Raw genomic sequence first — 257142 nt, forward strand, 5'->3', positions numbered from 1 at the left:
TCCTCAACCACCTTTGCCCCGACCCTCAATCCTTTGCTATCCCATCACCCAGTTTTCTCCCCACATAGTCAGTGCTATCACTGTCCTGGCCATTGTTTTTATTTGCTTGTTGTCTTCTCTCCCCAGTAGAGCATTAGTTCCATGAGGGAAGGGGCCTTGCTTCTCTTATTTATAACTGAACCCTCCGAACCAGGCACAGTGTCTGGCACACATTGGTAGCAGGCACTCAATTACCAATAGCTGAAGAATGATTAAGCTTCAGCCAGGGGTGGATTAAAAACTTAAGAGGGTCTAGGGGCACCTGGGTGGCTCAGTCGGTTGGTTAAGTGTCCAACTTCGACTCAGGGCATGATCTCACAGTTCATGAGTTTGAGTCCCGTGTCGGGCTCTGTGCTGACAGCTCGGAGCCTGGAGCCTGCTTCAGATTCTGTGTCTCCTTCTCCCTCTGTTCCTACCCCGTGCGCACTCTGTCTGTCTCTTTCTCTCTCTCAGAAATAAATAAAGATTAAAAAAAAAAACACTTAAGAGGGTCTAAGCACTGAAGATTATGGCACTCCTCCCCCATATTTAACTCTAACGAAAAACAAGACTAAACTGCACACTTACATGTACTGAAATGTCCTAAGTGTATGAGTTGTTTATCTGCCTTTGGGGACTCTAGCACTCACTCATCCCTTTAAATGTGCTGGAAGCAGTACATTTTTGGTTCAGCTTGTCTCTGCCTATAAAAAACCTTTCTGGGATTTTGACAGGTATTATGTTAAATCTCGGGAGAACTGACATATTTATTATATCCAATTATTATTCCCATCCATGAATATCATGTGTTACTCCAATTAATTAGGCCTTCTCTAATTTCATCAGCATTTTATATTTTCTGGCATACAGATCCCATACATGGTTTGTTAGATTTATACCCCAATGTTTCCTATTCTTTGGAACAATCATAAGCGGTAGTTTTTAATTTGCTTCCACATGTTTGTTGTTAGCATCTACAGAAGCTGTTTTGGTAGAACAAGGAGAAATGTGCTCTTTCACAAAGTAAACTTGTTCAGGGTTACCTGTTGGACTAATACCAGGCTATTTATCCTAACATTGAAGTACTTCATAATGTGCCTTTAAATCTCTTTAACTTAGTCCAATTGCTACACACCAGTCTCTACTACTACTGATGGGTCTACTCATCCCTCACCTGAATACACCTTAATCCCACCACCTCCATGTCTTTGTTCGTGCCATTTCCCCTACAGAAGAGTCTTTCCACTGAGCCCTTTTAACCTAAACTAAATCTAAACTATCCTTCGAGGATGAGGTCAAAGCTCTTCAGAAGCTGCCTTCCCTAACAGCCCCAACATACATTGCTCCTTTTTTCTGCTGGACTTAAAAAAAAATTATTTGAGAGAGAGAGAGAGAGAATGAGAGCATGAGTGGGGCAGAGGGAGAGAGAGAATCCTAAACAGGCTCCACGGTGAGTGCAAGACACGGGACTCGATCTCACGACCCTGGGATGATGATATGAGCAGAAATTAAGAGACAGATGCTCAACTGACTGAGCCACCCAGGAGCCCCTCCACTGGACTCTTAACCAATATTATGTGCCCCCCAATCACTAATTTAGTTTTTAATTAGTTTTAACTTGTGCCTTGTTTTCCTGATTAGATAATATATATTGGGGAGGCCCCTATAATAGCTATCGTCATGGTACCAAATACATGGAAGGCATTTGAAAAAGGGGGGAGAAGTTTCAAGATGTGTCAGTTAAAGCAAAGCTGGAGCTTCAGTATGTAAAGGGTATTTCATATGTTCTTGCTGAGTCTTTCAACTAGGCAAGATCGTAGGACAAGGATTCTCTCTTTTCCTTCCTTCCCCCAAACTCCAACTCCTCCAACTAAGCAGATTTGAGATGCAGATCCTTTTAAACTACCCCTTCTAAGCTGTTCTAAAAAGAACAGGTCTATGGTTAGTAGATTGTTGGAAGTTTACTTAAGAACATAGGTAATCCCACTAAAGCTGCAGTAACATCTCCTGGCCACCAGAGGACCGGGGCGCCGCGGGAGAGATTGCTTTCCCCCCCAGCAAAAGTCTTAGAGGTCAAAGGCAGAGAGACAGAAGAACGTGGGCTCTGCATCTGTGGCCTTCAGGCTTAATTGACTGCCCCAAGTGCTCAGCGGTCTCCCATCTCCAGATAGTCTCCTTTTCCTCCTCTGAATGATGAGCTGGAGGTTCCCAGAGGCTAACCCCAATACTAACCTTAAATGATTATCAGTAGTAACAAATGCACTTTAGTTGCAGGATTTAAATACAGAAAAGCAGTACAGAGATCTTTCTAACCCACCCCAAACCTGCCTCTCAGTTTTTTGGCCAGTTAAAAAAAAAAAAAAAGTCCCTCAGGCAGTGTCCAAATGGACATTCCACAACAAAGATGCCTTTAGGGACCAATGTCCCAAATCCAGCACATTGTAAATGGAATATTTTAGGAGCTAGATTATTCCTGCACATAAATTCTGGCTCATGGAGCAGTCCACTCGCAGTGTGCTTTTCCGTCGTTAATCACATCTTTGTTATGTGATATCCACGTGAGTACTTCTCAGTAGAAGCAGCTTCATGCTCAAATGCTCAAAGAACGCTAGAATAAAGCTCCGATTGTCCTATTCACTGATTCCAAGTCCTGGTTTGTCACCACCTCAGGTCTCCTCTAGTTTTCCAAAGACTGTAATGTAATCTCACAGGAGAGCTATTCTGATTAATCCAAATTAAAAAAAAAAAAAATGCACGAAATGTGTAGCGTTAAATCAACAGGGGCTTGCACCTCTCAAGAGACAGTGAACCTCCGGTCTGATTTAAAAATGATTCGGCGCTGCCCGATGTAGAAAACATGCTAGAAAAGAATTTTATGCTGCCCATACTCATTAAACTTTGTAAACGTAAACAAGTAAACATAAACAAAGTAAAATAACGAATGTGAGGAACAGTCGTGTGGGGTCTTTAAACGACAAACACGTGTAGGTGGCTGAATGCCTGACAACACACTACAGTGACTTTTCTTAAAGTACCTGTAACTTCTCTTTCACAAGAGACGGCAGTGCCCTACATTTGGGATTCATCAGACTTTTGAAGGAGTGATTGTAATTCTCTCAAATCATTGTTTGCGTTTCTTCGTGCTGGTGAGGCAGCTGGAAACAGCGCAACCAGGAGGAAGAAGCTCTGGGTCTCCGGGGGTAAGTTGGGGGCGGGGGGAGGAACACGCTTAAATACCTGTTGGGGCGCAGCCCCCGGCCCGGGGTCGGGGCTGGCGGGCGCGCGGGCGCGGAAGGAGGAGGCCGCGGGGGCCGCCTCCTCGGGCAGCCCCGGCTCCTCCCAGCGGCGCCTGCGGAACCTGCCAGTGAGTCGCCGAACTCCGGAACGGAACGTGACCCGACCCCTCCCCGAGCGGCCGAAGTGAGGCGCGGAGTCGCGCTGCGGACCCGGGCGGCCGCGGGATGGGCGGGCGGGCGCGCGGCCCCGCCCGGCGCCCACCGCCCTGCCCTCGCCTGTCTCCTCCTTTCCCCGGGGCTCCGCTGAGTTCATTCACTGGGATTGGTTTCAAGTGACGCCATCTCTTTATTTTTAAACCAATGACCTCATCCGCGCTTGAAGTTTCCTGACCAGCGACTCTTTCTCTTTCCCCCCAACCCCCCACCCCACCCCCCCGCCTTTCCCCCTCTGTCTGTGTATCACTGTTTGGGGGGCTTTAATCAGTTTTTAAACGATTATTATCACTTCTCCCTCCCCCCCTCCGCTTTCCCCACGCGGCCCCCCACCTTCACCTCCCCAAGTTCTTCACCCCTTTCAACATTGTTTTTTCAAGGCTGACGGGGGGGGGGGGTGTGGTGGTGGAAGAGAAAGAGTGAAGAAAAGTTGCAAACGTCTTCCCTCTTTCTAAGCTTCCCACCCCCACCCACCCCTCAGAGAAGGAGAAGATAATATAGTGAAAAGAAGAGGAGGAGGAGGAGAGCGCGACGGGACGGACGCGAGCGGGAGCGCAGCCGCCCTCCCGGCTCCGTGGCGGCGCCTCGCACGCCGGGCAGGCGAGGGGGGCCCGAGGGGAGACGCCGTGACAACTTTCATTTCCCCCGGAGGGAGTCGGGAGGTCGGCGGCCCCAAAAGTAAGTGGCCTCCGGCCGGCGGCGCGGACCGTGCGGGCGGGAGGGCGCGGGGCTCTGGGGGCGCCCGCCCGCGCCGGCAGCATGGACGCTCCGCGGCGCGCCCCGACTGTGTGGGCGCCGTGCTCTAAGCCCCGCGGGCTCTGCCTCCCCGGGCGTCCGGGCCACCTTTCCGGGAGGCGGGGTGGGGGCGACCGCGGCCCCGAGCTGCACGAGCGTCTGAGCGGGGGTGTAGGCCTTGTAGGGGGCCGGGCCGGGCGGGAAGGGGGCGGGCGGCCGGGCGCGGGGTCTCGGTCCGTGCGCCCCCCGGCCGCGCCGGGGCGAGCGGGCCCGGCCGCCGGATCCCGCCGCGAGGAGCCGCCGCCGCGGGACGCGGTACCTTCGCGGGCGAAGCTGCTCACTTCCAGGCGCGACTGTTACACAACACGCCTGCCAAGTGGGGCCCCGGCCTGACTGTTCCCATTATCCCAAATTCGCCTTTGGTGTAAGCAGCGAGGCCACCTGGGTGGTGACGGTGCTGCGTTCTCCAACCAAACCGACCAACCAAAAACTCGGTTTTCACGCTGGGGCCCCGGTCACGGTGTTGGGGGCGCGCCCGTGACTTCTTTATTTACACTAGCCGTAAAACGTGAGAAATAAGAAAGCCCAAGGGGGCAACCGAGGGTCTGTTTATCATGTATGGCTTCAGGTAATAAAACACCAGGGAGAAAAATATTTATGCAAAACTGAAGTTTTCAGATAATGGGTTAATTTCCTAGAACAAACCAACAAAAACCCGGTAATTGAGAAAATACGAGTAGATCTGAAAATGAATGGATACTGCAAAATCCTAAAGGAGTTGATTAAATGCCAGCTGCCAAGATCCTAAAGCCCTGGGTGTTTTCAGATTTTTTGGAGAAAGCACACCTCTCACCAGCCTGCGATGAATAAAGTGGAGAGGAAAAACCTGTTGCATAATCCCATTTGCCGTGGGGTTTGGTGTGCCGTCCCCTTGAACCGAGGGGAAGTGAGTTAAGATGCAGGGTTTTTAAAACTCTCTGAAGTTTTTATTTACCCAGTGCTCTGGCTGCCACTTCTGCTTTAAAAGATTATAGGTAAATACTCTGCTCTTACAAGTGAACCAAACCTATCAAACCTGTTTAGAAAATGACCAGGTATGTTTCTTTTGTTTCTTTCCGGTGTGTGTATGTACGTGTGTGAGAAACTTACCATCCATGAAAGACCTTCTAACTACTATTTGGGGAACGTAGGCTGTCAGAAAAATGCCTCTTTATGCCACCCATTTTGTGGGGCGGATTGAGAGTGCACTTAGGTGACAACTGTTTCCTCAAAGGATGTATACGATTTCAAATTCCATGAAGAAGAGCGCTTTTTAAAGTTAAGGTAAATTTTTAAAGGAAGAAAAGAATTCTTACCAGTTAATTTTTAATTATTTACCTTTCCTTAATTTTTAATTATTTACCTTTCCTTGAGAATCCTGTATATTGGTGGACACACAGCTTGGGAGGCCGTAGTTAATTGAGATTTGTGGAGTTCTGTATTTGGTGATGACAGCAAGCTGGAGAAATAAATTGAAAAACTAGGAATTTGTGGCTTTTGGTAGGTATTTTCATCAGAATGTGACGAGAGACCGTGAAAATTTTTTTGGTTTTTGTTTTTTAAAACAAAGTTGTAGAATTCACTGAGTTTGAAGACTGTTGTGGAAGGTTGCTGTTAAAAAAGATGGGGGGGACGGTGGTTAACACTGAACATCCTATGTGAAAACTTGAACTAAGTAACACCAGCCCAAAGAGTTGGTTTTTGGGTAAGATAATGTATACTTATCAAAGTTCCACGTGGGGGAAAATTAAAAATGGTTTATTCTGGTAATATGAATAGTGTATGAAGGAAAGTCGGTTCAAGCACTGTAACCTTACATTCACATGTAAAATAATTGAATAGCTATAAAGTAAAAATAGTCATGAAAAATTGAGGATTAGGGGTCTCTGTGGGCAAAAACTTAATGGCAGTAACTGTAAAGGGGGCAGAGGGAAGGTCCTGTTAACCCAGTTCTTTTCCTTTTTCTTACACGTTTTAAAACTATTTGTAGAAGTGATGCTGAGATCAGGTCTGAGATAGGTGCAGAGTTTAGGCTGGGGTCAGAATGGCCAGGGTTGATGCTGTTTTCTATAAATGCTTGTATCCGGAATTTGATTCCATAGAGGTTTTGGTATATGGGATTATATATTGATGAAACTGATTTACATAGCTGTCCAGTATTAATGTTTTCCTATTTTCAACCAGTCACAATATTCTAAATATAATTTGCTAGAATTACCATGGAGTTTATCCTAGAAACCTAACTTTTCCCGGATTATCAAAAAAAAAAAAGAAAAAAAAAGTGGAATTTTCTATCCTGTGTTACTGATTAAAAATTTCACTGAACATATCTTTAAAATGTTTTGCATTCTCAAGGAAACACTACTTTAAATTGAAGAAGTAAATTAATATAGAGTAAGTTGATTTGGATCAGAATCCCAAGAAAAGGGAGGAAATAAATCAGGGGAAACAGAAACCAGATTTTATGATAGACTTCAACAGATTGGAAAAACTAGTTAAAAGGCTTCATAGGAAAAACCACAGTGGATGCTTAATTGGCTTTTTAAAAATTGCACCAAAATTTAAAACCAAGACACATATCCACCATCATAAAAGAAAATATTACTAATATTGTCTTAAGCAAAAATGTAATTAAGAAAGTAAGTCTTGCCCAAAGCCACATATGATATATTCTAAAGCCAGATGTCAAATTTTTTTGATTTTCTTGTGTTGTGGATAATCTCATGTTTTTATACATTCCATTAGTCCAGATGATCAACGGTTGGCTATGTAAAGGGATGAAGTTCATAAAGGTTGGCTGGCTTTAAGAGGAGGCCATTCTCAAACACTGAGAAAGGGAGTTTGAAATTTAATCAAATAAATGACTGGAGGAAACAGAAGTGACTCAAAAAGAAGGATTTAAGGCAGATTACTAAGAACAGGTACAAAGAAATAATAAAAGCTTGCTAGGGGTACGATCGGTAAAGAAGGAAATGAGATACATCTTGGCATGAAAGAAAAAAGGCATAAAGGAAAAAACTCTTCAATACCAAGGCAACAAGAAGGAGGTAATGAAACTTCACCTCCTTAATTGGGATGAGATACCTCATTATAGGTATCACCAGAAAGTCATGAGTTTCATTACATAAAAAATTTAATCTTGGGGGAAGGGATGGGTAAAGTAAATTATGAGCATAAGTCCTAACTAAATGAGAATTTAGAACTTGAAATTGCCAAATATAAATTTAAAATGGAGACCCACTGCAATTTCAATTAAGTTATTAGAAAGGGAGATAGGTTATAAAAAGTTGAAACTATTGACTAAATTGATTTCTAGATTAACTACAGATATAAATCAATCAAAACATTTATTAATGATATACTGTTTACATATACTGAGGTGGATACCAAAAGCTGGAGACATGGATCCATGCCCTTAATAAGGGGAGGAGGATTATAAGAATTTGTAAGGGAATTACGTACATATGAAATGATACACAGTTATCAGACAGCTGGGAAGTGCCAAATTCTTGGTGTAAGGGAGAAAGAGATTGGGGCATCGGGGGAGGTAATGGGAAGATAATCTTCATAGAGATAATAGAATTTGACCTTGGCCTTAAAGGATGGTTAACATGTATGGAGGAAAGGAAGTGGGGGAGGTCATTCATCCATCTCTTCATCAAATTTATTTGTAGCCTCTACTATGTGCTAGACGCTGTTCTAGGAACTGGGCATACAGTGGAAAATAAGAAAAGTTTTTGTCCTTATGGGGCCTTACATTCTAGTGGGAGAAGAGTGAGGGACAGTAAATAAGTAAACATTACATGGAAAATCTGATGACAAATTTTGATGTCCAATGAAGATAATAACGGGCAGGGTCAAGGAAATCATAGAGGGCTAGTTACAGTCCCACTTATTCTGTGAATAACCTGTTTTGTGTGTGATATCCTGATGAATGTTGATGATACAACTTTTTAGTATTTATTTGCAGTCCAAACCAATTTGTGTAAAAGTCTACACATTATCTTTAACCATTTTTTTTTTTAAAGAAACCTACGTAATATTTTTTTAGATTGAAGCATTCAGGCTTTGAGTTTTTAACTCATTAACAATTTACCTACGATTCTTTTGCTACCATTTGCCAAGAACCTCCTGTTTTTGCAGTGATGTTAGTATGATTGTTTACAGCTTACCTAGGGTAATGATGTACATATTGGGCTGTATGCTTAGATTCTTCGTCAGAAGCAATATTCCTGTAGCCATCGTGCTGTAAAGCGAAGCTAAATTCCAAGGACAGGTTGTTTTGATGGTACCTTCTCGAGAACATATGAAAACCAAAGATGTACAGACAGTAGAAGTAAACTGTTCATCTTAATGATCGGGTAAGAGAAATAGGGTAAAGGGTGACACCTCTGCAGGTCTTGTCCACACAGTCCAAGATTCCAGTGGCTATTTTGGGCTGCGTTGTATTCTGTGTCCGTAATTATGTCTTCTTCAATGTTTGTAAGGGAGTTAGGGGTCTTGCTGGAAATACTGTCTTAAGCTTAGGAGCTTTATACTGTTTTTCTACAAATAGTAGAAACTTGGAGTGAAATGTCAGTTCCGAAATGGAGAAGTCTGGACTCATTGTAGTTATCTGACCTTTGGGTTTTCTTTTGTTGTTGAGAAGATGTTCTTTATAGTGTCACTGAAATTTTTTTAGTGACTATTTCATGATTTTGGACACATTTATGAAGTACTTCTCAAGCCTTCCTTAAGAAATTTGTTCCTTCGTTTTCTCCATCATTTCTGTAGTTTTAAACTGAAAAAGAAATATATATATATATATATATATATATATATATATATATATATATATATATAGCTGAAATTAAGATAAAAGATTTATATTAAGCATATATTACGTGTGCTTCTACATTCTGACGTACTTGGGATGAGCCTGTGGAAAAGAAAAGTTTTCAGAGGAGGTGGGAAATTCTTTAGCATTCCCTTGATTTCCTTCTAAACTAAATATTTAGAGAAGAATTGTAGCTCTAAATGCCAGGGGTGTGTGGTGTGTATGAGGACAGCAGAACTCAGATTTGTCTTAGTGACTGGGTGAGGAGTGGGGCAGACTGCAGTTTACAGAAAAAAGATGCACTGTAAATTGTGATGGTAAATGGCAAGGTAATTACTAAACCGTTTCCATTCTTCCCCTTAAAATTCATGAGGATGGGCATGTGTAGAGAGGTATATGCTACTTACTGTTTGTATTGCAGCTCCTGTCCTAAATAGTGCTTAGTAGAGTCGTCTTTGGATAAATATTTATTGAATAAATTCTCAGAACTGGTATTTTTGATCATTATGCCTCTAGCTTAGAGCATTGTTTTTTGAGCTTTGAGTTGAAACCTGCAGGGGGTTGCCTTATAGCCTTGGGCACCTGACTTGTTTGAGGAGTCTACTCACTCTAGAACCTGGACCCTGACCTCACCTCCAGCTTGCTTGATGCCGGCTGACCTCACCTCACCTTGTCCAAAGCAGTAGGGGTGGGGGGGTGGGGGGGTTGTCACCTATCAACTCCTTCTTTTCCTGAGTTGCTAAGCTGTGTCCTCTTCTGGTCACTTCTCAGAACACTGAAGTGTTGCCAGTCTGGCCTATCTTATCATGGGTTTCTTTTGTTATTTTTGTTTGTTGTTTGGTTGGGGGAGAGGCATATTCCTCAGGAAGATAGTTCTTGACTTTGTTTTGTAAACTGTACATGGTATATAAAGCATGGTATTATTTTATTTTCCTTCCTAGCTTTAGCTAAAAATCTAGGGTTCTTTTGAAAATGAACTGGTAACTGATCTTTTGATATGAACCAACTAAAAACACTGTTTTGTTTGTTTGTTTGTTTGTTTGTTTGTTTTGAGACAATCAGGAAATTAGAACATGGAGTGTGTATTAGATGATATTTAAGAATTACAACCATAAAGTTTTTATCCATGTTAATAGTATTGTGGTTATGTTTAAAAAGTCTCATCTGTTAGAGGTACATACGGAAGTTTTTATAGGTAGAATGAAATGATGTCTAACACACGTTTTTTAAAAACTTCAGGACAGGCACAAACACACACAAATGGAAATAAGTAAAACAATATTGGCAAGTTTTTGATAATTTTTAAGCTAGGTGATGGGTATATTGGGGTTTGTTACTGTTTTCTGTATTTTTATGTATATTTGGAAATGCCCATAATAGCTAAAACATATATTGCCAATTATAACTGTAAAGGAAGTAATTTAATACAGTAAAGTTATGTGGTTGGACATTTGAACTAATTTTTGATTATCTCCATTTTGCATTTTCTATAAGTTCTTTTAGTAATGAATTTTTAGAAAAAGAATTTTGTAGAAATTTGCCTTTTAGAAGTGTTTTAAAACTCTTAACTTTGAGACCTTGTAATGATATACTTGTAGTTTATAAATTGTTTTGACGTATTTTGTCTTTTATCCTCAGAACAAGATACGAGTTATCCATTTTACAGATGAGGAAGCTAAGACCTTAGACTAAGTAATTTATCCAGATCCCAAAACAAGTAAGAAGTGGTGCTAGCCCTGGAGCCGAGATCCTCTGATTCATTTTCAGGTGCTTCTTTTTTTATATACACATTCTTGTAAGTGTTCTTTTTTGTGGTGTTATAAACCAGTGGTTTTCAAACGTTGTGGTGTCAGGACATCTTGTACGACTTAAAGATCATTGAGGACCCCAAAGATCTTTTGTTCATGTGGACCGTATCAATATGCAACATATTTTAAATCAAGAAATGTTTAATATGTTTACTCATTTAAAAATAACAGACTCATTAGGGGCTCCTGGGTGGCTCAGTTGGTTAAGCGTCTGACTTCGGGCCATGATCTCATGGTTCGGTTGTTCGAGCTGCGCATCAGGCTCTCTGCTGACAGCTCAGAGCCTGGAGCCTGCTTTGGAATCTGTGTCTTCCTCTTTCTCTGTCCCTCTGCCACTCATGCTCTGTCTCTCAAAAATAAGTAAATGTTAACAAAAAATTAAAAATGACAAACTTATTAAAGGTTAATGAAAAAGATCTTCCAAAACAAAAAGTATAGTGAGAAGTATGACATTTACATTTTTCCACTTGCTTTACTATGTTGTTTATTTTTTTAATTTTTATTAAAAGATCTTTTTTTTTTTTTAATGTTTATTTATTTTTGAGAGAGACAGAGCATGAGCAGGGGAGGGGCAGAGAGGGAGACACAGAATCTAAAACAGGCTCCAGGCCCTGAGCTGCCAGCATAGAGGTGGACACGGGGCCTGAACTCACGAACCCATGAGACCATGACCTAAGCCAAAGTCGATGCCCAACCGGTTGAGCCACCCAGGTGCCCCTACTGTGTTGTTTAATAGACAGTTGGATTTCCATAACTGCTTTTAGATCCAATCTGTTGCAGTACAGTGTTCGGTTTGAATTATATGAGGAAAACCCTCAATATACAGATATATAGTTGAAAAAAGGGTGGGCTATTTTAATATCTTTTCATGTAATTGTGGATATCCTTTGTCACGTCAAAACTCAACAAGTTGTACATTCTGTCTTTTATTCATTCTCTCCCTCTTCTCTCTCCTTTTTTCTTTCTCTTCCTCTTTTTCTTTTTTTCCCTCTCTCCTCTAGTTCTCTCTTTCTCTCTCTCTTTCTCTTTCTCTTTCTCTTTCTCTTTCTCTTTCTCTTTCTCTCTTTCTCTCTTTCTCTCTTTCTCTCTCTTTCTCTCTTTCTCTCTTTCTCTCTCTCTTGCTTCTTGGGGGCAGAGAGAGAGAGAATCCCAAGCAGGCTCCACAGTCAGCTTGGAGCCCAATGCGGGGCTCGAACTCAAGAACCGTGATATCATGACCTGAGCCGAAATCAAAAGTCAGACGCTTAACCAACTGAGCCATCCAGGTGTCCCAACAAGTGGTAGATTCTTAAAAGTTAGTTGCAATATTGAATATGAAACCATATCAGTGAATTTTTTATACTCTGTAACATTAAAATTTTGTTGGTCTGTCCTTGAACTTTGGATGGATCTTTGACCTGTATGTGATTTTGAAACATCACGTGTTGGTGATTTGAAAAATAATGGTTTACTGAGTTATTCAGATCTTTCAGATGTTGACATATTTGATTACACAGTATTTAACAAATCACATTCTTTTTTTTTTTTTTTTTAATGTTTTTATTTATTTTTGACACAGAGACAGAGCTTGATCGGGGAGGGGCAGACACAGAATCTGAAGCGGGCTCCAGGCTCTGAGCTGTCAGCACAGAGCCCGACACGGGGCTCGAACGCGCGGAGTGTGAGATCACGACCTGAGCTGAAGTCGGATGCTCAACCGACTGAGACACCCAGGCGCCCCTAAATCACATTCTTTTATATGTCCATTATTCTCATCAAAAAAGTCTTTCAGTGTTAGGAAGTGGTCAAGATTTTGCTGTCAAGTTCAGGTTTTCAAAAATTCTTATTTTATCTTGAAAGCTCAAATTTTATCATTGTCAACAGATATTGTCAGTTTTTTCCTTGAAGTGTCAGGCTCACTTTATTCATGTTAGAGAAAATATCTGCCACATACCTCAGTCTGATTAGCCATTGTCTGCCACTCATTCTTTTAAGCAAAAATGGTATTCTATGAAAAAATCATGGTTTAGCTCCCAACTCAAACAATTGCATAAATGCTTTTCTTTAAGGCAGCTGTTGTAGTAGGTATGCAGCAGAAGTGTTTCTTGTATACTTACCATTTCGTCACACAGTATTAAAAAGACCAAGTTCTCAGGAGTCAGATGCAACAAAAATAATAACTCTGACTGTTTTGGCAAGGACATTGTGAAGTGAAACCGACTTTTTAAAAAAAATGATTGATGTAGTGAAGGATATAATTATTACTAGTATAGTTCTGTACTTCTGCCTTGATTTATGCTAAAGCACCAGCAGTTTTGCCCACCTTTGCTTTTGTACCATTAGAGCAGATATCAACATGGTTTTTTCAAGATAAATCATGAGACTCAAAACATTATTTAATACTTGGAGTAATTCAACAGCATTTATGTTCGTTGCCAACCATTCACATGAAAGAAGACCTTCTTCGATGATTAGTTGGCATGGATACTAGAAAGTGAAAACAAAACAGTAAGTCCACCCACATCTACGGATCTGTCCACTTATAAAGCATAAGTACCGTCCTTAAGGCAAGATATTAACTTGTAATTCATGTTTGCAACAAAATCTTTAATTTGATGAGATACTGCATCATTTTTTTAAGTGGCACTGCTGTGATTCCTTTTACTAATTTTTCATCCAACATTCAGCAGTGTTAACCATACCAACCAGTGCAATATGGTTATTTACTTTGTATAATGCTTCAGTGGTCTTTTTATTTCTTAAAACATTTTTTTATGTTTATTTTTGAGAGACATAGATCATGAGCAGGCGAAGGACAGAGAGAGAGGGAGACACAGAATCTGAAGCAGTCTCCAGACTCTGAGCTGTCAGCACAGAGCCCAACTGTGGGCTCGAACCCATGAACTGTGAGATCGTGACCTAAGCCAAAGTCAGATGCTTAACTGACTGAGCCACCCAGGCGGCCCAGCTTTTTTATTTCTAACATGAAAAATCTTTTGGTTTTAAAGAGCTCATCATGTCAATGACTAAAACACTTAATTTCTTTAAACACGAGATGAATTCATTGGGTGATAATGAAGTTGTGGAGATGATAGCAGATATTAGCAGAAATTGCTATTGCTGAGAGCATAGAAGTACTAAGAACACACTCCGTTAATTTCTGAAAACGTACATATTTATGCCTTAAACTTTCTACCTTAGAAAATTAAAAAAACATAAGAATCTGTTAGTTGGCAGCATGATACATTATCATCACACACCACATATCCTCTGGATTCACTGTTGTACACTCATGAGAGAATGAGAGCAAAAAAGGCAGATTACATCTTTGTATTACTAAAAATAATTTTGCCATTGTGGATCCCCCAGAAGGGTCTCAAGGGCCTCCCACCCAAGAGTCTCTGGATCACCCTTTTAAAATGCTGATATAGGGGCGCCTGGGTGACTCGGTTAAGTGTCCAACTCTTGATTTTGGTTCATGATCTCATGGTTCATGAGATTGAGCCCCATGTGGGACTCTGTGCTGACAGCGTGGAGTCTGTTTGGGATTCTCTCCATCTGTGCCCCTCCCCTACTCATATTTGATGTCTCTTAAAAATTAATTAATTTAAAAAATGCTGATATAAACTAGCACCATGTCCTATCATATTTTTAGAGGAGTCTAACATAGACATCTATAGCAATTAAGTAATGTTTCCATCTTGACTGATTAATTTGTCAGGAAGAAGGGAGTATGCGATTGTGTGGGATGAGCCATGTGACCCAGAGACCATAATGGGTGGAAGGTCATAGAACATCAGAAAGTGGTTGGTAAAGGGTAGACGGAAGGGAGGAGTCGGTAAAAGCATTCTACAACTTAACAAAAAATGAGCATTTGTTCTCCTGTTTTTCTTTTTGTAAACTAGAAAAGCTATTAGCCCATATATACGTACATATATAGATACACGTTCATACTCATTTGTGTCTGGGCTCGAACTCAGGAGTACTTGGTCTTTTTTTGGGGTGAGGGGAGCAGAGAAGAGACAGTATCGTAATTAAGAGGATGGGTGCTCATCACAGTCATTTGTTCTTCCAACTAGGGAGGCTGTTGACCTTTCTTTCCTGAGGAAGCTGAGGGATGACAGAAGACAAATGAGGTTAGAAAGAAATTCTGAAAGAAGAGTGAGTGGCATAGCCATTGCCGATCATGGGAATAGCTGTAGGCAGAACTGGGCTGTGGACGGAAGTGGAGAGATAAGCACTGGAGAGCAGAGAGGACTGGGGGTGAACTGGGTTCTCCCGTGTTCCGGGCACTGGAAGAAATACAGAGATGGGTGCAACAGGAGTCTTGGAGCTGAACATGTATTTGAGAGAGTTCTATCAAAATACAGTTAAAATAACTATTTTAAATAATCGCACTGGATAGTCTGCAATTTTTTATGTCTTACCAACATTTAGATTTAATTATTATAACCCATGTATTTAATTACAGTAGGAGAAAATAACAATGCCACGAGTTTGGTGCAATTCTGGTAAGTCTCTAAGCTTTGGTTATGGCATCAGTATATGAAAATAGTGGCCGGGGCAGGTTTGGAACTGAAAATTCAAGAGGGAAGTTTGAATACTTTATTTTTTACTAACAGGAGACCGAAGAGTTTAGTTCCAATAGATCTCCTTTATCAGTTTGTTATATATGTGGTATTTATTTCCAAAAAGGATTTGAGATGGCGGAAGGAAGGATCTAAGTCAATAATCAAGAACAAACATGATTCTAAATTGTGTTTTTTTCCCCTATTCCCTACTGATGACATTTTAATAGAGACATATAGTTGAGGTATTGTAATTAAATTGGTCTTTATTTACTATGCAGGAGAAATATAATCCTGTCCTCTCTTAGTTGCATGTAGCATAAGCAGAGTATATTGTAAAGGGAGTGAGTTTGGGCAGGAAGATCATAGCATGTTAGAGAAAATTTTTTAAAAAATTCAGGACTGCTTTCAGCTGTAGTTAACAGAAAGCCACTAGCAGAGGTTTAAACCATAAGCCGTTTATTATTGCACAGTTCAGAGAAGTTCAGAGGTAGGTGGTCTCTGTTGGTTTAGCTGCTCTGCAGTGTGCTCAAGGCCCCAGCTTTGCTCTGGTCTTTGACTCTGCCATCTTTTTGCATGTTCATTATTGCCACCAGGTAGCAAAATGGCTGCCTCACTTTAGACATCACATCCCTTTTCAAGGCAAGAAAGAAAGGGAACCAAGCAAGCAATCCCTCCTGTGCTTGCCTGACAGAGAACACAGTCTTTCCCGGAGGCATCCATCCTATTTTCTCTGAAGTCTCAGATGCTTGAACTGTTTTACAAGACTGCCCCTAGTTCTAGGAGAGGCTGGGGAACTGTGTATGGCTAAGGGAAATGGCATGGTTGGGGTAGTGTGCATCATGTATCATTTCCTAGGCTTTGACACGTTGCATGCTGCCCAGGAAGAACTGGGATTCTGTTAGCAAGTTAGAAGGGAAGCAATGTCTGTTGGGTAGCTTTGTGTCTGTCACAAATATGCAGAAAGGAAAGCCCAAAGGATACTAAGTAATTTGCTGAAACAACTTTCTTTTAGTCTCGAGAGTGTTTTGAGTGTTCCTCCTCAAATAAGGCCATATCTATTTTCTTGTTTTAGTGGAAGGTTATACAGACCTATATCCGTTAGTTCTAGAGCTAATTTAAACACCGTTAGGTCTCAGTCTTAGTGTGACATAAGAATATTGTATTAGATAATCGCAGATATAATCTCCAGTTCTAAAATTCCTGTCTCCTTTTTTTCCCTGTCTTGACCACTCCACATTTATTATCTTTTTTCAATCAAAAAAGTGAACAGGATTAGAGAGAAGATACGAAAACGTATGGTGTTTCCTAGTCATCTTGATAGCTGCGTAGGATCTTTAATAAAGATCTTGATGGCAGGGCACCTGGGTGGTTCAGTCTGACTCGAATGTCCGACTTTGGCTCAGGCTGTGTATCTCACGGTCTGTGGGTTCAAGCCCAGCTTTAATAAACAGTAAAAAAAAAAAAAAAAAAAAAAAAAAAAAAAATTAAAAAAGATGTTGATGGCACAGAAGGTTAAAGTTAAAATGGGGTTTTGACTTTTGGGCAATTACTTACACTACTACTGCCTCAAGTTTCTGCTGAAAATGAAAACTAAATATTTTTATTTTATTATTATTTTTTTTTTTTATTTTTTTTTTTCAACGTTTTTTATTTATTTTTGGGACAGAGAGAGACAGAGCATGAACGGGGGAGGGGCAGTGAGAGAGGGAGACAAAGAATCGGAAACAGGCTCCAGGCTCCGAGTCATCAGCCCAGAGCCCGACGCGGGGCTCGAACTCACGGACCGCGAGATCGTGACCTGGCTGAAGTCGGACGCTCAACCGACTGCGCCACCCAGGCGCCCCAAAATATTTTTATTTTAATAGAGGAATATGTATATGCATGTGTGTAGTCTATAATCAAAACACCCTGGGTACAGTGTTCTGAGAAATTGCCCTTTGTCCCAACAGGAGGCATTTTATCTTTATTTTTATTTTTTAATTTTTATTTATTTATTTAACATTTTTTTTATGTTTATTTTTGAGAGAGAGACAGAGCCTGAGGTAGGGAGGGACAGAGAGAGAGAGAGAGGGAGACACAGAATCTGAAGCAGACTCCAGGCTCTAAGCTGTCAGCATAGATAGAGCCTGACATGGGCCTCAAACTCACAGACCTCTAGATCATGACTTGAGCTGAAGTCAGCTACTTAATGGACTGAGCCACCCAGGCACCCCCAACAGGAGGCATTTTAAACTCTATTGTTAAAAACCTGGTAGAACATCCCCTTTTGCTTGTTGGGCATTTGTTCTTATTTGTTAATACTGTTCACACTGCATATTTGCTTTAGATAAAATTAAAGGACAACCAAAGGAAAGTGATCTCCTTCATGCATTATGGCAACTAAATTTTACTTGATTGAGGCAGAAACTTTGAGGTTTTGAGTGCCTTAAAAAGGGATTCTACTTGTGTTTCAGCAAGAGCAGTGATCTGCTTCCTCATAAAAAATCCTGTCAAGTTTATATGAATTTGGATATACAGTGAGTTGAAAATCGTATTCCCACCTCTAGCAAATTGCAGAGCAATTACACTTGCTTATAAAAGAGGCTGTTAAAATGTTAACATAAAAAGTTTTAATCTTCTATCCAACAAAACTCTTATAGAACGATCCCACTGCATTTTATTTGTGGTTTATTTGTGGTTTATCAGTATTGGGAGACCCTGGAGATTAACATTGTTAACTGTGGCATTTAGGGGACCGAAAGGCACCTGCACTTTTGGGTGTATTTTTCAGAATAAAATGCATGTATGTATAACAATTTAACAGCTGCTTAAAACAGCTTAGGGGTAGCTTAGGGGCATTTAATTTCGTTACCACAGAATATCCAAATATCAGAAACTTTTTCTTCTACAGAAAGCCTCTTAAGTATGTAATTAAAGCAATTGTTTTCATTTTTCCTTATGTGAATGACTAAGAGCCTTGTTAATGTAAATATTCAGGAAGCTTGATTTTATAACCAACAATAAAAATCTTGTACAGCGGAAAACCCCATCTCTTGTCCGCAGTCCAACTGAAAGACAAACTCAGGCGTTTTTTTTCTGGCAGATGAATGACCCTTGTGGAAGGATCTTAGATGCTGTCAGTGGCTATCTCATTACATAATGTAATTAATGAGATGTTAGTTTAAAGAGAGTATTTTGGGGGGGGGGGAGGGGGGGAATTTCCAAGTACAAAATGTAGGCAATGTGGTATTCACTTGCCAGGAAAAAGTAGTTTTATACAAGTTTTTAGTAAAAGTTATTGTGAAATCATTGGAGATTTTTATTATGGAAATGACCTTAATTCATTCATTAAAATAAGCACTTTGGCTTCTGAGTCTGGTAGGCTTTTTTTTCTGGACAAAAGATCCATTCTTTTTGCCCGTGGTCATCAATATGTCATTGTTATCAGCACAAACAAGTATTTACTGAGTGACTTCTAAGAGTGAGGTATTAGAAGGGATGCAAAGAAGTATAGCATGTACTTGGTCATCAAGGAGGTTATACTTGTCACCATCTCTTTATTTTCTACTTTTCATGATTTAAACAAATCACCATAAAAGACTCCTTACTCTTTTCCCCAGGGGTTCTTCAACTAGGGGTCCAGCACACTCTATTTTCCTAGGCTGAGGGATAAAGTCACAATTAGAAGTGGAGGCCAGTCAACTCGAGGTCCTCTCCTGGCCGTTTCCCCTTCCTTCCTATGATTGCAGACTTGCCCTGTTTGCTCTAAGAGGATTGTGCTAGCCGGCTGTTTCTATAGGGTAGTTGGGGAGAAGGAAGACAGGGTCCTGCAGCAGTTCTTGGCTCCTTTCAGAATATGGAAGGTTGTGTGTGGAGGGGTGGGAGGGCCGCTTGGGTGGCTCCGTCAGTTAAGTGTGTGATTTCGGCTCAGCTTCATGATCTCATGGTTTGTGAGTTTGAGCCCCACGTGGGGCTCTGTGCCAACAGCTCAGAGCCTGGAGCCTGCTTCAGGTTCTGTGTCTACCTCTCTGTCTCTTCCTCTCTTGCTCGCGTGTGTGCTCTCTCTCTCAAAAATAAATAAACATTAAAAAACAGAATATGAAAGGTTGGGAAGGACACAGCAAGAAAAAGTAAGAGATCTGTTGTCATTTTTTCCTTTTTTTTCTTAGTAAAAACAACATAAAATTTGCCATCTCAACTAGTAGTGTTAAGTACGTTCCCATTGTTGTAAAACATACCTTTAGTATGTTGTAAATTTTTTCACCTTGCAAATCTGAAAACTCTGTACCCATTAAACAACAAATCCATTTCTCCCTTCCCCCAACCCCTGCCTGGTAACCTCCATTCTCCATTCTGTTTCTGTGATTTTGACTATTTTAGATACCTGATGTAGGTGGAATCCTATAGTATTTGTCTTTTCATGACTTGTTATTTTACTTAGCATAATGTCTTCAAGGTTCATCCATGTTATAGCATGTGACAGGATTTCCTTCCTTTTAAAAGCTGATTATCGTATTATCATTTCATGTATAACCATGTTTTGTTTATTCATCTATCGATGGACATTTGAGTTGCTTTTAGTTATGAATAATGCTGCTATGAACATGGGTATACAAATACCTCTTAGAGACTGTGCTTTCAGTTCTATTAGATATATATCTAGAAGTTGAATAGCTGCATCATTTGGTAGTTCTGTTAATTTTTTGAGGAACTACCATGCTGTTTTGCATAATGTTCACACCATTTGATAACTCCATCAACAGTGCACAGTGGTTCTAAATTCTTCACATCCTGGCCAACACTTGCTATTTTCTGTTTTGTTTTGTTTTGTTTTTTTGAGAATAGCTATTCTCATAGGTGTGAGGTGATAGTTCATTGTAGTTTTGATTTGCATTTCTCTGATGATGCTGAGTGATGATGATGAACATGTTTTCCTATATTCGTTGGCCATTTGTGTATCCTCTTTGGAGAAATGTTTAAGCCCTTTGCCCATTTTTTAGTTGGGTCACTTGATTTTTTTCTTTGTAAGATGCCATTTTCTTTTTAAAATGTGAATTGGCAACTTAGAACTACTCAGAACAGGTGTGATACCGCAGGGATACAAAAGCGGAATGAGTGGAATATAGGAACTGGGGAGTAGCCTCCCCCATCTCTAGCCATTACCAACCAGTACAGCTTGCTTAGTTGAGGGCTTTGTATTCCAAAGAGGATTTGAGGTCTCAGGGTCATTCTCCTACTCTTCTCTTCCTCCTTGTTACTTACAAAACCATGGGGGTAGACAAGATGATAACTGAGGTGTTAAAAATTCTTAGGTTTTGAGAGTTACTGCCTTTTACCAACTGACCTCTAGCAGGTAAAATTTCCTTCAAACCTCAGTAACACTGACCCCTAGACTAAGAAATCTTTGTTAATGGCTAATAAGAAGCACTCCACAAAAGCTTTGTCAGATCTTTGGTTTTTTAACTTTTAATTTGACTTATTTTGTTCTTCATACTGTAGTATCACCCTCAAATCCTGAGGCTAAAGATTAGTTCTTTACTGCTATATACAAGTCCTTCAGTGGGTATGTTGTACTTTGCCCTGAAGATATACAGCAGTTGTTGTTTTTTAAAAACCTGCTCACAGTCATGAGGAAATAGAAGTCAAAGTTCATTTGGCAGTGTATTTGTTGTTGTTTTAAATTCATAGCGCAAACAGAACAGCCAGTCTAAATTCAGTGAATTTTTATTTTGGTAAAACTAGCTATTTTTTGTGTGTATGTGTTAAATGCCATCTTTAAAGAAGTACTACCCAGCTGATTATTTATTCCCTGTGGCTTTCATAGTGATATTGTGGTAGTAATTAAAAGAAGTCATCTGATTGTGGTGGTTGAGGTTGAAGGGTACTGTGGACTCTGCTATGGTATGCTTAGAATTACTTTTAGATTTCAAGTACTTGATATTTTTAATTTTTTGCATCTTATTGATACTATTTGGTAGATAACCAATCTTAAGGGAGTTCATCTTAGTTATATGCAGTTATATATTACCGCCATATGGTGCTGTGACTTAAAATGTTGTAATATTAACATCACTCTATGAAGTAATAAGAGAAACAAGTAAAATCCAGTAAACTGAATAGAATGGGTAAGGAATACACATGGTGACCCAGAAAGAGACTGGAATTCATAGTGCTTGCAGTAGAGTTCAAGATATCCAGTCCAGTATTGCCTTTGTGTTTGGCTATCCATGACATCTACATTGCTTTCTGGTATGTTGCTAGGTCTTGATGGAACATTACCAATCCCTGCTTTTGCCAAAATACTGAATAGAGCTGAGTGTGTGAACAGGGGAGGTAAGGCAGGAGTCTAAGGTAACTTCAGAGAGCTACATTGTGGGAAGCTGCCAGAATGTTCAGAGCCACGTAGGTCATTCTTAACCTAGATTATATAGAACTCAAGATTGAAAATGCATTTGATAACATTATGACAATTTCATTGCAAAAGATTATCTAGATCCTGTGGGGCTTCTCATCACTATCTCTCTGATTATGATTGGTGGTTTAGTTGTGAAACAACACAACCACAGGAAAACAGGTAAAGTGAAAAGATAAAACTAACTCATGGCTGGTAATTAGTAGGCCAGAATTCATTAATGTCATCATTATCAAAAAGGTGTGGAATTATCATTATCAAGAGGGTAGAAGATTTCCCTTTCAAATGATAGAATTTCATAAATTTATAATCTATAAAACTATCAGATATTTTCATTATTTATCCAGTTATTTATGTTGGATGGGAAATACAGCATTTTTATACTATAGTTCCGTTTCTGGTTTCTGAAAGTGTATAATGTTACTCTTATTACAACATCAATATCATTTGTAATGGAAATTATTTTCCCTTTTAGATGCTTCAGAATCCACGTTTAAAAAAAATTTTTTTTTAACATTCATTTTTTTTGAGAGACCGAGAGTGAGTGGGGGAGGGGCAGAGAGAGAGGGAGACACAGAATCTGAAGCAACCTCCAGGCTCTGAACTGACCACACAGAGCTCGATGCGGGGCTTGAACTCATGGACCGTGAGACCATGACCTGAGCCAAAGTCAGACGCTCAACTGATTGAGCCACCCAAGTGCCCCATAGAATCCACATTTTAAAAATTAGAGTGGTACACATGCCTCTAAGACTGTGATTTGCTCACCATTTCTCTAATCTGTTTTGTGTTTGGTGGGGAAAGATTTGCTAGGAAATGTGACTAAAGTGATCATACAATTTTGGCTAGATAGTAGCTTTTACTTTACTTAATTAATTTAAGGTTTATTTATTTTGAGAGAGTGAGAAAGAAGGCGCTTGTCCAAGCAGGGGAGGGGCAGAGAGAGAGGGAGAGAGAGAATCCCAAACAGGCCTTGTGCTGTCAGCCTGGAGCCCAAGAAAGCAGGGCTCAATCTCACAACTGCCAGATCACAACTCGAACTGACATCAAGAGTGAGATGCTTAACCAGCTGAGCCCCCCAAGCGCCTTAATAATAAGTAAGCTTTTTCTAATTAAATATGGACTATATATGTAAACATTTTGATAGTATTAAGAAATCATTATAATTCACATTAACTATAAAAAAGTAGAAAAATCCTATGACTATCTCAGATTCCAGATGAAGCATTTATTAAATGATACAAAGCTCTTAGCAAAGAAAAATAGGACTTAACTAAATATGATACTAAGTTCTGGTGAGGATGGAGAGCATACAGAATTTTCATGTGTTGCTGGTGGGAGTGCAAAATGGTACCACTGTTTTGGAAAACAGTTTGGCAGTGTCTTTTAAAGATAAGTGTATGCTTCCCATATGACTCATCAGCCCTACTCCTAGGTATTTACTTCAAAATGAAGACTTATGTTCACACAAAAACTTGTATTCAAATGGCTGTGAGCTTTATGTGTAATCACCAAAAAACTAGAAAGAACTGAAATGTCCTACAACTGGTGAATGAATATACAAAGTGTGGTACATCCCTACAAAGTATTGATGTATGCAACAATGTAGATGAACCTTAAAGGCATTATATTGAGTGAAAGACGTGACTCTTGAAAAGTTATGCATGGTATGATTCAATTTAAGTCATATTCTAAAAAGGCAAAACTGTAGATATGGAGAACAGGTGAGTGGTTGCCAGGGTTTGAGGGTAGGGGAAGGTGTTGATTACAAAGGAGTGGCATGGGGGACTTTTGGGTCAAGACTCCTAGAACTGTATACCAGAAAATATGAATTTTACTTTATGTAAATTAAAAATAATACTTTGTTAACAGTAAATTCAGTAATATTCCTAGGTACCAGGTTAATATACAAAATAGGTATTTCTGTATAACAAAATGAAATTTTGAGAAAGATGACATTTCTAATACCAAAAATTCAGATACTGGGGCACCTGGGTGGCTCAGTTGGTTAAGCGTCTGACTTTGGCTCAGGTTATGATCTCATGCTTCATGAGTTTGAGCCCCACATTGGGCTTTCTGCTGTCAGCACAGAGCTTGCTTTGGATCCTCTGTCTCCCTCTCTCTCTGCCCCTCTCCTGCTTGTTTTCTCTCTTCCTCTTTCTCTCTCTCACAAAAATATTTAAAAAAAATTCAGATACCTAGGACTAAATAAATCTAATAAAACATGTCCTCTAAAACCATTACACATCTGATTCTAAAATTTATATGGAAACATAAACAGCAAGAATAGCCAAGGTAATTGAAGAGAAGCAAAATTGCAGGATTAAACAGACCCATAAAAGTGTGTGTATGCAATATATATAATTATATATATTATGTACATCTATCCATACAAAATTTATTATTAAGGTGGCATTATACAGCAATGTAGAAAGAAAAGTCTTTTAAATAAATGATCCTGGGTCAATTGCATATCCTATCCATATCAGAAAAAAACTAGTTTTGACCCCTACTCACATCATCCATAAAATAAATTCCAGGTTGGGGCACCTGAGTGACTCAGTTGAGCATCTGACTCTTGTTTTCGGCTCAGGTCATGATCTCAGGTTTGTGGGATTGAGCCCTGAGTCGGGCTCTGTGTAACAGCACAGAGCTTGCTTAGGATTTTCCCTCTCTCTCTGCCCCACCCCGATACGTGCTCTCTCTCTCAAAATAAATAAATAAATAAACATTAGAAGTAAATAAATATGGGGTGCCTGCATGGCTCAGTTGGCTGAATGTCCAACTTCGGCTCAGGTCATGATCTTGTGGTTCATGAGTTCAAGCCCTGTGTCAGGCTCGCTGTCAGTGCAGAGCCTCCTTGGGATCCTCTGTCTCCCTCTCTTTCTGCCTCTCCCCATTAAACAGTCAGTCAGTCAGTCAATCAGTAAATTCCAGGTCAATGGTAGATCTAACTGTGGAAGGTTAAAAAAAGTTACTTAGAGGTGCCCAACGTATTAATCATCAAAGAATGCTGAACAGAATCACAGTAAATTACCACTACACACTGAACAGAATAGCTGAAATTTAAGAGCAAACAAATAACAACAAAAAACTTGAAAGCAGCAAGTGTCAGGAAAGATTCAGAGCAACTAGTACTCTCAAACACTGATGGTAGAATTGTAAATTTGTAGAGCTTCTTTGGAAATTTTTTCATATGAGGTTAAAGCTCTTCCTACTTGTCATACCTGTGATCCAGCAAATCTACCCGTAAGTGTATATCCAACAGAAATGTGTGCTTATGTTCACCAAAGTCCTGTCCAAGGATGTTCATAGCACAATTCATAACAACTGTAAACTGAAAACAACCAATATGGCCTCTCAGTAGAAGAGTGAAAAAATATCCTGTCATCTATTCAGCGAAATACTTATAGCAGTGAACAGGAAAATCTTGGTATTTACAAAAACATGAGCTCAAATATAACGTTGAAGAAAAGAGTTCTAAAATAGGCAAAACCAATCTGTGATATAAGAAGTCAGGATAGCAGTGACCTTTAGGGAAGGAGATTAATTGATGGGTTAGTGTATGAGGCCAACTTCTGGAGTGTTCTATTCCTTGATCAGGATGGTAGTTACATGGGTATGCTAACTTTGTAAGAGCTCTTTGGCTGTATATTCATATTTTTATGCTTTTTGGTAGACGTATTTGTATTTTTAAAAGTTTATTAAAAGATATTTTGAGTTAACTAGGAGAGAATGGCATCCAGATTGTATTAGTTTCTTTTTGCACTGGGAAAATTTGTATTATCAAGTGTTGTAAGAGAGAAAATTATTTCTATCTACAAATAGCTTCATAAATACATGTAGAGAATGGTTTTAAATTCTTTCCTAACTAAAACAAGGCATGCCTGAGCTTCTTAGGTTTTAATTGCTTTTGTTGCTGGGGAGAAATCCATTCTTCCTCTATCCATGTTTTGTTGATTTTTTTTCTTCACAAAACAATAGGTTTTTGAAGTAAGTCACAGAGATGAAAAAGTACAGCATAGGGAATGTAGTCAATGATATTGTAATAATGTTGTATGGTGACAGATAGTGACTACACTTATTGTGGCAAGTACTGAGTAATATACAGAATTGTCAAATCATTATGTTGTATACCTGAAACTAATAAAACGTTGTCAACTATAGTTTAATTAAAACAAATGAACTTAGGTAAATTTTTGGAAACCATTCTACATCAATACATATAGATATTTTTCCATAGGGAATAATACTACACTGATATGATAGTATATTTAACCCATTTATTGTTTGCTGACATTGAGATTGTTTCTGTTTCTGACTTTTTATAATTATAAACCTGTTTTTCAGTGAACTATATTTCACATGTAATATACTTGGGCAAATACTTATATGGGACAAATTATTGGAAGTAGAATTTTTGTACCTTAGAGTATGCATATTTTAAGCTTTTTGTTTGGAAATAATTTTAAACTTACAGAAAAGAAAAAATCAGCTATTAACAGTTTGCTCCCTTTGCTTTATCATCTGTTCTCTCTTCACATATATACATAATACATTTTCCATTTGGGAAGAATTTGGACACATCATGGCCATTTATTCACAAGCACTTCAGTGGGTCTCCAGAGAACAAAGGTATCCTCCTACCCACAGTAGAGCTGTCCACCTAGTAAGCCTAACATTGATTTAATACCCTCATCCAGTCGATCCTTTGTATTCTGGGTCATGTCAGTTGATCCAATAAGATCCTTCACAGCAGGGGCGCCTGGATGGCTCAGTTGGTTAAGTGTCCGACTTCGGCTCAGGTCATGATCTCATGGTTCATGAGTTCGAGACCCGCGTCGGGCTCTGTGCTGACAGATCGGAGCCTGGAGCCTGCTTCCGATTCTGTGTCTCCCTGTCTCTCTGACCCTCCCCCCATTCATGCTCTGTCTCTCTCTGTCTCAAAAATAAATGTTAAAAAAAAAAAAATTTTTTTTTTTTAAATAAAAAAAAGATTCTTCACAGCAGTTTTCCCCTCTAGTACAGGACCCGGTTGAAGATCAGATACTGCGTTTACTTGTCATGTATATTTTTAGTTTCCTTTCATTTGCTATAGTACCTTGGCCTTTCTTTGTCTTTCTCTTTTTGATGACAACTTTATTGGGATATAATTCACATACCATAAAATTTACCCTTTAAAAATGTTCAGCTCTAATTTACAACTATAAAATTCTTCCTTTTAAAGTAGAAGAAAAGTCAGTGTTTTTTAGTATTCCCACAGAACTATGCAACCATCACAACTATCTAACTCCAAAACATTTTTATCACCCCTCCCCCCCCAACCCTGTGTACATTAACAGTCACTTCCCATCACCCCCATCCCACCATCCCAGGTAGCCTCTGGCAACCACTTATCTACTTTCTGTCTTTATAAATTTGCCTCTTCTGGGCATTTCATATATTCATAGTCATATAATATGTAGCCTTTTGTGTCTGGCTTTTTTTTTTCTTTGTTTTCAAAACTTACCCATGTCGTAGCAGGTATCAGTATTCATTCATTTTTATGGCTGAATAATATTCCATTGTGTGGATATATACTACATTTTCCATATCTATTCATCAGTTGCATAGCCTTTCATCCTATAAATGCTGCTATGAACATTCTTGAACAGGTTTTTGTACATGTTTTAATTACTTTTTTCTGATCTAGGCTTTGTATGTCGGTATAACAGCCAGCAGAACTTTCTTAGTCATGGTTTCCTTTAGGGTTTGTAGTGGATCATGACTAGTCAGAGAAACAACTGTTAGGAAGACATGGACCAGGCAGGGCAGTTTTGTTATTTTGAAGTGGTCTGTTGACCAAAAATCTCGAGGACCTTAAAGTGTAGGCAGCTAACTTCTGTCTACAACTATTCTAGGTTGTCCAGCTCCTGAGAGCTTATACTTTTTGCCTACCTTACTGGACCTCCCAGTAAAATGGACCAGTTTTAATAATTAGTTCCTCTTCTGTTTTTCCTGCTTACACTCTTTGGAAAATACTGACGGGCAGAAATGTCTGTATAATCTTGTCAGATGTAATTGTCAGAGTTGTAAAGCCGTACTTCCCTTTTATGCTTCTTTTTATGTTTATATTTGTGTTGGGGGAGGTGACAGTGTACCTGAAGGAAGGGAAACTGTCTTCCCCCTCCCTCTTTCCCTCCACTAAGTCAGTGCATTGAGAATCTGCAAACTGGCCTCCTCCTGAAGATAAATCTGTGTTAAGTGTTTCCTGGCAGGAAGCAGCCAGCCTCAGGGTTCAGCTGAGAAGTTGTCTCTAGAGTTTGTAGAAGAGTTTGCTGGCTAGTGATGTCCCCAGTCCCTCCAAATTTCTCTTGGCCAGAAGTTATTTGTGAATACAAGGAGATTGTATAGCACCCTAAGGAGTTGGGGTAGGAGAGCATCCAGAGTAAATATAGGTTGGTGAGATTTATCATCTCCTTGTTGCCTTTCAGACGTCACCACTAAAAATTCTTTCTCTTCTCCCACTCTTGGAGCACTCATAGCCTTACAGGTATCTTGTGCACAAATTTTATTTCTGTGGTATTGTCTTAAATTGTATCCTCCAAAGATGCCTGAACAAAAAGATTTGCACAAAAGAGTTGTTCAGAAACTGTTATGTAATGAATGAGTTACAAGTTAGACCCAGTACTCAAGGGAGACAGTCAAATGAGCATTTTCTAACCTGGTGTTTCTTCTATTGTTTGTTAATAAGGTATATTAGGAATAAAACCTTCTGATTCTGTTCGAATGCTACCTTTTCTTTCCTTAAAAAAAATTTTTTTTGTAACTTTTTTTTTTTTTAGATTTATTTATTTATTTTGAGAGAGAGCGAACAGGAGAGGGGCAGAGAGAGACAGGGAATCCCAAGCAGGCTGTCCACAGTCAGTGCAGAGCCTGACCCCCGGCTCGATCTCCCGAACCATGAGATCATGACCTGAGTGGAAACCAAGAGTCGGATGCTCAACCAACTGAACCACCCAGGCGCCCCTCCTTTTTTTTTTTTTTTTAAAAGTAACTACTGTCATAACTTTGAGAAGGGTGGGGATGTCCTTTATGTAATGTAACATAGATTGTTTGGCTGGAGGCCCAAATCTTGGTTTCCATCATCAGCTTATTAAATGAAGTTTTACAGGATTGGATCAGAGGGAAGTATTGCAAAAGATTGTATGCCCTGTGATTTGCCCTTAGTAATGGGAAATTCCTGGGTGGAGATATTTAACTTGTGTTCATTCACAGGTGAACACTGAACTCTGTCTTGTCGCCTTTCCACTTTTAAAAATCTTCTCTTGATACACCTAGAAACCAGTGAAGAAGGATTGGAACCATAAACTGTTTTATTAAGGCAGGATGTGTTCTGTGCCCTAGCATATCCTTGTGGACTTCTGTTGGGTATTATAAATGAACCATGGTCTTTCATTAGTATTGGAATTCTAGAAACTGTGACATTGAGAATTTTACCTGTTACCTGATGATATGTTCAGAACCCAAGACTTCCAGCAGATATTATAACACATACACTTTGAAGATAGGTGAGATGAATTTCAGTATTATGTATGTTACTCATTTTCTCCACTTCTTAAAAATTTTTTTAAACGTTTATTTTAATTTTGAGAGAGAGAGAGCACACACAAGCAGGGGAGGGGCAGAGAGAGAGGGAGAACACAGAATCTCAAGCAGGCTCCAGGCTCTGAGGTGTCAGCACAGAGCCCGACACAGGGCTTGAATTCACAGACTGCAGGATCATGACCTGAGTTCAAGTTGGCGCTTAACTGACTGAGCCTCCCAGGGGCCCCTTTTCTTTTCTCCTTCTTTTTTTTTTTTTTTTTTAATGTTTATTTAGTTTTGAGAGAGAGAGAGAGAACACAAGTGGGGGAGGGACAGAGATAGGGAATCACAGAATCCGAAGCAGGCTCCAGGCTCTGAGCTGTCAGCACAGAGCCCCATGTGGGGCTTGAACTCATGGAGTGCAAGATCATGACCTGAGCTGAAGTCACTCAACCGACTGAGCCACCCAGGTGCCCCTTTTTTCTCCTTCTTAAACTGCACCTTCCAGATGGTCTCTCTTTTGTGGCCCTTCCTTGGGAGGCCTTAGGGAATCAACCTCTAGGGGCGCCTGGGTGGCTCAGTTGATTGAGTGTCCAACTGTAGATATGGAGCTCAGGTGGTGTGGAGCCTGCTTGGGATTCTCTCTGCCACTCCCCCCTCAAAATGGATAAACTTAAAAAAAAAAAAAAAAAAAAACTACCTCTACTTGTTTGTGTAAAAAATACTGATGCCTGGATCCTACTCCCCAGAGGTTCTGGTTTATTTAGGTAATCAGGATATTTAAGAGTTCCCCAGGTGATTTTAATCAGCAGCCAAGGTTCAGAATTACTGCGTTAGCCAAAATACTCCTCCATTAATCCTGTGTTGAGTTATTCCCTTTGTAGCAAGTGTTAGAATTTATAAAGTACTATTTTTTTTTTTTTTTGCATACTTACTGTGTTCTCACAGTGACCCAGTGAAGCAGACAAACTTCTCCTTTCAGGGTTCCTTATTTTTCATGAATGTTCTGTGGAGGCTTGTCTCATCATTTTGTTCTCTACTTCTTACATGGCTATTTCTTTTTTCTTTTTCTTTTTCTTTTTTCTTTTTTTAAAGATTTTACTTTTAAGTAATCTACACTCAATGTGGGGTGCTAACCCACAACCTTTGGATCAAGAGTCACAATTGCTCCTCACATGGCTTTTTATCTGCAATTTCATGGCAGGCTGGCATTTTGGTGAGATGGTCTCTCCTCACAGCCACACATGTCAGGTGTTTAAAAGGGTGTATTATTTCTCATCTTCTGAAACCTATTGCTTTCTGTACTTTTGAGGAGCCTTTTAAAATTTGCAAAAATTTGCAAAATGGTAGGTCTGTAGGGCTGCGGAAAGCAGTGTTCTTTCGGAGCTCTATTTTCTCTTCCACCACTAACGCATTGTGTGACTTTAGGCAAGTACTTAACATTTTGTAAGAGAGAAATTAACCCATCAGGTCTGCACTAGGAATGGAATGGAATTCCTGCTTCAACTGTGAGATTTGAATTGTCTCAGGCTGACATCCCATTCCTCCCATTATTGGCTATTCCCATTGCCATTATTTTCAGTTCAAACACAGCTTTTGTACCTTTTGTCCTCCAGGTGAGAGAGAGACTGAAAATCAGTAGGTCTTGACAACTGATTGAATGTGAACATTGAGAGAACCAAATATATCTTTGGGTCAGTGTGTTTTTAAACTTGCCTAATTGGAAGAACCTCCTGGGGCATTTGTTAAACGTCACAGTCTCTACTTGAGACCCCAAGTATCATTCTCCAGGGAGGGGCCTGAGTGATCATTTTATCTCCTATATGTATTTTTAATACTTGTTTTATTTTTGAGAGAGAGACAGAGTGCTAGCAAGGAAGGGGCAGAGACACACACACTCTCCCCCTCCCCCTCCCCCTCCCCCTCCCCCCTCCCCCTCCCCCTCCCCCTCCCCCTCCCCCTCCCCCTCCTCCCTCCTCCCCCCTCCCCCCTCCCCCTCCCCCTCCTCCCTCCTCCCCCCTCCCCCTCCTCCCTCCTCCCCCCTCCCCCTCCCCCTCCCCCCAGAGGCTCCGAGCTGTCAGCACAGAGCCCACAGCCCGGCTCAAACTCTCGAACCATGAGATCATGACCTGAGCTGAAGTCGACGCTTAACCACCCAAGCCACTCACGTGCCCCCATTTTACCATATTTTTAAATCAAGTTCCTTAAGTGATCCTTGTAATTAGACAAAACTGAGAACCTGCTGTATAGGAAATTGAATGTAGTAGGTGGTCAATAAATGCACATATATCTATTCCACTAATCCATTTAATAGTTCTTTCTGCAGTTTTACATTTTAGCCAAGGTCCACAACCCCAGAATTCCAAAAAGCAAACACTATTTGCAACAGAAAAAAATTGACCATTTATTGCATTGTGCTTAGAGGGCCTTTTAGTCTCTGATAATTAGTGTTTTGTGATGCTTACCTATGTTGATAGCAAATGGTGATAGATTTCTTTTGTACCTATTTGAGAATGGGTGCAGTGAGGTAAAACAGCGCAGCCTTGTAAGCATTATTGTTGGAGTCTATGCCATGATCTCCATTTTATATGAGATGGTGAAACTAGATATTTTGGTATTTAAGTCATTGAATTCTTAATAGACAATACTGTGGTTTGCTTTATACTAAATTTCACTTGTGGCAAACTTATTTTATTTGTAATGATCGTGCTTTCAGTTTTAATTTTGAATATGTGGTCTTTGGTACTGCAGGTTATTTATTTATTTATTTTTAAATATAAAAAAGATTTTTATTTTAAGATATACTGGTCTGGCAGGCCTGAATCTGTAGGACAATGTTAAAGCAAAATTTAGCGCTATCAAAAAGTTTGAAATCTTTATGTCTACAAACCAGAAAATTGTTTACTTTTTATACAACTTCTAGCTTCTTTTTGTTCTAGAGAAAGAATTAATAATTCTAATAATTATTAATAATTATTAGAATTAATAATTCTAATAATAATAATTATTATAATTAATTCTAATAATAATTCATTATAGGTCAATCTGCTATCAATCTGGTGACCTCTCAATATCTATTACACTAAATTGATTGTAACAGTTCTTAATTTTTTTTTTTCATCATTTCATACTGTCATTTCCTGTGATTTAATTTAGGTTTGATGTTAAACAAAGATTGCAGACTGTCAATGCAGTTTTGCCCTGGGCAGGCTCTGAGGTAGTATTCTTTTTTTTTTTTAATTTACATCCAAATTAGCATATAGTGCAACAGTGATTTCAGGACTAGATTCCTTAGTGCCCCTTACCCATTTAGCCCATCCCCCCTCCACAGCCCCTCCCGTAACCTTCAGTTTGTTCTCCATATTTACGAGTCTCTTCTGTTTTGTCCCCCTCCCTGTTTTTATATTATTTTTATTTCCCTTCCCTTATGTTCATCTGTTTTGTCTCTTAAAGTCCTCATGAGTGAAGTCATATGATTTTTGTCTTTCTCTGACTAATTTCACTTAGCATATACCCTCCAGTTCCATCTACGTAGTTGCAAATGGCAAGATTTCATTCTTTTTGATTGCCAAGTGATACTCCATTGTACATATATACCACATCTTATCTATCCATTCGTCCACCGATGGACATTTGGGCTCTTCCCATACTTTGGCTATTGTTGATAGTGCTGCTATAAACATGGGGGTGCATGTGTCTCTTCGAAACAGCACACCTGTATCCTGTGGATAAATGCCTAGTAGTGCAATTATTGGGTCGTAGGGTAGTTCTATTTTTAGTTTTTTGAGGAACCTCCATACTGTTTTCCAGAGTGGCTGCGCCAGCTTACATTCCCATGCAGGTTACTTTTAGAAAAGGAATATTGGTCTGTACTAAAACTATATATATTTATATTGCTTGTCTGGAATACATATGAATGCTTTGCACTTTGAAGCAGGGCTGTCGTAGGGATATGTAATTAAATTTTTAAAAATCTAGGGGTCCCTGGGTGGCTCAGTCGTTTGAGCGTCTGACTTCAGCTCAGGTCATATTCTCACACTCTGTGAGTTCGAGCCCCGCATCAGGCTCTGTACTGACAGCTTGGAGCCTAGAGCCTGCTTCGGATTCTGTGTCTCTCTCTCTCTCTCTGACCTTCCCCCATTCATGCTCTGTCTCTCTCTATCTCAAAAATAAATAAAAACTAAAAAAAAAAAAACAAAAAAACTTAAAAAAAAGTAATTTAAAAATCTATTTTTTTCACATTACTAGGTCACTGTTGGATGAATCCCGTGATTCTGTATTAAAACTTATCTTGATTAATGATTCATGTAAAATAATTTTTACTGTCTTCCTCTGAATAGCATGAGCATAATGATTTGTGACTCGTTAAAATATATATACTTTAGTTTTTTGTCATAGAAGATATGTATCTTGTATATACATATATACGTGTTTGTGTGCATAGTATATATATATAAGTGTATATATATAATGGAAATGTTAGAAATTACTGAAAAATAGGAGGTAGTCACCCATCATGCCAACATTCTGCATCCCCCTTCTCTTTACATTCTGCTTTATTTATTTTGGCCTTTTAATTTTTTTTTTTTTTTTTAAGTTTATTTATTTTGAGAGAGAGAGAGGGAGAGAGAATTCCAAGCAGTCTCCACACTTAGCAGGGAGCCTGAAACGAGGCTTGATCCCACAACCACAAGATGACCTGAGCTGAAATCAAGAGTGGGACACTTACCTGACTAAGCCCCCCAGGTGCCCCTATTTTGGCCTTTTAATATGACTAATTCTTCTGTTTATAAACAGTTACCTGGCTAGTAAGACTTAAACTTGTACCTATTGCTCATTTTGCTCGATACTGGTTCATCTGAAGCAGGGACAGAATATGGTAACTGAGCTATTTCTGAAATTTTTTTTGGTAGAATAATTTAATACTGTAGTCTAAATAGCCATTTTCCCAGGCATCCTCAATCAGGAAGTCAGTTATTTAATAAGGATATGTTTTGTGTCAGGCGTACTGCCCTGGATCTAGACCATCACTAGTTCCTTGGCTCTTTGCTTTCCTGTCAGATTTTGTAGTCACCATTCTAGGCAGAGCCCATCCTTCGACAACTAAAACTTTGTGGGTTGCAACTAGTCTCCTTGCTTTCATCTTCTCTTAATTTCAATCCATAGGAAGTTACCAGTGAAATGCATCTAGCAGTGTGCTCATGTTCTTTTCATAAAGTTCACAGTGACTTAGATGGTTTTTAGACTTTCAGGACACTGCACCAGCTGACTCCTTTCCCTTTGCCAACTTATTTTGTTATTCACTGTTATAATCTGTGTTCTAGCTGGGAAAATCTGCACACAATTTATCCCTTTACCTTTGTTTATGTGTTTTCTTCATGTAGATTTTTCTTCCCTCTTCTCTGGCAGTTTATGTCCCTGTTTTCCTTCAGAAGCCTAAGACACTTTCTTTTTGACTTGTCGTACCCCTGCTAGCATATTATCTTTTTATATTTGTCCAAATACCCCTTTCAACTAATTAATATCAGGGACCTTCCATCCATTCTGTTTTTATCCCCGCAGTGCCTCATAGTGTTTTAGAAACCTACCAGTACAGACACAGGTATTTGTCAGAGTGGGAAATTGAGACTTTGGTAGGAAGATATTCCCTGCTTCCCTGCTGCGTGTGGCATGCCTGAACCTGACCGACGTCACACCAGAATTTAGTGCCATCCAAAAGATGACAGAATCACCTCTAAAAAAAACAACAAAACAGCAAATAGGAATAATATCCTTTTAAACTTGCATTGTTCAGAAGGTGTTTATAGGAAATCTTGTTTTTGGACTTACTTTTTTCTGTGGATTATAATCCATTACTCTTTATTTTGCTTTTCAAATTATTTGGCAAATCCTTTTTAAAAAAATTTTTTTTCATGTTTACTTATTTTTGAGAGAGACAGAGACAGAATGTAAGTGGGTTGGGGCAGAGAGAGAGGGAGACACAGAATCCGAAGCAGGCTCCAGGCTCCGAGCTGTTAGCACAGAGCCCTACTCGCGGCTCGAACTCAAGAGCTGTGAGATCATGACCTTAGCCGAAGTCGCAGGCTCAACCGACTGAGCCACCCAGGCACCCCTGGGAAATCCTTTTTTAAAAAGGAGCCGATAGAGTGAACTGGGAGCTGAGATTAAGGGCCTGTAGTTATTTCATTTTCCACTCTGCCTCTTCTTCTCTTCGAAGGTCATCTGGATGGGCTTGTGCTCAACTGAGAAGAGAACGAATGGCTCCCCGAGGCTGCTGGTGGACGAGGAAGGGCAGGGCAGGGCAGTGACGCTGCTGGTGCAGGTGCCAGTCGGAACTTGCCAGTCAGACTCTTGGTGGAGACCACTTCGTCCCTATGTGCAGAGCTTGCGCTAGATTATAAGTAATTCAGATCTTGTTCGTTTTCTAAGCAGTCTAGTGTGATAACAGAGAGAATTTGGGTCTTCCTTTGAGGTTTAGAGAGGGGTTTTACCTTTAGTGTCTAGATCATCAGAGCATTGGAGGGCTAGTAAAAAAGTAAGATACTAAGTTAATCATCTCCACGCAGTATAACCATGTATGAAACACCAAACTGGAAAAAGTTCCTCTCTCTTCTCTGAAATAAAACTTTATTACAGTAACAAATAAAAGATTTTAAAGGTTGATAAAACACCCGAATCTGTGGATGACTGTTTCAAAGCAGTCTGTGATTTGTGATTACTACTTAGGATAGCAACCCTTATCAAGGGCCTTGGCAGTCCCCCCCGCCCCCGAAAACAGAAAATGGATTCGTGAGAAGGGCTTAATCTGACAAAAGAAAATCATGAAGGGAGAAATGAAGAAGAAGGAGAGAGGAAGGAGATAGGGGAACAGCAAAGCCTCTAAGAACAAATAAGGGCAGAGAAACTACAGGTAGGTTATGTGATGGAGCCAAATTATGAGGAAAGGATAGACTGTGAAAAGGACAGAATGGAAAAAGTAGCTCTGGGATGAGGACAGGGAAGATTCTGATTCTTCTCGTGGCTGCCCCACTTCCTTGCTGGTCTCCTTGCTGTCCTGTGGCAATGTGAGTCTTTCACCCAGGTCCTGACCTTGTCACCCACGTTGCCCTGTGGTACGGCTTCCTGATATCATCCCTGGGCCCCAGAGGGGGAAGTGTAAGGACAGATGCAGTGACTTAAATTAGCATAGCCTAGGAGCCTGGAGTGAGGAGTGTTGCTGCTTCCACTGCCCCTTCTTCCTCTGCCCCTGGCCTCTCCCTTTATTTTTCACCTGGTAGAGTAACATGCCCCAGAGGGGACTCCTGGGTACCAAGGGACTGGCAGAGAAGTGGAAGGCATTGTCTTGGAGCAAACCTTGGAAATACCCCACCACAAAAGAAATGATCTGGAACAGTTGCCATGCTGTTTGTGGACCCATTGCCCAGGAGTTATCCATTTTAATTTGTGTGTTGTAGGATGTAAGCTGTAATTCTGTGACATGATTGCTCAAAGATCAAATCATTCCTGGTACTCTGTCCTGTTAAAGCACCTTGTGAAGGCCTGAGGTGCATTGACCGTGATATCATATTCTTAGTGAAATAGTCTTTAGACGTTAAGTGATCACAGGATTCCTCCTTTTACAGGTGAGGGAAAAAAAAAAAAAAACAAGCTTGGGGATGTCAAGTGACTGTTGCTGTGACATTTTAGTGTCTTTGTAGAGGAGCTGAAATTAGGAACACGGTCTCCTGAATCATCTCTGGAGACTTATCCTGGTCCACAGTTGTTGTTTTTAAAACCAATGCACCATAAGACCTTACTTGTTTCTAAATTCCTAGATTTGCTTTGGTGTCAAGGGGCAAAGAAAAGGAGTAGGCTTAGGATGGAGGTTGATTGGCACAGAAAGAAGCCTGTCGTGGGTTTTTTTTTTGTTTTGTTTTTTTGGTTTTTTTTGTGATTGTAGAGTTACGTAGCTCTGGCTTTTACTGTTAGTGGAGCTGAGCAAGGGGCCTGCAGCTACCCCTGGGCCTGGCTGGTGTCCCGTTTTTGAGGCCCCAGAGTTATTTTTAGCCTCAGGGCCTTGGAAGCAGGTGTGGTCCAGGCTTGAAGGCCACGCCTGGAATGTGTTCAAGTCTTGTTGTGCGTGTCTATTTAGGAGCTCAGAATAGTGAGGAGGCCGCTGTATATACTTTGTTGAAAGATTTGTGCTTTTCCAGTAAGAGGAATGAAAGTCCTCTTGCAGGCTTATTTTGGAAACTTTATAAATTGAAATACATTTTAAGAGTGTTAGGGAATATATTCATTTAAAAGAGAAAACCATCTATGAATTCTTTGTGTAAAGAAGAAAGCTTTTGTATTAAGAGTCATACCCCAACGGACCTACTGAACCTCCAGGTTTATAGTCATAAGTGTGTGATATAAAATTCAATTTCTTATCTCTCCCCGCCCCCCAACATTATTGTTATTGAAAATAATTCTTTGTAAGTTCTTTTGTGAAGTAGAAATCCAGCTTTTATCTTGAGGGTAAACATCAATTTTCCTTTATTGTATTGTTAATCCTATACCTTGTTCTAGCCCAAAGTTTTCTTAACGGTCCTGGTAAGGAGGAATGCAGGCTGGATGGCAACAGCCACTTTAGGCTCTGAAGTGTATGTCGTGCCCTTTTCTAAGACGTTTTTGTACCTTACAAGATTATAGAAAGGAAAAAATAGTACCTTTTGAATGTATCCGTCACGTGCTCATGTGTGTATGTGGGTGTTTGAGGTTCCGCTTTACTTTACTGTTTTGTAACTTGTTTTTATTCTCTTAATGGGTCATGACCATCCTTCATTGTCAAGAAGTATGCTTTCACACCATCATTTAAAAATGTTGCATGATACTGTGTTGCAGGATTCAGTGTGACTTGTAGGTTATTGAGTCTCCTTTTGCTGCGCATGCAGACCTTTTCCATTATTTTTCACGTGTCTTTAAATTTTTTTTTTAATGTTTATTTATTTTTGAGAGAGACAGAGACAGAATGAGATTGGGTTCGGGCAGAGAGAGAGGGAGGCACAGAATCCGAAGCAGGCTCCAGGCTCCCAGCTGTCAGCACAGAGCCCGACTCGGGGCTCGAACTCACGAGCTGTGAGATCATGACCTGAGCTGAAGTTGCAGGCTCAACCTGCTGAGCCACCCAGGCGCCCCTCACATGTCTTTTAACTGAAAGGTGAAGCAGTTTCTCATTTGTCACTTTGAAAAGATCCGTGTAAGCCATTTTGAAAGTATCTTCAGGAGAATAGTTTGGCTTTGTGGTTTTACTTATTTGAATATCAAAAGACTTAAAGTAGATAAAACTCCAAAATATACTGTGATAAACTTGGGCTTAATTAGAAGTGGTGGAAGGTTTGGTGTTGATGATTCCCAATTGTTTTCCATTGCTTGCTCCCGGAGCCTTCTGATCTTCTTTGGAAAAATGAAATTATATCCTCTCTTTACCAGACTGTATTCCACATTGTCCAGATGTTTACCCTGGTTGTAATGTCATTAGTAATTTCACTCTTTGTCAGGAAAGTACACCTTATCTTTCATGTAGTGGCATTTTGTTGTTTTGGGGGTGAAGTGGACTAAAGATGGTGCACGAATAAAGATGATAAGCTTACATTAGTCTTACCAACCCCTTGAACACAGTAACCTAACTGACAGAGTCCTTGTGGTTAAGTATTTGATACACTTTTTAGCAAGGAGAGCTCCATGAAAGCATTTAAATTTTTTTTTAATTTAAAGATCCGTTAAACTGCTTCCTTGCTGTTTAGATCTATTCAAGCACACATCTTGTTTAACATGTCTTTGATCTTTTGCTACATTCTGTGCTGTAAAATCAAGATTTCATTATTAGGTACATTTGTGGAGTTGGAAGAATTATATTGATATTAGTAGTAATCTTTCTTGTTACAATTTTTTTCATTTCATACAGCACTTTTTATTCTTTTGCCAAGGAACGCTGCTTCTCCCTTTGTAGTTTTAGTAAGAAACTACTGAACTTGTGTGTGTGTGTGTGTGTGTGTGTGTGTGTGTGTGTGTGTGTGTGTGTATTTCACAGTAAAGTGTTCGAGTGGCTGGAAATACTTCATTCCTAATAGACCTAACCATTTTACTGAAGAAGGACGGAGCACCTACCGCATGATTAACTAGCACTTGCCCAGTTCAGCGTTACCTTGGCCAGCATTGTATTGATTGGCCTCCAGTCTTTGACAGAGAGAGCTCCAGCCTTCCCAGGATCCACCTAGCTCTCTCACCTCCTCATGGCTTGTACTTAACCATCAGAGTAAGACCTTTTCTGACTACTCTGTTTAAAATTGCAACTACCCAACTGAACTCTCCTTCCTCCCCTGGTTTGTTTTTTCTCCATAGCGCTTGTGTTGTTGCTGTTTGTTACTGTCTGTGGCATTGCATTAGAAGCTCTAGCAGAACAGGAGTTTTCACCCAGCACATTTTTGCTGCATTTCTCCACCAGTGCCTAGCACTTACTAGGTGCCCAACAACTGTTTGTCACATGACTGAATGAGTTACAGTAGGCCTGACAGGTGCTCAAGAAAACCAAGATGTACACATTAGTGTCCTTAACTGACCTCTGTTTGGTTTGATCTGACTCTTTCCACTCCTGCCTCCAGTCCACCTTTATTGCAAATAACCTTTCCAACACATTTTTTCCTTGAGTCTCAGATTAAACCAACCACTGACCACATTTTCTTTCGCCCAGAGACTTCATGTAAGGATCCTTCTATTCCCATTCCCTCAAGACCACCTCATATCCAGGCGCCTCTTTGGGGCAGAGGGAGGGTAGAGTCCTTAGGTTTTAGGCAAGGTGCCTGGAGAAAGCATTATATGTTAGAGGGAGCCGTGGGTACAAGGAGTGTGTCTGGAATAGGTACACGGTGTGGTGGAAGGAGGGGAGGTGGTGGAAGGAGGGGAGGTGGAGGAGAGCTCCAAAGGATCAGGGAATGGGAAGCTAGTGAGACAGACAGGTGAGCACAAACAGGAAGCAGTGCTGAGGAAGGACAGAGGCTCCAGCTGAGCCAGTACCCAGAGTGCAGTGCTCTTCCTGATCAGAAACTGGGTGAAGTCTTCTCTCAGATCTGGACTCTACCTGGGCTGACCTGTGTCTGAAGAAAAGACATTGTATTTAGTCTTTGAAGGATGGCTGTTCTTCCAGCCTTTATCTGTGGGTCCTTGACGTATATATAAACAACCTAAGCCTCTGATAGGAGTGGGTTCTTTCAGTGGTGCTGTAAGTTGGTGAGAGATGCTGGTTTTATGGTGCTAACAAGTGCTGTCTCTACGTCCAGTACTGTCTAGACACTTGTGCTTCAAGCTTCAAGCAGTCTGTCCCATTATTGCCCCCACTTGTCAGAATGTGTCCTCTATTTTGGGGTAAGAAAATATGGTCAAGACATTAATAAGGTGACTGAAAGTACCTTAAGCTTATATAGTTGTCATGGCTTTGGTGAGGGTGGTTTTTTGGTTTTTTTTGTTTTGTTTTGTATTTGTTTTTTAATATATTTTACCAAATATTGGGCCTCAGAATTTCTTTTAGGGTTTGCCCACAGCATATGAGTCAAAGTTGCTTTAATCAGTATAGATGGTCAAAGTCTAAGCTGTTCTTGCTTGTTTCCAAACTTCATAACCTGCTTTTTTCCCTTTTGATTTGTTCAGTTTTCCTGTTACTGAAAGTCCATGTTTAAGGCTCTGCCAAAGGCTGTTTAGTGTATCTTGTTGCCTATTTCCTCAGTTTTATTGGAGGGAAAAAAAAATTTAAGACCAGCTTGTAGTTTAATAAAAGCAAACTTTTCACCTGATTGTATCCTTTCCATAAATTCTCTGAGAATTTGAACTTGAGCTCAAGCCCAGCCAAATAAAGCCCAGTCACTCTCCTCACTGAACAGGCAGTTCAGGCACCCCAAACCCATAGAATATCCTTTCTCTGCTGAGAATTTCTTTGTAAAAGGAAGTCTTTCAAATGGAGATGTGCCTTTCTGAGGGGTGGCCTCTGTGTCTTCATAGGTCCTACCTTTCAGACATGTGGGCATGTTCTTGGAGCCCTCTCCCTTACCTGATGGCTGTAGGCCTTGATGTGGCCCTTAAGGCAGCTGTGCTTGGTGACAGTGGAGCTGTTGCTGTTGACAGAAAGTAAGCCATGGGCAGGCAGAAGGGGGAAATTGTGTGTAGAAAAGGTTCTCCCCTTTTTTTCTGGTGGGATAGACCAAGTGTCGCTGTGACCGACCTGGAAGCCAGGATATTGCTGGGAAGTTGAAAAGAGGAACACCTCCTCTAAGAACAGGAGGGAGATGCTTAATGGAATCATTTAAAAACTACCTTAAACTTAAAAAAATTTTTTTGTTTGGGCACTATGTTGAAGGTTATGTGCAAGTGGTGAAGAAAATCAAAAGAAAAAATTTTCCTTTTAGCTAATTACTCTAGTGGCAAATACTGGTTTTTGTTTAGTCGGGCGGTACATTGTTCTTTTAATTAAAACAGACTCTCACTTGTTCACCTTATCATTAAAACACTGTTAGGCTTGGGGCGCCTGGGTGGCTCAGTCAGTTAAGCGTCCGACTTCGGCTCAGGTCATGATCTCACGGTTCGTGGGTTTGAGCCCCGCGTCGGGCTCTGTGCTGACAGCTCAGAGCCTGGAGCCTGCTTCGGATTCTGTGTCTCCCTCTCTCTTCCCCTCCCCCACTCATGCTCTGTCTCTCTCAAAAATAAACAAACATTGAAAAAAAATTTAAAACAGGCTTTTGGTTCTCTGACATAACTAATTCAGCAGTAGTGTACTTCATTTCATTGATACTCTTGCAGAGTAGAGTGAATTACAGTAAATAAAACTGCACCAATTTCCATGATAAAATCATAGATAAATTTCCATAGGTAACTAAATAGAATCTAAAACATAAAATAAATTACACAAAAACTTTAAAGTATGAATATTAACAGGGGAAGGTTCTTCTACAACTTCTGTTCATATTAAGTATTGTAAAATATTTGCCAAAATGGGTAAAATGCAAAATAAAGCAAAAGTGGTATTTTTTAAGGGAATTTGCCCATTTTGTTCCCTGATCTATATAGTCATTTTTTTATACTAAAATGTTGCCTCAGCCTCTTTCCCTTAATAAATAAAGTTTTTTAAAACCTTGATTTCTGGGGGCACCTGGGTGGCTCAGTCAGTTAAGCGGCCGACTTCGGCTCAGGTCATGATCTCGCGGTCCGTGAGTTCGAGCCCCACGTCGGGCTCTGTGCTAACAGCTCAGAGCCTGGAGCCTGTTTCAGATTCTGTGTCTCCCTCTCTCTGACCCTCCCCCGTTCATGCTCTGTCTCTCCCTGTCTCAAAAATAAATAAATGTTAAAAAAATTAAAAAACAAAACCAAAACCCCTTGATTTCTGAAAGTGGGATACTTTGCAAATATTTGTTTGGTGGCTCTGGTTAAGGTTACTAGTCTTTGGTATGATAAATACTGGTTTATTCCTTTTTGGAGAAATAGAAAACTTTATTGTATGTATAGAAAAGTATTCTTTCATTGCCTTCTGAAGAGCCTGATGCCACCCAGATTTCCTTGGCGGTAGACTGGGGCACCCCATCAGTCTCCTCAGAAGAGTCTTCCCACTGCTCCAGCTGCCTGCCCCTTCTCCTGAGTGTTGGAGGTAGGCCAGGGCTCCTCACCACAGTCCCCAGGCAGCCAAGAGGGCAGCACAGCTAGAGGGCCCGGAACACCTTTGTCTGGGTCAGTGCGACGAGGATCCTCAGCAGAGACACTGCTCAGGGCCAGTGCTGCCACCCCGGGTCCCTTAGCATTTTTCAGAGGGCTTTACACTGGTGGCTTCTTGACCTTCCACGGTCCCATGACCACCAGATAGGTGTCCCCTTTCCCAGGAACTTATGGTGCCATCCTGTCTTTGGGTGAGAATAGCCAGAGTCACAACAAGGTGTCCTTTAAGAGATGAGCCTGTACTTCATGAATGTGCACATCACATTTTAAATTTCTCTTAAGTCGGAGTAGTTGTAGAGGATACTGTCTGATTGGGATGCCATAAAACAGTTTGCTGACCTTTCAAGCACGCTATTAAGAATTACCCTTCAGCTTTTGGGTCCTCAGGTAAAACCCCTGATTGAATAGGTGTGATGTTGGGGAAAAGGGGGAGTTGTCTTTTAAGGTGAAGTATTTCTGTGTTTTAAAACATTTTTTTTATTAAAATTTTTTTTGTTAATGTTTATTCATTTTTTGTGACACAGAGACAGTGAAGTGGGGGAGGGACAGAGAGAGAAGGAGACACAGAATCTGAAACAGGCTCCAGGCTCTGAGCTGTCAGCACAGAGCCCGACAAGGGGCTTGCACCCATGGACTGTGAGATCATGACCTGAGCCAAAGTTGGATGTTCAACTGACCGAGCCACCCAGGCGCCCCTCTCTGTGCACGATTTCCAAAAGTTCACGTATGGAAGATACATAGATTATATCACATTCTAATTAAAAATGAGAAAAAAATAAAATTGTAGTGTTTAATTTAAGTGAAGGAAAAAAGCAGGGTGCATAATAAGTGTATATACTGCGTAACCGGTTGAACAAAGGGAAGGAATATATATTTGTGTCTTATTCTGTATTCATTAAAAAAAAAATCTTTGGAAGAAATCAGAAGAAACTATTGACCATGGTTTCCAGTAGAGGGCAGGGGGGAGACATGGGCAGATGGACAAGGGTAGGAGAAGGATTTTCAGTGTATTTATGTTTTTCATGTATTTGTTGGGGTTTCAGTATCATGGCAATTTTTAGTAGTTTTGTTGAAGTGTAACAAACATAAAATAAACTGTACATATTCATAGTATGTATACATTTTATACCTTTTTTTGAACCTTGTGAATATGTTACCTATTAAAAATGGAAAGAAAATAGTTAAAACTTTAAAAATTAAACGTTTAAATAAATCAACAAATAGCAAAGCTGGCCTGTCCTGGGTTTTGTTATATGCACGTGGGCCCTTACAGTTCAATTCTAAGAATGTTTATTCCTTTTAACTTCTTGTAGAAATTTTGGGTAAGATTAGCTTGTGGTTTTGCCAACAATAAAATATTCTCTTGTCATCTTTTAAATCCTACCTGATGCAGAAGGTTTCAAAAACAAAACTGTAACAGACATGTTCCCAATCTCAAGGTACTGACATCTTCAGAATGAACAGTGAATGCCCAGAAATTTCTAAATTAGGGTTGAAGCCTAGGACAAGGGCCTGGCCAAAATTCTCTCACTGTAAATAAACAAGGTTTAAGGCAATTGTTCCCCCACCTCCCATGCCCCCTCGGTAGGGCTCTGCCTCTCACATAAATCTGTTTGGAACTACAGAAAATCAGACCTTGGGCATAAAGGTGTGACAGGAGAGCTACAGCTGGCCTGAGTACAACATGAAAGGATGTGACTTCATCCTCATTTCACATTCAGTGCTTTGCTTCAATTACATCCTCATATTAGGGTCACTTGGCCCAGACCTTTTCTTGGTCAGGGAAAGGGTCTTTCTGCTTCTGGAACTCCTATTCTGGTTCTCTAGGTAAGGATGTGCCCTACTGTTTGCTGTAGTCGATCTTTGGTTTCAGTGATTTGGGCTCAGGAGATTAGGCTGAAGGGAAGCAAAGATGAGAACTTTCTCATTCAACTTTTGCATGTTTGCTGTCTTCTCCCTCCCTTTGTCCCTTGATCTGCTAACCCAGATAACTGCTTTGTTCCATCCGGATTTTATCATTGAGAGGAGCCAATCAGACTTGGATAGTCATTGCCATGGTTGGAATCAACTTGCTCTTGTTCTCAGATTTCCACTTTCTGTGCCACCCGGGCACCTCCGTGGACAAGTCGAGCCATTCTTTCTCAGTCCAGTTTCATTATGGGAGCAGGTGCTTAGGGAAAACAGCGTAACCCAGTAGTAGGAGCCCTGGTTTGGGAATCAGATAATCCGAGTACAGGACCTTACACTGCTGTGAACTATGTCACCCAGTAGTTAGGATTTGATTCAATGCTGTATCCTTGGCAGGGGCTTTGCCAAAGTACGTTCATTGATTGACTGGGACAGATTCTCTGCTCTGGCTTCTTCAGTTGAAGATAGAGATGATTTTTATACCTCATTGCCAGTAAGCTATACTAAAAATAAATACATTAAAATAAGACAAAAGATGGACGAATAATGTATTCTATATGGAGCTGATTTGTAAGGTGCGGGGGCAGAAATGGTTTCTCAGGAGCCTTCTAACCCCCTGTGTGTCTGGCTCTGAGGGAAAGAGTGCAGCTTGGTTGAAGCTCAGCCATATAGGAGGGTGGAGTTGCTTCTGTGTTTATCGGTTAAATGACATCTTTGAGATTCCAGGTGCAAGGCAGCTCTGTCCACCGTTGGCATCTTTAAGGTATTTTTCCTCCTTTCTCTTTATGATGAGTAGTTGCTTTTTTTTTTTTTTTTTTTTTTTTTAATTTCTTAGAGTGTAAGCAGGGGAGAGGGGGAGAGAGAGAAGGAGAATCCCAAGCAGACCCCACACTCAACCCAGAGCCCAGCATGGGGCTTGAGCCCACGACCTTGGGATCATGACCTGAGCTGAATTCAAGAGTTCTATGCTCAACCAGCTGAGCCACCCAGGTGCCTGGGTAATTGCATGTTTACTTACTGTAAATAACTTTGATAATTTTATCCTCCAAACAGACTTTGTGAAGAGATAAGGCCTATGTTACATCTACATTTCATAGATGAGGAAACTGGTTCAGAGAAGTTATATAATTTTCCAAAGTTAAGTAACAAGTAAATGGCATGGCCGCTTCTCTTTGTATTCTCCATGCTTCAGTTTCTAATCTGTAAGTCTGAAATTAGGAATAGGACCCAGTGATGTTTGAGGGTTTTACCATCCTGATCAGAACTCAGTTAATCAAATACTTATTCAGTGTCTTAAATCATTTGTGGAGGATTTTACTTTCTTATAACAGTGTGAATTGAGTATCTTATGTACAAAGCACTATGGAGGCAGGACATGTAATACAAAGCCTTTGCCATCAAATAGTTTACCCTGCAGAAGGTGAACGCCAGCAGTGGATATCTGGTGTTATGTAGTGTAGAGGATTTCCAGTGAGCAGAGATGGACCAGGGAGCTAGGAGTCTGAGAATATTGGTCAGGGCCAAGCTGTGGGCACAAAAGTCCCAACTAGTATCAGTTAGGAAGTGGCCAATTAGGGCACTTGGGTGGCTCGGTCGGTTGAACGTCCAAATCTTGATTTTGGCTCAGGTTGTCATCTCAGGGTCAGGGGATGAAGCCCTGCGTCAGACTCTGTGCTGAGCGTGGAGCCTGCTTAAGATTCTCTCTCTCCCCCTCTGCGCTCTTCCGTGCTTGTGTTCTCTCTCTCAAATACAAATAAAATTATGTATATACATATATATGTGTGTGTTACATATATATATGTATACATATATATATGTATATACGTATGTATACGTAAATATAAAGGAAGTGGTCGATTATAGGAGTTTGGCAAGAATAGGGATGCCTGTTCTTACTAGAACAGTAGTTCTACTGGTTCTAGTAGTCAGGGTTCTGTATGTCTGCTGTATGGTTGCTGACCTAGAGTCCCAGGTTGGGATGTGAGATTTTCTAAGGCTGGGAGTCAGTGATTCTCTTAAGAATGAGCCACCAGAAGATGAGGGGTAAGTCTGTGAAGGATCAGAGAACTGAGGGATGGAGCAACCAGGGCCAAAATAGCTGTGGGACTATCTCAGTTGGAGCTGGGTACATCACAGTCCCCCAGCAATTAGCTCAGCAGTTGGTATGACAAGAATATCAGCCATTCTTGTCCCTTCTTTTCCTTAAAAGGCAGCTGAAATTTATGAAAGGTTTTCCCAGGGCAATTCAAAGGGGCTGCTGTTGTGCCCTGGTGTGTGTGTGTGTGTGTGTGTGTGTGTGTGTGTGTGTGTGTGTGTGTGTGTGTGCGCGCGCACGTTCACATGTGTACACACACTCCTACCGTCACAGAGGTTCTCAAGCCTTCAGAAAAGACTGTCCTGATAGTATGGGCTTGCTCACCTGGTCGTAGGCTGTTCTTTGTGCTCTTTTCAGGAAATAAGCAAATAAAACCCATTTGGAAAAAATACTACTTCAAGCATCTTTTTATAGCTCTTTCAATCTCATGCTACAGGCGTGTAGTTCTGGGCCTCGGGTCATTATAATTTATGACTGTGTCTTCTTTTATCTTCTTTGGGTTTTTATATTTTGATGTAAAAGTGAATTACCATCAGTGGGATTTTCCGGAGCCATTCCTGTTTGTCCTTTTTGTTTGTTCAAATGAAACAGTGCATCAAGTATGGAATTAGATTAATGGAGTAAATATTATGAATCATACGCTCTCTCTAATCTGATGCTCTTTCTTTTTTTTGACCCCATGTTTTGTTTTCTGTCTCTGTCTTCGTGTAGGATTTTCAGTCCAGCGTAAAGCTGTTGGAGCGAGGAGCAAAGGTAAAGAATGATGTAATGCGCTGGCTGCCCCAAAGCATCTTTTGTTGTGGAATGGTTATTCCAGTCATCTCTTTATGAATCAAATGTGAGGGGCTGCTTTGTGGAAGGAGTCCTTTGCAAGAGCACATCAACGGGGAAAGAGAAAGGGACATTCACTTGGAGGGCTCTTGCTGAAAATGGGTTTAACTCTCCTTTTGCCAGTCACCACCAGCCTGACCTCATACATTTTTAGTACAATGGAGTGGCTGAGCCTTTGAGCACACCACCATTACATCATCGTGGCAAATTAAAGAAGGAGGTGGGAAAAGAAGACTTATTGTTGTCATGGCCCATGAGATGATTGGAACTCAAATTGTTACTGAGAGGTTGGTGGCTCTGCTGGAAAGTGGAACGGAAAAAGTGCTGCTAATTGATAGCCGGCCATTTGTGGAATACAATACATCCCACATTTTGGAAGCCATTAATATCAACTGCTCCAAGCTTATGAAGCGAAGGTTGCAACAGGACAAAGTGTTAATTACAGAGCTCATCCAGCATTCAGCAAAACATAAGGTAAATGTTTGCTTTTTTCCTTTTTTAAAATAGACACCCTGAATGAGGAATAATTGTAAAACGAAGTCTCATTTTTAGGGGAAAAAGTAATTTGAGCGAGTTTTGGTTGCTTTTTAAACTTTGGTACCTAAGGGATACCTCCAAGTAATTTACTAACCACGCTGTCACATTTCAGAATATTTCTAAACTATACAGAAAGGGTAACTTATTTTAATTTGGTCAAATGCTGTGTTTTCCTATTAATGGTTTGCTAAACTTTTAAAAAAATTAAATACTAATAAATAGTTATAGTTAATACACAATATTATTAGTAACTTAATACACAAAATTTATGTGTATCAGAAGTTACTAAATTAATACATTATTTTGTATTATCTACAAATTTACTGAAAGGAGCTCATTCTGTAAGAATGCTCGGGAATAAAGTGGAAACTAATTATATTAGAAGCGCTGTTTATTTGTGGGAAGGGAAGGCACCATTGTTCAAGATTTAGGGATGTTATCTTCGAGGAAGGTATTTCTGGGATACCAAAATGTCGTCCTCATGGTAGGTAAAGCTGTTTCTTTTCTTCAGGAATGAAAATGAGTTCATGTTTTAATTTTACTAAGCAACTGATTTATTTCTTTTGTAGAAACATTTTTAAATGTTTCTTTAGTTCAAGGGTTGTTAATGTTTATTTTACATACTGTTTTATGAGTTTTAGCCTTTTACAGTGTTAAGGATTTTAAACCAAGGCATTTGGAGCACACCTAACATCAATTTTGCCTTTTAAAAGTTGATTTTTACAAGTATCTTACCATTTGTATGCTAGGTTTATCCAGAAAATTGACTGCGTCTCATTTTTATTCAGATTATTAATTGAAAGCGGGAGACAGTTATCTGCTTCAGCACCAGAGGATTGTGGGAGCTGCCTTCCTAACAGCCTCACGTTTGCATTGCAGGTTGATATTGATTGCAGTCAGAAGGTTGTGGTTTATGATCAAAGCTCCCAAGATGTTGCCTCTCTGTCTTCAGACTGTTTTCTCACTGTACTTCTGGGTAAACTGGAGAAGAGCTTCAGCTCCGTCCACCTGCTCGCAGGTAAGGTTTGTGGCAGAAGTGAAAGGACTTCGCATCTCACCGAGCCCTACCAGTGAGCAGTACTTGGCAGTGAGCTCAGCGTAAGATAGGTCATCACAACTGGGAATGTATTGGGTAAACTGATTTATTTATAGCTTCCGGTTGACATAACTATTCTGTTTAACTTGAATATTGTCATTCTTCCACATTAGTGGCATACACATCAGTGTATTTTTTTACTTCGCTCAAATGCCTCTTCATTTGGTATTTATGAGCTAGAAATGTCACATAGACAGGTGTGCTGCTTTTAGCCGGGGGATTTTTCCATTCAACTGGGATCTAAAAACATGAAATGCTCTACCTCTCAGCTCCTCTTCTCAGTTCCTGCCCCCTGTGGCAAGAAGCAGAGGAGTTTCACAGGGTTGAACTCTTATTAAACATTTACAGTTAAAGTGGACTCCAGCAATGAGCTCACCATTCTTGGGCATTGTGAACAATGAGGGGAGAATGTAGACCATTTATTCTAATAATTAGGGGGACAATTTAAAAACTCATTTACTTTCGTATTTTTCTTTCGTTTTTACAACTGGAAAAGGTCTCAGTTTGCAAATACTAAGCTTATGGTTTTATGAAATACATGAGAAGAACTAAGTATTTTATGTCTGTCTTAAAGGGGGGGCGGTGTGAGAGTTCTATCTCACAGATTCTACAGCAGAGTGCTCATACCAAAGCCCTGTCACTCACACTGGCTCAGAGCAGGGGATACAGTTTGACCGTGCACAGTGACCTTGAACACACAGTTGCTGTGGCCCGCAGATTGTGCCACAGTGAAAGGCAAGATTGCTTTTAAAAACGTGACCTAAGAAAATAAAATATGGTAGATATTATCATTTTCACCTCTTGAGTCTTTTGTTGCAAGGAGGATACCGTGAACTTGTTGGCAGTTGATTGTTGGAAGTGTAAACATTTCAGTTTTCAGAGAAAAGGATGAATCCATTGTTGGTGTGTTAACACTTAAACTCTGTGAAGCTTTAGATGAGATTTCCATGTCTCCAGTTCTCTCTCCTCAGCTCGTGCTTCAGGTCTCAAAAAGCAGGCATAGATTATCCGTTGTCATACCCTTCGCTTATGCTGTGATTCTGCCTGACCTTTCCGTTGGTTTCCTTACGTGAAGTCAGTGTGTCTTAGAATGCAGTTTTCAGAATTCCGTGGCTGAGAATTATGTTAGGTTCTGTCTCTTGTTGCTGGGTACATTCTTTTACTGGGATATAACTGTGGTAAATATGACAGCTGTTATTGGAGTTCCATTAAACTCATCTGGTGAGTTTAGGAACTCCTTTCATGCTTCTTGTAGGCGCTCTGAGGACTTTACCTTGGAATCCTACTAATGGGATCAGGGTTATTCTTTAAAGAGGGTACACCAACTGTGTGCTTCCCGGGAAAGGCACTCTGCACCTCACTCTTGTTTGAGACGCTTTCCCTATGAAGGGACTCTGACTTGACAGCGTGGCCAGATGGACACTCCTGTGGAGGAGTGAGCTCATACTGAGTTTCTAGCACAGGTGTTTCAGTTCCTTAAATACCCTTTCTCCCCTTTACCAAAGAACACTCCTTAGTTACCTGGGAACGTTCTTATCAGTTGTGTGTTGGTGTGGGAGGAGCACTCCTTAGGCAAGGGAGAAAAAGGACTCAGTGCGATCGGCTAGATCAGCCCTATGGACACGTGGAATGACACATTGGATCAGAACACCTTGACATCCCCATATCATACATGAAATGCTGCCTGGGTCTCAATGAGGGTCCATCCAGGCAGCACCAAGAACCACACTGAATGTATTGCTGACACCATATCCCCATCCACACCCCAGAATCCTGTGTATCTTTTAGTTCAGGAGGTGGCTTCAGGGACTGAATTGCCTTGTTTGGGAGTGAGCAGCCAGATCTCTTATGAAACCTAAGAGAAGGTTCTCAATGGTTGAAAGCCTCCAGCTGTCCAAAAGCCTCTGACCAATTGGAAATTCCCTTGGTTAGTGACAGGAGTGGACAGAAAAGTGGCAGAAGTGGAAGAAAATGCTTGGGAAGGTATGGCCATCAATTGTTGGCAGCCCGTTGTGTTGCCAACATCTAGCTGCTCATAGGATGTTCCAGGGATGTGGGTTGGAAGGACATAATGACAGATGTTTCTTAAATATCTTGCCTAACTGGAAAAGCACACAAGCTTCTCACAGGTGCTACAGAAAATGACACGGTAGGTGGAGACAGTTTTCACTACAAACTGCCCCTGTTGCTTCCAGCAGTTGGAGACAGTTTCAACCTCATGTGGATGTGGTAATAGAAAGATGCAGTGGTTTCTCCATCATTTGAGAGCTTTTAGCTACTCTGAGATACTCAGGAAGCAAGTATCAGATGTGAGATGCTTTAAAGAAATGTGGCCTGAATTCCATTCATATTCTCAGAGAGGGCTAGCTACCTTGCCTGGGAAAAAATTACTTTGGAGAAGGGGAACAAAAAGACGTCCCCACAGAACTGATAGATGAACCATTTTTATGTGCTCTCTCCCTCCAATAAGACGAGACCCAAACTTACCAAGAGGACCTAGTTGTATAGACACAAAGAAGTGCAGGATTACTGAAGGAAATGCGGATTGGGTTTGGGGAAGCTATACTGGCATGGGCTTAATTCCTTAATATGGAACAGGTCCTGTTTGGGGACGGGGCTAGACTATTAAACTTGTTTCTGCCAGGTGAAAGGGGTTCTTTTAAGCCACTTGGGCAGCTGATTATCAGGGAGACCATTTTGCCAACGCTTCTAGTCCTGAAACTTGGAACCTGGTTCTTCAGTGAACTCTACCTGTATTGGCCACATCTGCAGGCCTCCTCGGCCAGGGACCTTGACCAGCTTTCCCTTCTTCTGAGAAGCCCAGTCAGTACTGTCAACAAAATGATTCATTTGATAACCATATGCTATCCTGTCATAAATCTTCCATTATTATCTTAAAATCTTATTTAAACCTTATGTTCTCCTTTATCTTTTTCATTTATTAGCTTAACTCCCCTGCTGAATTCTTTTTCAAGCTGAGGACTGTGTCTTTTTCATCTTTGTGTTCTCCAGGAGGCCCAGCACTTCTTAAGTTTTCAGTAAATATTTGTTATCTAAATTAGCTTACATGTAGGTTTGTATCATTTCTGTTTCACGTGATTCATTTATTAGTGTAGAATATCAGTGATTCTATTAAATAGTCATGAGACAATATGAAGTGTAGTGAAAACTTGAGATTGTTTTGAAATAAATGATTTACAAAGTATATTTGTTCAGAGCAAACATACAGCTGTTACAGAAAAGTAATATGAAAGTGTTTTCATCTATTTAAGTAGGTTTAAATACGATTTTAAGAGTTAATAAAAATACTGAGATGAGCCAGTGCTAATTTTATGTCATCCTTAAATACTGAACCTTAATAAAAAGCTAATAGCTCTGGAGACCTAGCTCCACTCATAGGAAGATACAAGTCCTTGAGTCTGTATGAGCTGAGAATGGTTGTGATAATTTCTACATATTCTTTTAAAAAAAATTTTTTTTAATGTTTTTATTTATTTTTGAGACAGAGAGAGACAGAGCATGAGCAGGGGAGGGGCAGAGAGAGAGGGACACACAGAATCTGAAGCAGGATCCAGGCTCTGAGCTGTCAGCACCAGAGCCTGAACGCAGGGCTCGAACTCACAGACTGCAAGATCATGACCTGAGCTGAGGTCGGACTCTTAACCGACTGAGCCACCCAGGCACCCTAATTCCTATATTCTTTTTTTTTTTTTTTTTAATTTTTTTTTAACATTTTATTTATTTTTGAGACAGAGCATGAACGGGGCAGGGGCAGAGAGAGAGGGAGACACAGAATCGGAAGCAGGCTCCAGGCTCTGAGCCATCAGCCCAGAGCCCAACGCGGGGCTCGAACTCACAGACCGCGAGATCGTGACCTGAGCTGAAGTCGGACGCTCAACCGACTGAGCCACCCAGGCGCCCCCCCAATTTCTATATTCTTAAAGGCAAATATAAACTGATCTATTTAGCCATTGGGAGGTCTCCCAGTAACCGAGCCAAGCCAAACCATAGCACTGTTTTACCCTCAGAGGAGTAAAGAATTTGATTATCAGGAGCAGCCTCATCTTAGCAAGAAAGAGTGAATTTGGGTCCCTTTGGGAAGTTCTCCATCATCATTGGATAGATGGTGACAAAACCATCTTTTCCATTTTTTTTTTAAATTTTGAAGCCAGTTATTAAATAAGCACAGTTTAAAAATACATGTATCCTTCCACAACCATCTGTAAAAATAAGACTTAAGAATTTGAGTTAATAGGGTGACAGAATGGGTGACATAAACATTTGTTTCACAAAAATGACTATAACTGGGGATTCTCGTTGGGAGGATTTATATGGGATAACACGTATGAAATCTTCGATATCAGTCTTTTTAAAAAACTTATCATTATGAGTTAAAAAACAAATAATCAAGTTTTTTGGTCTTGGTAGGTAATGTTCAGAAAACTCGTTTTCTTTAAAAAATATTGGGGTTGCCTGCGTGGCTCAGTCTGTTAAGCGATGACTCTTGGTTTCGGCTCAGGTCATGGTCTCACCGTTCATGAGTTTGAGCCCCTTGTCGGGCTGACAGCACAGGGCCTGCTTGGGATTCTCTGTCTCTCTGCTTCTCTCTCTCTCTGCCCCTCCCCAGCTCACGCTCTCTGTCTCTCACAAAATAAACTTAAAAAATAAAAAATAATCTTGTGTCTTGGCCTTTACTTATTCACTGTGTATCACTTTATTCTACTTGCTTTTTGTCTATTATATTTCTGAGGGTGCCAGACTGAACATAAATATAGAAGGAAAAAAGGAAAAATACTGAATTTGGACTTTCATTTCTTGGTAACATAGAGAAAAGAGAATAAATGGGCCATTAGTACAAATAAAGATCAGCCTACAGATGAGAAATACGGTTCTGTTATTTCCTTCTCTTTCTTCGGTGTTGTAATTCTGAGTAAAAGCAAAAGGGGCCCATGACAGTTGATTAATTCTGCATCACTCCTTCCTGTCCTGTGATGAGGCACAGGATAACCAGCCCTACAGCAAAACACCATGAAGGAGTCATGGACTTCAGCCCTTTCATTTACAAATGAGGAAAGTAACAGAGCCTTGAGTGGGTCTCCCAAGCTCTCACTCTCACTATGTTCCCCAGGCCCATATCTGCAATAATTCCAGAGTCTTCTGGAATTTCATCAGGAGGCTGAACTGAATCAGGGGCTCCCATTTCAGATCAGCCTTATCTTGAAAGGCTCTTTTATTGGTAGCTCTTCCTCAGACTCTTTGTGGATTTCAGAGTCCTATTCTTATTCACATTTTATGGAATGAAGCAATGTATAAAAATATACTCTATATAGAAATTTTTAAAGCATTACATTATTTTAGCAGGGGGATCATCAAAAGTGTAACTACTCTGTTTTGTGCTGAAGTATATATAGCTTGAATAATGGTAGAAGATACCATTTATTAAGCATTTACTGTTAGGGACAATGTTAGTAAAGTGCTAAGGGCTTTTATAAACATTTTGTCTCTGAACACAGATTAATGTTGGCTTTGGTTAAAGGCCAAGTTCACATGTCTTTGTTTTGAGTTAGATTTGCTAGTCTAATTAGAACTAGGAGTAAGTAAAAACGTGTTGGGCACTATGGTTTTTCAATTTAACAGAGATCTGCATTCAGTCAATAGATCTGTATAATAAACATATGGCTTTGGTTTCATGGAATCAATTACTGTCCTTCCTAATGGAGGTATAGTGGAAGCCTTATCTTGCAGGTTACGGATTTTGCTGTGCACAGTTCTGTTACCTAGTTTGGCATTTCTTCGGTCCTTTTGTCTAGAGAGGAGAATCTTTAGTCACTCCACTTCAAATCCTGCAGTTGTTGGTAAAAGACTGAAATGAATGGATCTCAGGAAAAGTACTATAGTTACTCAGGAACTGGCTGTTCTTGAGTTTAAAAAGCTGCAGTGACTGAGAGCCACTGAAAATAGACTAAGTATAGGTGCTATTTTGCCCACTGGTTGCTGAGCTTCTGAGCCTCCATTTGCGTGAGGCGGTCCAAACTGGATTGTCTTTCTGCAGTTGCTGCCTGCCAGTGTGGTAAGCCAGTTTATGCCACTGCCCAGCTACCAGTGCCTAAGACATGATGCCTATGTCTGTGTCTTTTTAAAAAAAGATAGTTCCTTGGTTACTCATCCTGACAGTTTGCACAAGCCAAATGACAGCACCCTAGATGACATTGGTGGCCTCCATTTTCCCTGGCCCTGGTCATGTCACCTGTGGTTCTGGAGAAGTGCCAGATCCAGGACTTTTCATCCAGTCTAACTTCTCAGTGTTTCACGGGCACTTTTGTGTTTGGGCCCAGGGCTGAGCTACCAGAAAAGCAAAAGACTCGGCCCTGCCCTTGAGAACCTAACGATTAATTTGGGGAAACATGCCTAGAGTTGGTGAAAGAGAGGAGCACATGATCATGCGCTGTACCGTGTGATATGGTGATCGGGGTGATGGAATGTCACCTGTGGAGGTTGGGGAAGATTTGATTATGGCAATGGGATTGTAGTTGAACCTGGGAAGAGGAGTAAGATTTGGTGGAGGTCAGACCTTGGCATTCTGATCGAGGGGGGGAGAAACATGATTCAAAATGTCAGGACTGAACATCGACTTGAAGAGGGTAGTGGGGGGACTAGAGTGGATTTCTTTTGCAAAGGGGAGAAGTGAGAGTTGAGAAAAAATGAAATCAAGTGACACAAGCCCTTTAAACCAGGAGGACAAATGTGTGAGCCTTCAGGGATTTGGCTGCAGCCTCTGCCACCTCTCACTCACCAGGTCCTCTGACCTCACGGAGCATCTGCTCTCCTCCTCTTCTGCCACCAGCTCTCAAGCCAAGATTTCCCTCTCCCCGAGGGCTCCAAGAGCCTCTTAACTAGTCTTCTCCTGTCCTCTGCTGTGCCCCCCAGAATCCCTCAGTCACAGTGGAGCCAAAGTTGTACTTTTATATTTTAATGTAATCCAGATTTATATAACTCCCTGGTCTAATATGCATCATTGCTTTTCATATAAATTCCCAAATCCATAACTGACTCACAAGGCCCTGTAATGGCTGCTCCTGTCTGCCTCTCCAACTTCATCTCATGCCATGTAAGTCCTCATTCCATCTCACTTCTGTAGGCCTCCTCTCAGGTGCTGTAAACCTGCGGTGACAGTCTCTCTGGGCCTTCGCAGACGCCCTCTCCTCCTGTCCTCCACTCCTTTCACATTTCCTGCTGGAGTCAGTGTATTTGTCAAGCCTTCCCTAGCCACTAGGCAAAGTTGGTTTTCTCTGTGATACACATTCCTTTGGCCACCTGCCTATAATTAGTTAATTATTCATCTAATTATTTGGTTAGCATTTGTCCCACTAAACTCTCCATTCCAGAAAGGGCCTCTGTTTCACCTAGTGCCCTGTCCTGCTCACAGTAGGTGCTCACTAAATCTCTTTAACTTAAGTGTGATTCCAGTAGCCTCTAGTGTTGTTTGGTTGACTGAACAGATATCCCTTTCTTCCTGACCACTTTGTGAAGTCTCCAGGGAGGCTGTGCAGTTGGCCAAGAAGACTGTTGATAGAGTGAAATACACAGAAGTAGTCCTTGGGAGAGCCTTCTACAGGGTAGCTCAGAAGGCTTGGAGCTTCACGTAGAATGGCATGAGAGATGAGTTATATGGTGATTCATAGACAGTTTATAAGTTAGTCAAATTTGATTTTTAAGAGTCATTCTCTTGAGACCAGACTCATACCCCTTTTTCCTCTTGACTCATAGAGTTATCTCCCAATTTATAATCTCACTTCACCCATTGCTTTGATTGATCACTGTAAAACCTGCCCAGCAGCCACTTCATCCTTATCTAGGTCCTAATTGTAGTTGGTCTGATTAATTTCCTAAGGGACGTGCCCTGATACCCTGAGCCCGGGGGTATTATTGGACCTTCCAAGTCATTATTGGAATTCTGACCCCTGCAGGTATGATTGGGCTCTCTGGATCATATGGAGTTCTGAGCCACTTATGGACATCAGAAAAAATTTTTTCTCTCTACTTTTCATGTAGAGTCAGAAGCACACTAAAGATTGGGTATGGAGGAAGCACAGTAAGGATTCAGTATTGCTTGTCAATGACCAGAGTAGCACTCATTGGTTCTACATTTTTTTCTGTAGTAGCAGAAAAAGTTTTTCTTGCCCTGTGCTGCCTCTGTCACCCTGAGAGTCTTCTAGGGCATTGTGGTCCAAGAATAGGAAGCAGATTCTGGGCCCCCGCCCATGCCAGCATAGCTTTAGGCTTTGAATGGAATCAGGAAATCCTTTTGAGCACCAAAAATATACAAGACTTGTGTCCATCAACAGCTATTCATTGTAACAAGGAAGGATTCAGTAAACATTTATTGAATTTCAGTTATGTGCCAAGCACTGTGCTAAATGCTGAGGGGATTACAAAGGAGTGTGAGACATAATTCTTATCCACAAGTAGTTCACAGTGTAGTAAAGCTGGAGAAATAGAGGTCACCACACACACACAAAGATAATTCACACTTACCAAGTCAGTGGCAAATACTTACTGCCAGATGGTTGCCATAAATTTTATGAAATTTCTAAGTTGGCAGGACCATATATATACTGGTCAGGAAAGATTTTTTTTTTTTTTTTTTTAAGCAACAGAAGAGTATTGAAACTGTTGGAGAGCAACTCAGTAAGGGAAGATAGCATCCTGAAATTTGTTTCTGGGACCTGGCCCCCCAGCATCGACCTAAGACCCCTGGCCAGCTCTCCAGAGCTCTGTCAGAGCTGTATGTCTGTTTCTGTCTGGCTGCCACTGGTGTCACCTGTGTGTTCAGAAGGTTTTGTTGTGAAATGTATTTTATTAGTTATGGTAAAAAAAAAAAAAAAAAAATCCTTGGTAGACTTCTGTAGAAGAGGTATGACCTGGGCTAGCCTATGGTTTGGAAGGAAATACAAAATGGATTGGGGAGACTGGATTGCCAAAGGCTCAAGATTGGAAAGCAAAGGTGTGTTAGGAAAAGAGAAGACTGATTTTTCCTTTTACATGTAGGGTGGTGGCATGGAAAATCAGATTGGACAATAGATTGGGATTAGATTAGGAAGGGTCTTGAATGTCTGCTCACAATCGTAGATTTTATCCTGTGGATATTTGGGAGCAGAGATTACATCAAAACTTTATTTTAAGATGCTTCATCTGGCAGCAGATTGGACATGAGTTGGGAACAGAACAAGTGGATCAGAGAGAGAGCTGTTACTGAATTTATCTGAGTGAGGTATGAAGGTCCTGGACCAGGGGGCGGCAGGAGAATGGAAAGGCAGGACAGTAGGAGAGACTGAAAGGAAAGTCAGTGTGTTGGCATAGCAACTGGATGTTGCTGAGCTGACCAGGAGGCTGGGGCTACCATGGATGGGGATGCGGAAGGAAAGCGAGGGAGGCGTTGGCCTTGACTTTATTTTAAAGGTGTTAGTAAGTCTTTCAAGTAAACATGACCAAAGGGAGTTGAAAGTGTTAGATTGGATTTGGGGACATCAAACAGTACAAACTTGGAGATCTTTATTTTCAGGTGAAATGAGCAAATACGGTTTCTTAAATAACCTTCCTATCCATGCTGACGAGGCATCCTAAATTCTTACTTCTCGGGAAGTCCCCGGACACTGCTTGCTTGCTGTTGTCTTCATCCCTTAACATTACTGCAGGATCAGTCAGGGCTGCCTCTGTGAATCTGGCTTCCCTCTTACAGAACTTGTTGATTTTATTCAGTGAGTGGTGGATTCTGGCCATATTCCTTTTGTTTGGTTATTCTGGTTGCACTCTTTAGAAAAATCTTTGTTTGTGTGAGGGCATTTATTAGGAGTCCTCGCTGTGTGTCATGGGTGTTTTAAGAGGAGTTTCTGGGTGTGGCTCTCTATTGCCAATTTGAAAGATCAGTAAAATAGGTATCACTCTACATCTTCTGAGAATTCTTTACTAAACAATACTTCTGAATTTTGCTAATTGATCTAGATCTAGATCTTGGGGAATAATGAGATCTAGACATTCTGAATCAAAAGAATTGCATTATTATAGTATTTGGGGTTTTTTTTTTCCTGCTAGTACTTTGAAACTTTAAAATTCTTTTTTTGTCTAGGCGATAAGTGTATTAATCCCCAAATTAGATTAGATAGAATCTTTCATTCCCTGATTGGGTGAGGTGATAGAGTGATGCAGAGTAAGCTTTTTTGGAGGTGTCATTTATGGGCAAGTTTTGTGAGACGTAGGCTACTTCTTGGGCTTCCTGGATGGTCTCCACAGCAGCGCGTACCTGTCCGCTTTCCTCTTGGTCTGTGCTCTGGTGGACACAGAGTGAAGGGGATAAGAGCTTAAAGTTAATGCCTTATATTATTTAGGGATTTTTCTCGTCAGTGCTGCTCCATGGAGGATTGGCTAAATAAGACAAAGAAGGAATGCTGCTAAGGTTGTTCAGAAAAATATGCCATGGTCTCTACCCTCTCAGAAATGATTTATCAATCATGTGTGGCTTGGCTTACCCAGACGAACCTATATACATTGGAATAGTACAGCTACTTATTTTTGTTTGCTTTCTGTAGGGGTGTGAAATTATGGTGCCTTCATTTTCTTGTTCATTTTATTTAACTAGCTTCAACTCTCCATGTGTATAGTCTGCTGACCCTGGAAGAATTGAGTCTTTTTGTGAGTGGCTAGAGAACAAAGTTTGCCTGAATCAATCACTTCACTGTGAAGTGAAATGTATATTTATTATCAAAATAACAGTTCAACAATTGAAACATACATTTCAGCAATTTAATTTTTTTAATAATTTTTTTTAGTGTTTATTTTTGAGAGAGAGAGACAGAGACAGAGTGAGTGGGGGAGGGTGGAGAGAGAGGGAGACAGAATCCAAAGCAGGCTCCAGGCTCTGAGCTGTCAGCACAGAGCCTGATGTGGGGCTTGAACTCACAAGCCTGGAGATCATGATCTGAGCTGAAGTTGGATGTTTAACCAACTGAGCCACCCAGGAGCCCCAGCAATTTAGTTTTTAATATTAGGGTTGCCTACTTTGTGCAATAGCAAAGTAGCAGATTTTATTTTCAGTACGGAGAGAAATGTTCTCTACAGGTGCAGGTATACTTCACTTAAATCCTTCATATGCATTCTGGAATAAGGAAGTGAATGGGTTGTATTATGTCACAAAAATGGAGTCTTTGTTTTACAAAGGTTGAACTACATGAAGACTATATTTAAAAACTGAAGCTATATAAACTCTGTGAAAATTTAATATAAAAATTAATTTGCATTGACTTTTTAGAAAAGTCTGTCTTGAAGTAGAGCTTTGTATAAGCACTGTTTCTATGTAGAGCTGTGGAATCCATTCAGAATATGCAGGGGAGCTGCCTGTAACTCTTCCCACCCTGGGTGGCTCTGCTGATAGTGCTCTAATGAGTGGCCGGAAGTGAAGAAGTCCTGCCTTTCTCCCTGCAGGGAACGCTCTTGACAGTAATGGAATTGACGTTCATCTCTAGTTAGAAAGACTAGGGAATCCATTTTTAGAACTTGAGGCTTAAACATTTATGTAACATCACTAAGCTGTAGTAAAGTGCTACTTTTGTTTTATTACAAATATTCCTTGTTAAGAAAAAAACTGTGATTTATAACTGGTGGCAAGGGTCAGAGGGAAGAGAAAAGAGTGACTAATTGGAATTGTTTAGTAGAGTTGTTATATGTATTTTATTTTACTTGGCAGATTTTTTTCTTCTCTGAAAATTAAATGATAGTTCACATTGACTTTTTACATGGTATTTGTGACTAGAATTGTGGAGGTAGGTCACTTAAGGAAGAAGTTTTTTTTGGCTGAATTAGAATAAGGTGATACATAATTATGAATGCCTTTAAGCTACACCAGATGTTTTCTGTGTCCAAAGTAACGTGTACATTTTTATGTATAAACCTGCATTCTACTGGCTGGACTTGTGGAAGACTAACAGAAATTGTAGTTTGACTGCCTGTCCATCCAGATCTGTAGAGTCCAAATCTGCATGTCTACCCTCTGGTCTCCTTGTCTGCGTTTCTCTGCAGGCCAGGTGCATCTGCATGAATGTCTTCCTTCCTCTTTTTTTTTTTTTTTTTTTAAGTTTATTTATTTTTGACAGAGTGCAAGCATGAGCTTGGGGTGGGGGGGGGGGGTGGAGTGGCAGAGAGAGAGGGAGACACGGAATCCAAAGCAGGCTCCAGGCTCCAAGCTGTCAGCACAGAGCCCGATGTGGGGCCTGAACTCACAAACCATGAGATCATGACCTGAGCCGAATTCGGACACTCAACCAACCAAGCCACCCAGGCGCCCCTTATGTCTTCCTTCCTCTTAAAAACAAGTGTTTCAGCATACAGGGAAGAGTGGAAGCCTCCATTCAGACTCAGGTCTGTCTTAGGGAAGCTCATATGGATTATACGACTTTCCATTTTCTACATTCCCAGGTGATAATGTAAAATCTAGGGATAGAAATTTGGTGAGATTGGATGGGGAGTTAAATCCTTAACAACTTTAAAAGGTATTTTAAAACATTTTCAACAGAGGAGGATAATGTGCTGATGTTGCATCTTCTTGTAATGGAATCTAACGTGGAGTCTGTGGGACCATGGAGGGTTGTGACAGGGCCAATAAGATGGGTTTTGTATCTGTCAGCCATTTGTAACGAAAAGTTTGCATAGATGAATTGTATTTTTCTTCCTATTAGATCTGGTTTGTAAGAGGAAGAAGGACATTTTAGACATATTTCAAAACTGAGTTGCTGATGAGGCCACAGATAGTTTTTCAAGAGTTCGGGGAAATCAGGCAGTGTCTCATCTGTTGTTAATTAATGAAATGAAACTGAGGTCACTAGAGTACAACGATGAATGAAAGGTCATTGAATGGAAAAAACTGTCAATGAAGGAGGGTGTTAGCAGAGTGGAACATTGTCCTAGATAAAGATCAGGGAAAATGTACTCTTTGGCTCAGGTCGTGTTTTCTGGAAGCGACAATGGTTTGGGACATCTCAGTCAAGACTGAGCACTGTATGCTCTGATTTTAGTAAAATCTGTTCAGTATTTTAAGGCTATTCAGGTTTGTGCCAGAGATTCATTGAAAAGATAGGTAAAAAAGATTTCTTTTTGTTTTATAATGTGTTCTTACCGTGTGTTATTGCTGTTTTTGTTTGGCTTTTTTGTTTTGTTTTGAGGTTAAAAACTGGTTTCCTGCTCTTATTTCTGTTCTCTTAGAATTTTCTAGAGCCACACTCACTTTTGAGATACTCAAAAGTTAAAAGTGATTTAGGATCATGGTAGTAATTAGTGATAAGGCCGGACCTCAAACAGCCAACAGTGACTGACTCTGTGGTTTTTGCCAAATTGTGTCCCCTCTGAGAGTTGCTTTGTGGAGGATGGCCTGAAAGTCCTCAAGACAGCTTTCAGTTTCACAACCACCTTGCACACTGTGATCCTGAACAGACCAGTGACTGTATTTATACTTTAACTAATTCATCTGTCAATTCTGTTACTGGTTTCATGCAAAGTGCATTTAGAGTTTCTTGTGTCTCTGGTTATGTCAGACATCTAGCCCTTTTTTTTTCTCCCACATTGAAGCTTTTGAACCATGTAGCTTTGGGGAAATGAGGCTCTGCCATCAGTTTGGGAGAGGCCCATGGCCATTTTCAGCCTGGTATTGAGACCTGACTGGCCACGGCTAGTGAGGGCAGGACCCCATAGAAATCAGCAAGGCTGTCCCCGTATCCTAAGAGGGAGTTAATCTCGTAGTATTTGGAGAAGTGATGATATAGCACAGCCATTGAGTGTATAGTCTCTAGGGCCAGACTCCTGGGGCTCATATCCTAATTCTGCCAGTTATTACCCTATGTTTTTCTGAACCTCTGTTTTCTTATTTGTAAAATAGGAATAATGATAGCACCTACTTCATAGTTACAAAGATTGAATAAATACTTTTAAAGTGCTTAGAGCAATGTTTGTCGCTTACCAAACATTAGTGTTTGCTAACGTTAACAATTATTGTTAAGTAATTCTTTGATTACTTGTATTATTTGTTTATCTGATTACTTATAAATTTAAAATGGAATTCAACTGGAGTTTCCTTGGATTGTTTCTCTCTTTTCTCTGAGAATATTTACTGAAATATTGTTCTGTTAGATTTAAATGAGAGGCTATTACATGAACTGTATTAGAGCCACGATAGAAAAAAAATCTGAGAACAGCTCTGTGGAGAAATACCGGACCCAGAGAAGTTAACAGAAGCTTATTAATATTTAAACTCCTACAATTAAATTGTAATCAGAATAGTGCCTGTCAGTTATTATGTTGGGTAGGTGTAAGGTAGATAAAGAATGATGAGACCCTTTAACACTTACTGTTAGAAGAACTACTTTCGGGGGGAAAAACAAAAACAACACACCTCACCTTAAATAACTGTGTTATGCACTTAGACTGAAAAGGAACAGAACACTAATAGAAACAAAATTATAAATACTAATCAGTGACACTGTTATACATAGGCCAAGATAGGTTGACCGCTTTCTTGAGGTTCCCTGTGGGTTATGCTGTATGAGCATAGGTGTAGGAATTGTGACTGGCTCCATTTCATTACTTGCAGTGGCCCTTGTGTAACATTTCCTCAAGTGCGAGTTGCCCTTACTATAAATAGATTTTAGGCAGTGGGGGGAATGGTTTGGGAAACTTATTTGAGTTACATTAAACTCATTTCCTTGGAGTCTTTAATATGCTAATATGTGCTGTGATTCTCCCAGGGAAATATGATACGCAGTATTTCTCTTACTCTTTGCACCAGTATCTTGTCTGTCAACTTCCTGTAGGACCTTAGTGCTTTGGAGCACACTTCGGGAAATGTAACCTTAGAGCATTGCTTTTTTCGCTTTGTGTCTCTGGCGAATCCTAACAAGATGTAGCTAAACAAATAGCTGCAGATCCAGGGTGGAGGAAGGCCTCCCAGGTGAGGCTGGGTCCTAAATGTATCTGAACTCAGCCTGTGCTCTTTCTCTGCCGTCAGTCTTGGGGCTTGTCTGCGTTTTGCTTGCTGCGTGTGCATGCACAGGGCATGGTAGTGGTGGTGATAATCCTGAATAAGAGAACAGCATCAGAGTGTGAAATGAAAGTGGGTTTTGTGTGGCTGGAGGCCGTGCTTGGAAATGGTAAGTAATGAAGCCATGAAACTATACGGGAACACATCCTGAGGGCCTCATCTATCACATGAAGGAGTATGGGATTTCTGTAATGGAACTGCCTACCTTTCCATCAGGTTACCTTAAGAACTGCTGATGAGTAAAAACTGCACAGACACTTAGGTGGAGGCTAGGAATGACACTTCAGCATTTTGCGGGTACCATAGCTGTCACAGGCCCCTTGCCATCCTAGCTTGCTGCATTGTGGAACCTGTACTGAATACAGACAGTAGACACAGGAGTCCAGCAGATTCAACTTCAGTTGAACATACTATAGGGGATAAAAGGGATGACATACTCTCCCCTCCTAGCTCCCTGCATGTCTGCAGTTTTTGAGGGCATGTTTTAGTTGCTTCTGGAAGTGGACTAAAGACTAACAGAATGTAACTCAAAGAACTGGAGATAAATGTTCAGTGAGATTTTAAGATCTTGTTTAGGGCCTGATTAAAGAGGTAAAAGTGGGGCTGCCCTGTCCTAATAACATGTTAATTGTTTTTTAATTAAATAGTACTAAAAATATACAAGTATTTCCTGTGATCCAAATCTCTTTGCTTCCTGACTTTGAACTTGGTGAGTAATGAGGGTTTGGCTGGGAGAAGATTTCTCTAAAAATGTATCAGAATCTTTAGATTCTGGGTTTGGATTTGAATAGCAAGGAATATTTATATTGGAAAACCCAGGGAAGACCATATTCATTTTTTCTTTTTCAGAGGGGGTGAGGGTGCCTCCAATGGTTGGGTAGATGTCTTGTCATTAAGAAATGGCAAGATGGTGATTTAATGAAGGTCACAGAGCAGATCATAGTAAGGACTGGACTAGGAAAAACGGGATTCTTCTGGGTGTAGGAATCTTGCCACAAGGCCTTCACATACCCTAAGAAATTAGGGTCTGTCACCACTTCTTCATAGTGCTCAGCAAAATGAACAGTGGATCCCAGGAGTCACTGGTAATTATAGGAACCTTGATTAACTGTCCAGGAATTTCAAGGACTTGATGTGGAGAATATTTGCAAGAGTAGGGGCGCATATGTCTGTAATCCCTTTGACATAAAAAACCTACATAGTAGGAAGATTTAAATTTAACTCTAGCATTTTTAACTTGATCAATTTTATTTTGAAGAAATAACATCTGGCCTCAGTTCATGGTTGTTTTTGTTTTGTTTTTATATCCCATTTCACCTCTCTGAGTAGTTGTCTTGGCTTATTTGCTACTTTTTTTTTTTTTATTTTAAAATATTTATTTATTTTGAGAGAGAGAGAGCACGTGAGTGAGTGAGCATGTGCATGCCAGCATGGAAGAAGCAGAGAAAGAAGGAGAGACAGAATCCCAAGCAGTCTCTATGCTGTCAGTGCACAGCCCAGTGCGGGGCTTGATCTCATGAACCCATGAGATCATGACCTGAGCCAAAATCAAGAGTCAGTTGCTTAACTGACTGAGCCACCCAGGCACCCCTATTTGCTACTTATTTTAAATCCTCTTTAAGTTCCATAGGAGAGTATTCATTTGGGAGACTGAGGGCAGGGAAGAAATGTAGGGTAGGTGAGGTTGGAGAGAGGGAGAAAGAGACGGGTCCAGTTAGGTGTCCTCAGGGGTACGGCTCCCCATCGTGGCCCTGTAAGCCAAGGCTCACTGCCGGGCTGTATGCCAGGCTCCGTGGTGGACCGCTGTGGACAGGAGTACGTGTGTAGTGCTGTCCACTTGCATCTGTGGGATTTGACTTTTTTTTTTTTAACCAGTTAGAGTTATATTTGAGCAGTTAACGAAAGGCTGATTTTTATCTTAGTGCATGGCATAGTAATTTTATGTGTATTTTTAGGTGGGTTTGCGGAGTTCTCCCGTTGTTTCCCTGGCCTCTGTGAAGGAAAATCTGCTGTAGTCCCTACCTGCATTTCTCAGCCTTGCCTTCCTGTTGCCAACATTGGGCCAACCCGAATTCTTCCCAATCTTTATCTTGGCTGCCAGCGAGATGTCCTCAACAAGGTGGGTGCTTTGAAAATATCCTTCATTGTAGGGTTTCTTGTTAGCAGCTGGAGAAATCGCGATTGCCCATCAGCTGTTGCTTCCAGAAAGGAAGTATAGCATTCTCAGTGTGACTCCCTGTGGCACTTGCATTAGCTTCTGGAGGGCTGTTTTGTTTGATGTTACTGATTTGCCATAAGATGTAAATGTTGTCACACTTGCTTGTTCCTCAAAGATCCGGGAGACCTGGGATAGGACAGGATTTGTCAGAAGTGTAGCCGGATTTTCTTAGTGTATTAATTGTTCTGTAGTAGTCATTGGGCACATTCAGGAAGGCTGATACTTCCTAGATTATTTCACATTTGTAACTGTATTTACTGAGGCATACTAGAAAGGGACTCAGGCTGAGCTTGGATTGAAGAAGAGCCTCTGGCTGGAGGGATGGGGGTGGGAATAAGATGGTGAGGAGAAGGGCTAAGAGCACACACTGCAGGCTGCCCCGTCAGTGGCTGCCTGGAGCAGCTTCGTTGAGAAAGAAGAGGGAGGAGCTCGGACTTGCTGAAAAGGTTCACACACGTGAAGCTGGTGTGCCCAATAGAGGAATCCATAGTGATCCAGGCCACCGTATTTAATGGTACAGGTGTAACAGTAGTAGAACTAAGGTCTGCCTGCCTGCACAGCTTATATGCTCTTAACTGGTAGTGCTAGGAAACTGTGCTCTAACTTCCCAGAAAAGAGGTTTTTCTCTAAAAGAGCAATCAAAGATCTTAATTTACCTGTTGGTGACTTACAGGTGCTACTTTATTTATTTATTTTTAAAGAGAGAGAGAGAGAGAGAGAGAGAGAGAGAGAGAGAGAGAGCAAGCAGGGGAGGGGCAGAGAGAGAGAGAAAGAAAGAGAGAGAGAGAGAGGATCCCAAGTAAGCTTTGCCCTGTCAGCACAGAACCCACTGTGGGGCTCAGTCTCATGAACCGTGAGATCATGACCTGAGCCAAAATCAAGAGTCGGATGATTAACCGACTAAGCCATCCAGGCACCCCACAGGTGCTACTTACTTGTAAAGGGGGGAGGTACCTTAACCTTTCCCCTTGAGTAATTGAAAGAGTTGGGCTGACCATAAAGCTAGCTCCCAGATTGGCTTGTATTAGCACGTGAAAAGCAAAAATACCCTGTTTGCCAGCAGTGGGGGATTCTTTCTTTTTTTTTTTTTTTTTTTTTTCCCAAAACTCCCACCTCTGTAAAATTTTGCCTCGACACTGTTATTAATATCTCTGCTTTTACTGTGAGAGATTTGAAATTTGATAGTTTATACTGTTTCGGGGTTTTTTGGTGTAAAAAGATGATTTTATTAAAACACGGGGACAGGACCCATAGGCAGGAAGAGCTGCCGATAGTTTATACTTTTATTGAGCCTTTCTGGTGGGGTCACAGTTCCTTTGAACACGTGATTATTCTCTTTTAGAGATAAGCAAACTATGTCACAGAAAGCAAAATTAATTTCCTACAGTCACATGCATCCCTGGGATAAAGCTGAAGATGTTTTAGTTAATCCTCAATCAGAAAATGAAATAAAATTCATCCTAGTTAAAGGATGCTGTCCCGATTTACCCCTAGTTAAACAAAAAAACATAACCAGTCAGCAGGTGCTTTTACAAATAATTGTGTTATAGATCATTTTTGTTACTTTTGACATCAAGTTAAATGGCACATTCATTTTGCTGTGCACCATTTCCAGGTTTAACATATGTGTCTGTTAACGACTCTAGCGGTTAAAATGGACCCTGGAGTTGAAGACATGGGGAGAGGATGGTTTTCTCCTTCAGCTGGTTTCTCAGTGGACACTGAACAGGCTGAAGAGGATATGTACACAGAAGCATTGGGAGAAGGTGGTTGTAGGGAAGGAATAAATTTATGGAAGCTCAAGGGGAAAACAGCCTGGGCAAGGAGGTTTTGTGGAAGACTGTCAGGAAACTTCTTTACAGCAGATGTAAAGGATGGTGAGAAGTAAGCATGCTTTGAAAATGGTGAGCAGGAATCCCATAGTGACCTCTGGATTCATTGTTGAGAAGAGTCCTAATGCTGACAGGGATTTTAGAGATCATGCAGTCAGCCTCCTTTCCTTGGTCAGTGAGGAAGCTGATATTCCAGAAACATTAAGTGAATTCCACAACACCCAACAGATGAGTTTTGGGACCAGATGTGGCTCTGTTGAACAGATAGCTTGAACTGATCTTTCTGCTCAGCTCTCTGATTTAAACTTTCCAGGAGAAATAATATGCTGCTTCTCTTCCCGAAGATCTCCAGAGATGAAGATTTTGTAATTTTTCCTAATAGCACATACCTTTTTATTAGAATTTAGAAGCTGAAGTTTTTAAAAACATCGATGATAAGACCACTAATTTTATTAGTTTTTTTAAAAATTTTTTTTAATGTTTTATTTCTGAGACAGAGACAGAGCATGAGAGGGGGAGGGGCAGAGAGAGAAGGAGACACAGAATCTGAAGCAGGCTCCAGGCTCTGAGCTGTCAGCACAGAGCCCGATGTGGGGCTCGAACTCACAAACCGTGAGATCATGACCTGAGCTGGAGTCTGTTGCTCAACCGACTGGGCCACCCAGGCACCCCTAGTTTTCTTTTAAATCAAGTGACACCAATATATTTTAAAAGCATATCATAGAAACTTTATTAAAATCATATTTACCACTTAAAATGCTAGGCTCTTTATATTATTGCATTTAACCCTCATAATAGGATTAAGACATAGGTTGGCTCTGAGTTGTCACTTACCCAAGATTTTGTGGCTGGGAAGTCATGGACTTCAAAGCTGGTTAGTGGCAGAGATCATCCTCACTCAAGCTACTGTTCTGGCTTTAAGGCTTGTGTTCATATAACACCAGACGTACCCATCTTCTAGAAGCTAGAACTCTCTAGAACAGGCTGTTATGAAGGACTGACGATCTAAACTGTTTCTTGAGTCACTGCTGAGATTTTCTTTCCCTAGTTTTCCTACAGCACATTCTGTACCAGCACTGTCCACTAGAAAGGTAATACAAGCCATATACTTAAAATGTTTCAATAGCTTTATTAAAAAAGTAAAAAAGAACAAGTGAAATTAATTTTGATAACTTTATCACAGTATATCTAGAATATTATTTCAATGTGCAATCAATGTAGAAAAACTATTGCTATTTTATGTATTTTTTGTACTAAGTCTTTAAAATATGGTGTATATTTCATAATTACTACCCATCTCAGTGTGGCACAGTTCAGGTGCTCAGTGGCCTCATGTGGCTTGTGGCTACCACAGAGGACAGTGTAGGTCAATACTTTCAACATATTTTAATTTTACTCAGGTTTCCAAGGCATAGCTCTTCTGTAAAAGACCGTAAGAAGTCATTGGTAGCAAAAAGAATACCTTCAATTTCTTTTCCCCTCACAACTGTACTTTTGTTTCTCACAGTCTGTTCTTTTATTCTCTAGTCTTTATACAAGAATTGGAACAGGAATAGCTTACTGTACTAAAAGTAGTTTGCCAGTGCCCAGTTCACATCTGAACTGAGTGGGATTTGCGCAAGAATCTCTAGTTACTGTTGAAAGACCAAAGTTCCTGATTTTCTGCCTTATCGCTTAACATTTCCAGTAGACACTTTAGTTTCACACTTAAATGCATGAAATGTATGATGGAATCACCTGTTGTCAGTAGTCACAAAGCCAGAGCTATATCTGCAGTAAGTTAGCAGTTCTCCTGCCCCCTTGCCCCCCATCCAGACAGTGTGCTGTTGGCACTCTTGGTGTTGCTCATTTCACTCTTGGAATCAGCAAGGTTGGTTTTCTTGTGCTGCCAGGTTGTGTTGCCTGCCACTGGGATGACTGCCACTTTCTCTGTTGTTTTCTTACCAGAACTAGTAGCCTAGACACAGAATACTGCCTTCAGGGTTTCCATAAGATCCAGGAAGGCAAAGGTCAAAATTATCAGTAAAAATACACCACATGGTGCTCAAGTTGAGTAGACAAGACCAGTTCATTCCACAATGATGTACAAGACGAGGTGAGTGACTGTAGAACTCCCACTACCAACGCAGCCTGGTGTGTTGGTTGACAGCTGGCCTTGGAGGTGGGCAGTTTTGCTTCCCAGGTCTTACCTTACCAGCCATATCACTTTAGCTAAGTTGCTGAATCTCACTTTCGTCACCTACAAACTCATGATTCCTGCCTTCTAGCATTCACGTGAGGTTCAAATGAAATCACGTATCCCTAGCACCAAGGACAGTTCCTGGTTCACAGGGCCCTTGGTCAATGTCCTCAAGAGGTGGGGTATACCAGAGGCTTTCGTGAGTGGTGGATACAGTGGGTGTGGTTGACTGAGGAAGGCTGGATGGAGGAAGTAGGACGTAAGGTCAGTTTTGAAGGCAAAAGGAGTGGCAAATGCAAAAATATTTATTTGAATGGACTTCAGAAAAAAAAGTGACAATTCCATTGTCTAAAATTGCAGTGCCCCTGGTGATTTAATGTGATCTCTCTCCTCAGTCTAGCTGAACATGGGAAACTTGGCCAAGTAGAGCAGTTTTATTAAGGCTTGTATATCAATCTGTGTTCCATTTATTACTTCATAGTCTGCAACAACAGATTATAGGACCCTTACTTACAAATTAGTCCCAACTACAGGGCAAAGTTTATTTCATTATTTAGGAGAGAGAAGCTTTGAGAGGGAAAAAATTGTGAATGGAAATCATAATAATAAAATAATGAAATAAAGATTATTTTTGACTCAAAAATGTTATTTTTGAAAGTTTTCTTAATTGTATATTGAAGCAAGAATCCATCCATCACCCACACGGTTACAGTTTTTTTTCTTCTGATGAGAACTTTTAAGTGCTGTACATTACATCCCCATGACTTATTACTGGAAGTTTGTCCCTTCTGACCATTGTCACCTACACCCCGCATATGTTCTCTGTATCTCTGAGTAGATTCCTTTAGATTCCACATATGTAAGTGAGACTGTATAGTATTTTTCTCTGACTTATTTCACTTAGCATAATGTCCTCATAATGTCGCAAATGGCAAGATTGGCAAGATTTCATTCTTTTTTTATGGCTGAATAACACTTCATTGTATACCTGTACTACATCATTATCCATTCATCGATTGATAGAACACTTCTGTATATCTAGAGTGTTGTAAATAATGCTGCAGTGAACATGGGGGTGCAGATGTCTCTTCGAGTTAGTGTTTTCGTTTCTTTCAGATACATACCCAGAAGGAGAATTTTTGGATCATATGGTAATTTTATTTCTGATTTTTTGAGGAACCTCCATATCATTTTCCATAGTATCTGTGCCAATTTACCTTCCCACAAGCTATTTTTAAAATAAGATAAAGTGTAAGGGAACTAACATTTAATGAGACTCTTATATTATGTGCCAGTTATTTTGTCCTTATAATAGCTTTATAAAATGTACGTCATTAGCCTTACTTTACAGGTGAGGAAACTGAAGCTGAGAGAGGTTAGACGACCTACTCAAGATCATTCAGGTAACAAGCGGTAACATGCTAGGTTGTGCTTTGGTTTTTCTGGGTCCAGTACACACACGCTTCTCATTATTCCTGCCACACGGCGTTCATCCATGCAGCAGGAGGGAAGGTAGAGCACACAGGTAGGTGCATGTGCTGTTAGAAGGGTAAATGTGGTTAGAGGAAATTTACAAAAATTTGCTTCTGACTGTGTACATTTTTCAGTACCCCAGGAAACAAGATCCTCTGTCAGCTGAGAGTGAGGAGAAGGAATTTGAAGAAAAGGGGAAATGGGTGGAACGGCATGTAGGAGAGAGGGAACCTAGGGAAATAAAACGATTGCTGAGGAGCATGAATTGGAATTGAGATGGAGCAGCGTTGCTGAGTGGTTTTCTCTGGCTGTGTTCAGCTGCATGGGCGCAGACACAGACCAGGCGGGTGTGGGTGCGGCTGCGTGGGTGCAGAGGCAAACCAGATGGAGAGTTAGATTGACCCAGGGCTGTAATCTTGCTGGGTGAGTGTGAAGAAGCCATAGTGGGACACAGGAGTTGAGGGTGGAGGCAAGGGAGTAATTTATAATGACGGACCACAGAATTTCACTTGGGCAAGGAAGGCAGACAGATACCATGAAGATGAAGGACCGAAAAGGGGGTAGAGTCAGAGAAGTGTAGATCCAGGGGAACGAAAGGATTCCAAGAGTGGTGGTGTGAGAGAGAGCGAGCTGGAAGGAGAGGAGGAAGGGTTGGGGGGGTTGCTGTGAGGTCAAGATGAGGGACAGGCCAAGGTTGTTGGTAATGACCGGGACTGACTGGGTCACATTCGTGAATGGTGAAGGTGAGAAGTTCAAAGAACTGAGAGACCAAGGTATCAGAAGGATATTTGAAGCCAGAGAAGATTATTTTGCCAGTAGAAAACATTTGTTCACAGACTTAGCACAAAGTTGAGCTACATATTAAATGGCATAATGGGAGTGCCTCTGGAATCTTACAAACTGTGATGCTTAATAACGGGGCAGAGAAATTTTCAGTTGTGTAAAACAAAACTGAGCAAATTCCATAAATATCTCTTTATAGTGTAGTAAGAAGTCCTTGACATTCATGTGCAAATGAAAGCAATCATTCTATAAAACAGACCCATTCTTCCTAATAGTAGTTCCAGCCCAGCACCATCATCAGAAACATTGCCTTAAGATGCCCTCGAGCCACTTATATGTACATTTGTAAAAACAATCCGGAGAGCAAGTTAATAGAATGTATGGCTACATGAACCTTCAAAACTCAGCGATTCACCCACCTCTCAACCCTGAGGCCCAGCAGGTGCTGCCCGCTTTACGGCTAGGCTAGCAGTAGGCTCCTGTGCCTCCACTGCTGGAACAGTGTGCTTACCAGGAGGTATCGTGTTTGTTCTCAAACCTGTTTAGGCCAGCGTACTTGTTATTATAATTGTGCACATTAATTAAAATATTACATACGCCCATGAAATATGAATGAGGGAAGAGTGTTATTTTTCTATGATTTAGGTTAAATGTTTTGGGACGATCCAGGAAAACCAAATTGCTTTACGTCTTTTTTCTGTCTAAACTAGGAAGCAGTAAGGCAACTGTAAAATACCTGAGGGGCCGTCATAAACCGGGATTCTGTACTGATGTTGTTTCACAGGTTTTTGCTCTTCTGAGAAATGAAAGCTCTTAAGTAGTATATGCACTTGGTTGTGATTTGGTTAAGAACTCCCATCAGCTAAACCATACAAAAAAAAAAAGCAGCAGCCATGGTCCAGCATCAGAAATTAGTGAATGAATGTACATTTATTTGTTTTAAATTAAAGTGGTTCAAGTGTATATGTATTATTTTACTGACTTTTGCATTGATGTAGTTACTGCCACCAGATTACATATTGTGTTCAATTTAGTAACCATGTTATATTTAAATTTTACATGGTAACATCTTTGGATTTTTGTTTGCCTCTTTGTTTTTAAAATTAGCCATGTTTTATTTATCAAGTCCCATCTTATGGCAAAAAGAATTTCAGGGAATAGTTGAATAATTGACTTAATAAATATTTTTACAGTAAAATTTTTATAAAGCAAGTTATATTTACCATTAAGATCATTTCCTTTTTCTCATTTCATGTTTAAATTATTATTTTTTCATATGTATTTTTTAGGTTATTTATTTTGATAGAGAGCACGAGCTGGGTAGGGGCAGAGAGAGAGGGGAGAGAGAAAAATCCCAAGCAGGCTCCACACTGTCACCACAGAGCCCTATGCGGGGGGTTGATCCTGTGAACTGTGAGATCATGACCTGAGTTGAAACCCGAGAGTCAGATGCTTAACTGAACCCTCCAGGCACCCCTGTGTTTAAATTATTTTATCATCACTCAGTTTTAATATATTAGTCTTTTTCACCCTTCCCCTTTTGCCAGTTATTTAAAATTAAAAAACTGCTGGGGCACCTGGCTGGCTCAGTCACAAAAGAGTGTGTGACTCTTGATGTCAGGGTTGTGAGTTCAAGCCCCACGTTGGGTGTAGAAATTATAAATAAATACTCAAAAAAACCTTTACTACTTAAATGCATCTTTTATGGTACACTGTTTTATAAGTGAAAAATGCTTTTGAGATATAAACAGCATTGTAAGGTTGGATTATTGATGTATCTTAAATATGTCAGGTCAGAATGGTGCCCTTTGCACATTTCCGTCTGTCCAGCATGGCGGTGTTGCTGAAGGTTGGTGCGTGGCAGCAGTCAGCACAGGGCAGTGGACCTGCACGCAGGGAGCCAGTTCTCCCCCTGCAGCAGTAGATACCTGTGCAAACATGGCAGAGGCCAGCACTGTAATGCCTGTGGCAACAGCTGAGGTGACAATAAGGGGAAACAGAGCAAAATCAACACTTTGTGTAAGTGTCCTCAAATGTGTCCTGAGTTGCTCTGAAAGTCTCCTCAAAGAAGTGCAGGCCAGAGTGGTCCCTCTACTTTCTAATTTGTTAATGATAGTTGAAATGGGCATAAAGAATGAAATTAAACTTTATATTCTAATACTTGAATTAGTTACAAAGGATGTGTATATGTAGGCTAATTCCCTTGTTGCTCCATCTAATTTGCTTTTTTTTTTTGAATGCTTATTTTTATTTTTGAGAGAGACAGAATGTTATCAGGGGAGGGGCAGAGAGAGAGGGAGACACAGAACCCGAAGCAGGCTCCAGGCTCTGAGCTGTCAGCACAGAGCCCGACGCGGGGCTCGAACTCGTGAACTGTGAGATCATGACCTGAGCCGAAGTTGGATGCTTAACTGACTGAGCCACCCAGACACCACCCCTAATTTGCTTTAAACAGAACTTCAGCAAAGCATGGCCACTAAGGACAGGTTTTGGAGGTGGATATTCTTGATTTGAACTTTGACTCTATCCCACTAGCTGTGTGACTGCAAACATTGTGTAACTTTCTAAGCCTCAGTTTTCTCATTTTTAAAATGGGAATCATAATAGTATCCATACCAGAGGGTGGTTGTGAGGATTAAATAAGACAGTCTATTTAAGTTTTTTATTTTTATTCTAGTATAGTTAGCATGCAGTATTGTATTACTTTCAGTGTATAGTATAGTGACTCAGCATGTCCGTACATGACCTGGTGCTCATCATGACAGGTGCCCTCCTTAATCCCCATCACCTAGTCAGCCATCCCTCCCCACCCCCCACCTCTCCTGATCACCATCAATTTATCCTCTATAGTTAAGAGTCTGCTTCTTGCTTTGTCTCCCTTTTTTTCCCTTTGCTTATTTTGTTTCTTAGATTCCACATATGAGTAAAATCATATGATATTTGTCTTTCCTGGACTTATTTCACTTGGCATTATACTCTCTAGCTCTAGCCACATCATTGCAAATGGCAACATTTCATCCTTTTTTAATGGCTGAATAATATTCCAATACACACACAAACACACACACACACACACACACACACACACACACACACACATGCCACATCTTCTTTATGCATTCATCTATCCATGGACACTTGGACTGCTTCCATAATTTGGTTATTGTAAATAATACTGCTGTAAACATAGGGACACATGTATCCCTTTGAATTAGTGTTTTTGTATTCTTTGGATAGATACCCAGTAGTGCAGTTAATGGATCATAGAGTAGTTCTATTTTTTAACTTTTTGAGGAACTTCCATACTGTTCTCCAGAGTGGTTGCCCCAGTTAGCATTCCTGCCAACAGTGCAAGAAGGTTTCTTTCTCTTCACATCCTTGAGAGACAGTCTATTTATTTATTTTTTTTTAATTTTTTTTTTTTTTTACGTTTATTTATTTTTGAGACAGAGAGAGACAGAGCATGAACGGGGGAGGGGCAGAGAGAGAGGGAGACACAGAATTGGAAGCAGGCTCCAGGCTCTGAGCCATCAGCCCATAGCCCGATGGCGGGGCTCGAACTCGCGGACCGCGAGATCACGACCTGAGCTGAAGTCGGACGCTTAACCGACTGAGCCACCCAGGCGCCCCAGAGAGACAGTCTATTTAAATGCTTAGCACAGTGCCTGGAAAAAGTAGGCATTCATTAACTGTTAGATATTATTTTATTAATATGTGCCATGTACCATAATATTATTAATAAACCTCTAGCAAAGGTGCTCAGCAAATATTTTTTGACTGAATTTCGGTTAAGTGGCCATTTCTATAAACTGTAGGTTATGAGGCTACTTGTCAGAAGTATACATTGTTATGTTCTTTCTGTGGGAAAATCAAATTCGACAGTCACTATACACTTGTAACATGTTTTGTTCTTGGAACTGCCTTTTGTCTTCTGAAACTTCTAGGTCCTCATTACTGAATTGGGTGGAAAGCGACATTACTACTTCCCTTTACTTTTAATTTAATAAACCTTTGTAGTACTGCTGGTGGATAGGAGAAAGACACATAAGATGGTTCATTTCTTTAAGGACCATTGGCAAGAAAGGCTTGAAAGGCTCTTAACTCCAGTGACCTGCTGCTGTTCTTGCATGGGAGATACTGCAGTTGATCAAATGGTAGTAATCTCAGTGCAGAAAAACAAACGTGACCTTTGCTACATGTACACAAGTTTAAAAGTTGTAGTGAACACCATGGAGATCTTCACAGCCTAGTTATTAACCTAGCAGAAGCACGTGAGAGCATCAGCAGACTGGGGCTCTGGCACCACAGAGGCGTCAGTCACTCCAGGAAGCTCACCTGGTTCTCAAAGCCGTTCTTTGACATCATCTCACAGGTGAAAGAGGGTTTATTAAGTCTGCCTTTTATGTAAGATGTATTTCTTGTGCCAGATGTAAATGAAGAGACTCAGGGAATTGGCATGTCTCAGGAGGGAAAACAGGAAGATCATCAACTGTCTAGTTGGAAAAGATTTGGAGAGGAGGTGCCATTCCAAGAAAGGGAATAAATGACCAGCGTTGCTTACAAGGGAATTATTTTAGGCTTAGAACACATAGAACTAAATGAAGGGGGGTTGTGTAGGCTTGTCTGGAGAACGGTAGACGGCGTTATCAGTCGAACAAACACGTATTGAGTGTAACTACGTAGCCGGTGCCAAAGGTAGAAAAACAAGTGAGAATCAGTCCAAGATCTACCTCGCTATTTTAATAGGAGAGACAAAAATTATCTGCTAATTATAACCGTGTGCTCAGTGAACAAAGTACTTTGGAAGGGCAGGGAATGGAATGGTTAATTATGCGTCAGTGGAAGGAGTACATAGTAAGGCTGATTTCCACAAAGCCAGCAAAGTGGAAGAGAGTCACCAGGAGGAGGAACAGGCACAGGAATGGTGTGAACGCCAGAATGGAAGCGTGGGCGTACATGTCTTGTTGGGGGATTTGGACAAGAGCAGGCAGCGAGACGATGATGACATTAAAGTGTGAACAAAGCACTTAGCCCGTGTTTGACTGTAAGAAAGATCACTTTGGTTCTTGTTCAGTATATGGTTTAGAGATGAAACCCCGCAAGCTTTAAGAACTCCCTGGTGGCTCTGTGTGATGCTGGTGGTGGTGAGGGCTGACCACTGACTGAGCAGCAACCAGATGGAACAGAGAGGAGAGGACAAATGGTGGAGAGGGGGAGGGTAGGTTCTACCAAAAGGCTGTGGCAGCCATTTGGATGGGGGTCGTGAAGGAAGCGAAATGAAAGGATCCTGTTTTCCAGCTCAAGTGTCTGAGTAAATGGTATTACCACAAACCAATTTTGGATTCCAAAGAGGAAACCAGTATTTGGGGCACAGAATGATACTGTGTTTGAGTTTCTGACATTTTGAGTTTGAAGGGCCAGAGGAGCATACAAATAGAGACATCAGTAGGTGGTTGGAAGGAGGGGCCGGAAATGGAAGAGGATCTGTATTTACGAGTCAGTTGTCAGCATGTAGAGCTGATAAAGCTCTGGCAGTAGATTCAATCTTTCACAAGAGTGTTCTGAGCTCAAAGACTACCTAGGACTGTGTCTTTGAGAACAATCAACATGTTCGGTTTGGGAAGAAAATGTTCTTGTTGTGTGCACCTGTATTCTAAAGTCAGAGCGAACTGTCATGGTTTTATTTTGTATTCTTCGACTTCTCTCTCAGCAGTGAAGGTAATAGAGAATTGGTTGTATTCATGATGTGTGTTCTTCAAGCATGCCATTGGAAACAGGTTTTTGCCCTTAAAAACAATTCTGCTTGAAACTGAAGTCTCTAAATGTCATTGCGCTAGGTTTTTGGATTTCACCGATTGAATTAACTCTGATTTCAAGGAAAGTAGTAATTTTGATCATGATATTAAGCTTTCCTCTTCAGTGTGGAAAGCTTTCACACTCCTCAGTGTGGCGCTCACATTTTAATTGCTCTTTCCCTCCACAGGAGCTGATGCAACAGAATGGGATTGGTTATGTGTTAAATGCCAGCAATACCTGTCCTAAGCCCGACTTTATCCCCGAGTCTCATTTCCTGCGCGTGCCTGTGAATGATAGTTTCTGCGAGAAAATTTTGCCGTGGTTGGACAAATCAGTCGATTTCATCGGTAAGTAGTTCAGGGTAGTATTACAGGCCCTTTAAGGGTTATAGTCTCATGTGCAGGTGCACCCCTCCCCTCTCTCCCTTTTTCTCTCTTTAGAGAAAAGGACGCTATTGCAGAGATTTCAAAAGTCTGAAAACAACACATGATGCTGCTTATCTCAGTGGCCAAGGTGACGTGCCATGCTGTCTCTAAGAGACTGGCCTTGTGACATTATAGCTAACTAAACCACTGCCAGGGTTAAGCCTGATGGCATCTGTCATTACATATTTGCAAGCACTTGAAATCAGTTAAACTTCTGGGATTAAATTTTGTAGCCATTTCCTCAAATCCTATAAAAGACTTTCGGAAAGTTTGGTGGCATTCCTTAAACTGTTTTTGCCTTGCTGCTATGTCTTCCCCAGAGAAAAGTCAAATCCTGTGAAAACAAATCCCATTACATCTAAAGTCTTTATGTCATGAGATCTGTAAGCTTCAATCCATGTGCCAGTAATTTCAAGTAGTACCGGCTCTAATAGAATTCACACACACACACACACGGTCGTTTCCTTGGGGTTGATTGTGATAGGCTCTGATCTGTCCTGTGCTGTGTTGTTTGCTGGGCCTGGGCCTGTTAGTCCTGGAGCCTCCCAACTCCTAGCTTCAGGTGCTTTGTGACATTTTGGTGCCGCAGGATGAGGTCTTTTGGTGGTGGTAAATTGGTGATGTGTATTTGAAATGGGGTTTTACTGGAGAGTAGCTGAACAGAGGAGGTACGCTGTTTGCTTTTGAGCAGCGTGGCACGGTTCACTCTTGATGTTCCATGTGAGAAGTTTTTCTTCCCCCAGTCACAGAAGCTTGAGCACCGTAGTCCACAATTAAATACTCTGAATTGGTTACTGTAATTAAAAAAAAGAACTAGTTCCTTTTAAGATGTGAAACGCTGTAAATTGAGCCCCTCAACTATACCCTTTCATCTGTGAGAGGAATTTTTTTTTTTCTAGATAATGCTTTTGGAACATTGAGTAATTCCAAAACAGTTCTGCCTTTTTTTTTTCTTCAAGATTCCAGATTGCTAAAACTTTTCATCTTTAATTAGAATGCAGCCTTTGAAATGCCAGAAGATAAATGGCTTAGATAATTCACATTACAGTATTCACAAATAAAACTCCCCAAATTAATCACCCCCACCATTGTACTTCTAGGAAATATTCAGTATATCATTCAGTTTTTGCCTCTTTAAAAGAGAACAAACGTTCTCTTTTTTTAACGTTATGGTTAATGTTCCCATTCCATGTCACATCAATCCAAAGACATTTGGCTCTAATTTCAGCTAAAAGTGCAGTTTCAGAATCTATTTAGAAGAGAACCTGATTCTCTTAACTCATCACAATGTCTAAGCTTTTAGGAGGGTTAGCAGAAAAGAGAGAATATGAATAACTTTGCCCCAACTTACTTTCTTCTTTCATGGGAGATATTGGGGTCATCCTGCCACTTTTAATCCAGACAAAAAGAATTTACTGTGTTCCAACTTGGTTAAACACACCCAAGTACACATATTGTCATTTATTTGTAACATCTGAAAATATTTATACTCCTCATACTCCTCAGTATTTCACCTGCTTGTGCCTATTTCCTAGGGCCACTGTCCTTATCCCACCCAGGTCATTGAGGGCAGAGTGTCCAGCCACGTTTTGGAATCCAGTGCACAGTCACGGTAGTTGCTGGTCTCTAGGGGGCTTTACGTGAGGGTGGGTCATGGCAGAGTGCACGCTGTGAAGATGCACCCTCATACCAGGGCTTAGAAACTTCCAGGCTTGCGGGTGTTTTTTCTTTGTATTATTTAGGTAAATTCCAGTAAGTTTCTGGGTTTGTTGGAAGGACTCAAGTGTTCATGGAGTTTTGTCTTCGTTTTTAGTTCACACGGGCAGTAGTGAGCTCGGGTTGCCTGTTTGCACTACAGGACACGCCCCAGGTGGCCCCAGTCCCAGTTGCTGCTGCTCCAGGCTCCTGCCTCGCCTCTTGAGTTTAAATGTAGGCCATACAGGGAGGTGACTAAGGGCATGTACTTTGGAGCCAAACTGTATTTGAGTCCTGTCTTCCTTGGGTACTAGTTAAGTGATTTTGGGTAAGTTCCTCCGTTTCCTGATCTGGAACTGAAGATAATGTATCACTTTATAGGGATATTGTGAGGATTAAAATAGATAACGTACCTAGAATACCTTGCCACTCGCCTAACTTATAATTGGCTCTTAGTAAGTAGTAGTGGTTGTAAAAATTAACATCTGAGAAGTTCTTTGGTTTTCTTTTTCTTTGAGCTGTCCTCTAGAAGCTCAATTATTACTTCTTTATTTTTAGCCTTTGTAACTTCACATCTTCACTGGCTTCCCCTTACCCTTTTGTTATCCTCTCTGCCCTTTGTTAAAAGATTTTTATTCCCAAATAGCTGTGGTGGCAGCTTGTTTTTCTTCTCTCCAGTTTTCACCATCAGTATTTTTGTTGCCCCCTGTTCAGGAACCTGCTGTCCTTAGCCTAACATTCCCAGACCCTCCAGCACCTGCTCCCCACCTTTACAACCTTTCTGTTCCCTCCCTGCCCCACACGGCAGACTGTTGTCTGTGCAGCCTCATTACTCCCAGTGTGTAGCTGCCTGGCACACACACATTGCTGCCAAGAAATGTGTTCTAATGAACCCAATCCAGTTAAATCACTTTTCAATCAGATTTTTAAAATACATCCTCAAAGGTGTTGTGACTGTAAAAGCAATGTAAATACAATGCAGAAAGTCCGTAAAACAGAGAAAAGGAAACCTGTAACTTCAGCATCCTAACACATCTGTTATCATCGTTTTATTTCCTTCCAGCCTTTTTCATTTTTTTTTAAAAATATATGAAATTTATTGTCAAATTGGTTTCCATACAACACCCAGTGCTCATCCCAACAGGTGCCCTCCTCATACCCACCACCCACCCTCCCATCCCTCCCACCCATTAACCCTCAGTTCTCTTTTTTTTTTTTTTTAACGTTTATTTATTTTTGAGACAGAGAGAGAGCATGAACGGGGTAGGGGCAGAGAGAGAGGGAGGCACAGAATCGGAAGCAGGCTCCAGGCTCTGAGCCATCAGCCCAGAGCCTGACGCGGGGCTCAAACTCGCGGACCGCAAGATCGTGACCTGAGCTGAAGTCGGACACTTAACCGACTGAGCCACCCAGGCGCCCCTGTTCTCAGTTTTTAAGAGAGTCTCTTATGCTTTGGCTCTCTCCCACTCTAACCTCCTTTTTTTTTTTTTTTTTTTTTTTTTTTTTTGTTCCCCTCCCTCATGGGTTCCTGTTAAGTTTCTCAGGATCCACATAAGAGTGAACACATATGGTATCTGTCTGTCTCTGTATGGCTTATTTCACTTAACATAACACTCTCCAGTTCCATCCATGTTGATGCAAATGGCAAGATTTCATTCTTTCTCATTGCCAAGTAGTATTCCATTGTATACATAAACCACATCTTCTGTATCCATTCATCAGTTGATGGACATTTGGGCTCTTTCCATACTTTCGCTATTGTTGATAGTGGTCCTATACCCATTGGGGTACCTGTATCCTTTGGATAAATTCCTAGTAGTGCTAATGCTGGGTCACAGGGTAGTTCTATTTTAATTTATTGCGGAACCTCCACACTGCTTTCCAGAGCAGCTGCACCCGTTTGCATTCCCACCAACAGTGCAAGAGGGTTCCTGTTTCTCCACAGCCTCACTAACATCTGTTGTTTCCTGAGTTAATTTTAGCCACTCTTACCAGTGTAAGGTGGTATCTCAGTGTGGTTTCCACTCACAGAGTCCCCCTTAGGATCTCCTGCAGTGCTGGTTTAGTGATCATGAACTCTTTCAGTTTTTGTTTGTCTGGGAAAGCCTTTGTCTCTCCTTCTATTCTGAATGATGGCCTTGCTGGATAAAGGATTCTTGGCTGCATATTTTTCCTATTCAGCACATTGACTATTTCCTGCCACTCCCTCTGGCCTGCCATGTTTCAGAGGACAGGTCTGCTACTACCCTTATGTGTCTTCCCTTGTAGGTTAAGGCCCATGTGTACCTAGCTGATTTCAGAATTCTCTATCTTTGTGTTTTGCCGGTTTCACTATGCCAGTTTCATTGAATCACTTAGGGCTCTAATTTTCCCCTCATGGTCTAGTATTTTCCTACCTTTTTTTTTCAGCTTTATCATTTTCCATAATTTTATCTTCTGTTTCACTTATTCTCCTGTCTGCTTCCTCCATCCTTGCTGTCATTGCACCTACTTTATTTTGCACCTCATTTACAACATTTCTTAATTCATTGTGCCTATTTCTTAGGTCCTTGATCTCTGCAGCAATAGATTCTCTTGTCTTCTATGCTTTTTTCAAGCCCAGCTATTAGTCTTACGACTATTATTTTAAATTCTTGCTCAGATATATTGTTTATATCTGTTTTGACCAATTCTCTGGCTGTCATTCCTTCCTGGAATTTCTTTTGGGGAGAATTCTTCCCTTTCATCATTTTGGCTACTTTTTTGTCTTTTACATGCTTTAATAGCTTGTTATGTGTCCTGCACCTGCGAGCAGTACTATATTAAAAAGGGGTCATACATTGTCCAGGGCCTGTCCCTTCAGGAGGTGTTTTTGGAGTGTGTTGTGTACTCTCTGTTGTTGTGACTCTGGTTGCTTTATCTCCCTACTCGTGGTGGTTTGGACCCTCCACCAGGTGTGCTTTGATTTGTTCATTGAAGTGACCCTGGAAAAAATTTAAAAAGGAGTAGAGTGGAAGAAGCCTTATCTCATACAAAGAGAGAAATGACAGGGGTGGGGGGAAAAATGACCAAGCAGAGATTCAGAGAAACTATATGGCTTAATCCTGAGAGAAAGAGAGGAAAATAAAGAAGGAGATACAGAAGAGGTGTAAAAATAATACATTAAAAATGTCTGTTTAAGCAAACCAACAACCAGAATAGAGAAGGGAAGAAAGAAGAAGAAAAGTGTGTATGTGTGTATAAAATAAGACTTGACCAAGAATCAAATCAGAAATGCAAAATCATCAGACTTGTCTAATGATGCCTTGGAATGGAGGCTGTGCTGGTCTGGAGGAGGGGGCCATCTGGTTTGGTCAGTGTCAGTTTTGTTCTGGCAGATATGCAGTTACCGGGTGCAGAGGGTGTGGTTTGGTGTAGGCGGGTCCCACCTCCACTGGGGGCCCACTGTCCTCTCTGAAGCCCCACCTTTTTGGTGATGGGGAGAAAAATGGCGACACCCCAGTCTCTCCTCCCTGGACCGGGTGTTCCAAACCACAATGTTCAGGCTGTCCTCACAGTGCCGTGTGGGTGAGAGTGGGCTGGTTTGTCCTGCTGCAGTCTCCCATGCCTCCCAGGCACTCGGCTGGGATTCAGACCCCGTTGTTTTAAAGGATCCTGCCCTGGGCACCCTGGTTCCAGGGTAGTGTCACTCTGCCCAACCAGCTGATAGAGGACCGCCGGCTGGCAGGTGCCTGCAGGGTCTTTTGTCCTTGGAACGCCAATATACCCCCTGCCACGGCACTTGAGGGAGGGGGACAGCTTTCTCCCAAATCACCTCTGAGCTCACTACCGAGCCTGGGGCCAGCTCCCCCTCCCCGCCAGGGCCAGGTGCACAGACTGGCAGCCGGCTCCAGTCCTGGTCCAGAGAAAGTTGCACAACCCTGGATTGTCACTCCTAAGGCTGTTTGCAAGTTAGAGACTAACTGCTTTTTTCCGTTCCCTGGTCCATGGTCCAGAGAGGCTTTTCTCTTGTCCAAATACAATACCATGCTTCCACAGCCTCTCTTTTTCTTTCTTTTGTCTCTCCACTGAAGGAGATCCTCCTTCAGTCAGTGCCTATGCTGTCTGTTTTATCTCTCCCAATTTGCAATCATGCATCCCTGTCCTGCCAAACTGTCCCTGTAGGCCCCTGGAGATGTTTCTGTCACTCTGTAGCCCAGATTCCTGGAATTCCAAGTCTTCTGGCCTTGGTACTGCTGTGTTTGAAGGATTAAGGAACTTCATGCCTCCCTACTTCTCTGCCACATTCATCCAAGTCAATAAACATTGTTTTTAAAGGAAGTGTGGGTGCATATCCCATTTACTGTGTTTACTGCATAATATGTGCCCAATGTTAAACCCTTTGAGGTAGTTAGGAGCAAGATCCTTATAGATCCTTACAGACTTGTTTTGAGATATTTTAAATAATTGAGAGAATATTGTCAACATTTAAAAAAAATTGAAACTGAGCCTACTTCCAATAAGAATTTAAGGCAGCTTACAGTCTGAGACTGGGATCAAAAGATGCATTGACACACATACACATTAAAATGGAAAAAAGGGCAAGAATCAAGTAATATGGGGGTAGAAGAAGTATAATCTGAATTACAGTTACCTATTGAAATTGCGTGAAAATCTTAGCTCTGAGCTTCTTAGCAGCCAAGGCAAAAGGGGAAATACTAAGATCAGTACAGGCTAAGTCCTGTATAGTTGAGATAAGGAAGAGTATTCTGTAGGCCCAGGAAGGTAATGGACTTTATGTACATGGGTTTATGTAGTATTATGTTGTATATACATATTTCTTAATTTCAAGAAGTATTCGTATTCATTTGTTACTATTCCACTGTGTTTGATTTGTTTATCTAAGGAAGGCTGTTTGATTTTTCATATACTATCCAAAAGCCCTATGTGTTTTGTACATAATAAATCACATACCCTGGAATTTGTAATATTTGTAACAGAGGTGGTGAGATTGGAATGGCCTTGTATTACTATTCAGTTGCCAGAGCCAGAGCAGATTCCCTGGATATGTTAATTATAAGAGCTTTAACATAAGGTTTGGTAAACTTTTGGTGCTGTCAGCTAAAACAAGAAGGAAAAGGGAAGAATTTAGCTCCATGGCAGCAGTTCATGGTGAGCACGTGTGTAGTTGTTTACCATCGAGGCAGTCATAATATTGGCTAAAATATGAGTAGCTTCCAGGCTGTGTGGGATAACTTTGCCCGTTCCTACAAGTAGCCTTTTAAAGCCCCACAACAGTGAGATGGCAGCACTGTTTGCTTGAATGTTCTTGGTTCTCACAAAGTGTCCAAAAGTCCTACCCTGTTGTACAGAATATACATGATGCAATCAGTAACATCTCCATATCCAGGAAAGGTACAAGTTCCCTTGGTCCTCATTAAAGTGACCTGCTAAACCTGATTCCTAGTATATACACAGTTTTCTTCTTAAACTCAGCAAATGAATTATGTTGAGCCACTTTATGACCTACAGAAAATTCTCCTAAACAAAAATAGGAAACAATAGGAAGAAAGATTCTATGAGTCAGCATTTTAAAAGTAGCTTGACCTGGTATCTTTTTGCTTTCTGATGCGCTATCGTGATGAAGTCTTTCTCCCTCCTGCTTTTTAAGTTAGTAAGGTATGGCACATATGTTTGAAATGAGAAAATAGTTTTAAAAATGTAATACCTCTTATACGTAGCAAATCATTTTACCGTACACCTAAAATACAATGTTATATGTCAGTTATATCTCAAAACCGAAAATTATATCTCAAAACTGGAAAAAAAATTAGTGTCTCTTACATAACTAGAAAAAAGTTGGGAGTGTCAGACAATATGGGTAAACAAAATATTAGCTAAATCTTAAGATTTGGGGTGTTACTTTCTTTTTTTTTTTTTTTTTTTTTTTTGGGGTGTTACTTTCTTTATACTTCTCTGTAATTATGAAATTCTCTACACTAAACAAATGGAATCCTGTCATCACAATGTAGGATTTATACTCAGGGAAAATCATTAAAATTAAAAACAATAATGTAAAAAACACATTGGGAAATGTACCAAGTAAGAGGCGATCTTGAGTAGGGGACTCATTGCTTATTAACATATTGGGACCAACCTCCATTTGGTCCTGTATGTAACTGGTGGGGGAAATTATCTTCCTTTACCTCCTTAAAAACTATTGAAAGGAAGAATATTATGAATACAAGAGATTTACTTTGAGTTATCAGATGCAAGTAAGCAAATGGCAACAAGATCTCACTGTTGAACAAAGTTGTTCACGGTGACCCTTCTCGAATTTGACTCCTGCAGAGAAAGCAAAAGCCTGCAACGGATGTGTCCTGGTACACTGCTTAGCTGGCGTCTCTCGCTCAGCCACCATCGCCATCGCCTACATCATGAAGAGGATGAACATGTCCTTAGACGAAGCTTACAGGTGAGGACAGGGATATGCCTTGTGGATTGGGTTTTCACTGGACCTGAGACATGAAGAGAGAGGAGGGTGGGTAGCCAAATTACAGCAAAACAGGACTATTTTAGTTACATTCTTTACAGGTGACTGCATTTTTAAATGGTTTTTCAAAGATTAGAGAAGAATATAAGTCAGCATGAGTTCCACCTGAACATGTGTCAGATTCATCCGCAGCTACTTTTTAATTTTAAGGAACAACAAATCTAAACAGATCTCTACCCTGTTAAGTGAGTTTGTCTTTTCCTAATTGGGGAAGTACATAGGAGAAAAATGCTCCAGCAGGATACCCATTATAGAACTCCTACTTCTGCTTCAAACTTTGTGCTTTTATCACTGTGAGGAAAAACCCTACGTACAAGACCAAGTTATTGTCAAAATCCACTCACTGAGTGGGATTTCCTCCATTCATTCTAGAGTAGCCCAGATTCTGCATTTGGCCTGGGTTGCTCCCCCCACCCTTGGTCAGATGGAAGGCAGGCAAGTGACATGGGCGTGAGGACCGTTGAATCTGGATGGGTGAATCTGGATCCCCTGCGTGGATAGCGGGGATTGGTTTTCATGCGATAAACGGCCATAAATATAGATGTGGGAAGCAGGCCTATTGTGACAACTGGACTTTTTCTCAAATTGGAAAATTTGGAAAGAAGAAATGAGCTACCCGAAGAGCTTCTCATTTGAGGAATGAGACTGGAGGAGAAGGACCCTCCCTTTGTCTGCATTAATTCCCTTGTCCTCAATTCAGGCTTTTCTCCCTAAAAGTCTTCTGGTACCGTGTAGAAACCAGAAGCAAAAGCACTTTTATGTCATGTTATGAAGTCTTACTATGAGGACCCTGCATTTGTACTTGTTAAAGTTGAGCCAGTTGTCTCTGGCTTTGTTAATTTGCTTTAGGTTTACTTGATCTCCAAGGAGTTTGATTTTTCACCATATTCAAATACAAATTTTCAATGTAGTTTCACTCCTGCATCTTCTGAGGTGTGTCCATGAAGGTTAGAAACCATCGAAGGATTTGTCCACTATCTCTAGGAGTCTATGTTTCCACAATTAAACACAGTGGTTACAAAAATGGATGCAGACATGAGACCTGGTTTTGAATTCCAGCTGTGTGAGTTTGGGGAACCGAATATAATACTCTGTTTAATGCATTGGCCTAGTGCTTAGCACACAGAGGCCAGCTGACGGCTGATGATTCTGTCATGCTGGCTGTCGTGCTGGATACAAAGAGAAGGAGCTCAGGTGTGTGCTTTGAGGCTGTGGCCATCTGATACTTGCTTTTCGTAAACATATGAAATGTCCTGAGGAAGTGACTATGAGGACTTTGAGAAGGCCTGATACTGGGAAACTGAAGTGGGAGAGTGGCTGTCACACCGTACTTCTGAGGGCAGCACCAGCCTGAGTTGGTGGGGAGGACGGAATCCTCTCTTATCTGTTTCATTGGAAACCTTGGGTCCTTGGAAACAAGCTGGCTAAAACTAGAGCTTCTGGGCCCTGGGCCCTCTCTCTCTAGCATGCTCCAAGGACGTGGTATAAAGCTCTCCCAGTGCAAAGGCCCTTTTATTCTCCACCTTGAACTTTTAAGCTAGTCATCTTCCATAGGTATTTGGGAGGCTCTAATATTTTCCTATCTTATTTATTCACTTAGTACTCTGAATTTAACACTGTTCTTAAGATAAAGTGTAGTTGTAAAATTTGAGGGTTTTGTTTCTTCATAGATTTGTGAAAGAAAAAAGACCTACCATATCTCCAAACTTCAATTTTCTGGGCCAACTCCTGGACTACGAGAAGAAGATTAAGAACCAGACCGGCACATCAGGGCCAAAGAGCAAACTCAAGCTGCTGCACCTGGAGAAGCCAAATGAACCTGTGCCCGCGGTCTCCGAGGGCGGACAGAAGAGTGAGATGTGCCTCGGTCCACCCTGTGCCAACTCCGCTACCTCAGAGGCGGCAGGGCAAAGGCCCGCGCACCCTGCCGGCGCGCCCGGCTCGCAGCCGCCGCTGCCGGAGGACGGCCCGCTGGTCCAGGCGCTGAGCGGACTGCACCTGCCGTCCGGCAAGCTGGAGGACAGCAGGAAGCTCAAGCGCTCCTTCTCTCTGGACATCAAGTCCGTCTCGTACTCGGCCAGCGTGGCCGCATCCTTGCACGGTTTCCCCTCGTCAGAGGATGCTCTGGAATACTACAAACCCTCCGCGGCTCTGGATGGGACCGGCAAGCTCTGCCAGTTCTCTCCGGTCGAGGAGGTGTCGGAGCAGACTCCAGAAACCAGCCCCGACAAGGAGGAAGCCAACTTCCCCAAGAAGCCTCAGCCCGCCAGGCCCGCAGAGAGCCAGGGCAAGCGGCTGCATTCGGTGCGAGCGACGGGCGGTGGCGCCGCCCAGCGGTCCCTCTTCTCCCCGCTGCACCGAAGCGGGAGCGTGGAGGACAACTGCCACACCAGCTTCCTCTTGGGCCTGTCCGCCAGCCAGCAGCACCTCGCCAAGTCTGCCGCCGGGCTGGGCCTCAAGGGCTGGCACTCCGATATCTTGGCTCCCCAGACCTCCGCCCCTTCCCTGGCCAACAGCTGGTATTTTGCCACGGAGCCCTCGCGCTTCTACTCTGCCTCCGCCGTGTACGGGGGCAGCGCCGGCTACTCGGCCTACAGCTGCAGCCAGCTGCCCACCGGCAGCGACCAAGCGAACTCCGTGCGCAGGCGGCACAAGCCAGGCGACAGGCCCGACTCGCGGCGGAGCTGGCACGAAGAGAGCCCCTTTGAAAAGCAGTTTAAACGCAGAAGCTGCCAGATGGAGTTTGGCGAGAGCATCATGTCCGAGAACAGGTCGCGGGAAGAGCTGGGGAAGGTGGGCAGCCAGTCTAGCTTTTCAGGCAGCATGGAGATCATTGAGGTCTCCTGAGGAGACAGACACTTGTGACTTCTGTTGACAATGTTTGTCTTGTTCACAAAAAAATATTCCCTGTAAATCTGAAGTATATATATGTACATACATATATATTTTTGGAAAACGGAGCTATGGTGTAAAAGCAAAAGATGGATCAACACAGGTGTCTCTCCACACCTGCACTTGAGAGATCAGCTGACACATCTCTCAACGAAAGTGGAAGGGCAAATGCTAGATTTCCTCCTAGACAGATGAGAAACTTTGCAGCGAATTGCACATCCTCTCGTTCTTCCTAAATCCGGTTGTATTTGGTGTTGGAGGACGGAATCCCCTACCATTTAATTTTCGTGTCGTGCCACAGGAGATCTCAAGCACTAGTCTCTGTCCTGTCCCTTCCGTAGTGCACCTTAGCGCTGAGACTGAGCCAGCTCGTGGGTCGGGCGGGTAGACCCCATTAGGGACAGAACCTCATGGTAAATGCAAGAGAAACGATCGCATCCAAAGCGGATTCACGCGTCCACGCTCACCCGGCAGCCGATGCGCGCATCACTCTGCCGGACAGACCGTTAGGGGCCTTGCCGTGGTCTCCTTCGGAGCACACCCAGTACCTCAGACTGCAAGTCGGGGCTCTCACCACTACCAAGTCTGGTAGCCTGTGTCCTAGGCCTTGTGGGTAGGTAGGTAGCTAGGCACACTTTGCAGACCAGTTCAGACTATCTCTGCACAAATTTCCAGTAGGGCCTGGTTGGAGGTGGTACCTTGTTTTCTTCTTCTCAGCTTTATGAAGAGAAGGGAAACCATCTAGGATTCCACTTAACGGCCAGGGATCTGGCAGCATAATGACTGAAGCTAAGGTCGGGAGGCTAAACAAGTCTACCTCCCTCCCTGTAAATCCGAGAATTGTTCAGAACGGTGTTGTTACCTTGGTTTCAGCCAGATGGGGATGTACTTGGGTCGGTAGCAGAGCAGCAGAACTTTCGAGTTCTCAGCCAGAGTACAGTTTTTTCCATTTCGGTCTCACTGCACATATAAGTTTTGTAAAAATCTAACAGGTAGAATGTTATAGGAAACTACCAAGAGGGAGAAACTATGGAAATATTAAAGAACTAACGTTGCTGAGGAGAAGCAGGAAACTCAATTTTTTCTCGATGGTTTTCTCCTCAGCACATGACGAGGGTGGTAGTTCTGTGATTCCCTTTCTGATTTACTAATAGGGCTGAGAGGCTGGTGACGTAAGGAGTGTTCAGAATAACACAGTATAGGAAGGTGAGGGGAAGGTGGTTGGATTTGATTCGTTGTGAGCAGAGTGGAAAGCTACAGCCAAGCTATTCTCAGAAACTATCCCCAGTATTCTTTCAGTAGAAGGGACACATCAAAATGGAGCAGGACCAACGTGGTCTCTCAGCCTTTGACCTACAATCACTGTATGGAATCAATCCTGGCAGCTGAAAATAGGTGATTGGAGCAAGGATACAAGTGTTAGTACATACCTGCTTTTAAACTCCCTGGCTTGAGTCTTGTCAACTATAGTATGGCCCTCTTTTGAAGCCTTAATTCACGTCAGCAGCTTTTGTGTGTGTGTTTGGGGGGGGGGGTTGTCGTTCTTTACTGTAAGTGTAGCTAGTTGCTGACTCATATCTCAGGTTTTTCTGTGTTCGAGAAATGGATAGTCCTTTGACTAGTATGTGACTTTGTGTTTCCTGTGATGACTGCTGAAACCAGCACAGAATGAATGGCGTGACTCAAAGCTGACTTGTTCATGATGATGCTGAGCTTCGCGTAACCTAACTGGTTGTGCGCAAATAACGCGCTGTGATCTGGGTGTAGAAAGAAGGCAGGAAGAGAGGACACCGCACAGGGAAGTCACTGTCATTACATTGAAAAAGTTCTGTTCAATGATCGGAGTTTTTCCACATACATTTAAATTTGGGATGTAACCAGACATTCTCCAGGTTTCACAGAGTAATTTTTGACGTGTTACGTATACACACACCCTTCTTCCAGGGTCTGGTCACAACCGTGGAACATTTCTGAGAAATGAAAGGAACAGCTCCAATCTTAGGTATGTCCCGGGAGGGTTGGGGGGGCTTGGTTTTAACACCTCTCTGGGCAGAAATTTGCCTTCCGTCATTTGGGATTTCTCTTGGCCACGGTTCCCTTCCTTCCTATGACTGATGATGTAGTCAGACACTAAAACCTTTAGTCCTTGATTGCGAATGTCAAATAATCAGTTCTTGGGATCCAGACTGCCATGCCTCAGGGGCAAGCCCTGGAGCTGCTTGGGGGCGGGGGTGGCTGGCTCTCTCGAGTCCGTGATCTTGGGGAAGCCCCGGAGGCTACCGGGGTCATACTGAATGGTGATTTCTAAAAAGCAAAACTAGACTTCTGTGTGAGAAATGCTGGACAATGGCTTAGAACATTTGTCAAGTTAGGTGGAAAGACTGTATAAATGTTTAATATGAATATAGTGTTCTTCTGGAGTAAGATGCCGCCGAATGGTTAAATTGTGCATTTCTCATTTTGATGTTCATGTATGTTAATATGAAATAAAATCAAAACTGGTACCTGTTTATACATAAATAAGAGAAGGACTGTTTCCTTGCAACTATACTCGGTGGGAAGAGCAACATCCAAGTTGCAAAAGGAGGGCTTGGCGGAACCTGTCCTGCTCTCACGGCAGAGAGGACTTGGCTGAAGACAACGTGGTGGGGGCGTCGGATGTAGTACGTGCGCCATCATTCACACGGGACGCTTGGCTAAGGGCGCGATGCTGGCCCGTGTTCTCTAACATGCACACCACATGCCCACGACAGCGCAGAACCCCAGGCACCCAGCGAATATTTGCTGACTGTATCAAGAACAGGTACAGGGGAGGAAGAAGACCAGATACACATCTGTGGTACATTCTAATGGGATGTATATGTGGTTTTAGAATTCTTGTGGGGAAAACTGAGGAAGTTATTAAAGATCTGTTCTGCATCCTTGCCACGTACATCTCAACGACCCCTCTGCTTATAAATGACACTGCACGTGACAATATGTGAGACTAGCAGCTTAGTCCCATCAGTGTGTCAATAATTATGCATCAAGGGAATAAAGCATTTACATTTATAAACCAATATGCTTCATAATAAAGCATATTATCTTGGAATAATAGAACTACAGGTGATGTCATTTAAGTTGGTTGTGACAGGCTTCTGAGCTGAAGCTAAATTTAAGAAAATTTACAAGTGAGAAGGATTGTGCCGGGTGGGCAGAGACTTGGCCAGGACCTTGCAAAGAACCAGGGTTGGGCACCGGAGAGAAAAGGGGGTGTAGAATAAATCTGCCTCCAGAGACGGTGGCTTGAGGCAGCAGGTGTTCGAGTGACAGGCTTTGGATGAGAAGGTGTACGTACACGCACTGACCGGGGGCCTCTCGAGAGACCATCAAGGGCAGGCTAGTGCTGGAGACTAGTCTGGGTCTGACAACAAAAATTAGACCAGGGCTTGGGCTAAGGGGAAACCGGGAAGGTCTAGATGGGAAGGGGAGGGTGTACCTTATGGGGCCAGACGACAGCAACTCTTTACCCTCAAAGCCTTCACTGGCGTTTTCTCTTAAATCCCGTCTGGTTTTGTCCTCGGACGCGAGGCAGAAATGTTTTAGGTCTAGTAAAATTTGTCGAGGTGCTTTTCTCTGAATATTACTCTTCCGCATCTATAAATGGAAGAGGGAAGGGAGTTATTTCTAGCATTCCGTGAGGCCCATTCATCCTTGTGCAGCGTAATTATACTTGGTTATATCCTACAGTATTGTGAAATCAACTGGAAAATTACGTCACTACCTTGGAAGATGTTCACAAGTCAATCACGTTGTTTATGTGCAGGGGCATCAAATCGGGTTTATGTAAAAAGAAGCTTCATTCCACTGGTTCTAGCCGAAACATTAAAGTCAGTGGAAACGCGGTCCCACAGGAAATGCTGAATGGGACCTCGCAGGAGCAGAGTCACAGGCAAACAGGGCGGCTTGGAGAGGGTCAGTTCGGCTGTGGTCGGGGTTCTCTCTGCTCAAAGGAACTGGGACAGTTTCAAAGGCTGAATTTAAAGTACTTGGTTCACCAAAGCTTTTGGCATGAATCCTGCCTCGCTGTAGAATAAAAATAAAAGGTGGCAGTAGGAATATGCCTCGACTGGTGAAGAAAATGGGTCATTAGCAAGGTCCCTCGGGTCTCACACTGATACCGATAACCCAGAACAGATTCCTGAGAGCAATGGGCACACGTCAGCACGACACATGAGATACTGGGTCCCCTAGTAAGCAACTAGGTCTGGCTGCCAAATTTTTTTATTTTTTGGTCTGAGGCCTGTGGATAAGTTATCTGGTCACCCTTCCCCTCTGTAGTTGGGGCATCTGAATGGAAGCTACATGCCCTGTGTGTGTGCAAAAAATCAAATGTTCCTCATTACAAATCAGCCTACAGCAATGACATCTTCTCTCGGGATGTAGAACAGTTCACCTAAAACGTCCCCCAAGAAGCAAAACTGTCACTTCACTCTACCCTTCAGTCTTCAGGATCAGCATTTTAAGTAATTTCCTACTGTGTGGTGTAGGTCTTGGTTTAGCTGAGGTATAAACAAATTGGGAAGACAATTTCAACTCTTAAAACGTGTTTGCTCACGGCTCTCATTTCTGAAGATTCCTGGTTTTGTCCAGGGACTTGCTGAGGGAAATGCCAAAGCTAAGTGAGTTCTACAAATCCACAAAAGCGGTGGCACAGGTCAGTCCCCCAGGGCCATTACTTTACGTAACCTTGGAAACAGCATGTTTGGTAATAGTCGTAATGAACCTGCTTCCTAAGTCAGTGGAAAGAAGCAAAGAAATACCTAGAAGATATTTTTTTAATAAAAAACCCACCTAATTTCTTGAGTGCACTCCTGTATCTCTGGATACGGAGTCCCCAAAATTCATTTCGTCAAATACTCTGGGCCAAGAATATAAACTATGTTCTAAAGAATGGCAGAATTTTAAGGGAAACAAAGACATGATATCTGTATAATTATATAGGCTCTCATGAAGCCTACACTATTACTTGCTCTTAACCCTACAATTGATTTTTTAAAAATACTTACTCACTTTGAGTAGGGAGAGGGGCAGAGAGAGAGACAGAGAAAGAGAGAATCCCAAGCAGACTTGACTCTGTCAGCGCAGAGCCCGATGCGGGGGCTCTAATTCACAAACCATGAGATCATGATCTGAGCCGAAACCAAGAGTTGGATGCCTAATGACTGAGCCACCCAGGCACCCCAAGCCCACAATTCATTTACTAGAAACTTCCATGCACATAATACAAGGAGTGAAGGCCAGCTTCCACCAGCCTCCTACTTCGAGTCAAGCAAGGAGCCTGCGGTCTAGGGACCTATTTGACAGTGTTCGTAGAGATGCATAGATCGGTATGCAAAACAGATTCTCAAAAGAGGGGAGCCGCTGGACACTTTCTAATTAATAAAGAGAAGGAAAGACGCTCTCTGTTGGGAGCTCGTAATTTAAAGTCACTACCAAAACCAAGGGCCACTGCTCAGAGACAGCAGCTAAAGATGCCCCTCGCTGTCACAAAAGTGGCATCCTGGAGCAGGCAGGGGCCTGCGAGCCCACCCAGACCAGCTCACACGGTAGGGAGGTGGAAACAGACTCAGGGAAATTAAGTGATGTGTCAAGATTCAAGGCTGGAAACGGACAGCCCGGCTCTCTGACGACAACCGGTTGCCTTTTTATCCCCGAAGCATCCTGTAGGGTCCAGATGGGTCACTGGGCATTGAGGGACAGAGAGCCAGCAGAACTCTTTGGCAAATCAGATTCCCAGAATCCTTCAGAAAAGATCAAATCCCGAGGAGGTAAAGGACTGGTATTGCACATTACCAGTCAGGGGTCCATCCATCTGAGAAGAGCCACTAGGAGTGATAGAGAATCAGGGGGTTGTTAAAGGACTGACCTGCAGCACTGAATTACAGATGCTGGTAAGAGAGCCCCAGTTCAGCTGCTGCTTGTTCACCTGAAGTCCCTGGGCGGGTGGTCCGGAAAGAAGGCGGCAGTGCGGTCTGGGAGCGCCGGGACAGCTGGAGCCTGCAAGCCACTCGCGGGAACCCGCATCTGCCTCTTGCTGGCCGGACCCGCGCTGGCCTCTCCTCTAAGCCTTCGTCCTCCTGCTGCAAGTGACCTGAAGGAGAAGCTAGATTCATACCTGACCCCCGATCTGGAAGAACCGAAGGCAGAGTTCTGTGGGGGCCGGAGGAGCCGAGAGCCCGGCCGCTGCGCCCACCGAAGGTGCAGCGGGTCTGCGAAAACGTGCACGAGGTGCAACAGGGCACGGCGTCCGGCGACCTTCAGCAAGTAAGCACGGCTACGGCTTTCCGTCCGCTTCCAAATTCGTGCAAATTTCTCTTGTGGCCACCCCCTACCTAACCAGAAATGAATAGGGAAGGGAATTCTGGAAAACAGTTCAGCTTCGCCAAGTTGACAACGTTGCCAAAACACCCCACACCACAAAGATCAACTGGAATTCTCTTAAAAAAGAAAATACCGAATTTGCCTGTGGTACATAAGCCCCTATGTACTCAGGACCCAAATCGTTTTGTCTTTTTATGCATTTTTTTTTTTCCCCAGTAAACTCTACACCCAACGTGGGGCTTGAGCTCACGATCAAGAGTCACATGCTGCACCGACTGGGCCAGCCAGGTGCTCTTGTCTAACTTCTTCATAAGAAAACGAGTTGGATGGAGAGCTGGCTGGCTGAGAATTTTCTCCTGCCGTGTTAGGTCTGCCTTTCTGCCATGTTCATGCCTTGAACTATTGAAACGCAGTGAGAAAGCTCCATCCTCAGGAGGCTTAGTCTGTGTCTCCTTTTATTTGTTCTGCCCTTGTATTTGTAAATTGTACTAAGTGCGGTGATGGTAAGAGCACCTGACCCCTGAGCTGTTTTCAGAGCTCTTCGTTCTCTGAAAGCTGCAGGCACGGCCCTGCGTTCAGAGCTGGGTTCTGCACACGCCAGGAACTCAGAAAAAGACCATGATGCGCGTGGCTTACAAACACCACTTCCTGTAGGTCTCGGCAAAAGGAACAGAAGTATTCCTTGCACTCCTTTTTTTTGCAAAAACCAATTTCTGCCAATTTGAAACTAACAAATAGTTCGAAGACCGTAATGAGCGCAGGGGGCACCGAGTCTAGTAGCTATAACAGGTATTAAAATGTATTGTGAAATTATATTAACACAGTATGAAAAAATGAAAAACAGCACGAAATGCTATTGGAAGATCAATGGATTAGAATGTAGTTCAGAACGAGATCCTCAATTATATGGAAATTCACTACATGATAGAAATCACTACATGATACACATGTGCATGTGTATTTGCCCATCAGAGGGAAGACACATTATTCATTAAATGTTGCCCTCCCGTTAACCTTAGCTATTAATAGGTTTCTAAGAAACAGAATGTCTTTCTTGATTTGTACCTTCTAATAAATTGTTCTAGAAATGGTTTAAGACCCAGTAAACCTGACCATCAAAAGGCATTAGAAACACAAACTTCTTCCACCAGTGCGGCCCAACAAAGTCCTCACTCCCCACCACATGGCTTCCAAGTCCCCCACGACTCCCTCCGACCCCTTCATCGCCTCAGGCGGGACATCTCTACCCCATCTTCCTTCTGGGGAAGGAAGGGCATCGGGTCCCATGGAGGCGGAAATGCGATCTGAAGGTTGCCCTCTGGAAAAGCTGGATGCACCTTGACCTCTTTCCTTGGCCCATCTTGTCTTTCCAGCTCAGAGGAATGAACAATCTTGATATTTTGGGGATGTTTCTTAAAAATCCTAGAAGCAGTTGATTTTTTTCCTGTGTCTGAATTAAAAAAAAAATTTTTACTTAGCTTAGTTTGCTCATGTATCTTCTGTCATCCAGTTGTTTTATGTCCCACATTTTATTCTGGGTTCTAAGAACCTTACAAAATAGTATCTGATTAAAATCCGAGATTAGAGTCAGATCAAGTTTACCCAAGATACGCTAAATTAAGTAGGACCCGTTTTAATCTTATAAATATACCAAAGGCTGTTGTTGACGTCTAAGAAACGCCTTGTAAAGGTTGAAGGAATAAAGGGAGCACGGGTGCATGACAGGCTGGCCCCAGAGGCGTCCCCGTGTCCCCCAGCGCTTGGTCTCACTTGCCCGCCTCGCTATGTTCCTACATTCCATTTCTTTGTGTCTTCAGTCTTTTCTTCCATGGGGACATTTATGACGTGCTCTAAGAACTTGTGTGGTTACTCAAGTTCAGTTCCCAAACTCCCATAGAAATTCAGTAGCGTTCTAAGTTTTGTGTCTTCAGAAAAGAAGGGCGGGGACTACCCAGACATTTTTGTATTCAGGGCACAGCGTCAGACACATCGAGTGGGCTCAATAAATATCTGCTGTAGGCAGGTCAAACCCCGACCACACCACAGGCTTTCCAGGCTAGTAAAATAAATGCCGGTTAAAGCCATGTTACAAAACTCGGAGCCTCGCCAGTGCTGATGTGATAAAAAGAATCCTAAACTACGCGTGCATCAAGGAAACCAGTCGTGGGGGGGGGGGGGGGAGGCGGACCTTGTGAGGATGCTGAGAGGAAGTGTTCAGTTTCTGATGACAACATGTGAGGGACACCGTAACCTAGCGCACCAACAAATACCACAAGCGCAGGAAGAGGTGCCCCAGATAAAGACCCGACGTGATATAAACAGGGCAGGAACAGTAACAACACCGAGACCTGGAGCAAATTGGTTCTTTATGTTTGCAGTTCAGACCCCGGAAAGCCTGCGGAGGAGAACGGCCTGAGGACACTGAGGACACAGAGCTGCTTTGAACATTTCTCCCCTCCTCTCCGTGTTTTCACTCCGCAAGCTAGACCTGACACTACGCGCTTCCAACTAAAAACACAACGAAACCCTAAACAAAATAAAAACAATTCCCAATGCAGAGTCCTGTAACAGATTCCTAATAATTCAAATGTTCCAGCTTCGGTTAGCACCGAGACTTGGTTTGGTTTGTTTTGCAAACGGAAAAAAATGCCTCAAGGAAAGGGGTGGGGAGGGCAGCATCAGACCTTCAGGGAGAACCGAAGCCTCCAACCAGCTTCGAGATCCAGTCACATCAGGGTCCTCTGGTTCCAGCCGTCCTCACCCTCGGGGCCCTGCTGGGGTGGGGCCAGGCGGGGTCCCCACAGAACGACAGCCCAGCCTGGCAGGAGGGGGCGGGCAGCTCTACAGCCTGAGCTCTCGGTCGGGTTTCATGCTGAATGGCTCCAGCCTCTCGCTCTCGGGCAGCATGCTGTTGAGCCGCTCCATCAGGGGCACGGTCTGGTCGATGCCCATCTGGATGCGGCGGAGGATGGCGGACATTTCATTGACCTTCTGGATCTGCTCCGCATATTTGGCGTATCTTTTCTGGCGCTCTTGCATGAAGCTAAAGAGAGTTTCTACGGACAAATCCATCTGCGGAGGGAGAGAAGTGCAATACGTTAAACCCAGATGAACCAAATCCTCCCGAGAGGATCGGGGTCCAGCGTGAGCCCCACAGGTCAGGAGGCGGCGCTGGGGGGATTTAAAACCCCTCCTGATGAAGCTTGACGACCGCTGCCCCACAGTCACCCCTGGACGGGGACGAAGGGATGATGGTTTCTGGCTCTGTGGTGGGCACGTGAGCCTCTTATACCTTGGGGAGACCCTCAGATTTCTCTCTTTCTACATAAAGGCCAGGGTTTGAATGTGGCTCTGCCGCTGGAGGTGATACTTCCCTCTGTCCCAGGGCCCGTATCTGCAAAAAACAGGGAACGGATTCCCAAGATGCAGGGTTGCCGCGAGGATGAAATGAGAGAGTGCATCCAACGCGGGACTATCGGGGTTCAGGGGTGCCTCCAAATACATTCCTCAGCCCTCCCTCTCTTCCTTGCAGCCAGTAGGCTGGGGGCAGGGGACACAGGGGCAGGGGTGGCGTTCCTTGACGAGCAAGGCTCACGACCGGACCGCGGACCACAATGCCGCCAGGCAGACTGCTTCATGCCCCCCCCCCCCACCACCAGTGGGACGACGGTTAGGCTCTGGGCAACCATTTTGTGACTATTTTCTTCCCCTGGTGAAGTTCTTTGGAACCTATTATCTGGATGAAAGTGGGGGAGGGAACCTCCGGGATGTCAGGTGCCTGTATCCACCTCCTCCTGTGTAGGGAAGAAACAGCCAAACTACTAAGACTCCAAGTTCTACCCTTAAATTAAGTTCAAAGGCTACTTCAGCCCTTCGTTTTCGTCTATTCCAGGAACATGCCCCTTCCCAGCGCCCCAGCCTCATGCAAAGTACTGGCATCTACTACACATGACCAGAGCCTCTGGAAATGGTGTGATAAAAACCCAAACAAACAAGCAGACGCAGAGGAGCCCAAAGCCAGCCCCAAGAAAAAACAACCATTTTTTAGACTGTGTGTGTGTGTGTGTGTGTGTGTGTGTGTGTGTGTGTGTGGCAGTGGAGAGGAGATGGAGAAGGGATGGCGAGTAAGGGGGTGTTAGAAGAACTTAGTGCTTGTTTTTTCTATGTTGGTTCTTTCCTCACTTGTTTTGAAATGCCCAGAGGACCAAAAACAAAACAAACAAAAAAACCACCACCACAACAAAAACCCAGCTAGCGGGAGAGGAGGGAGGGAGGGAGAGACAAAACATCAACCTCCCAATACTGTGGAAACAATTTCTACCTTCAGGTGGTTCTCTGCAACCCTGTTCGGTCATTTAGCACTTTGAAGGTAGTGGGCCAGTAAGTTACAAGGTCCGTAAGAGTCAACCGTGGGCCTTTTCAGGATGGTAGTTCAATCCGGCACCTAGAAACACTCTGCCTTCCGACAGACACCGGGCAATGTGGGAGCTTGCTGAAATCCTCATGAGAACCAGCCCCACTCACCGAACTGCCCGCTCCGGCATTCAGAACCATTGTGCATTTTTACATTTCACTTGGCAGTGGTGTTCCCGCCCTCACCACCCCCAACTCTACCAGACCAGGCACCCGGGAGGTTTATCTGAAATGGCCTCCGAGACTGTAACTTATCATGTCTAAGGCCCCTGGCAATCAACCACTTCCCCCATGAGTTACACCTGATCAGACAGTGGCATTTGTTCAAATGACATATCCTCGCCTACACATTTCCTCATCTGACTGGGGCCCATGCCTGATGTATCCAAAGCCATTCCATGTTTAATGCCTTGGTGCAAGCATGCTGTTTATACAGGCTGACAGTAAGTATGTCTCTCGAGTCAATTCCACGACAGTCCATGGAAGAAAAAAAACCACAGAAGAGGAAATTTGAGGCTGAGCGACCCGCAAGGTCTGTGATGGAACCAAAACCAGAACGCAGATCTCCTCAGTCTAGCGTCTTCCTTTCACCCACGCTGTCTACGCAAGAGAGCGTGCCATGACTTGTGCATAAGATTCTAACTGGTGCGTGGCATGGCATTAGAGAACATGATGGAGGCGTTACTGCCTTTAAATCCTTTCCCACTCTTTCTGACCGCTGCAAGGAAAGTCTCACGTTGGTGAAAGTAAGACTTTAATACCTGGAAAAGTGTAACAGAACTGGTGATACCTGTTTCTCATGTCCCTGTCCTTTGCCCTCCCGAGGCAACAATGTTGCTGATCCCTAATCCCTACCTTTGTGGGCACCCGTGAACCGCCGGTACAGACTCATTCCAGCACATCTGACCAGACTTTAGGTTGGAAGTCAGTATCTAATGCAATTCCACACCTTACCATTTTGACAATCTGGAACGTATCCTTATTCACCTTTCCTCTATTTTTGGGCAGAGACTGTAATAAGGAAGCATATATATAATGCATATAATCAACAGACATTCTTGAGTATGACAGAGTGCCACACAGCATGCGAGGTCCTAAGGATATAGACACTGAGAACCAAACTACTGACACCAAAGCTTATTGTGCACACTAACATGACTCTTCTTTTGTACTATCTTTATTAACGTAACTTTGCCATTCCAGAAAATCCATCTCAGTAAAACAAACAAACAAAAAAAAAAACCCTACTCGAGTCTCCAATAAACAGAGAATGGCTGTTTATCTTCCACAGCTCTTGCCTCAAAACCCATGCCTTGCTGTGACCCATGACTGAGTTCCAGTCAGTGGTATGTATGTGTGGAAACCTCTTGTGGCAGCTTCTGGGTATCTTCCTTAAAACTTAGCTGCCACGTACTCTTTGCTCCTCCCTCTTTAGCCTTTCCTTCACTCTGCTCCTGCTGGAATGCAGATGCAGCCGCCTTAGACCATGAGAATAAGTAAGGTCACGTCCTAGGGTTGGTAGAGCAGTGACTTAGAAGTTTCGCCCTGTGAGGACTGTGTGGATGAGAACAGTCCCAGGCCTGGGAAAGAAGAAATGTCCATTCTGTGTCAGTCACGGTAATTTTGGATCTCTGTAACACCAATTTAACTTAACTTATACTGACAGAAATGAATGAGGTGAACTCCCTACCCTCAAGGGACTCACTGTTTACTCTTACATTCATACCTCAAATGCTGCCCTACACATGCATGGACTGTCTCTGATGGTGGTACATTTCAAAGGACAGGTGAAAAAAGAAGGTGAAATTATTTGTGGGCATAACTGCAGGCTTTACTAAGGCATTAGTTATCTGTACAATATGCTCAACCTTGTTCCAAATACCTTATTTGGATTATCTGCCCACCTGGTCAGTCCACTGCCAGAAACATCCCAAATATTAGCAAATCAAACCCAGAAATATATAAAAAGGATAACACATCATAACCAAGTGAAGTTTATCTCAAGGATATAAGCTTTTTCAGCATCTGAAAGCAAAGTAATTTGCCATTTCAACAGAAGAAAGGTTAAAAACTATATGACATGTCACTAAATGCAAAAAAAGCATTTGACAAATTCAATTATGAAAAGTTTCACTAACTTGAAACAGAAGGAAACTTTCTCAACCTGATAAAGGGCATCTATGAAAAACCTACAGTTAACATCACAGTGCTAAAGGATACTTTTCTCTCTACAATCAGGAAGAAGGCAAGGATGTCCACTCTCATCACTTCTACTCAACACTGAACAGTCTTAGCCAGTGCAATAAGTCAATAAAAGGAAATAAGAGGCATGGGAATACCTAAAGGGTCTTAATCTTTAGATGACATGATAGTGTACTTAGAAAAATCTTAAGGAATCTACCAAAAAACTAATAAAACTAACAAGTGAGGTTAGCATGGTTGCAAGATGCATGGCCAATATACAAAAATCGATTGTATTTCTGTATACTTGCAATGAACAACTGGACAATAAAATTTAAAAACAGTATTTACAATTGCAGCAGCAACAATTACACAAGGGAAAATTCAACAAAATATCTACAAGACCTGTACACTGATAATACAAAACTCTGCTGTGAAAAATTAAAGAAATCTCAAAAAATAGACAAGTATACCATGTTCATGGATTGGAAGGTTCAATATCATTAAGATGTTGATAATCTTAATGTTGGCAGTTCCTGCCAAACTGATCTATAGAATCAATTGCAATCTGAATCAAAATTCTAGAAGGGATTTTTTTGGTAGGGATTTGATAAGCTGATTCTAAGTATACAAAATGGCCAAAAGATTTTTGAAAAAAAAAAAAAAACAAAAAACCCTAAGTTTGAAGACTTACAGTACTTGATTGCAAGACTTAGTATAAAGCTACAATAATCAGGATGGTGTGATATTAGCATAGAGACAGAGCAATGAAACTGAACAAAGAATACAGAAATAGATCTAAACATATGTGGTTGATTGATTTTTTGTTTTAACAGTTTCCAAGGTAATTCAGTGGGGAAAGTAAAGTTTTTCAATAATTTGTCCTAGAACAACTTGATATCTACATGGAAAGAAAACTAAATCTGGACCGCTACAGTTTACCCCCTACACAAAAGTTAACATGAAATAGATCACAGACCTAAAACATAGTAGCTAAATCTATAAAACTTCTACAAAGAAAACAGGAGAGGGGCACCTGGGTGGCTCATTCGGTTAAACGTCCAACTTCAGCTCAGGTCATGATTTTGCGTTCTATGAGTTCAAGCCCTGCATTGGGCTCTCTGTGCTGACAGCTCAGAGGCTGGAGCCTGCTTCGGATTCTGCGTCTCCCTCTCTCTCTGCCCCTCACCTGCTCACGCCTCTGTCTCTCTCTCTTTCTCTCAAAGGTAAATAAACATAAATAAAAAATGAATACATAAAACAGGAGAAAAGCCTTTGCTGTCTTGGGGTAAGCAAAGGTTTCTTTGATAGGTCCAAAAAGCACTAATCATAAAAGGAAAAAAAAAAAAAAAAAGGTTAAACTAATCTTCATCAAAAGTTAAAATTTTCTTAGAAAGACACCACTAAGAAAATGAAAAAGCAAGCCAGAGACTAAGAGAAAATATTTACACTACACATATCTGATAACAGACCTATCTGGAGTATATAAAGAACTCCTACAATGTAATATTAAGAAAAAATCCAAATATGGGATCCTTCCAAGAATATTACCCTGGGGCTTCTGTCTCACTGAAACACTGACTGAATTTCTAAGTGGAAAAAAAGAATCAGCTTTTAACATCTTCAAAAGGAGAATTAAGACCTCTTCCAGGAAAGTAAGCCTCCAACTGATCAGCTGAACATCAACTGAATTTATTAAAAAGAAAGGTAAGGGAGAGGGGTCAGGGAAGAATCCTCCAGGAGATCATCTGGAAATGGGATCAGATCAGGGGAAAGAAAGGGGGTGCCTCGTTGGCTCAGCTGGTACAGCATGTGACTCTTGATCCGGGGTAGTGAGTTTGAGCCCCACATTGGGTACAGAGATTACTTAAAAATCTTGAAAAAGAAAAAAGAAAAGAAAGAAAGAAAAATAAAAAAGGAGAAAGAGGAGTGGCTAGATGTTAACCAAACAGTTGTCTCAACAGAAGAACTCCCTTGCAAAGCTCTGACGTAGCGTGGAAGGAAAAACACTCTAGTCAGTTCTGAAATCACTCTGAGAACTCTGGAGGCTTATGGCTCATGACCAAGATTATCCTAAACCCCACCCCTTCTCTACATAGTTACTGCTGTCAAGTGAGAAGTGGCTATTCGTGAGGCTACGCGGCTAACCTCAGGGAGGCCTGTTTCACGGAAGCTCCTGTCTTGACTGAGTTAGGGTGGCAAAACAGGTCTCAGTTGCTTTCAGACCCACTGGCTTAAATTCTCAGTAGTTCCCTTCCTAAGGTTTAGCCAGAGCTTTTACCTCAGGTATGAAGTGACCGTTCAGATACTGCAATTGACCTAAGTGGACATCCGAAGGCATTCCTAAGCTCAAAGTGAGTGACTGAGTCACTCTGTGAGGAGTGGCCTTCGATGGAAGCAACACATAAAAAAAAAAAAAAATTAATGTGAGGCTGAGTAATCATTCCCGATTTACAACCAACTATATATAGCATAGAGATAAACACAGTGGTGTCAGAACTGGGTCAAAATCTTGGTTCCGCATGTGATTCGTTATCTTCGTGACGTTTTTTTAAAGTAAGCTCCCTGCCCACTATGGGGCTTGAACTCACCACCCTGATATCCAGAGTCACAGGCTCTACCTGAGCCAGCCAGGCACCCCTACCTTTGTGACTCTGAACCAGTCACTGAACCTCTTTGAGCCTCAGCTTCTTCACCTTTAGACTGGGCATAATGATAGTCCCAATTTCAGAAGGCTGATGTGAGGAGTCATGAGGTCACATGTACAAAATGCGTGTGAGAGCCCCGAGAAAAACAGAGTGCCACAAATTGTAACATATATGTGAACTGAAATACACTATGTCTAGAGACCCTTTTACATGACGAATGGAAAACGAGGTAAATTTAGTAAATCAGGGCAGGAAAAAAATGACATTTTGAGGTATCCAAACAGACACAATCTATCTTTGTTGTAAAGGCAGGAGAGTTTATTGTTATGGCTCATCTTTGTTACACTAACTATCCTCAAGGCTTACACAGTCACCCAGATGACAATTTACCATTGTGTTTTTCGCTGACATGTGTCATTTTTCTTCCAAACTTTTGCTACTGAAAAGCTTACAACAGAGTCACATTCCTCATCTCAGTTTCCTGACAGAAACACTTCATACTCCATAACGGCTAAAATCATTATTTACCTACAAGCCCTTCCATGTACTTTTAATTTATATGTTCAGCCGTGAGAATGAGTAACTCCTACCACTCTTTGGTGCCACCCAACATGGTAAATTAAAAATATACAGGTGTACATGCATGTATATATATTTTTTCAAAAAAAATTTTGACAGCAAGCAGAAGAGCTCTGATAAATGACACCTTCTCCAACAGGAGTCCATAGCTTCAAAAATTTTGTTACAGATAATTTCCTGATAGGGGTGCCTGGATGGCTCACTTGGTAGAGCGTCAGACTCTTAATCTTGTGTTGTGGGTTCGAGCCCAATACTGGGTGTAGAGATTACTTTAGTCTTTAAAACATTTTTTTTTTTCTGACAAAATAAGCTTTGATGCTGGTTTGGCACAGGCAGGTCATCCTATGGAAGATATCTAAATGCTTGATGTAACTTCCTTTGCAAAGTAAAGGTGATCTTTTCGAAGTATATACTACAAAGGTCTATAGTTTTAAGTTAGAACGCTATATAATACAATAAGCTTCACAACGATCCTGTGCACTTGCTAAATTCTAAAACCTTAACTGTAGATATGTACAAGATGGTCAAAAGTAGCTTAAAACTAACTTTTTCACAGGTGAAAAGAAAAATGAGTAGGTAAATTGTGTACCACAGTTAAAAAAAATTCAAGTTTATATGATCAATAGACTCTTGCTTTTCCTATCCCTTACTTAAGTTTCAAAAAAATGTTAAAAGGTCTGCTTAAGAACTCAGATGAGATTACATTTAAAAAAAAGTTACTTTAAAAAAGTTACATTACTTTAAAAGTAATGTTCAGCTTTTAATGTCATAATGTCTCACAGTTAACTTAAGCCTCAAGGTCAATTTTTGTTTGGTCTTAATAAATAGTTCACTTTCTTTGCACCCATTCTACATTTGAGTTCCTGTTTCCCAAGGAGGTCAATTTAGGAATGGGGGCGGGGGGTGGGAAGCAGAGGCCATGAAGGGCTGAGGCCGTAAGCAAGGGCTGTCTGCCCTTCTTCTCACATTCCACATCCAGCCCTGGCTTTGTTCTTCCTTTGGACAGACATCCTTCTTTGCAACTGCTTCCGTGTTTTTACATAAAGGCCCACCCTTTCACGTTTCTAAATGTCAGAACTACCAATTCTCCTGATTAGAGAGCATTAGCATAGCTATATAAACTAGTACTGTTCCAAGGGCAAAACTGCTGCTGCCAATTCATTTCTCCAAAGAAGATGTACAAATGGCCAATAAGTACATGAAAAGATGTTCAGCATCATTCGTCACTAGAGAGCTGAAAATCGAAACCACAAACAGATACCACTTTTTACTCAATAGGATGGCTAAAATACAATGGCAGGCAATAGTGAGGAGGCAGAAAAACTAAAATCCTTGTGCACTGCTACTGGGAACAGAAAATGGTGCACTGCTTCAAAACCAGTTTGGCAGTTTCCCCCAAAGTTAAATACAGAAGCGCCACATAATCCAGCAATTTCACTCCTAGGTATTATACCCAAGAGAACTAAAACGTAGGTTCACGCAAAAACTTGTACACAAGTGTTCATGGCAACATTATTCATAAAATAGCCGAGAAGCAGAAACAACAAAAATGTCCATCAATGGATGAATGGATAAACGAAATGTACATCCTTACACTAAAATATTATTGGCCACAAAAAGGCATGCAATACTGAGCTAAGCTACAACAGAGATGAGCCTTGAAAACATGATGCTAAGTGAAAGAAGCCAGGCACAAAAGGCCACATGCTATATGATTCTATGTATGTGAAATGCCCAGAAGAGGTGAGTCATAAAGACAAAGTAGATTAGGGGTTGCCTGGAAATCGGAGAATGGGGGATGGGGAGTGACTGCTAACTTATACGGGGTTTCTTTTTATGGTGATGAAAATATTCTGGAAATTAGTGGTGTTAGAGGAATAACTTTGTGAATATACTAAAAACCCCTGAACGGGTATACTGTCAGAGTGAGAGGTACCTCTAAATCGAGTTCTCAGCAATTTCATGAAAAGTTCCTTGCTTGTTCTTTTTTTCTTTTTTCAGTTCTTTTATGTTTGCATTTATTTACTTTTTTTTTTCTTTTTAACTGACCCCATAATGACCGCATTCTTCATCTCACTCCTGACTGGAGGCACCTTCTTTTTTTTCCACATTTTTACTTAAATTCTAGCTAGTTAACATACAGTGTAATATTAGTTTCAGGTGTACAATATAGTGATTCAACACTCTCATGCAACACCCAGTGCTCATCACAAGTGCACTCCTTAATCCCCATCGCCTATTTCAACCATGCCCCCACCCACCTCCCCTCCTGTAATCATCAGTTTCTTCTACAGTGAAGAGTCTGTTTCTTGGTTTGGCTTTTTTCCCCCCATGCTCATTTTTGTTTCTTAAATTCTACATGAGTGAAATCATATGGTGTTTGTCTTTCTCTGACTTATTTCGCTTAGCATAATACTCTCCAGTTCCATCCATGTTGTTGCAAATGGCAGGATTTCATTCTATTTTGTGGCCAAGTAATATTCCATTATACATGCACGTACACACACACACACACACACACACACACACACACACACACACCCCTCATCTTCTTTATCCATTCATCAGTCTATGGACAGTTGGGCTATTTTTCATAATTTGGCTATTGTAGATAATGCTGCTATAAACATTGGGGTGTATGTATCTCTTTGAATTAGTATTTTTATATTCTTTGGGTAAATACCTAGCAGTGTGGTTGCTAGATCATAGGACAGCTCTATTTTTAGCTTTTTGAGCAACCTCCATACTGTTTTCCAGAGTGGCTGTACCGGTTTGCATTCCCACCAAGACCAGAGGTACCTTCTTAAAATTGTTCTTCTTGGGGGGTGCCTGGGTGGCTCAGTCAGCTAAGTGTCCGACTTAGGCTCAGTTCATGATCTCGTGGTCCGTGGGTTCAAGCCCCGTGTTGGGTTCTGTGCTGACAGCTTAGAGCCTGGAGCCTGTTTCAGATTCTGTGTCTCCCTCTCTCTCTCTGCCCCTCCCCTGCTCGCGCGCGCTCTCTCTCTCTCGCTCTCTCAGAAATAAACATTAAAAAAAAAAAAAAAAAAAAGATTGTTCTTTTTGGGGCACTTGGGTGGCTCAGTCAGTTGAGTGTCTGATTCTTGATTTCAGCTCAGGTCATGATCCCAGGGTTGTAGGATTGAGCCCTGCATCAGGCTCTGTGCTGAATGTGCAGTCTGCTTAAGACTCTTTCTCTCTGTCCCACTACCCTTCTCTCCCACTCTCTCTCAAAAAAAAAAAAAAAAAAAAAAAAATTGTTCTGCTCTCAGAACCTTGTGCTTGGGCTTAGTTGCTCTGGCTTTCACACATCAGTTACCACCTGACTTTGTCTTTGACTCACATGACTGACTGTCTCCACTTCAGAGAGCCAAGTGCCCCTTCCACCAAAGTCTGGCATGTTCTGGCTGACCCTCCACCTTCTATCCCTACCACATGTTCACCACCATTTGACCCCTACTGGAGATTCGGACAGATTATGAAGGTTATGGGTATGCTGGGGTGTGACAAAAACCTTTCTGGGTCAACTCTGTGTTTTCTGGGTTTCTGAACCTCCTTCAGATCACCATTCCCACAGAGGATTTGGGAGTTCTCTGTGGCAATCTTCTCTAGGATGCCTGTCTCTTGCACAATGGACACACCATGGGAAGATGTTTTCATTAATTACATCAGTGGCAACAATTACCACAAATTGGACACTTTGAAGTGATCCTATTTTTTTTTTTTTAAGTTTAGTTATTATTGAGAGACAGGGAGACACAGAGCGTGAGCAGGGGAGGGGCAGAGACAGGGGGAGACACAGAATCCGAAGCAGGCTCCAGGCTCTGAGCTGTCAGCCCAGAGCCCGACGCGGGGCTCGAACCCACAAACCGTGAGATCATGACCTGAGCCGAGGTCAGATGCTTAACTGACTGAGCCACCCAGGCGCCCCAAAGTGATCCTTTTTCTGAAGACAGTAGTTTGTAATAGTTTACAGCTTATAAAAGTAAACTTTTGCCATTTATTCTCATACCATACCTTTGATCTGTAAATCAGACAAGAAGGGGAACTCCTCTCTGGAAAGTCTCTGTCTACAGGATCTACCAAAAACAAAAACTGAAATCCACAGTAGTGGGACTATTTCTTTTGGTAATCTATGTGCATATGAGGATGAGTAGGGAGGTAGAACACAGTATACAATATTCTGTGATGCCCTGGTTGTTTTAATTAATGTAATAAAATAATGTATAACAGTGACAACCACCACCCCTTGAGGATCTATTAAATGTTGGGCATTGTACTACGTACTACACACACATTATCTTTGTTCCTCACAAAAGTCCCATGGGGAAAATGTCACTCTCCTACTTAGAGGTGTGGAACTGGGGACTCAGATCACAAAATGTGCCTGGGGTCACAGGGCCAGAACTAGCAGTGAAGCTAGACTTCAAACCCACGCTCTTCCACCTAATCTTTGCCCATCTTTTCGACACAGCTAATTAATTTGAACGTCATTTCAATTAAATACATGCCATGTTGAACAACGTGTTCAATACTTTTTTTTTGAAATCCTTAACAGATGCATTTAAATGGCAACTTTTGACAGTTTTCAAGTGGAGTGAAAGAACACTTTTGTTTCTAATTTAACCATCACGATTTTTTTTAAGAGCCAAAATAACAAATTACCAGATATAGCATGGATATTTACAAAACAAAAACTGAGAGGAGACCAAAAGGAATGAACTTTGTCAGCAGATAAGCTGTAATGACATTTTCACTGGCAAAGTCTGTTTGTACACTTTGGACTCTGACGTTTCACTTGTACCAGCATTTCACAATCCCTGACCTCACCAAGGGGGCTTTAACACAGAATGTTCCGGCTGCAAGGGTCCTGGGAGATCAGTCCCACTCCCTGGCTTTACAGATGGAGACTACTGCACAGGGCTTGAGCAGTCCCATGCGGCTGGTACCACCAGAGCCAGGGCTGGGCTCCAGATCTCCCAGTCACCATCAACGGTCCCAAGGAACGAAGGTTGGCCAGTGACATTTCCTTCTCCACAGTTAGTTCTACCTTGTCAAAAACGAATTAAACTGTGTGAAAACTGTGACCTGCGAGTTTTTCAGTCCGTAAGAAACCCCCAAATCTGCTGCTGATGAATGTCAAAGTCAAATCAAACATCTCCAAATCCATTAGGAATAGGAACCTGCTCAGGTGGGTCTACATCTGCAATTAGGAGATATCAGGCCAAAGTGTGCGCAGTTTCTACTTCCTTCTGGAATTACATAAACCTTCCCCGTCCTTGTTAGTCTGCCATTTCCTGTTGCGAAAGGAACAAACAATGGGCAGACTGTCACCGATGTTTTCATTAAGTATACCACAGGCTGAATGGCATCGATTACCACATAATGGACATTTTGAAGTGACCCTGTTTCCTTTTTTCAAACAAGGTATCTAAATGCCTCCTTAAAGAAACACATTTTATTTGGGTCTTCAGGAGAATTAAGACGCATCAGGACCTCAGGAATTTGAATGGCATCACTTTGTTCCAGTAGTTATTTCTGACTTGCCCAACTTCCCCACGTGCCTTCTTACCCTCTGTGTTACGTTTAGGCGGGAAGGTAGGCGAGAGCTCTCAGAACCTTTAAGCAGTTCCCCAAGCTAAATATGTGGCCGTTGGGCAGATGACCCCCTTCCTCCCCATGCCCCAGAGAAGGGCTAGGGAGTGCCTCTGAAAGGCAGCAAGTGAAGAAAAAAGATCTGGGTAAAAACAAAAGTTCTGGGCAAAACTCCCACTCCTCCCTCCCCCTTGGGAGAGCCTTCCCCGCACTCTCTGCAAGACAGTAGTTCAGGGCACACACACGCCTTAATCTCTGCCTCCTTGGGCAGTCTCTGCTTCAGAGAGTCTACTCTCTGGCCTCCCTGACTATACCTCTCTCTCCCTGTCCACCTTCATCACTCCTCATCTCCCACTGGACTGGTTTAAAGGCCCTTTTCTCAAAAATGGTGGGTGGAGAGCGTGGAAAGTTAGCCTCGGTAAAGGCAGAGGAAATGTGGGGTCTTCAGGGTTATTTTTTAAGTGTGGCTGCATCCTATCAGAACTGCTTCTGAAATCTAAAAGTGGATCCTGAAACTATGAAGGGAATATTGTAAAGAAACACTAGGTCCAGGAAAGCGTGTGAGCATCGCACACAAGCGATGAGAGGAGGCGGGACGTAGAAGGCCTTGGGATAAAGAACTGAAGGGAAAGAAGCAGAAAGCACGGGCTCGGGCATCCCAGGTGTGGGTCTGAGTCCCAGCCCTGCCACCCCACACCTGGGGAGCGCTGAACGGTTTACCTTTCAGGCCTTCCAACCTCAGTTTCTTCTTCTGTCAGACACAGACGACGGTGCATGTAAAATGCCTATCCCAGACCCAGCACGTGGTCCACAAGTAGAAAACGACCACTGTACCCTTATGACTCTTGTCACTCTGAGGTGCTAAGGGAGAATCTGGAGAAGCTGTGCAGGTAGATGGGGCGGCTGGCTGGTGAAGAGAATCTGGGGGTCGCGTCACGAGCCTGGACTCCCCTTCCCAACGTCCAGGACTAAAGGGGAATAAAAGTCTGTCTGGTGACAGATTCAATAGTTTAAAACCTGAGCTAAGAGGACTAAAACAATTGGACCGTGTGCTCCATAATTCCCTCATTTCTGCACCCAATTGTGCATGAACACAATCCCTCTTTTGATTCAGAGTGGAGAACCGACCTTAGTGGTGGTGTGGAGGTCAATGTTTTACATTCTCTACCCTGTGCCTGAAGAAAGGATGCGAGAATACTAACATCACAAAGTATCATATCTCAGTGGACGCCACAGTGTGCAGTCCTAAGCACCATGCTGGATGACCTCACCGCACACGTGAGGGCCTGATCTGGAGACCGGAGGCCGAGATCATCACCTGTGCAGAGGCTGAGGTGACAACTCAACTTAATGCACACATTCATCTGGCAAACACTTCTGAGCATGGTGGGGGGGAGGCAGGGAGACACGAGGCAGGAGATCCTTCCTGACCACAGGAAACCAGGAATGCATTAAATACAGGCTGTTGGCATATACTGACAGGTCTAAAGGATCCGCCAGGCAGAGACGGGGAGCACATTCTAGCAGGAGGGAAGACCGGAGGAGACATGGAGCAGGAGTAGAGACCAGGGAGCAGTCTGAATTTCGTGGACTTGGGAGAACAGCCATGACCACTACAAGCTGGAAAGACAGATGAGCGACTATTTACTGAAAGACTCCAGGTTTTGGCTAGAATGAAGAGAGAATGGCCGAGGTGCCTTAGGATTAGGAAGAAACCATTACTAGACTATGCTGTCATTGTGCTACAAATACTCATACTTCTACAGAATAGCATCACTTCCCTCCTTGGTCTTGCCACATTTGAGATAAATGTCTTTTACTCCCTAAAATAATCCTTTCATGGACACAGCTGCCTGTAGTCCTGCAGACTTCCTTCACGTTCATTATCCCACTTGCTCTAGGCCTACAGGCTGTCACCTTAACTTTCTGCCTGAGCGATTTCTAGTAATGGTTTGATGTGATCCTTGACAAGTAGTAAGCCCTCTACTCAGGTGTAGGATGAACTGCGGACTGAGGCCAGGATGGCTTCTAAAGGTTTACGATATTAAAATACAGTTTGTCAACAGGGGCAGAAACAAGTTAACTGTTGCCTCAAGTTCTAGGAACACACCAGAAAAAAATCCTTTGGGAATTCTTGAGATCTGAAAGATCTAGTGAGATTTTTTTAAAGGAGTATGGATCTGCAAGTGTTCTCCCAACTAACAACAGAGAGAGCAAAGAAGTCTGCAGTTCAGAACATCCAGATAAGGATGACAATGAGCAGATTGTTAATAAGGAAAAGAATCTGGCGTATTGTAATTGTCATTGGTCAAAAAATTGGGTAAATTGTAGGTATCGACAGAGTGTTAAGGAAAAGTCTCCTGGCTCACTCTGTACTAGCCAGGAGATCTTTATATTACAAGTTCCTTCATAGAAAGGCTTTTCTGGCCCACCCTATCTATAATTTCCATCTCACTGATATTTCAAATCCCGTTCCTTGCTTTGTATTTTCATTCTTAGCACTTATCTTACATGCTATATATTTTATTTTACCTTGTTTATTGTCTGTTTCTCCAGATAGGTAAGGTCTGTTTTGTTCAGCGATATATCCTCAACCTAGCTACAGCCTCCCACTTTGAACAGAGCCTGGCACAGAGCTGAATGAGTTCATAAATTAAGTAGACATGTAAAGGCATATGCATACAAAGTTCTGAAAGGCATATTCTTATCTCAGTGAGTCAAAATTCTACAGCCAGAGAGACTGAACCCTAATAAGGCTAACATATTGTGAGAAAAAAAGAACAGAGATATTCCAAGCTGGGGGGGAAAATGCATGTTCGAGATGGACATTTGTAAAATACAGAAAACAGAATGAAGCAGGCTAAAAACAAATACCACCAATCATCTCATCATTAAAGGGTAACCACAGTTAATTGTCATGTTTCCTTCAAATTTTTTTTTCTTAAAGGATATTTAACATAGTTGAAATCATATTGATAGTATAATGCCATGTTCTGGTTTTTTCACTTAATGTTAAAAGCTTAAGTGTTTTCATAGTATCACTTGCCTTTCATTGATGGACTTAAGTCAAGTGAAATTTATCACGAAATTTGCCCTTCTGAATCTCAATGTTGGGCTACAGATGCATTTTAGGAATATAAGCTGAAAGATGATACAGATATTCAAAGTGTAGCTCAAAACTTAATACAGCCCTGGGCACGCATATGGACTACATTTCCCAGCCTCCTTTGGAGTTAGCTGGGGCCATGTGATTGAGTTCTAGCCAAAGTGATGTGTGACACTTATGGTTTGGTCCACAGAATCTCCTGTGCTATTCCATTCTCTTTCCTCTTTTGCCAACCAGGTGCTACCAGGATGTGGTCTTCGGGTAGGACAGAGACACAGATGAGAGGAGCCTGAATCCCTGAAGTCAAGGGAGGAGAGTCACTTGCTAACATCCAGAAACATCCACCCTGAACACGAGCAAGAAATAAACTTCTGTTGCATTTGAGCCATTACACGTTTCTTACTCTATTTATAGCTGCAGTCTAGCCTACCGTAATACAACTCCCAAACCTTTATTTTCCCTAATAGAATAAAGAAGCTTCTCCATCACTAGGATAAAGATAGGGAAATAAATGAAGAATACATTAAGTTCTTCATTTAACAAACATTTATTAAATGTTAACTATGCACCAGGCATTGTTCCAAGCATGCAGCAACATGCAAATTTGCTATAATTCTGTTTTTCTTCGTGGAAAGAGAAATAGGACAGGGAATAGCTTTTCCCAGCCCTGCTTCCAGTTCTATAACTCATGTGCCCTTAATGCTGCTTATTCTCTAGCTCACAGATTGCAATTATTCCTGCATTCCTCACAAGAGAGGCAGTGAAAGAGGCCTCTAACATTGCCTACTCTGGCAGACTGGAAATGACCTATGGGAGGATGAGGGTCGGGGGCTCTAGTACCCGGCACATGTGGCCAGGACGAGAAAAGCTGGCAGCTCCATCTGTCTAGGGGCATGTCTAGGGCAAGCAAACTAGGGTGGGGGGGACAGGGCTGCTGTTCACACATGCTCATATGTCAGTATCCAGAATTAGAATGGAGTTAAATCTTGGAGCAGTCAAATAACTGAGTTTTGCTCATGCTTCGCCAAAAAATACAAGCCTACATTTCCAAAGGCAAGTAATAAACTAGGTTGGGCCCTTTTCCAGGATTTCAGCCTTCTGGCAGGACAGTGCTGGTGTAAAGGAAGTGTGGGGCCAGGCCCAAGGAAGTATTGTATGCATACCTTATAACCAGACAAACCAGAATAAGCTCAATCCCCCATCTGCATTTCCTGCCACCCAAGGGACCAGTTGTATTTCTTACCAAAAAGAAAGGTTGCCCAAAGGACAAGAATGGGGGAGAACTATAATTATATTGTAAGGTCTCAACCTGAAATTTACACCAGAGTAACTTGTAAGATAGAAAGGGAACCTAAAACTTTCTTTCAAATATTAGCAAAAAGAAAGCCTAACATCTCAATGACCTTGTCAAAATTTGTAGGTTTCTTTTAATGTTTATTTATTTGGGGGGGGGGGAGGAGGGAGAGAGGGAGTGGGAAGGAGAGAGGGAGTAGGAGTGAGGCGGGGGAGAGAGAGAGAGACAGAGAGAGAGAGAGAGAAAATATATGCAAGTGGAGGGGCAAAGAGAGAGAGGGAGACAGAGAATCCCAAGTAGGCTCCAGGCTGTCAGCGCAGAGCCCAACACAGGGCTCAAACTCACGAACCGTGGGATCATGACCTGAGCCGAAATCAAGAGTCAGATGTTTAACTGACTGAGCCACCCAGGTACCCCCAGATTTGTAGTTTTAAACCCATTTTATAATTTGAGGTCAAGCAAACAACAACAACAACAACAAAAACAATGCGAGGGTATGTTTAAAAGCAGCAACAGAAATGTAACACGGCTAAAAGGTAAAGGAGTTTCAGTTCAAGGTGGTAAAGAAGTAACAGCCTCACGGGGCCAATGGTCCACTCGAACCAGGTTTTTACCTGAAGGAGCTCACAATGAATGCTAGTGCCAGTTCAGACACTGATTCTCTGTGCAACACTGTAAGCAACTCATTTAACCTTGACCATCTCTCCCCCAGCCCTATGGGAGGAAACACGGTACAGGAAGTCAGGTCAAATACTTGGAAAATGGCTCTAGCTCTAGCTAGGTCTTAAACGTTCCAGTACTGTTGCCCGAAAGAAACCCCTGCCCAGCTCTGTGTGAAGCCCATGACTGGTAGCTCACTCCTTCAAACACCAGTTGAGAGCCTCGTGCATGAAAAAGGGACACCTCAAATCAAAATGAAGTACTCCAAAGAAGTAGAATAGAAGTAGTATGGTAAAGTGGAAAAGAGGGCTGATGATCTATCATATCTTAGCCTTTTAACTAGAAGAAAAATCTTGGGCAAGTCCCACAAGAACTCAAGGACTTCGTTTTCTTTATTTGTGCAATGAAAGGGCTGCATTAGAGAAACTTTGGGGTCTATTTATAATCCCATGTAACCACATGGCTCTCTCAGAACTAAAACTCTTTCTTATCTGTTCATCTGAAACTCCATTCAATGCTTCATATTGGTTTACGCTAAAACAGCATGCGTATCGACACATCTAAGAATGAAAAACGCCGACTACCAGAATCATACTATGCATTTGGTCTCAAGGTCTTCAAGCCAGCATACAGTAACTGCAACAAAATAAAGCCAGTGGTTTTATCTTAGTTAACAGAGCGTTCCAATCTATGAACATACTTACCCATTGACAGCAGCTACAGTGAGGCAGAAACATGATCCAGGTCAGTGACAAGAGCTGCTCCAAATGTCTCAACTGGGTCTTCCTGGGACTGTGAATTTGCCACCTGCCCTCCTCTCTTACATCCCCTATCCCTGGGGAAAGCACCCACATTAGGAAGATGTATGTTCCTTGCACTTTTCAGTTAACCCAAATTTCAATGGCTGATGTGACCTAAAATTGCAAGTGTCTGCCTGCCAACTTGAACCTCAAGTAGAAATAATGAGCTATCACAGAAAAATCACTGAAATGACAAGAGTGATATATCTGTAGCCTAGGAGTCAAGGACTAATCATTTGCTGCCATCCAGTTTCACATTTCTCACGGTCCAGGTTCCCAAGCACCAGTTTGTCAGTCACAAAGGGTGAACAATTAATTACAAAAATCACACATATCCCACATCTGTAGCCTGAAAGAAATCGTGCAGGGCTTGAGGGAAACCAGAGTGCGCTAAAAATTACGTCTTGCCTCTACTTAGATCTTGTTCCTACTTGGGCTGTTGGGAGTAAACCTTAAAATGAGCCAATATTTAGGCTGCCATTGGTATCAAGAAACTACATTAGGCCAATTCATGGCATTAGGGTTAGGCTTTTCTCTCTAGTCATGATTTATATTAAAAACAATAATAAGAGCTATCACTATAGTGTTTACCATATGGCAGACATGGTCCCAGGTACCTCATGGAGAGTAATTCATTCAACCCTCACCAAAACCTATGTGAGGTAGATTCTATCCTTAATCCATTTAACAGAGGAAGAAACTGAGGCTCCAAAGAATTACTTGTTCAAGGTCACACAGATAGCCAGAAACAGTGTCAGGATTTGAACCCAGGCAATAAGGCTCTGGAGTCTGCACTCAGAACCGTTATGCGGAAGCACCCACAAATAGAAGGTACACGTTATCCCACCTCAGCTGAGCCCTCCATGACTCCCAGCATCCACAATTGTACTACTGCTCATTGGTCACTTTCAATGAATAACCTCCCCTCTTCTTCAGGGAGAACACACAGGCTCCTCGGGTGTGGCTGATCTATGCCAAGTATCCTTCTTTTTATAAACTTGTCCAAGTTCTCCCTGTTCTCTCAAAACAGATGCCCCAGGTCTGTAAATCCCACCCTCTCTTGCTGCCTTGGGGACCCTGCTCTAAGACCCTTTCTACCCTTCCCCATTAATCTCTTCTCTTCTGTCTCTTCCCCATCAACCTGTAAACATGTTCAAGGATACCACCTGCAAAACCAAACCAAATCAAAACAAAACAAACACCAAGCCCTCTTTTGATCTCCATTCACTTTCAACTCCATTATTTTGGCCACTATCTCACTCTGTGACCCTGGATAAATAAATTGCTTACCCTCTCTACTAGGCTTCAATTTCTGAATCAGAATAATGAGGGTGCTGGACCAGAAGGTCTTTAAGGTCCTCTGATCCCCAATGTTCTATGGTTCTTAATGCAGAGAAGAGATCTGAACAAGTTTAATTTCTTCACTGTCCCCGGAAGCCCCAAAGTTCATTTTCTTCTAAGACTGCCAAGCTGTTCCTGTAGCCAGCAATGCTCCCCGACTTCTCTCCATTCATTCCCCAAACCTTTGGATTCCCTTGAAGAGCTAGCTTAAATCTCACTGGCTCCAGGATATCCTGACCTTTAATTCTTCCAGAACTTCACCTAGGGACCACAACTGAGCACTCTCCATCAACAGTGCCTCATCTTTCACATTACTGTCCTGTGTATCTTTGTTCCCTTGCTTCGACTAAGCTCTCAGCAGGCAGGCACTGTGTCCATTTTTTTTGTAACCCCTACAAAACCTCACACTAAGTAGGTCTGCAATAGTTGCTCAGCAATGCTGGTTGTCGGAGGGGTCACCCAGTAGCCACTAAGGAAACCAGCAGTCAGTGTGTATTACCCAGGCTCTCTATGAAGGAAGACTACCCCTTTCTTCTACTCCTCTCTCATGCACATGAATCTGTGAAACACAAACTTGTCACTCAAGAGCATCATCCAAAGTTAGGAACAGGAAAGCTTAGCTAACTCCTTGATTTTCTTTTATCGGAATCAGAAAAATATAGCTGTGTTTCCCTTTGATCCAAACTTAAGTAAGTGCAGGCGCTGTAACTTTATGAGTCTCTGGTTGATCCAGGTTCTACACTTCCACTAATACATATTCTCCAAGGTTATTAAGTTCCTTACTTTTCAACACATACAGCATTATGTTACTTCCTCACACTTGCAACCAAATTTCCAGGAAACATCTGGAATAATATTAGAGACTTGGTGTTATATCAAAACTACATCCTCTGCTTTATTCATTTGGAAGTGACTAATTTCAACCCTGAGGTTAGAAGTGAGCACAGCTGGATGTGTATGTTCTAGGAGTTTGTTAGCATCTACCAACAAAGATGCCAAGTCACCAATGAAAACCCTAAAACAGTGCTCACCTTCACCTTCAGAGAACTACCGAGGTACCGCTGCTCAGTACTGAGTACTGTTCCCTGTTCTGTAACAAACCTGGGTAACTACTGACTACTCAAAGTGAATCTCAAAGTTCCTCAAACAATTTTAAACTCAGTTTTTGTTTTTGTTTTTTTTTTTTAAGTCAGTTTGCTTTAAATGAATGCTCCAGAACACTGGTTCTCAACCCTGGTTACATGGTAGAATCATCTAGAGCACTTTCATAAATACCAATGCCCAGCTTCCTCCTTTCCCCCACTCACCACCCTTCAAAGATTTTTATCTAACTGGTTCAGAGTGAGACCTATATACATCAGTTCTTTCTTTCTTTCTTTTTTTTTTTTTTTACATCAGTTATTTCTTAAAGGCAGTTCAGCTACACTGAATAAATTAAGGTATTATTATTTCAGGTATGCCAACAGCATTACGGCTGTGTTCTGGAAAAGGGTTCTTAGTGGAAAAACTGATAAAATTCAAGTAAGGTCTCTGTTTAGTTAATAGGGTGGTACTGATGTTAATTTCCTCATTTTGATCATTGTACTAAGGTTCTGTAAAATGCTCACTTTAGAGGAAGCTGTGTGAGGGATATACAGGACTTCCCCAAATTACTTTTGTGACTTTTGTCTAAATATAAAATTAATTCAAATTTTGGAAAGTTTTCAAAAGAGTCCTTTACCTTTAAAGATACATACTTAAATATTTGTGAATGAAATTAAATGCCTGAGATTTACTGGATCAACTGGAGAGGTGGCAGGGAGTGTGAGTGGGGATATGGAGCGAGGAGCTTTCACAAATTGATGCCTGTAGAGGGCGCCTGGGTGGCTCAGTCGGTTGGGCATTTGACTTCAGCTCAGGTCATGATCTCTCACGGTTCCGGGGTTTGAGCTCAGCATCAGGCTCTGTGCTGACAGCTCAGAGCCTGGAGCCTGCTTCGGATTCTGTGTCTCCCTCTCTCTGACCCTCTCACGCTCTGTCTCTCTCTGTCTCAAAAATAAATGAACATTAAAAAAAATAAAAATAATAAAAAATAAAACAACAGAAATGGATTAGAGGACCTTCCAATAAGAAAATGAGAAGCATTACAAAATAATGGTTCTAAAATCATGGTTAATTTCTAGCACAGAAGTCAAAAATGGTAAGGTGTCTGCAAAAGCATTTCCCAAAGAATGTTCTAAAAACACTACTTCTATATGATGTTACCTAAGATAAGGGTTCTGAGGTCAAATAAGTTTGAAAAGGGACACCTGAATGGCTCAGTTGGTTAAGCATTGACGTCGACTCAGGTCATGGTCTTGTGGTTCGTGAGTTGGAGCCCCACGTTGGGCTCTGTGCTGACAGCTCAGAACCTGGAGCCTGCTTTGGATTCCATGTCTTCTTCTCTCTCTGCCCCTCCTATGCTTGTGCTCTGTGTCCTTCTCTCTCAAAAACAAATCAACATAAAAAAAAAAGTAAGTTTGAAAAGCACTGGCTTTCTTTACTATAAGATTCCTAAGAAATTTATTTTTTAGAAGACTTTATTTTTTTAATGTTGATTTATTTTTAAGAGAGAGATAGAGACATAGCATGAGTGGAGAAGGGGGAGAAAGAGAGGGAGATACAGAATTTGAAGCAGGCTCTGGGCTCCAAGCTGTCAGCACAGAGCCCAATGCAGGGCCCAAACTCACCGGCCCTGAGATCATGACATGAGCTAAAGTCAGACGTTTAACTGACTAAGCCACCCAGGTGCCCCTCAAGATTTTAAAAATTTTTATATTTATATATTTATTTTAAGAGAGACAGAGAGTGCAAGCTGGGGAGGGACAGAGAGAGAGGGGAACAGAAGATCCAAAGTGGGCTCTGTACTGACAGCAGAGAGCCCGATGTGGGGCTCAGACTCATGAACCATGAGATCGTGACCTGAGACGAAGTCGGACACTTAACTGACTGAGCCACTCAGGTGCCCCTTAAGATTTTATTTTTAAGTAATCTCTCTCTATACCTAACGTGGGGCTCAAACTCACAACCCCAAGATCAAGAGTCGCACACTCCTCTGACTGAGCCAGCCAGGTGCCCAATTCCTAAGAGCTTTTAATAAAATCATATGCATCATGACTTTCCAAGGGTGGTGATGGAATATGCAAGAAGGTTGACCTTCTTCACATGGAACTAGTTTGGTAGAATTTATTTTGTTTTGTTTTGTTTTTTATAACGTTTATTTATTTTTGAGACAGAGAGAGACAGAGCATGAACAGGGGAGGGGCAGAGAGAGAGGGAGACACAGAATCTGAAACAGGCTCCAGGCTCTGAGCTGTCAGCACAGAGCCCGACGTGGGGCTCGAACTCACGGACTGCGAGATCGTGACCTGAGCCGAAGTCAGACGCTTAACCGACCGAGCCACCGAGGCGCCCCAGAATTTATTTTGGAAAATCATGCGTGAGACCAGTGATTCCCAAATCTCACATAATGGAGAATGTATTCAGTGTCATTTGGTAAGTGTATTAAAGTAATGATTCACAGACCACATCCTAGACCTACTGGCAGGAGAGAACTCAGTATTAAAACAAACAAACAAAAAACTCAAGAGAGTCTAATACATAATCATGTTTGAGATTGAAATCTCTGTAGATCATACTACAGTAAAATAAGCTTATAATATTTGAAAAGCTACAACAATGCCAACCAATATGCAAATATGAAATGACAATTTGGAATTGTCTTCCAAATGAAAGTACTTAATCCACGAGAGAAGCACATATGTATACTTTTTATGAAAGGTAAGTAGTAAAGCATTGGAGGCGTTGGCAAATTTAAATCTATCAATATAATTAGTGACAACTGTGTAATCTCAAGGATGTACTACATCTATTACTAATTGTTAATGAATTTGCAACAATTCTCAACCCTTTACTTGTGTGTTTCCTCATGTCCATCTTCTTTTCATACCTGAGCCACTGACCAGGACTATTTAAACAACTCCAGGAGGTGCCATTAACATAAGTGGTTTCTCCAGGACAGAGCTCCTGCCCTTTTCTTTATATGATACTACTTTGTGGTATTAGGAATCTCAATCCCTTCTTTACCGAAAACTTTGGAAAGTGTATGTACTACACCTTAGTGCTCACAGAGCTGTGCCATGCAGCAGCCCAGCCAATGATATATTTAAGTGCTTCACAGAAGTACCTACTATTATTAATAATTACTAAACATTTGTACCATGCACTTTAGGTTTCTAAGTACTTTCACATGAGTTCTCTTGCTCTTTCCCTCACAAAAACCTTGTGCATTAAGTAGGCATAACTGTTTCCATTCAGCCAATAAAAATCACCTAGCTTTTCACATGCTAATACAGTGAAAAAATAATTGAAAGAGATATCAAGGCTCCTGCTCTCAAACAACTGATACCCTGTTGGAAAACAAAATGTAAATTATATAGGAAACAGCGAAAGTCCATTCAAAGATATAATGTTAGCTACAGCAGATTAGTATATCAGGACTTTACACACACTAACAATAGCTAACACTTACTAAGCAATTTAATCATCCCTCAACACTTGGGACAGTGTTACTGTCCCCCCATTGTTACTATTACCCCATTTTTCAGATGAGAAAACCGAGACCAGAATGAGTTAAGTAACTTATCCAAGCAAATAAGTGGTGAATCAGGATTCAAATTCCAGATTAGTCCAGCTGCATAGACTACTCCTTTTCACCAACACATTTTACTGCTAGGAAAGACAGAGGACAAATGTCAAGACTAAGATGGGTGCCTGAGGGGTTCAGTTGTTAAGCATCTGACTTTGGCTCAGGTCATATCTCATGGTTTGTGAGTTCGAGTCCCACTTTGGGTGAGCTTGAGCCCTGCTTTGGGTGAACATGAGCCCTGCTTGAGGTGAGTCTCGCTTCTCTCTCTCTCTCCCTCTGCCTCTCCTGGGATTCTCTCTCTCTGCCCCTTGCTGACTTTCACCGCCCCCCTCCCCTCACAAATAAATAAATAAATAAAATAAAATGTAAAAAAAAAAAAAAAAAAAAGACTAAGAAAATGGCTACTTCCCGTAAAGCTTGGATCATTGGCTCTACTGCTCAGTAGAAAAGGACCTGGTAGTCAGAGGAAATGAGAATCGTGAGCTGGTGATGTTATTTTCCCACAGTACGTTACCTCTTTGATTCGTTTAACCAAAGCATTCTGATCAAAGGCAACGGCCTCTGCACACTGATGAAGGTGGTCCTGATATCGAAGGCAGAGCTGTAACACCTGCTGAGAATCCAATTTCTCCAGTTTGGTATTTGTTGGGGAAGTCTGGCCACTCAATAGTCCTTCAAAGTAGAAAAAATTTAAATCAAATAAAATGGAAATTATTGTCAACAAATTTGTTTTATAAATAACAATAAATTCACTGAAGACAGGATAGGAGACTAAGATTTAATCTTACATCTTTTCTTATATACTAAAAACAAACATAGCAACTGTCATTTATGGAGCATCTGTTACACACCAATCACTCGGCAAAGTGCTTCCTATACATCATTTTTCATACCCATAATTGCCCTAGAAAGTAAGGAATTATTAGTCCTGTTTCATAGATAAGAAGCTCAAGACACAGAGAAGTAACTTTCCTAAAGTCACACAGTGACTAGTAAGTGGTTTCTCCAGAATACAGTTCCTGACCCTATGACACTATTTCAAGGTATCAGGAATATAAATCCTTTCTTGAATGAAAACCTTGGAAAGTGTATTCACTCAATTTCTTTTAATAATTAAAATGACTGTCTGACTTCAAAACAAAGACTACGGCAAGAGACAAAGAAGGGCATTACATGATGATAAAGGGATCAATCCAATAAGAGGATATAATAATTATAAATATTGATGTATCCAACACAGGAGCACCTAAATATATGAAACAAATATTAACAGACATAAAGAAAGAAACTGAAGAGTAGCGGACTTTAACATCACACTTACATCAATGGATAAATCATTCAGACAGAAAATCAATACGGAAACAATGGCTGTGAATGATACATTAGATCAGATGGGCCTAACTGATACATTTAGAACATTCTATCCAAAGATGGCAGGATACACATTCTTTTCAAGTGTATACGAAACATTCTCCAGGACAGATTACACGTTAGGCCACAAAACAAATCTTAATAAATTGAAGAAGACTGAAATCATATCAAGTATCTTTTCTAATTACAATGGTATGAAACTAGAAATCAATTACATGAAAAGAACTGGAAGAAACACAAACACATGGAGGCTAAACAACATGCCACTAAACCACCAATGAGTCAATAAATAAATCAAAGAGGAAATAAAATACATGGAGACAAATGAAAATGAAATGGTCCAAAATCTTTGGGACACAGCAACAGTAGTTCTAACAGTGAAGTTTATAGTGATATAGACCTTCTTCAAAAAACAAGAAAAATCTAAATAAACAATCTAACCTTACACCTAAAGGAACTAGAAAAAGAACAAACAAAGCCCAAAGTTAGTAAAAAGGAAGCAAATAATAAAGATTAGATGGAAATAAATAAAATGGAGACTAAAAAAAAAACAAGAGAAAAGATGAATAAAACCAAGATCTGGTTCTTTGAAAAGGCAAACAAAATTGATAAACCTTTGGCCAGACTCATCAAGAAAAAAAAAGAAAGAAGACTCAAAATCAGAAATGAAGGAGGAAAAATAATAACTGACATGACAGAAATATAAAGAATTATAAGAGACTACTATGAAAACATGCCAACAAATTGGACAACTTAGAAGAAATGGATAAATTCCTAGAAACATACAATCTTCCAATATTGAATAAGAATAGAAAATCTGAAGAAACCAATTATTGGTTATACAATTGAGTCAGTAAACAACAACAACAACAACAACAACAACAACAACTCCTTTCAAACAAAAGTTGAAGGCCAGATGGCTTCACAGGTGAATTCTACCAAACATTTTAAAAAGAGTTAATACCTACTATTCTTCTCAAACTATTTCAAAAAAATAGAAGGGGAAGGAAAACTTCCAAATTCATTCTTTGAGGCCAGCATTGCCATTATTAAAACCAGAGACACTACAAAGAAAGAAAACTACAGGCCAATATTATCGATGAACACAGATGCAAAAATCCTCAACAAAATATTACCAAACTGAATTCAACAATACATTAAAGATCATTCACCACGATCAAGTGGGAATTATTCCACAGATGCAAGCGTGGTTCAGTATTCACAAATCAACCAATGTGATACATCATATTAACAAAAGGGAAGATAGATACCATATGATCATCTCAATAGATGCAGAAAAAGCAGCAAAATACATCTGTTCATGATAAAAACTCTCAACAAAGTGATTTACAGGGAACATATCTCAACATAGTCAAGTATGAAACACTCACAAGTAACATCATACTCAATGGTGAAAAACTAAAAGCTTTTCCTCTAAGATCAGAAACAAGAAAAGAATATCCACTCTCACCACTTTTATTCAACATAGTACTAGAAGTCCTAGCTTCAGCAATCAGACAAGGAAAAGAAATAAAAGCACCCAAATTGGTAAGAAGTAAAACTATCATTATTTTCAGATGACATGGTGCTACATATAGAAAACCCTAAAGGTGCAGGATATAAAGCTAATATACAGAAATCTGTTGTACTTCTTGGGGTGCCTGGGTGGCTCAGTAGATTGAGCAGCTGACTCTTGGTTTTGGTTCCGGTCATAATCTCATGGTTTCATGGGTTTGAGGCCCCACACTGGGCTCTGTTCTGACAGTAGGAAGCCTGGTTGGGATTCTCTCTCTTGCTCTCGCTCTCTTTCTGTCCCTCCACTGCTCATGCTCTCTCTCAAAATAAATAAATAAACTTAAAAAAAAAATCTGTTGCACTTCTATACACTAACAATGAAGTAGCAGGAAGAGAAATTTTAAAAATCCCATTTAACCAAAAAATTAAAAAATAAATAAATAAATAAAAATCCCATTTAAAAGAATGAAAAGAATAAAATACCTAGAAATAAATGTAACCAAGGAGGTGAAAGACCTAAACTCTGAAAACTATAAGACATTGCTGAAATAAACTAAGATGATACAAATGAAAAGACATACCATGTGCATGGATTGGAAAAAAATTAATATTGTTAAAATGTCCATACTTTCCAATCAATCCACAGATTGGGTGCAGTCCCTATCAAAATACTAATAGCATTTTTCATAAAACTAGAACAAATAATCCTAAAATCTGTATGGAACCACAAAAGATCTGGAATAGCCAAAGCAATCTTGAGAAAGAACAAATCACAAGCCCACATTTCAAGATATACTACAAAGCAACAGTAATCAAAATGGTGTGGTACTGGCACAAATGGAACAGGATAGAGAACCCAGAAATAAACCCAAACTTATATGGTCAATTAATCTACAACAAAGGAGCCAAGAATACACTATGGGGAAAAGACAGTCTTTTCAAGAAATAGTGCTGGGAAAACTGTACAGCTACACACAAAAGGATGAAACTAGACCACTGTTTTAACACCATACACAAAAGTAAACTCAAAATGAATTAAAGACCTAAATGTGCAACATGAAACCATAAAACTCCTAAAAGAAAAAACTGTTATCTCTTGGACATCAGCCTTACAACATATTTATGGATAAGTCTCCTCAGATATGAGAAACAAAAGCAAAAATAAACTGTTGAGACTACACCAAAGTAAAAAGCTTCTGCACAGCAAAAAACAAAAACAAAACAAAAACCATCAACAAAACAAAAAGGCAACCTAGTGAGAAGATATTTGCAAATGATGTATCTGACAAGGGGCTAATATACAAGATACATAAAGAACTTAGATGTTTTGGGGCACCTGGGTGGCTCAGTTGGTTAAACATCCAACTTCAGCTCAGGTCATGATCTCGCGGTTCATGGGTTCTAGCCCCACATTGGGCTCTGTGCTGATAGCTCAGAGCCTGGAGCCTGCTTTGGGTTCTGTGTCTCCCTCTCTCTCTGCCCCTTCCCCACTCACACTCCGTCTGTCTGTCTTTCTGTCTCTCTCTCTCAAAAATAAACATTAAAAAAAACTTAGATGATTTAACTGTGCACACACACACACACACACACACACACACCCAATCAATCTGATTAAAAAACAGGCAGAGGACCTGAATAGACATTTTTTCAAAGACACACACACAGATGGCTAATGGTGCTCAACATCACTAATCTCTCTCAGAGAAATGCAAATCAAAAACCAATCAAAATGACAAGCATTAAAAAGACAAGAAACAACAAGTGTTGGCAAGGATTGGAGAAAAGGGAACCCTCGTGCACAGTGGTGGGACTGTAAATAGGTGCAACCATTGTATAAACTGTGTAAAATGGAGGTTCCTTAAAAAATTAAAAATAGAAATACCGTATTATCCAGGAATTTTGCTTCTGAAAATTTACCTCAAAAAATGAAAACACTAATTTGAAAAGATATATGTACCCCTATGGTTATTGCAGCATCATTTACAGTAGCCAAATTATGGAAACAATCCAAATGTCCATCGATAGATGAAGGGATAAAGAAGATGTATAGATTCAGAAGACAGACAGACAGACAGACACACACACACACACACACACGCACACACACACAGAGGAGTATCAGTCATAAAAAAAAAGAATGAAATCTTGCCATGCGTGACAACATGGATGGACCTACAGGGTATTATGCTAAGTGAAATAATTCCTACAGAGAAAGACAACATATGATTTCACTTATGTGGAATCTAAAAAACAAAACAGACTCTTAAGGACAGAGAACAAACTGGTGGTTGCCAGAGGGGAGGTGAGCGGGGGAATAGGTGAAATAGGTAAAGGGCATTAAGAGGTACAAATTTCCAGTTATAAAATAAATAAGTCATGGGGATCAAAAGTAGAGCATAGGGAATAGAGTCAATAATACTGTAATAACGTTGTATGGTGACAGATGGGACTACACTTCTTGCGGTGAGCTTTGAGCAATGTACAGAGTTATGGAATCACTCTGTTGTACATTTGAAACTAATAGAACATTGTATGCCAGCTATACTTTAATAATAACATTTTTAAATGGCTGTTTGAGAAACTGAGAAACAGAAATAATATGTAAAGGAACCCATCAGGAGGAGATGCAAAAATGAAGAAATTTAAAAAGTGAATGTCAGTGAACACACCAGAAACTTTTGTTATGTTTTTTTCCAATATCAGTTTTGTTGTGTAACTATTAAATTCCTGACATGTGCATAGGACACTTATTTTCAAAGCCTTTCATATAAACTTAACTTACTTTTCTTTGAGGTGTAGTATGTAGAGGAAGATAATTACTAACACTTATGTAAGAAAAAAAATCAATTAAAGGAGCTAAATGAGTTGTCCATAGTCATACATCAAACTTTTGACTAGAACTCAAACATACCAACTTTTGGCCAAGTACTCTGCCAAGCCAAAAGTTCACAGACTTTTCGGTGTTAGGATTCCTTTACCCTTTCAAAAATTATTGAGGACCCCAAGGAGCTTTGTTTCTGTGGTTAACACCAGTATTCACCTATTAAAAATTAAAACTGAGAAAATTCTTAAATATTTATTAAATTATCTTAAAACAACAATATTAGCCTCATTACATGCTAACATGAACAACATATTTTAAAAGAAGTAATGATATTTTCCAAAACAAAAAAGTGAGAAGAGTGGCACTGGTTTAAATTTTATAAGTCTTTTCAATGTCTGGCTTAACAGAAAACATATGGATTCTCATATCTGCTTCTGCATTTAATATGTTGCTTTTATAATATGTAGCTTCTGAAAAACTCCATTGTACATTTGTAAGAGAATGAGTGTAGCTAGCGAGTGTCTAAGTATTTTTTTTTATTTACATATTTTGAGAGAGAGAGAGAGCATAAGCAGGGGAGGGGCAGGGAGAGAGAATCTCAAGCAAGCTCTGCGCTGGCAGCACAGAGCCAGACATGGAGCTCAAACTCACAAACTATGAGATCACGACCTGAGCCGAAACCAAGAGTCAGAAGCCCAACTGACTGAGCCACCCAGGCGCCCTGCAAATGCCTAAGTATTATTGTGAAAATAGTTTTGACCTCAGAGAATCCCTAGAAGGGTTCCATGGATCCCAGGGATCGCCCTACCACACTCTGAGAACCACTAAGCTAGGGCCACACTGTCTCATATCAGAGCCAATGATATAGCATAAGGTACACCAAAATCAATATGACAATGGGGCATATGCAGAGCATAATCAGTTTAAGCCCACCCACATCAAAGCTCATCTTAGGAACCCCTCCCCATTCTTGCCCCCAACCACCAACGTCAAACTTTCACTGATTTCTCCGGTACTAGAACTTAAACCAGTCTTCTCCTCCCCCACTTCCCCTACCTCAGCAGGCTGTATGATGGGCTACCCAGTTGGGCTATCACAGAGAATCCTCAGAAATGCCAGTCAGTGTTCTCAGATCTTCATCTCACCTGAAAGAGCTAAGGTAAGGGCAGGGTTGAACATGAGGTACCACTCTGTTCCCCTATATTCCACTGCCAGCACTTAGGTCCCTCGGCAGTTCCACTGTGGATCCTAACAGAGGAAAGCACCAGTTACTCCAGCTAAACCTGCCTCCACACGGTAGCTTCTGATGAAGCCACTATTTGCAAAAATAGGGATTTATTCTTTAATTGAAAGTTTTATTGAGATCCTGTGTATAGGATCTCGTGTATCCCTTTACTCAACTTCCCCCAAAGGTAACATCTGGCAAACCTATAATACAACATCACAAGCGAGACTGACAGCGATACAATCCAGTGATCTTATGCAGATGTCCCCATTTTACTTGCACTCGAGTGTGTGTGTGTGTGTGTGTGTGTGTGTGTGTGTGTGTGTGGGCATTCATGTACGTGCACGTCTGTGTACAGCAGCGGTGAACCACACGATGATTCTCCTTCTGACATATTGCCAAAAGGTCAATGGTAGCCTCACAGGATATAACAATGCCTACATCATTCGCCTCACTTCATCTCATTGCACAGGCATTTTATCATCTCACGTCATCACAAGAAGGGTGAGGACAGTACAATAGGCGTTTTAAGCCAGAGAGAGCGTACATCCACATAACTTTCATTATAGTACATTGTTAAAATTGTTCTATTTTATTATCAGTTGTTATTATTAATTTCTTGCTGTGCCTAATTTCTAAATTAAGCTTTACGACAGGTGTGTACATTTAGAAAAAACCTAATATATATAAGGTTCAGTACCATTCAGTTTCAGGCATCCACTGGGGGTCATGGAACATATCCCCCCCCACAGATAAGGGTGTCTACTATATTTAGCTCTATACAATTTTTTTCACACGTGTACATTCATGAATCCACCACCACGGTCAGCTCCTGAGCTGTTCCATCACCACAAAGATTTCTTGTGCTGCTTTTCATAACCACATCCACCTCTCTCATTCCCCTCCCCATCCTTAACCCCTGACAACCACCCATCTGTTCACCATTTTAAAAAAATGTTTTTAAATGTTTGTTTATTTTTGAGAGACAGAGACAAAGCATGAGAGGGGGAGGGGCAGAGACAGAGGGAGACACAGAACCCAAAGCAGGCTCTAGGCTCTGAGGTGTCCGTACAGAGTTCAACACAGGGCTCGAACCCACAAACCATGAGATCGTGATCTGAGCCAAAGTCAGAGGCTTAACAGAGCCACCCAGGCACCCGTGTTCACCATTTTTTTAATTTTATCATTTCAACAATGTTTTATAAATGGGATCATACAACACATGTAACCTTTGGGGATTGGCTTTTTTCACCCAACATAATACATTCGAGAATCATCTATGTTGTTGAATCTATCAATAGTTTGCTCCTTCTCATTTCTCGGTAGTATTCCATGGTATGTATGTACCAGAGTTTGTTCAACCTTCCATCCATTGAAGGACATTTGGGTAGTTTCCAGTATGGGGGCAGTTAAAAACAGAGCTGCTATAAACAGTTGTGCACAGGTTTGTGTATAAGCCAATTTTCATTTCTCTGGGATAAATGCCCTGAGACTGACTGCCATGGCTGGGCCATGTGAAAATCACTTGTTTAGTTTCATAAGAAAATGCCAGTTTTCTAGAGTGCCTGAAATTAATAAGATGGGGATTTTTCAGACCACTAAAATCTTCTCACAAAATTATCAAAGACTACCCTAAAACCGACAAAGATACAGTCCCAGGAACAGACCTGAGGAAGGTTACCGAAAGCTTTCTGCTGCCAATCCAAGAATTAGACACAGAGAGGAGGTGCCATGGAAAGAGGAATGAAAGATTTTGTGCTTTCAATAGTGGGCCAGGATAACGCAAAGGCCATAAGGAAACACTGATAAATTCAACAATATAAAAATCAAGATTCCTCATGGACAAAAAACACCCTAAGTTAAACAAAAAAACCCTGGGAAAAATATCTGCAACTCATATCAGAAAGAGCAAACTTCCTATTATATAAAGAGCTCCTAGAAATTGGCAAGTAAGGAATCAGCAAAAGAAAGATGGACAAAGGATATGAATAGGCAGTTCACAGAAAAAGAAATCTCAATGCCTCAGCTACAAGAAAAGATGTACAACCTTATTCATCATAAAAAAAATTAAAACTCCACTCAAGCCCATTTTTCACCTATCACATTGGTAAAAATCCAAAAGTATGATAAAAACTCCGTAGGTGGAACTATGAAGAAAATAGGCATTGCTGATTAGTGTATAAGTCATTAACACCCCCATAGAGGGCAATTTGGCATGGATATCAAAATCACAAATCCATAGAGCCTTTGATGCGGCAATTTCACTACTAGGAATTTACACATAAATTAGCACATAGGCTAAATGTTGTGTAAGGTATAAATATATAAGATTATTCGTTGCAGCAGTGACTGTCATAGTAAAAGATGAGCAAACACCTCAATGTCCATCAACAGGGAACTTGTTAATTAAACCAAGGTACATCCATAAATATTATATGACCAGAGAAACCAATAAAGGAGCTCTATATGTATTCGAGAGAAAAATCTCCATAAGATATTAAGTAATAACTCTTTCACCTAGGCTGCCAACATGGTATGCAGACAGGAAGACCTGGAAAGTTCCGGGCCATATGAGCCACAGCCATGGCTGCATGGGCAGGCAAGCAGGGGAAGCACCCAGGAGGCTGGGATAAACAAACATCACTCAGGTTACTCTGGGAACATTGGTATGAAGTATTATGACTTAGGAACAAGAGCTTCTGCCCAACTGTCAACCTTGATAAACTGTGGACCTTGGTCAGCGAGCAGACATGGCTAAATGTTGCCAAAACCAAGCCTGGAGTCGCTCCTATCACTGAGGTGGTGCGATCGGGCCACTACAAAGTTCTGGGGACGGGAAGGCTCTCAAAGCAGCCTGTCATTGTGAAGGTCAAATTCTTCAGCAGAAGAGCGGAGGAGAAGATTTAGAGGAGGGCGGTGCAGTGTCCTGGTAGCTCAAAGCTACATGGAGGAAAGTGCATTAAATGCTTTTTTTTAACAAGTGCTTAAAAAAAAAAAAAAGATATTAAGTAATAAAAGAAAGGTATATAGGATGGTGTTTAGACTATGCCACCGTTGTGTAAGAAATGGGTGGTATGCAAGTAAATAAAAATATATAGTCATAATTGCTTATATTTTACATAAAGAAACTCTGGAATGACAAGAGTCAGACAAATGGAGAGCAAGGGTAGGAGGGAAGACTTTCACAGGATATTTTAACTTTTTTTTTTAAAACCAGATGAATGTATTTCATTCCAAAAACTTTTAAGTAAATCAACTTATTTTAACAAAAAGTGGCCACGGTCTTTCTCATCTATAAGTAATATCTCCTTGGGCAGTCCTCCCCTCATCCCTTGCCCCAAGTATCCCCAATTATATAAGCCCAAACCAGTTCCATATCTTTCATTCTCACCAAGGTTGACATGGCTGAATATACCTTAAAACATAATCTTCTCCATGGCAATTAAATTAAAAGCCTCATAACAGGGGCGCCTGGGTGGCTCAGTCGGTTAAGCGTCCGACTTCGGCTCAGGTCATGATCTCGCGGTCCGTGAGTTCAAGCCCCGCGTCGGGCTCTGTGCTGACCGCTCAGAGCCTGGAGCCTGTTTCAGATTCTCTGTCTCCCTCTCTCTCTGACCTTCCCCCGTTCATGCTCTGTCTCTCTCTGTCTCAAAAATAAATAAGCGTTAAAAAAATTAAAAAAAATAAAATAAAAGCCTCATAACAAACTTTGAGATGGGGGAAGATATTTTACTTATCTATTTACCTCTTATGTCTGCCATACAGCACCTAGTACATAAAAGGTTCTCAAATTAGGCTAGGAGGATACATTCTACCGCTGGAATTCCAAGCAAAGAGTGAGCTGAAGAAGACTTTAGGGAGAAAAAGCCTTTTCAGGGTCCCTACTCTGTTCTCCACATATACTTAAGAGTGAGGCCTGGTCTCAGTCTGAATCTGCTCTTTGAAAGTGAATGAGGAAGATTTCCAGTGCTTGAGGAGAATACTGGGAGCTTGTATTAAAGACTGGGGAACGTCAGGGCCAGCCCAAGCTTCCAGAGGGCTGAAGGGCAGAAGCAGAGGACCCACAACCCAACTCTGGCTCACAAAACAAAACCTTTACTCTTTCTCTTTAAAAAAAAAAAAAAAAAATGAGAAAAGAAATTTTAAGAAGGCTGCCAAGTCTAGAAGGCATACTAGAGTTGTTTAAGTTGCAGCCAACTTCAAAGTCAAAGAAATTATACTTTAAATCATCCTTATAAATTACAATTGTACCCTCCCCCTAATCATCTAAAAGCCAAGCCCAGGTAGATGGGTCTATTATCAGAATGTGCTTTTTTTTTTTTTTTTGACTCACAGCCATCTCTGAAAATCTACCACAAATCTTACTCCAGATCATAGAAGGAGCAAGAAGGATCATAGAAGGGGGGGGGGGGGGGGGAGAGGAGGAGGAGAAGAGAAGAGAAGAGGAGAGGAGGAGACAACGACGATGATGACGATGACCACAACGATGACAGGCCACTTTTTCTACTCCTGAAGCTACAAAGCTGTGGCAACATAGGCCAATTCTAGAGGCAGTAAGCTAATATTTCCCATCACTCTCAAGTGTCAGGAACCTGTTTCCCTCCTTTTGATGACTGAATCACCCCTATTATCTTCTGATCAAAAGAGGAGGGAGAACAGAAAGCTGGGTAAATTTAGAGATGGTAAATTTTGTCATTTGTAGGAGACCGCAAACTGCCAGCCTTTTGGACTGTGTTTCTTCTGAATGCATGTTTTTTAAAATTTCACGTTTCTGAATTTCAGGGTTTTTTTTAAGTGCAGATGCTTTCAGTGAGGTGCATACTCTCCTACTCTCTCAATCCCACCACTTCCCACTGCTATCTGACCAGCCAACTTCCTTCATTCGCATTACCTGGCCTCTGAGGGCCTCTACAGTTACACCTGTGTTTTAATTCTTACCAACTCTAATAATAACCTAAACCCTTAGTAATAGAGAGTGAACCATATATCATCTTGAAGTTATTTTTTGTATAGTTTCATAAATGTTCTTTATGGTTAAGACTTTTTAGTTTTAGTTTTTCTTATATAAATCTTCAAACACATAGAAAAGTAGGAAAAAATATACCCAAATGTTCACCCTCTAGATTCAACGACTAACATTTTATTCTATCACTTCATCCTTCTCTACTTCTTTGGTTTCCTGTGCCATTAAAAAAAATTAAAGCCCTCACGACACTTCACTCCTAATACTCTATTCTTCCACATGTTTATGATTAGCTTTTCACGTTAAAATTTCTAAATTATGTCTTCCTTACTGTGCAAGAGAACAGGACCATTACCCTTAGCTTTCTAATTCTTCTTGAGCTTTAAAACAGTGGTGCACTCAAAGCAGATATTTACCGAGTTAAAAACCTGATCTAATAGATTCCATATTTGCAAGTGGTAAATACTGGAGACATTTCTTAAGACCCTGTTAGACCCTGTTGAAACGACTTTGTTTATACAGAAATGGAGAGTGGGCTCCAGGGAATGGGTGAGGACCAAGACTGATTATTACCCAGATCCAGCAAACTGCCATCTGTACCCACCTCTTTGTGTAAAGTGCTGAGTGGAAAAATCATCAGGGTTAAACATTTGGGAAATATTTTGCTGAGCCATCTTTTTCTTTCTGAAATGTCAGGTAGGAAAAAAAAAAAAAAACAACGTTTTTTTAAAGTATAGTGCAGAACCATATGGGTATTAACCTAGGCTATTACCAAACTGAATTCCTTAACTTTTAAGGGCTTAGCGACTTCCAGGACTAAAATGAGTCTTATGAGCAGTGAGGCCTATATTTTAGAAACAGTATAAGAAGCTGGTTTCCTGCTGCAGAATCCTGAGAGCAGAATCTTTGGAAGGTTGACTGTGAAGGTATAACAAGGCAACAGATTATGAAAAAAGAAATTCCCCCCAAAACTATTAAGAGATTTTTTACTGTATTGGTCATTGTACATTTGAAAGACAGAAGCACATTAGCCATGTGTGTTCTTTACTCAATATAAACTTTAGTTCTCAAAAGTTTTCTTTTTTAAAAAAAGGAAAGGGGTCTAAAAATACCAACCCAACTTGGACAGGATCCTATGATGTATACTGGTGACCAATTCTTTTGGGGTATTTAGAAAAAGAGTGCACTCCATAACCGGCTCCCTTTGGAACTTTTACCTCCATTCAGTCACCTCAGAGCAGCACCATCTCACCCAGGAAAAGAAACCAGCCAGACAGGCTATCATCATGGTTTTGATTAAACCATGTGATGGAAGAGACCCCAAGTGCAGGCAAGCTGGATATAATATGCCAACCCACCATAAGCAAAGAGTGAACTGAGGAGAAAGAGTTCTGTGTGAATAAAAATAATCTCCTAACAGTTATCCATAACTACCAGAGGGCCGATAAAGAACTCTCTCATTAAGGTGGTGCTATAGACTGAATGTCATATCCCCCCAAATTCATATGTTGAAACCTAATCACTAATATGATAGTATGAGGAGGAAGGGCCTTTGGGAGGTGATTAGGTAATTAGAGGATGGATCCCCCATGAATGGGATTACTGCCCTTATAAGAGACCCCAGAGGGCCCACTTGCCCTTCCTACCATGTGAGGGCAAAACAAAAAGATGACTATATGAATGAGGAAGTAGGCCCTCACCAGACACTGAATCTACCAGCATCTTGATCTTGGACTTCCCAGCCTCCAGAACTGTGAGAATTAAATTCTAAGACGGGAGCTTATTAGTCCCTGGGAAAAGCTGAATTCAGCCCTATTAGTACTGGTTGTGTGATTTGGGCAGTTTACTTTATATCCCCGGGTCTCAGTGTTCTCATGTGTAAAACTGGGATAATAACCACTCCCCCTTACAGTTTTCCCAGCACACAGTAGGATCTTGACAAATATCTGTTCCCTTTATTCTTGCCTTTCTTAAGACTCAGAGAGGTAGAGGGGCACTCAGGCTTCAAGGGAATTTATGGTAAGTTATAGAAGTCAGTTCATCCATCTAGGTCCAGGCATTAATTTATCTATGGGCCAGTGACCTTGGTTTATGTTACCAAAGAAAAAAAAGCAGAAAATGTTACGACCAAAAGTAGATACAATTTTTCCAAAGGTGATCAGTTTCTACAGATGAGACACCTCGGTGTCTTCAAGAAATCCTGTCCACTGTTATGAACTTACCTTAGCTTTTCACAATCTTCTCCACTTTTTCCTCCCAAAGAATGAAGTGAAATGTTCAACTCATCTTCCTCCTTCAACAATTTCCAGGTTCAAAGGCTTGCTCTCTGGTTAAATTTACAGGCCATGGAAGGGGGGCAGCATTATATAATGAAAGATAGAAGCTTTGGAGTCAGGTAGACCTGGGCATTTGAATCCTGAGATTGCCATTTACTACCTATGTTATGTAAGAGTAGGATTTAATTTCCTTGAACTCAGTTTATCTACAATTTGAATACTATCTAGGTTAAAGGAGTACTGTGAGAATTATGTGAAGTTACACTTGGCATAGTATTTGGCACAGAACAGGAACTCATTTCACTGTCTCCAGGTCTCCAACTACCAACTGTTGCCACAGTCAAATAAGCAGGTTTCAAAATCTGGCTGAAGGAACGGCCAACCCTACTATACTAGGAGTATTTGCTAGCCCCTCCTACTATATCCCAGCACTGTAGGAAATAATAAAGAATTCATCTGACACCTCGAGCAGATCACCAGAAGCAGCAGGAGTTAAATACAATGCAGTGCCAGATAAAAGCTAAAATTAAAAAGTAGGAACAACAAAAAAGTCCCAGAACACAATTCAAAAATGGGCAGAGGACTTAGTAGACGTTTCTTCAGAGAAGATCTACAAATGTCACTTAGCACATTAAAGATGCTCAACATCACTAATCATTTAGGAAATGCAAAACAGAACCACAATGAGATACCGCTTAACCATTAGGATGGCTGTTATCCAAACAACAGAAAATAACAAGTATTGGTGAAGATGTGGAGAAATTGGGACACTTGTGCAGTGGTAGTGAAAATGTACAACAGTTTTGAAATGACAACAAAGGATATAGAATGTTACATCCGCTTAGTTGATAAAGCAGTGGCAGGGTTTGTGAGGACTGGCTTCAATTTTGAAAGAAGTTCTATTGTGGGTAAAATGCCATCAAACAGCCTCCCATGTCAAAGAGAAATTGTTTGTGAAAGGAAGAGCAAGCCGATGAGGCAAACTACATTGTTTTCTTATTTTAAGAAACGGCACAAACACCACAATCGTCAGTAATCACTACCATCAGCAAAAAGATTCTGACTCGCTGAAAGTTCAGATAGTACCATTTCTTTGCAAAAAAGTATTTTTTAATGAAGGGATGCACATTGTTTTTTTAGATTTAATGCCAATGGACACTTAATAAACTATACATAGTACAGCCTAAACGTAACTTTTATAAGCACTCAGAAACCTACAGTTTCACTTGACTCACTTTATTGCAATATACAGTTTGCACTGTGGTGATCTGGAACTGAACCCACACTATCTTTGAGGTATGCCTGTATGTGGCAACACTGTCCTTCAAAAGTGTGGAAGACATTAAGACATTCCCAGAGAAACAAAAGCTGAGGGAGTTCATTACCTCTAGACCTGTCCTTCAAGAAATGCTAAAGAAAGCCCCGCAGGTTGAAATGAAAGGGCAATGGACAGGAACTCTGAGCTGTATGAATCAATAAAGATCTCAGTAAAGGTAAACACACAGGCAATTATAAAAACTAGCATTATTATAACAATAGTCTGTAACTCCGTTTTTTGTTTCCTACATGATTCAAGAGATTAATACATTTTTAAAACTTATTAGTTTATGTTTTTGGACAATGTATACAGATGTAACTTTGTGATATCATCATCTGAAAGGACTGAATGTGCAACTGTAAAGGAGCAGAGTTTTTATGCTATTGAAGTTAATTTGACATCAATTCAAGTTAGAGTGTTACAACTTTAGTGTGTTAAGTATAATTCCCATGGTTGGTGAAGATGTGAAGAAATTGGAACCCTTGTGCACTGGTGGTGAAAATGTACAACAGTTTTGAAATGACAACAAAGGATTTAGAATGTTACATCAGCTTAGTTGATAAAGCAGTGGCAGGGTTTGTGAGGACTGGCTTTAATTTTGAAAGAAGTTCTATTGTGGGTAAAATGCCATCAAACAACCTTGCATGCCAAAGAGAAATTGTGAAAGGAAGAGTAGGTCCAATGAAGCAAACTACATTGTTTTCTTATTTTAAGAAATGGCCACAGCCACCCCAATCATCAGCAACCACTACCCTGATTGGTCAGCAGCCATTAACAAGGCAAGACCCTTGTGAAGAAAATGAGAAAGGAATTTAAACATTTCACTACACACACACAAAAAAAAATCAATTCAACACAAAAGAAGATAGTAATGCAGGAAATGAAGGATAAAAAGGCTATAAACCATAAAGGAAACAAGAGCAGAATGACAGAAGTCCTTCTTCCTTAGTATTTCTTTTTAAAATGTCAATGGAATAAACTATTTTATCAAGAGACAGAGATTGGCACAATGAATTTGTAAAAAGGATGATATAACTATAGGATATCTACAAAAGACTCACTTTACATCCAAAGACACAAATAGGTTGAAAGCAAACAGATGGTTAAAGATAGTCCATGCATATAGTAACCAAGAGAGAAGGATTTGTTACGCTAATTCAGAAAAAATAGACTTTAAATCAAAAAGGGTTACAAGACACAAAGAAAGACATTATTTATAAATTAATAAAAAGTTCAATATAGCAAAAAGTCATAACAACTGTAAAACACTTACACACCTCATCACAGACCATCAAAATATATCAAGCAATAATGGACAGAACTGAATGGAGAAAGAGACAGTTCTACAATAATAGCTGGAGACTTCAACACCCCATTCTCAATACAGAACAACCAGACAACAGATAATTAAGAAATAGAGGACTTAACACAGTAAACCAATTAGATCTCACAGATGTATACAGAATGTGCTATCCAACAACAAGAGAATACATACAGACTCTTTGCAAGTGCACATGGGACATTTCTCAGTACATTTCCCAGACCATTATGTTAGGCCACAAATTAAATCTCAATAAAACTTAAAAGATAAATATCATACAAAATATCTAACCACAAAAGAATTAAGTTAGAAATCAATACAAGAAGGAAAACTGAAGAATTCACAAGCTTGTGGAAATTAAACCAACACACTCAGAAGCAACCGATGGATCAAAGAAAAAAATCACAGGGAGATTTAAAAATACTTAGAGATGAATAAAACCTAAAATACAATCTACCAAAACTTAAAGGATGCAGCAAAGCAGTGCTAAAAGGGAAATTTATAACTCTGAACACTTAAAAAGAAAAAAGCAGTCAAATCAACAAGCTAAGATTACAACTTAAGGAACTAGAAAAAGAAGAATAAACCATACCTAAAGCTAGCAGAAGGAAATAGTAATGGTTATAACAAAGATAAACGAAATAGAGAATAGAAAAATAGAGAAAATAAACAAAAGTTAATTCTTTAAATAGAACAAATTGACAAAGCTTTAGCTAGAAGAACTAAGAAAAAATGAGAGAAGACTCAAATTCTTGAAATCAGAAACAAAAGTGGGGACATTACTACTGAATCTACAGAAATAGAGATTATAAATGAGTAGTATGAGCAACTGCACATCAACAAATTGGATGGCCTAAATGAAATGACTAATTCCTAGAAATACAAAGCTGCCAAGACTATCATAAAGAAAGAAACAGAAAATCTGAATAGACCTCTAATTAGTAAGGAAATTGAATCAGTAATTAAAAAACAAAAATCTCCCAGGGGGTGTCTGGGTGGCTCAGTCAGTTAAGCCTCTGACTCTTGGTTTTGGCTCAGGTCATGATCTCAGGTTTCGTAAGTTCGAGTCCCTCATCAGTCACTGTGCTGATGGTGCAGAGCCTGCCTGGGATTCTCTCTCTTCTTCCTCTCTCTCTGCCCCTCCCCTGCTCATGCTCTCTAAACAAACAAACAAACAAACAAACAAACTTAAAAAAAAAATCTCCCAGTAACAACAAAAAAAGTCTTGAACTTGATGGCTTCATTGATGAACTTTACCAAATACATAAACAACTAACACCAATTCTCAAAATTTTCCAAAAATTGAGGAGGAAAGGACACTCTAACTCATTCTGTATGGCCATTATTAACCTAATAGTGAAGCCAAACACACTACAAGAAAATAAAATTTCTGACCATTATCACTTATGAACAGTGGTGCAAAAAGCCTTCAGAAAATGCTAGCAAACAGAATTCAACAACATATGAAAAGGATTACATACCATGACCAACTGGGATTTATTCCTAGAATGAAATGATGGTACAGCATGGGAAAATTGATCAGTGTAATACACAACATTAACAGAATAAAGGATAAAAACTACATGATAATCTTAACTAATAGAGAAAAAGCACTTGACAAAATTCAACATGCTTTCATGATAAAAACACACAACAAACTAGGATAGAAGGAAATTAATAAAAGAGCAAATATAGAGCAAACAATACTCAATGGTGAAAGACTGAAAGCTTTTCCTTTAAGATCAGGAAAAAGGCAAGGATCCCCACTTTTACCATTCTAGTCAACATAGTACTGGAAGTTCTAGCCAAAGCAATTAGGCAAGAATAAAGTAATAAATGAAATCCAACTTGGAAAGGAAGATAAAAATTATCACTGTTTGCAGATGACATGGTTTTATATGGGGGAAACCCTAAAGATTCCACACAAAAAATTTTTAGAACTATTAAATGAATTCAGCAAAGTAGCAGGATACAGTTCACACACAAAAATCAGTTACAATGAGAGTTCTGAAACACTGCTGAAATAAATTGAAGAAGACAAAAATAAATAAAAAGACAACTCATGTTTCATGAATTGGAAGACTTACTAGGATTTTTTATTTTTTTTATTCAAGTATAATTAACATATGGTATTATATTAATTTCAGGTATACAATATAATGATTCAAAAATTCCATAAATTTCTCAGTGCTCATCAAGATAAGTGTCCTCGTAGACCCATAACCAGTGAAGAAATTGAATCGGTTATCAAAAATCTCCCAACAGGGGTGCCTGGATGGCTCAGCCAGTTAAGCATCCAACTCTTGATTTTGGCTCAGATTATGATCTTGCAGTTCATGAATTCAAGCCCCACATTGGGCTCCGTGGGGACAGTGTGGAGCCTGCTTGGGATTCTCTCTCTTTCCTTCTCTCTCCACCCTTCCCCCACTCACTCTCTTTCAAAATTAAAAAAAAAAAAAAAAAAAAAAAATCTCCCAACAAATAAGAGTCCTGGGCCAGATGGTTTCCCAGGAGAATTCTACCAGACATTTCAAACAGAGTTAGAACCTATTCTTCTCAAGCTGTTCCAAAAAGTAGAAACAGAAGGAAAGCTTCCAGACTCATTCTATGAAGCCAGTATTGCCTTGATTCCCAAACCAGACAAAGACCCCACTAAAAGGGAGAATTACAGGCCAATATCCCTGATGAACATGGATGCAAAAATTCTCAACAAGATACCAGCAAATCAAATTCACAGTATATTAAAAGAATTATTCACCATGATCAAGTGAGATTCATTCCTGGGCTTCAGGGCTGGTTCAATATTTGCAAATCAATCAATGTGATACATCACATTTATAGAAGAAAGGATAAGAATCATATGATCCTGTCAATAGATGCAGAAAAAGCATATGACAGGGGCGCCTGGGTGGCTCAGTCAGTTAAGCATCTGACTTCGTCTCAGGTCATGATCTCACGGTTCGTGAGTTCGAGCCCCACGTCAGGCTCTGTGCTAACAGCTCAGAGCCTGGAGCCTGCTTCGGATTCTGTGTCTCCCTCTCTCTCTATCCATCCCTGACTAGTACACTGTCTCTCAAAAATAAATAAATGTAAAAAAAATTTTTTTAATTAACAAAAAAAGCATATGACAAAATACAGCATCCTTTCTTTTTTTTTAATTAAAAAAAATTTTTTTAACGTTTATTTTTGAGACAGAGAGAGACAGAGCATGAACGGGGGAGGGTCAGAGAAACAGGGAGACACAGAATCTGAAACAGGCTCCAGGCTCTGAGCTGTCAGCACAGAGCCTGACGCGGGGCTCGAATTCACGGACCACGAGATCATGACCTGAGCCGAAGTCGGCCGCTTAACCGACTGAGCCACCCAGGCGCCCTCATCCTTTCTTAATAAAAACCCTCAAAAACGTCGGGATAGAGGGATCATACCTTAACATCATAAAAGCCATATATGAAAGGCCCACAGATAATATCCTCACTGGGGAGAAACTGAGAGCTTCCCCCTGAGATCAGGAACACAACAGGGATGTCCACTCTCACCATTGTTGTTTAACATAGTGTTAGAAGTCCTAGCCTCAGCAATCAGACAACAAAATAAGATAAAAGGCATCCAAATTGACAAAGAAGAAGTCAGAGTTTCACTTTTCACAGATGACATGATACTCTACATGGAAAACCCAAAAGACTCCACCAAAAAACTCCTAGAACTGATACATGAATTCAGCAAAGTTGCAGGATAGAAAATCAATGTACAGAAATCAGTTGCATATCTATACACCAATAATGAAGCAACAGAAAGAGATATCGAGCAGGGCCCCTGGGTGGCTCAGTTAGTTAGGAGCCTGACTTCAGCTCAGGTCATGATCTCATGGTCCGTGCTTTCGAGGCCCATGTCAAGCTTTGCGCTAACAGCTCAGAGCCTGGAGCCTGCTTCAGATTCTGTCTCCTTCTCTCTCTGCCATCCCCTGCTTGCACTCTCTCGCTTTAAAAAATAAACATTAGGGGCCCCTGGGTGGCTTGGTCGGTTGAGCGTCCGACTTCGGCTCAGGTCATGATCTCACGGTCCGTGAGTTTGAGCCCCGCGTCGGGCTCTGGGCTGATAGCTCAAAGCCTGGAGCCTGCTTCCGAATCTGTGTCTCCCTCTCTCTCTGCCCCTCCCCTGTTCATGCTCTGTCTCTCTCTGTCTCAAAAATAAATAAACGTTAAAAAAAATTAAAAAGTAAAATAAAAAATAAAATAAACATTAAAAAAATTTTTAAAGAAAGAGATACCAAGAAATTGATCCCATTTACAATTGCACCAAGAACAATAAAATACCTAGGAATAAACCTAACCAAAGAGGTATAAGATCTGTACACTGAAAACTATAGAAAGCTTATGAAAGAAATTGAAGAAGACACAAAGAGATGGAAAAACATTCCATGCTCATGGATTGGAAGAATAAATATTGTTAAAATGTCAATACTACCCAAAGCAATCTACACATTTAGTGCAAATCCAATCAAAATTGCATCGGCATTCTTCTCAGAGCTAGAACAAACAATCCCAAAATTTGTATGGAACCACAAAAGACCCCAAATGGCCAAAGTAATGTTGAAAAAGAAAACCAAAGCTGGAGGCATCACAATTCCAGACTTTAGCCTGTACTAAAAGCTGTAATCATCAAGACAGTATGGTATTGGCACAAAAACAGACACATAGACCATAGGAATAGAACAGAGAACCCAGAATTGGACCCACAACTGTATGGCCAACTAATCTTCAACAAAGCAGGAAAGAGTATCCAATGGAAAAAAGACAGTCTCTTTAGCCATTAGCAAATGGTGCTGGGAGAACTGGACAGCTACATGCAGAAGAATGAAACTGGACCACTTTCTTATACCATACACAAAAATAATTCAAAATAGATGAAAGAACTAAGTGTGAGACAGGAAACCATCAAAATCCTAGAGGCGAAAACAGGCAACAACCTCTCTGACCTTAGCCGCAGCAACTTCTTACTTGACATATCTCCAAAAGCAAGGGAAATAAAAGCAAAAATGAACTACTGGGACCTCAAGATAAAAAGCTTCTGCACAACAAAAGAAGTAATCAGCAAAACCAAAAGGCAACCAACAGAATGGGAGAAGATATTTGCAAATGACATATTGGGTAAAGGGTTTGTATTTAAAATATATAAAGAACTTATCAAACTCAACACCCAAAAAACAAATAATCCAGTGAAGAAATGGGCAGAAGACATGAATAGACACTTTTCCAAAGAAGACATCCAGATGGCCAACAGACACATGAAAAGATGCTCAACACTGCTCATCATCAGGGAAATACAAATCAAACCCACATTGAGATACCACCTCACACTGGTCAGAGTGGCTAAAATTAACAACTCAGGCAACAATAGATGTGGACGAGGATGTGGAGAAAGAGGAACCCTCTTGCACTGTTGGTGGGAATGCAAACTGGTGCAGCCACTCTGGAAAACTGCGTGGAGGTTCCTCAAAAAATTAAAAATAGAATTACCCTACAACCCAGCAATAGCACTCCTAGGAATTTATCCAAAGGATACCGGAGTATCAGAGGGGCACATGTACCTTAATGTTTATAACACCACTATCAACAATAGCTAAATAACAGAAAGCACCCAAATGTCCATCAGCTGATGAATGGATAAAGAAGATGTGGCATACATATACAATGGAATACTATTTGGCAATTAAAAAGAATGAAATCTTCTTGCCACTTGCAGCAACATGGATGGAACTGGAGGGCATTATGCTAAGTGAAATAAGTCAAAGAAAGATACATATTTTCACTAATATGTGGAATTTGAGAAACTTAACAGAAGACCATAGGGGAAGGGAAGGAAAAATAAGTTACTAACAGAGAAGGAGGCAAACCATAAGAGACTCTTAAATACAGAGAACTGAGGGTTGATGGGGCTGGGAAAATGGGAGATGGGCACTGAGGAGGGCACTTATTGGGATGAGCACTGGGTGTTGTATGTGAAGTGATGAATCGGGAATCTACTCCCGAAGCCAAGACTATACTGTATATGCTGTATGTTAGCTGACGTGACATTAAGTTATTAGGAAAAAGAAAAGCTAAGTGTTCTTTTAATCCTCTTTATTTCATCCATCGTCCCCCCCCACACACACACCCTCTGGCAGCTACCAGTTTGTTCTCTGTATTTAAGGATCTGTTTTTTGTCTGTTTTATTTATGTGTTTGTTTCTTAAATTCCACATATGAGTGATATCATATACTATGTGTGTTTCTTTAACTGACTTGTTTCTCTTAGCATTAAACCCTCTAAGGTCCATCCATGCTGTTGCAAATGGCAAGATTTCATTATTTTTTATAACTAATATTCGTGTGTGTGTGTGTGTGTGTATTCATCTAGGAATGGACACTTGGATTACCTCCATATCTCGGCTATTGTAAATAATGTTGCAATAAACATAAGGGTGCATATATCTTTTCACATTAGTGCTTTTGTTTTCTTTGGATAAATACCCAGTGGTAGAATTACTGGATTATATGGTAACTCTATTCTTAGTTTTTTGAGGAAATTCCATAGTGTTTTCCACAATGGCTGTACAAATTTGTATTCCCACCACAGTGCACAAGAGTTCCCTTTTCTCCACAGCCTTGCAAACACCTGTTATGTCTTATGTATTTTATTTTAGCTATTCTGACAGGTATAAAAATGTCTCATTGTATTTTTAATTTGCATTTCCCTGATGATTAGTGCTGTCGAGCATCTTTTCATATGCCTGTTGGCCATCTGTCTTCATTGCAAAAATGTCTATTTAGGTCCTCTGCCCATTTTTAATTGGATTATTTGTGGGTTTTGTTGGTATTGAGTTCACAATACCACCAAAAGTAATCTATAGATTCACTGCAACCCCTATAAAAATTCCAATGTTTTTTTGCAGAGATAGAAAACCCATCCTAAAATTCATATGGTATTTCAAAGGACTTCCAATAGCCAAAACAATCCTGAAAAAGAAAAACAAAGCTGAAGGACTCACGCTTTCCTCATTTCAAACTTACCACAAAGCTATAGTAACCAAAACAGTATGGTACTGGCATAAAGACAGATGTAGAGATCAATAGAATAGACTAGAAAGCCCAGAAATAAACCCTCACCTACATGGTCAAGCAATTTTGTACGAAGGTGCCAAGACCATTGAATAGGGGAAAGGAGTCTTTTCAACAAATGGTGCTGAGAAAACTAGATCTCCACAAGTGAAAGAATTAAGTTGAAGTCTTATCTAACACCACATACAAAAATTAGCCCAAATTTTATCAAAGACCTAAAACCATAAAACTCATAGAAGAAAACACAGGGCAAAAGGTTCATGACATTGGGTTTGGCAATGATTTCCTTGATATGACACCAAAGATACAGGCAGCAAAAGAAAAATTGGCAAACTGGACTTTATGAAAAATTTAAAACTTTGTACACCAAAAGGCACTATCAATAGAGTAACAAAAGAAACCCACAGAATGGGAGGAAATATCTGCAAAGGCCATATATCTGATACAGGATTAATACTCAGAATATACAGAGAACTCATAAAACTCAACATAAAAAAAAAAAAAACCAAACAATTCAAAATAGTCAAAAGACCTGAGTAGACATTTCTCCAAAGAAGATATATAAATGGCCAATAAGCACATGAAATGATGCTTAGCATCACTAGTCATAAGGGAAACACAAATCAAAACCTCACACTCATTAGGATGGCTGCTATCAAAAAACAAAACAAATTAACACAAAACCAGAAAACAAGTGTTGGTGAGGATGTAGAGACAGTGAAGCCCTTGGGCACCGTTGATGGGAATGAAAATGGTAGAGTCACTATGGAAAATAGCATGGCAGGTCCTCAAAAAATTAAACACAGAATTATCATATGATTACCAGTGGTTCCACTTGTGTGTACATGCCCTAAAGAACTGAAAGCAGGGTCTTGAAAAGACATTTGTACATTCACGTTCACAGTAGTTAAAGACATGGAAGCAATCCGAGCATCCAGCAATGGATGAAAAAATAAGCAAAATGTGGCAAATACTTACTATGTATATTATTCAGCCTTAAAAAGGAAGGAAATTCTGACCTATGCTACAACATGGATGAACTTTGAGAACATCATACGAAGTGAAATAAGGCAGACACAAAAGGGCAAATATGGTATGATTCCACTTACATGATGTACACAGAATAGTCAAATTGATGGAGGAAAAAAAAAAAGTAGATTAATGGTTGCCAGGCACTGAGGGGAGGAGGGAATAGGAAGTGACTATTTAATTGGTATACAGTTTCAGTTAAGAATGATGGAAAAGGATGGTGGTGATGTTGTACAACAATATGAATATACTTGATGCCACTGAATCATACTCTCAAAAAGGGTGAAAGTGATAAATTTTATGTTATGTATATTTTACCACAATAAAAAGAGTCAAGTGGATAGATTTCAATTTTTGCTAAGCAAAAATATTCCACACTACCCCTCTAATAAAGCAGCCAAGAAAAAAAAGAAAAAGGTGGTCAGTAGAGAACAAAATCTAAAATATAAAAGGATAAATCGAGAGAACAGTAGATCTTATTTCTTTCTCTGAAAACTGAATGAGTTGAACCATGGTTTCTTCCAAACTTGGAAAACTTCATGTTTCTATGAGAAGGAAGATAAAATATTGTTCTACACTGCTAGACCAGGTTTTTTTTTTTAAATTATAGGGCCAAGACTAATTTAGAATTCTTTGCAGAAAGGAACATATTTAAATTCAGAAGACCCTTCCTCTGAGTATAAAAATAAACGTAGTCTATCACACACACTCATAGTTCAGAAGTCACAACCTTCAACATCTCTCAGTGAATGAACACAGGAAGTCCACTCTGTCTCACGTGTCTGGAGGTACAAATGCCAGCCTATAAAAATGGAGCACCTGAGTCCTCCCTACAATTTGGCAGCTAGTGTTCACCACACCCTGGTGTTCTCCACTTGCTGAAATATCAAAACGGCAGCTTTCCAGACAAAGTGAGGATGGTTGGTTGGAGCACCAAAGGATCCTTCCCTCTAAAAAGAGTTTGCTTTGAGGAACTGAACATGTTCTCTTAAAAACTGCATTTTAACACGTAATGCTACTTACAGTAGTTTGAAATATACACAACTTCTTAAAAATACAGACTTTGCAAGGCACACCAAGACTGAGGGGAGGCTACCTTTAGAGTCAAGAGCAATCACATTGGGGACCCCAAATTTTTTTTTTTAGGTTTTCAGAAAGATCAATCGCAGGTTCGCTTTAAATAAAAACAAATGAAGTACCAAGAAAAGGATGCAACCAAAAAAGTCTGAAATACTAAGGCCACGACTGTGTTGCTTCAAGGAGTCACCCTGCTTGTGGGTATTACCTCATGGTTTCCCTGAAGGATTACATACCTTGCACTCTAATGGATTATGGGAAATATGGGACTGTTTATACTGAAGAACACACCCTGATCAGGTAGAAAGTTCTCATTTGTTAACAGTTTAAAAAGTCGAGGCAATATGGCTGATTGATAACAGATAATTACTAGGAACAAGATAGATTTTAGAAAAAAATCTGATTTCCTACTAATAGGGAAAACAATCTCAATTTCTATTCTGCTCATATACAATTAACAGGAAATATAGAATATTCCTTCTGTATACAGAGGTAAGACCCAAGGAACTGCAATAAAGCGTAGTGTCACATATGAGAGCCTCCTTGCCCATTACACAGAGAAGCTGAAGAACCAAGGGCCTTTTCCCCATCTGCCCTGCAGCTCTAATACAAGCACATGACAGAAGTTCCACCAATCGATGCATCCACCCTTGACTCTAAATGGGGAGCAAATGTTGCAAAATAGGGACCTTCTACAAGGTACATTCCCTGGTGACAACTGTTTCTGGAAAAACAGGGTTTCTGAGGTAACAACAGAAGCAGAACCAGTGGCAAAGTTCAGTCTACACTGCCAGCCAGCACTGTTTATGATACAGGGCATGCCAAAGTGTTTGGTCATAACAGCAGTAGTGACCTCAATGGTTAAGTTCTATGGCACAATTTTGGCCATTATGCTTAGGTAGGTGACCCAAAATCTGATTCTAGAGCTCTTCTAGAGATTCTGGAAGCTATTCACTATCACTTTGAAATTTGACCGATACACTTAACCTTAATTTCTCTATCAGTGAACTAAGGGTAATACTGTATACCTTGAAAGTAGCAGAGAGAATTAAATGAGATAATGTATGTTTGTCAACCTCTCAGAAGAAAAAGGTAAGTGATTCAGCCAGCAAAATCGAGTTTATTAGGGAATAGCAGAGGAACTTCAATTTGGAACAAGCAAACTATGGCGAACCACAGGCAAGTCTGGGCAACAAAGGAGGAGAGCGTCTTTCTATGGAGAAAAAGAAGTTGGAAGGGTTGTTTTAAAGAAAAGCTCACTGGGGAAAAAAATAAGCGTTCAAAGTGGTGGTGCCTTCTCATTGGCTGCAGGTGGCTGGAGGTGGTAGCATCTGATGGGCTATAGGCAAAGGCAGCTTGCTCGGTCCAGAGGAAATCTTCCTTCTTCCTGTTGGACTACGCAAGTCCTAACGAGTGTTATGTGCATAAGAGGGCAACTTTCATGATTTCTTGACTATAATTTTGAGTTAGGTTTCCTTGACATATTTTCACATGTTAAGTCTCTTTGTAAACAATAAGCCAATATTGTGACAATTTACTAAAATGTAACTCTATGTCAGGTGTCAGATAAAGCATTATATTTCACGAGTGAGAAAAACAATAGTTAACGTTAATGATGGCATCCCCTTAGCCAAGCATTGTGCTGACCATGTAATGTATTTTATCTTATTTAACTGTCAGCACGACTTTAAAAGGCGGATTTTATCATCCCCTATACAAAGCAAGTAGAGTTAATAGTAATAATAATCATGGCAACAAATCACATGATGGAAATATGTACTGGAGTTCACAGAAAGAAAAAATATTGTACATGAATGATTTTGGGTGACAGAAATATTGCTGTAATTTAAGGGAGATAATACAGTAGCCAAACCATGAGAGCCAGAGTTGCTAATTCCTGAAATTCTAGTGTCCATTATTTGGCAACTTACTTGAGGAATTAATTTAAAATAGCATTTTCTTCTTGACTTACGGTTAAGGCAGTTTTGCTTATTTGAGATTTGACTATAATTTGGAATCGAAATGTCAAAAAGTATTCAGTAGCAACATAGCCCTTTTATAAATAAATCATACTTTTTATGGGCTGTATCTCTGGAATACACTTGGTTGAAGGCTCATTATTGGCACTTACCATAGAATCCTTTTTGTGTATTATTATCAACGTTCCTGCTTTCTTCCCAGGTCTCTGAAAGACCCAAGGCACATAAGCACCTTACAGCCATATACAAAGTAGTTCTCCATAGATGTTTGCCATTCCCTACAGAGTACTGAGGAATGCTCCTATCTGGATGAGTGCCACAATACACAATTGGTGTACCCCTTGGGCCTTGCTTAAAGATCCCTAACTTCTGAAGGCTCAACTGCCCGGTTACCCCATTCCACTTCCTCTGAGCAAAGTCCTGATTTAAATTTCTTTCTCACTGGAGTAAGAGACATTCTGTTCATATCTCTCCAAAGAAATGAACTCATTCCTGTCTCTAAAGTAAACTTACGTCACCCATATTTGAAGATATGGGCTCTTCTTATGCAAGTAGTGAATGAGGTTTTATCTATAAATCACTTGACTGCAGCCTTTTGAATATTTGGCAAAGGCAGTTTTATATGGAACTACAAGATAAAAGTGATACCAAAGGTCAACAAAACCAAGTATTAAACTTTGTTCCTTTCCCCTAGCAACTACATAAAATACACACACAGTATATCCCGTCATCACTAAGTCAAAACTTGATTGATCTAGGGTAATTAAATCATATATTCAGCAAGTTCACTCCTTGGTTTTCTGACCTCTGGTCTGAAGTTCATGGAGATAACATATCTGAATCCCAGTGTGACCATAAACACAAAGATCACTATCACAGGGCTGACTGAGAGAACAGGTTTTCACATTCCAAGTCCATCAAGCATGTGCCTTTGTTGTAGAAGATATTCAAGCAATAAAAATGCAAACTTTTCCCACCATCCCTGAAGCACACAGCTGTGAAAACATCCTCCTTTACGGAACGTATCAGTTGATAATATTAAGGAAAAAAAAAATTATGTGGTCATTTGTTACTCTTTTCTCATTCCGTGCTTCAGTTTCCCCAGAAACAGGAAGAAGCCCTGTAGGGCACTAGGGAGAGATGGGCAGTCAGGGGAAGAAAATCTCTGGTGTGTCCAAACCAAGGCAAGAGCAACTGGGATGATGAGAGGGAAGCAAGTAGAGGTATCACACGTTACCGATGTGATACGCTAACTGAGAGACCCAAAGACACGAACATCTTTTGAACGGAAACACATCTGATTTTATTTTTATTTTATTTTATTTTTAACATTTATTTATTTTTGAGACAGAGAGAGACAGAGCATGAACGGGAGAGGGTCAGAGAGAGGGAGACACAGAATCGGAAGCAGGCTCCAGGCTCTGAGCCATCAGCCCAGAGCCCGACATGGGGCTCGAACTCACAGACCGCGAGATCGTGACCTGAGTCGAAGTCAAACGCTTAACCGACTGAGCCACCCAGGCACCCCAACACATCTGATTTTATTATGAAATTAACATACGTTCAAGAGGCAGACAGGCAAACTGGCTAAATAAAAAGGTTTTGGAATTAGACCTGAGTTGAAATGCTGGCCCCACCTTTAACAGCTGTGTGACAGGAGAGGTCTTGAAACCTCTCTGAGCCTTATCTGCTAAGAGGAAAATGCCTACCCTAAGAGGATGGGCAGAGATTAAAGGAGATAATTTATGTTAACACCTCTGGGCACCAAAAAAAAAAAAAAAAAAAAAAAAGCGAGACAGACAGATGGGAAGAAAAAGGTTGTTATTATTAGCAGAGAACTGGCATTGTGTATACACCAAAATCACTGCTCATATGCAGCTTCTAATAAACAGTAATAAAATGAGAAGTATATTCTATAAACACTCCAGAACTTTTCTGTCCACCACATATTAAGATGAAATATATTCTACAAACACTCCAGAACTTTAGGGTCCACCACATATAAAAATATGTGTAAAGTTTTTCTATCTTGCCTATGTTCACATATATCATTTTTACAATAAAGATAAATTGTACCTTGGAAAAAAACAAAGGCTAAAAGTAGGTCAAACATATGTTTGTTTTCATATTAATTATAGTAGAAGCTAAGAGATAAACATGTAAAGGTAAAATATTTCCAGAATTATTTTCAGAGAGCCGTTCATTAAAAGAACAAAGTAAACAGCAAATGAAAGTTACAGAAAATCTTTGGATTTAAGTAAAAGAACCATGCTGAACGAATCAAAGCTGTCCAATAAAGGAGCAAATTGCCCTGTATGACAATGAGCTGTGTGGGGTTAGATGTAAAGCAAGTCAAGGCTAGAAGTCTACTTTGATGAAATAGTCTATAAAATACACTCAACTCAGGAGCTCTGCAACCAGAATGATAAAACATTAAAGATTTCCTTCCAGTTCTAAGATCCTATAATCTTTGAACACTATAATGCACAACCAACTCTCTGGTGTCCACGGTAGGATAGAGTTTACCTCTAACATGGTCCCTATTAAGAGAAGGGTCTCCAAATTCAGGAAAGAGACAGATTTGCCACTGAATTCAACTATGAGAGAAGTTAAATTAATAGATCTGATGACTCCCCCCTACCCCCCATCTAACACTCCTGGAAACATCTCCTGTTTTCCTCTCTTTTGGCTACTTTTTTTTTTTCTTCCCTGGATGCTTTGCTTATAATCTATTCAGTCTAATTCCATAAATATTTACTGACTTCTAGGAAATCTACCCCCCTGAAACAGACTGAAACTCAGAAGAAGATTTATATACCAAGACTGTTTACTACAGTATATTTTAATATAAAAATTTCCTCTAAGGGGAGATTAAATGTTATGCAGCTATTAAATGGTGTTTTCAAATAATATTCCATGACATGGGAAATCCTACAATATAATTTTAAATGAAACTGTGATATAAAATGACAAATTCAGCACAATTCTCAATGCAGAGTAAATGTGTATCACATATATGTTTACGCCAGAAGGAAATACATAGCAAAATGTTAACAAAGCTATATCTAAGGGGTGGAATTTTTAGGTTTTTTTGTAAATCTGTTTTCCAACTTATCTAAAATAATATTTCCATTTTATGATTGTGAAAAAAAAGAAATACTATTTTAAAAAATAAACACGGGCAAAATACCCCTCTGTTTGGTTATCTTGGATTCGTAACTCTGAAAGTGACAATTCCTTTAAAGGAGGAAGCCTGGTATAAAAAAAGAATAAGTTTGCATCTGACCCTGTGTTTGAGATGGTTGCTATGCACAGTGCTGTCTTTAAATTAATCAGTAAACAAAGAACAGCTGGGACAATATCAGTTTTATTGAGGATGTGGAACAACAAGAACTCTCAAACATAGCTAGTAAGGATATAAATCAGCATAAGCACCGTAAAGAATAATTTCATAGTATCTAGTAAAGCTGAAAAGATTTGTCCCAGACTAAACAGTAATTTATTCCTAGTTACATACCCTAGGGAAAACTTTCATACATGTGCATGAGGAGACATGTACAAGCATGCCCACTAACAAACTGTTCAATAATGAAAAAATCTGAAACAACTCAAACATTAACAGGACAATGGATAAGTGAATTGTGAAACATTCAGTGGAACACAATACAGCAGTCAAAATGAGGTGTGTATCAACATGGATAGATTTCAAAAGTATAAGCCAAAAAAAAAAGTTACAGAAGTATATATATAGGATACATACAACAGAATGCGATTTATATGAAGTCAAAACATATAAAAGAATATTAGATACTGTTTAGAGTTCTATAAATATGGAGTATAAGGTAAAGACATGAAAAAAATGTGTGGGCATGATGAACACCAGTCAGATCATTGATTCCCTATAGAGAGGAAAGGAGAAAAAAATGTTAGGGAGGGTCACAAAAAGTAGTGAAGGGCACTTGAAGTTATTTGAAATGTTTTTCTTTGGGGGGGGGGGGGGCAAAAAAAATCAAACAAATATGGTAAAATACTAAAGTCTGACAAAGTTGGTAAATGAAGATTCAGGTGTTTGTTATTTTTGCTATATGCTGAAATATTCCAAATGAAAAAAAAAAAATAGGTAGCAGTTGGCGATCTCTATCGGGGACAAGGTTCTCTAGCCACAGCCGTACTTCTTAAAATCTTTTAGGTCTGAGACCCCTTTGCAAACCCGATGGAAGCTATGGTTCTGCCTCCCACAAGGGCTTATGACACCACCACAGTTCCATCCTCAGCTACCATGAGAGCCATTCAGGAAAACATACCCTTCTCCAGCCATGTGGTGCCAAGGTAATTCTACTCATGCTAAGAGTTAGCAAAACTAGACAATTCTAGACAATTAGAGAGCAAATGGCACACTGGCTGCTCAGAAAGATAGCCTGGGACAAAGAGAAGACCTCCACAGAAGAAAGACCAGCAGAATGTTTAACAACTAGTGAGAAGGCTAAAAACTCAGCGATATGCACGCAAGTCAGTGTCTTCAAAGCTCATTTAAAAGATCTGGAAGTGTTAAAAGGAATGTTCTTATACTCAATTGAGCCCTGGTAGAAATCCAAAGTTTTAAGTTAAGGAGTGACTGATAATGAAGATCAGTACGATTTTTGTTCACACTTCTCAAAACTTCCCTCTGTTTGCACCTCTTATTTAATACCATTTAGGGGCGCCTGGGTGGCGCAGTCGGTTAAGCGTCCGACTTCAGCCAGGTCACGATCTCGCGGTCCGTGAGTTCGAGCCCCGCGTCAGGCTCTGGGCTGATGGCTCGGAGCCTGGAGCCTGTTTCCGATTCTGTGTCTCCCTCTCTCTCTGCCCCTCCCCCGTTCATGCTCTGTCTCTCTCTGTCCCAAAAATAAATTAAAAACGTTGAAAAAAAATTTTTGAAAAAAAAAAAGAAAAAAAAATAATACCATTTAATTTGGTTAGTTTGTATGCTACTATTTGGCCAACGTTTATGCTTAGCTTTTCCAGTAAAGCACTGTATTATTTTCAGCAAGTCCAGATGAATGGAAAAGTATGTCTCTTTCAGTCAGTGACTCCATGAACTAAGCTCAGGAAACCTGTAATGAAAGCAACAGCTGACAGTGGATCTAAATCGCTGGCTAAGTCCCTAGAAGCACACAGTCTCTCCAAGGTGAGGCTTAAAAACTCAAACCTATGAAAAAAAAAACAGTAAATACCATAACTCAACATGCATGTGAAAGTCTTCAACTGATTTAATGATCCCAGGTGGGTTTTTCCTCTGCAAGTTCTAGATCTGTGGTACACAAAACTGTCCCAGAAATACCAACGTTGTAAGCTTAACAATGCTGTGTGAACGCTCCAATTTCATTATCACCTTTCATCGTCTCCATGTCTTCCACCTTTCTATCCCAATCGAAATATTTTCCTTACACATACTTGCCCCCCACCCCCCTCCAGCTGTCCTGTTATCTTCCTCTACTTTATCTCATGCCCTTGTCTCTACTCCTGGACTACACATTTGCTGCCTCCCAAAAAAAGAGGAACCAGGCACAGAACTGGAGACCTGGAGGAATGATAATGGGCTAAAGAAGACACTTCCATCTCACTCTTCTCTCCTGGTGATGTCCTTCCCTGCCATCCATCTTTCCAACAGATTTTTTATGAAATCTAATCTGAATGAAGCTTGTACTATATTATAAATGCACAACTTCTTAAGACTTTCTAAGAACTTTCTGGGAAGCAAATAATTACAAAGAAAACCATGCAGCTTAATAAAACTGCAAAGCACATACTGATTTAGTTCTGCCCTGGGGTGAGGAGGGGTTTGGGAAGAAGAGGGCCTCTCTGGCCGTCACAGAGACTGGGGGCACTACTGGTATTTAGTGGAAAGAGATGTTAATCATCCTCCCATACACAGGGCAGTCCCACACAATGAAGGCTGGTCCACCCAAAATGCCAGTAGTGCCCCCAGCCCACACTCTCCCACTCTTGTTATGAAACACTGGACCGCAGACATTCACTGTGCCAGATAACTCCAGCTAATTTCAATAAATACTTGGCTAATTTTGACATTTTCTGGCTTTTAGGAACATGTAAAATCGGCCATCAGGTTGTCCAAATTCCCAATGCTGCACAGAATTCTGGGAAGGGACAAGCTGGTGGTGGCACATGCTCCAGTGGGCCGTGTTGCCTCCTAGTGTTTGGAAATCCTAATTAAAATAACTATGTTTTGAGTTCGATATCACTATGTTTGGGGACTTCTTCACTTATACTTGATGCAGCACTCTGCTGAGCCAAAACAGCTACAGGGGCCATTTTTCCCTGAAAATGAGTCAAGGCAGTTACACAACCCTCCACAGGGATCAGCGCACAACGGCCTCGGAGGGAGTGCAGGAGGAGACCGGTAAACATCTCTCCCCTTCATCAGTTCAAGTTCCAGCTCAGATTCCTCTTGACAAAACAAACATGGCTTTTATATCACAGTAATTCTTTTGTAGCAAGCAACTCATTCTCACATTCCTTCTCTAGCTTATTTTCCCCCATAATTCTTTACCCTTTGCCCGCAGTCCCCCCTCCCCGCCATGTTGTACTATTTGTATGGAAAAAAAAAATTTAAGAGTTGCTTCTTGCCAAGTGTGACATCAACTCATTCTTATTTAGTGATGTCCAGCGAGAACTTGCTCTCCCAAAACGTTTGCTCATTTTGAAGCAACAAGGTTACTAACTGTAGTTTGTTTTTTCGGTCACTTGTTTTTGATGCATTAGTGTATCTTCTGAAACAAGTAACATAGCGCCTCATTTCTTTGGCCCAAGGCACTATACATGTATACAAAGGTCTTTTCAAATACCTTCAGGAAGACTATGTACTGCCTCTGTTGACAGAAAGGAAAAAAGATAACCAGAGAAATTAATAATTTTAACCTCCCTGAAAAAGATATCCCTGCTAATCAGTAGCAAGAAGGAACTACCAATGTTATAGACAATGCAAGCCCAAAATTCTATTCTAGGTGAAGAACTGTTGTTACTTAGGAAGGAAAAAAAAAAAAAAAAGAAAGAAAAGAAAAGAAAAATGAGTGACTCTTAAAATAGTATTTCAGATATATTACACTACTTCATGTTTAACATCACTTTGGTAAAGCACCACTTGATGAATAATTTTGGAAAGCCAACAATTTTATTCCACACATAAAAGAAGCTAAAATTCAGATTTTCAGTTAGCTTATTGGAAAGATTGGTGCTGGTATTCTCAATATGTGTCCAACTATGACAGAACTACTGAACTATGCCAGGTACTAATCCTCTCTCATGAAATCTTCTTTAAAACCCTGTCCCTTCCATTTCTCTGTTAATTAAAAGGCACAAATAGAAACGATATTCTTCTCTATTCCCTTCTTTCAGGGAACATTAGCAGCAAACCTGCCTCAATTATCAGAATGCAGAAATTAATTCCCAGTGTGGGTTGGTCCTAGGCATGAGTAACGATTCTAATTCCAGTATTTGCTGACCACGAGGGCATTGAGGAACCCAGTCACATACAAAAGGTTGTGTGATGATTCTAACATCTTTCTGGTTAACATCATTTTCTGGGATGCCATGGCATTTGGGGGTTCCCAGTGTTACCCCAGAGAGGTTGGTTTAGATCCAAAGCAATCAGGCATACTTTCAAAGGGGTCACTCATGGCTCAGAAGGCTTTAGGTAGCTCTATAAGGGGGGGTTTCAAAGTCTTCAGAAATACAAAGTTTCAAACAAACCAGGAAAGGAACAAGAAAGCATATACCTTCCTAGGGAATTGCAACTATTTAACAAAAAACAAGTGCAAAAAATCTATAGAGAAAAATAAGAAAATCGTAAGTTGCACGTCTGGGGTGTGTGTGCATGCATGTGTGTGCGTGTATTAAGTCAGCCTGAAAAAGACAAAGGAAAAGGCCTTGAAAGTTGTAATTATAGAAAATTGCTCAGGTGACTTCATCCCACCCACATGCTTTTGATTTTCAAAAAGTATGACGAGCACTTTTTAAGTTAGTGTTCCGGAAAGGCTGCAGCTGTTCAGCACAGATTTCACATGCTCAGTTAAGAACATTATTTTATCAACATAAAGGTTAATGGCTTCTAAATGAGGGTAGCAATTTCCAACATGAGTACCGTACATTCATATTAGCAGTCACTCTGTTTAAAGATACAGACCCAGAAAGATGAGCTGGTCCTTGGCATGTTCAGTAAAATAATAATATGGAGATTCATAAACCCCTCAACTCCCACCCAAGATATTTAGCTTGCCCTTTATAAAACATTACATCTGTGTTTGAGCACATGAGCATAGAGGCTTTTGCCATGACTATAACACTGCATTCAATGGACCCACAGCAAATCAAGTCAGAAAATCAGAGCAAACTTTGAAAACCACCTGCCCCTTCTACTTCCTCCCACACTCCCGACCCCACTCCTTCCCCAGTACCACCTTAACTGTTCTCCGTGACAAGAGGGGCACTATAATGGTGCCAGGCCAGAAAAGGTTCAGTGTGCAGCACCAGAATGACTCCTACTACTGACTGTGGTTTTGCAGGGTCAATTTAAAAAATTAATTTCCTGTAAAAAATAAAAGGAAAATAAAAGGAAAATGTAATTTAAAATAGGGTACCTGCGTGGCCCAGTCGGTTAAGTGTCCGACTCTTGATGTCAGCTCAGGTCATGGTCTCATGGTTTGTGAGTTTGAACCCCACATCAGGCTCTGTGCTGACAGTGGAGAGCCTGCCTGGGATTCTCTCTGTCTCCCTCTCTCCATGCCCTCCTCTCTCTCTCTCTCTCTCTCTCTCTCTCTCTCTCTCTCTCTCTCTCTCAAAAATAAACATTAAAAAAATAAATGCTAAGAAAATAATAAAATACAATGGAATCAAAGGTCATTAGGGGTATCTATCACATCCTACCATTGTTAAGTGCAGACCCCAACACAAAGAAACATAACTTGCAACCCCAACAGGAAGAAAACTATACTTCACTACCCTAGCAGGAGGGAGAAAGATTTTCTCCTTGCCTGCAACAGCCCACACAGTGAGACACTGTCATAACACAGCCTATGAAAAACTACTATACTTCAAACTCCCAGTTCAGTCCGATGAACATTTTTGTTTATAGCAGCCCTCCCCACTCCCCCCTTTCCATTATAAAAGAGCCTTCCTCTCCTTCGTTTTTCAGGGTGCCTATGGTTTTGCCATAGCTTGCTGGTCCCACATTGCAATTCTTTAATATTCTTGAACAAAACCATTTTTGCTGGTAAAATAACTGCCAATTATATTTTTAAGGTTAACACTCCCTTCCCAGTTCTGCCATTATTCTGCTCCTCCCAGCAAACAACCCTATAGCTCCTTTCCACTCCCTGTACTTCCTGTATCCACTCTGTCAAGTTCTGTTATTTCTTCCTTGAAAATGTGTCAGATTTGCCCTTCCTTCGACTGTGCCCCCACCAATCCAGACTTTCATCAGCCCATCACTAGAAAATTACAATGGTCTCCTAACTGTATGCCCATCTCTGGCTACTGTCATACCAATCATCAAAAAAGCACAGCTTTGGGGGCGCCTGGGTGGTTCAGCTGGGTTAAGCATCTGGCTCTTGATTATGGCTTGGGTCATGATCTCACAGCTTGTGAGCTCAGGCCCAGTGTCAAGCCCGCATCAAACACCACCAATGGGTTCCATGCTGATGGTACAGAGCCTGCTTAGGATTCTCTCTCTCTCCCTCTCTGCCCTTCCCCTGCTTGTGCACACATGTGTACGTGCTCTCTCTCAAAATAAATAAACTCAAAAAAAAAAAGCACAGCTTTCAACTTGCCAATACCTTGTGCTCTATTACAACACACACAAAACTATAATTGCTTCTTAGAACATCACCTCCAAATTCCTTTCCCTGGCTTTTAAAAGCATCTATGAACTGGCCACAGTTTAGCTTTCTAACCTTCCTTCTTCCTCCTCCTCAAGATGCACCTCCTCTCTTTGGTCCAGCAGCTATCTCACAGTCTCCACCCCACCTCCCCAACAGTGGCATACTCAGGCTCACTCTGCTCCTCCTTTCCTCCCACCTAGGGACTCTGTTCTTCCACTCCTCCTGACGCAAATCAGCACATCCCACCCAACTCCCGCCTGTTCCTTTAGGATCAGCTCAATTAATAATTCCTCTGCATGGTTGTTTTCTAGGACTATGGCTCACCTCTTCCAGTGTGATGCAAAGAACCGGGTATTTGGAATATGACAGACCTGAGTGTAAATCTCCGCGGAAATTGAACAGGTTGTCTACACCACAACACTGTCATACCTAAGCATTCTTACCTACAAAATAAGGATGATTGAATACCTCCTTCATAGGATTCTTCTGAAGATTAAAAAAGAAACTGCACAGACAGCAACTAGTGTAGCCCTTGGCACATGGTAAAGCAGGCATTCAACAAATGATAGGTATTATGCACTATGCTTCTAAAATTCTAGGCTTTGAGTTCATTGTGATTTTTTTTTTCCTACTAGCTTGTAAAACTCCTCAAGGGCAAAACTAGTGCCACATCCAACTGCATCTTACTTTTTCATAATTTCAACTCCCTGGACAGTCAAGAAATGGGGAAAACCACACAAATTGGCCCACAGGTCCCCCAAATAGTTATTATAAATTTCATGCACTAATGCCTATGTATTTTAGTAACAAGAAACCCCCAAAGGCTTACTGACTTTTATTTTGTTTCCAAGGTGACAGGAGCAAATTAGGAGGTGACTGCTACTTTCCATCAGAAAAGGAAACAACAGGAAAAAAATCATAGAAAGTAAACATATGCACATGATCTATACGAAATAGTAAACAAAATAAAGTCTAACAACCAAAGCCTCTGTTCTAATTGAGATATTAGCAAGTACTGAGTTAGAGACAATGTTAAAAAATACAGAAACGTACAAAGTTAAAATGATGGTGGTCAAAGTCCACTGACCATAATTGTTAAAATTAGAAAGAATCTTTGCACAATTACCGCAATTATCTGTTGAGCCCTCAATACGTACAAAATATATGCTACACATAAGCCATGCTGCCCACATAAACTAATCCTCCCCCATTAACTCCCTGAGGTAGGTATTAGTATCCTTATTTTACAGATTAAGAAATCAGGGCTCAGAGGGGTGAAGCAACTCGCCCAAGATCACAGGGCCAATGTGTGACATTTTCCATCCCTGAACTAACTCCAAGTCTGTGCTCTTTTCCCATAATGCCACACTGCTCCTCCATACTCTTATGAATTGCAAGAATTGATTCTAAGTTATAAAAGGGATCCTTACGCTTAAACATATATAGTAATGGAGAGTTCATTACTCTGCCAGATAGCACAGGGGTTATGAGCACAGATTTTTAAATTTTCTTTATTTTAGAGAGAGAGTACACAAGCGGGGGGAGAGGAGCAGGGTGGGAGGAGAGAGAGAGAGGAAAAGGGGGACAGGGCAGGGTGGGGGGGGGGGGAGATTCTTAAGCTCCATACTCAGTACAGAGCCTGATGCAGGGCTTGAACCCAAGGCCTGGGATCATGACCTGAGCCAAAATCTAAAGTCTCAACCGACTAAGCCACCCAGGTACCCCAAGCACAGACTTCTGAGACCAGTGAGATCTAGGTTAAGAATAGCTGTTTGGCGGGGCACCTGGGTGGCTCAGTTGGTTAAGCATCGGAATTTAGCTCAGGTCATGATCTCACGGTTCGAGAGTTCAAGCCCCACATTGGGCTCTGTGCTGACAGCTCACAGCCTGAAGCCTGCTTCGGATTCTGTGTCTCCCTCTCTCTCTCTGCCCCTCCCCTGCTCACTCTGTCTCTCTCTCTCTGTCTCTCAAAAATAAACATTAAAAAAGAAAAAAAAAGAAAGCTGTTTGGCTAGGGACCAAAAAGGACCCATATGACAAGTCTGCTGTTAGAATTAAATATGAGATGCTGCATGAAAAGTGCTTTGCTCATTGCCTAATGTATTGTAATTGCTTAATAAATATTACCATCATAATGATTATTGATAGAGAGTTCTTTATTATTTATTTCAAACCAAAACTACCCTCCCAATAACTTCTCCCCATTGGTCTCCATTCTGGTCACTGGGACTTCACAAAAGTAAATCTAATTCTATAGCCATTCAGCAGCTATATTATGTTAGAAGACAGATGTGATCTCCTAAAAATTATCTCTTCTCCAACCTAAAAATTCTTACCTGCTTCAAGACTTCTTTGCTTGACAAGGTTTCCTGACAACAACTTTCTGGTCACTCTATTTAGCTCTATTTACCAACATTATAAAGATCTTAAACATTACACCCAGAACACTCCTGCAGGTAGAGAGTAACCAATGTCACGTACGGTGCCGAGACTACTGTTTCTACTTTCTGATCTTGGTATCAATAAAAGTCCCCCTACTTCCACTGAATTCTGTTGAGCTAGTTTTCCTACAACTTGTGCTTATGCAACTGATTTTTTTTCATCTAATGCAAGATTTGACATTTTTTCCTTTTAAATGCCATTGTGGTTTCAGCCCACCTTGCAAGTCTGTTGAGGTCATTCTGAACCTTGGAATCAGTCATGCATCATGTTAGGTATTCTAACACTTTATCACCTGCAAATTTAATTAATATGCCTCTACCTCTTTATTTAAGGTCAATAAACAAAATTTTAATGAACATGAAATACGTCCAGAGTCCCTTGGTAGAAGCTAAGTCAATTGATATGATGTTGAATAAGATAGAGGTCAAGGTCAGAACCCTGTAGCATCTTACTTGCAATCTTCTCATGGGCATATCCTGAAAAATTTTGAGTTTGCAAAAGACAAGGCCGATGGAGACAAAATAATAGGCTATAAATATTTTAATTATTTTCTAATGTTTACTTTTGAGAGAGAGAGACAGAGAGTGAGGGGAGGAAGGGGAAGAGGAGAGGGAGACACAGAATCTGAGGCAGGGTCCAGGCTCTGAGCTGTCAGCACACAGCCCGATGCAGGGCTCAAACTCACAGACCATGAGATTGTGACCTGAACCGAAGTCAGACGCTCAACCGACTGAGCCACCCAGGTGCCTCGCTATAAATATTTTAAAAGGGAGCAAACTCTAAAGATGCAAAGTTGGAACCAATGGATAGAATGTTAGTGATGCACATTTCGTTATCTCCCCATCCCTCCCCCCCTTTTTAATGCAACTACAGTTGAACCTTGAACAACATGGTTTGAATTATGTGTCCACTTATAAGCAAATTTTTTCAGTATAGTACAGTACTGTAAATGTATTTTCTCTTCCTTATGATTTGAATAATATTTTCTCTAGCTTACTGTATTGTAAGGATATAGTATATAACACATATACAAATTAGGTGTTAATTGTTTATGTTATTGGTAAGGCTTCTGGTCAATAACAGGTTATTAGCAGTTAAGTTTTGGGGAAGTTAAAGTTATATGCAGAGTTTTGACTGTGCAGGGGGCCAGCACTCCTGGCCCCTACAATGTTCAAGGGTCAACTGTACTTTGTTCTATGTCTAAACTTCTGGTACCTCATCTGTTCTTTACAATTCGTTAAAGATGACAGTTCAGTAATTTCATCTACAAGTTTTTTCAGTTCCCTGGCTGGAGGGATGTTCTTTCAGCTCCCAGGGTGAAGGGACAGAGTGGGGGTGAGAAGACAAGCACCAGAAAACAATACTTTTTGATCGGCTATTTGGACTTACAGCGTCTCCCATCTGGGATTTTTAGCTGCTCTATCATTCCAGTTAGTTAGCTTTCTTCTTGACAGAAAATACGGAAAAAGAGGCGTTAAATAGTTCTGTTCTGTCATACATTAACATCACCTCATCTTGTACAAGAAGCTCGCTATGTCTACTCCCTGCTGTTCTGCTCTGAACATAACCTTTTGTATTTCTGGTTATCCTTCGTGTCCCTCACCTCAGAGGCCTCTGGGTATCCTAGCTTTTATATATCCTGACACTATTCGTTCAGGTCAATATCACTCTTTTATACCTATCTTTGCTTACATTTGCTTCATTCTACACTGAGGATACATACTTTTAAAATTAGAGCATCTGGAATGTTCTCTGTCCAGCCACAGTGATCACTTCAAATATCTCACTTTCTTCTTCCTCATCATCATGATTTGTGTAAATATGTAGCACATCAATTTAGAGAAAGTAAAAAAGATGATGAAGGAGATGGGTTTATATCTCAGTGGGGTGAACTATTAGAAAGTATGCTCTACAAGAGCAAAGATCTTCTATTTTGCTAGAGGCTCACCTACTAGAACAATGCCTACAGCTCCCATAGCCACTCAAATATGTATTGAACAAATGAACAATCCAAATATCAAAGGATAGTAAGACTTTAGCAGGCCACAACAGAGGAGACAGATTTCAGACAGAACAGCGTGAACAAAGGCTTGGAGGTGGTGAAGCAAAGGAAGCGGTCCACCGTGGCCTGGAGCTCAAGACACAAGTGAAAAGTGGGAGATGAGGACTTAATGACTTCTTGAGATCTTCAGGTCAAACTGAGGAGCTCAGCCCTGAATCAGGCAGGCAGTCTGGAGCAACTAAATATTCCAAGCAGGAATCACATAACTTGAAGTAGGCTTAAGAAAGATTCCGGCAGAGGTATGCAGAATTAATTAAAAGGAGTTAAAAATGTTCATTAAAAATGTATTTACTCATACAGGCTTAGGAAAAAACCCTGGCCAGGGATAGTTAATATCTTTCTACGTACTTTCTATTTGAACCCACAGCATCTGCCTTAACAACCTGTGTCCTGCCCCCACGTTGAAAGGAGTTAAGAGTCATGAGTATTACTAAAGCAAAGTAGGGATAAAACAAAGCCAAAATAAAGAGGTCACAAAACTGTAGCTTCTTGCCAGAATTTACTGCAAGCTGGAGGAGGATTGGCTTCCACTTGCTAAAAGAATGGCTTAGTTGTTTCACCAAAGGGAGTTATGCTCAAATCTGGGAACATTTTTTTCACTTCCATCTAACACTATTTTTTTTTCCACCTAACACTTTTAATGTGTGGGACTACCTTGATAATTCTGTTTCAATATCTTCCAGTATATTGGCAGGAAATAGAAAGAACAGCAGAATGATAAAGCCTATCTGGATACAATGTTAATATTAGTCTTTCTCTGCTACTCCACCAGACTTCCAAATGACTCTTGCCTTTTCTTATATGTGACCCCTTATGAATCTGGTTTCCTTTCCTAATTTTTCATGCTTTGTCCTGTTTTTCCTCACTGTATTACTATGGAACATTGCCTGATACAGTGGTTTTACTAATAGGCTAATCTACTACTGCTTGAAGTAAACAATGGCTGCCATGATGAAACTTACTTTATCTTCTTTATTTACAGACTTTTTTATTTCTTTTGCTTTTAGATGGTAACTATCCCTGGCTAGCAGTTCCTCTTTGGTAATTTCACGCAATCTAAATTAGCAGCAGCCATGACACTGCTATCCTATTTAGCTTTGGGATAGGTCTTAAAATAGAATTTTTACTCTCTTCAATGGTGTGGTTTTTAATCTCTCTGGTTGCTGCCACATATGTTTGGGAACTGTAGTCTACAATGCGGTTTAAAGTGTCAAAAAAAAAACACCTTAACATTTTAAATAAATATGGTAGTAATAATAAATATACATAGTGGTAATACATAGGATACCATAATAGATACTGCATTAATGATACACACACACACACACACACACACACACACACACACACACACACAGTAAAACGTGGTGCTGATTAAAACATACCTAAAGGAGTCTCAATAAATCTTATAATATTAAACACTACCTCTCAGCAATTACATATAAGATGGTAATCTCTTTATCCTCCAAAATACTAAATAAATATTAGAAAATTTTAAAAATATTCTTAACACATGGCAAGAGTTGATTATGATGAGGCATGAGTTCTCCTTTGGCTCTCTGATCTGTTAAACATTTTTCAACAACTCATTCATTGTAGGTTAACCATGAGGGTCCAAAAAATAGCCTCAACAAGCTAGACACACAGGCCACATCTGACACTGAACTACGGATGATTGTAAAGTCTTCCACTGGAGGTCTGGAGAAATACAGAATGAGAGAGTTATGGCTTAACATTAGCACATGTGAAAAAGACTAGGGTTCTAGATGATTTGATGGGACTCAACTACCAAAAAAAGTGGCTGCAAACTTGAGCCGCATTCAAAGAAATACAGCAGGTGGAGCAAGGCTGAAGATCCAGCTCACACCTAGAATATTCTGTTTAGTGCTAGGGGCTACACTCTAAAAGGGCAAAATGGCGTACGTTTAAGTTTTAGATCAGACGGCTGGCTGACACCAGATCTTGTCATATAAGGAACTGTAACTCTTTGTGTAGAGACTGTTCCACAACTTTTAAAAGAGCATATATTACTTACAGTCAGAAGAGAAGACGCTTCCATTTTGAAGAAAATATATTTAAATAATGCCCAGCGTTGAGTTGGATATTATAAAACTGATATGTTCAGATACTGCTGGTTTTACTACAGATTTGTTTATTAAACCTTTTGGAAAACAATCCTGCCACACCTTGTTACAGCCACAAACGTGTTGCTGTCGTGGCTTTATAGACAAACTATGATAGATGCATAAGACAGAATACTGATTGGCCATAAGAAGGAACAAACTACTGACACAGCCACATGATGGGATCTCAAATGCATTATGCTAAGTGAAAGAAGCCAGACTCAAAAGGCTACATACCTGACACTTTCATTTAAATGACATTCTGGAAAAGACAAAAACTATTCGGACAGAAAACAGATCAATGACAGAGGTTGAGGTGAGGAGGGGAACTGACTTGTATACAAAGGGACATAGGAAGAGTTTCTGGGAACAATGGAACTATATTATACCTTGACTGTTAGGGTTGTTATACCACTGTAGAAATATATTAACTCTCACAGAACTGTACATGAAAATGGCTCAGTCGGTTGAGCGTCCGACTTCGGCTCAGGTCATGATCTCACGGTCCGTGAGTTCGAGCCCCACATCGGGCTCTGTGCTGACAGCTCAGAGCCTGGAACCTGCTTCAGATTCTGTGTCTCCTTCTCTCTCTGCCCCTCCCCCGCTCATGCTCTGTCTCCCTCTGTCTCTCAAAAATAAATAAATGTAAAAAAATAAAAAATAAAAAATAAATAAAATGGGTAAACTTTACTATATTGAAATTCCATCTTAATTTTAAAAAAAGAAAAAAGAAAAATAAGAGCATCTTGAAAGCAGCCAGAGAAGAGAAATACATACATGAACAATAAGATTATCTCTTAAAATTAAAGAGAAATACTTTTTTCAGACCAACAAAAACCTAAAAGAATTCACTACCAACAGATACATACTATAAGAAATGTTAAAGGAAGTTCTTCAGGCAGAAGGAATATGATATCATATACAAACTTGGATCTCTATAAAGAAATGAAAATTTCATGAAATGGATGAAATAAAGGTAAATATAAAATACCCTTCTAATTATTTTTAATAGTTTCAAATAATTGTCTAAAGCGGGGGTCAACAAAGTATAGCTCTAAGGCCAAATCTCACCCACTTCCTGTTTTTGTAAGTAAAGTTACTTTGGAACACAGTAACACCCATTCTTTTATGTATTGTCTATGGCTGCTTTCATACTACAACGACAGAGTTGAGTAGTTGAGACAAAGACCAGATGGCCTACAACACCTAAAATACTTGCTAACAGGCCCTTTACAGAAAAAGTTTGCCACCCCTGTTCTAAAGCAAAAATAGCATTGTATTGTGGGTTTATAGCATATGTAAAAGAAAAAATGTATAAAAACAATAGCATAAAATATGACAAGGAAATTGGAGTACAAAAACCTTCCTGTAATAAAAACTATACTAAATGTGAAATGGTGATTAAAGATGTGTATTAGAAATGCTAGGGCAACCACAGAAAATTTTTTTTCAGATTTAAATAATAAGCCAATAGTGGAGACAAAAATGAGCTCATAAAGAGATTCAATCAATGCTAAAGAAGACACAAAAAGAGGGGAAAGGAATAATGAACTGATGGAACAAACAAAAAACAGCAAGATGCAAGAGTTTAATCCACCTGCATCGAAATTACATTGAACATAAGACTAAAGGTATCGTTTAAAAGATAGAGATTTTCAACATGAAAAAAAAGCAAGACTCAATTATATGGTGATTATAAGAAACCCACTTTAAATATAAACATATAGCTAGACTAAAACCAAATGAATGGGTGAGGTATGCTTCTTGCTATAGCCAAGTGAGGCTATCAACAAATCTTCTCCACAAAAAGCAACCATAGGGGCGTTTGGGGGGTGCTCAGTCAGTTAGGCATCCAACTCTTGATTTTGGCTCAGGTCATGATCCCAAGATTGTGGGATAGAGCCCCATGTTGGGCTCTGTGCTGAGCATGCAGCCTGCTTAAGATATTCTCTCTCTCTCTCTCTCTCTCTCCCCCTCTTCCCCTGTCCCCCACTTCTTCTCTCTCTCTCTCTCAAAAAAAAACAACTATAAAGTTAGACAAAATTCATAGAAACCATTTTGAGGTTTGAGAACTTAACCAAAGGCATACAATAATCTGAGACGCATTTATGCCTAAAAAACAGATTAACTTGGATAACAATAGTGGGAATTAGGGTGCCTGGATGGCTCAGTCGGTTAAATATCTGACTTCAGCTCCGGTCATGATCTCACAGTTCGGGGGTTTGAGCCCGTGTCGGGCTCACTCTCTCTCTCTCTCAAAAATAAATAAACATTACAAAAATATTAAAAAAAAAAGAATAGTGGGAATCTGTGGCATTTGGACCTGGAGCTTCTCCCATCTGTCTTGGCTCAGTTGAAGCAGATGTTGTGCCAGGATGGGGCAGGTTATGAGAATAAGCAGCTTTTCTATTGTAGTAGAAAGAGGTTTACTTGATTTGGAGCAGTGGGTAACACTCATGTCCAGCAGTGGGTGTCAGCGGAACAGACTATCTCAGAGATAGGCGAGTGAGAAGGGCCAAAAGCTCTCCTAGCACAAGACTGTGGTCATGGTTGGCACAAGTATATTCCTGGCTGAGGCTGCGTGCATTTATAGCAAAGACCCAAGGGGATTCAACCAGTCACACACTCCTGGCTGCCACTGAGGCTATGTGGATGCCAAAAGCATAGGTAAAAGAGCCCAGCAAAATATAAAAGAAGGGGGAGACTTGAAAACAGCCTGAAGTTTGAAGTACTACATACTCACACACAAACCCACTGACAGATGACACAAACCTTACTGGATTAGGTGGTTGAGTATAATTCCTGTTTAATCACTGGCTGACTAATAAGCCAGGCAAACATAGAGGCAAAGCCTGGGGAAGCAGACTTAAAAATTAAAAATTTAAAAAATAAACATCAAAGGCCACAAATCATAGGGAAGAGAGATTTCATAGGTGTAGTAAACATGTTATTAATTTATATGTAGTTACTAATTTATATGTAGTAAACACGTTACTAATTTATATGTTTATACTATTAACGAAAAAACAATGAACAAACAAAAAAGGAACCATCGGATATGTTAATTAGCTTGATTTTGGTGATTATTTCACAATGAACATGTGTATCAAATTACCAAATTGTATGTCTTAAATATATATGATTTTTAATTGTCAAATATTTCTCATTTAAGAAAAAAGTATGAAAAATCTTGGAGAGATAAGAATCCAGACCTGGTATATTATGTTATCTAAAATGTCGAGGTCTCAACAAAAAATTACAAAATAAGGGCGTCTGGGTGGCTCAGTCAATTAAGCATCCGACTCTTGGTTTGGGCTCAGGTCATGATCTCACAGTTTTGTGTGTTTAAGCCCCGCACTGGGCTCTGCACTGGTAGCAAAGAGCCTGCTTGGGATTCTCTCTCTCCCCCTCTCTCCCTGCCCCTCTCCTACTCACACTGTCTCCCCCTCTCTCTTTCTCTCTCTCTCTTTCAAAATAAACTTAAAAAACTTCAAAAAAAATTACAAATATACAAAGAAACAGGGATCTGTGACTCATAGTCAAGAAAAGAAGCAGCCAACAGAAATGGTTTCTGAGTACCCCAGGGGTACTAGGTAAATCAGACAAAAATTTCAAAGCATTTATTATGTATAAGCTCACAGAACTAAAGAAAAATCATAATGAAAGAAAAAAATATGGAAACAATGAATCTACACATAGAGATTTTCCATAAAGAGAGTGAAGTCCTGGAGTTGAAAAGTATAATAACTAAAATGAAAAATTCACTGGAGCACTTCTACAGCAGTCTTGAGACGGTAGGAGAAAGAATCAGGGAGCCTGAAAATATAAATTATCCAATGTCAGTAATAGAGAAAGAAGATAGGAAAAAAAGAAGAGTTTCAGAGATGTGTGCGATAGCACAGTATACGAACATATACCAACATATACACATTGGAAAGCCAGAAAAAGAGAAGAGAGAAGCTTATCAAGTTTGATGAAAAATTTTAATACACATTCAAGAAAGCTCAATGAAGTGCAATTAGGAAAAAGACAAAGAGGTCAACACCTAAATATAAAACAAGCTGTTGTAAGCCAGTGTTTAAGAGAAAACCTCAAAAACAGCAAGAGAAAAGCAACTTATCTGGAACAATGGAGGCTAGAAGAGAGTTGAATGACATACACGAAGTACTGGGAAAAACTTTCGTCAACTGAAAGTTCCATATCTAGCAGATTTATCCTTCAAAACTGAAGATAAAGTAAGACATTCTCAGATAATCAAAAACTGAGAAAATTTATTGCTAATGGATAATGCAAGAAATACTCAAGGAAGTCTCTTCAGGCTGAAAGAAAGTGACACTAGATGGTAACTAGAAGCCAAAAGAAGAAATGAGGAACACTAAAAACAGCAAATATGTGGTTAATATAAAAGATTCTATAAATATGTATAAATCCTCATTTCTTCTCTTAACTTCCTTGAAAGATGTAATCATTTTTTTTAACATTTATTTATTTTTGAGAGACAGAGAGTGAGTGGGGCAGGGGCAGAGACCAAGAAGGAGACACAGAATCTGAAGCCGTCTCCAGGATCCAAGCTGTCAGCACAGAGTCCAATATGGGCTCAAACTCATGAACCATGAGATCAGGACCTGAGCTGAAGTCAGATGCTCAACTAACTGAGCCACCCAGGTGCCCCAAAAGATGTAATCATTTTTAAAGTAATAACCATGACACTGTATTTTGGGGTTTATAATATATACAAATATATTTTAATGTATTTATCATTGATACTTAATACTATAATAACTATAATATACAGTAATAGCACAAAGGAAGGAGAAAGAATGGTGCAAAGCTTATATATTTTACCAGAATTATTAACTGAAGTAGATTCTGATAAATTAAAATGCGTATTATAATTCCTAGAGCAACCACCAAGAAAACAACTCCAAAAAACATATAGTTAGAAAAAAATCAGAAGAATTAAAACTGTGCATTAAAAGCATTTACTTAATACAAAAGGTGGCAGTTAAGGAGGAAATAAAGGAACAAAATAGACAAGAATAGAATGTTTGTAAAGAAATAGCAAAATGGCAAATTCAGTGTCACAGTGGATAAAACACAGTGTCACACTGGATAAAACAGCAAGATTCAATTACATGCTTTCTATAAGAGACAGATCTTAGATTCAAAGACACAAATGGATTGAAAGTGAAAGGATGAAAAAAGATGTATACTATACGGAGAACTACATTAAAATATTATTATATATGTATATACAATTATTATTTATATATAATATATACATTTATTTTATTTATATATTATATATACATATATAATATATACATTATTATATGTTGTATATTAACATATATTATTAATATAATAATATGTTATATATGTATATATAACATATATTAACATAACTACATTAGGAATTATAACTATATTAATAATGATATGTTAACATACTATACAGAGAACTATATTAAAATCAGATAAAATACACTTTGAAATGAAAAGTAATATGAGACAAAGGATTAATGATAATAATGATGTATATCTTACATTAGTAAGATATAATAATTTCAACGTATACACACCTAACAATATAGCCTCAAAACAAATGAAGAAAAAACTGACAAATTTGAAAGGAGTAATAGACAATTCAACAATAACAGGTGAATAATTCAGTACCTCACTCTCAATAATTGGTAAAAACAGAAAATCAGTAAATATATATACATATATATATATATATATATATATATATATATACACACATGACTTGAACACTATCAACAAAGGTGACATAACTGACATATACCAAACATTCCAGCCAAAGACTGCAGAGTACACAATTTTTAGAAGTGTGCATGGTTTGCACCTTTCACAAAAATTAATTCAAGGGGCACCTGGGTGGCTCAGTTGGCTGAGCACCTGACTTTGGTTCAGGTCATGATCTCATGGCTTGTGAGTTCGAGCCTGGCATCGCGCTCTGTGCTCACAGCTCAGAGCCTGGAGCCTGCTTCAGATTCTGTGTCTCCATCTCTCTGTGCCCCTCCCCTGCTCATGCTATCTCTCTCAAAAATAAATAAACATTAAAAATATATTTTTAAATTAATTCAAAATAGGGTGCCTAGCTGGCTCAGTTGGTAGAGCTTGTGACTCTTGATCTTGGGGTCATGAGTTCAAGCCCCACATTGGACATAGAGCTTACTTTAAAAAAATAAAGTTAAAAATAAAAATAAACAAAAATTAACTCAAAATGGATCAAATACCTAAATGTAAAACACAAAACCGTACAACTCCTAGACAATAACAAGAGAAATGTCCCTAGGTGATCCTGGGTTTGGTGATGACTTTTTGGTATCATCAAAAACACAATCCAAGGGGGCGCCTGGGTGGCGCAGACGGTTAAGCGTCCGGCTTCAGCCAGGTCACGATCTCGCGGTCCGTGAGTTCGAGCCCCGCGTCAGGCTCTGGGCTGATGGCTCGGAGCCTGGAGCCTGTTTCCGATTCTGTGTCTCCCTCTCTCTCTGCCCCTCCCCCGTTCATGCTCTGTCTCTCTCTGTCCCAAAAATAAATAAAAAACGTTGAAAAAAAAAAAAATTTAAAAACACAATCCAAAAAAAAAAAAAAGAAAAAAAATTGGGATTTCATTAAATAAATTAGATTTCATTAAAATTTAAATTTCTGTTCTGTGAAAGACACTAAGAAAATGAAAAAACAAGCCACAAAATACTTGCAAAACACATAACTGATAAAGGACTAGTATCCAAAATATACAAAGAATTCTTAAAACTTAACCATAAAAAAAATCCCAATTAAAAAATGGGCAAAAGAAAGATCTGAACAGACATCTCAGCAAAGATGATATACAGATAGCAAATGACTACATGAAAAAATGCTTAACATCATATGTAATTAAGAAATTGCAAATTGAAACAATAAGATATCATTACAAACTTATTAGAGTGGCTAACAATCAAAATAATGACATTACCAAATGTTGACAAGAATGTGGAGCAATGGGAACTCTCATTCATTACTGGCGGGAATCTAAAAATCATATAGCCTCCTTGGAAGACAGCTTGGAAATTTCTTACAAGAATAAACATACTCTTGCTGTATGATCAACAATTTGGTAACATCTAAAACAACATCACCAAATGTTGACAAGAATGTGGAGCAACGGGAACTGTCATTCATTGCTAGTGGGAATGCAAAATGGTATCACCTCTTTGGAAGACAGTATGGAAATTTCCTACAAAAATAAACATACTCTTGCCATATGATCAGTAATTTGGTATCTACCCTTAAATTACCCGGTACTTACCCAAATGACTTAAAAATGTAATGTCTGCACAAAAACCTGCACAGAAATGTTTAAAGCAGCTTTAACTGCCAGAACTTGGAAGCAACCAAGATGTCTTTCAATAGGTGAGTGGATTAAAAAAAACTATGGTACATCCAGACAATGGAATATTATTCATCAGTAAAAAGAAATAAGCTATCAAGTCACAAAAAGATATAGAGAAACCTTAAATATATATTCTAAATGATAGAAGCCAATCTAAAAAGGCTAAATACTATAGGATTCCAAATATATGACATTTTGAAAAGAAACTATGAACATGGTAAAAATATCCGTGGTTGCCAAAGGTTCAGGGAGTAGAGAGAGAGGAATGAATAGGTAAAGCACAGAGGATTTTTAAGGCAATGTATGATACATTGAATGGTATGATATTCTGAATGATAACAAATGAATGGTAGATACATATCATTAAACATTTGTCAAAACTCACAGAATGTACAACACAAAGAGTAAACTCCAATGTAAACTATGGACCTTAGTTAATAATAATGTATCAAATTTAACCTGATTGTAATAAATGCATCACATTATTAAGTTAACATTAGTAATAGGGAAAACTGGATGGGGAGTTGGTAAAGGAGTATATGGGAACTCTTGTACTTTATTCAACTTTTCCGTAAACCTAAAACTTCTCTAGAAAATAAAGTCTATCAATTTTTCAAGAAGTACACATGAAACATTTTCCAGACAGACCATATACCAAGCCATAAATCAAGTCTCAATAAATAGGATTTAAGTCATACAATGTATATTCTCTGACCACAATAGAATTAAATTATAAATCAACAACAGAAAGAAATCTGGGAAATCCCAAAACATTCTGAACTTAAACAACATACTTCTTAATCAACTGGTTGGTCAAAGAAGAAATCAAAATGGAAACCAAAAAGTGTTTTGAAGTGAATAAAAATAAAGACATATCAAAATTTATGAGATACAGCTAAAGCTATGCTTAGAAGAAAATTTATTGCTTTCAAATGCCTATTTCAGAAAAAAAAAAAACCTTATACCTCAAGAAACTAGGAATAGAAGTGTAAATTATATTTATAAGCAGAAGAAAATAATAAGGACTAGAGCAGAAAGCAATGAAATAGAAAACAGAAAAACAGAAGAGAAAATCAATGACACCACAAGTTGGTTCACCAAACAGATCAACAAAACTAACAAATCTGTAGCCATATTGACCAAGAAAAAAGGAGAAAAAGCCTCCAATGATCAAAATCAGGAATGGAAAAGGGACATCACTATTGACCTCACAGAAGTGTAGAGGATTAAAAGGGAATATTATGAAAAACATCATGCCAACAATTAGGTAACTTAAATAAACAAATTCATAGAAAGACAAAAATTACCAAAACTGACTCAAGAAGAAATAGAAAATCTGAATAGACAAGGCCTATACCAAGTAAAGAAAATCTCAGTCCCACTGGCTTCACTATGAATTATATAAAATATTTAAATAAAAATTAATAACAATCCTTCAGTCTTACAGAAAAGCAGAAGAAATACTTCCCCACTGATTTTTAAAAACATACTTATTTATTTTTGGGACAGCACAAGCAGGGGAGGGGTAGAGAGAGGTGGACAGAGGATGGGAAGTGGACTGTGTGCTGACAGCAGCAAGCCCGATGTGGGGCTCAAACTCAGAACTGGGAGATCATGACCTGAGCTAAAGTCGGACACTCAACTGACTGAGCCACCCAGGTGCCCCACTTCCCAACTGATTTTATGAATCCAGTATACCCTCATACTAAAGGCATCTCAAGAAAAACGAAACAAAACTACAAACTAATCTCAATTTGTGATAGGTCAAAAGGTCTGAATATCCAGATGTGTGCATGTAGACTTTTCTCTTAATCTAAACATTTATAGTACAGGAGTATATACGTTTTTTAAAAGTGTGCTTTATTGGGGATTAAAAAAATTTCCAAGATTATATATATATACCATTGAGCCTTGAACAAATCTGGAGTTAGAGATGTCAACCCCCCACCCATCCCCTGCAGTAAAAACTCCACACATAACTTTTGACTCCCCCAAAACTTAACTACTAGTAGCCTACTGTTGACCAGAAGCCTTACCAATAACATAAGTAAACACCACATATTTTGTATGTTACATATCATATCCTGTATTTTTTTACAAGAAAGTAAAGCAGAGAATAGAAAATATTAGGAAAATCATAAGGAAGAGAAAATACATTTACAGTACTATACTGTATTTATTGAAAAACAAAATCTACTTGTAAGTGGACCCACATGGTTCAGACCTGTGTTATTCAAAGGTTAACCATATAACATTTATGCACTGATTTTAGAACCTAATTATACCCAATGCCTTTACAAATACCAGATGTTCCTTTGTTGTTCTTCTGGGCCCACAGAGTAATCTACATAAAGATGATGAAACATATAAGGAAGGCCCATAGGCAGATTCTATAAGAAAGTATTTTTTATTAAAATATAGGGTATTGGTGGTAAAGCCCAGGGAAACCTCATTAGATTACTCTGAACATATTGAAAAGGGGAATGGGGGTATTAAATAACAGTTTGAAGAGCCAAAGTTCAAGTGGACTTAAAGGCCAGAACATTGAAATGTCACATTGTACATCAACTATACTTCAATTAAAAAAACCCTAAAATTAAAAAAAACATGTGGGGTGCCTGGGTGGCTCAGGCAGAGAAGCATGCAACTCTTTTTTTTTTTTTTTAATTTTTTTTTAACGTTTATTTATTTTTGGGACAGAGAGAGACAGAGCATGAACGGGGGAGGGGCAGAGAGAGAGGGAGACACAGAATCGGAAGCTGGCTCCAGGCTCTGAGCCATCAGCCCAGAGCCTGACGCGGGGCTCGAACTCACGGATCGCGAGATCGTGACCTGAGCTGAAGCCAGACGCTCAACCGACTGAGCCACCCAGGCGCCCCGAAGCATGCAACTCTTGATCTCAGGGTTGTAAATTCAAGCCCAGTGCTGGGGGTGGAGACTACTTAAATAAATTTCTTTTTTAAATGTAATTGTGTGTCAACTATACTTTTTTTTTTCCCTCAAAACAAAAACAAAAACAAAAACAAAACAGGACACTGGGGAAATGTATCTATTAGCTAAAATATATAGAGAGGTGCTAAAGTCCAGGGTGCTCAGAAGTTCTACTTCCCTGTCTTCAAGGGAACACATTGTTGCCATAAGCTGTCCTGGCAGATGTCTATCCTAAAAATTATTATCATATATAAAACCTTTCTTCCAACATCTGACCTCTTTGTAGAAAACTTACCCCAGGGGCGCCTGGGTGGCTCAGTCGGTTAAGCCGCCGACTTCGGCTCAGGTCATGATCTCGCGGTCCGTGAGTTTGAGCCCCGCGTCGGGGTTCTGTGTCTCCCTCTCTCTGACCCTCCCCTGTTCATGCTCTGTCTCTCTCTGTCTCAAAAATAAATAAACGTTAAAAAAAAAAAGAAAAGAAAAGAAAACTTATCCAAATATGGAATTGCAATATTTTCTAAGATGATATTACATTTTTAAACTTTTACATATTTTTTAAAAGATTTTATTTCTAGGTAATCTCTACACCCAATGTGGGTCTTGAACTTACAACCCCAACGTCAAGAGTCGCATGCTCTACTGACTGAGCCAGTCAGACATCCTCGAACTTTTTATTTTTAAAATAATTTAAGAAAAGTTGCATAAAATAAAAGATTCCTATATGCCCTTCACCAACTTCCTCTAATATTAACACAGTACCTAACCATAGTATAATTATCAAAAACAGGGAATTAACATTGGTACAATACAATCAACTAAACTATACACCTTATCATAAGGTACCATTTTTTCCCATTAATGTCCTTTTTTATTCTAGGATCCAATTTGGGGTCCTAGAATAGACATTGCACATCTCTTTAATTTCCTCCAATCTATGACAATTCTTCAGTCGTTCCTTACCTTTCATGATTTTGACTCTTGTGAAAGTTATTTTGCAGAATGTCCATAATATTTTTTACTGATTTAATAATCTGTTATCAAGAATCATTGATTGAAGGTTTACTAAGGGCCAGGCACTAAGCCCCCATCTATATTATCTCATTAATTTTTAATGTTTATTTATTTTTGAGAGAGAGGGACAGACAGACAGGACAGATAAACAGAGCATAAGCAAGGGAGGGGCAAAGAGAGAGGGAAACACAGAATCTGAAGCAGGCTCCAGGCTCTGAGCTGTCAGCACAGAGCCCTACGCAGGGCTCAAACCTATGAACTGTGAGATCGTGACCTGAACCTCAGTCAGACACTCAACCAACTGAGCCACCCAGGTGCCCCTGATTTTTTTAAGTAGGCTTCATGCCTAGCCCAAAGCCCAATGTGGGGTTTGAACTCATGACCCTGAGATCAAGACCTGAGCTGAAACGAAGAATCAATGCCCAACCGACTGAGCCACCCAGGAGCCCCTGTATTATCTCTTTCAAATAGAAGTGCTTTTAACAAATTTTAGAGCCGAAGCATTCTAAAATCGAAGAGTAATCATCTTCCATTCACCCTTCTTTAGGTGCTAGTGTTTTGTAAATTACAATGCATTATAAAACATATTATTATTCACCCACCCCAATATCCTTAACAGTCCCCTGCCCCCTAAAAAGTATTAAGTCCAAGTGTAAGCCTTAAATTCAGAGCCTTAAACTTAGGACCTTTCTGAATCTTTACTGCCCACATTTTCCTACCCTTAAACCTTGGCTCATTACTTTCTTCTCTTGTACTGGCCTTTCCTTTTCATCTCTAAATATGCTTTCATGAGTACACCTCTTATCACTGTTCAAGAGCTACTGATCTTCTGGCATCCCAGAATTTAATGCCTGTAGTACTCATTTGGTACGTACACACGATCCTGGACTATAGGTATGTTTATACAGATTCTTGTCTCCTAAGTGAGACTTTTTGAGAAGAGAACTCAAGGATTCTTTCCCCTATGACATACACACACACACACACACACACACACACACACACACAAACACACACACTACCTTAATGCTTAATAACATTTACTGAATACCTATCAAGTGCCAAGCTTTGTGTGCTAGGCCCTGAGAAATTAGGGATGATTAAAACACAACCCCAACTCTTGAGAAATATTTGGTGTAATAAATATTTCTTTGAATACAGTGATAGACTAAAAAATAGAGTTTTCACTCTAAAATATTAAGGTCACTAAAAGTTTCCGGTAGCAATTTTTTTCTTTGTTGTCCTGATAAACACTGAAATAACTAATTATAGATTACTCATGTGTTACAGAATTTGACATATTTTCCAACTAGCTTGTGCTTGAAGCAAGCTGTGACCTCGTTTTATGAGAAATCCAGATTCTACAGAGTAAACTTAATTAACCAAAGGCCTTTGCAAATACTGCCACAGGTTGTAGCTGTGTGAACCGACTTACTAATCATTATAGTCTAGCGACATCTAGTGGCGAAGGTGGTGTTAAAAACAGCACTGCGATAAATTCAACTACATTAAAGGGAGGCCATCTTATAAAAACAGGAGCAAAATAGGAGAATGACTTAGGATATTTATTAGCATTAAAGAATGTTTTAATGTTTCTTTGGCCTATATTTATTCCTCTCAGTGGGATGTATCATTTTTTTCCTTCCCTTGAGACTGGTAAACATTAATCTTGATGTAAGATTTACTGAAATAAAAGTATGAATAGTTTAACTGTTAGAAAAAAGTCCTTGGTTAAAAAGACTGAATGAAGAACAAAACAACTCCCAATTGTCGTATGTCTGCTCCAAAAATCTTGCAACTCAAAACCCCATTTTTGTTTGTGTATTTGTTTACCAACACTTTCACATGTGGATAAACCCGTTTAGAAATGTGTTTAGAATATTTTGTTAATAATTTTCATTAGCTCATATGAGGAAAATAATTATCTAAAGTCATTTTTAAAATATCACTTTGCATTTCACTGGCTTTCTGTGAAACCAAATTTTGATGAGAAGAAATATTTAAACATTACCAAAACCCAGGGACTTTTAACAAATTCTTCAGCAAGTAATGAACTCTCAGTGAGTCCAAAATTTAATGTACAGGCATTAAATGTGAATCAGTTTCAACAATGGAGTTCATCCAAAAATAGCAAAAACTAATGACATACTCTAAAATACTCTTTTGACAACTGTATCTCTTTAAAAGATATCTAAAATCATTTATTTGAATGATCTAACACTTCTGTGATCTCAAGTAGTACTTAAGTTCAAAAACATCTAGCTCAGTGTTTTCCAAAGTGAATCCCTTGGAATGCTAGTTTAACATACAGATGTCTTACAACTGAACTTACTAATAAATCAGATTCTGAGTCTGGGGCCCTAAAGTCAGTATTTTTTTTAAAAAAGTTTCAAGGCACCTGGGTGGCTCAGTTGGTTGAGAAACTGACTTTTGATTTTGGTTCAGGTCATGATCCCAGGATGGTGGGATTGAGCCCCTGTTGGACTCTGCACTGAGTGTGCAGCCTGCTTAAGATTCTCTCCCCCTCTCCCCTGCTCGCATGTTCCATCTAAACGTAAAAAATAAAACAAAGTAAGTTTTTCCACATGGCTTTTTAGGCATAATAAAACTTTGGAAGTAATTAATACCAAGAGCACACATATAAATTCTTCTCAATTGTTCTGATTCTAGTCAACCATTCCTGCCTCTCTCAGAATAAGTTGTTCCATCCTGTAGGTTCTCTAATGCATTACATTTATAAGCACTTATCATGATGAATCACAATGACCTGTTAAGAATATAGTTTCCCTCACAAGACTGTGAGCTGTTCAGGGGCGCCTGGGTGGCGCAGTCGGTTAAGCGTCCGACTTCAGCCAGGTCACGATCTCGCGGTCCGTGAGTTCAAGCCCCGCGTCAGGCTCTGGGCTGATGGCTCGGAGCCTGGAGCCTGTTTCCGATTCTGTGTCTCCCTCTCTCTCTGCCCCTCCCCCGTTCATGCTCTGTCTCTCTCTGTCCCAAAAATAAATAAAAAACGTTGAAAAAAAAAAAAAAAAAAAAAAAAAAAGACTGTGAGCTGTTCATAGGAAGGAATAATGGTTTTTTTTTGTATCTCTAGCCTAAAATATCTGACAAACAGCAACAGCTCAATGAATTTAGTTAAGTGAATAATATATGAAAGATCACAATTCTAAAAAGAGTACATGACTTTCACTTTTGCCCAGGATGAAAAAGCCTTATCTATTAACAATTCCAAATACTATAAAATTATTATTAATCTAATAATCAGTTAAAATTTGGGGGGTGGGGGAAAAGGAATTTCTTTTTTAATTCTCGGAACGCCTTTAGAACATTGGCTTTCCTAAATAAACATTTCAGTCTCAAATGCTAATGTTTTAAAAATAGAATTTTTTATGTGATTTTTGGAAAAGTAGAAAAATTGAAGATGACTAACAGAATTTTATACTATTCAGACTTGGAATGTTTCTAAGATGTTATGTAGCAAAAACTACTAACAAAACAGAACCTTAAAAAGAAATATATTTAAAAAAATACATCTATCTTTATTGTCATATTCCAGGAGTAATTGGCTAGCTTAGCCAGGAAATGATATTGCTTAGAAAGATATATCCTTGGGTACTAAAGTAAACCATGCATATTTTTTTTTCCAATATATGAAATTTATTGTCAAATTGGTTTCCATACAACACCCAGTGCTCATCCCAAAAGGTGCCCTCCTCAATACCCATCCCCCACCCTCCCCTCCCTCCCACCCCCCATTAACCCTCAGAATGCATATTTTTTTAAATTAATAATATAACACAAATTAAAAGCTTAAAGAAACACAAAAGAATGAATAATAGTATACAGTTAATTATTCCAGTAAGTTAATGTCTAATATGGCTTAAAATTAAAATCAGATTTTAACCTGCATACATATGGGTATCTAGAGTAATACAAGAAAATCAAAGCAGCACATCCCAGATATAATTTTGGTCAAGAAGTATTTTGGCATCTTTTAATTATAACTTTTTGATTATATGGATGATCCCTTAAACCATGAATCCACTCCCTGACCCCATCCTCCCCATGTGGCTACCTTCTATCCCTCAAAGCCCTACTCGACTGTTACTTCCCTTGTGAAGCCTGCCTCCAAATTCCCAGGCCAAATTAATGATTCTCTTCTCTACACATGACTGATCTTTTGGCCTTATGGCCAATATGACCCATGCTACGTTACTGTAAGTTCCTTACCTATCTTAATCACTCACAAAACTGTAAGCTCCTAAGGGACAGCAGCTGTGTCTTATATTTTTTGTATCTCCACTAGCTGGAACACCACCAGGAGCACCAATGTTTACCATTACAATTGGCCCTTGAACAACACAGGTCTGAACTGCGCAGGTCTACTAACACTTGGATTTTTTTCAATAAATACAATATAGTACTGTAAATGTATTTCTTCTTCCTTATGACCTTCTTCGTAAATTTTCTTTTCTCCAGCTGACTTTTTTATAAGGATACAGTATATAATATATATAACATACAAGATATGTGTTAATCGACAGTTTATGTTACCAGTAGGGCTTCTGGTAAACAGTATGCTACTAGCAGTTAAGTTTGGGGTGAGGGAGTCAAAAGTAATACACAGATTTTCAACTGCAGGGAGGTCCAGGCCCCTGACACCCGCATTATTCAAGAGTCAATTGTATACTGCAGAAATAAACCAAGGTAGTAATCGAAGGCTGTTGGCATGAGGTGTTTAAAATGAAAGAAGTGGTAATGGACAGAAAAATAAAGATTAAAAAGTATTTTTTTGAGGATTTCTGCTTCTGCCCATGAAAGATTAATTGCTATTATGCCTTCCAGTCATAAACAACTAGGAACCGGACCAAATATATGACACACTCTTTTCAGATACTCTCTAACAGGCTTTGATCCTTGAGAGAAGGAAAACAAGCAAGTCCTATCATTTCCCCAGTTTATTACTGAAAAACATTTTCCAGGCAGGGGGGTGGGGGGAGACATCCATCAAGAGCCCAGTGGCCTCAGTGAGTTGAAGAAAGAGAACGTGGAGTTTGGAGAGGCAGAGGTATCAGAAGGTACACAAAATAATATGGGGGAGGGGAGGGCTCAGTAAGAGAGCAGCCTGCGGAACTGCACAGGGCACCCTGAGTCTCTGGTTTACACTAAGCTATGAATTTGCGGTAAAATTCCACCAGGCTGGAGAAAGAACTACAGGAAAGCCATAGGCCAAACAATGTCTGAAATTCTCACGGGACTGTGAGGGCAGTTTGCATTCCCACCTGCATGAGTAGTGAGACTTCATAACACATGGGCCGCAGGTAAAGCACTCAGAAGGGTAGTGCCTTAGAAGTGAGGCTCAGTTAAACTAGACTAAAGGCTGCTCTGGATAAACCTTCACAGAACATAAAGGCAGGTCAGAAAGAGTCAAACTGATTATAAGTAACTTAACTTTACACCAGAACAAAGTCTAATATACTTTAAAGGAATAAAACAAACCCTAGCACCCAGAAACATACAAAATATACAATGTTTGGCATACAATGAAGAAATTTCCAGGAATGCAAAGAAGCAGGAGAATATGACTTGTAATACTGAGAAACTTCATTTAATAAAAAACAGATCCAAAAATGATAGACTAGCAGTCAAGAATTAAAATTATAAATTATAAATGCACCCTACATGTTCAAAAAGTATAGGAAAACATAGGCATGATAAGCAAAGACATGAAGACTTTATTAAAAGGGAGGTATATCTAAAGCTGAAAAATACAATTATCTAAAATTAAAAATACATTGAATGGGATTAAGAACAGTATAGACATGACAAAAACAAAAAACAAAAAAAAACCTTAAATCTGGAAACAAAGCAATAAAATTATCCAAACTAAGAACAGAAAGGAGAAAGACAAAAACAAAGCAATAAAATTATCCAAACTAAGGACAGAAAGGAGAAAGACCAAAAAAACCCAAAAAACAAAACTGCATTAGTGACCTGTGAGACAGCATAACACAGAAAATGGAGTCCCCAAAAAGGAGGCGCGGGGGGGGGGGGGGGGGGCAGAAAAACACTGGAAGAAATAATGGTCAAAATATTTGATGAAAACAATAAACCTATAGATCAAAGAACATTTAGAACACGTCAGTATGAACTCAGTATATTCAATATATACAGATAAATATAAAAATACATGTAAGTATAAATGTGTGTATTATGTATATACACACATATCTATTTCCTTGCTAAATCCACTGAGAAGGCCTAAGAGTAGCTTCTAAATACCACTCTCCACTAAAAGAATCAAGACTCCTGGAGAAATGCCTGATTCTAGTGCTGGAGCCAGGGAAGAACAGGAAAAATCTGGAACATTCTATCATGCCAGAAAATAAAAACATGTTCAAAGAATAATGAGAATATGTCAAAAAGACAAAGTAAACTAGACTGACAGGGTTCCAACTGTCTCAATTTGGAGTTTTTTCAAGATTAGATTTTTTTAAGTAATATCTACACCCAACATGGGGCTTAAATCCACAACCCTAAGACCAAGAGTTACACACTCCACTGACTGAGCTAGCCATGTGCTCCCAAATTTGAAGCATTTTGAGATTGAAAATAGTGACTGCATGGACTTAAATAAATAAATGGAGAGAAGAGAAAGCTCTTCCTAACAGTGGAATACAAACTAATAAATGTAGAAGGAATGGTAAAGGTAGAAAAATCACTATTTGGCAACCGTCTCTGTGTGATTAATTCAAACAAGAAACAGTAATGGATATTATAACCGGTGAAGGAAAGTGTGTTGAGAAATGAGATTTCACAAAATTCCATAATATCTCCTTAAAAACTTACCAAAAAAGGGGGTAAAAATTTTATAGTGAACCTGGGCAAAAACTGACATCTTCACATAAATAAAAACAGAAAGAATCTGTTTCCAGCTGATCTGCACTACAAGAAATGCTACAAGAAGGTCTTCAGACTAAAAATAAATGACATCACATAGAAACCTGAATCTACAGAAAGGGATTAAGAATTCTGGAAATGGTAAATATGTGGGGAGGCATAACATTGTATTCTATATGTAGTTCTTTCTTCTCTTAATTTCTTTGGAAGATATATAATCATTTAAAATAAATATAAACTATTGGGAATGCAAGCTGGTGCAGCCACTCTGGAAAACAGTATAGATGTTCCTCAAAAAACTAAAAATAGAACTACCCTATGACCCAGCAATTGCCCTACTAGGCATTTATCCACGGGATACAGCTGTGCTGTTTCGAAGGGACACATGCACCCCCATGTTTATAGCAGCACGATCAACAATAGCCAAAGCATGGAAAGAGACCAAATGTCCATCGATGGATGAATGGATAAAGAAGAGGTGGTGTGTGTGTGTATACGTATATATGTGTGTGTGTGTGTGTATATATATATACATATATATATATATATATACACACACACACACATATACGCCATTTGCAACTACGTGGACGGAACTAGAGGGTATTGTGCTAAGTGAAATTAGTCAGTCAGAGAAAGACAAAAATCATATGACTTCACTCATGAGGGATTTAAGAGACAAAACAGATGAACATAAAGAAAGGAAAACAAAAATAATATAAAACAGGGAGGGGGACAAAACAGAAGAGACTCATAAATATGGAGAACAAACAGGGTTACTGGAGGGGTTGTGGCAGGGGGTATGGGCTAAATGGGTAAGGGGCACTGAGAAATCTCCTCCTGAAATCATTGTTGCACTATATGCTAATGTGGATGTAAATTTTAAAAAATAAAAAATAAGTAATAAAAAATAAAATCTAAACTGTTATAATGTATATAATTATATAACATAATACAGTAATACATAAGTTTTGTAAATAATAAACATATATTTAATTTATATATAAATATATAACTTATAAATATATATATAATATATAAAAAAATAAATAATATATATAAACACCACATGGGATTCCTAGTATATGGAGATGTACCAGTATGACAACTATAGCACAGAGAAGTGGGGTAAATGGAACCATACCACTGAAAAGTTCTTACATTTTATGTGTACAATATTAACTCTGTGTGAACTATGATGTTAAAGATGTGTACAATGGGGGCGCCTGGTCGGCCAAGTCGGTGGAGAGTGTGATTCTTGATCTCGGGGTTGTAACTTCGAGCCTTACGTTGGGTGTAGAGATCATCTAAAAATAAAATCTTTAGGCGCACCTTGGTGGCTCAGTTGGTTAAGCGTCTGACTCTTGGTTTCGGCTCAGGTCATGATCTCACGGTTTCGTGGATTTGAACCCCACATCAGGCTCTGGGCTGGCAGTACAGAGCTTGCTTGAGATTCTCGCTCTCTCTCTCTGCCCCTCCCCATGTGTGCTGTCTCTGTGTCTGAGTCTCAAATAAACAAATAAACTTAAAAATAAATAAATATTTTAAAAATAAAAATAAAAAATAAAATCTTTAAAAAATTGTGTATTATAATCCGTAGAGCAACCACTAAAAAAATAATGCATAAGAATACAACTAAAAAAGCTAATAGAGGACTTAAAATGGAATACTACAAAAATTTAGTTGATCTTGAAAAAGTCAGGAAAGTAAAGGAACCAAAAGGAGACCACAAATAGAAAATGAAGAACAAATGGTAGACCTAAATCCAACCACATCAATTTACACCCAGTTAAAGACAGACTGCCAACACAGGTACAGAAATAAGACCCAACTGTATGCTGTCGGCAAGAGATGCACTTTAAAGACACAAATACATAAAAACAAAAAGAAAGAATGGAAAAATATATATACTATGCAAACAATAAGTGTGAAAAGGCTGGAGTGGCTATATTAACATAAGACAAAATAGATTTCAAGATAGGAAATAGTGCCTTCTATACAAGGACAACTTCATAATAATAAAAGGGTCAATATAATAAACATCGACATGTGCATGCCTAGTAACAGACATCAAAAATACAGACAGAATAAAAGGCATAGACAAACACAATCACAGCTGGAGATTTTAACACTTTTTTTTAAGTGGTAGAACTAACTAATTAAATATCATCAGGGGTGCTTGGGTAGCTCAGTTGGTCAAGAGTCTAACTTCAATGCAGGTCATGATCTTATGGTGTGTGGGTTCGAGCCCCATGTTGGGCTCACTGCTGTCAACGAAGAGCCCACTTCAGACCCTCTGTCCCTTTCTCTCTGTCCCTCCCCAACCTCCACTCTCTCAAAACTAAATAAAACATTTAAAAAATAAATAAATAAAATAAAAGATAGGAAGATCTAGGGCTGCCTGGGTGGCTCAGTCAGTTAAGCTTCTGACTCGATTTTTGGCTCAGGTCATGATCTCATGGTTCATGAGATGGAGCCCCACATTGGGATCCGTGCTGTCAGTGTGGAACCTGCTTGGGATTCTCTCTCTCCCTCTCTCTCTGCCCCTCCCCTGTGCACGCCTCTCTCTCAAAAAAAAAAAAAAAAAAAAAAAAAGATGGAAAGATCTATACATCAACATAAGAGGAAAGAGGTTCAATAAGCTGGATGCTAAAGACAAGGAGAGTACAGAAGCAAAGTCCCAAGAAGTGTAGAAAAAAGGGAAATGGAAAAGCATTAAGTTTCAGAGAAAGGCATCGACATACCTTCTCTGAGATTTGATGGAAAGAAACAAGAATGGATGCCCGTGTACATTCACAGAAGTGAGGAAAAAAGTGAGGCTGCTCTTGCAAAATGGCTTTGCTCTCGCAACCGGTTAAAAGCAATCATTCGCCTCGTACTTCCAGCTCTTGCATAAGACTAACGCTTTGCTGGTTAACAGCAATGTTTAAAAGGTTAACATACACAAATAATCCACATGGTAATCAGGAATAAGTTATCAACTTTTCAAATATGGTATTCAGGAGAGAACAGACTCTTAGGATCAACCTTGGGCTCAGAGGTCACCTTTAAGTCATTCAGAAAAGACTAAGCTCTAAGATCCAGTCTCTTATCCTCTTCCATTTTCCAAAACAGAGATAAGGTCTGACAGCTGGCAGAGACAAGTGTCTGATAAACGCCAAGAGTCTCTACCTTTATTCTATTTGTCTGGCTAACAGATGAGTGGGTGAGAAAGATGTTAATAAACTGATCATTTGAAATGTAGCTCCCTCACTTTCTCCTTACTACCATTTCCCATTGATTCATTCTCTCCCAGCTTCAACCTCATGCACTAATTCTCAATGTTCCATGTGATTTGAGAGCCTTCACCGCTGTTCCAGGAGATTTTGCTCCACCAAGAAAAGCCCCAGGCTCTTAACTGTCAAAGTCGACTTCACAGAAATCATGTTCTTAACAAACAAATGCGTAACTCCCAACAAACTTGCTTCGTCTCACTTAAGTATCTACACTGTATCTGTCTGACCTTCCTTGCTGGTAACAAGGACAGTCCCTTCTTTAAGCAGCAAGACAATCTGATGTTGTATCCAAGGTCAGTAACAAAAATGATAGGTCAGTTGTAAAGAATGTCCTATGTGCATACATGCCCAAGCACGTGTAGGTGTGTATGCATATATTCATCTTCAGGCGTGAACAGAATGATTATATAACTTTTATACATAAAATGTCAACTTTGCATTTCTCTTATGAATACTTCATTTCTATAGATTGACATAAAATTATGCAATTCATTAAAAAATATAAGTGGTTGAATGTTAAGTAAGAGATTTATAGGTTTTTTTTTTTAACCCCGGGAATATCATTTGCATCAGATCTACATTTTGCTTTTGTGTCTTGTTGTGGCCATTTTTTGCTACTTGTAATTTCTTAATTTTTCATTTTCTAGTAAATGTTTTACACTTCAAGATAAATTGCTAATTCAGAGACTGCTATGAAAAACAGACATTCTTCCTGCTTAGATAAAAAGAGGAACAGATATTTGGCACCAGTATAGAGCATAAATTATACTCTGCTATATCTATCCAAAAGGGTTAAGGCCAAAGAAAGAATCTGCTTGCTTATTAAAAATGCAAACATTACCTCAGTCATCCGAATAGCCCCAAACTCGCCCAGCCACTGCCTCTGCAGATCACCCACCAGCATTAGCATTACATCACATGACATTACGGAACAATAGTGAACTCTGTGTAATACTTGAATATATTGTTTTGAAAGAATAAACTGTGATTAACTTGCATGAAAAGCTTTCTGAAATCAAACCTGGGGGGTACAGCCCTCACTGTGTGGCCTTTCTACTACTTTGAGAAATAGCCTCATCCTGAAAGCAGTAAAGGGCGAAAAAAGAGAGTAGAGTATAAAGGCGACAGTGATGAGTGGCCCTCCAGCAGCCCAGCAGGCAGGCGGCAGAGCTTTAAATTACCAGGCAGAGCAACGGCAAAGCGGGAGGCTCTGTACGCTGCCCCAGAAATCCAAGCGGCCTCACAACCATCGCCCCGTTGTCTTTTACAGCCCAGTGATCTTTCTAATTGGCTTTGCTAGAATTGGAAACAGTCTCATTCCATGTACAAAACAGCTGAAAACTCCACGTCCTGATGCCATCTCGAGATGGGCTATAACTTATAGCCGTGTGACTTTAGGCAATGCACTCACACTCTCTGAATCTCAGTGTTTTAATCTATAAAATGGAAAGAAAATAGTATCTTGCAGAAGTACAGGAGGGAGGGGAGGGGTTAGCTACTATTATTATTGTAATTATCCTTCTTATTTCCACCCAACTGTCTCCTTTGCCTGTCTCTTCTAATCACTAAGATGTTTCTTCTTCACAAGTGAAATGGGAGCGTTCCCTTAAATGCTTGCTGGCTTTTTTTTGTTCCTTGCAGTCTGGCCCCTGCCACATGTTGCCATTTTTATTTTCACGCCATCCTTATCAAGTGATTTCTCCACCTTCCTTAGCCAAATCCCAAATCACCTCTTAACTGCACCCTGCCCCCCACCAGCTTTCTTCTCTCCCATACCTATTCTCAATGTTCTCAACAACCAAGGTCCAAACAGGTGAAAAACAAAGCCAGGGCAACATAGCTAGCTGGTAGCCAAGGCCCCATTTAAATCCGGTATCAATGCAACCAGGTCCAGCTACATGGCATTAACTGGACTACAGTCATTATTCACTTTTAGGGTTCCCAGTGATGAGTGTATTTTATTAAAAAAAATTTTTTTTGAGCTTATTTATTTATTTTGAGAGAGACAGAGACAGCGTGAGCAGGGCAGGGGGAGACAGACAGGGGGAGACAGAGAATCCCAAACAGGCTCTGCACTGTCAGCACAGAGCCCCACACAGGGCTTGAGCTCATGAAACCGTGAGTGAGATCATGATCTGAGCCAAGGCCAAGAATCAGACACTCAGCCAACTGAGCCACCCAGGCACCCCTGACCTCAGATTTAAAATCATCACTGGGAGGGGCGCCTGGTTGGCTTGGTTGGTTGAACGTCCGACTCTTGATTTTGGCTCAAGTCATGATCTCCTGGATTGAGCCCCAAGTTGTGCTTTGTGCTATAAGCATGAAGCCTGCTTGGGATTCTCCATCTCCCTCTCTCTCTCTGCCTCTCCCTGCTCTCCCTCTCTGTCTCCCTCAAAATAAATAAATAAAAACTTAAAAAAAAATGTTTAAATCTAAGGTTAGTTTCCCTTAACACCAAGCCTTCTCCTAGATGCTTCCCGTTCTAGGCAATTTACTATCATAAAATAAGAATCATTTCAAATGCTTAGAAACACTATCCCAGAAAATCATTAAGTATATCTCAAAATTCTGGGAGTTTTTGGGGTTCTGTTTTTGCTTCTTTTTGGTATTTCCCTAAAGTGGGGACAAATACTGGTCCCATAAGGCCTCAGCCAGGACTAGAAGACTTTGGAAGACTTTGGACATAGTTAACAGGAAGCAGAGCCATGAAAGCGTGACCACATGCATATCTGGAAGTGCTGGAGTATAGAATACAAGTGTCCACCTCTATGTTTCTACAGCTAAATTAAATCTGATCTGTCTTTTAATCTGATTGAATGAGGACATGTGGAGATGGAAATTTTATTAATGTTTATTAATGGCTTTGAAGAATCATGTTCTCTCTCAAAATAAAGAAAACTGTTAAGATGGGTAGCAGGATGTAACGTGTTGTTTCATGTAAGAACCAAAGAGTTTCCCAAAGTCCAACATTGAGGCCTGTGGGAAAAGATCAAAAGCTTGTATTTCCTTACCCGTAAAGCAGACGACGTACTGGGAACAATGAGATGATACATGGTTCGATAAAGCACTATTTGTTTTTATTTTTGTTTTGTAAGTAGAGTGTAGAACAGTGTAACTAGTATCTGAAATCAGTGATGAAGGTTCAAGTTCAACCTCTCTATCTGCCAGCTGTCTGATCTGACACAAATCATTCTAACATATTTAACAATGTAAGAATTAAATGGATGGCAGGTGTTTGTGTGCATGTATGAAGGGGGGTATCTTCTAAAAGAAATAGCTCTATAAATGTAAGATGTTTTAGGTTATATTGTACCAGCTTAAGTACACCAGGACCTTATGTTCATTTATATTTTCTAATCTTTTGGAGGAAGAGAGAGACAGAAAGAGGGATTCTTATAGTAGAAACCCTGTTCAGTTAATAGAAAATCATTGCCACTACTGAATAGGTATTTATTAACATAAAGGAATTTATTAACATAAAATAAAAATATATAATGAAATTACCAAATGAATAAAATTCATACTAAAAGGTAACTCTACCTCAGTATACAGTAATCAATATATGCTAATCCTCTCATACATACCCTCTCCTCTCATACAAAACAGTTGCCAAAATTAATTTTAAGTGTACCAACGATTATGGAGATTTTCTCTATGGATCTAAGCTAGTCAAAGATAACAAAGTCCAGGCCACAGATAAGAATGAAAATCTTTGGGGCACCTGGCTGGCTCAGTCATAAGAGCATGCAACTCTTGATCTCAGGGTTGTGGGTTTGAGCGTGAGGTGTAGAGATTCCTTAAATAAATAAAACTTTAAAAAAAGGAGTGAAAATCTTTTTGTAGAAATGTAACAGGTAAAGGCCAACTCCAGCATCATTCATTCATTCATTTACTCAGTCCCTGCTTTATAACAGGCTCTACAATTCAACAACACACAAAACACAGAAACTTCCTCCCACATTCTAACAAGGAAACAGACAGTAAATAACTATACATTAGATCAATGGTGATTAAAAACTACAGAGAAAAGCAGCAAAAAGGGCTGCAATTCTAAATAGGGCAGTCAAGGAAGGCTTCACCAAGAAGATGCCGTTTAAGCAAAGACCCAAAGTAGACGAGGAAGGCACACGCCCTCTGGGGAGAGTAGTGCGGCTGTGCAAACCTTTCCAGCAAGTCCAGATAAGACAAAACCCAAGTGCTTACCTTTCAAAAGTGGCTGGAAGGTCGGAATCTCTTGCAGTTTGATGACATCGGGATCGTTACTGACATTCCGTGAGGGCTGGGAGCCTGGAGCTACAACCACGATATCGTCCATCTTGGCTCTATGCTTAGCTGGAGAAGGAGTCACTGAAAATAAAGTTACACTGCTCACGAGCTGCATGTTAGCCCCCTCTGTCTCACTAAAGTACAGTCATTAAAAAGAATATTTTTACACAAAAAAATGCTAACTGTAGTCATCCTGCAGTGGAGGCTGGAAAAGGGGAGATAAATCATAGGGGATCTGTATTTTCTACTAAAAAAAAAAAAGCATTATAGGAACCTATAACATGTATGAAATTGCTTTTGTAATTAAAAATATCTTATTATTCAGCACACAAAAATATAAGGTAGATTATGTTTTTAATTTTTACTTCTTTGATCTTCCTGACATTGTCCCTGTTTTACCAATGAGGAAATGAACATACAAGACTTGGCTGTGAACTGCCCAAAGTCAATAGTGCTAGAAAAAGAATTAGGAAAGGAATTGGAGGTCTAAGGGGTGTTGGTATACATGGCCCATCCCTGTGAAACAGGTTTGCAGAACTGGTGGCCAGACCAGTTCACAGCAAGCCAGGTATATTTAATAGATCCTATCCATGGGGGAAAAAACCCCAAAAAAAACCCTGGTTCTCAGCCCTATATGAGATGGGTCTATTCCTGAGGCACCAGCCCCCTGACCCTTACAATTACAGGCAGTAGTCTAAGAAGAATAGAAATAAACAGGAAGTCCATTCTAGGCTGAGGCCAAATTCAGAAATTTGTAGGACCGTTAAGAGAGGCAGGCCAATTTCAGGTTTGTTGCGAGAAAGCAAAGCATTTGGAGGAACTGATGCAAACTACCAACAACTTCCTAGACCAAGATACCTCCCTCTGCTCACTATCCTCCTGGTTAGAGCAAGAATAAACCTTTAAAGTGGTTTACCCTCTAGAAGGTAGTATTTGCGGGCTCATCATACTTATGTCTCAAAGGTTGACGCAGGAAGGCCACAGAACTGCCCCGCCTCCTAGAGGCTAGAGTCTCCTGTGGCTTGGCATTCCCTCTTGTAGAATCTCTGCTACTTTTACCGCTCTTCAAGAAGTATGTCTTAACCCCTTTTGCTAATTTACTTAACATTTCACAAATCCCAAGTCAGAAGTCTTTCCTCCTACAAATTGATTTCTTCTTCCCCAGTGGAAAACAAATTTCACTAGATTCTAGCTAACCTCTATCACCTTGCCTGTAAAATGGGGCCACTGTGAGGATTAAATATAAACGTATGCAAACCACTTAGCCCAGGGGAATCGGGCAGATTCTAACCTATGCTATTGGTTAGTATGCTATAGTATTGGTTAGAGTTCATGCTGTTGGCTAGTTAGTAGGTGAGCAAGCAGATTTTTTAAGATGCCATGCTTCTTCCCCTCAAATATGCTTCCGGCCTGACATAGGGGCAAGAAAATAAAGGGTAACAACTATTACTGTGTTTGCTATTAACAGATCAGATGTGCTGGGTCTTCCAAGGAAATAGAAGAATGTAGCAAAGCTAGTAGATACTGTTCACCATTGAAATGTGTCCCAATCTAGCCCCCCAAATGAGGACCTGAACCAGTCTTAAAGGACACACTTCAGTGTGGACTCTCTGTCAGCGTCTACATTTCTGAATTACAGATCCTACCAGGAATGAACGACAGTTGTGGATTCTTAGTGTATCTACACCTCTCTGCAAGTGTAAAATGTTGTTTAAAATTTCATAATATATACAAATATCTAATCATTAGACTGTACACCTGAAACTAATATGTTATATTTAGGCTCCAGATTGAATCCAATTTGGATTAGCAACTCAAGCAGAGCCAGTTGTGCTAGGGTTTGTCGCTAACAACAACAACAGAGCATAGAATCCTTAATTAAGTATCAACTATTTTATTTATTGACTGCTTACTATATTCCTAGCACAATAATCCTTCTGATCCTATTTCAAACGCTGGGAGAAACCTTAAAATTACGAACGGGGGAAGAATAGAGAAAAACACCAGAGCGTGCGGTGCTGGCCAACCCCTATGACAATAGAAAGCGAGTCGCGACCCCTTCTTAAGAGAAAATGCAGTTTCTGGAGATGTTTGCACCCAAGGGTTCAAAAACGATTGTACACCTGTCACACATCCCTTCTGAAAAGGAACATGTTCTTAGAGATTCTGTCTCTGATCCATCCACTGTGTGAGCCAAATCTCTCGGTGTCAGGCATGAGTACTAACGCCAAAAGTTGATTAGGTCGTCTTTTAAAGAGGAGGCAGAGCTGGGAGAAACAGCTGTTTTGACAATAAATAATGGGCATGGGCGCACAAGCTGATTTAGCTTGCAGTCACAGGCACTCCCATCAGGGGAATGACGGCTAGGACAGACAGTGACTTTTTTCTTTTTCAAGAAAAACGTACGGTGAGGGCTCTCTGTGCGTTCGTGTCCACGGTCCCAGTCCCCACTAGGTTGGGAGGCAACCCCCTCCGCAAGCAGACAGGGCCGGCTGGAGGAGGGTGGAAGTTAGGACACCGACCTGAGGAGTTCAGATCGTTGGGTCGGCTCTCGACCTCGGAGCTCTGCTCACTGCCCATGGTGGCGGCAGCGGTGGCAGCGGAAGAACGGCGGGCCAGGCGGTCACCGCTCCGGCGGCGGGACGACCGGGCAGGGGCCGGGGACTGGGACAGGGATGCTACACCAAATGTGGGCGCCGCTGCAGGGCCGACTTGTGGAGATGACGCGCCCAGCCCACTCAGGTGCGCTGGCGTTGGGGGATGGGAGGCCCTATTTGGGGAACCGACGCGCCAAGAGGCGTAGCGCGGATGCACGGTGTTTGCCCGCTCTCTTTGGGGGACCCTAAGGAAAGAGGTGGAGGGCGCCCAGCTTCAGCCGCGCCGGCGGCCGGCGGCCGGCGCCGCTTTCACTCACTCGCTCCGGGGCCGCAAGCTCGCTCCTTCCGGGACGCGGATTGGCCGCGCCGGCTGCGCGCGGCCGTCAGTTCCGGGTTGGAGGCCACCCCCCCCCCGCGACCACGCCCCCGCCTCGGGGAGGGCGGGGAGAGTGTAATCACCCTTAAAGGGCTCCACCGCCTCAAAGCCAGAACCACCGCCCCCAAAGAGCAAGGCCTTCTCTAGTGTAATGATGCGTTGCCTTTAAGCATCACCCAGCTATTGGCACTTTATTGTTAGAACTTTATAAAATGCGGCGTGGGAATTGTTTGTTTTAGGGTTAGAATTCACAACTGTCTGGATGCAAAGCTCCTGTTTCACAGTTCCAGAAGGTAGGAGTTTGGCCGTGGACAACCATACAAAAAATATAGACAGTGAAGGAAGGAGATGGAAATGAGAGATAAATGAAGAAATTGAAAATACTGATTCAGGGCACCTGGGTGACTCGGTCCTTTAAGCATCCCACTTCAGCTCAGGTCATGACCTCACAGCTCATGAGTTCTGACCTCCGCATCAGTTTCTGTGCTGACAGCTCAGAGCCTGGAGCCTGCTTCCGATTCTGTGTCTCCATCTCTCTCTGCCCCTCTCCCACTTGTGCTCTCTCTGTCTCAAAAATAAAAACATTTTAAAAATGTTTAAAAAAAATACTGATTCACATGTTAGGGTGTGTGTGTGTGTATGTATCCTCAGAGGAAAATGGATGCCCCTATAATCTAGGCATTTTCTGGGAACCTTGACAATTATCCACAGGCCATTCCAAAACTAGCAAAGGTGAGGGAGGAGTACAAGAGATGCAAAATGGAAACTGTAAGATTGGGCAGATCAAGAACTGAGACCTAGCGATGCAATGCCACCAAGGAGTTGAGTGGTTTTGTAGTTCTCAGAATTTTACAATTAATTTTATATCATTTCCTTCATGAAATTTCAAGCAAATGTCCTAGCATTTTATACTTATAAATATAACCTCAGAAGGAATGCCAAATGAACTGTATGATTAAGTCCCTTCTATTCTACAGTATCATAGACATTTCCCCTATGTTACCTCATCGAACTTTCATAGCAACCCTGAGGCCCACAAACAGGTACCTTCCTCACGGTCACCAGGTAGTAAATGGTAGAACCAGGATTTAGGACTGTCTGATTTCAAAATCATGCTTTTTCCTCTACTCACCATTGCAATACTCTGAGAAAAGTATAAATGAATGTAAATTCAGTATTTGGTGGGAATATGAAGAAAGAACTAAAAACTGCCTGAAAGGTCAAGTAGGCTCCTAGGAGGTGGTGTTTGACTGTAGTCTTGAGGTTTACATAAACCATCAAGCTGATGGGATCATTCCTTTCTGGAGAGCCCCTGACTCCTCTCCCAGGTTTGCCCTCTTTGGGGGTGGGCAAAAGAGAAGGAAAAAAGGGATAGTACAACTCATTCTGGCTCTTTTTGCCCCCTTTCCACATCAGACTATATTTATCTTGTGTTCCATGCCCTAATTCACCCTGATGTGGTGGTGCTTTTTTATGCTTCCCAGTGGATGAATGCTTCATTCTAAGGTTCATTCTCAACATTCTAAACATTCTCAACTGATGAATGAACAAATATATCATCCTATTCTCTCCTGGCCTGCAAGGTTGCTGCTGAAAAATCTCACCTTATAGGGGTTCCCTTATATGAGAGAAAACGTGTTTCTCTTTCTGCTTTTAAAATTCTCTTTGCCGGGGTACATGGGTGGCTTAGGTGTTTGAGCATCCAACTCTTGGTTTCAGCTCGGGTCATGATCTCACAGTTTCATAGGTTCAAGCCCCACATCAGGCGCTATGCTGACAGTGTGGAGCCTGCTTGGGATTCTCTGTCTCTCTCTGCCCCTTCCCCTCTCCTGTTTGCATGCACCCGTGCACACTCGCTCTCTTCAAAAATAAATAAACTTAAAACAAATTATCTTTGTTTTTGATTTTAGATAGTTTTAATTATAGTATGTCTTGGAGAAGATTGTTTTGGATTGAAATTTTGGGTTGACCTATTAGCTTCATAATCTTGGATATACAAGTTTCTCCCTAGGTTCAGGAAGTTCTCAACCATTATTTCTTTAAATAAACTTTTTACCTCCTTTCCTCCTCTTTTCTTTTCCTGGGACTCCAATGATATATACATTGTTTCTCTTGATGGTGCCCCAAAGTCCCATAAGGACTTTCTTCATTTCTTTTCATTCTTTTTTTCTTTTTGCTCCTCTGATTGGGTGATTTTAATTGGTCTGTCTTCTAGTTCATTGAATTCTTCTTCTGTTTGGTCAAGTCCAAGTTTGCAGCTCTGTATTAAATTCTTCAATTCAATCATTATATTTTTCAGCTCCAGGATTTGTTTGGTTCTTTTTTATGTTTTCTATATCTTTGCTGAACTTCTCATTTTGTTCTTGTATTGTTTCCCTGACACTGTTAAATTGTCCGTTCATGTACCCTTGCTCCTCCACTGTGGTGGAGTCTGGCTATGGCTATCAGGCAGGTGTCGTGCAAGTGTGCAGCCAGAGGGACTAGCCCTGAGTGCACACACACAGTGCTGGCGTCTTGCACTTGCACAGCTGCCTAGGCTGGCTGCCATTGTGGTTCCTGGGCTGGGCTGAGGATAGGAGGGAGTGGGGACAGAATCAGGTGGAAGATGTCAGTGAACACGAATGCCTGTGAGGCAAAAGCTGGCAAGATCTGCAAGGCGTCTGTGGCAGTTTGTGCTTGCCATTGGTGTCTTCGGTGGTGAAAGCTGCTTGATTTGGCTACAAATCAGGTCACTGTGAACCAAGATAGCTCCAATTGCATGGCACCAAGGAAGACTTTGTGCCTAGCAGTCTCCATATGTCTGTATGTCTCAGCTTTGCCAGTCTGGGTGGGGTGAGATTGAGGTGGGATCTTTGTGTACTCTCCTGAAAGTCTGGGGAAGCTGGTTACTCGCTGTATTCTTCCTTTTGTGGCAAGGAGAACTCTTTCTAATTTTTTTTAATGTTTATTTTTTTATTTTTTTTTTAACTTTTATTTATTTTTGAGAGACAGAGACAGAGCAGAGGAGCAGAGAGGGAGGGAGACACAGAACCCAAAGCAGGCTCCAGGCTCTGAGCTGCCAGCACAGTGCCCAATGTGGAGCTCAAACCCACGAACTCTGAAATCATGACCTCAGCCGAAGTCAGATGCTTAACTAACTGAGCCACCCAGGTACCCTTAATATTTATTTCTGAGAGAGAGATGAAGTGCGAGCAGGGAGGGGCAGAGAGAGAGGGAGACACAATCTAAAGCAGGCTCCAGGCTCTGAGCTGTCAGCAAAAGCTCGGTGCAAGGCTCAAACTCACGAACCGTGAGATTGTGACTTGAGCCAAAATCAGACACTCAACCAGCCAAGCCACCCAGGCGCCCCAAGGAGAACTCCTTCCAGCTGGGAGGTTTCCTCTTGGTGCTGAGCAGTGCTGGCTTGGAGGAAAGGATGATGCAGTCAGAATGAAGCTATCTTCCTCCTCTATATATGTGACTATTCTCAAGTTTTTTGTTGTACTGTGTTGCTGATGTTTCTTAAGTGAATTCCAGAGTTCTCCCAGAGCTGCTTTTGTTGTGGATAACTAATGATTGATCTTTTTGTGGGGAGAGAGGCTGAGATCTCCTACATCACCATTTTTTTTCAGAATGGATAAATAAAATGTGGTATATCCATATAATAGAATGGTATGTGCCCCTCACTAAGGAATGAAGTACTAAAATGTGCTACAACAGGGATAAACCTTATAAACATTATTCTATTGGAAAAGAGTCCATCACAAAAGATCACACATTGTAGATTCCATTTATATGAAATATCCAGAAGAGGCACTATAGACACAAAAATAGATTAGTGGTTGCCTAAGGCTGAACAGGAGGGGTGTGGAAGGGAAAAAGGGGAGTGACTGTTAATGGGTGTGTGGGTTTCTTTGTGGGAGTGATGAAAATGTTCAAAATTTTTTGTCATGGTTGTACAACCCTGTGAATATATTAAAAACCACTAAATGGTACAATTTAATTAGGTGACTTGTATGGTATGTGACATATCTCAATAAAGGTGTTATCAGAGAAAAGATATAGAAAGATAAAATGTCTTTATTCCTTTACTCAGCATTTATTGGTAGCCTATAATGTGCTGGGCACTTGCTAGAGGCTAGTAATAAATGATCCAACAGGACCCAGTCCCCATCCTTAGGAAGCTTACAGTCTGTTGGCAAGAAAATGATTTGGGCGTTTATAATTCAAGGATTCTGCTGGAGGGACTTTAGAGGTAGAAGACATTTGGGACTGATGCCTTTTAGCACCTTGAAAACCATTTCCACGTGAACAGCAACTATGTGACCTATACACATAATAAATAACAATTGAACCGGCTTTTGGGGTTTATAAAGTACTTTCCTAATATTGGCCCAGTATGATGGGCCTATAACGTAGATAATGCTTTCTTGATTTTACACAGAGGTTAAGGAGTTTATTTTTTTATTTTTTTATTTTTAAGGAGGTTATTCTTGATCATGAAGCTAATAAGTAATGAAACCAGGATTCAAATTCTCTGAAACTCATTATGCTTTTATCCATTCCAGACTGCTCCTCCTATATCTTTATATTGCCTGGCACTCCAACCAGTTTCCTACGCCATAAATCTGCTTACCTCTACCGCCGCATCCAACCAGTCACAAGTCTGGAGAGCCTCTCTCCTTAATTTCTCTTCTGTCTCCACACCCTGTTCAGGGCCTCCTCCCTTCTTCAATTTCTTGGAAAACAGGAGGCCTCTGGCTTTACCTCCGTCAATCCATCCTACATGTGGCTGGCAGACAGAATTTTTAGAATATTAATAAGTTCTTTGGACCTGCCAATGCCCTATAAAAACCTTCAATAACTCCCTATGGCTTCAGGATAAAGTTTAAAATTTGGCACATGAACACCTTCTTGCTCCAGCCTTTTTTCTCTATTCCTCTATGTACACAGGGAGACTTCGTGCCAGTCAGGATAAAATTCCCTGGATACTCATGTCATTTTCTCTGCCTGGAATATTCAGGCTTTTTCTCTCCCTCTAGCTAACTTAACTTCATCCTTCAAGGTTAACTTATGTCCACACAAAACCTACACATGGATGTTTATAGCAGCTTTATTCACGACTGCCAAAACTTGGAAGCAACCAAGATGTCTTTCAGTATGTGAAAGGATAAACAGACCAGTACATCCAGACAATGGAATGTTTATTATTCAATGCCAAAAAGAAATGAGCTGTTTGGGCGCCAGGGTGGCTCAGTCGTTTAAGCACCCAACTTTGGCTCAGGTCATGATCTCACGGCTCTTGAGTTCAAGCCCTGTGTCGGGCTCTGTGCTGATAGCGTAGAGCCTGGAGTCTGCTTCAGATTCTGTGTCCCCCTCTCTCTCTGCCTCTCCCCTACTCGTGCTCTGTTTCTCTCTCTCTCAAAAATAAATAAACATTAAACATTAAATAAAACATTAAAAAATAAACATTAACCATTAAACACTGGTAAACATTTAAAAATAAACATTAAAAAATAAAAACATTAAACATTAAAATAAATATTAAATAAATATTAAAATAAAATGAAAACAAAACAAAGAAATGAGCTATTAAGCCATGAAAGGATATGGAGGAAACTTAAATGCATATTACTAACTGAAAGGTCCCAATCCATAAAGGCTACATACTATATGATTCCAACTATATGACATTCTATTAAAGGCAAAACTGTGGCAATAAAAAGACCAGTGATTGCCAGGGGGTGTGAAGAGGGGGAGGGATGAATAGGCTGAGCACAAAGGACAGTTAGGGCAAGGAAAATACTTTGTATGATACTCTAGTGGTAGATACACCTCATTATACATTTGTCCAAATCCACAGAGTGTAATACAGTAAGAGTGAGCATACGCAAGCTATGGACTTTGTGTAATTTATGATGTGTCAGTGTAGGTTCATCAGATGTAAGAAATGTACCTCTCTGATAGAGGATGTTGATAATGGGGAAGGCTATGCATGTGTGGGGGCAAGAGGTATATGGGAACCTTCCTCTCAATTTTACTGTGAACCTAAAACTGCTCTAAAAAAAAAAATAAAGTCTTTGAAAAAAAAAAAAAAAAGACTGAGGCATGCCTGGGTGGCTCAGTCAGTTAAGCATCCAACTCTTGATTTCGGCTCAGGTCAGGATCTAACAGTTTGTGGGATGGAGCCCCATGTCGGGCTCTGGGCTGAGAGTGTAGAACCTACTCGGGATTCTCTCTCCCTCTCTCTCTCTCTGCCTCTCCCCCGCCCATGCTTTCTCTCTCAAAACAAACAAACAAACAAACAAACAAACAAAAAAAGATGGAATTTTTTATCTCTTCCCAGAAGTCCAGATTATACATCCCTTTTCTGAGCTTCCTGAGTTAGCATCTTCTATCATTACATTTATTCTTTTTTTTTTTTAATTTTTTTAACGTTTATTTATTTTTGAGACAGAGAGAGACAGAGCATGAACAGGGGAGGGTCAGAGAGAGGGAGACACAGAATCTGAAACAGGCTCCAGGCTCTGAGCTGTCAGCACAGAGCCCGATGCGGGGCTTCAACTCACGGACCGCGAGATCATGACCTGAGCCCAAGTCGGTCGCTTAACCGACTGAGCCACCCAGGCGCCCCTACGTTTATTCTTTACACAATAACTAATTTGATTGTCTTCCCCACTATGAGCAGCTTGAAGGTAGATCCAACGTCTTATTGGTCTTTAATTTCCCTGCAGGTGTTTTTCTGAATAAAATACTTTTTAAAAAAAATTTGCCTCCACATAAATGGAACTTCTAAGTATCAGGAGAAGAGGATCAAGAATCTTTTCAGGCAGTGAGATGAAAAGAGATACTATTTCTAATGTAAACACCTAACTCACATCAATGGAAAAAAAATTTCTTTAATCATTATTTTCATCAATGTCCTCTGTTCACTGTCATAACTGAAAAAATAATATGTCACTTCAACGATAACAGGGTCATTGTTTAAAATCCAAAATCTGAAGCTTCTAAGTCAAGGAAAGGTCTCCTTAGTGCCTAGCGAGGACTATGCTGTGAAGGGAGATTTAAAACAATGTGACCTTTTCCTAGCAAGACCCTCAAGTACATCATCTGCAGAGATAAAATGTATTGTTTACCAGTCTTTTGCTACAACAGGAAAATGACTCCAATGGGAAATCACTGTGGAGTTTCCTTTGATAGCTCTTTAAAGCCAAGTATTTGCAACATCATTGTAATTCCAGAGGAGGTCATCCTCTGGATACAACCCGTAGAGTTAGTTTCACGCAACCTTTGTTCACAGGGATTCTCAGTCAACATAGCCTCCTATAGCTCTTGGTTAAAACCAGGACGTAGCTGTTGGCTGTATTATGTCCAGCATAATAAGTTACAATGGCTTAGTGCTTTAGGTTTGAAAGTTCTTCACACAGACCGGGTGGAGATGTTGTCTAAGGTCTGAACCTTTGGCGAGTTAAGTATCAGTGGTTTGGTAAAATTGCATCTGTTTGCACGTACACAGAGGTGTGGGCGAGCAAGCATTGATTCAGAAATACACTTCTACAACCTATGCCCTATTCTTTCCCATTCATTCACTCGACAAATATATTTTAGTTAAATATTTATTGAGTACTTATTAGGTACCAGGTACTATGCTAAATGTCAGGGGATACATTTTTTTTTTTTAATTTTTTTTCAACGTTTTTTTAATTTATTTTTGGGACAGAGAGAGACAGAGCATGAACGGGGGAGGGGCAGAGAGAGAGGGAGACACACAGAATTGGAAACAGGCTCCAGGCTCCGAGCCATCAGCCCAGAGCCTGACGCGGGGCTCGAACTCACAGACCGCGAGATCGTGACCTGGCTGAAGTCGGACGCTTAACCGACTGCGCCACCCAGGCGCCCCAGGGGATACATTTTAATAACTATAGCAGGCACCATTATATTATTATCTATACTTATAAACAGTAAATCCGGGCAGAATCCGAATGCCTTTGTTGAGGCTTGACCTGCGCGTGAGGGCTAACTGCAGAACTGTTAACTGTAATTGAGGACCCTCCATGCCTGGAATTATCGAAAGCAGATTCTCACAGCCAGGCCCCGGATAGAAAGCAGTGTAAAGTCCCGAAGGGAGAAACCGCCCTCAGAGGTTGCCCCTTTGGGAGGGGACCGAGTCCGGGACACAGAGGCAGAGGCAGAATGCAGGGCACACGTTTTGCACCGTCTGACTTTCCTCTGGTGTGGGCGCGCGTCCTGCGGCCTCGGGAAGGAGCGGGCGCTGCTGCAGGCCCGCGGACAATCCAGCGGGTCGCGCCCACGCCCCTCGCGGGGGCCGCAGCAGGGCGGGTGGGGTGGCAGCGGCCGGCTGCTTCCCAGGCTGTGCGCGATCGCCGGGCGTCTGGAGCCACCGCGGGGAGGGGCTCCCGGAGGACCGCGCTCCAAGTGGCCGGGAAGCAGCTCCGGGTTGCAGGGAAGGAATGTGCCCTTCCACCTCCCCCTCCCCTCCGCCTCCGGCCAACTTTCTGCCGCCGCAACGGAAGCAGGAACTGGCGAAGCACACGCCCCCCGGGCCGGCCGGGAGCTGCGGAGCATCCCTGCCGCCCTCGCCGATACCCTCGCGCGGATCTGCCGCTCCTTCCTCGGGAGCGCGTCGGGGCTGCCCTCGCGCGGGTGGGACACGGGAGCCCCCGGGTCGCGGAGCTTCCAGGTAAAGGCGTCACCGCCCTCCCCCCCAGACCGGCCGCGGGCTGCGCCTCCAGCGCGGAGAGTGCAGCCCCCCTCCTACTCCTGGGGCGAGGCCCCTCCACCTCTCCCGGAGCGCCAGGGACCGGGTTGGGGCGAGGAAGGGCTGGCCCGGGGTCTTGGTGGGATCGCGGGCCCCCAGAGGGGATCTCCAGGCTCGCGTAGCAGCACCTGTCTTAAGTGGCCCTGGCTCCGCGTCGTCATCAGGAAAGACAGAAGAATGCTCAGTGAGCGACACGCATTTCCTCAAAGGAAGGGAAAGAAAATGATTTCCAATATCTGACACGGTTTTGCACAAGTGCGTTTTAGTGGCTATTGTAAGCAGGCGTCAAAGTTCAGTGCCTCCTGAACTTCCTCCCACCTGTATCTTTTTCACGCTTTCAACAGAATTCAACTTGACTGTGGACCTTTAAGGCCTAAGTAATAACGATTAGAAGAATTACAGAGGTTGAGTATCCTTAGCGCGATAAACTCTTCAGTAACTTCTGGCAGTCCAGGCGCCATGAAGATTCTGCATAGAGAAAACACAGTTCCTGCCCCATCCCCTGTCATAGTTCTGGTTTCTTTGCAAAAACTTAAGGAGAGATTCTGTCAGAATCCTTGCAAAGTAAGACATTGGCCTGGTTTTCCTCTTTTTGCTCCTGTCTGGTTTTCTTTAGGGCTAGAAAAGAGACTTGCAAGATGCGGCAACATGAAAAAAGGTCACTTGTGCCAGGATTCTTAACCTGGAGAGCCACGGCTAGTACTCTGAAAGTCTGTGAACTTCAGTGGCAAAATTTATTTTAGTAGCCTCTCACTGAAATGTAACATTTCCTCTAAGAGGCATGTGATCAAAAGCCTTGGTAGAGTTAGACACAGCTGTAATTTGCCATCAGTAGAAATCACAGGTGTTTTCGTATTATATTACTGATTACACAGATCTCAAGTATCCTGTTCATTCAACACTACTTCAAAATTATGGCAGTTATTAGATGTACTGCTTGATATTTGATAGGTTAATAAAGAAGCACAGATATCTCACAATTGTTTCTATTTTGACTGAAAACGGGGTTAATAATAGGATCTATCTCATAAGGATCAGGAATCTATTTCATTAGGATTCTTGTAAGGATTAAATGACATGACACTTGTAAAGTGCTTAGTATAGAGACTGGCATGAGAGAAACATAAATGTTACTTGTTATTTGTTTACAAAAGTTGGATACAACAGCAAGGAAGCTATTGGACTTGTATGGTTACTATATATGGGTAATATATACTCTTTTTTTTTTTTTTTTGCTTTTTAACTATTTGTGTTGTTTTTTACTATTTTGTTGTTTTAAAGACTATTTGTTTATATTAGGGATCACTCTTTTTTTTTTTTTTTTAAAGATTTTATTAGTAAGTAATCTAATCTCTACACCCAATGTGGAGCTTGAACTCGCAACCTGGAGATCAAGAGTTCCACACTCTGCGGACTGAGCCAGCCAGGCGCCCAATGTTAGATTTCACTCTTTACGTTGTACAGTTCTATGGGTTTTGGCAGATGTGAAGACATGTGTCAACCGTTACAGTATCATTTAGAATGATTTCACTACTCTAAAAATCCCCTGTGTTCCACCTGCGCATCCTTCCCTTCCTCCTCCTGGCAACCACTGATTTTTTTTTTTTTTCAACCACTGATATTTTGACTGTTGATGTAGTTTTGCCTTTTCCAGAATGTCATATAGTTGACAAGAAGTCATATCTTTCAGACCGGTTTCTTTCACTTAGCAGTATGCAATTGTGGTTCCTCTATGTACTTCTGTGGTTTGATAGCTCATTTCTTTGTACTACTGAATAGTATTCCATTATATGGATGTACCACATTTTGTTTATCCATTCACCTATTGAACGATGTCTCATTGTCTCCAGTTTTTGACAATGATGTAGAAAGTTACTATAAACATATATACATAGATTTTTTTTGGTAGGATTTGGTTTTGTCAGTTTTTTGGATTTTAGTCATTCTAATAGGTGCATAGTGGTATCTTGTCATTTGAATTTACAGTTCCCAAATGATTATGATGTTGAGCACCTCCTCTTATGCTTATTTGTTATCTATATATCTCCTTTGAGATCCACATGGGGCTTGATCCCAGGAACTGTGAGACCATGACCTGAGCCAAATCCAAGAGTCAGATACTTAACCAGTTGAGCCACCCAGGTGCCCCAACTTTGCTCATTTTTAATTGGGTTGTGTTTTAAAGTTCTTTGTATATTTTAGCTACCTTATCAGATGTGTGTTTTGCAAATATTTCTCCCAGTCTGTGGCTTATCTTTTTATTCTCTGAATAGTGTCTTGGGCACAGCAGATGTTTTAATTTTAATGAAATCCAACCTATCAATTTTTTTTTCTTTCATGGATTGTGCTTTTGGTATCGTATCTAAAAAATCATTGCTTAATCTAAGTCCACAAAGATTTTTCTCCTATGTTATATTTTTACTATATTAAAACTATTTTAACATTTTTAAAAATATTTTATTTTTAAGTAATCTCTACACCAACATGGGGCTTGCACACACAATACCAAGATCAAGATGAGCCAGCCAGGCACCCCTCTAGGAGTTTTAGAGTTCTGCATTTTACATTGAAGTCTATGATCCATTTTGAGTTAGTTTTTGTAAATGATGGAAGGTTTGTGTCTAGATTTATCTTTTTGCATATGGATGCCCAATTATTCTGTCACCATTTTTAAGAAGACTATCCTCTGTCCATTGAATTGCCTTTGCTCTTTTGTTAAAGAGCAGTTGACTCTATTTGTGTGGATCTTTTTCTGGGCTTATTATTCTGTTCTATTGTTCTGTTTGTCTATTCTTTTGCCAGTAGCACACACTTTTTTTTTTTTTTAAGTTTATTTATGTTGAGAGAAAGAGCACAAACAGGGTAGGGGCAGAGGGAGAGGGAGAGAGAGGGAGAGAGAGGGGAAGAGAGAGAGAGAGAGAGAGAACAAACAGGGTAGGGGCAGAGGGAGAGGGAGAGAGAGAGAGAGAGAGAGAGAGAAGATCCCAAGCAGGCTCTGCGTTGTCATTGCACAGCCCGATGCAGAGCTCAGTTTCATGAATGGTGAGATCATGACCTGAGCTGAAATCAAGAGTCTGATGCTTAACCGACTGAGCTACCCAGGTGCCCCTACACTGTCTTGATTACTGTAACTTTGCAGTAAGTATTGAAATTAGGTAGTGTCAGTTCTCCAATTTTGTTCTTCTTCAGCATCATGTTGCCCATTCTGGGCCTTTCTGCATTTCATGTAAACTTTAAAATCAAAACTTTGCAATGAATCTATAGATCAAATTGAGAAGAATGGACATCTTTTTTTTTTTTTTTAACGTTTATTTATTTTTGAGACAGAGAGAGACAAAGCATGAACAGGGGAGGGGCAGAGAGAGAGGGAGACACAGAATCTGAAACGGGCTCCAGGCTCTGAGCTGTCAGCACAGAGCCCGATGCAGGGCTTGAACTCATGGACCGTGAGATCATGACCTGAGCCGAAGTCGGATGCTTAACTGACTGAGCCACCCAGGCGCCCCAAGAATGGACATCTTAATATTGATGAACATGGAACATCTCTCCATTTATTTAGTTTAGTTTTGTTTTTTGATATTTTACATCAGCGTTTTGTAGGCATATTAAACAAATTTTTAAAAAATGTTTATTTGTTTTTGAGAGAGACACACACACAGCGTGAGCAGGGGAGGGGCAGAGAGAGAGACACACACAGAATCTGAAGCAGGCTCCAGGTTCTGAGCTGTCAGCACTGAGCTGGACACTGGGCTCAAACTCACAAACCATGAGATCGTGACCTGAGTTGAAGTTGGAGGCCTAACTCACTGAGCCTTCCAGACGCCCCTCTAGGCACACTTTAAAAACTACTTTGATAATTATATTTCATATAACTGACTTCTTTCATAATCCTAATATATTTCATTTTTCATTATATATATGTATTTTATTAATTTATTTTTTAAAGAATTTATAGGTTTGTTTTGTTTTGTTTTGTTTTTTAGAGGAAGAGAGTGCGTGAAAGCAGGGGAGAGGGGCAAAGAGAGAGAGGGGCAGAGAGAGAAAGACAGAAGCTTAAGCAAGCTCCACACCCAGCACAGAACTGGACACAGGGCTCAATCCCACTACCCTGGGATGGTGACCTGAGCTGAAATCAAGAGTTGGACACTCAGCTGACTGAGCACCCCTCATTTTTATATTTTCAAACCTGTCTCTCAGAAAAGATCCTAAGCCTCACCAGACTACCAAAGAGTTCGGGTTCATGACAGAAGAAGGAGGAGGAGGAGGAGAATGAGATTGAAGAGGAAGTATTTCTGCTCTACAGTATGCTTCAGTGAACAATTTGTATTCTCAAAATGAATGAATTCCCTCTACTGACCAGCTAACTCTTAGAATTAGATTATTAGAGTTACCTGTCTCTGATTTGATACTTAAGGAGAGGCAGCCACAAGAAAGGCAGCCCCAGTTTCCTCATCTATAAAATGAGGGAAATAGTAGCTCTTTTTTTTTTTTTTTTTTTTGCAGACCTATTATCAGGATTAAATGGGATAATATATGTATATTTCATAGCACATTGCCTACCACCTAGTAGGTGATTTTAAAATGCTGGTTGTTGGGGTGCCTGGGTGGCTCAGTCGGTTGAGCGTCCGACTTCAGCTCAGGTCACGATCTCGCGGTCCGTGAGTTCGAGCCCCGCATCGGGCTCTGGGCTGATGGCTCAGAGCCTGGAGCCTGCTTCCGATTCTGTGTCTCCCTCTCTCTCTGCCCCTCCCCCGTTCATGCTCTGTCTCTGTCCCAAAAATAAATAAACATAAAAAAAAAAAATAAAATGCTAGTTGTTAATACTGAGAAAGAAACTCTGCTCAAGCCTGTTATCACTGCTTCATCAGTGGCTAGAGATTTTGTGTCCTCTCCCCTCTTGGTTAGGAGAAGCAAGAAGAGGAAGGATTCTAGAACTTTGGGGGTAGGCCTCTTGTTTATATCTCTTCCTTCATAGGTATTTGTCAGCTTTTAAGCACTGATGGGATAGTATACATGTTTGTGCTAATTAGTTCTTTACCAAGTTTTTAATGAAGGTTGTCTTGATCTATTAAAAGTGAAACATAAAAAATGCTTGTTTATTTCTGTTTTGTAAATCATGAGCTGTTGACATTGACTTGAAGGAAATGAAATGTATCTTCGTGAGATTTATTAAAAGAAACAAAACTCATTGATGATTTTCTATTTTTGTTCTAGAGAGAAATTCCATGATCTGTACAATCTTCTTGAAGCAAACTCAGACCAGAGGGAGGATTATCCTTGACCTTGGAAGACTAGGCTGAATTGAAATTTAAAATGTCCTTTAGGGAAGAATGGGGCTTGAGTTACACTTTTGTGGTAATTTGCTTCCTGACACTGAGGCTGTCCACCAGTCAGAACTGCCACACGAAGAGTCTAGAAGATGTTGTCATTGACATCCAGTCATCTCTTTCAAAGGGAATTAGAGGCAATGAACCTGTACATACATTAACTCAGGAAGACTGCATTAATTCTTGCTGTTCAACGAAAAACATAACAGGTAAGTAATAGTCCCTTGGCAACTCTTCATTTTAAGTGTTCTGTGATATAAGTAGCTGGCTGATCTGGCTACATACTTTATTCTAGTGATTCTCAATGGGGTAGAAATGTGGGTAACAAATTCACTGGGAACATGTGCCACAAGTGTGTCCTCCCCTCCCCTAAGCTGGGTCAAAGTTACTGATGAGTGTGTGTGTATATCACCCAGGTGTGTAGGTAGAAAAAAGGTTGAGAACCACTGGTGTTATGTTCTAATAGGCATCTAAGATGCTGGAAACAAAAACCCTTAAGGGACATGGGAAGTTGTTTGGACTGACCCAGTCACATGACACAGAGGAAAGAGGCTCACAGGTCTGAGCCATACCTTTGCATGTTTCAAGTTCCAGACTTGAGAAATATTTATCCAAGAGAAACTGGTCATTTTCCAGTTGTTTTTGACCCTGTCCTAATTCCCTAAATGAAAAGTAAATAAATAACCAACCACAAAAAAACACCCACACTAAATTTATTGAGCACCGAATGCCTTGCTGAATGCTGGAGACAAAACAATGAATAACATGGAAAAGGCCTTGCCATCAAGGAGCCTAGAAGAGCTAGTCAACATTGGAGTAATGCTTCTTACCTGACTCACTGGCCAACCGAATCATACGTTTTCTCTTATATCTTTGGTTTCTCTTCTTTGTATAATGGGTGTGGTATAGTCAGAAATGTATGCATATAATCTTGGTTTCTGGTTCCTGTTAGAGCTCCTAAAAACCTTGCCGTTTCCTGAGCCTAGGAGCTTCTTTCGTTATTCATTATGAGCCCCTTTCAACCACACCTGAGTTACGACTGTTGGTGGCTCCCTAGGTAGCTCCAGGATGGGAACTCGTCACCAGAAAGACCCAGCCTTGATTAGAAATTTGGAATTTTCAGCTCCACCCCCACCTGTAGGTAGAGGAGAAGGGCTAGAGATTGAATTCAGTCACCAGTGGCCAATGATTTAATCAGCTGTGCCCACATAATGGAATCTCCATAAAAAAATCCCTAAACACAGGTTTAGAGAGCTTCCACATTGGCAGACACATCCACATGTGCAAAAGGATTGTTCACTTCAGGTACACCGGGACGGAAGCTCCTGCACTCAAGACCCTTCTGGACCTTGCCCTATGTACACTTCATTTGGCTATTCATTTGTGTTTTCAATGATAAACTATCATAGTAAGTATAGCCTTTTCCTGAGTCCTGTGAGTAGTTCTAGCAAATTATCAAACCTGAAGTAGGGGTGGTGGGAGCTTGGATTTATGGCCAAGTCGGGCAGAAGCGTGAGTAACCTGGGAGCTGATACTTTTGACTGGCCTCTAAGTGAGGACAGTCTTACAGGACTGAGCCCTTAAACCTATGGAATCTGATGCTAACTCCAGGTAGTTAGTGTAAGAATTGAATTGAATCATAAGACATTGAGTCAGTGCCCTGGAGAATTGGAGTATTAGTGTGGAAAAGATACCACATATTTGATGCCAGGAGGAAAAAAAAACTTTCAATGGTTTTCTCAAACTCAGCAGTGTGCTTTGATATTCTCTATAGGAGTAATTTATGGAAATTACAGAGATTTAATTTAAATTTCCAGTTTTTCTTTAAATGTTGATATCAACATTTATGTGAAATAGCAAATCATCTGCAAACAGGACTGAATGCTGTGTGGGTGTTTGCTGGCAACACAGGAAACCTTGCATTTCTTTTCAGCTCCATAATGGGTGTTAGTGAGAAATGAGGGTTTGCTGTTTTATTGTATAAGCAGAATTACTGTTACTGCTTTACGGTAAGTAGAGATAATTGTGGGTCTCCTTTAACGGATCTCAGACTGTTTCTTCATTTATTGAGCTATGGTCTTTAAGTGCTTTGACAATTTGCTCATAACCACAGATTTTAGAAAGATGCCCAGGGGCGCCTGGGTGGCTGAGTTGGTCGAGTGACCAACTTCAGCTCAGGTCATGATCTCATGGTCCGTGAGTTTGAGCCCCGCATCGGGCTCTGTGCTGACAGCTCGGAGCCTGGAACCTGCTTTGGATTCTGTGTCTCCCTCTCTCTCTCTCTGCCCCTCCCCTGCTTGCTCTCTCTCTCTCTCTCTCTCTCTCTCTCTCTCAAATAAAATTAAATTTAAAAAATTATTTAAAAAAAGGAATTATTAAGAAAAAAGAAGTACAAAGGACACAAAGTTTTGCATACAACTTGGGGGGGCTTATGGACCTTTCCCTTTACCTCCATGCCCCCCAAAAATGGTATTGCAGAATTATCCCATTGCTGAGAAAGGAAAAACTAAAGTACCTTTCTTGTTGCCTGGTTTTCTGCCTAAAACCCCTGCAGAAACTAACTGAGTCTTCTTTCCAAATGCGGCAGTCAAGGTTGATCCTCACCATTGCCTGATTTGAAGAAGTTGTGCTGATGGCCAGTTATGCAGAATATTTTCCCCTGGCTTTATTGAGATATATTTGGCATGTAACATTGTGAAAATATATACAGTGCGATGATTTGTTACATGTATATATTGTGAAATGACTACTACAACAAGGTTAGTTAATACGTGTGTGTGTGTGTGTGTGTGTGTGTGTGTTTAGAAAGAGCATGCATTTTTAATAATTAGCCTATGTGCCTCTTAACCTTCATCCTGGGGCACGTGGGTGGCTGAGTCGGTTAAGCATCTGACTTTGGCTCAGGTCGTGATCTCACAGTTTGTGAGTTCGAGCCTCACATTGGGCTCTGTGCTGACAGCTCAGAGCCTAGAGTCTGCTTCAGATTCTGTGTCTCCCTCTCTCTCTGCCCCTTGGCTGCTCACTCTCTCTCTCTCAAAAATAAATAAAAAAGCATTAAAACAAAACAAAACAAAACCTTATCCTGACCAGGGGTATACTGATGCCTCAAGGGTCTTAGGCCAAGATGTGAGATGGCACCAGATTGAGACCAAAGCCAGCTCTAGACCATGATGAATAGAAAGAATGATTTCTACTGGACATAGGTGGAAGAGAAAAAGAAGCAAGAAATGAAAGTTAAGAGTAAAAAGTTTGAAAGGAATGAAAATGGAAAAGCAGAAATAAGGAAGAGTAGAAATGTGAAGAAGAAAAATCAAAAGACGAATGGTACTGATAAAGGTAAAACATAGACTTTGTCCTCCATACACTACTCAGGTCCTTTGTGGAAGGAGGCAATGATGGTGTGATGCTAAATTTAGGGACTCTACTCAAGAAAGCCAGACTCATGGCTTCATAGGTGTCTGATATAGGTGTCTGCCTTTGGGATATGAGAGATACATGAAATCATTAGGTTAGATCCATTTCTTAAGTTCCAACTCAGTTGGGAGTTGTGTAAAGATCGCAAAGTCAGTATTTCTGTGTGTATTTTGATGGATATTTGAGCAAATGGAAGGCTTATCTAAAGAATTAAATGCATTATTTTTTTTAAAAAAAGAATTAAGTGTACTATTTAAAGTGGGTTTTGCCAAAATTACCTTAATTCAGATTTTTTAACCCAATGTCTTCACAAATTGCTGTAAGTACTAAGGAAGAGGAAACGAATTAGTGGTCAGCAAGCAAATGCACAACATGAACAAAGGTATTTGTGTTGGACAGCAGAAAAAATAATTGCCATCCTCTTTAGAATATCCTATTTCAGTGTAATGCTTATGATACCTTTAATTTCAGGAGACAAAGCGTGTAACCTGATGATCTTCGACACTCGAAAAACAACTAGACAGCCCAACTGCTACCTATTTTTCTGTCCCAGTGAGGAAGCCTGTCCCCTGAAACCAGCAAAGGGACTTATGAGTTACAGGATAATTAGAGGTAATAAAAGCATTGTTCTTTTTCTTTGGTGATTGGGATTATTTAAGGACATGGTTCATGTGAAAGATTTTCTACAAAAGAATCTAAGTAAAACTACCAAAAGTAGTCACAAATATAGAGGCACACCAGAAATCTCTCATGATTTAAAATTCGGTCTATTAAACCAAACATCTGTTTTCCAATGAAAGATCTCTGAATGATGGTATTTTGTGTTGTTTAGCTTTTTGTTTCTACCTTCCTGAGATAAAAGGCACACAGACCTTTCATGAAAACATTTTGAAACACCTCTTTAGAAAATGTAAGAGGCACTGGAATAAGGTCTCTGTGGTCCACGGTCTGTTTTAAAAGGGTTAAGACCCGGCTGCCTGGGTGGCTCAGCTGGTCCAACTTCGGCTCAGGTCATGATCTCACTGTCCACGGGTTCGAGCCCTGCATCGGTCTCTGTGCTGACAGCCCAGAGCCAGGAGCCTGCTTCAGATTCTGTGTCTCCCCCTCTCTCTGCTCCTCCCCCACTTGTGCTCTGTCTCGTTCTCAAAAATAAATAAACATAAAAAATTTTTTCAAAGGGTTAAGATCTATGTGAGTATGTAAAATTCTAGTACATTTGTCTTTAGGTTCTAATTATTTTATAATCACATTATGTGAAATCAAACACCCTGGATTTTTTTTTTTTTTCAACGTTTTATTTTTATTTTTGGGACAGAGAGAGACAGAGCATGAACGGGGGAGGGACAGAGAGAGAGGGAGACACAGAATCGGAAACAGGCTCCAGGCTCTGAGCCATCAGCCCAGAGCCTGACGCGGGGCTCGAACTCACGGACCGTGAGATCGTGACCTGGCTGAAGTCGGACGCTTAACCGACTGCGCCACCCAGGCGCCCCCACCCTGGATTTTATTACCTAGACCTGGAAGGAGGTTCATTCAAGAAGTATTTACCAAGCATCCACCATGTGCCAAATTCTGTGCAAGGCATTGGAAATACAGTCTCCATTCTGAACATATTTGTTCAGAATTTAGAAAATAAACAAGTAAAAAATAATATAATAATTTGGATATGTCTTGGTGAGATTTTGGCTTGTTAATATTTTTTAAGTTTGTTTATTTATTTATTTAGTTTTGAGAGAGACAGAGACAGCGTGAGCAGGGGAGGGGCAAAAAGAGAGGGAGAGAGAGAGAATTCCAAGCAGGCTCTGCACCCTCAGCTCAGAACCAGACGTGGGGCTCAAACTTACAAAACCGTGAAATCATGACCTGAGCTGAAACCAAGAGTCAGATGCTTATGCCAACTGAGCCACCCAGGCACCCTGGCTTGCTAATGTTCAGGGTGAAATGTTTTCAGTATCAAGTGTCCTTTTATTTAAGTCTTAGACAGTTTTTTTTCACTATACCCTTGGCTATTAATAATATTCTATTTGCTCATTTACTCAATAAACATCAAATGTTATTTAGCATCTCCTATATGTGCCAAACACTTTTTCTGCCCCAAGAACACAAAAATGGAAACATGGAAAACAAGGTTTTTACCTCTGGAACTTATGTTTTAGGAGGGAGAGACAATAACCATCCTAAATAAGTAATCAAGAAAAATATTATAAGTAATAAAAAAAAAAAGTAATCAAGAAAAATATCATCACAAGTGTTAGGCTGATGATTGAGCTAAGACAATGTAATAGATGATCACTGAGTGGACCCTCTTGAGTAGGTGATCAGAGGAAACCATCTGTGAAGAAGTAACCCCTCAACTGAGATCTGAATGGTAAGAAGCCAGATGTGAGAAGATCTGGGAAGACCTTCAGGCAGAGGAAATAGCCTGTTTCAATATCTTGAGGCAGAATGATTTCAGTCTCAGTCTCAGCTGGCTGATTCATAGTGAACCTTATAAAGAGTGACATACAGGGGCACCTGGGTGTCTCAGCCGGTTAAGGGACTGGCTTCGGCTAAGGTCATGCATGATCTCATGGTTCATGGGATCGAGCCCTGAATAGGGCTTTGCACTGCCAGTGCGAAGCCTGCTTGGGATTCTCCTTCTCTTTCCCCCTCTCTCTCTCTCTTCACCTCCCTCACTCCTGCTCTCTCTCTCTCTCTCAAGAGAAACAAACTTAAAAAAAAAAAAAGTGATACGCAAGAAGTATGAAAAGCGGAGAGATCACATAAAGCTTTGTAAGCCAAGGTAGGAAGTTCTTATTTTAGGTGTCTAATGGGAAGCCATTGGAAGTTTTCAGTAGGCGCGTAACATGGTGTTTTCAAGGTGATTTCTCAAAGCTCACTGTGACTGCTCTCCTGGGGAGGGACACCAATGCGGCAGCAAGAGAGGAAGTGGGAAGACTCGGTAGGAGGCAGAGGCAAGATCCAAGTGGAAGGCCATGACATTGTGGACCAGGGAGGTGGCAGATGAGGTAGAGAAGTAAACATACAGCTGTTTCAGAGGAAGAGCCGATGGTGTGGGATGGTTGTGATGGCAAGGGAAACAGAAGTATTGGAACTGAGTCCTAGTTTCCTCGTTTTTGGCTTGAAAGTCTAGATGGATGGTGGTACCATCTACTGAGCTGGGGAAGATTAAGGAGACTGGTTTTAGGGTTGGGAGGGGGAGTGCACTCAAGGATTGTCTTGTGACTATTTTATGTGTGAGGTACTTTGGGGAATGATACTGCCCAGGGTGCCTGGGCTCAGACTCCACTCTGTCCCCTGTGTCTGAGTTTTGGTTAATGAACCAGATGTATCAAACATTCCCTAAAACAGGAGCATAAAGCACAAATTATTTGTGTAAATTCTGCCTAAATAGTGATATAAACCAACTATAAGAAAACTGGCATAAGGTACAAAAGTTTCGGTTTTGCTAGATGAAGAAAGCTCTGGAGATGGATGAGGGTGACAGTTGCAGAGAATGTGAATATACTCAATGCCACTGAACTGTATACTTACAGAGTTAAAGTGGTAAATAGTATGTACATTTTACCACAGTTTTCAATTTTTAAAAAAATTTTAAAAGTTTATCTATTTTGAGAAAGAGTGTGTGCGCAAGCAGGGCAAGGGGCAGAGAGAGAGGGAGAGAGAGAATCCCAAGCAGGCGACATGGGGCTTGAGCTCACGAACCTCCTTGAGCCAAAACCTTGGTCATGATCTCATGGTTCGTGAGTTTGAGCCCCACGTCACCTGCTTCTCTCTCTCTCTTTCTGGCCATCATCCTGCTTGCACCCACACTCTCTCAAAATAAATAAACATTTTTTTTTTTTTTTAGATATTGATTTTTAAAAAACACTAGGCATAGAACAAATTAGCCTTTCAAAACACTTAAAACCTTACTTTCTGTGGACACTGTCTTGTCCTGCCCTTTTGGGGCATCAGTGGGCAGATCTTCTGGCTGCCCCAGATCTTCATGGCTCCTTGCCTTTGTGCCTGTGCGTAAATCATCTGGGCTAAAAATATTGGAGCCTATAGTGTGGTGGTGATACTTCTTGCTGTTCCTCTTTGATCACCTGGAACATTGCAGAGCCTGTTAGCCAGGGATGGGAATTCAGCAGCAAATGGATATGCCAGGCTTAGTGTCCAAAGAGGTCAGGGCTCAAGACACTAACCGGAATGTTTGCTCTTCTTCTGGAACTCCCATCATGTGGCATTTGGACTGCAACGTTCCGCCCTTGTTATCCCTTCTCACTACCTCTTCTTCATTCTGCCCCTTCTTCTATCAGCGCGCTTCCCTGTATCTGTCTTCTATTTCATAACTAAAGCACAACATTAAAGAAATTACAGGTAACTTAATCCAGCAATTCTACTTCCATAAAACCTTAAAGACGCAAGACCAAAACAAGAAAAAGCTATTGGTTTGAAGCATGTTTTTTTGTGAAATTAGTTTGAAAAGTAAAAAACGAGGAGCAGCATAAATGTCCCGTTGCCTGAGAATGGTTGGGTATAAAATATGATGGATCCATTTGAGAGAGGTTGAGCGTCACGCTCTTGGTTTTGGCTCAGGTCATGATCTCACGGTTCGTGGGTTCGGGCACCTCATCGGGCTCTGTGCTGAGGGTGTGGAGCCTGCTTGGGATTCTCTCTCTCTCCCTCTCTCTCTCTCCCGCTCTCTGTCTCATAATAAATAAACTTAAAAAAAAAAATAAGTTTGAGGTATATAAATAAACATAATTCCAGGTGAAAAACACCTGGGTTTTTTTTTCAAATACATGAAAAATTTAACTCTAAGGCACACAGAAATGTTAATAGTTGCTGAGACATAATGATAAAAACCATAGTTGAATTTGTTTTATAATTTCCATATACTTCTGTAATGTTGTTGCTTTTATAATCCATGTATAAAAGAGGGAATATGAGGTAAAGATTCTCTCCAGTGGAAATGGGAGAAAAGGGAACTTTGGCATGTGTGTAAATCTTTACTGGGAGGCTGTGAAGGTCATAAAGTCGGATTAGAATTAAACAGTTCCTGTGGCAGCCACCAGGGGGCGCCATCAGCCCAGAGCAGGTTGAAGAGCAAAGTGGCACGGACCCTAGACATCATGTGCTGCAGGCTTTATACATACAGGATGTTTACAAATTGTGTTTGTAATTCTCTTTATGAATCTGCCCATGTTGATGGACTGAGAGTCCCCCAGAAATAAATTATCTGCTTCCTGTTTAGAGTGAAATTAATAGATATCTGTTGGGTGGTTTGTTTCCAGATGAATTCCATTTCCTATAACGGATGGGCTAATATTTACAGACCAAAAGCTTGAAAGATGATAGTGTACTGTGTTCATTCTATAAAACCATTGCAACTTGGAATTATTTAATTTTTTCCCAGCTTTGCAGTGTGTCATTTCTACCGAGGACTAGAATAGGGAAGTTCAGAAACAATAAATTGGGAGTCTGTTTGCTCAGCTGGTTTCCAAGTAATAGTCAGTCCCTAAGTTTTTTATTTCATCAAGTCACTTGAAAATGAAACTCAAAAGAGAGATTGAGGGCGCAGGGCTGTTTTGCAGTCCCCGCTGGCTCATCTCTGTGAGAGTGAGAAAAAGCACCGCACCCCAATGGCAAACATCAGCGGGTGAGGTGAAGGGAGCAGGTGCACAGGATCCCTGCATGCCTCTAGGATCCTTGCCAATAGATGAATCTTATCAAGAAATGGGACTAGCCCTTGCTTTGCTTTATTTATGGACTGACATTCTTGAGAAAGAAAGCAGCTGTTTTGGTCATTCTTGTCAATGGCTTTATTTAAGTTCTGAGTTCACACACATCGCATTTACTTAGTCTTTTTTTTTTTAACTTTAAAATGGAATATGTTGAGTCCTGTTCTTTTTGAAAAATATCTGATGCTACCTAAAAATAGAGATGCTGTTTATCTCATGGTGATGTTATATCTATCATCGTGATGTAACCTGCAGCAGAAACTCTTTTCTCCAGCATTGTTGGAGGAAAGAGGAATTTCAATCATCTGAATTCTATTTTGGGGTAAAGTACTATATCCTAGAGCAGGTGTCTGCAGACTTTTTCTGTCAAGGGCCAAATGAGAAGTATTTTAGGCTTTCCAGGCCAGTATGGTTTTTTTTTTTAAAATTTTTTTAACATTTATCTATTTTTGAGAGACAGAGCATGAGTGGGGGAGGGGCAGAGAGAGAGGGAGACACAGAATCGGAAGCAGGGTCCAGGCTCTGAGCTGAGCTGTCAGCACAGAACCCGACATGGGGCTCAAACCCACGAACCGTGAGATCATGACCTGAGCCGAAGTCAGATGCTTAACCGACTGAGCCCCCCAGGAGCCCCTCCAGGCCAGTATTTTAGGTTTTATGGGCCATATGCAATCTGTTGTATCTATTCACCTCTGTCCTTATAGTGTGAAGTACCTGCAGACAGTGCATAAACAAATGAGCATGGTTACATGCCAATAAAACTTTATTTATAGACACTGAAATTTGAATTTTATATAATTTTCATGTGTCACAAAATATTATTCCTTTTTATTTTTGTCAGCCATTTAAAAATGTATATGTTAGCCCATAAGCCATATAAAGAGAAGTGACAAGCTAGATTTGGCCCTCGGGCCATAATTTGCTCACCCCTGTCCTAGACGGATTAAGGAGTGACCGTTCTAAAGGACCTGTTCCAGGTGTGATGCTTACAGAGTAATCGAAGATATTACAAATCGGAGGTCGCCTCTGGATGTTTGTTAGCAGAGAAGAGAATGGAATCTAGTTCAGACACTGGCACTGAGAGGAGTTGAAGAAGAAAGGGGGAAAGAGAACAGGGAAGAATGAACAAGGAAATGCTAAGAAATTCCTTTTCTTCCTTCCTTGTGTTTTCTGCAGTTCAGATCTAAGTGAAAATGATCAGCCAAGTAGCAGAGTGATACAGAGCAATTCAAATGATCCTTCCCTGCCCCTGATGGCTCCCGCAAACCTTTCCAATTTGAGCTGTGATGAATGGTGTGTGAGACTAAGAGCATAATTCTAAGCTTTCTGTCACCGTGAGGAGGATGTGAGGCTGGTCCCTCCGTAGCCAGCACTCGGAATTGTGTGATTTTTGGCTCTTTCTATCAGCACTGTGGCCATCCTAATTTCAAATTTGGTCCCACAGTCCTCAGACTCTAAGACATTGGCTCTGAAATTTTAATCCTTGAGAGTCACAGTGAAATCTCCCAAATTGCCTCCCTCCCCTGTGTGTGGTGCTGAAACCTGTTTTTTGATTGGACACTGTGTCATCAGCCTTCTGCTGCTGCTGTGGCCTCGGTGCCCTGGGAGGAGACCAGACCTTCCCTCCCGGCCCCTCCGCCTCCACCCTGTTGCAGGCAAATTGCAAGGATTCTGCCTCCGCTCCCCCTTGCCTTTCTTGCCTGAGGGTGCCCTTGCTACGAAATCTCTCTCGGTGATTGCTGCCTTCCCAGATGTCTTGTCAGTCCCAGGAGTTTCTCTCTGCCACTCGTCTTCCAGCCCTGTCACCCTGGCCCAGCCCTCTTCCCTGGCATCGGCCCCCGAAGTGTCTCCATCTTCCTAAACCTCTTGCTGCGGCTCCTGGACTCCTCTTAGCCCCCTTGCTCTGCTCCTCCCAGCTCTTCCTTCATTTGCCTGGTCCTCCTCCACACATTTCTTCTCTGTCCCACCACTCTAGAAATAAACCACAGCATCTGGTAGAGAGGCAGTGTCATCAGATTCTGATTTAGCAATTTGTATTTTTCCATTTTGCGCAAGTTTCTATGAAATGTCAAGTTTCAACAGTTTGGGGATTTACTGAACAAGCTGATATGTTTGTCTTTTTTTAACCTGCCTTCGCATGGAAATATTAAATCTCCCTTTAACTTTTCTCTACATTTTCAGACTTTCCAGCTCTGGCTAGAACTCATTTGCCAAGCCAAGAGTTAACCCAAGAAGGTTCTCTCATCCATGGCCAGTCTCCGCAGGTGATCATCACTCCCACACCCCCTCCTGTGACAGGTTATTCAGAGTCCACTGATAGCTTACAGAAAGGTGCCTTTTCTCAGAAGTTGGGGTCCTCAGATCACTTGGAGAAACTATTCGAGATTGATCAAGCGAGTACACGGTTCCCTGTTGATAAAGAAAAGGGCCATTCTCAGAGTTCACGGTTTTCTTCAGAACAAAACATAGCTCATCTGCTGCCCGAAAAGGTGACAACACTCCCCACTACCAAGGCTGTTTCCTCTCTGCATATCACCTCTGCCGCTCCAAAGCCTGCATTTCCCCCCACCACCAGTGCTCCAGTGATACCTTCTGTGACTTTTGAACCCGAGGGGGCCACCTCAGCTCCACCCCTAGCTGTGGTCACGTCTCAGCCCCCCACAAGCCTCTTGTCTACAATGTTGACACATGCTGAAGTTACACCCAAAGCTGGCGTAACTATGACAACAGTCTCAAACACCATCTTTGAGGCACCTACGGACTGGAAAGGCCCCCCAGAAACAGTGCCGGTTAGAGAAATTTCCAACCTATCTTTGAACACAGAGGGTGCCTATAACCCTGCTACGCTTTCTTTGTCAGCTGTGGATTCTTCTGCTGCCACATTACTTCTGTCAAATGTGGATTCTTCTGCTGCCACATTACTTCTGTCAAATGTGGATTCTTCTCCGAATAAAAGTGCTTCTCAGGAAAATGGGAAGGCCAGTCCAGGTGGTTCCTCCCTGAAGAGTGTTCCAGAAAGTCAGCATGGCCTCCCATTTGAAAAATGGCTCCTCATTGGGACCCTGCTGTTTGGTGTTCTGTTCCTAGCCATAGGCCTTGTCCTCTTGGGTAGAATGTTCTCAGAATCTCTCCGCAGGAGACGCTATTCAAGACTTGATTATTTGATCAATGGGATCTATGTTGACATCTAAGGGGGAAACTAGATGTCTCTTAATTCATGTTCTTCCTGGTAGTCCAAACACAGTGACTTTCTACTGACTTGCTGATCTTAGCAGGATTTTTGAAGTGTCTTGAAGACAGACAGATGCCCCCTACCACTTTCTTTTTGCTTGCTTTTTTCAGACAATGGGAGAAAGGAAACGAATTAGGTAATTTGAGTGATCTATCTCCAAAATATTCGCTGGAAACAAAGCTCTACCTAAAGTAATAAAGTATAATTGGCATATAAATTGAAAAATGACTGGCTGTTTGCAAGGAAAAGTGGTTAGGACTTCTAGGCTGCAGTTCATTAGCATTTCTGGTTCCAGATAAAGTCAACTGTTTATGATATTAATTCTAATAGATTTACTTTCCTTTTTATATGAATTCCAATAAAACTTATTCCAGATGTATTTCCTTCCAATTAAATATTTGAATAAATCTTTTGTTACTCAGTAATGTTCTTGTAAGTGACACGTCCAGCTGGATAACTTTCAGTTTATTCCCACCAGCAAAATGATTAAATGATGAAAATATGTGTTCTAAGTTAAAGTGACACCCCCCCCCCCCTTCCCATCAGTGAGCAAAGAGGTTCCTTTGGGATAATTCTAGCCGAAGATTAGTCTACATGGAGACAGTGATAAGTCACTTTTGCTAAACAGCCAAATCTACTTTGGGTCCATTCTAGTTAACTCTTCTGCCCCCCCCACACACACACAAAAAAAAGTAATACAGGAATATTCTAAACTTTATCAAGTTGAAAACATAACAGTGTTATTTATAAATCCTTATGTAAATTTTGCCAACAGTCAATTTTGGCTTTATGTGGAATAACATTGGAAACAATGGATAACGCTTACAATTATTGTTAAATGATTACTGTGCTGTAATTTTTGTGTGCATTTAAAAAATTCATTTATTTTGAATTCCAGTATAGTTAACATACAGTGTTATATCAGTTTCAGCATACAATAAGTATGCTGTAATTTTTATTGATTAGCTATTGAAATGCCTGAGCAATGCCTTTAATAAAAATAGTTTGCCGGACGAATTACAGTGAGGTGACTAAGAATCCAGGAAGCTGCCTGGGTCAGTTTGACATCTGAGTCTCTGGACTTCAGTTTGCTTATCTGCAAAAGAAGAGGTTGTCCCTTCCTGGAGTCACCAGGGTTTTTAAAGATACAAATGGAATTTGGGAGTGAACTTTATACAGTGAGCACTAGAGGGCAGTAGCTGGTTTATAAGGATAGCAATGAAGACAAATGTAGGAAATGACAGAAACAGGCTTTTCTCCTGTTTCTTCCTCACCTCCTCCTTCTGCTTCTCTCCTGGACACACACACACACACACACACACGCACACCCATCTACATTAAGCTCATAAAGCTCATTAAGAGGAAAGCTGGTCTAGTGAAAATAACTACCTTTCATATATTTTCCAATTTAACAGCTTGACACAAATCTCCAAGGGGTTTACATAAGCTTTAAGTAGGCTGAATAAATAAAACCTTGAATCAATTTAATTTAACAAGTATTTCTTGAATATCCACATGCAGGCCAGAATCAGATCAGTAACTAAGTGCCTTGGAATTTAAAATTTTCTCCTCGTCTTTGTTAGCAGAATTGGACAGTGGGAATAAGGCTTTCTCTGGGTGCTTACAGAAGTTTTCTTCTGGTTCCTTCGTAGCTCTCTTTCCACCTTACTGCATTGCCTTCTTTCTTGCGAAGGAGAAACTCGAACAGGAGCCCGGATGAAAGATGCTTGGGGCCCAAACTCCGGCAGTGAGCGTGGGGATGTGAATTGCAGGGGAACAGCTGGATTTAAGACCAACTTCTAAGGAGGAAAGAGTAGCTCTTCTTACATAGCTCTCCCTGCCCATTAGACCTGTCATTGTGGCAGAGACTGCTGCAAGGGGCAGTGAAAGGGAAGGAAGCCGGCCTGTACTTTCTTGTAAGTAATTTTAACAGTGAATGGCCTGGGCAACCTTTTAAATAAAGGTGAACTGAATTATAAGCCCCCTCCTAGGGATAGTGACAGCCTAGAAGAAGCAAGAATACTAGAAAGGACCCCTTGCTCAAAAATATCCTTTCTCCATATTTTACCAATAGGACACTCACCTGGGTTAAAAAGCTATTCTCAAAAAAGCTGATGGCCTCTGAAAGGTGAACCCTATGGCTGACTCATTCTCAATAAATACATCTATGTCCTTGTTTCTCAATTACCCCTGGCCTGAGTGAGGCATCCTTGAAACTCTTTGGTTCTCAGACTGTGGCAGGCAATACAAGCAACAGCCAACCCCAATTCCACTTTTGCCTCATTTGTTGTAGGTTAGAAGTGTCACATTCTTTTCCAGCCTCTCTTGAAGTTAGGGATGGGCCTGTGGCCCGGTTCTAGCTGAAAGGAAACCTACTGGGGGCTTCTAGGAAAGATTCTCCTCCTTGATAAGTGAGGGTTACACAAAGAAGAAAGTCCCCCTCCCCCCCACCCCAACCCCTTATTTCCTGCTTGGAATGTTGGTTGAGTAAGGACTTGATACTTGGAGCTACTGCAGTCTTTCTGCCACCATGAGGTGAGAAATCACTAACAAGCTGAGCATGGCAAAATGGGATTTGGGAAGAGTCTGGTCCTTGACAACTTGGTTGTCAAGCAACAGCACCAGCTCTGGAACTGTCCACTTCCAATCTCGTTCCGTAATAAGTCTCTAACATTTGTACCATGTTTAGTTGAGCATTCTGTTACTTATTAATAACGATAGCAAGTGCTTATCAGGTACTTGACTTTGTGCCAGGCATACATTTATATATATGAACTCATATCATTCTTATAACAGCCTCGTGAAGAACTTCTTATTTTGCATATGAGGAAGCCGAAGCGGAGGGAGGTTTAAGCGTCTTGCCTGAGGTCACTTGCCTGGGTAATCTGGCTCTGACATTCCCACTCCACAGTCTTTCAACTGGAGATGATGCACAGCGTAACCAAAAAAGAGGTGTGCAGTAGACGGGACATATTCTAGATAACAGCTTTTAAAGGGTGTTGACTGGAACTGTTCAAAACTGTTGAAAGAGCTTTTAAAGGGTGTTTTACCTTGAGCCCAAAGCGTGGCAGTTGAGATCTGTGGTTTCATTCTGAGGCAGGCTTGCTCCAGTTTCTCAGCCGCGGACATCCTGTCTTCTTGTTTGGTCCCTGACCACCTGTGCCAATGTTAATGGTCACTCTCTAGTCAGAAGAACCCTGGAGTAGAAAACCCATCTTGTTGCTTGTTCTTGCACCTCAATGAACAGTACCACCAGCCACCAGTCTCCCTTGTACCGAGCAACTTCAAAGTCCTACTCCATTTCTGCCTCTCCCTCAGCCTCCACAACCAGTGTTTACCACATACTGTCTCTTCTCTTTCAGAAACGCTTCTCAGAGCCAGCCTTCCCGCTCCCACCTCCTATTTGTCTCCTAACCTGTTTTTCCCTACTCCCACGTTATATACTCCCTCCACATGACCTCCCATTACCTTAAAAGCACCACACAGACACACATGGGGTGCCCGGCTGGCTCAGTTGGTGAAGCATGTGACTCTTGACTTCAGTTCAAGTCCCACACTGGGTGTAGAGATTACTTAAAAATAAAACCTTGGGGTGCCTGGGTGGTTCAGTCAGTTGAGGATCCAACTTCAGCTCAGGTCATGATCTTGCAGTCCATGGGTTCCAGCCCTGCGTTGGGCTCTGTGCTGACAGCTCAGAGCCTGGAACCTGCTTCGGATTCTGTGTCTCCCTCTTTTTCTGCCCTTCCCCTGCTCATGCGTGATCTCTCTCTCTCTCTGTGTGTCTCTCTCTCTCTGTGTCTCTCTCTCTCTCTCTCTGTGTCTCTCTCTCTCAAAAATAAAAATAAACATTTAAAAAAAATTTTTTAAAATACAAAACAAAATTTTAAAAACAAAGCATAACACACAATACATCCCGCACTACCTGTGCCCCCCAACCCCCCATTACCTGAAGGGGTGATTAGCCATTCATGTGGCCTAAGAAGCCTCCCCGTGTGCTAGCCCCAAGCTATCTGTCCGTCTACCTTCCCCCTCACAAAATCTCTCTCTTCACCATTTCTCAAACGTGCCAGGCACTTTCATGAGCTATGCTATTCCCTCTGCTCGTAAATACCCTTCTCTTTCTTCACCTGGCAAATTTCCACTCACCTCTCAAGATTCAGCTCAAACATCACCTCCGCCACAGTCTTCCCAGAGTCTCCCAGGTGAGTATTATTCCTCCCAGATTTCTGGCATGGCTGTGGATTTATACCATTAGTGAGACACTTGCATGGTATCTTCTAACATATCGGTTTATACATTCCACTGCTAGACTGATTCGTTAGACAGCAATGTTATTCTGATTCCCCCGCCCTTAATAGTGTGCCTGGCACACGGTAGACCCACGATAAATGATCACGCGTGAATTTTAAAGCCTGTTCGTTACAGTTCATTCTTTTCAGCAATGGACAGTAAGGTGATCAGCTGTACATGCAACAGCTTCTATGTCATGAGGAGAAAACCTAGTCAAGACCCCACTTCCAAACACTTTTTAGGAGAATGGGATACAATCCAGGTACACAGTACTAAAGTGTATACTTTTATTTTAACTAAGACCATGTGCTGAGGATCAGCATTGCGATTTTGTTTATGTCTCTCTTTAGAATTGAGGTAGTACAGTTTACTTAGCCCGTAGAGAGGGTGAGCTGACAGAATTTGTTTTTGTTTGTGCTCTTATATTTTTGGGTAAGTTGAAAGGTAACTTTTAGAGTGCTTTGACGGCCAAAATCAGGCTCAGAATCTAAGTTATCTGTCCCCAGATTACGACGGTGATTAGCAAGAGTCAAAGCTGAAACCAAGAGCCTTCTGATTCCATATTCTCTCCACCTCCCTGCACTACTGTCGGCACTGGTATGTCCCCGTAGAAATAACGCAACTAGTCTAACACTCACCCGGATGTTAGGGGAGGGGAGGGTTCCAATTTTTTTTTTTAAGATTTTATTTTAGGGATGCCCTGGTGGCTCGGTCGGTTAAGCATCTGACTTCGGCGCAGGTCATGATCTTGTGGTTCATGGGTTCCAGCCCCACACTGGGCTCTGTGCTGACAGCTCAGAGCCTGGAGCCTGCTTCAAATTCTGTGTCTCCCTCCCTCTCTGCCCCTCCCCTGCTCATGCTCTATCTCTCTCTGTCTCTCAATAATAAATAAACGTTAAAACAAAATTTTTTTTAATAAATAAAATACTGTGTTTATCAAGAGCCAAAAAAAATTATCTACGCAACTTCTGGTATTCAACTTTTTATTTTTTTTTATTTTTTTAAACTTTTTTTTTAAAATGTTTATTTATTTATTTTTGAGAGAGACAGAGAGAGAGAGAGAGAGCAAGGGGAGGGGCAGAGAGAGAGGGAGACAGAATCCCAGGCAGGCTCCATGCTGTCAGCACAGAGCCTGACGTGGGGCTTGAACCCATGAACCATGAGATCATGACCTGAGCGGAAACCAAGAGTTGGACGCTTAACCAACTGAGCCACCCAGGCGCCTCGGTATTCAACTTTTTATATGGATGACTTGTCTTCACAGCAGTATTGAAAAGTCCCCAGAAGGTTAGCGCTTCATCTTCACTTCTTTTTATCTGTTAGTGTCATTGATTATTTGCCACTTGTGGCTATGGCTCATGCCTATTTTTTTTTTTTTCCTCACCAAGTCCTAATTACAGTGCATTAAAGAATAAGAAAAATACAGTTCAGAGAATTGAAGGACTTGCCCAACCTTGCCTCTGTGTCTCCAGCCTTGCTTTTGCTTTTTCTGTTGTGACAGCTGCTGCTGGCCTGTGCACTGAATAGGTGATCAGTAAACACCTGTTACTTGTAACATCTTGGAGACTTCTCAACTCTAAGGCTTTTGGCCTTTTTTTTTTTTTAATGTTTATTTATTATTGGGAGACAGAGAGAGAGACAGAGTGTGAGCAGAGGAGGGGCAGAGAGAGAGAGGGAGACACAGAATCTGAAGCAGGTTCCAGGCTGTGAGCTGTCAGCACAGAGCCCGATGCAGGGCTCGAGCTCATAAACCTCGAGATCATGACCCGAGTCGGACGCTTAACTGACTGAGCCACCCAGGTGCCCTCCCCCCCCTATTTTTTTAGGCTTTTGGCCTTTCTATTGTGGGATGAAAGGAAGTCCAAATGCAGCAAGACAAAAATGATACAAATTAGGAATGGCGGTGGGCTCTTGCATAGTTCTGGCTGATGCTGTCCCCTATTCCTTGCCTTCTTCCCTCCTTCCTTGCCAGCACTGCCCTCAACAAATCCGGCCCTGAGACCTGTGTTCCCCTCCAGTATCCCCTCTGCCTTCTGTGGCACGGCTCCCAGGCGAAATGGGAGACAAGGGGCGGGGAGCTGGCAGGCTCTGTCTGAGCTGCTTGTCTCCTCAGAGACTTGACCTGTTCTCCCAGTCACTGCGAGCCACCGGCTTGCACCATCACAGGGAAAAAGGAAACCCTTACCAGATATCATAGCACATACCTGACCATACACACTGGTGGGCCTCTTCTGCAGGCTTATGCATAATAAGCTTTACATTTTTTTATGTTTGTTTGTTTATTTATTTATTTATTTATTTTTGAGAGAGAGAGAGAGAGAGAGAGAGAAAGAGAGAGAGAGAGAGAGAGAGCAAGCCAGGGATGAGCAGAGAGAGAGGGAGAGAGAAATCCCAAGCAGGCTCTGCACTTGGCACAGGGCTCGAACTCACAAACTGAGATCGTGACCTGAGTCAAAACCAACGGTTGGATGCTTAACCGACTGAGCCACTCAGGTGCCCTGTATAAGCGTAAGAAAAAGAAAAGGAAAGAAAAGAAAAGAAATCTTAAAACAAAATTTTTTTTAACGTTTATTTTTTATTTTTGAGAGAGAGACAGGGCATCAATTGGGGAGGGACAGAGAGAGAGATGGAGACACAGAATCTGAAGCAGGCTCCAGGATCCAAGTTGTCAGCATAGAGCCCAATGCAGGGCTCCAACTCACGAACTGTGAGATCATGATCTCTGAGCTGAAGTCAGACACTTAAATGACTGAGCCACCCGGGCGCCCCCAAAGTGAAGAAATCTGAAAGGATAATGTAAAAGAAATAGGATTTGGAGCTAGGGAGAATAGGTGACAAGAGAGGATTCCAGGGACTGGGCAGATGAACCATTAGCCAGCAGATCGATGTCATTGGTTAACATTTAATGAAAGTATGCAGGGTGCTAAATTGATCGACCTCAGCCAGTGTCCCCTGACAGACCACTAGGGTGGCCACGCTGGGCTGACCAGGTACAGTGCCACACAGGCCCAATGCTGCTGCCACACCTTCTCCTTTTTGAGTGCTCCATGGAAGAGAGGAACAGGGATAACTGCTTTTTTGCAGACGGCAAGGAACTACACAGGATCGTCCTTTCCTACCTGCCCCTGCCTTCCAGTCCAGCCTTCCCCTATTTCAGGCAGGTTCTGCATATCTCAGTTTTCTTCACATCGCCTTCAGTCAACATCATCAGCAAGCTTTTGTTTATTTTTTATTTTAGTTTAGTTTAAGTAGGCTTCATGCCCAGCATGGAATCCAGTGTGGGGCTTGAACTCACGCCCCTGAGATCAAGACGTGAGCTGAGATCAAGAATCGGATGCGTAACCAACTGAGCCACCCAGGTGCCCCAACATCATCAGCAATCTTAAGACTTGGCAGGGGTGGGGGACCTAAAAGCTTCTTATCTTACGGAAAAAAAAAAAAAAAAAAGGAAAGCCTTTGCATTAGGAGGACTTTGTCCAGCTCAGGCACAGTTACCAGCATCCTCCTCTCCTCCCGTAAAGTGGCAATAACAGAACATACCCCTGGCCATCCCCTCCCCCCATCCCCTCCCCCCCCCCACACCGCGCAGGGGAGAGGAAAAGGGCACAACTTTGAGAAAAACAAGTATCAAGGGTTGACGGTGTGTGCTGAACTTTAAAATGTGAAACTACGGTGAAAAATATTTTGGAAAAGAAACTATCTTCCAAATTGTGCGACATAGTAAAGTTAATGGAGCCCATATGTCGTCAACTAAAACTTAGAAAAACAAACTAAAAACAATACTTTAGCGCCTGCCAGGGTGAAATGTGATCCACTTCTTAATGCTCACTCAACCCAGAGTGAAATGCTTTAAAATGGTAATGATTCCAAAGTGCAGCCTGAACTCAGTGGATAAACAACAGACCTCAAACACAGGGGGGTGGGGTGGGGGGGTAATGTTCTGATCCCAGCTCTGGGCAAAATCACTTCATCTCCCAGTTCTTTCTCAATTTTCTCGGCTTTAGAATGGGGATATCAGTATTTCACGAGGTGTTTACAAGGCATACTAAAATGATCGTAAAGCACTTTACAAATGTTCAATAACTGATGCTTTTTTCACAATTTGGCTTTATAACATCCTTCATTATTCACTCAGTGGTGTGGAAATAAATGAAGACATGCCAAATGAGCACAGAGGCTATTTATTCAGAGCTTGCTATAGTAAGGGAGTCAGCCACCATGGCTTGCACTTGGCAGAGGCACCAGCCAAGCAGGGGAGTAGCTAGTCTCTGAAGTGGAAAAAAAGGGAAGGATTCAGGTAATCTCTGGTGGGAGTTTATTGGTGTGGGGAAGGTGGAGGTGGGCTATCTAGAAGCAGGGCGTCTTATGGGATGGGTTTGGGGAGCACATTTGGCTTTCTCAAGTTGGTCCTGGTTGTAAAGGGGGTGGGGATCCTGAGGTGGAAGGCAAGTTCCTTGGCTTCTAGAGCTGATTGCAGAAGAGGTTGTGGGTCAGAGATCTATTGTCATATGGGTCATATATTTGGCCATTGCCTGTTTGTATGTTCCGTCCTTCAGTGGAAAATGAAAGGTGGGAAGAGTCCGAATACCCACAGAAGCCTAGGAGCCTAGAAAGTAGCTTGAACCTTTGATACCTTGTAATCACTTATAGAAGCAGCGAATTCCGAGGACAGACTCCTGAACTAATAGTATTGACTCTCCAGAATCAATGGGCATACCACCAGACTGGTAGTTGGGACAACCAGGTTCTAAATGTGGTGATTCTATTGTGTCCATTCCCCACCCCAGCCTGAGACAAGTCACATACCTTTCCAATTTCCTCAAGAATAGGCTGAGAATTCCTATCTGTGTAGTGTAGCTCATCATTTGGTTTTAAAAATAAATGGCTTGGCGGTGGGGGGGGGGGGAGACACCTGGGTGGCTCAGTTGGTTAAGCGTCTGACTCTTGATTTCTGCTCAGGTCATGATCTCGAGGTTCATAAGATCAAGCCCTACGTCAAGATCCTGGCTGACAGGTGCAGAGCCTGCTTTGGATTCTCTCTCTCTCCCTCCCTCTGCCCCTCCCCTGCTCTCCCTCTCTCTCTTTCTCCCAAAATAAGTAAATAAAACACTTAAATAAAAATAAATAAATAAAAATAAAAATAAAAATAAAAATAAAAATAAAAATAAAAATAAAAATAAATGGCTGGGGCCTCCTGGCTCAGTTGGTGGAGCACACAACTCTTGATCTCAGGATGGTGGGTTCAAGCCCCGCAATCTTAAAAAAAAAATCTTAAAACAAAAGTGGCGTAAGTTTGTACAAGGAACCTATAAAGTGGGTATTTTGAACTCCACGAAGCAGGTATTTTAGAAGACATTCTAGAAGTGTGAGAAGGAAGATTATGCCTTCGAATTTTCATCTGGTGGACTAGAACCTTAAACATTTTCCATGTGTCCTGTGAGAAGACTGGCTGACACTCCCTCAGACTCACTATCTTTCCCACCTCTACCTCCATTAAGGCTCCCCACCCTCTGCCTCTCCATTTTCCATCTCTGTGACAGGACTAGTAGAAACGTGGGAATTTCTTTAGGCCCCTAACAGAAAGATGTGTACTTGATTTCTACCTCTCACTAATTCACCCATTTCTTAAAAAACAATGTGTTTCTTATTATTTTTAAGTGAAAATTTGAGTATTTTAAATATTATTTAAATATCTCATTTTTAACTTCTAATATCATAAATATTGATAGCTATAACCAATATAAACAAAATCTCTTTAGGTCCTCAACAATAGTTCAGAGTATAAAGGGGTCCTGAGACTAAAAAAATTGCCAACCACTGCTTTAGATAATATTACCTTTTGTCCTAGTAATCTAGAACATAAAATTGCACAGAAAAATTCATGCACAGTATGTTCATTGCAGCACATTTATCAATATAATCAACCTAAGTCTCTGAGAAGACGTATATATTTCATACTCGTTCATAAGGTAGAATATTATACAGTTACTGAACATATTTTCAAAGAATTTTAATGAATACAGACAAACTAATTTTATTTAAAAAATGTTTTAAATGTTTATTTTTGAGAAAGAGAGAGGGACTGAGTGTGGGTGGGGGAGGGGCAGGGAGAGAGGGAGACACAGAATCTGAAGCAGGCTCCAGACTCTGAGCTATCAGGACAGAGCCCAATGTGGGGCTCAAACCCACACACTGAACCGTGAGATTATGACTTGAGCTGAAGTTGGACACCCAATTGGTTGAGCCACCCAGGCTCCCCCAGACAAACTAATTTTAGACAAAAGTGCCAAGAATACACAGATGAAGAAAGGGTGGTCTTCAATAAATGGTGTTGGGAAGACATTGTATCTACCTGCTAAGAATGAAATTGGATGCGTATCTGACACCATACACAAAAATCATCTCAAAATAGATTAAAGACTTAAATCTAATACCTCAAACCATAAAATTTCCAGAAGAAAACAGAGGGCAGAACTCCTTGACATTGGTCTTGGCAATGATTTTTTTGGACATGACACTCAAAGCACAGGCAACAAAAGCAAAAATAATCAAATGCGACTACATCAAACTAAAAAGGTTCTGCACAGCAAAGGAAACCGTTAACAAAATGGGAAGACAACCTATGGAATGGGAAAAAGAATTGTAAATTGCTTATCTGATAAGGGGTTAATATCCAAAATATATAGAGAACTCTTACAACTTAATAACAAACACAAAAACAAAACAAAACAAAACCCAAATAACCTGATTAAAAAATGGGCAAATGACCTGAACAGACATTTTTCCAAAGAAGATATACAAATGGCCAACAGATGCATGAAAAGGTGCTCATCATCACTAATCGTCAGGGAGATTCATATCAAAACCAAAATGACCAGATTTCAAGCTGTATTACAAAGCTGTAATCATCAAGACAGTATGGTACTGGCACAAAAACAGACACTCAGATCAGTGGAATAGAATAGAGAACCCAGAAATGGGCCCACAAACATATGGCCAAGTAATCTTTGACAAAGCAGGAAAGAATAACCAATGGATAAAGACAGTCTCTTCAGCAAGTGGTGCTGGGAAAACTGGACAGCGACATGCAGAAGAATGAACCTGGACCACTTTCCTACACCATACACAAAAATAAACTCAAAATGCATGAAAGACCTAAATGTAAGACAGGAAGCTGTCAAAATCCTTGAGGAGAAAGCAGGCAAAAACCTCTTTGATCGTGGCCATAGCAACTTCTTACTCAACACGTCTCCAGAGGCAAGGGAAACAAAAGCAAAAATGAACTGTTGGGACCTCATCAAAATAAAAACTTCTGCACAGTGAAGGAAACAATCAGCAAAACTAAAAGGCAACCAATGGAATGGGAGAAGATATTTGCAAATGACATATCAGATAAAGGGTTAGTATCCAAAATCTATAAAGAACTTATCAAACTCAACACCCAGAAAACAAAGAATCCAGTGAAGAAATGGGCAAAAGACATGAATAGACACTTCTCCAAAGAAGACATCCAGAAGGCCAACTGACATATGAAAAAATGCTCAACATCACTCATCATCAGGGAAATACAAATCAAAACCACAATGAGATACCACCTCACCCCTGTCAGAATGGCTAACATTAAAAACTTAGGCAACAACAGATGTTGGCAAGGATGCAGAGGAAGAGGATCTCTTTTGCATTGTTGGTGGGAATGCAAACTGGTACAGCCACTCTGGAAAACAGTATGGAGGTTCCTCAAAAAATTAAAGATAGAACTACCCTACGACCCAGCAATTGCACTACTAGGTATTTATCCAAGGGATACAGGTGTGCGGTTTCTAAGGGGCACATGTACCGTATAGCAGCACTATCAACAATAGCCAAAGTATGGAAAGAGCCCAAATGTCCATTGATGGATGAATGGATAAAGAAGATATGGTGTATATATATATACAATGGAGTATTACTTGGCAATCAAAAAGAATGAAATCTTGCCATTTGCAACTATGTGGATGGAATTAGAGGGTATTATGCTAAGCGAAGTTAGTCAGAGAAAGATAAATATCATATAACTTCACTCATATGAGAACTTTAAAATACAAAACAGATTAACATAAGGGAAGGGAAACAAAAATAATATAAAAATAGGGAGGGGGACAAAACATAAGAGACTCTTAAATATGGAGAACAGAGGGTTGCTGGAGGGATTGTGGGAGGAGGGATGGGCTAAACGGGTAAGGGGCATTAAGGAATCTACTCTTGAAATCATTGCTGCACTATATGCTAACTAACTCAGACGTAAATTAAAAAAAATAAATTAAATTAAAATTTTTTCCAACCCCCCCTCCAAAAATCCATAATGTGATATCACCTCACACCAGTCAGAACAGCTACTATCAAAAAGACAAGAAATAACAAACGCTGGCAAAGACGTGAAGAAGAGGCAACGTTTGTACACTTGGTGGGAATGTAAACTGATATAGCCATTTTGGAAACCAGTGTGGAATTTCCTCAAAAAAATTAAAAATAGAACTACCATTTGATCCAGCAATCCCACTTCTGGGTATATTCCCAAGGGAAATAAAATCACTATTTTGAAGAGATATATACACCCCCGTTTTCATTGCAGCAGTATTCACGATAGCTAAGATATGGAAACCACCTAAGTGTCCATCAACAGATGAATAGAAAAGAAAATGTGATATATATATCTACATATACAATGAATATTATTCAGCCTTAAAAAAAAAAAGGAAATCCTGCCATTTGCAAAAACATGGATGAACATAGAGGGCATTATGCTAAGTGGAATAAACCAGAAAGAGAAAGACAAATACTCTATAGTATCACTTAGATGTGGAATCTAAAAGAAAGAAAGAAAAGACAAGAAAGAAAAGACAAGACAAGAGAAAAGAAAAGAAAAGATCAAACTCCTAGAACAATAGTTGCCAGGGGCACCTGGGTGACTCGGTTGAACGTCCAATTTCGGCTCAGGTCATGACCTCATGGTTCATGAGTTCGAGCCCCAAATATTGCTCTGTGCTGACAGCTCAGAGCCTGGAGCCTGCTTCAGATTCTGTGTCCCTCTCTTGCTCTGCCCCTCCCCAACTTGTGCGCGCGCTCTCTCTCTCTCTCCCTCAAGAATAAATAAAACATTAAAAAAATTTTTTTTAAAAGAACAGTAGTTGCCAGGAGCTGGGGTGGGGTGGGGTGGGGGGGACGTGGGAGGATGTTGGTCAAAGGGTACAGCTTTCAGGTGTAAGATAAATAAGTTCTGAGGATCTAATGCAGAATAGTGACAATAGTAAATAATACCGTATACTTGAAATTTACTAAGAGAGTAGATCATCAGCACTCTTATATACAAGACAACTGTGAGGTGATGGATGTGTTAATTTTATTTGTAACTTGATTTGATTTCACAATATATCTGTTGTATATTTTAAATATATTATAAACTTATTTGACAATTATACTTCAATAAATCTGGGGGAGGGGAATAATGGTAATGATATGGGGAAAGGCTAGCAGGATAATATTAATTGAAATATGAGACAATATTAGGTATAATCCCAATTTTGTATATATGTGTGCTAATGTGTGTGTAAAGGCTTAAAGAAAATTTACCAAATACACTAAATCACTCACAGTGATTAGCCATCTTTGGGTAATTGGGCTTTGATCGATTTTGTGTCTTTATATTTACCGGTATTTCACATGTTGTCTATAAAAAACTCAAGTATCATTTTTATACTTAGAAAAACACAAATGTTATTTTTTAAAACACTTACAACATCACATTTATATTTTTAATGCAGAAGCTTCCAGCCCTCCAAAAGGACAAGGATCCACAATTTACATTTTTTTGGAGAAGGAGCATTTGCTACAGCACTTACAAATTTGAAAATTTATATAGCCACTGCTTCAATATCCAAGCATGTATCTGGAATCTGAAAAGTCATCTCATTCATAAAACATCTTTTTCATAAACTACGACCAGGATAGGCCAGAAATCATGGAAATCCAGTGGGAGCAGGTGGAGGTCACTGACCTGACATAGGTGCACGGCTGAGGGTGTAAGCCTTGGAGAAAATGCCAAGACCAAAAGATGAGTGTCAGGGGAAAAGACAGGTGGACTTTGACTTCTACAAACCAAGTCACAGTAGGATCTGAAGGTCAGCCCAAGCTGAGATGGAGTAGGCAGTGGCAGGTGATTGGAAGAAGGCCAAGGAGACTGGCAACAGGGAGATTCAGCAGCAGGCACTCAGGCACCAATCCCAGGTACTGGAACTTATGGGTAATCTGAGGCAACTGAGGAACCAGAGCACATAGTTCCCCATTTCAAGAGGCCATAGATAAAAATGGGAGGGGCGCCGGGGTGGTTCAGTCCATTAAGCGTCCGAATCCCTGTTTGGGATTCTATTTCTTTCTCTCTCAAAATAAATAAACTTTGACGGCAAATAATGGGAAAACCTTGGTTTCACAGACACACCCTAGAGACCTAGCTCAGACATACTCAGTTCAGCCAAGTGACCTCGTGCTAATTTCTACCTCACAGGGTAATGGCGGAGATTAAGTAAAATATGGCAGATGAAATATCCAGCACAGAGCCTATGTAGCAGAAATAAATTGAAGTCGCTACTGTTATTAATGTTATTGCTTTTTCAACTCTCATCAAATGGGGACTTGGGTATATGTAGGTAAGAATCGATATTCCTCAGAAACAAATATTTCCTCGGAAACGTTTTGCCTAATGGACCCAGCCTAGAAAGTCTTCAGTAAAGTCCACCTGGGACACATGTTCTCACTAGACCTGCAGGAGCGCAGGTCAAGGGGAACTCATAGTGACATGCTGATTATTTTATCTTCAGGCAAGGCTTTTTCACCGGGAGCTCCTTGTCTGCACCATGCCTGTATGCGCAACCTGTAAAAATGAGGTTTTACTGCCTTTATTGGTCTCTGTTGGGAACAGAGGGACTCAAAGCAGAGTTCATTTTTTTTTTTTTAATGTTTATTTATTTTTGAGAGATGGAGAGAGACAGAGATGGAGCACGAGCAGGGAAGGGGCTGAGAGAGAGAGAGAGGGAGACACAGAATCTGAGGCAGGCTCCAGGCTCTGAACTGTCAGCACAGAGCCCAATGTGGGGCTCAAACTCATGAACTGCGAGATCATGACCTGAGCCAAAGTCGGACGCTTAACTGACTGAGCCACCCAGGCGTCCCAGAGTTCACTTTCTTAAATCTTTAATCATAATGTTGACAAACATTATACCTTTTATGACTAAGAAACAGAATCACACATGTAGACTATGAATCATATCTTAATCCAATTGGCTAAGAGTTATATAACACAGTTGCAACTTTTTTTTGGAGGGATTATAAATGTTTACCTTAAAATTTCCAACATTATATCAACCATAACAGGAAAAATAAGGGGAATTTCCCTCCGGATTTTAATGCCCTTCACTCAAAACTAAGAAAACGTGCCGATACCTTTTGCTGCTACCTGTGTCAGATTCTGCGTTCCCAGCCTTGTTTCCCTATAGGTTCAAGGTCAAGTCCACTCAGATCCTGAACTAAAATAAGACTTAGGCACAGCTAATAATTGCTATTGGGTCCCAGTGTATGAACTTTAAGCTCTGGGCACAATTAGACCAACTTAGTAATTAGTTTTAATTTTTTTTTCCCGCATCCAGAATAACCCCTTGCTTCTTTTGGTAACACTATCATATCTTTTTTTGGTGGGTGTGGGGTAGGAAGAGGCAAAGTGGGGGATGAATTCCTCCCTGGCTGCGTGTAGTCAGAGTGGAACTCTCACAGCATTCTGCTTTCCTCACATGGAGGCAGGCAATGTGTTTATGAAATAAGACTTTCAGGCTCCAGATATGTGGTTGGATATTTAAACACTGGCTGTACCAACCATCCTCAGAGATTCCAATTCAGTTGGGGCCAGGGCCTCTGTATTTTTTTAAATTAAAAAAAAATTTAAAGTTTATTAATTCATTTTGAGAAAGAGAGGGAGACTGGGACAGGCAGAGAGAAAAGAGGATAGAGAGAGAATCCCAAGCAGGCTCTGCACTGTCAGCACAGAGCCCAACGTGGGGCTTGAACTCAGGAACCATGAGATCATGACCTGAGCTGAAACCAAGAGTCAGAGGCTTAACCAACTGAGCCACCCAGGCGCCCCAGGGCCTCTGTATTTTTTAAGCTCCCCGTGTGGTCCTAGTGTGCAGACAATGTTGAGGTCCACTGGATCTGGGCAAGCATTCCATGACAGTAGAGCCTGACAGTTCCTGTCTCTCCCCAACTCAAGGGACTCTCTCTCCCCCTGCCCTTTCCCCCTCTTTCTCCCTCTTGAATTTCTCAACTCAAGGGACTCTCTCTCCCCCTGCCCTTTCCCCCTCTTTCTCCCTCTTGAATTTCCATCTGGCTTATTCATATTATAGAGTGGATATTTGTGCCATGAAGTTAATACGGAACTAAGGTTTTTAGATTTGAAAAACCTGCTGGGGGATGGTGGCTCATTTGTGACATTTTTTATTATTCTCAGACCCAACTGCAGGTTTGTGTTATGTTTAACAGACTCTACCGTTCCCGACATGGCATATTTGTGTTAACAGGAAGATTGTTCTGCCCGTCTTGTGAGAAAGAGACTAGTAATGAGAAGCAGAAAGGAAGTTTGGAGGCTGATTCTAGGGTGTAATGGGCATATTCTGACACCCTACAGTGGAGGGAGACATGGGGTCCAATAAGATTAAAATGAGCCTTGTAATTCTGTAAAAAGACCTACTCTTCTCATTTTTGTGCTATCTGGACACCAGAATTTTGATATAGATACTTATGGAGGACTCATACGGTTCAGAAACTAGATATAGCTAGATGTCCAAAACATATATTTTTAATTCCTTAAATCAAGACTTTATAAAGGTAACAGACAAATGGATTTGTTTGAAAAGACTGAGCCCATGCTCTCAATGCAAACCATGCAGTTTACCTCCACAGAGGTTCCTGTGTAACAAACTATAACATGATACTTTCTGTGGAACATCACTCAATCTCTCTCTGGCAGCAGCAGCTGGAAATTACTGTTTAAACATCCATGCTCACTGATCCATGGGCTATCCAGGCACAATGCTGAAAGCATTTAACTCCCTGTCTGAGGTTAGCTTTCCACCTGCTTTCCAGTTCAGTGACAGAGACACCTGTTGTAAATGCAGTCTGAATTAATAAAAGCCAATGATCTCTGGCCAAGCCACAATTTTTATTAGTAAAATTTGGAGGTAATACTGTGACAGTTTTCCTCATTTCCCTCATCCATTTCACACACAGCAACCAAGGAACTTCTCTGTGTCAGGCATTGGGTTAGGTACTGGTGATTCGAAGATAATACACAATTATAAGAAATTGTGCTACACGTGACTCAGAAGTATGAACAAAGTAGCATGGAGAAACGAAGTTTTCTTAGGAAGTATTAAGGCTTTTTTTTTTTTTTTTTTTTTAAACAGGGGGAAGTCATGTTCAAGTTGGGTCTTGAAAAGTAAATGGGAGTTTCCCTAAGACAAAGATAGAGATTGGTACTCCAGGCAAAAAGAATAGTATGTACAAATGAAAATGAGGAAAAAAAAAAAAAAGCGTGGCAACTTTGAGAGCAGTGAGAAATTCATTGTCACTTAGAGCAATGAGTATCGGGAATAGGATTGCACATGAGACTAGCCAGGTATTTTTGAAGGGTTTTTGTAAGCCTTGCTTGAGGGTTTAGATTTTACTCTACAAGCACACAGAGTAAAGTCATTATTTCCAAGCACAGCCTGTTCTTGTTACAAAAGAAAATCAACCAGCTATATGAGGAAAAGACTAGAGGAGAGAGGCAGAAAAGGCAGCTTCAAGGCTCTTTCAAAAGCAACAGTTTTCAACCAGGGGAGATTTTTGCATGCAGGGGATGTTTGGCAAAGTCTGGAGACATTTTTAGTTTCATGAAGGAGGTAGAAGGTGGGGAGGAGGGGTGGTGGTGGTATATAGTGAGGAGAGGCCAGGGATGCTGCTAACATCTTACAAGGTACAGGACTTCACCCCTTCTCCCCTACCCACGCCTCAAATTATCCAACCCAAAATGACAACGGTACCAAAGTGTAGAAATTCTGTTCTAGGCTGTAAGTGGACAGTTGCTGCTTTGGGTTGCTGGATGTCTATCCCTTCTTCTTTGGAAAAGCACCTTGATTTGTTTTTCATTCGGATGTTCCCCTTCTCCTAGAAAGCCAAGTGCTTCAGGGGAAGCTCACCCCACCCCCACCCCGGAGGTAAGGCTGAATCGGATTAAGCCAATCAGCTCATCCCATTCCCCTCAAGCTTTCATTTGAGTAGAGACCAAGCTAGGGTAACAAAGAGACCCAAAAATAGAGCTTTAAATAAGATGGAAATTCACTTCTAACTCTCATGAAAGTCAGCGGTCAGAGATCTAAGGCTAGCTGGGTAATTCTGTGCCACCTGCGGTTAACTAACACAGATTACTTTGATTTTACTGTGCCACCATCTCCTGAGGTGCCATTCTCCTCTCCTGGTGGAGACTGGCTGAGCTCCGCCTCTGAGTACCAGTCTGCAGGAAGAGCGAAGAGAGTTCACTGCAAGCATTTTTGGTCTTTAAGGGGCGATCTAGAAGTTGCACACCTAACTTTCCCTCCCATCCCATTGACCTGAATTTAGTCACTTGATCGTGTTCACCCAAAAGAGAAACAGGGTAGTGGCCCTGTTTTCAGCTAAAAATCGTGGAAGGCACTGGTTCTTCTGCTGGAAGGAAAATGGTTAGTGTGGAAACTGAGGGGTAATTAACATCTCTGTAACACCTAGATTGAGTGGGTGGTATTCTGTTCAGGACCTTGACTTAATATAGGCCCATGAGGTATGAAAACATGTGAAAAACACATTTGCTGGAAGCTTCTGGGAAAGAAGATAGTAAAATTCAAATCAACTTAAAAGTAACTTACAACGCCCTGATATTTTTTCTTAACCTTATTAGATCTCTTCCTCCAAACTGCATTTTTATTCTTTCAGTTTCCACACTGTCCTATTTCCATCAGCGGAAATCACTGTCATAGTTTTCCCATCATAATGAATTGATGATACTTGACATTCTCTTTGTAGCCCCTGTAACTAGTCACTTATGAAGGCAAAGCTCTATTTTCTAATGTCCCTCTTTTTTTTAAACAACTTTGTTTATAATTCACATACCATGCAGTTCACTCATTTATAATTACAATTACACCCAACTGCAGCATACAATTCTGTGGTTTTTAGTATATTCTCAGATAATGTGCAACCATCACTGTAGTCAGTTTTAGAACATTTTCATCATCTCCAAATGAAAGCCCACACTGTCTGGCTGTCACCTCTGTAGATCCCCATCACCCCCCTCAAACTTAAGCAACCACTAATTTGCCTTCTATCTCTATAGGTCTCCCCATTCTGGACATTTTGTAAGAATGGAATCATAAAACATACGGTATTTTGTGACTGGCTTGTCTCACTTAGTGTAATGTTTCCAAGGTTCATTCATGTTGTAGCCTATATCAGTACTTCATTCCTTTTTATGGCTGAATAATATTCCAATTATGGCCATATTACATTTTGTGTATCCATTTCCCAGTTGAAGGACATTTGGGTTCTTTCTACCTTTCATCTATTGCGAATAATGCTACCCTAAACATTTGTGTACGCGTCTTAAATGGGAGTACATTTTCATCTCTCTTGGGTATATACCTGAGAGTGGAGTTGCTGGTTCATACGGTAACTCTAAACATTTCAGGAACTGCCAGACTGCTTTTCAAAGCAGGTGCTCCATGTTACATTCTGACCAGCAGTGTCAAGAGTTCTGATTTCTCCATATCCTCGTCAACACTTATGTGACTTTTTTATTCTAGCCATCCTCTGTCCTTTTCCAAGAGGCATCATCTAGGCTAAGCCTTCAGCTGGTCCATTGGTCCCTGATTTCACACCTTTTCTAGCACTTCCAACCTCTGTGTTTTCCTGTCTCAAACTCTCAGTTATTCATACTGAGCACCTGGCTTACTCCCATCTGCCTGGCCTTGCCCTCTTGAACCAACGAGAGAGACCCATCAGGCAATATGCAGGTGATTATCTGCTCCAGAACTGCCCAATCCTCCCTACACACGCTGAATTTGAAAAGAATTAAAATACCATGACCACACGTTGGTAGAGCTGGTTGGTATAGCAGTTGGTATAGCAATTATGGAAAACAGAGTGGTAGTTCCTCAAAAATTTACACATAGAATAACTGGGGTGCCTGGGTGGTTTTGTGGGTTAAGCATCTGACTCTTAATCTCAGCTCAGATCTTGAACTTAGGGTCATGAGTTCAGGCCCTGCATTGCGCTGTGCGCTGGGCATGAAGCTTACTTAAAAAATAAATAAATTTAAAGAATAATAATAATAAAATAAAATAAAAATAGAATTACCATCTGATTCAGTAATTCAACTTCTGGGTATATATCTGTGATGGTTCACTTCTGGGTATACACCTGAGATGTGTCAACTTGATTAGGTCACAGGATGCCCAGATGTCCTGTTCAATAATATTTCTGGGTGTGTCTGTAGGTTGTTTCTAGAAGAGATTAGCATTTGAACAGTTGGGCTGAGTAATGCAGATGACCCTTCACAATGTGAATGGTCACCATTCAATCTGTTGAGGATCTGAATAGAACAAAATGTGGAGGAAGAAAGAATTCTCTCTCTCTGCCTGACGGTTGAGCTGCTCTCAGAATGGGACTTACATCATCAGTGCTCCTGGTTCTCAGGCTCAGACTTGGATTAGAACTACACTACTCGCTTCCCTGGTCTCCAGCTTGCACATGGCACATTGGGACTTCTCCAGAATCACCTGAGCCAATCCCTCATAATAAACCTCATTATGTATATAATTTCCATTGTTATACATACACTTTCCTATTGTTTCTCTGCAGAACTGTAATACAATATACAAATGAATTGAAAGCAGGAGTTTGAACAGATATTTGTACACCCATCAGCATTACAGGTGAACAGATTTTTGTACACCTTTCATAGCAGCATTATTCGCAAAAGCCAAAAAGTGGAAAAACCCAAGTGCCCAAGTGCCCATCAACAGCTGAATGGGTAAACAAAACGTGGTGTACACATTTGGAATGGAATATTATTCAGCCTTAAAAAGGGAAGAAATTCTGCCACATGTTGCTGTGTGGATAAGCCTTGAGGACATTACGCTAAGTGGAATAAGCCAGTTACAAAAAGGCAAATACTGTGTGATTTCACTCATATAAAATACCTAGAGTATCTTCACAGAAGTAGGAAATAGCATGGTAGTTACCAGGGACTGGGGAAGGAGGTATTGAGAGTTATCTTTTAATGGATACTTCTCAGTTTGAGAAGAAAATGTTTTGAGATGCATGGTGATGTCAGTTGCATAACAATGTAAATGTAGTTAATGCCACTGAATTGTACACTTAAGAATAGCTAAGATGGGGGAGCACCTGGGTGGCTCAGTTAGTTGAAACTGACTCTTGGTTTCAGCTCAGGTCATGATCTCACAGTTCGTGAGTTCGAGCCCCACATCGTGCTCTATGCTGACAGTGCAGAGCCTGCTTTGGACTCCCTGTCGCTCTCTCTCTGCCCTTCCCCCACTGGCTGTCACTCTCTCTCTCAAAAATAAACATTTAAAACAATTTTTTAAAAAGAAAAGATAGTAAATTTTATGTTGTGTGTATTTTACTACCATTAAAAATTATAAAAATCATGATGCCAAACATGTATAAATGAGGTATGATTGAGCCACAAAGAGAAATGAAATACTGATACATGCTACAACATGGATGAACCTGAAAATATTACACTATGTGAAAAAAAAAAAAAACGACAGAAAAGGTTACATTGTGTGATTCTGTGTATATGGCACATCTAGAATAGGTAAATCCACAGAGACGGTATGCAGATTGGTGGTTGCCAGGGGCTGGGTGGAGGAGGAAATGAGGAGAAAGTGCTTAATGGGTACAGAGTTTTATTTCCGAGTGATGGAAATGCTTTGGAACTAGACAGAGATTGTGGTTACACAACCCTGTGGATGTACTAAATGCCACCGTATTGTTCACTTAAAATGGCTAAGCATGTGGTATGTGAATTTCACCCCAATACATTTAAAATTAAAAATATATGTATGGGGTGCCTGGGGGGCTCCATCAGTTAAGCGTCTGACTATTGATTTCGGCTCAGGTCGTGATCTCATGGCTCATGAGTTCAAGCCCCACATTGGGCTCTGCACTGACAGCAGGGGGCCTGCTTGGGATTCTCTCTCTCTCCCTCTCTCTCTTTCCCTCCCCCATTCTCGCTTACAGTCTTTTTCTCTCTCTCAGAATAAATATATAAACTTTAATATATATATTATATACTATATATACTATTATATATCATATATACTATATATACTATTATATACTATATATATATATATAATTTTTTTCAATCTCAGGACTGGTATCTGTTTCCTGCTCGACACCAAGCACTGCAGCTGCTCCATAAGGGGCAGCCCCGATCACGTTCCCCTGAGGGGAGGCTGGCCACTCAAGTGACCCTCTTCTTCTCTCCTTTCTTAGGTACTCCCCTTTTTTCCTTCTCTCCTTTCCCCATCCCTCTTACCATCTTCATTACCAGGCCTACCCGACTTGCCCCCAGCCTGACCCTTTGAGCTCTTTCTTATCACCCTCCCCTTGGCTTACCGTCCTCCATGGACACTGGCCTCACAGTTGAACAGACCAAATAAGCTGCCCCCTCACCGCTTGCACTGGCTGCACCCCCAGCAGCTGTAGTGGTGCCCGGCTACTTACTTGCTTTGCCCTCCCTCTGGGTCCCCACTCTAATGTCACCTACACAGAAAGGCCTTTTGTAACCACTCTGTCTACATTTTAAGTATTATCTACCATGTTCTCTGTCTCCTTCCTCTGCCTTTTCTTTTCCTTCAGAACAGTTATCACTAGACTTGTCATATTTGCCTCAGATCTTTCTAAAATAAAAAAAAATATACATGAAGGTCCTTTTTCCATCTCCCCCAATATCACTCTCTTTTTCCTCTTTTACCAAAGGAACTCTCATAATTCTGGTCTCTGATTCACATATTCTTCTACTTACTTACTTACTCATTTATTTATACTTCATATGTGTGGGTATAAACAACAGACAGGAATTGCTTTTTCTGTTTGTTTTAAATATTATTTTATTTTATTTTAATTTTTTGTAATGTTTTGTTTATTTTTGAGAGACAGAGACAGAGCACAAGCAGGGGAGGAGCAGAGAGAGAGGGAGACACAGAATCCAAAGCAGGCTCCACGCTCTGAGCTGTCAGCCCAGAGCCCGACATGAACCGCGAGATCATGACCTGAGCCGAAGTTGGACACTTAACGGACCGAGCCACCCAGGTGCCTCTGTTTGTAATTAATCGTTTTTATACAGTTATCTATCACGATGCACATATCTCTACAACACACACACTCACATATACATGCACACTTCTATCTATCCAGTTCATTCATTTTAATGGCTGCACTATATTTTAACAAATGAATATACCTCAATTTTTCTAGCCCCTTATTAATGAAGCTTTCCCTCTAGTTTATGGCTACTATGAGAAATGCTGCAAGACACTATTTGTGCATACCTTTCACACACGTGGAGTTTCTATAGGGTGTAAACCTGGAAGTAGAATTGTGGTATGCCAGATGTTTTCCATTTGCCCCTCAGTTCCACTCTCTCCTCTACTCTGTTCTGCACCCCAGGAAGCTGACCTTTATGGACTACATCAATGAATGCCCTTTTCCTCTGCCTTCTTGTTGGATCTGGCCAGTGGGAGGTACCAGCAGGAAAGCAGGGGAGTGGGTGGGTAGGAGGAAAGGGGGTTGAGATCAGGGCATTTATTCTCCTGGTCTCTATCATGCTGGGTCTCTGTGGGTTGGCTACATTCCTCTCCCTAAGGCTCCCTAAATTTCCCTAAGACTGTTGCTCCTTGGACTCTGGAGATCTGGTAACCATTTTCTCTCTTTTCCCCTTCAGACCTAGGGATAGCCATGAAGTTCCCCAAATTTCCCTGCTACTGCTACCCTCATTGATTTTTTAAATTTCCATTAACTGTACCTGTGTTCTTGTAAATAGTCCATGAAACTGTCCTCAGTAACCCAGGGTGAGAGCACATTCTGTTTCTTGCAAGATGCTGATCAGTACATATGATGATATGTACATTTTCAACTTTACCAGATGCTAATCAGTTAAAGGAAGCTAGCTTCCTGTCTCTGTTTCTCCCAGAGGATTCATTGATGAGATCTCAAGATATTTTCCAATGCCATTAAAATGTGACTTCCTTGGTTTTCACCACATGAAATCCCTGCTCTAGGTAGATTGGCCTATTCATTGGTCCCTGAACATCCTTGTGCTCTTAAGTCTTCCTTAGATAAAATATTCCTCCCCATTCTATTTCCTCCTTTTTCACACTGTGATCATCTGCACCCTTCCACTTCTCTTCCCTGCCCCCCCTCTCCCCGCTCCAACCAAGCTTCCTAGGAAGGAATCTCACTTGCTTCATGAAATCAAGCTACTAAGGGAGCTAATGATCATGAGCTCCTAATACTTATTGTCCCCACTATGCAGCTGGTCCTCTGCCTCTCAAAAATCTCTTGTGCTTGTGGGGGCACCTGGGGGCCTCAGTTAGTTCAGCGTCCGACTCTTGATTTCAGCTCAGATCATGATCTTGTGGGTTCGCGAGATTGAGCCCTGAGTTGGGCTCTGTGCTGACAGCATGGAACCTGCTTGGGATTCTCTCTCTCCCACTCTCCCTCTCTCCCTCTCTCCCTCTCTCCCTCTCTACCCCTCCCCAGCTCATGTGTGCTCTCATTCTCTCTCTTTCTCAAAAATAAGTAAATATACTTTAAAAAAATCTCTTGTGCTTGTTTTCCACTTTTAGTTTTCCCTATGTATATGTCTAATGTCTTCAACTATACTATGCTTCCTTGAAATGTTACCGACTTCGAGCTCTGTTTTAAGTATCTACCCACATTATTTAACTGTCGTGTTCAAGAGGTACTCAGTTAATATCTTTGATGACTCAGTAAATGAATCTATTGCCCTAATATCACTAACCAACATGCAATCTGATGACTGGAGTCCTCTCTGCACTTTTAAATAGATATAATTTCTCTTTTTCATGCCAGTTGAATTCATTCGTATGTTAAATGCATCCTATTAAATAGCCTGTGTGTCTGAGCTGAGAAGTATATGTTTCGGGTAATGAATGAATTAATGCCTGTGAATTTACTGTAGACCTAAAACTACTATTAAAATTAAAATTAAAGTATTTGTATTCTTGGGTCAGTTGCCTGGCTGGGTCAGTTGGAAGAGCATGGGACTCTTGATACCGGGGCCATGAGTTCGAGGCCCACGTTAGGTGTAGAGATGACTAAATAATAATAATAATAATAATAATAATAATAATAATAATAAATTAAAAAAAATTGTATTCTCATTATGAAAAAAGTTCTTAGCAGTGAAAACAAGGATGATGATACCCAACCAAGTTAGTTACCAGGGATCAAGGGCCTTCCATTCTCCACCCTCTCCAATGTGAAAATCTGAGGTTTCTTTGTTGACTTTGAAGTATCTGTTAACATCTGCAGACATCCTAAGGGAAATTGGCAAACGATAAATAGATCCATGCTATTTTCAACTCTACTGGGGGAAAAAAAGCAAGGAGAAATTAGGTTTCTCTAGGTGAAAACAGGAAGAGAGATGTTTTTCAGGAGCCTACCTAAGCAAAAAGAAACAAAAATTAGTCCCAACCTCCTTCATGGCCACCCCAAACGCAGTTGCCTATCTCTATCTAACATATACCTGGTAGTCATAAAGTTACAAATAACCCTTGAGAACGATCAAGTAGTGAACAGAGTAGAAGAAAGGTTACAGAACATTAACAGAGGGGATGAATGGTGAAGAAATGAAATTGATCAGCATAAACAATTGTAATCATTTGCAAGAAAAAGAGAGATAAGACGATGTTAAGGAGTAGCTCTATCAAGGGAAGGTGTTTTTGTCATCAGAACTCTTGCATCATGGGCGACCATGCTTGGCTCAGGGAAAGGACAGGCAGGTTTATCTGTTGAGGAGAGAGATGTGGAATGGGTGCTAAGGTGGTGGTCCTCAAAATATTGTCCCCTGTCCAGCAGTGCCACCTGGGGACTTGCCAGAGAGGCAAACTTCAGACCACCTGACTCAGAATCTCTGGGGGACAGGACTTAGCAGTCTGTCTGTTAACAAGCCAGGCAGTCGATTCTGATGTGTGCTCAGGTTTGAGAAGAACTAGAACTACCGTGCCAGGTGATTGTTTATACAATACCTATCTGTATGTGCGCCTCTGCCGTTAAACTATTTGAGGTTTTTCCTGTCAGGAAATGTTTCCCACTTGGCTCTTCATTGTTCACTCCAGGCAAGGGGAGCGGTGGGTGCCTGTGGGCTCAGGCAGACTCTGAAGCACTTCTAGTCCTGAGGAAGGTGTATAGAATTACAGGTACACTAGGAGGTCTACCGTGGAGGTCACTAGGAGGTCTAACTAGGAGGTCACAAACCGTGAGATCATGACCTGAGCCAAAATCAAGAGTCAGATGCTTACCCGACTGAGTCACCCAAGTGCCCCAAGAGTTTAATTTTTAAGCAATCTCCACACCCAATGTGGGGCTCGAACTCACAACCCCGAGATCAAAAGTCACATGCTCCACTGACTGCACCAGTCAGGTGCCCTGCAAATGATTTAACTAGAAATTCAATGCCATGACAAAAGTCTGTATGGGGAAACGAGGAAGCCCAAAGAAAGGACATTTAGATCAGGGAAGGTCTCCTGGAGAAATTAGTACCTGCTCTTCAGAACACAGAAGATGTACTTAAAGAAAACGTATGAAAGTAGCTGAGAGGAAAAGGGGGAGGTATATGTTTCTGGTGAAAAGAATAGCATAGTCAAAGACAGGGAGTTCCAACAGGACGGCAAATACTGGCAATGAAGATTCTCAGAAGTCAGCCTCAGACAGAAGCACATAGGAGCTGGAGAGGGGGATAGAGGGTGACCACCTGTCTGGCTTTCCCCAGAACGGTCTCAAGTTTAGCACTGAAAGTCCCCTGTTCCTCCATTCTAGACAAACCAGGATGGTTGGTTGGTCATACTTGGATAGAGGCCAGAGTGCAGAAGATCAGATGTGCCATAAAAAGAAGCACATATTTGAACTACCAGGATGTCCATCAGGATGTCACTAAAGGCGACAGGATATATTTGGGAAAATCTTACATGGCTGAATTAATAAGAATAGGGGCTCACGAGAAGGGAAGGCAAAGTCAACCCTCCTGGCTTTTGCTGTCCCACACAAGTGGGGACATATAAAAAACATTGTTAAAGAGGGAGGAAGGAAAGGCAGGAAGGCAAGGAGGGAGGATAAGTCTTGAAGTCGGGAGTTCTGTGTTCACTGTTTCCACTTACTCATACACATTCTGTAAGCTTCAATTTCCACATCTGTGAAATGGGATAATACCTACCTCCTTGGTTTGTTTTGATGATCAAACAACAGAGTGCTTGTGAAAAAGCTTTGTGAACTCTAAAGCACTATATGGGTATTACTAATAGGAGCACTATCAAACTCAAAATATATCCAACCACATCAATCTAGAGAGTGTAATTTGGGTTGTAATTGCATCACACTGCCGCCTGTGTGATGTTCACTCCAGGCAAGGGGAGCGGTGGGTGCCTGTGGGCTCAGGCAGACTCTGAAGCACTTCTAGTCCTAAGGACTACCAGCACCGTCGTCATTAAAACGCCTGTATGTTGGCTGGCTTCAGTGGGATTCAGAGTGGCTGGGGAGAACTGCCAAGGGGGAGGCAGTCCAGGTCCTTCCTTCTCTTCCCCCATACCATAAACATTCAAACCAGGCAAAGTGGGATTAAAAAGAACAAGAGAGGGGTAGGGGGACAGAAAGGAATGGAAGCGATTTATTCTAGAGCCCAACAATACTGTTGTAAGGGTTGATATCAAGTCAAGTCATGGCCTTTTTATAATTCTCTTTGCCCATGGGACATGACTCATACTTCTTGATCAGGTCCCTGCCTACCTCTCCAGGTTGTCTCCGGTCCATCCTCCATATGCTGCATTGCCACCACAACAAACTGTTAGCCATGGTGGAATTTGTCCTGGTCTCTTCCTGCCTGTGCTCTCCCCTTTGCCAACTTCCCTCCTTAGACTTCTGGGATGGGCTCAGATGCTACCTCCAATGTGAAGTCTACTTTGGCTTCCCCAGGCAAAGCCAGGCATCAGGGGGCCCAAAGCATCTCGGGCACTTTTCTAGCATGGGGAGGGTGTAATGCTGTGTCGCAGACAAAAGCTTAGGTTTTCAGTCATATTCTGGCTTTTATGCCCAGGTGGGCCATTTACTCTTTCGCACAAGGCGTAAGAGAAGCCCTGCAGTGGATTGTGAAGAGCATAGATTCTGTCTGGAAATCCAGACAGCCCGGATGTGGGAACGTGGACCAAACTCTTGGGTCCCTAAATATGTCAAAAGGGGGTAATGAGGTTAGTATTGACGTCATAGGGTAGTCGTGAGGGTAAAGCGAGTTAACATGTGAAAACCACTGAGAACGGGGCCCGGCATATACTTGTTAGTTCTTGCTGTTACTCTCACGGTTTCTTCTCTCACGAAATGGGAATAGCACTCACTGAAGAGGGCTGATTGGAGAATTACTCAAGCGGAAGTGCTTGGCTTAGAGAAAGTCCCTGATAAATCTTTTACTTGCCCTTTCCCCTCTTGCCGTTTGTATCACACTTCTTCACTTAAAGATATTTCCACCGCTAAAAACTCTTAGCTCCTCCAGGGAAGAGAGACATTCACCCATCTTTGCGTCCTCAGTGTCTGGCACATACTAGGTGCTCAAGAAAGACTTGGCAAATGAACTGATAAAAATGTAGTCTTGGCAAAACTCAAAATGGCCTTAAGTGGCCTCTTAGCTATATACTAAAAGGCCACCAAATAGGAATGCAATCCCTAAAAATCTGTATTTTTATAAATCTGTGTAAAATTCATCATTTGACTAGTAGGTCTTTTGTGTTTGTGTTTCTTGCTTTGTTTTGTTTTGTTTCTTCCCTAGCCTTCTCTCTTCCCTGTTTTCATCTTGGGTAGGGTTTCTCAATCCTGGCACCAGCAATGGTTTCGAGACAGTCCTGTGATTGTAGGCTGTTTAACAACATCCTCGGCCTCTACCCACAAGATGCCAGTAGCATCTCCCACCCCTAGTCCTGACAATCTAATGCCTCTAGACACTGCCAAGAGTCTGGGAGACGGGGCAAAATCCACGCTCATACCCCACCATTGAGAGCCACTGGTCTAGGGAATCTGCTCAAACATTTCCAGATAAACTAAATTTTGGTAAGGACTGATTTTTTTTTTCTCTTTTTCTCCAACGCAGAAATTTGGTTCAAATGCCTCCAAATTGAATAGACTCTGACAACGGTGAAGGAAAAGGAATCCCTTCTTCCTTGACTGCAGTATTCCTCTAGATTCTCATCCTTAGAAATGGCAAGGTTGGGGCGCTTGGGTGGCTCAGTCGGTTAAGCATCCGACTGTGGCCCAGATCATGAGGTCATGATCTCACCATTCAAGGGTTTAAGCTGACAGAACCTGGATCCAGCTTCAGATTCTGTGTCTCCGTCTCTCTCTGCCCCTCCCTGCTCGCAATCTGTGCTGGTCTCTCTCAAAAATAAATAAAAACATTAAACCAAAAAAATTTTTTTTAATAAAAAAGAAATGGCAAGGTTAGGGAAAGGGCTTAAGAGCACATTTTATTTATCTAGACATACGCCCCTGACATAGCAATTGCATATTTCTCTTATTTCATTTTGTGGGGAAACTCAAAGAATGCAGTGTTTTACAATTCAAATTAAAGCAACAAACACATCAAGCTGTCTGATTTTCTGGGAGTGAGAAGTGGGGGAGGGGCTTTATGATGGCATAACTGCCTGAAAACTTTTCAACACCAGAAAAACGTTTTGCAGCACGAAAGAAAAATGTGCATGTTGAGAAAGAACATGAATGCTAAAAACACATTGTTACTATAAATTTTGAATCTGAGACACAATTCACAATGCTGCTTTACTAATAGTGCAGTTTTAAACCTATTTAAGCTGGGAAATTTGTTATCAGGTGACTCATACATGTGGGGAAATCCAGTTCATGTGTGCCAAAGATGAAAGAAAGCGATTAGGTGTTTAAATGTTAAGATTCCATTCAGTCTTGTGAATGAACTGCAGTAATCTCGGATGAGAAGAAAAGCAAGAGGGCAGTTACTCATCAAGTTAAAAAATGTTAAAGGACTCTCTGGATTTAAATAATAAAACCTTACATTTATGACACATTTATCTTTCAAATACCATAAGGACATTTCTTTCTTTTTTATTTCGAAACATTCACAAAGTTAAAAAAAAAAAAAAGTTAAGTACAGTGCAAACAACTTTTTGTCCTTAAGCATTTTAAAGTACAGACCTGAGGCTCTATTGCCCACAAATACTTTTTCCTACAGACAAGGACTCTCTCCTGTATAATCACAATGCAACCGTTAAAAGCAGACAATTAACACTAATGCGTGACTGCTAGGTAAGCCTCAGACTCTGCTCACGTTCTGCCAATTGTATCAATGATGTGTTTTCTAGCAACAGGTTCAGAAGCACACACTGCACTAAGTTGTCATGTCTCCGTCATCTGCCTCTGCCTGAAACAATTCCCCGGTCTTTCTCAGACTTTCATGACTTTGGCACTTCGGAGTTATCCTGTAACTTGTCCCTTCATTTGGATTTTGCTGGTGTTTCCTTAGGATTATATTCAGGTTATACAACCTTGGCAGGAATATCATAGAAGTGATGTCACTTTCATCGCTTTATATCGTGTCATGTGGCACATAATTTCAGTCTGTCCCATTACTAATGATGTTCACTTTGATTCCTTGCTTAAGGTAATATCTGCTAGGCATATCCTCTGTGAAGATATTCTTTTTCCTAGTGAAACCATGTAAATACCCCATTCCTCAGCAAACTTTTGATGTACTCATTTATTTATGTCTTTGTAGTCATAATTTTCTATTTTGTTCAATGGGTGATGATATTTTACTGTCATTTTAAATTTTGATGCTCGATTTGTTCCTGACTTGGCCAATGGAAGGCTCTTCAAGTGGCTTCTATGTCCTTGTGACACTTTCACAGTATTCCTTGAGCCCTTCCTTGCTCTGTCACAACAAAGTGTTCCAGGCTTATACTTCCCCTGCCCCAGATGTGGGATCAGTCATTTCTCTAAGGAGCCCTGGTTCCTCTCAGAGAAAAACGTTATTTAGAAGCCAAGATCTTGACACTACCTGTGATCATTGGTATCAGGCTGTCACCATGCCTAAACTTGCTGTGGTGCCTATAAAAATGTGCCACTTGGGGGCAGCTAGGTGGTTCCACTGGTTGAGCGACCAACTTCGACTCAGGTCATAATCTCGCGGTTTGTGGGTTCGAGCCCCACGTCAGGTTCTGTGCTGACAGCTCAGAGCCTGGAGCCTGCTTCGGATTCTGTGTCTCCCTCTCTCTCTGCACTTCCCCTGCTCACTCTCTGTCTCTCTCTCAAAAATAAATAAACATTAAAAACAATTAAAAAATGTGTCACTCGGATCTCCTGCTACAGGCAACATAATTGACTGACAGCCCCTACTACTGCCCGCCCCCCCCCCCCCCATCTATCACCCTGTTTGTACTGAGGCCATACTCCCCAAGGGTTACTCCCAGTCAATACTTAAGCATAGCAGGCTCAGGGGGCCCATTCTGCAAGACATAGGAATTCTTCAATGGGCAACTTTGGTTTGGGAACTCCCCATCTACTTAGTAAATCCATTCTTGGAACTGTGCGGCTGTGCAAGACTTGTCCTACTCCTGTCCTTCTTTCCTTATCTCCTTCCACAAATGTCAGAAGACATCTCAGGCTGAAGGATCTCTCACCCTTCTCCTTTCTTACTTGTATTAGTTACCTATCACCGTGTAGCCATTACCTTCGAAAGATATTAACTTAAAACAAAATACATATTTATTATTTCATAGTTTTTGTAGGTCAGGAATTTGAGAGCAGATGAGCTGGTCCGGAATCTCTCATGATGTTGCTGTCAAGAGGTCAGCCACAGCACAGTCATCTGATGGCTTGACTTGACCCTGGAGGGTGTATTTCCAAGATGACTCAGTTGGCTATTGGCAAGAGGTCTCAGTTCTTCACTACAAGGACCATTCCTTAGGGTCCCTTGAGTGTCCTTGTGACATGACAGCTGACTTTAGCCCTAAACAAGTGCTCCAAGAGAAGGCAGAGCCACTGTTAAAGACAAGCCAACAGGTCCAAAATGGAGTCACTTATGCTAAGCCCGATGCCACCAAACTGAAACTTACAGTTTCGTCCTCTCCCAGAAATGGAATCTTAAACCAATCAATTAGGAATCACCAGGTCAGCACTGGTGAGGTAACCTGCCTGATAGACCCTTGCCATTCCCTGAAGGAAAGTGACTGTGCCACAACGGATCCATTATTTTGCTAGTATAACTTTCTTGTCCCACTCCCTTCTACTGATAAAAGTCTTCCATTTTGTATAGCTCCTCAGAGCTCTTTTCTATCTGCTATGTAGGTTGCTGCCTGATTCATGAATCATGGACTAAAGCCAATAACATCTTTATTTTTTTTAAGTTTATTTATTATCTTTGAGAGAGAGAGAGAGAGAGAGAACACAAGCGGGGGTGGGGGGTAGAGAGAGAGGGAGACACAGGATCCGAAGCAGGCTCCAGGCTTGGAGCTGTTAGCACAGAGCCCGATGTGGGGCTCAAACTCATGAACTGCAAGATCATGTCCTGAGCCCAAGTCGGACGCTTAACCAATTGAGCCACCCAGGCGCCCCACTAATAGCATCTTTAAAATTTACTCAGTTGAATTTCTTTTTAACACATGTATTGTCTAACCTTAAATTCACAC

General features: G+C 40.9%; 3 protein-coding genes and 1 long non-coding RNA gene across 8 annotated transcripts; 3 read left to right on the plus strand and 1 right to left on the minus strand.

Annotated features, from left to right (window-relative positions):
• The first annotated feature begins 4030 nt into the window (after positions 1 to 4030).
• Positions 4031 to 92966, plus strand: DUSP16 (dual specificity phosphatase 16). The gene is made up of 8 exons (XM_019451994.2): positions 4031 to 4145; positions 10696 to 10824; positions 47803 to 48396; positions 49339 to 49477; positions 66590 to 66753; positions 79103 to 79262; positions 87345 to 87468; positions 89217 to 92966. The coding sequence occupies exons 3-8, from the start codon at positions 48169 to 48171 to the stop codon at positions 90391 to 90393; spliced, it is 1992 nt and encodes a 663-aa protein (XP_019307539.1). The 5' UTR covers positions 4031 to 4145; positions 10696 to 10824; positions 47803 to 48168; the 3' UTR covers positions 90394 to 92966.
• Positions 92967 to 99150: 6184 nt separating this feature from the next.
• On the minus strand, positions 99151 to 197358 carry BORCS5 (BLOC-1 related complex subunit 5). 3 transcript variants are annotated; one of them, XM_053895088.1, is made up of 4 exons: positions 197277 to 197358; positions 194300 to 194443; positions 124596 to 124753; positions 99151 to 99873 (listed from the first exon to the last, which is right to left on the minus strand). In XM_053895088.1, coding segments are annotated over exons 1-4 (534 nt in total). In that variant the 5' UTR covers positions 197278 to 197358; the 3' UTR covers positions 99151 to 99642. The 3 variants fall into 3 exon arrangements, with proteins under 3 accessions (XP_053751063.1, XP_053751062.1, XP_019307538.1); XM_053895087.1 differs by lacking the exon at positions 197277 to 197358 and adding an exon at positions 196885 to 197270 and having other exon boundaries at positions 194300 to 194428; XM_019451993.2 differs by lacking the exon at positions 197277 to 197358 and adding an exon at positions 196885 to 197270.
• Positions 151037 to 163485, plus strand: LOC109268621 (uncharacterized). Its single transcript, XR_002080714.2, has 3 exons — positions 151037 to 151188; positions 156265 to 156404; positions 162262 to 163485. It is a non-coding gene; the product is annotated as an uncharacterized LOC109268621 (long non-coding RNA).
• An 8517-nt stretch (positions 197359 to 205875) lies between the features above and the next one.
• On the plus strand, positions 205876 to 224217 carry MANSC1 (MANSC domain containing 1). Of its 3 annotated transcripts, XM_019451992.2 has the most exons (5): positions 205883 to 206015; positions 211308 to 211629; positions 215306 to 215446; positions 222742 to 223470; positions 223504 to 224217. In XM_019451992.2, the coding sequence occupies exons 2-5, from the start codon at positions 211407 to 211409 to the stop codon at positions 223749 to 223751; spliced, it is 1341 nt and encodes a 446-aa protein (XP_019307537.1). In that variant the 5' UTR covers positions 205883 to 206015; positions 211308 to 211406; the 3' UTR covers positions 223752 to 224217. The 3 variants fall into 3 exon arrangements, with proteins under 3 accessions (XP_053751273.1, XP_019307537.1, XP_019307535.1); XM_019451990.2 differs by having other exon boundaries at positions 222742 to 224217; XM_053895298.1 differs by lacking the exon at positions 215306 to 215446 and having other exon boundaries at positions 205876 to 206015; positions 222742 to 224217.
• The last annotated feature ends 32925 nt before the right edge of the window (positions 224218 to 257142 follow it).

Source organism: Panthera pardus, unplaced genomic scaffold, assembly GCF_024362965.1.
Source record: "Panthera pardus isolate Hobbes unplaced genomic scaffold, ASM2436296v1 HiC_scaffold_6, whole genome shotgun sequence".
NCBI classification, from domain to species: Eukaryota; Metazoa; Chordata; class Mammalia; order Carnivora; family Felidae; genus Panthera; species Panthera pardus.

Bases quoted from the DNA above. Each gene is read 5' to 3' on its own strand.
- DUSP16 (XM_019451994.2), top strand. From the start codon at position 48,169: ATGGCCCATGAGATGATTGGAACTCAAATTGTTACTGAGAGGTTGGTG. The intron at 66,754-79,102 runs GTGGGTGCTTTG...TTCCCTCCACAG, and splicing joins AGCGAGATGTCCTCAACAAG to GAGCTGATGCAACAGAATGG. The intron at 79,263-87,344 runs GTAAGTAGTTCA...TGACTCCTGCAG, and splicing joins CAAATCAGTCGATTTCATCG to AGAAAGCAAAAGCCTGCAAC.
- BORCS5 (XM_019451993.2), bottom strand. From the start codon at position 196,942: ATGGGCAGTGAGCAGAGCTCCGAGGTCGAGAGCCGACCCAACGATCTG. The intron at 124,754-194,299 runs GTAAGCACTTGG...TCTACTTTGAAG, and splicing joins CTTCCAGCCACTTTTGAAAG to GACTATTGAGTGGCCAGACT. The intron at 99,874-124,595 runs GTAACGTACTGT...CTCCCTCCGCAG, and splicing joins TGGTTAAACGAATCAAAGAG to ATGGATTTGTCCGTAGAAAC.
- MANSC1 (XM_019451990.2), top strand. From the start codon at position 211,407: ATGTCCTTTAGGGAAGAATGGGGCTTGAGTTACACTTTTGTGGTAATT. The intron at 211,630-215,305 runs GTAAGTAATAGT...CTTTAATTTCAG, and splicing joins TTCAACGAAAAACATAACAG to GAGACAAAGCGTGTAACCTG. The intron at 215,447-222,741 runs GTAATAAAAGCA...CTACATTTTCAG, and splicing joins GAGTTACAGGATAATTAGAG to ACTTTCCAGCTCTGGCTAGA.